Genomic DNA, 288,358 nt, shown 5'->3' with positions numbered 1-288,358 from the left:
TCATAACTGTCTCATATCAGCATTATACACATCGCTTTGTACAAACACTGCCCTCTTGAGGGAACCCAAACAAACAAACACTGTGAAAGGGTATTATTTCCCTTTGTGGACTATTGTAAATGTCTCTTCTCTTGTCTTGTCATGCATTATTTGATTCGGTATGAAAATACATAAAACAATACGCTTAGCATAAGACAACAAATAGGTTAGTATGCACAAGATTAGGATAGCCTACATCGTGTCTTCCAAACATTTAAGCTTAGAAACCACTATGTTGGAGAGACAAGCGAGGAGGAGAAATGGAATTCGTCTGAAATCTACTGTGACTCTTCTTTTCATCCTATCATTATCAAGAAAAAGAAAAATCATAATGTAGACACCACAGACCCAGTCTGATTGTAGCCTATGTTCATTCCCTGTCATTCACTGGCTGTTTTTATATCTCCTTGGGGTAGTGTGCGGAAAACAGTCTCCAGTCATGCTTTATCAAGATAGCAGCTTGAGAATAAATAAGACTCAGATGAGTTCCAGATTTACAAGGGCTGCCAGCAAAATATATTTTTATAAAATACTATGTCAAAGACAAATAAACAAAGCATTTTACTCATCTAGACTGACAGGGCTGGGCTCTTATGCATATGAATGGTAAACATACTTGCAGCTAATATAAGATGGAACTGGGTCAAAGTTAAGCAGAAATGTTACTCTTCCAAAAATAAAGTGCTCTCAGTCCTGTTGTTTATGTTTTATAACCATAACCTTTTATTTATAGATTTTGTTGTAAAGTGGGCATTCATTAGCATTACAATTCAATATCTTGCATGTGTCATTGTTCCCCAATGTGTCTTTTATAAAATGATATTCGGAACATTCATTCACACAGAACTAGAGTCAGCAAACCAAGAAAACAGCTATGGGAGAGATCTCGTCACGAGTCTGATTAAAACTTCAACATTTCACATAGTCTGTCAAGAAGGTGCATATTATTGTGTGCTGAATGCAGGATGTAGTAGATGGAGCAGTTTTACACTTAAACATTAATGAACTCTATATTAAAATGCAAATATACTGTATATAGTGCACAGGGTTTTGGCGTAACCGAATACATGTAACAGGATTACGTATTTAAAATACAAAATATAAGTAACTGTATTCCACTATAGTTACAATTTAAATAATTTGTATTTAGAATACAGGTACATTCAAAAGGTATTTGAGATTACTTTGCAGTTTATTGTCATTTGTTTAGTTTAATTTAGTCCTTTCAGAAGGAAAACATTTATACATATAAATAATGCGATCCAAAGTGCATTTGAACAGCAGTGAAACACTTTCTTATGATGTGTTACGTTCATATGAGCAGACAGAGAAGTAAGTTTGAAGTAAGTTTGGAGCAGAAGAAATATAAATAAACCTTGAGTAAATTGTCAGCTTTACGCTAAACTAAAATGTTATTTCCAGCCATTTTATATGCACGTTACCAGGCAAGATCATATTTTTTTATCAAGAAAATTCACGTTGGATCATAATTTATTTTTTCTAGTAACACCTTTGATATTAGAGCAAAAATCATATTTTTGATAATAATTTTTGTATTGTTTTTCTGTAAAAATATATAAAAAATTCTTAAAACAGGATCAATTTGTTTCATCTTGTTTTAGAAACAACACTGTATAAGATATTTAGGTTTTCAGAGAATGTATTTTTAGCATGTGTATTTTGTCTTACTGTTCTGGCAGTTTTTATAGTCAAAACAAGTGAAAAAATCTACCAGTGCTGAAAAATTAATCCAAATATTTAGAATACGATACTGACCTTGAGTAATCTAACGAAATATGTTACAAATGACATTTTACAGAATGTTAGCTGTAATCTGTAGTGGAATACATTTCAAAAGTAACCCTCACGACTCTTATAGTGCATATATTGTTCTACAATTCTCTTTTCAACTGTCCTGGTGATTTATGTCTCATTTAGAAATACCATCTTCACAAATATGAGGATGAAGCAGAATTCCATGTTGTTTTGCTTATAAAGTACAGCTCCCTCCCAGCTCAGTCATGTTTGGCCCAATACGTACATTCAAGCTTACAGTAATACCTCATATCATGATCTGCCAAGTCATTTACAATTTTTCATATTGAAAACAATAGGCTTAAAATGAACAGAAATAGAGACACTGATCATCACTAGCTCAAACATTTCTCAATTCCACGTCTAAATCATTTTTAAAATGAGTTCATTTTAGTGTAAGAGTGGTTGAAACCACAGCTGCGGTTTCACTGTGTGCTTCGGCAAACCAGTCAGACCGCTGTGTCCATGTGTTAACCACTGCGTTCCTCTCTACAGCACCAGCACACAGAACAGTACTGCCACAGGTGTTGTTCTAAGCACTTAGACTTAATCCTCTCAAATGAACAGCCCTTCAAACAGGTTTTATGGTTCTTTCAAAATGTGCTCACATGCTGGCAGTGTACAGTATCTTTGCTAGTGTGGCGCAAACGATAACCTGTTGCTAGATCATAAAACTCACTCTGACATGGTTATGAGCAAATGGGATTTGTGGGAGAGATATGGACATTGCATTCTGTTTTGAGAGAATCTTGAAAACATTGTCCCAAACATATTTCATATTAAGCCATGGTCCATGTCCAAATTCTCAAGATATTTGGCATCGTCAGTTACACACCATGATCTGTTTGTCAGTTGAAGGAAATGCGATTGGTTTACAAGATAAATGAATGCCATGAATTATGCATTCCATATTTGAATCCTGTCCAATATGATGACATTAGGCATATGAAGTGACTAGGTTGGGCAACTTAAGGGATGTTGACTGTGAAATGATGTCTGTTATTTTGGTAAATTAAGCTCAATGAGTGCTACTCAGAATTTAGTAGCAATATTCTAAAGCTGGTGACATTCAGAAGAGGGTTTATGTCATTTTAGTGGTTGTTTAGTACACTGATCTGGACCAAGTTTTAGGGCTAAGAGTAAGTAAATAAGTTTGCAATTCAGACAAAGTTCATCTTGATTTCACAAGATTAAGCTGTATAATCTTGAAATATTTTATATGTAACAATCTTTGATAGAACCCCCAAAATGTGTGAATCAGTGATTATTTAGATTTTTCAGATTGTAAGAACTGAATGCCATTTGCATCTTATATGAATCAACCTTTCATTGGGTGTTGATTTTCTCGGAAAATGGATATGGAAACTGAAAGTGACTTTTCAAGTCTTCAAATCTAAAGCAGATTTTTAATTGCAGAATCTAGAAATTCAAACCAGAACTCACCGAATAGATTTTGATGTGCTGTTTTTAACGAGACATTACTAGAACATACAGCACACTTGCATGCAATGTCTTATTTTCTCAGAATGTTAGAGAAAGGTGTGTTAATTAACCATGAATGTATAAAAAGGCTCAGCTGCTGAGCATGCAGGAATTTATTTGGTTTCTAAGAAAGGAGGAAGTTATTTCAAGAGCACATTTCAAAAAAGCTCCACAAGTTTGATTTTTATGGGATTAATAAAACCAGATAACAAACATGTGAAAATACTCTTGGTCTCTGGTATCTAATCCAATAAAGACTAATTATAAGCAGGACTAATAAACATGGCTATGCCACTGGCTGTCATGTAAAGGTAGCAGATGATGAAGTAGCAGGAGAGATGTTCCCACTGGCCACCCACTCTGAATTCGTCAGTATACCCACCTCTAACCTGTGCTGAGAAAATAAATCTGCCTTTGGCAGACACAGGTTAAAGACACCTCACAGTGTAGACTTTGCCTCCATCTGTTTTCAACCATCCTGTCGATTTGTCAAGGACTGCCAAAGGCAACAGATTTAGTCTACGTAAAGCCTACTATGGATTAATGGTGTCAATATATAGCACTATTTATTTATGCACATGTTGTATAGTCAATAGTGTTATTTAAGGGAAATGTATAGTGTTATATACCACAGTTAGTTCCGGTCCTCAAATCTGATTGGACGAGAGACGTTCCATGAGCACTGATGGTGTGACACCATCAGCACTCCAACTTTTTACTGTGTGTGTATCACTCCGCGTTCATGCTGTTCTAAACTAAAGTGTATCCATTAGGAGTTACTGTCTTTATTTTTGAAATTACATATGTTAGCCTGCAGGAGGTGGCAAATTATAATTTGTGTGTGTAATATGAGCCAGTTGGTGACATAAATTGAATCCTTTAGTCATTGTTTACATAGAACTGTGCTCTGTGATCGCTCGTATTACTAATACATTACAAAAACTAGAAAATAGCTTTAAACGGACAACTTCAGGATTAAGGCTCATGCTGAGAGACACAACAGACAGATTTATTCCACATTGGATACATACTGTTTAAAATGGTGGAGGACATCACTGTTTCTATAGTGAATGACTCTTGCGAACCAGCTACCACGAAATAGAGAGGAATACCCCCTCTTGATTGATGCCTTTGGCCATTAAACATTTGCATCCTTTATCTTCTCATGCGATGCAGCCGTTACGTCAGCAGTGTGGGAGACCCAGGTTCTCATTCTACGTTAAAGCCAGAAAGTAACCGCATTTGCTTAATCAGTGACGAGCGTGATTTGGAGGTTGCATTTTCCCTCTAAGAATACGTTTCACATCACAGACTGTTAGGTTTAGGGTTGTCTGGGTGTCAAGATAATAAAATATAGATTTTTTTTCACTGTATAACATCCTTTACAGCTAAAAACAACTCTCTTTTTGTGTCCCTCTGTAGGATTTTAACCAGGAAATTTACCCCACACGTGCTTTTGCATTCAAAAACACTTGACTGGGAGCTAGTGCTTTGAATTTTGGTAAGCACAGACCATGTTTAGCTCAAGAAATGTTGACCTGCTGTTTCACTGTTAACTTTGACTCCAGGGCCAAATGTGAGATCAGTCTGTGAGAAACTAGTTGCTAAGTTGGTTGGCTGGTCTTAGCCTATTTAAGCTGGAAACCCGGCCTGACCAAGCAGGTGCTCAACTGGTTTAGCTGGCTAGCTAATCTGTCCAACTAAATAGGTAACCAAAACCCATCTAAAACCAGCAACTGACCAGGCTGGGTGACCATCCATCCAGTTTAGGCTTGTTTTAGCTGATTGTCATTTTTTTAAAAGACATTGTCTTTTCAGTTTTTTTGCGATCCTTTTGTTCTGTGCAGCCCACACTGAGACCACCGTTTTCTCTCTTCCAAATCTAGAACAGTTAATGGATTAATACTTGACCTTGCAATTAAGGGTCAACTGCAGAACCTGTCATTCATTAACTCATGATTCTCTGACATTTTATAGTTCTGGCATTATTTGTGCATTAATTCCACAGCTGAAGATCTTTTTTTCATGCAGTTTTTGTGTCTGTGGATAATTAGAGATCATTACAGCAATCTACCACAATAATAAAGTTGTGCTTTAGAAGTATCTAATTTGGTGTTGTGCTTCACTAATATGAACAAGTGGAGTGTGCATATTTCACCGCTAAAGTCAAGCAAAACCTTTTGAAGAAATAATAAGGCACCCAGCTAGGTCTGAATTGGAACGGAGACCGTCGCTTCCTTCCTATCCGCTTCAAAATCAAACACTCCCACCAGTATCTCGCCAGTCATCTGACTTGGACCCTTAGGAGGCAGGCAGCCATATTCTGCTGTTCCTGACATGACAGTTGTTTAATAAATATCAGGCACACTTGGCAAGGTCTTGCAGGATTGACACAATAACAGAGTGTAGGGAGATGAAACGAGCAACACCACTGCGGGCACAAGTGCTTGGAAGAGGATCTGAAGCCTATCCTTTCCAAGCCTGTTCTCTCTTATATTTCCCAATAATTAGCGCTGCTCCACAGATGTTCCTTTTTTACTTAAGTTTTCATTATGGGAGCATGCAGTGGAATTGGACAAAAAAGCTGAAAAGGGGAAACGTCATGTGTTTTTCATTTAACACAGTCATTAAGGAGAAGACAAAGCATAAAGGGGATATCATTCACAAGAAGCACCACTAATGGGGAGATTTTTAAAAGCAACGGTCTTAATATGTTTCCTCCATTAGTTAAGAAACTTTTTAAACATTGACAATCCAATTAGGTAACATTCTCAAATGTTTTCATGATTAAAATCAAAGCACATCCACCAATCCATGACAGTAAAAATATGATATGCTGATATGAGTTACTGAATGTATTATTTTATGTATTAATTAAACAAATTTACAAGGGCAAATAATGCATGACGTTAAAGGGATTGTTCACCCAAAAATGAAAGTCTTGTCAACCTTAACTCACCCTCATGATGTTTCAAACTGCAATGGCTTTCTATATTCTATGAAACATAATGGTTGACTTGTGTGTGTGTGTATATATGTGTGTGTGTATATATATATATACACACACAAGTCAACTCATTATGTATATATATATATATATATATATATATATATATATATATATATATATGACAAAAAGAGTCAATAAAGTAGTCCATATAACTCTGGCTCTATAGTCCAAGATTTCTAAAGGTTTTTCTACAGCCTTGTGTGACGAACAGACAAATTTAAGCTCTTATGCACTGAAAATCTTGCCCTCCACTTTTGCTCTCAAATCAAATATTGCGCATAAATACGTGTGGCCTCAGGATTGACATCAATTATATCTGGTCACGATATACACCTTCATTATGTATGAGAAACAGAAAAATGGTAGAGAAAAAATAGTAAAGTTAGTTCTGAGAAGCTCTAGCTTCATTTGTTTACAGATGCCACTTGGTTTAAAATTGTATCTATTCTGCAATGCAATGAAATACATACAATTGTAATTGTGACTTTAAGTGTCCAAACACTTTTTGGGGCCAGTATTTATAACTAGGGTATATAATATTGTATTTATTTAATTGGAACAAAGTATATAAAAATGGCCAGTGCAAATGTCCTGCTGTATAAGCTGCTGTTTATGTTTCTCTCCCGGTGAAGTGCTTTATTTCTCCTGCAGGTCTGGTTCTGTGGTCCTGTATGTTTTGTGAGTGTGACAGGGAGGAGCCCCTGGACAGCACTCTCGGTGGATTCCACAGCTGGGCTCGGGTAATTGCAGTGAGCAAAGGGTCATGGAAAAAGTTCAGCCCTAGTGTCAGACCAATTGATTTTAGCGTTTTCAATAATCCTAGTGGATGCATGATGTCTGAGCTGGTCATCCCCAGCTCCAGGTGTGCCGAGCAAATGTTAAAAGACCTCAAAGGCCATTTGCATCAAATCATGGCTAAATTGTCCTTTGTGAATCTGTGACAGGTGGTTGGATATGAGTATGTGTTTGTGTCAAAAGACAGTATATTGTTAGTGTGTTGGTGGGTCATGGTACAAGGAGCATGGGACCTAGGAGAAACATGGATTTCTAGAAGCTTTTGTCTCCATCTGTTGGAGATAGACTATAAACCCTTGCCATAAAGCATCCTCGCCATGTACTGTATATCAGAATGTTTCTAATTTATAAATAAAGATAAGAAAATAATGTGCATACTGTACTTCCATGAATACATACATCCATATTGTAAACTATTCTCTAAACAATGCCAAATGCATTAAACACAGTTCAAGATGTAGTGAAGTATTTAATTTGCAATTGTATCAGATCATTCTAGATTTGCTGAATCAAGTCTAAAATTGAGCTGTCTCACAAAACATTTAAGTCCGTACATAACTGAACATTACCCTATTTACATCTGTTACCTAACAGACATAACTAGGAGCTATTGTGGACACTTTTTCATGTGCTCCATTCTGTTGTAATCAGAGACCACAGAGAACCACATAAATTGACTGCTTGCAACACACAAGGGGAACTAATGATGTATTGTCATGCAAACTTCCCTAGTACATGAGAAATGAGTCCCGCTCATGATTCTTTTGGTCTGGGATGAAATGCAAAATAATAATTCATTATTGCATTGAGCAATAGGAGACAATGAAATGCAACATGAATGTTGTTTTTTTCTGTCTTTGTAATTTAGAGATACAAGACTGTAGAAGGAAAAATGGATGGGGGAAAATAAGATCAAGTTTAAGAATACTATTTGATGCAGCTATAGTTGAATAAACCTTAAATAAATAATGCACAGTATTTTAATTTTAGCCATTTATTTTCTGACATCATAAAAGAAAAAAATTATATTGTTAGAAACATAACACTGTAATTTAATCAAATGCACTTCAAAAAAGTGTCTCAAAAAAGAATCTGTACACCTTGCTTTGTGAAGTGAAGACATGAATAAAAAATATAGAATCCATCTTCAGGATAAGGCTTTAAGGTGGGATGTTTGGACAGCCTTTGTCATGTGAACACATTCATTTAACCGTCTCCATTTAAAGCACTCTGTAAGTCCTTTCCTGATTAAGTCAGATTAAAGCCAAATCAGGCAATGTGTAAAGATAATTGGAGAGTGACTCTCCTGACAAATTTGTAACCGCTGATGTTTCCATGTCCTTTACAACAAACAAGTGGTCAGTCCTTTACAACATCACATTACAGTAACAACACAACAGGAGTAAGAGACGGCACATAGACAATATATAGTTAAGTGTAGTCAGCTGTGTTTAAGTAATTGAGTATTGGACTACAGTATGTGTGTGTGCAAAAATAAATGCAGCAATGTGCTTGTAAGTGTGGACAAAATCTTTTTTTCTTTAAAAAAATGAACAGAATAATTTGCACTGTTGCCCAAAATGAGTCACTTATAATATTTAAATGTGGTTTTGACTAATAAAACGTTTCAAGCATAACTTAGCATTACAGTTTATAAGTTTACATCTTCAATCTTAGGTAGTGATTTCTTGACATCCTTATTATAAAAAAAATAAATAAATAAATAAATTATATCTTGATAATGGGACATAAATACAAAATGACCAAGCAGCAGCATTGTGATTCATTGCTATATATGCTATTGACATCATTAAGCCATATAGTAGAACAACCAGAAATTTTAATTTAATCATCCCAGTATGATTACATTTTTGTTTACAATTTCTATACAGTGTATAACATAGAATCTGATAAATACATACAAATAAAAGGCAATACATAGCAGGACAGTTTGTGCAAACCACACAGGGTTATCAACAGCAGATGGCAGTGTTTCTCCCTCTACAAATCTATTATCACAAAAGGGTGTGTCTCCATCTGAAGCATAAAGCCAATGAGGCCAGCAAACACATCTTTATGTTGAGCCTTCTCACTGGCATTTGGAATTTTAAAATATGCTTATTTAGAATGTGGAATTGTTGCTTTTTGAGGATAAAAGTTGTTGCTAAACACTCGGAAAGCACAGGCAGATTTCAGTTCAGCCATCTAATAATGACTGATAGATTAATCCCATAGATAGATTGGCACAGTCCATCTTCATTGGTTCACGTTATTGTGATGGCACAAAGGTTTCCATAGCTACAGTTGGTTAGGGTGTATAAAACCTAAAGTTTATTTATAGCTTGAATGCTTTGTTACATTTAGGTGTTTACTTGTCAATTTTATATATAAATATATTAAAAACTCAATTGCTAATTTGCTTCTAGAATGCTGTGAGGTAGCCTGCAACAGTGTTAGCTGTAAAAACAGACTTTGATCCTCTAATACAATGCAAATGATTTCATGAAGCAAAAATATAGCAAACTACGCCACTCTCGATCACAGTGAAAAGAAAACAAGAATATAAAAGCTTTCAGCAAACAATTGTGTGTATACTGGTGTCTTTGGGTAAGTTTGCCATGGCCTGTACAGTCCTTATGGCATTATAAAATAAAGTGAATGTTGACTACAATAGATGATATTTCTATTATTAATATATACTGGTCATACACAAATATTATGGAGAGTTAGTATACATTCATATATGTCAACATCTAAATATGTATATACAAGTATATAGCTGGAATATAGAAATATAAAAAAGAGGCATAAGTAGTGCTTTGTGTTATAATCTAGCCTTGTATTTGTACTATAGTATTTTCAGTGGTATTGGAAAACCTTCCATCAGTCAGAACTAGGCAGAGACCAAAGGGCCCTTATTATAGGATCAATCAAATTTAATGAGTGAAATGAATTCAAAAAGCCAAATCTGTTACATGCATTTATTCTAAACGCAGTGATACTGGTTTTCCTTTTAAAGGGGTCATATCACAAGAAATCTAATTACTTGTAAGTTACTTGTACTATGAAAACAAACTGTACCTTTCAGAACTTAAAACTTCCTCAGACCAAAAAGACCATTTATTGAAACAAGGCTGCAAAAATGGCAAAAACCTAAAAACATTGCTTGTCAACAATGCCTATTCAGTGTTCAGAAACTTGGCCTGCCCAGTCATGGTGACGCAATAGGCAGAAAGATGAATATATATTATTATTCCAAAACACAAATAAAACTAATAACAAAAGGATAATGTGGGGAAAGTCCAGCAAACCATTCCTGGTGTAGCACCTGCCGCTCTGCATATTCTTCTGAAGGATTCCAATGTTAGAAACAAGTTTATTTTTAACAAGGTCCAAGATAATTTCAGTCTAATCTTAACAGATCGTATCATCTTAACTGGCATTTTAGCCCAAATATTTTTGTGATCCAGTCATGAGGGATGGGACAGCACAAAATCTATTAGACAGCAAACCCACAACATGACTAAGGCCTGTTAACGGTATTAAGATTAGAGCTGTCAGAATTCATGCGCTAATGTATTAATTAAAAAAGTTTAACTGCTTAATTTTTCTTAATCGTAATTAATGCTTGATTTCAAAATTTGCGATTAACTACAAAAACCTGTATGTGATTAATCGCGATAAAAAACTTTTTTGACTGACAGCATTAATTAATATGCATTTTGGACGATCAATTTGAAGCAGGACAATGCTAAATACATGGTCCAAAACTTATTGAGAATTGTCTACTTCAGCTACAATAGTAGGTGTTCAAAAGTAGTAAAAGAATGTGACCACATTGGGCTCGTAGTGTGAACGCTTACCCTTTAAATGCTTTCTAAAAGCAGCAAAGCACCAGCCACTAACCTGTCAATCAATAGCTGCACTAAAACAAGTGTTTTATCTTGGTTATATACGGCTTAAAAAGGAAATAACTGAGAACTCTACTCTAAACATCATCTTTGCTCTTAGATTAAATGCAAGTATAATTAAGAGAAACGTTTTTAGCCATTCATTTTCCTCTTAATTGCTTTATTATCATGCAGTAATACACTGACATAGCGACTGATGTATGTCATCATCATAGCCGGGTCTAAGGGAGGCATTGCCCCCCTATATTGTCCTTGAGCACCCCCAGAAACTTCTGATGCCCCCCGGACCACCGAAAGACGAATAATGGGGACCAAATCAAGAAAAAAAAATTATGGAGGAGCACCCTCGGTCTAACCTAAAGATATACAATTGCCCACCTTAAAGATCAAAATATCTCCAACCCCCAAGATCATATCCTAGTACCACCCCGTCATCATGAAATCAGATACCCTCCCCTAAAATGTCCAACACCAGTGGTCAAAAGAGACGCATATTACGGCTAGGTGACTCATGTGATTTATTTTATGTTTTCTAAACTCATACGAAGGTAACAGCCGAAACTGCACATTCTCAGCCACTGAATGTGTCTTGTGACATACCAACTTGTACAACGGAGGGGAGAATTACATTTTTTGTCTGATTATGACAGACTCACAGTCATGCAATTGCAAGGTATCTCATACTAAATTATTTTCAGCATTAATAAAAAATATATATATAAAGTACTGTGTAAAATTTTAGGCACTTGTGAAAAATTATGCATAGTGAGGATGTCTTAAAAAAAATTATGCCATAAATAGTTTTCATTTATTAATTAACATCATACAAAAGTCCAGTAAACAAAAAGCTAAATCAATATTTGGTGTGGCCACATTTGCATTTAAAACGGCCCCAATTCTCCCAGGTACACCTGGACACCTGGTTGTTGGCAGATAGGATGTACCAAGCTTCTTGGAGAATTCACCACATTTCTTCTATCTATTTCAGCTGTCTCAGTTGCTTCTGTCTCTTCATGTAATCTCAGACTGACTCGATGTTCAGTGGGGGGGCTCTGTGGGGGAAATGCCATCTCTTGCAGAGCACCCTGTTCTTCTATTCTAATCTTTTCTAATTTCAAAAGTAATGTTTGGGAGTCTAAAGTATATTTTTCCTATTGACACACTAAAGGTGAATATATAAATAACCATCTTTAGACAAATGTTTTTGTAAAACATCTTAAGTGCCTAAAACTTTTGCACAGTACTATGTATATATGTTTATATATATATATATTATATATATAAAAACGAGGACAGATGCATGATTGGGGGGACAAATCTTGAGCCCAAGGAACGAGGTAAACCTTATTTTATTCTCTAACATGCCAAATTTACACAAGCTACCCTTAAATATAACACACTTCCATGCCTTAATTAGATCTCTTGGACAACATACATCACAGATGCACTGTTTGAACTAGCAATTTGAGGGGGCACTAAACCATTGTGATTTCCTGTAGGTAATGCACAACCCTGGTTTAAGGGCACTATCATTAGGCAGTTGGAAGGCTCACCAACTATTGGACGTGTCTCTCCGATCAAGGCTGATATTCATAATGGTGAACAAAATGTGTGGCATTAGACTGGCAGTGAGAAACAGTGGCAAGACCATATGATTACAGAGAAAAGAGATCTAATGGGGCTGGTGCATTATGGCTGCTGCATAGAACCGGGTTGAACCTGTTTATAGAGTCTGTAGAATCAGAGCTACAACATGTGGATGGCTAGTTGTAAGTTTATCTGGTTGATTGTATCGGTAAAACATGGAATGTTAATTTATCTCTTCTTACTTGTTTAGTGAGTGAATGCGTTGTGTTTATTTACTGATGCACAACTTCTGTTTAGTCCTGATTTAAAATGCTGTACAGCCATACAAAATCTGGCTATAGGTTTCTATAAATGGGTTGCAAAAGGTAAACGGTCATGCTTTTTTTTTAACCTAAATATCATATTCTTCCACATACAAATTGGAATGGGATAAACATTTGTAATATTTCTGGCAATTCGAGCCCACTGAATGATTGTGCTCTACTTTACAATCTTAATATATATGACAGTTGGGCTGTTATGCTCCAAAAGTTGAATTTGTGAAATATACAAACAGTTGGCTATTGGAATGCTTTCAGCTCAAGTGAGAAATAGTCACTAATTATCATGGGAAATGATGCACACAAAAAACGTTGTGATGATATATAAAATGCTGACCTTGCTCTTTCTACAGCCTTAAGTTTTCAGATATGCCTTTTTTCCCCTTTGATTTCCCTTTACCAGCCAGCTGGAAGCAGGAGTAATTATTCAGGACAACACTTTGGGTGCATGTATGAGTGTTTAAATACACTGTATACCTCCATGCATATGCTCTGTTTGATCATACTGTGTATGCATACATATTTAATACACTAGGACAGCCTTTTTGGGAAATATTGCATGTGCACACTCGTTTTGACCGTATGCACCTGCTTTTGTGTTAATATCTAAAGTGATAATTCCCTCTGTGGAGGGGTAGAGCACATAGAGGCATTCTTTCATTTGGTCTTCAACTTGCCTTCCTTTGCCAGTTTTTCATTGAGCTGGCATAGCTGGGACAGGAATCCATCATTGGGGCCAATCTCTCTCTTGTGTCTTACTGTAGCTGTGGCAACTCGTACGTCCATCTTGTGACGCAGCATTAGATAAGCGATAACAATAGTGGGTGAACGGCTGTAGCCCTCACGGCAGTGAACATACACCTTTCCTAAAAGAGAAATATGAAAGAAAGGTTAAAAAAAGAGTTGAGTTTGTAACACTAACTGAGACAGTGAGCTTCATAAGAGGGCATTGAAATTGATGGTGAATGTGTTTGGACCTCTCTTGTCTAGAAACATCAAGACCAGCTTTAAGGATACAATAAATGAAAACTGGTCTATCTACCTCATCACAAATATGGATGTGCAAAACTAAATATTTTCAAAATGTATGTTTTGGGGTTTTTTGAACAACTATGTCAACTAATCGGACTTATAGAATGCCTGTATATTTAGGTTGGTTTCAGCTTCACCTGACCCTAATCGGATGCATTTCTTGGGGGTTGGTGGAGGGCGTTTTCATAATGCAATTTTTTTGTTCAAAACCAACTATATGTAGTGCAACAGAATGGAACAGAACATGGGTCTTGAGATGCGTTTCTAAAAGATTGAATACTTTTAATGTAGCACTCTTAAAAATGTAACGCTCATGATGGGAAATTATGAGCGTTACAAAAAATAGCAAGGAGATGCGAAGCAGCGGGCAGTTTGGAATGTGTTTGACACTAGCTGTGAAACTTTCTAGTGGATGCATCTTTTCCAAGAGGGTTTTACCTTCGGTACAAACTTTTCAACAGCTGAAGCACAACATGCTAACAGCATGCTAATAAATGAACCGTCATAAAATATATCAAGCCAACATAAAATAGATGAAAAAAATCTAGATTAAATAGTTGACCTCACTAATCAAATTAGTCGACCATTGTGATCCATCTCTATTACAAATCCGCTGCAATCTGTTTCAACTGTCCGATCCTCCCTCAAACATGCAGACATATACATACACATTCATTATTGACCTGCACAGTCTCCTGGAGAAGTTCACCTTGCCAGCCTCTGCTGTGCTTATTTGGCAGATGCTGCAAATCATCTGAAACCTGATCCCTCCTCCACCCACAGTCCAGCTAGCTTCTTCTCTCCCATGAGTGTGTGCTGTTTATGTGTCTAGGATGTAACCTTTAATGATTCCCAAAACACTGCAGCCAGTGGATCTTTAAGACAGATTCGGTGTGACTCAGAGGCAGCGGGTACACTAAGCCCATCATCAATCCCTCCGCTCATTGTGATTCTGCCTGCAAATGCGCCAGATGACATCAAGCCCACTGTAAGCATGACTGTCGCAAATGTCTCAGCTGAGCTCTACTGGGCTGCAGAGTGGTAGTATATATTGTAGACTAGAGGTTTTGTTTCAGCTTAAGCTCTCATTGAAAAGATTAGTGTTCTCCCTCAACCCAGGCTTGGTGTCTTATTTACTGCTTCCTGGGCTTCTGCTGCCAAGATGACTTGCAATTAAGATGCTTTATAATTGCTCCTGTGTTAGTGATGGCATAAAATCCATGCCATAAAAGATGGTTTAAATGCACCAATTAAAAGCAGGACTGGTGTGAGAAATCTACAAATAAAACTGTGTGTTAGGACTGCCAGATTCACTTTGGGATACATTACTATCCTGGGTATATAACTGACCCTGGTATGTAATGCATGAGATTGGATACAGAAAATATTCCAATAAACCCTCTTTTGTTTGTTGTTTTTGTAAGCTCAGCATTTAGCTGATAAATTTAAGAATGCTGGCATATCGTAAATGGGTTTGTGTGAAAATAAGTAGATTGGCTTGTTAAAGAAAGTTCAAGCAATGAACATGCAGATTGCAAAGTTGCAAAGTTTTTATCTTAACTCTGCGAAGTCACTTTGTTAGCTTAATACTTCATAAATTATCAAGAAGCTATGTTGTTTCACATGGAATGAAAAAGCTTTCTGTAATATTCTGGAAAAGGCTTCTTGTCTAATCTTTTCAGTGAACTGGAAATGCTGAATATTGAATGCTATATTTAGGTCTAAAGTGGGTGCCTGATAAGTTGAAATAAAGCCATTTTTAAAGAGAGAGTGAAGGAGAGCAGCCAACCTTTTCCATGTGCCAGAGCCTTATCGATAAAGTCTGAAGCTTCTTCAAAGAAGGCACTGATGTTGAACTGCTCAGTGTCATTGGCCTTTATGCCATGGTACATAATCCCAGTTCCTGCATAGAACTCTGCATTGGTGTTCACGTGCATGAAAGAGTTTCCCTCAGCGACATTTAGTATGTGTGTCACACCCAGCCGCTGTAGACGCATCACATTCTGGGCCACAAACCTGGGGAATAGAACCAAATCACATGTTAAACTCACCTGGACCAAATAAACCAATTTTGAAATGTTTTATACCTAAATCTCACAGATTGAACAAGCAGGTTTTTAAACTCTTGAAGTATAATACAATTTATATCAAGACCCATTTTGATGTTGGCTTGACAAAGCCTTGTCTGAAAGATCTAAATATCCTTGAATTTAGATTGGATGGGCAGCCGGATGCACTGGGCACTTTATTAGGAACACACGTACACCTACTTATTAATGCGATTATCTAATCAGCCAATCGCGTGGCAGAAATGCAGTGCATAAAATGGGTCAGGAGCTTCAGTTAATGTTCACATCAACTATCAGAATGGAGATAAAATGTGATTTCAGTGATTTAGACCATGGCATGATTGTTGGTGCCAGACGGCTGGTTTGAGTATTTCTGTAACTGCTGATCTCCTGGGATTTTCACACAGGGATTTTGTCTCTAGAGTTTACTCAGAATGGTGAAAAAACTAAAAACTTGATGAGAGGTCAATGTAGAATAGCCAGACTGGTTTGAGCAGACAGAAAGTCTACGGTAACTCAGATAACCCCTCTGTACAATTGTAGTGAGCAGAATAGCAACACGTCAAACCTTGAGGTGTATGGCTACAACAGCAGAAGACCACATCGGGCACTTTATTAGGACATAGTGTTCCAAATAAAGTGCTCAGTAGGTAGGTAGGTAGATAGTGTTTTCTACGTGTTTCTAAGTAGCAGTGTGTTGCGGGTGGTTGCTATTGAAATAGCAGAGAAAACTATCCTCTTGTTATTTTTCATCACTGCTGAAAACCTTGTACTCATAAATACCTAAATAATTATTACATAATACCCAATGTTGTGTACACGTTTTATGTGTTTGTGATAAACAGTGGCAATCTGTGCATTCACGGTTCAACAAACCCAAGACCCTTCCAACCCCACCCAGAACCCTCATCCCAGGGTTTCTCTGCTGTGTGTCTAATTTGAGCTTGATTGAAGTGAATTGTGGAGTTGCTTTTAGTTGGCAGAGATGTTGGCATATGTTAGAGGGCCCCTGGGGACAACAGTGTTCTAAACCAGAGCAGACACACAAAGAAGATCTTGGCTGCCGCCCAGAGGCATACAAAGAGCCATAGGCGTCCAACGCAGTGCCCAAAAATAGGTCTATGAGTCCACAGTGAAAGAACAAGAGAGGCAAGAGAGAAGAGAGCTGAGCAGTGCTCTGCATGTAGTTGCATTGTCTCTATTTTGCCAAAGCAAGTGGAACTTCTTTTTATGATAAAAATCCACATCTACATCTCTCATCCACCTGCTCAACTCCATCCCTTGTGATTATACCGTAGACAAATAATTGTATAAATGGGTAATGAGAATACATATACAAACATTACCTTTTACTTTTTAAGGCATAGTTCATCCAAAAATGAAAATTGTTTCATCAATAACCCTTATGTTGATCCAAACCCATATGACTTCTTCCTTGGAACACAAAGTGAGATATTAGGAAGAATATTAATGACTCACAGCCTCAGTAACCATTAATTTTCACTGTATGGAAAAAGATGCAATGAAAATGACTGCTGACTGAGTGCAAACATTTTTTAATATCTCTAGTTTGTGTTCCACAAAAGACAGAAAGTCATATGGATTTGGAACCACATGAGGGGAAGTAATAATAACAGAATACTTATTTTTGGGTGAACTATCTCTTTAACACACCTAAAAATAACATGATGAGTCTAATAGCCTAATTGCAATGAAAGAGTATTTCACCTGCTGTACAAAACAAAACGCAAAACACCCATGTACAACCAAAATAAAGATCAAGGCTGCAGCTCTTTTGGTTTATCTGTTTCTGCCTGCAGCCAGAGATCTTCTGTGGTGATGAAGTGATGGGCTCTGATGCGCCACCCAAGACCCATAATTCAAACTCTCCCCCAACCAGCAAGATTCTGTCTATAAGGAGCCATTGCAGATTGCAGTCATATTTCTCACTGTGTTTGTGCATGTGTGTATATGTGTGCACAAAAAAAAAAATGAAGAGAGAGAAAGAGAGAAAGTGTTTGCTTTGCATCTTGTTCACCTGTCCTGCACTCTGTTCACTGCAGTCCCTTCACATGCATTATTAATGTAAGTCTTTCAAAGAGAGGTGTGCTATGAAGAGAGTGCCCCATTGCCCCATAGTGTACTATTACAGTACATATATTAAATGGTCCTAATGTAACTCTGGAAGTCTCAACTTCACAAATTCAACAGAACGCAATTATGATGAACTGACAATTATTAATAGTTTTCAACAGAAACAGTGATTTACTAATGTTGAAAGCATTATCACTAACTCGCAGAAATTCAAAGACATTTTCTATTATATGAGATTACGTTTTATTCCTATAGACAGTATCATTTAGATTTATATACAACAATCATAACACTAACTGAATAATAATCTCATTATATATCTGCATTTAGTTTATTAATCTGCTCTATACAACCAGCAACAGATCAGTGCAAGTGGACCACAATTGCTTTTAACTATCTAGATGGGAAATGTATGTATTTATATGCATGCTTAATCTTTCTTAAAAATTATACTTATATAATATTATAATTTAAGTTAATAACCTGGATGCTAAATATAATTTAAACTGTCTCTACCTTAACAGCTCAATGAGAATGTTTTTTCAATATCTACAAATGACCATACAGTATGTAATTTCCCGCTGCTTGTGAAAGCACAGACCTAACCAAGCACATCAGACTCTGGTTTTATGCTCAAACTGATTTATTGTTAGAAAGAGATAATGTGCTTGTCGTGTAGTTATCCAACACACTAATGCTTATTTGAGCTTATTTATTAAAGAGAGAAGTGACAGAGAGGAATGATCATTCATAAATTAATCGTTTATGTCCATAAGCTGTTTGTGTGAAGAGAGATGGAGGGTTGTTGCTAAAATTCTGCTCAATGAAAATCAAAGCATAAAATAATTTGCCTACTCCACTTAAAATATATCAATATTTATTTTAGGGTTAGTTCACCCAAAAATGACAATTCTCTCATTATTTACTCACGCCATCCCTGATGTATGCCTTTCTTTTGCTGAACACAAATTAAGATATTTAGAAGAATATCTCAGCTCTTTAGGTCCATACAATGAAAATTAATGATGGCCAGAAATTAGAAGGTCCAAAATGCAGATAAAGGAAGCATAAATGTAATCCAAATGACTCCAGTGTTTAAATCCATGTCTTCAGAAATTATGATAGTGTGGGTGAGAAAAACAGATCGACTTATAAAAATGTATGTCCTTTTTTTACTATAAATTCTCCTCCCTGCCCAGTACATATGCACAAAGAATGTGAATCCCTGAAAACAGAAGAATGTGAAAGTGAAAGTAGAGATTTTTAGTGGAAAAAAGGTCTTAAATATTTATTTGTTTTTTCTATTGCTTCTGAAGATATGGATTTAACCGTTGGAATTTTATGGGTTATTTTTATGCTGCCTTTTTGTGCTTTTTGTACCATCAATTTTCTGGCCACCATTCACTTGCATTGTATGGACCTACAGAGCTGATATATTCCTCTAAATTTCTCTGTTTGTGTTCAGCAGAAGAAAGAAAGTCATACAGATCTGGGATGGCATGAGGGTGAATAAATGATGAGAGAATTTTCATTTTTGGGTGAACTATCCCTTTAATTATTGATGGAAGCCACAAACAACCTACTGGTATAAATTAATATTTTAGAGAACTAATCAGACAGATTTAATCTCTAAACTTCCTCAATCTTTTGCAAACCACTCCTTTAGTAACACCTTAAATTGATTTGTATGGCTGGGCTCATATGGTCTTAATATGCATTGGTAGTGATTTATTACAAAGGAGCACGTGATTGGGGTTGAAATGAAGGGATTTTGTAACCAGTGGTCTCAGAGAGATAACGAGATGGTACCGATCGATTGAGGACAGTCTTTGAGAAAAACAGCTTTCCATGCAGACTGACTCAACCCGGCTTGCCCTGCTTTTTCTCGAACAATAAAGCGTTATATGTCAGAATCTCAGTTTTCTGTGGGTTCGTGATTGTTCTCGTAGGTGGAGGAGGAGAGGTGACGTGACGCTCTCCGATCAAAGGTTTTTGTTTTGCCCCTGGACAACGTAAAAGATTCATTTGCTATTGTATTTACAGAGAGGTTTTATTTACTGATGGAGATGTTCTGGTACAGATTTTCTGAATGGGTCTTTTGCATGTGCCACATCACGATTCAAAACATTTGTCCACCAGCTGGCGATGTGTTGCTGAAACCTACCTGTCAGTCAGTGTTTTCCTGTCATCATATGCATTTTGCCATAGTTGTAAGGCTCGCTGTAAGATCATTTAACTTACGCATTGCCGATGTAAATCTTGGGAAACACCTCGTTGAAATGTTGTGCTGGCAGGCTGTAGAAACCGCTGCCGTTGGACAGCAGCTTGTTGAGTTGTTGTACAGTCGCCTCGTTGTCTAGTACGGTGACTTCCAGTGCTACCTTCGCGGGGCTGTGATGTTTCTTCATATTTCAGTCCTTTTCCAAGAGCAACAAACGTGTCTAGTAATAAAAATATAAAGGTGTTCGATTTTCCTGCATTTTATTTCCTTTCCTCGCGGTATTTTATGCGTGCTTTCCTAAGACGCACGCGCGCACGGTCAGACAGACACACCCGGACTCGCCCACCGGCGGTCTGATGTGATGCTCCGCTGAGATCGGTAACGTAACTACGGAACTGGCGGAGGGTGGGGACACGAAGCGCACCGATACACAAGTCAATGAAAGCGACGTTAAAGGGGACCCCACTCGCTCGCTGAATCCTGATACATTGCAGAAAACATTGCACGCGTTTTTGTCTCCTGCCGTGCGTAAAACTATGCCCATAACGCTTATTATTTACATGAACCCCGTTTTGTAACGCCCAGTGGTCGAGTCTACTTCATGTAGAGCGTCGACCCCTCCCTTTCTGTACTGTTCGATTTGTGTGTTAATTGATGTTATGACAGGCAGGCTTAGCTACTGGAAGTAAGTAAGCTCTTTTTCTTTCATTTTTTAATCCAACAAGTGGTTTTTAAAGAAGACACTAAAAGGGATAGTTCACCCCAAAATGACAATTCTCTCATCATTTATTCACCCTCATGCCATCCCAGATCTGTATGACTTTCTTTCTTCTGCTGAACACAAGCAAAGAATTTTAGAGGAATATATCAGCTCTGTAGGTCCATACAATGCAAGTGAATGGTGACCAGACCTTTCAAGCTCCAAAAATCACATATAGGCAGCATAAAATTAATCCATACGACTGGTGAGTGGTTTAATATGTCTGCTGAAGCAATGCTTTGGAAAGTGAATGTGTAGATTTATGGTAAAAAAGGGATTAAATGTTGATCTGTTTTTCACCCACAACTATCATATCACTTCTGTGGATTAACCACTGGAGATATATATATCATTTACTCACCCTCATGTTGTTCTAAACCCCTTTGACTTTCTTCAGCTGAACACCAAAGTAAATTTTCGGTAGAATCCTCAGTCATCATTCACTGCATTTATTCCCCTACAGTGAATGGTGACTGAGACTGTCATTCTGCCTCTCCTTTTTGTGTTCTGAAAATGATAGAAATTCAGTTGGGTGTGGAACATCCTGACGATGAGTAAATGATGGACGCATTTTATTTGTGTGTAACCTATCTATCCCTTTAATAAAGTAGGCTTTTCTGCTTCTTAAATCTGACATCAGTTCCCCGCTATTGTATCAGCCAGAATGAAGAAGTGGGTCCTATGACTATAAAGGTTTACATTTATCAATGAATGGGTCTTTTGTATTGTATCAGCATTAAAATAGATAGTTTGAGTATTGCTAAATGTATTCTCCATTGCCTTATTGTGTGTGTGCGTGCGTGCGTGCGTGCGTGCGTGCGTGCGTGTGTCATAGACCTCCATACATAAAATGCATGGAAGCCTATGGAGAGTCCCCACATTGATATAAAAACAAGTTTGTGTGTGTGTGTGTGTGTGTGTGTGTGTGTGTGTGTGTGTGTGTGTGTGTGTGTGTGTGTGTGCCTGTGTGCGTGCGTGCGTGCGTGCGTGCATGTCTGAAAATGTTAAACCCAATTTTAATAGATCAATTTTAAGAAAAAAAAATCATAAACTTTTAAATCAAACTTTCCTAAAAAAAAACTATTGATAAACAATGATTCCTAGTGCAGTCAATATGCGGACAATTCAGTCCAGACCGAGATCTAAACCTTTGTAGCCTACTAGTTATATGACACCTGGCTAAGTGATTGTGTAAGCATAGGATTATACGGCGCATGTTTTTTGTTTGTTTTTTTTTTTTTAACAGTAGCGGAGACACCGCCACAGATATTGGAATCTAAAACTATCTTCATCTGTTTGAAATGTGATTTAGCCGGTTCAGCTGATATAACATACACCTTGCAGGTGCGACCTAGACTCATCATCAGTGATGTAACCTGGAGTCATCGGCTGATTGACTGAAATCTGGCTTAAACCGGATTAATATATTAGTTTAAATGAATCTACCCCCAGGACAGGTTATTGTTATAAACATGAGCCTCGTCTGAAGGGTCGAGGAGGAGGTGTTGCTACAATTTACAGTGAAGTTTTTGGTGTTACTCAGAGGACAGGATATAAATGTAAGTCTTTTGAACTAATAATGCTTAATGTGACACCGTCAAATTTAAATAAAAAAATCTCTGTCATCTTTTACCCTTGCTACAGTGTATAGATCACCCGGACCTTATTCTGATTTCCTTAGTGAATTTGCTAATTTTTTATCAGTAGTTACTGTAGATAGAGCCTTAATTGTTGGTGACTTCAACATTCATATAGATAATGAAAATGATACATTGGGATTAGCATTTATTGATATTCTCAACTCTCTTGGAGTCAGACAAAATGTAACAGGACCAACTCATCGCCATAATCATAGGCTAGATTTAATTTTTTAATATGGAGTTGATGTTGATAATATAGAAATTCTGCAGCAGAGCGATGACATCTCTGATCATTACATCGTCTCTTGTATGCTGCAATCAACTAATGTTACTCAATTTACACCATGCTATCATTCAGGTAGAACTATTCTTTCGACCACTAAAGATAGCTTCACTAATAATCTTCCAGATCTATCTCATACACTCAATAAACCCCAAAGCCCAGAAGAACTTGATGAAATAACAAAAAATATAAATGCAGTCTTCTCTAGCACCCTTGATATTGTCGCCCCACTTCGATTAAAAAAAATTAAAGAAATAAGCCCTGCACCATGGTACAATGATCACACTCATGCTCTCAAGAGAGCAGCTCGGAAAATGGAGCGCATGTGAAAAAATACAAAATTAGAAGTATTTCGTTGTGCATGGAAGGATAGTGTCTGTAGCTACAGACAGGCACTAAAAGCTGCCAGGTCAGCATATTTTAGTAAACTCATAGAAAATAACCACAACAATCCTAGATGTTTATTCAGTACTGTGGCTAAATTGGTTAGGAATAAAGCCTCAACAGAACCAGATATTATGCCACAGCTCAAGAGTAATGACTTCATGAATTTCTTTACAGATAAAATTGAAATAATCAGAAATAAAATTGGAATTATGCAATCATCTGTCATCTCACCTCAGAAAACAGTGCCTAATAATTTTCCTCACGTGCAATTTCAGTCTTTCTCTGTCATAGGTCATGAAGAGCTAACAAAACTTATTGAAACATCAAAAGCCACAACTTGTTTGTTAGAGCCTATACCAACTAAGCTCTTAAAAGAGGTATATCCTGTAATCTCAGAACCTCTTCTTAATATCATTAACTCCTCGCTATGCTTAGGACATGTCCCAAGAAACTTTAAAATGGCAATTATTAAACCGCTTATTAAGAAGCCACAACTTGATCTTGGAGAACTTGCTAATTATAGACCGATTTCAAATCTCCTGTTTATGTCAAAAATACTAGAAAAGGTAGTATCCTTCCAAATATGTTCATTTCTACAGAGAAATAGTATATATGAAGAATTTCAATCAGGATTTAGGCCTCATCACAGTACAGAGTCTGCACTTATCAGAGTTACAAATGACTTGCTCTTATCAGCAGATCGGGGCTGTATTTCTCTTCTAGTGCTTTTAGATCTTAGTGCCGCATTCAACACGATAGATCACGACATTCTCTTGAATAGGCTGGAGAATTATGTTGGAATTTGTGGAGTTGCATTAGCATAGTTTAGGTCATATTTAGCAGACCGCTACCATTTTGTTTATTTGGAGGATTACTGGGAGGATGTCCAGCAAGATCAATAAATAAAATTCAATTGGTTCAAAATGCAGCAGCCAGAGTGCTAACAAGAACCAAGAAATATGATCATATTAGCCCCATTTTATCATCGTTACATTGGCTACCTGTTAAATTCAGTATGAATTTTAAAATTCTGTTAACTAAATACAAAGCTTTGAATGGTCTAGCTCCACAGTACTTAAGTGATCTTCTACCACGCTATATTCCAACACGTCATTAAGATTGCAAAATTCTGGCCTGTTAGTTCCTAGAATATCAAAATCCACAAAAGGAGGTAGATCCTTTTCATATTTGGCTCCTAAACTATGGAATAGTCTCCCTAACACTGTTGCAGCTGAGATGCAGACACACTCCCTCAGTTTAAGTCTAGACTAAAGACTCATCTATTTAGCCGGGCATACACCTAATTAATCCTCCAACCCACAATTAGGCTGCTTTAGTTGGGTCTGCCGGAACCAGAAACCAGAAACATTGAGCATGATCTCTAACTCTACAATAAATTTAATGGCATCTATGCTAATATTATTTTATTTGTTTCCATGTCTCAACCTCGGGATTCCTATCCTGAGGTCACCAGATCCGGCTGGATCCAGCTCCATTCCTGCTTCGTGTTGGACTCCACTTCTATGTGTCGCTGAATGATGACTAAATGCAGCCGGTGCAGGCCTAACATCACTTCAGTCTATTATGATGGACTTCAGAGGATGAACTGGTGCCAACTCCAATCTGAATCACCTCGGTCTATTGATGGACTACGATCTTGAAATGGAATGCATAGACTAACTATTGCCAACAAGCCTTCGTCAGCTAATTAACAAGGACAATTGCATCTATGTGAACTTCTGCAATTAATCAAGGATGGACTTCAAAGACATTGGTCATTTATCTTACAGTTCAAACACAATCGATGTTTAAACACTGACCCTTAACACTTACTTAGTTTAATAATTTTAAACCATGACTTTAACTATACATAAGTAATATTTACATTATATTCATGATGTTAGCCAGAGGGGAACTGGCCCCCACAGTGAGTCTGGTTTCTCCCAAGGTTATTTTTTCCATTAGATGTAGATCAATGGAGGTTTTGTGTTCCTTGCCACAGTCGCCTACAGCTTGCTCACTGGAGTTATTAATACAATTATTATTTAATTATTTTTAAACACGATTAAGAATCGTATTTTATCTAATTACACAATGATGATTCATCGACTTTATAGACATTACAGTTTTATCGTCTGTTAATGCTGATCTTCTGTAAAGCTGCTTTGAAACGATGTGTGTTGTGAAAGCGCTATACAAATAAAATTGACTTGACTTGACTTGTTTCAGGTCTTTCAACATCATACACCCTCGCCCAGGCGACCCAGCCAGGGGTGATCAGTCCCCGACTTGTGACTAGGTATCATGTGTAACATGTCCACGGATCACCCCTTTTGATCCACAGCCATCTAGATGCCTTCTCAGCGGCATCCGTGATGTTCCTGATGGCTTTCTTGTTGTGCAATCCCCTTATTCCCAGGAGCTTGGGGGCCCTGTCGAGCGACTGGCCAGTAAACCCTCGGCAGTCAACCTCAATGGGGAGGCAGCGGATCTTCCATCCTCTGCTATGGCATTTACCAGCCAATTCCTCGTACTTGGCCCTCTTCCGTTCAAACGCCTCTTCCATTCAGTCTTCCTAGGGCACAGTCAATTCCAGTAGGACCACCTGCCTTGATGATTCTGAAAGGAGGACCATGTCAGGCCTAAGTGTAGTCGTGGCAATGGTTTCTGGGAATTTGAGCTGCCTTCCCAGGTCAACCTTTAACTGCCAGTCCCGGGCTGTTGCCAGAAGTCCCCCTGCTGGGTTCCCGCTCTGTGGAGGTTTCTCTCCAGCCTTGACAAATGCAACTGAGTGCTGTGCTGGCTGCTGGTGCCTGATGATGGAGATCCCTGTGCTGATGGCTTCTGCAATGACCCTTAGCACCTGAACGTGGCACCACCGCCTTAAGACTATAATGTTTATTTCCCATCTAAATTTAGTTTCATTAATCAGCATGTTTGGAGCCTTTCATCCATCCATCCATCCATCCATCCATCGTCAACCGCTTATCCTGTGTACAGGGTCGCGGGGGGCTGGAGCCTATCCCAGCTAACATTGGGCGAAAGGCGGGGGACACCCTGGACAGGTCGCCAGTCCATCGCAGTGGAGCCTTTCATAATAAACAAAAAGATTTTCTTTCTAATTTTGTGAAAATGAATCGGAGATGTCATCATGGCATGGGTGGCAAGGAAAACCTATTTATATTTAAATAAACAAGTAGTATTTTAATGCTTCACTGACATGCCAGTCTATTGCATACTGTGGCAACTCAAAAACAAACACAAAGACAAAGTTAAGCATCATTTAACGAACCAAATAGCTTTCAACTGTGATTGATATAATGGCAAGCGATTTTCTAGTACCAAATTAGCAATTTAGCACGATTACTCAAGGATGAGGTGTTGGAGTGATGGCGGCTGGAAATAGGGCCTGTCTAGATTTTATCAAAAATGACTTATTTCAAATAGTGATGGTGCTGTTTTTTACATTAGTAATGTCCTGACTATACTTTGTGATCAGTTGAAATACACATTGGTGAATTAAAGTACCAATTTCCTTATGAAACAGCAAAATCTGTACATTATTCCAAACTTTCACCACCAGTACATATATTATGAATGTAAAAATATTTAAACACAAAAACTGGACTGCTATCATTTAGCTTCCAAACGAACTTTTGATCTTATCTTTTAATATTCATATCAATGTGCCCTGGACTAATAAAGTGTTGATGAAATATTTTAATCTTTTGGTAGGATGTCCCTCAGACCCCACTCTGCCCCCCAATGTCCTCATCCCTGCCCAGTTTTAAAGAGACTATTTTGACTGTTTTTAGAATGTTTTTTTGTTGTTGTTGTTTTGTTTGTTTGTTTTACAAATTATTATTACTGCCAAAGTGGCAAGTTGTAAAAACTATTTTAAAATATATATTATATAATTTCATACTCATATGACACAGCGTAAGCAAATACTATTGTTCGGACATTTGCTGGGAAGGAAATGTAGAGACCAGGCCTCTTGGTACTTTAATTGAGTACCCCTGACCTAGTGTATCATCAGAACTCAAATAAATAATTGTTTCAATGAGAGCACTTCAAATAATGAAAGATCCCCCAAGTGTGTTCATATCTGTTCAGCCACTAGAGGGAGACACAACAGTACATTTATTACATAGTAAACAAACCTTGACAGGCATCATGGTTTAAAGTTGGGTTTAAGGGTCAAAGAAACACATGACAATGAAGGAAATTGTCTTAGTCAGGTGTCTTAGTCTCAAAATTCTCTGAGTGCATTCAGTGATGTTTAACTACTTAAAATGTTCTGCTCTGCTGAAATACAGAGTTTTTTCCAAAAATGTCACCTCAGTTTACATAAATACCAGGTTTCCTATAAGATATTTTAATTTAAGCCCACGTGTGAAAGATGTACGTGAAAAAAGCAGCCGTGTCCTTGTCATGTTCAGTAAGAGACTCATGCCACAAAATCCAATTGATCAATTTGAAAGAAAAGGGAGCTAGTCTGATGTCCAACAACAGCTGACCTATCATCACAATGATGTTCATCCAATTATGCAGTTGCATAATTAAAATCAATTTGGTTGGTTTAAAGTATAGCTCAACCTAAAAGAAAATTAATTCTGTCATCATTTACACAACCTCATGTTATTCCAAACCTATGACTTTCTATCTTCCGTTGAACAAAAGAGGAAAAGTTTGAAATGTAGACACTGCTCTTATTCCCAAACAAGTGAATGTTGACTGAGGGTGTAATTTCCTAACATTTTTGAATTCCAAAGAACATTATTCGCATTAGCTTTACTCAAATCAACTCTTTACCTGTGTACTTTAACACTGAACTTGTTTGTTCCCATCATGCATAGTAATGTCACATCTTAAACGCACAGAGTATCATTCTAGTACATGACAGAAAGTAAGGAATATATGACTATTATTATTATTGCAATAATTATTGTAATATTATTGCAATAATTAACACAGAAAGGCAGAAGTCGGTGGACATTTCTGTTGCCATAGCAATGCAAGTAGATGCCCTCCAAATCCATAGCAGCAAGCCTATCATTAAGATCCTTGTTACAATTTCTTCCCTTTTTTTACACTTACAGTAGAGGCTCTTGTATAATTCTCTCTTACTCTCTGTCTAAAAGTACAAAACTTGCTATTTGCTGTTTTTACATTGGACACTTTGGAACATTTGGGAAGCCAGCTGGGGTTTTATGGACTTGGAGGAGGAACTGCATCAGAAAAATTGTCCTTTTTATTGATAATTTGGGACTTTGTCTCTTCATCCAATTAATCCAGGCACAAGCCAAACCACCTGAGACCGCAGGGGTGGTGTCAGGATTTTTTCACAGGGGGTGGGGGGACATTGACCCTGACATATATCACAATCAGGGTTGGGGAGTAACAGAATACATTTAACAGGATTACGTATTTAAAATACAAAATATAAGTAACTGTATACCACTACAGTTACAGTTTAAATAATTGGTAATTAGAATAGAGTTACATTCAAAAAGTATTTTGATTACTGAAGAGATTACTTTGGATTTTTGTGTAATTTGTTTAATTTAATATTTAGTCCTTTCAGATGGAAAAATGATTACATATAAATAATGCGATCCAAAGTGCATTTGAACAGCAGTGAAACACTTTCTTATGATGTGTTACATGTGTTACACAGAGAAGTAAGTTTGAAGTAAGTTTGGAGCAAAAGAAATAGAAATAAACCTTGTGTAAATTGTCAGCTTTACGCTAAACTAAAATGTAATTTCTAGCCATTTTACATGCACGTTACCAGGCAAGATCATATTTTTTTATCAAGAAAATTCACGTTGGATCATAATTTCTTTTTTCTAGTAAGACCTTTGATATTAGAGCAAAACTCATATTTTTGATTATAATTGTTTTATTGTTTTCCTGTAAAAATATCTAAAATTCCATAAAACAAGATCAGTTTGATTCATCTTGTTTTAGAAACAACACTACATAACATAGATATTTATGTTTTTCAGAGAATGTATTTTTAACATGTGTATTTTGTCTTAATGTACTGGCAGAGTTTTTATAGTCAAAACCAATTAAAATTCTACCAGTGCTGAAAAGTAATCCAAAGTATTTAAAATATGTTACGGACCTTGAGTAATCTGATGGAATACATTACAAATTATATTTTACAGCATTTTCTAACATAGGATACACTATAATTAACCCTATTGTCCTGATCAGTCTGCTTTTGCAATGTGTTAGTTATGTTGTTGAAGAATTTATAGTCCTTCCCAGGCAGTTCATCTGTTTGTTTGAGCAGTAAGGGTTGGCCTATAAGTTTGTCAGGAAGACATAATGCATGTTACCCCAGGGAGCAACGTGCCCTTGTACTACATCAGAATATTTTCTCTCAAAGAGGCTCCTGTGAGAATTCATATGGGGATTGCCTATAAAATTTGCATTCTTATTAGTTCTGCGATAGTGATATATTGCATGCACATGCATAAAATAGTATATTTTGAATCAGTGGGGTGATTAAGAAAGTTATATGTCTCCTCCATAACTGGATTTTGCCTGTTCATTGACTGAAATAAAAAAATCAAAGAATGGAAAAAGCAGAAAATCTGTCTTACTGCAGCAATAAATACCATTTCTGATCCAGTAGGTGGCACTCATCTCTGCATTTTTAATGCACAATTCTTAAAAGCTCTTATTCTCCAAAGATGGCACTGCAGCTGTGGGGAGTGGGGACAATGACTAAGAGTGTTATTATCATTGCAAACCATGGTTTGGTAAATATTACTTGCAAAACACACAGCAATCTCTCTGACTGTCACCCTGACAGTTTTAAGTTTTTTTTTATTAATGCAGTCAAATCCTCTTGGAAGAATGTTTACCACCCACCTGAGAAAGCAAGGCACTATTTTAACTCATGCATAATTTAACCATATGTTTGCCCTAGCACCTGGAGCAGACGCAGGACATGACACCAAGAAAAAGAGCCTGACTTTGCAAAGGTGTGCAGAGGGACCAAGAGAGTTGCAGTGACACAGAGGGAGTGGAAGACTGACCTCCTTGACCATTGTTGGCTGGTTGTGGGTGGGTGTATAGCAGCTGGATGAATCTAACGCATGAGAAATGAGGTCATGACACTCATGTTTGTCATTGAGATGAGGTCATCTGGTCTGCAGCTCTGTTTAGCCTTTTTGTTTAATTCTCTGCTACAGACTTGAGGATGCTACAGACTTGAGGATTATTTGTAGCATTCAAATATGTTTTCTGGGAGACATTCCCAGATTGTTTTCCCTCTGTTGTCCCACAGTTTAAGTTTGTGATATCACACTTTTTAAAAAATGGAAACATTTAGTTTTTTGTTTTCAGATTTGTGTGTCCCAATACATGTCACATGTGGTCATATGATGTATTCCGTTGTTATATTAATTTGTGCTAATTTGCACTTTGAATCATACCCACTCAAATTACCCCCTCCTTCTCCACTGGTGCATAATTTAACAGTAGTCTTCTAACCAATGTCACCAAGTTAGTGACATGGGAGACACAGAATCTCTCCTAATAATGAATGCTCCACACAAAACATTATTTATATGAATAATTTATGTGTATTATGTTTCTACTGTATTATTCCTATATGTTTTTTAGGTATTTTGCTTAAAGGAATATTCCGGGTTCAATAAAATATAAAGGGATAATTCACCCAAAAATGAAAATTCTCTCATCATTTACTCGCCCTCATGCCATTCCAGATGTGTATGAATTTCTTTCCTCTGCTGAACACAGCTAAGGATTTTTAGAAGAATATCTCAGCTCTGTAGGTCCATACAATGCAAGTGAATGGTGGCCAGAACATAGAAGGTCCAAAAGACACATAAAGGCAGCATAAAAGTAATCTGTATGACTCCAGTGGTTAAATCTATATCTTCATACAATAAGATAGGTGTGGGGGAGAAACAGATCAATATTTAAGTCCTTTTTTTAACTATAAATCTCCACTTTCACTTCCACATTCTTCTTCTTTTGTTTTTGGCATTTTGCATTCTTCAAGTATACCGCCACCTACTGGGCAGGGAGGAGAATTTATAGTAAAATTACTAACATTGCTGAATACCACCCCTGGAGTTACAAGTTCGAATTCAGGGCGTGCTGAGTGACACCAGCCAGGTCTCCTAAACAACCAAACCCGGTTGCTAGGGAGAGTAGAGTCACATGGGGTAACCTTCTCGTGGTTGCTATAATGTGTGGTTCTCGCTCTCAGTGGGGCATGTGGTGAGTTGTGTGTGGATGACATGGAGAATAGCATGGTGCTCCACATGCACTACGTCGCCGCAGTAATGCACTCAACAAGCCACGTGATAAGATGCACAGATTGACGTCTCAGACACGGTGTCATGTCTTGTCCTGTCTTGTCATGTTATGTCTCACTTCTGTTCTTTCCCTCTACTCTGTCGCCCTCTGTTGGTCGTTTTATGTTATTATCCCCTCTCCTTTCCTCCCCTTCCAGCTGTTTCTCATCTTCCCTGAGTTCCTTGTTAATCCTCTGCCCACCTGTTCCCTCTTTCCTCTGATTAGCTCTCTATTTCTCTCCTCGCTCTCACTACATTCTCTGTCGGATTCTCACTCAGTGATACTATCTCTAGAAGCTACTACAGCCCTGTTTATCTCTGTCCAGAGTCTTGTCCTGTTGGCATCCGCCGTCACTAAACTGTTCACCGCTAAAGACCATCTCCTATCTCTGTGCCCAGTTACCTGACGCCATGAGAGAGTGGTATTCTACAGCTACCCTCTGCCTTGGGAGAGACCCGCAGCCTGTTGTCGCTTCTCCACTTGCCCTGTCTACTACCCGTGGACTTACTCCAGCTCGTAGGAAGCACTTGCTTATGCTGTTTGTTATCGCCCTCTCTGCGGGCTGTTTTTGTTTGTATTCCTCTCAAGGAGAAGACTTTGTGTTGACATTATCTACTAAGCTTCATTAAAGACTCTGTTTTTTCATACACCGCTTTTGGGTCCTCACTTACCTTCATAACAGAAGAATCCGACCAAGATGGACCCAGCGACCCCGGCCACACTCCACTCAGCCGTCGAGCTCCAGGGAGCGATGTTGGGCAGACACGAGGCAGAGCTGTCTGCTGCATGACACGCCATTGAGGGCTTGGTTGCCCAAGTCACCGAACTCTCGAGGCAGGTTCTTCTCCTTCGTTCAGAGCCACCGGTCTCCTCCAGGGGCCCCGAGCCTCCAGAGCCCAGGATTAATAACCCGCCGTGCTATACTGGTGAGCCCTCTGAATGCCGTGCTTTTCTCACCCAGTGTGACGTGGTTTTTTCTCTCCAGCCCACTACTTACTCCCAGAGCAGAGCCCGTATCACCTACGTTGTTTCTCTCCTTTCTGGACGGGCTCGAGAGTGGGGAACAACCATCTGGGAGGCGGAGGCTGAATGTACTAACTGTTATCAGGATTTCAAGGAGGAGATGATTCGGGTATTTGACCGCTCTGTTTTTGGAGAGGAGGCATCCCGGGTCCTTTCGTCCCTGCGTCAGGGTAAGCGCTCTGTTACTGACTTCTCCATTGAGTTCCGTACTCTCGCAGCCTCCTGTGACTGGAACGAGCCAGCGTTGCTCGCTCGTTTTTTGGATGGTCTCTGCACGGAGGTGAGGGAGGAGATTCTTTCCCGAGAGGTACCCTCCTGTCTGGATGCCGTGATCGAGCTCGCTATTCGCCTAGAGAGGCTTTTCGATCGGCGTCGCCGAGCTCGCGACCAGGAGTCCACATTTTCCTGTGCACCCCTCTCCGCTGCACTACCACCCTCCTCCACCGCCTCGGTTCCCGAGCCCATGCAACTGGGGAGCATTCGCATTTCTGCTAAGGAGAAGGAGCGGAGAATCACCCACCGTCTCTGCCTTTACTGCGGTTCTGCTGCACACTTCGTGACCTCCTGCCCGGTAAAAGCCAGTGCTCGCCAGTAAGAGTAGAGCTACTGGTGAGCACTACTACTCTGGTCTCTCCTTCGAGGTCTTGCACCACTCTTCCTGTCCATCTCCGCTGGACTGGCTCTGCTGCCACCTGCAGGGCGTTGGTGGACTCTGGCGCAGAGGGCTGCTTCATGGACGACACCTGGGCTCGAGAACATGGTATCCCTCGCATGGACTTATGCCAGCCCACAGCCCCGTTTGCCCTGGACGGCAGTTCCCTTCCCAAGATTCAGCGTGAGACGTTACCTTTGACTCTCACTGTCTCCGGTAATCACAGCGAGACCATTTCTTTTTTTATTTTTCAGTCCCCTTTCGCCCCCATTGTTTTAGGCCATCCCTGGTTAGTTTAACATAATCCCTCTATTAATTGGGCTAAAGATACTGTCCTTTCGTGGAATGTCTCGTCATGTTAAATGTTTAATGTCTGCTGTTCCCCTGTATCCTCTGTCTCTGTTTTTCAGGAGGAGCCTGGTGATTTGTCGGGGGTACCGGAGGAGTATCACGATCTGCGGACGGTGTTCTGTCGTTCCCGGGCCACTTCCCTCCCCCCCATCGTTCTTATGATTGTAGTATCGAACTTCATCCGGGTACCACCCCCCCCCCCCCGGGTAGACTTTACTCGCTGTTGACTCCCGAACGTCGGGCTCTCGAGGATTATTTATCCGTAGCTCTCGAGGCTGGTACTATTGTCCCCTCCTCTTCTCCTGCCGGGGCAGGGGTTTATTTTGTGCAGAAGAAGGACGGTTCCTTGCGCCCCTGCATTGATTATCGAGGCTTGAATGACATAACAGTTAAGAATCGTTACCCGCTCCCTCTTATGTCATCAGCTTTCGAGATCTTGCACGGAGCCAAGTTTTTCACCAAATTGGATCTGCGTAACGCTTACCATCTCGTTCGCATTAGGGAGGGTGTCGAGTGGAAGACTGCGTTTAACACTCCGTTAGGGCATTTTGAATATCGGGTCCTTCCGTTCGGCCTCGTTAACGCCCCTGCCATTTTTCAGGCACTAATTAATGACGTCCTGAGAGACATGCTAAACATCTTTGTTTTCGTTTATCTTGATGACATCCTGATTTTCTCTCCGTCTCTCCAAGTTCATGTCCAGCATGTGCGTTGCGTCCTCCAGCGCCTTTTAGAGAACTGTCTTTACGTTAAAGCTGAGAAATGCACCTTTCATGCCGCCTCCGTTAGTTTTCTCGGCTCTGTCATTTCTGCAGAGGGTATTAAGATGGATTCTGCTAAGGTCCAAGCCGTTTTAGACTGGCCTGTTCCTAAGTCGCGCGTGGAGCTGCAGCGCTTTCTCGGTTTCGCAAATTTTTATCGACGTTTCATCCGTAATTTCAGTCAGGTGGCCGCCCCCCTGACTGCCCTTACATCTGTCAAATCGTGCTTTAGATGGTCCGGTTCCGCCCAGGGGGCTTTTGATCTCCTCAAGACCCGCTTTACGTCCGCGCCCATCCTTGTTATGCCTGATTTGTCTAAACAGTTCGTGGTTGAGGTTGACGCGTCAGAGGTGGGCGTGGGAGCCATCCTTTCCCAACGCTCTCTCTCGGACAACAAGGTCCATCCGTGGGCGTACTTTTCTCATCGCCTGTCGCCGCCTGAACATAACTACGACGTGGGTAACCGCGAGCTGCTCGCCATCCGCCTAGCTCTAGGTGAGTGGCGACAGTGGTTGGAGGGGGCGACCGTTCCTTTTGTCGTCTGGACTGACCATCGGAACCTGGAATACATTCGCTCCGCCAAACGACTCAACGTGCGCCAGGCTCGTTGGGCTCTGTTTTTCGCCCGGTTCGATTTCGTTATTTCCTACCGCCCTGGTTCCAAGAACACTAAGCCCGATGCCTTGTCACGTCTCTATTCCCCCGAAGTCTCCACGGACCCCGTGGGGATTCTCCCTACGGCCCGTATCGTTGGGTCAACTGTCTGGGGAATAGAGAGGCAGGTTAACCGAGTGCTCGCTCTCACCCCCTCGCCACGCGCCTGTCCTAGACACCTCCTCTTCGTTCCCGCCCCCACCCGCCTGGCCATTCTTCAGTGGGCTCACTCGGCCAAATTGGCTGGTCACCCCGGCATTCGGGGCACGCTCGCTTCCATTCGCCAGCGTTTTTGGTGGCCCACTCGGGAACGTGACACGCGCCGTTTCGTGGCTGCTTGTTCCATCTGTCGCGCAGACTAAATCCGGGAACTCTCCTCCGGCCGGACTTCTCAGACCACTTCCCATCCCCTCTCGGCCGTGGTCACACATATCGCCTTAGATTTCATCACCGGCCTCCCTGCGTCGGCGGGCAATACTGTCATTCTCACTGTCGTCGATCGATTTTCTAAGGCGGCCCACTTTATTCCCCTCACTAAGCTCCCTTCCGCCAGAGAGACGGCGCAAATAGTCATCGAGAATATTTTCAAGATTCATGGCCTCCCCTCTGATATTGTTTCGGATAGAGGTCCGCAATTTACGTCCCAGTTTTGGAAGGAGTTTTGTCGCCTAATTGGGTCTTCCGTCAGTCTCTCGTCCGGCTTCCACCCTCAATCTAACGGTCAAGCCGAACGGGCCAATCAGACTGTCGGCCGCATCTTGCACAGCCTATCTTTCCGTAACCCTGCGTCCTGGTCCGAACACCTTCCCTGGGCAGAATACGCCCATAACTCGCTTCTGTCGTCTGCTACCGGCCTGTCTCCTTTTCAGAGCAGCCTCGGGTACCAACCTCTGCTGTTCTCGTCGCAAATCGCCGACTCCAGCGTCCCTTCCGCTCAAGCTTTTGTCCAACGTTGCGAGCGCACCTGGAGGGGTGTTAGATCGGCTCTCTGCCGTTATAGGGAACAGACCGTAAGGGCGGCCAACAAGCGTAGAACTAAGAGCCCCAGATATTGTCGCGGCCAGAGGGTATGGCTTTCCACCCTCAACCTTCCCCTTAAATCTGTCTCGCGTAAGTTGACTCCGCGCTTCATCGGTCCGTTCCGCATCTCGCAGGTTATTAGCCCCGTCGCGGTGCGACTTCTTCTCCCCCGATTGGGAGGGTTACAGATCCGAGGAGAGAAGTTGGGTTCCCTTTTGGGACGTGTTGGACCGTTCGCTTATCGATGATTTCCTCCGTCGCCGCCAGGTCTCCTCCTCAGAAGCGGCAGGAGGCGCTCGTTGAGGGAGGTGTACTGTCATGTCTTGTCCTGACTTGTCATGTTATGTCTCACTTCTGTTCTTTCCCTCTACTCTGTCGCCCTCTGTTGGTCATTTTATGTTATTATCCCCTCTCCTTTCCTCCCCTTCCAGCTGTTTCTCATCTTCCCTGAGTTCCTCGTTAATCCTCTGCCCACCTGTTCCCTCTTTCCTCTGATTAGCTCTCTATTTCTCTCCTCGCTCTCACTACATTTTCTGTCGGATTCTCACTCAGTGATACTATCTCTAGAAGCTACTACAGCCCTGTTTATCTCTGTCCAGAGTCCTGTCCTGTTGGCATCCGCCGTCACTATACTGTTCACCGCTAAAGACCATCTCCTATCTCTGTGCCCAGTTACCTGACGCCACGAGAGAGTGGTATTCTACAGCTACCCTCTGCCTTGGGAGAGACCCACAGCCTGTTGTCGCTTCTCCACTTGCCCTGTCTACTACCCGTGGACTTACTCCAGCTCGTAGGAAGCACTTGCTTATGCTGTTTGTTATCGCCCTCTCTGCGGGCTGTTTTTGTTTGTATTTCTCTCAAGGAGAAGACTTTGTGTTGACATTATCTCCTAAGCTTCATTAAAGACTCTGTTTTTTCATACACCGCTTTTGGGTCCTCACTTACCTTCATAACACACGGAGGCAACTGAGATTCATCCTCTGGCACCTGGATTGAGGCGAGTCACTTCGCAACCACGAGGACTTAGAGCATATTGGGAATTGGGCATTCCAAATTGTGGAGAATAGGGGAGAAAATAAACAAAAAAATAAAAGTACTAACATATTGATCTGTTTCTCACCCAGACCTATCATATCACTTCTGAAGATATAAGTTTAAACACTGGAGTCATTTGGATTACTTTTATGCTGCCTTTATGTGCTTTTTGGACCTTAACATTTCTGGCCAAAATTCACTAGAATTGTATGGACCTACAGCACAGATCTGAGATATTCTCCTAAAAATCTTCATTTGTGAATTTTGAGTGAACTATTCCTTTAAGCTTAATCAACAGCATTTTTGGTATACTGTTTGGTATACTGTACATTGCCATAAAAATTAGTTTCAACTCAACCCTCCTCTAAAAAAAATTAAATAAAGGAATGGAAAGTAAATAAAATGGAAGTGAATGGGGCCAGTTTTTGGTGGGTTTAAAGGCAGAAATGGGAGGCTTATAATTGTATAAAAATGTAAAAAATTATTTGTTCTGTGACGTTGTTTAATGTGGTTTAAAATTGTATTTTTAGGGTTTTATTGGTTACAGCGTTATGTTATCATGGCAACAAAGTTATTAATTGCATATAAACAGCAACAGAAAAGGTTAGTAAGCGCTTTTATCTCACTCACTTATCATCATGCATATTGTCTTCCGGCTATAACTTTGAAACAGTGAGAATTTTAAAGTTTATGGATTGGCACCATTCACTTGCCTCACTATTAGCCAGCTTTTTGCTTTTTTTAAAGAAAGCAAATCAAAATACATTTTGTGGTAATTAATATTATGCCACAAATGCTGTCGATTGAGCTTAACTTGTATTGAACCCAGAATACTCCTTTAGCATAAGATCATCTACATATTTTGTGTTGGTTTATAGAACATATGACAATTGTTTTAAAGAAATCATTTATGTTTTAAAAAGTGAGTTCTGTTCTACTCTGTTGCATATATTGAGTTAAATTGTATTATTAATATAACAACTATAGCGAAGGGAGCCATTATTGCATTATTCAGTACTCCAGACTGGCTTGTGCATTTTGAGTTTGGAAATTTTGTGGCTAATCTCACAGGACATTTGAACAAGTTTGCTTTTATACAGTTTAACAACAGATACCAGACATGACATCTATTGCTCAGACGAACAAGTGTCTCCACAATTGCCATTACAATGTGGAGATAACACAAATATGAGTTGTAATGTTGTGTTATAAAGACTGAGATATGTTGTCAAGAGTGATTCCCCTAATGCTATAGGGAGTGTAAATCTCTTCAGCTCTTGGTTTGTTTACAGAAGAAATCACTTCTAGCTTACCAAACTGGAAAAAATCATCTCAATGTCTATGTAACTTTTCAAGAGCAATTTGTAGACACACTTGACCAAATTTATGTTTAGCATGACCCTAAACACCTTTTATTAGTTTTGTAGACCAATTGTGCCTATGCGTGTGTATATTTACAAAGCTAAAATTTTAAGTGTGCAGCATACATGGGAATTGCTTTTAAAGGCTATTTCAATACTGCACAGAGCTGTAATCAAGGGGGCAAAAAAGCTCTAATATAAGATAGTTATGATGTGTTTAACTTTGTTTGGTCACTACCTATTTTCCATACTTCCTATTGTGTTTCACAGTTTTGATAACTTTATTATTATTCTAATATGGGGGCAAAAGTAATAATAAAAAAGGCATAGATGTGTCCAAACTTTTGACTTGTAGTGTAAATGTTTACCTAAAGTTTCTTGCTCCTATGATGATGACATTCATCCTATTCTGTCAATGTGTGTCTGTTGTTGCGTGTCTTAGTAATTAGAGTGGTAACAAACTTGCCAGACCAAATTAGAGTGAATACAATGGCGTGCTTGTTGAGCCAATAGCTTTGTTTATTTTTTTACTATATTAGTCGAAATAAAGAATGATTCTGTATGAGTCGTGGTTGCTCTCTTCCTCTCATCCTCTTTGCCATGAAATAGTCCCCATCAATGCTCAGTAGAGTACTGTTTTCCACATCATGAGTTCAGTATGTAACTGGCCCTGAATACAGGGTTTCTCAGGGCCCTGTTATGTAATTTGAAGGCTGTGCTTGTTTTTGTTCTCTGAGGGGACTTTGTTTTTTGAGCAAGTGAATTCAAAATTGTATCTTTGAATCCAAATTGATGACCATTCATTCACATGAGGGCTCTGAGCTTAAGTACTCCTTGTAAACACAGCAGTTCAAATAAGGCTACAATTATCTTATGCAAGTTATATACTTACATACTTGTTAAACTGTAATTATACATCGTTTGTCACCAAATTGTATGTTTCAGAATAAAAAGACTCACTGCAGTTTTAAAGGAAATATCTAGAGTCTAGTTTATGTTTCTTTAAATAAAAAGGTACAAAAGAGCTTTAGTCTTTAGATGGCAACACCCTTTTAAAAGAGCAGGATGTCACACATAAGAACAAGGATAGACTGGTGTAATATAGGCCTCTCAGTAATAGTTTAGACTTTATTAGGTTAGCCAAAGGGGCAAAACTATATTACCTTAGGCTAGCCAGACGTCTCCGAACGGCTTAATGTGTCTCAGTGGAAAGATTACCAGGCTCTATTTGCTGGCCACAATACTAAACAACCACGTCCCTTAAACTTATTACTCTGGATTTAATAGCCCTCATTCATAGGAGTTCAGCACAAGTTCACTTCTATCTATAGCCTTTGCAAATGTCGTGTTATGTTGGCAAAGCCAAATCCAATGAAAGTACTACCAAAAATGGAACTAGAGTAATGTGGTGTTTCTCATAATTTCATGCCTCTTTTAAACAGTGGTCAGTGTCTTGGGCCTGTCCAAATCCAATGCTTGGCATACATACTGTACACGTAACAGTAATCTAAGCACACATTCATGAGACTCTGAGCTGGTGATCGCCCCACACAAAAAGCATTAGAGCCTTATGTAAATTTGTGACAAATTCAGCTTGATCTCTTTATTCAAAGTGTGCCAAATATGTTTTATGAACAATAAGGTATTACACAACTGTTATGTACACGAAAAAAAATAATTCAGGTAACCTACATGATTGAAAAGGGTAGCCTGCAATTGTTAACTTAAGGTGCTATTTCTACCTCAGCTAACCCTTACTCTTTTTTTTTTTTGTTTTTTGGTGTAACAATGAAGCACATTTTTTTAAGTTAACATTGTTTTCGGTTTATTACTGGTTTAAAGTCAAAATAATGTTAACACTTCACAATACGGTTCCATTTCTTAACATTAGTTAACAACATTATTTAACATTAACTAACAATGAACAAAACCACATTTATTATTATTGGTTAATGTTAAATTCAACATCAAGTAATACATTTGTATATTATATTATGTTATATTATATTTTTATAACATTTGTTAATGCACTGTGAACTAACAATGAACAATTGTAGTTTTATTAACTAACATTAACAAATATTAATAAATGCCGTAAAAAATATTATTAATTGTTAGTTCATGATTGCCTACTTAAAATAAAAGGGATAGTTCACCCAAAAATACAAATTCTCTCATTATTTACTCACCCCATCCCATCCCATGTGTATGACTTTCTTCTGCTGAACACAAACGAAGAGTTTTAGAAAAATATTTCAGCTCTGTAGGTCCTCACAATGCAGGTTAATGGTAAACATTTTGAAGCTCCAAAAGCACAAAAAAGGCACCATAAACGTAATCTATATGTCTACAGTGGTTAAATCCATGTCTTCAGATGTGATATGATAGGTCTGGGTGAGAAACAGATCAATATTAAGACCAATATCATATGCACTGTAAGTCGCTTTGGATAAAAGCATCTGCCAAATGCATAAATGTAAATGTAAATTATTTTATAATACTGAATCAAACTGACAGATTATGTTTCACCAATGAAAGTACTTCTTATGGGTAAGATCAAGTAAAAATGTATCCATGAGGTAACAAATCACTCTTTCAGTGTAAGATCCACACTGTGTCAGATGGTTTCCTCAGTTTTTGATTGTACATGAATTACATTTAGTTCATGAAAATGTATGGAAAATATTTTGAACAAAAAATATTTCATGTGAATGAGATTATTTGAGTGATTTCCTCCCTATATTCTGAGCATCCCACAAAGGCCTGTAATTTTTTCTTTAAATTGTGTCAGCTGAGGATGAAACTCACAGTACATAGAGGATACATCACCATGCATTATGCATTACTCTGAATGTTAAATGCCACATGAATACCCAAGTAAGTTATGCTTTTCTAACAGACCTCTATCGGTCTGCTCAATAGGCCTCTGCTCTCTGATCCTTTACTTGTGCACATGTATGTCTGCATGGCCCGGTTTGTTCTCTAACCTTGATTGTGCCAGGCCTTAGCGTGCCTGGGAGCTCAGATCTATCTTTAGCTTTTGCTAGATTGTTTTCCTACTCGCCTTCTGCTCCTCCTCTTCTACTATCGCTTCTTCTCTCTTCTCGCTCATCCACTGCACACTGAAACTGTTACTGGGCAGATTATTTGAGGTCTACATTTGAGAAGCACATGCCACATGTTTTTGTACAAGAGTGAATGACTGTGCACTCAGCTGCTCTTGATCCCAGGCAGAAAGGAGCTGTCAGCTGGAGGCAGTGCACGGACGCCTCTCCACAGCCTCAACGGCTCAACCCCCGCACATGCACGCTGATGTGGTAACACGAGCTTCACTTGAGTGAGATGTCATTGAGTGCTGTTAATGTATGGAGATGTGAGAGAGGTAACCTGCTTGGATTTAAGCCTATACTTTAGAGAATGTTAGTATGTGTAGATGACAGACAGACAGACAGATAGACAGATAGATAGATAGATAGATAGATAGATAGATAGATAGATAGATAGATAGATAGATAGATAGATAGATAGATAGATAGATAGATAGATAGATAGATAGATAGATAGATAGATAGATAGATAGATAGAAAAAGATTATAAACAAGATACATAATTTACACAATATAAGCCATTACAAAAAGGGATGAAATTACATCAAAAGAAGTAGTATTGCATGAAGAACATTTGTAAAGGCCAACACCAGTAGTCATCGAATTAATTTTGTCATGTCAATGGGAATGGGGCATAATATGATGCATGCTGTGTGAGATTGTTATTGTCAACCCCCGCACATGCACGCTGATGTGGTAACATGAGCTTCACTTGAGTGAGATGTCATTGAGTGCTGTTAATGTATGGAGATGTGAGAGAGGTAACCTGCTTGGATTTAAGCCTATACTTTAGAGAATGTTAGTATGTGTAGATGACAGACAGACAGACAGACAGACAGACAGACAGACAGACAGACAGACAGACAGACAGACAGACAGACAGACAGACAGACAGACAGACAGACAGACAGACAGATAGATAGATAGATAGATAGATAGATAGATAGATAGATAGATAGAAAAAGATTATAAAAAAGATACGTAATTTACACAATATAAGCCATTACAAAAAGGGATGAAATGACATCAAAAGAAGTAGTATTGCATGAAGAACATTTGTAAAGGCCAACACCAGTAGTCATCGAATTAATTTTGTCATGTCAATGGGAATGGGGCATAATATGATGCATGCTGTGTGAGATTGTTATTGTCAAATTGACCTTTATGTTAGTAGTATGAATATTTCTGATTATTCCCCCACACATTGCAACACCTCCTCCTCCACATGCAGGCTCAGCTGGCCACACTCACATTACTTTTGGATGCAACCCCAGTCAGAAAGTAGAAACAACATAATATACTAATATACATGAGTAGTTTTCTCATTCCAAGTAATGCATTATATGTACAGGGGTGTATCATTGCATCTCAGTCTGTCTTTTTAATTGAAGTTGGAATGAGGGATGTGGTCTTTTGGGAGATTAGTATTGCTATTTAGGGTGTATCTCCTCCCTTGGCATGTCATCACTTAATCTTGTACTGGAGGATCAAGTGAGGACATAAAAACTTTGCTGCCAAAATCGGCGCTGGCAATATTTCTTGCACAGATCAGGGTCAGACTTCAGCTATAGAGACATGTGGACAGTAGAGGTTACCCATCTACAGTAATGTGATTTTGTTAACTAAGGCTTTACATTGAGGTGTGTGTGTGTGTGTGTGTGTGTGTGTGTGTGTGTGTGTGTGTGTGTGTGTGTGTGTGTGTGTGTGTGTGTGTGTGAGCGTGTATTTATCACTTTGTGGGGACCAAATATCCCCATAAGGATAGTAAAACCCGAAATTTTTGACCTTGTGGGGACATTTTGTCGGTCCCCATGAGGAAATCAGCTTATAAATCATACTAAATTATGTTTTTTGAAAATGTAAAAATGCAGAAAGTTTTCTGTGAGGGTTAGGTTTAGGGGTAGGGTTAGGTTTAGGGGATAGAATATAAAGTTTGTACAGTATAAAAACCATTATGTCTATGGAAAGTCCCCATGAAACATGGAAACACAACGCGTGTGTGTGTGTGTGTGTGTGTGTGTGTGTGTGTGTGTGTGTGTGTGTGTGTGTGTGTGTGTGTGTGTGTGTGTGTGTGTGTGGGCGCACGCGTGCGGGTTTGGATGGTTTACAAGGACATTTTTTTAGGTAACAAACTGGTAATTACAATGGTATTATGCTATAAATGTGGTTTATCAGGATTTTTCTAGTGTCCCCCATAATCCAAATCACTTAAAAATATACTAAACTATGTTTCTTTTGAAAATTATAGTTAGTTAATTGTGAGGGTTAGATTTAGGGGTAAGTTTAGGGTTAGGGGAGAGAATCTATAGTTCTTACAGTATAAAAATCATTATGTCTATGGAAAGTCCTCATAAGGATAGCCTCACCAATATGAGTATGTGTGTGTGTGTGTGTGTGTGTGTGTGAGAGAGAGAGAGAGAGAGAGAGAGAGAGAGAGAGAGAGATAGTGAATGTGCTCAGGTTTAAATGCATGCACTCATTTCTATTTGCATGTAAATTAGATCATGATAATGTATGGATCAGTTGCAACCTCTTTAATGAACTTTTATTCAATCAATATATGCATAAAAAGCTCTTATTGAATTATTTAAATCTCTTTGTTTAGGGCTACTGTATTAAATAAATTAGAAACCGTCAATTACTCACCCTAATGTTAGTCCAAACCTGTATGCTGAAAAGGAGAAATGTACACAATGAACACAATTAAGGAGATGTTCGACAGAATTATAACCTCAGTCACCATTCACTTATATTTGTTTATCATTTTTGAAAGTGAATGGTGAATGAGGATGTCAGTCCCTAACATTCTGGCTAACACCTTGTTTTTTGTTCCAAAGAAGACCAAGACACAAACTGTTTTGAACAACGAGAGTGAGTCTAAATGATGACCGAATATTCATTTATTGGTGAACTATTATCACTTTAAGGATGCTTGACAGATTGGATTTGAAAATTTGAAGAAAAGTTTGGAAACATTCCCAATGTTAAATGGCTAAATGGCTCACAGGCTCAATTATATTATTATGTGGGGCAGTGGTGGCTCAGTGGTTGAGGCTCAGGGTTACTGACCAGAAGGTCAGGGTTCAAGCCCCAGCACCACCAAGATGCCACTGTTGGCCCTTGAGCAAGACACTTAAATCCAGGTTGCTCCGGGGGGATTGTCTCTGTAATAAGTGCACTGTAAGTCGCTTTGGATAAAAGCGTCTGCCAAATGCATAAATGTATAAATGTAAATGTATACTATATTATTCTTAGTTATGAATCAAAGCAAGATCATGCATTATTAACTCCTAATGTCGCTATTTCACAACTTTTTAAAGTCCTAAATGGATTCTTTCCTCAGTATATTTTGTAGCTTACATGTTTAGGCTAATTTTATTTCAGAGCTTGTTCTCTGTTGTCCTTAAGAAAAACACATTGCACTCATGCTTTATAATGCATATGGCTGTATGCTCGTGCTACATTATCAAGCATGCAATCAGCAATGCAAAAAGTTCCGTCTACATCACAATGCGACAAAAACAATTTGCTCCCATTATAATCAACGATGCTGTACAATGGATGCGTCCACATGTCGTTGCGATGCGACATTGATCGCGTCAGTTGTTGACAGTTTTTAACATGGATTTATTGCAGCTCTGATATAAGAAAATGTATACTTAAAGGTGCTGTAAGTGATTTTAGCATTCTGAAGCTTTCAGGTGACTGAGCCGTTGAATTAGCCACTCCCCCTCATTCCAAAACCCCACCCTCCAAAGATCAGTTTGAGACAAAAACTGAGCAAAACAGCAGCATAGTTTGTTCCTGTGGCATAGGCAGTTGATAGCCAATTTGTGTATAAATTTAGGCTTTTTTTTTTACCTTTTCCAACTTTTGATTTCATTTCTAGCTAGACAGAAGTATTGTAGTTATTAAATATACACTTGGTTATCGACAAAACTCTCTTGATTTTGTTCTAAATGATTAGACCATTGGGGTTCGCTTGGATGAATGAAGCAGACGTGTTAGATTTAGTGGACACCAAAAGGCGTTAATCAATTGCTGGTCTCATAGCAAGGATGTGATGTTATGTTGCCTCAGTAGCCTGTCCAAAACCAATTTTTGGAGGTACCTTCATATGCAAACATTGTTGGGTCATTGACTGATAGGGTAGAGAGGTAAGAAGGGAGCTACCTTTGGTTTCGGACGCAGCTCGTTCTCATTCTCAAATGAGAATGAGCAAAATTATTGACATGTGAAAAGCATCACATTTTTGTTTGCTGTTTACAAAGTCCTACAGCTGTCACCGTGACAGGACACTTATTTAATTGATATCTATAAGATAAAAAAAAAATGTTTGGATACTTTTCCATGAAAATTATCTCTTACAGCACTTTTAAAAACTCTGAGATTGTCAGAGCCTGTAAGTACAGAATCATGCTGAAACTGACCATTACCATAACATACAAGCCAGCATTATCATTATCACCACAACTTGACGCAACATGTTTGAATCCGTATATATGTACGCTGAAATTCATGCTTGTTTTGGTGTTGAATGAAGGCATTGCATAAACGTAACTCTACATTTTCACTGTGTGAAATAAAGAAAGTGTTTGTTTTTTTGAACGCTTACTGCTGTTGGTTGCATTGATGAACTTGAATCGAGTGACAGAGTGCCGTAAATTTCCGGTGCCGTAAAAATCCCATTTTAAAATATCTCAGTAAATTACGCATTTAATAATACTTACTGAATTAAAGCTAGTAATGTAACGGCAGCAACGTCCCCCATTGTAACGAAGTAAGTAAGAGTAAAAAGTTTTATTCAAATTTCACTTGAGTGAGAGTAAAAGTATCTACCATTAAATCCACTCTTAAAAGTACATTTTCTCCAATGAGTTACTCAAGTAAATGTAACAGAGTAAATGTAATGCATTACTATCCAACCCTGCATTCTTCATAATTTGTCCTTTTAAAAAAACTGAAAGTCAAAGGGGTTTGGAACAACATGATGAACAGTAAATTATGACAGAATTTTCATTTTTGAGTGAGCCGGTTAAACCTCTAAGGAAAAAGAGATTTTTCTAATTCAAACCTGACTCTTTAAATTATTCAGAATAAGAATAATCTTTGCTGATCAAGTGAGAGTAGAGAAGTGAGCAAAGTGTGCTGATTCAGAGCCAAAGTGCTTTTGAGAGTTAGTGTGTGTGTACTTATGTGTATGTGTGTGTTTAACCCACCCACACCACCATCCTTTTTATCCTCTGCAATGCAGTAAAGTGTGTTAACCTGCCTGGGGAGCAGAGATGCAAACTCCAGCAATGTGTCCATTTCCTCTCTATTCTCCTTTGCTTTGCTGTACAGCTATGCTGTTTACATTCATAATTCCTCATCGTCCTTTATATTCACCTCTCTGACAGCTTTCTTCCCCTCCACTGCAGCAACTAAATTGCTAGCTCTCATCTCACCCTGTCAGCATCACAGTGACTTTGTGTTTGACTGTCCATCTGTGCAAACCATTGCAAAGAGATTTACACTTTTGATCCTAGTGTCTTGATATGGAAGGCATAAATTCTTCATGACTGTCCTTTGATAGTAATTGCAGGGTCTCTTCTGATTCTGTGCTGGACCATTTAGCTCAGGTGCAGCATATATTAATGCTGACCCACTTATTGCGTAGAGAGCTGTATTATCAGTGGGAATTGTGAGACACAGAAGGCAGAGAGTGTCTCAACACTGGCTGTACTTTTTTAAACTGTGTGTCATAATGTTGGATATTACTATTATGTAATCAAGATGTAAATGGTAAATACCTAAAGTTGATGTGTGTTTTTTATTTAAAGATTTTCTAAAATACTTTTTAAAACAAACAAACTAAAAAAACAATGATAATTGTTGTCATGGTCTCATGACAATTCATAATATTTTAGGAAAATCATACAAAAATGAGGAAAATAAATGAACCACCAAACTTTGTAATTATGATTTTGGTATTACTTTACAATAAGGTTATATTTGTTAGCATTAGTTAAACACATTAGTTAACATCCATCCATCCATCCATCCATCGTCAACCGCTTATCCTGTGTACAGGGTCGCGGGGGGCTGGAGCCTATCCCAGCTAACATTGGGCGAAAGGCGGGGGACACCCTGGACAGGTCGCCAGTCCATCGCAGGGCATTAGTTAACATGAACGAACAAAATTTACAGCATTTATTAATCTTGGTTAATGTTAATTTTAACATGTAGTAATTCATAAAAGGTAGCTCAGCAAGTATTGATGCTGATTATCACACCTGGAGTTGCGAGTTCGAATCCAGGGCATGCTGAGTGACTCTATTAAGCAACAAAATTGGCCCGGTTGGTAGAGAGGGTAGAGTCACATGGGGTAACCTTCTCATGGTCGCTATAATGTGGTTCTTGCTCTCGGTGGGGTGCGTGGTGAGTTGTGCGTGGAGGCCACGGAGAATAGCGTGAAGCCTCCACACGCTCTACGTGGTAACGCGCTCAACAAGCCATGTGATAAGATGCACGGATTGATTGTCTCAGATGTCGAGATTCGTCCTCCGTCACCCGGATTGAGGCGAGTCACTATGCTACCACGAGGTGTTAGAGCGCATTGGGAATTGGGCATTCCAAATTGGGGAGAAAAAGGGAGAAAATCTAAACAAAACAAAAAGCTATAAACTAGCATGATTTTACGATGAACAATTGTATTTTTATTAATTAACATTAACAAACATTAATAAATGCTGTAAAAAATATATTGTTCATTGTACCTAACGCATTAACTAATGTTAACAAATCTAACCTTATTGTAAAGTGGTTCCGTGACGTTAAAACCCCTAAACCAAACATAAAGCTAGCCATAAATTCTAACAATTTACCCAAACTGTAAATCTAACCATGAGTTTAATAGGAAAATATCTTTTGTGTACCATAGAATAAAGAAAACATTGGGCTTGAAACAAGACGAGGGAAGCAAGCATATTACAAGCTATTTACATCAGTTATTACTATTGCACAAATAATATGGAATAAGTAACCAAATTTGTTCACTGACGTTTCCTTTCTTAAAATAAAGTGCTGGATTAGAGGCTACCTAAAATTTTATGAGGTATCAATTTAAAATTCTGTTTGATGAGAAGTTGGTCTCTATGGGACCTTATTGTACGAGTCAAGTCATACGATATCTTGCGATTTTGCCATGTCGTTCTAATTATTATGAGTTTTCATGAGGCTGTTTTGAATTCTTTCAACCCAGCATGCAACTAAGTTAGCAATTTGTAGGTTGATTCCTGTGCATCTGTGGCACAAAAACATAGTTCTCTTTGTTAGAGCATCCTGATCAGTTTGACATAACAATAGGTTCAACCAATGTCTGTTTGTTTGCTAACCATTACCATTATTTTTGCAATTCTGTTTGGTGACAAGTAGTGGTGCAGAAATTACACAGTTCACTTTTAAGGGAAATATTCTGGACACAGAATGGAATGCAATATAGTTAGTATTACCACCTAATGATAAAGAAATCAATTTATATTTTAGTTTGAATACAATTATTCTTGAATATATTATGTTATGTCTTGTTTTTGCTTACATGCACAACTAATAATCAGATTCACAACATAAATCTATTGATGTCCAATTAATAATTCACAAATAAACTATAAATAATTATAACAGTAAAAACACACCAAAGAAGAAATGCTAAAATGCTTCTACTTGTTCACTACAAAATATTTATTTTGAGGAGCTGGCCAGGGTATAAATTATACTACTCATTTATAACTGTGAGAACAAAACGCCTGTGCTGTTTGTACATGCAATTAGCCATTCTAGAATACTGCACACACGAACACATGCTTTCACACACACACACACACACACACACACACACACACACACACACACACACACACACACACACACACAGTGTTGTGTTTCCATGTTTTATGGGGACTTTCCATAGACATAATGGTTTTTATACTGTACAAACTTTATATTCTATCCCCTAAACCTAACCCTACCCCTAAACCTAACCCTCACAGAAAACTTTCTGCATTTTTACATTTTCAAAAAACATAATTTAGTATGATTTATAAGCTGTTTTCCTCATGGGGACCGACAAAATGTCCCCACAAGGTCAAAAATTTCGGGTTTTACTATCTTTATGGGGACATTTGGTCCCCACAAAGTGATAAATACACGCTACACACACACACACACACACACACACACACATACACACACACATGTGTTATGTTGCTCAGAACTGCACACAAGACTTTCACCTACTGTTGCACTTGTGTACATGGTAGTGTGACAATAAAGTGATTTGATTTGATTTGATTTGACACACACACACACACACACACACACACACAGCTTTACCTCATTAGTTATATTCATAATTCACTTGATGTACTACTATCTCTCTTCTCGTCCTATAGTACAATGGTAGATTAATCATAACTCTCGCTCTCACTTTAAAAGGAATAGAGAAAAACAGAATAGTCAAATACCAGCATATTTCCTTATTTTTATTTGTAGAGAGAAAAAAGATATCAGTGATGGTAAAATTGAGTAAAAGGCCAACTTATCTATATTGCTCAGTTGGAGAGAACAAGAACTTTCCTTGCCCCTCTTTGTGTTGAGGATTTTTAAAGTGTGGCAATATCATTATGTGTTGACACATGTCTGTGTTCATCGGCTTTATTTCAACATTAAACATTTTATCCTCTTCAAACAATCCCTAGAGATGTTTATGCAAATGCCACCATTACTTTAGTTAAGCTGCTTGAGGCTTGTTTGAAGCTCTAGTTCTGAGTTGCAATTTGTCCCCAAACATGGTAACAATGAGTCTGCTGGACTATTTCTACTGTAAAGCATCAGAGCATGAGGCAAAGGAAAATGAATGCTGTCATTCTGCCTGCTCATTAAGTAAATTAACTTGAATAATTCATCATATTTAAAGTAAATTGAGTAAATTTGTTGGATGCTTGAACTATTATGGAGAAACATTTTTTGCACTGAACGGAATAGAACAATGACTTTTCACCTTTCTGTCCAGAAAAAAATTGTCCGATAAGCTGATAAAGGGATGGATAGCAACAGAGATAAACAAAAGCGGCTTTATCGAGGTGTCCATTTAGGGGCAGTGGAGTGAATAGCCAATCTGCTTTGCATGAGTTACTCTTAACAATCATGCTTGGCTCCCAGCCCTGGGCTCAAAGCTGTCCCACACAGTGCATGGTTAACAGTCACCTGAACTCTTACCTGTAGATCCTGCCAGCTGCCTGCATGAGAGAATTATCCCTGCCAGACATCAGGGGAGTATGGCTTCATATGTTATTTTTATTTTATAGAATAGTGGAGTGGACCTCATATGTATAATTGCACAAAAGCCTTTAGTCTTTTTTTATTCAGTGTGAGTGTTTTCCATGAAACTTGGAGATACTGATGGGATTTCTAATGTGTAGGTGCTTAAGTCAGAGTTGTAAAGTTATCTATCTTGCTAGTGAAGAGGATCTCTTTTGTTGCCAAGTGAATCCACATACCACATGAGTTCCTACACACACGTGGGCTAAACTCACACATGCGTTTTTTTCTCTCTCTCACATTATGACCCCACTCACTATTCTCTATGGCTGGTTGAACAATAATGGCATATCTACCATCCAGTACCATATGCCATGCTATTTGCTAAACAAGTTATAGGATGGGATGCTAGAGCATGAGGGGTGTCCTGCTGTAAAAATAAGGTGTCAGCATCAGCGTGCATTTTGCCAGAGGCAGTGCAAGGGAGTGAGAGATCACCCACCCACACTAAAAACTGCTTTACTATCAGAAAACAAACAGTGGGTGGTAAGAGAAGAGCCCTGAGTTTTGACTTTTGATATGCTCAGAAGTACAGTAATTGTATGGGACAAAAAATACAGTGCATTTTGATGCACTTATAAAGCACTTAAACCATAATGTAAAAAACAACTGCAGAGGTACATTATATATCATATGTACATGGGCCATCAGTCATGCATTATACAATTTAAAGATAGTTTAACAGATTATTCAGAAATGTTTGAAAACTTTGAGGCATAAGATCATTGATGGGTGTTGGTCTATATGTCATCTTATCCTTTAAGCTTATTTAAACTAAATGTGCATTTCCTAGAGAAAATAGCAGTGCTCGCAATACAGCAAAAGAATAGTGTGACTGTTTTTGGTAAGCTTATGTTTGAGGCTTTAGTTTTGCATAAATAAAAATGCTGCATCAGAGTTGCTTTGTAGTTGTAATGACACTGAACATATATGTTTTCTTTCAGTTGGCTACACACGTGGGACTCCGCTGTCTAAATGTGACAATGAATCTCTACATTTATCCAAGTCAGACAACATCAATCACAATTCAGAATGCAAATAGATGTAGGAAATAAGACTAACTGCATATCAGTGACACTTTGAACACATGCCCTGCTAATTTTCCCTGGCCCGACCACAAAAAAATGCATACATATATTTTATGTTTAGCAATATATTTTTATATGTTCCTGACAAAAATCTGACAAAAAGACTGACTCTGCCAGAAAGCTTATAATGGGCCCTGGTTGGATCTTCCAGCAGGACAATGATCAAAATCAACACAGAAATTGTTCACTGACAACAAAATCAAGGTTCTGCTGTGGCCATCCCAGTCCCCTGACCTGATCCCCATTGAAAACATGTGGCTTGAACTGAAGAGGAGATTCCACCAGCATGGACCTCGGAATTTGAAGGACCTGGAGTGATTTTTATGGAGGAATGGTCTCAGATCCCTTGCCATGTGTTCTTCAACCTCACTGGGCATTATAGTAGAAGACTCAGAGCTGTTATCTTGGCAAAGGGAGGTTGCACAAAGTATTAAAAAAAGGGTACCAATAATTGTGCCACAAATTTATAAAGGAAAGCTAAATGGTTTTTGAGGGAACTGTTTCAGAAAATTAATTCCCTCCCAGTCCTCTAATGGGCTTCGTATTTTTGCATTTACATGGTAGAGAGACAACTGAAAATTAACAGGAGCGCAAGAAACAGGACAGAAACATGACCCAATCAAAACTCAATCCCAGGTGTTCCACATGAGAACCACAGCTCAATATGTCAAAGCTCCTACACTGACCACACGACCACATCTTCACTCGCTCTATAGATTGTCTTGATCATTAGCCATTGAAATGACCTAATGGCTAATAGAATTAATGGAGAAACCATTTCTTGTTTGTTGACCAGATGCAAATCATACTGATGTTTGAATTACAACATTAATGTTGTATTATTTGAAACATTTGGCTGGTGTTTACTTAAGGTCATAACTGTAGAGGGGACCTCCTGACTAATGAATCACACTTACAAAGCCAAGCAACTAAGAACCCAGTATGGAAATGAGAACATGAGTCAAATTTACTAGCACAAAAAAGAAGATATTGAGAAACATAATTTTAAACACTGATCATGAAATGTTACACCAAAAAGGTGTTTTCTGAGTTTTAATCCATTTTAGTGGGCAATAAATAGACACAGCAAGCTCATTCAATCCCTCTAGAACTCCACCCCATCGTTAAAGTCTCTTATTCAATGTTGGGGCGTATCGGCTGTGTGTCCTAAACACAGTAGCCTACTGCTGAATCAGGGTGTTGTCTTCAGCCTCCAAAGAGTGAAACCACATTGCAGTGTGCTCCCCAGCAAACTTTTGAGTTGGGGTATAGATTTATGACCCACTCTATCTGGCTCTGGGACTTTCATGTGTTGCATTGTTGCGTTCTCAGTTGTGTTCTCTTGTGATCCCCTTTTGAGTTGGGGGATAGATTTATGACCCACGCTATCTGGCTCTGGGACTTCATTGGATGCTCTGTTGTGTTCTCAGTGATCCCACTCCCCTTTCTCTCATTTCAGTCCTAGTGGCAGCTTTATGAGCCTGTGGAAAATAGTGCTGGCTAGAGAGATTCCCACCTCCTGACAACAACGGTTAAACAATAAATACATTCACATCCCCCAGTGTGAAGGGTAGTCTCGCAAACATACTGTGCAGAATCTCATCTAGGCTCCTCAGGTTTTACAGCTGTATTTTCAAGACAATGGTCTATTAGCTATATCAATATAGCTTTAAGCTTTTGAGAGTTTAAAGGTGTAGTTCACTCTTTCTCACGTGAAACACAGAAGGAGATGTTAGGCAGAAAGACAGCCTCAGTCACTATTAACTTTCATTGTATGGATTAAAGATGACTGAGGCTTAATTGTGTCTTTCATTGAAGAAAGAAAGCCATAAAGGTTTGAAACAACATGGGGGTTTGTAAAAGAGTTTTAATTTTTGGGTGAACTTACCCTACTCAAAACTGACACTACTTATATCAATCTCTGCCTGCTATCATCACCACATGAAATATATAGCCAGCCAAAAAGGCAATTAAAAAGTCCTGTGCAGCTCTCAGAGGTCACCCATAGTTACAGACTCACAGTTGCTGAGGTGACAAATAAGAACGTGTGGGCCATTCTGCTAGATGGGCTCCCCCAGCACCTACGCTCTCTTTGTGATGTGTGAAATTACAGCCTGAATGAGGCCAGCAATGCATCCCAGGATGGCACCTTTTGGTGTTTTTGTCCTGTAATCTAGAACAGATTTTGAAAGAAAGTGCTTTCACACCTGTGCATTATGATGTTAACTGTAAGTGTTACAGTTGTTTTGTAAGTAAACGTAATTTGCAGAGCTTTTTAAAAAAAAAAAAATTTGTAAATGAGTGTTAATGACATTACAGTGACTGGAAATACTGTGGGGAACCCTATCATGATGCATGTGACATGATTTGAAGTATGCACCTGCCATATTGTGATTCCCCTCCCTAATCCCTTCATAATCCCAAAGGCTCTCCCTGTCCTATTTGGGTCCCTGGCAACAACACACTGCCAGATAATTTCACCAAACACCCAGACACAGGGTATGACAAACACACTATGACTCTTATGAGTGCGTTTACTTGCACTTTTACATAAAAAATTCGATTTCAGTCAGATTAATGCAATGATTTGTAGTTTTAAAATGTAATTTAAACATATTAGTCCAACTAAAATTGTTTTTTGCAAAATCGAACTAACAGACCTAGTTAATGCAATTGTAGATCAGTTTTGTCCTGCATGTCATCAATCGGACTGCAAAAGGCCTTTGCGTTATGTACATGCTCCAAGAAACAGAGGTGCCACGCAATTTGTATTTAACCTGAAAGTCGAGAGCAACACAAAGCAGAGTAGAAGAAGAGCAACAACAACAACACATGTGTGCAATATTCCCTTAAAAGAATTTACCATCCATTTTGAGAGCTTTGGAGGGCTAAAAGTTGTGGGGCTCAAAAATATTGTTTACTCAGAACTCACGTTTTAAGTAATTTTTATTGGAAGTTCTGTTTGAAGCGAACTCACAGCAGGATTATCATTGTTGTTCTCCCTTCTCCTTCCCTTCCCCTTTGCAGTAGCACCAAATGTCTTTCATAATAAAGAAAAAAAAAAAAATATATATATATATATATATATATATATATATATATATATATATATATATATATATGTATATATATATGTGTGTGTGTGTGTGTGTGTGTGTAAACTTTTTCATGATCTTACATGGACTATTTTCAAAAATGTCTTCAAAAATACAATAAAAGAGGGTAACTGATGCATACTATAGCCAAGGTTAGCACGCTGGCAATAGCATTAGCTCAATGAATGCAGTATGTAAACATTACAAATTACACATTATCTACTGCATAACATTCCATTATTATAGAGAGGTTATAAACTTCTTTTATTTGACTTATTGTGGATTACATTTATTGGATGAGGCAGAAAGCCTGATTTTTATTGAATATACAACCTGAAGAAAATCACAGGTAAAGTGACAAGTAACATACAGACAACACCTCTAAAAATACCAGCAATCGCAAGTGAATAAAAACAAACCATATATTTTCCTAATTGTCTATTTATTCACAACATCTCTTCTCAGTCTAAACATTATTTTGCTTTACACTGATTTTATAAGGATGAAAGTGAAGCAAAACAAATCTATAGTTCTGGCACACTAGCTACAAACTTGCCACAAATTTGGCACTCATTAATTTTACATGCAAATGAGTTTGGGATTCGACGCAAATTTTTGCCACAAGATTGCAGCTCTTCACCAGTAGTGCTGAACCTGCAGCAAACCTTTGTGAATTTGAAGCAAGTTTGTGGACTCTAGATTTTTGTGGGGAGCTCATAATGTTAGAACAATACAGAAGCAAATAGTGTCGTCTCCTGCTTTTAGACATCACAATAAGCTCAACAGATAGCATACATCTGATCTGCACCAAAATCAACGCGTAAAGAATGTAAGAAATGCACGTGGCTGTTAAGTTTTCCATAATGTTGTGCATGTTGTGCGTGTGTGTTGCTGTTGGCAAGCTAGTTTGCTGACTTCTTCGACATGCGTCTATGATGCGAAAGGTCAACCAGAAAACGTCAACATCACTTCTTCGGCTGACAATGAGTAAGTTTACTGGGGCAGTTATAATCGAACTACCATAGGCGGAAGGGTGAACGAACTGCAGGGTAAGACTACATAGTCGCAAAATACTTTATGAATCAACTGTTCACGCGTTTCTGAGATCAATACTTAGTAGCAATTTAGTTTAGTTTATTTCAAAGCTTTATATCCCTTAATAATGTGCATTTACTTTTAAATTGTAAAATAATTAGATAGTTTAGCATGTTCAAAGGCAAGATGACGCCTTACCTCGGGCAAGAAGATACACTTGTCCCAGCTGTCATCTGACTTTTATAAAATGCATAAAATACAATCATTATTTAAAAATTTGGTAATTTAATCTACAATACTATATCAAATAACTATTTACTCAAGTTAAATAATGACCGACAAACTATAGGTCTATATCAGAATCCCAGTCAAATAGATTCATCTCAGAGAAAATAAATTATATTCTGTGAAATAGGCGTATGCCTTTGAATATACTGTATACATATTAAGACTATATATACAGACAATTCAGACCATATTTTTAATTGAATTATAAATCACATGATTTTACGGTTTACCACCTCCAATATCTGAATTTAACCCCTGCATCAAGACAAAATATTTTATTAAATCGCATCTACTACCAACTGTAAATGTTCACACTCCATACAAAACCTTCCAGATACCTAAATAATGCAGTTTTATTCAAGTTTTGGAAGTTAAGATAAAATCCAGTGGATATAGTCTTCTTCACATGCTCAAGTAACGATGATGAACTTATTTTCAGTCATCTCCATTCTGGATCGTTTCAAGTTTGAATGGATGCTTATTGATTTAAATGTGAATGGATGCAATTAAAAAGGAATGTTAAAAATGTGGACACAATCCTTTCAGTGATACCGTACTCTAATAAATATGTATTCATGTAGAAATACATGAATACATATTCATCAGAAATAAATACATTCTCCATGCAAGCAGTGACTCAAGCGATTTACATTTTAAGATAAATTTGTCAACAACCACTGATCTAGAGTCAGCTAGTAATTAAAGTTTGTATATGAGGTGGGTAAACTAATCCTAGACAGTTTACTGGTGCAGCTATGAGCAGTGTATCCCGGAATGGCAAAGGGGATTTCCAATCAATACCTAATAAGCATTAATACAAACATTATCCCCGTGGCCAGGGGAAGGTTAAGCCTTGTCCAGCCTTACACATGCTCCACCTATAAGGGAACTACAGTGTATTTTTGTCGAGCTGCAGTCTTACATTTTTCTGTCCTACACTAAATACATGACACTATGCACAATAAAATAGGCGTGGTCAAGGTCTGTCCAAAAAACGGATTGGTCAGATTACCACGTTTACATTATATTTTAAAAAGACGAATTATTGCTTTAATCTGACTGAAATTAAACTTTTAAAATACATGTAAAAACACTTTATGTCTGGTTTTGTCGAACTGAAACTTTTCTGGAGTGAAAGGCTTGAAAGTTGAACGTTTTCAAAAGCCAATCCACTTCTATTAAAAAAGGACATGACTGAACATTTTTATAATAAAGAGCCTTTATTACATGGCACTCTGGAATACTTGATTCTTATTGGTCAGTCACAGCATTCTGTGGTCAAATATTTTTTATAATGAACACTAAACTGTATTATTAATTGTTGTCCCATCCAACCCATTTCTAAGACAGCTGTGCTAGTCCATGTCTCGTATCACTACAGTCTCTTTCTCCTCACACAATAAAATAATTTAACTCAAATCAATATTTCATATCCTTTATATATTTAGTAAATGGCCATATAATAAGCAGGATCATGTCCAGTCAGCCAGTCACTGTTACAAAATTTTTTAATATATATATAATGATTTTGGGGTTTATTTCGCAATAATGACTGGCTTTCTGTGAATAATCCCTTATGTATGAAGTCCCACAGAGAAGCCTTTCAGCAATCTGCAGCATTACTGAAATTCCATAATGAAAGTGTGAAGGTTTAAATGGCAACCCTTGACTGTAATTTTGGAAGCATAATAGTTTGGGTGAGGCTGGGTGTGTGAGCATGGAAATACTCCACAGGGCTTGTTTAGTGCAAGATAATTTCTGTGATTGTGTACTAGTAATGCATTATCAATGATCATTCTTCTCAACTCGCTGTGATTTCATGCATGACTGACCAGAGGGAACATGAACAATTTAGAATGTTTTGGAACAGCACTTTGTTACATAACCCTTAAACCCTTTTTCTTTCTTTTTTTTCATGAGGCTAAATGCTTTTTAGGCTTTGTAAGGACATGATCTTACTCTAAAAATCATTATTTACTAAGTGTAAGGCACTATTCCACTTCAGTGTAGTGAAATATTTCCGTAACAAATTCTGGCTACTCCCCACTTGTGAGGGAGGATTTCTGTTTGTTTTAAGCTGTAGAGGACAATGCGACTTCTTAATTAACCAGCTCAGCAGGGTGATTTGCACCTCATCCTGCATTCTTAAGATAGCATTGAGAGAATGTAAGTGAATCTTTCACGACATTTGGCGCTGTCTTCAGAGCTCCACCCTCGTAATGTTCATGGTACACTGACATCCAGAGGTCATGGATCAGAAACCTTGACAAGCATGATCTAGGGTGTAGATCAGTGATCAATAAAATCTTTAACATTTAACTTGGTGGTGTCACTTTCAGCACAGCTAATGCATATTAGTTATTGACTGATGAAATTTAGTTCATCCTTAATCTTATGTCCAGTATATCCAATTTTGAGTAAAAGTTGGTACTGTGTCTAACATTAAGGTTAAATAACCATAATGTGTAGTCCAAAAAGTCTTAGACCACCAGTAAAAAAATGTCCTAATTTATTACAAATAATATTTTCAGCATAACAGGAAGTTTAATTGACAAATTAACAAAAATTTCAGAATTTCTTTGTATTTGCTTTGTCCAGCTTTTGTGACATGACTGCATGGACTCCACAAGTTTGTGCCAAACCTGATGATACCAGTTATACCAGTATGATTTGAGAATATTCCAAAGACCATTTTGTGTGATTTAGAGGTAGCACGGAAATCTGGCCTTTTGTATTAAAGTGTTAACATGGTCAACTCGCACAAATTTGCTCATTTGATTGACCTAGAAATTGTGCAGAATCTTAAATATAAATTTTTCATTACACTTCATTACTTTTTTTTGCTTTAAAAGATTTACAATGTGATCTCAAACTTTTGGATCGTACTACATATTTGATTGCAAAATGCACAAACTACAGTATGATGACTACCCCTCAATAAATTGTTCTAATCCTAAGTAAATTATCAATATGACAAAAATATAGTGATGTCCCAATATCAATGATTTTTATTTATTTTTTAGAAAGAGAACGAGTACCGATACTTCCTTTTCGGTACTCAACAACACGTCGTGTTGAAATATATATATATATATATTTCATATCAACAGTTACTTTTCAACATCAAAATTGTGTTGAAATACATGAACTCATTAAAACTTCATCAAATAAAAATAGAACAATCAATTTTCAACATACTATTGTATTATTTTATTATAATTATTTTTTTTTTTAAAGTGCTGCATAACAGAGCATAAAGTTGTGCGATAATGCTTAAATATAATAAAATTACAATTGATTTATTATTTTTATTAGCAGTAGTAGAGTAGTAGTACAGTGAATATTACATAACTATACAGTAGTGATATATTTCAGTCCTACCCTTTTTATTTAAAATTAGTTTTAATTTGGAGTGAAAGCCTTTCCGTTTTCTGTGTGTTTTTGACCATAGCTTCTCACCTCCGGAAAAGCTGGTCACTACGTGACCCAGTGGGATCATTAAACTGCAAAAAGCTCAAATTAAATAAATATGTAGTCTGTATGTGCTGCACGATACAAAGTTAATTAGCGCTGTGCTTGCTTTCATCTACTACAAACAGAGTACACAATGATTAGTAGTGTTTTCCATGTATGAGACAAGGAGCTCTAAAATGTATGAATGCCACACATTCACTTTGAAGCGCGCAGCACATGCAAACTATATTTGTCAAATTAATGACCAGCCTTTACGGTTTAATAATAACTCTATAGGACCGCATGCTGAATGTGTACGTAATGACCTTTGTACATCAGATGGTATCGGTTTTTGGTATCAGACCATTTTTACGAGCACAAGTACATGAATGCGATATCGGTACAAATATTGGCACATCCCTGCATACATGTATTTTCTTGTTACAGTACCAGAGTTCTTATGACTTTATCACATTCAATTATTCCTCTGACCATATCATAAATCAGCCCTGTTTTATTCTCCCTGTGCAATTTAACGCACCCTACACCCAGAGAACCAATCAGAGCAATTAATACTATCAGAGCAAAGCAGCATTTGTCAGTCTGGGCACTGTTGGGGGTCGGGACATCTTGAGCCATTTGCTCTCTTGAAAAAGAAATGCAAATCCCAACTGAAGAATAGATTTCAATGTAAGACATTTAAGATATCACTGCAGTACAATTTTACCAGCATGAAAACCATCAGCCACTGTCCATTTGGTATGTCTGTGTATCTATATGATAACTTTAGTTAATAACTTGGTATCTTGTAAATTATGTCAGCAAATGTGATACAATGTTGCTTGTTTTTGCTTCAGTTTGCTTAGTTTCACCACTAAGATTACATCAAACAATGTTCTTTCAGCATCATGATATTTCCTGTGGGATGCTCTCCCTGAACACCAATGACATCATCATGAGTGCCTGTTCTATTAATAGTTTAACGAGGGCTGTTTTTGGTTTCATCAGAGGGAATTGAAACCCTATTATCAATTATGTGTGGAAATACAATAAAATATATCTGAAAATGTAAGGCACAGCTCAGATTCTTTTAATAAAATGGATTACCTAAGGCTTTTTCGGTTTTATAACAAAGCATGTAAAAAGCAGGATCAGGTAACATCTAGCAGATCCAAGCAAAGACATTATAGATATTCTGAAGAACTGATTGTGTCAAGGCAATTTATAATTTATTTATTCTGCAACATTACAAAAACTATTTACAGCATGTAAAAACAAACAAGTGTTCCGACAAAAACTTAGATCTCACAAGTGTGAGTAGCGTAGTTAGATATTCGCTTAAGACTTCAGTTCCACAGCTACCGTATTGTGAATATTTATGGTCCTTTATAATATCGGCACTGGCAATCAACCTAGCATACTTTATGTAAGAAAAGTATGCCTTTGTGAGGTTCCTTTGAAAGAAAATCAATATGTTGCCAAGCTATATGATTCAGTCTCTTTCTTGCTTGAAAAAACAAAGAAAAATGGCAAGGACATAGGCTTAAACTCTGGTGAAACTAAATCCTATCAATCTTATCACATATTCCTTGATTACAAAGGGGAGCTGCACAGCAAATACTAGGCATGGTAGGAAGCAGTTCAATACTGTCACATAAAGGTCAAATCTGTTTTCTCCTGACCACTGGGCCATCTGGAGCATTTCCTTCATTCAGGGATTCGCTGCAAAATCCTACGTTAATACAGGGTCCCCTGAGGAGCTTCATAATAACCGTGTCTTAATGCTGTCCCGTTCTGCTCATCTTTTTTTCTTGCTGTGCCTCACCATTTTCTTTCTTTTGAGGATCATCTCATAGAGTTTTTCCAAACCAAGATGTAACCCCTGCCCATCCACTGCACTGCAACCTTCCACATGGTGTAGGGTGGAGGCACTCAGTTCATGCACAGCCAAAACCTTCTCCACGTCAGAAACAGCCAGCGCGACTGGAAGGTCCTGTTTGTTAGCCAACACCAGCACCGGCACTCCTTGGTTCTCTGACGTGCGTGTGATCTTGTGCAATTCTACCTTAGCCTCCTCCATGCGCTCTACCTCTGAGGAGTCCACTACAAAGACCAAGCCATCTGTGCGCCGCGTGTAGGACTTCCACAGTGGCCGAAGTTTCTCCTGACCACCAACGTCCCACACCTGGAAAGTCATGGCACGGCCATTGCCGACCGGAACCTTTATCTTCTCTGTGTTAAATCCCTTGGTTGGGATAGTTTCCACAAATTCCTTAAGCTTCAGTCTATAGAGCAGCGATGTTTTGCCAGCAGAGTCCAGACCGATGACCACAACATGCACAGACTGGTAGTTAGGCAGGAACGGTGTGTTGGGGGCAATCTCTGTTAACTGGTTTCCCATGGCAACTTGGTTTTCTCACCTTCTTGTAAGGAGCAGTAGATTTGTTTACGTCTTTTTAAGGGTTTGGCACTTGCACCTACTTCAAAGTTGCTGCAGGCAGACAGATGTGTTGTAAGGTTGGAGACACTACTAAACCTATTGAGATAAAAACAAAAACAAAAGCTGATTATCATCACAGATATGAGAGCTATTTACAGCTGTCTCTGTGATAACTGCAGAGAGCAAAGACAGACAGATAAAAACTGTAAACAGTGCAAGCTTTTAGCAACAACTATAAAACGTAAAAGTAAAATACAGGACTGAAACATGTATTTTAAACAGGGAGACAAGCTCTGGTTTCATGTTTACTAGAGTTGAAAAAGGCAAATTGCTAACTGAATGAGGAATTGGAAAGTCATACCCTCTAAGTATGAAGGATCAAATTATAAATAAAAAGAAGAACATAATTTAATTTGTAGGAAACAATTTAGCTGTCTGCCTGTAATTGGGAGTATAGAGGTTGCCCTCTATGCCTGTTTGCCTCACTTAATCCTCTTATGGTGTCTAAACCGAAAAAGCTTTCTGTAAAAAAAAAAAACGCTTTGCTTTTCTCTATGTTAAAATATTTGATCTCTTTTAATAAGGAAGAAATTATCAATATATTTTCTTATTATTGTTATTATTATTATTATTATTATTAAGAGACTTATATCATTATCTGTCGTACCAAATTTTAGCAAACCACATTTTAACATCCTATGATGTCCTGTAAACAACAGCGATTTGCTATAAAAACGTATACAAATGTTGTTTAGATGAAAATTCTAGACATCGTCTAGGATAGGAAATATTACTATGGCAATCATCTTTTGAGCTTTGCAAACTGATCCCTAAGACCATTTCAAGTTTTAAAAACATATTAAGGACAATAGTAGTTGTTTAAATCTATCAGCATGAAAAGAGCGCAGACTCATATACTATGAGATCAAAATAGCTTTGACGAGCAAATTCAGCAGATAGGCACGAGCGAAACCCCGCAGTGCTCGGTTGTAAAACAGTGCTATTTCGCCTTTTTGAACATTTACACTACTTACCAAAAAGGTGTTTATCTCTCTAACGGGCAACTTCTCCATTTCTCACTGAAAAAGATAGGCGGTCAGTTATCCGAGCGACTCAAAACAGTGATCATTTTCCGGAGTCTATCTCCCGTCCGATGTCAGAGACCTCAAAGAGATGAAAGTGTAGCTGTGCGCGCAAGAACTGGAACAATAATCCCGCATGTGACGTCACTCGCACGCTATGAATCTCCCGGTCATCTCTCGCTACTCCATCTAGCGTTTGATTGTTATTTGTTTTGTGAGACAACGAACGTCAAGGCGTGCTTGTTCGTACCCAAACAGCACCTCTCAGTGGAGAGCCTGAGGCATCGAAACTGTGGCAAGTAGGAGGAGATCCTGTATCTGGTTTCGGATGTACAGTGCATTATCGGGGCGTGTACAGAAATTTCGAGATGCAGTGGCTCAAACTGAGAAAAAGGGACACCCCTTCCAATCTCTAAATAAAGTTACTGTGAATGATTTACAAACATATGGTTAATAATTAGGCTTAATGCTAATACTACTACTGTTGTTGTTGCTGTTATAACTAGTGTTCAATTAAAAGATTCCCATGTCTATCATACTCCTTACCAAAATTTTAGTATTATGTACCTTTACAGTCACTATACCCTCTCAACACTGGCTCCTGATGCTCAGAAGACTCTTCCTAACTCTCCGACCAGGAGTCTAGTGGTTTATGCCTCATCTTGAATGAATTAGACTTTTCACTTATTGTTAAATAAAATAGAATATTGTCTATACATATAAATTAAGCTAAATATATAACTCATAATATATATTTCATAATAATAATGTATATGATTCCTTTTTTTATATGGAATACTAATTTATAAGCTTTACTTAAAATGTGCTTTCACACACAAAGTCATACATTTTTTCCACCTGTGAAATGTGATTTTGCAGGGAAAACACTTTACTGGAGACTGTGTGAATGATCTTTTGCTATATATATTCATCACGATTCACCTGCTTGCTTGCTGGTGCTTTGAATCCAGCTTTGCAAAGAAACTACCTTTTTTGTGTGAAGGCGTGGTAATGTAAACAGTGTGCAATCATTTTAACATACAATATGCACAGCATAATGTGATGCCTTATATGCAGACCTGATGTTATACACTGATCAGCCACAACCAACTGTGGTTTTAATGTTGTGGCTGATCAGTGTATAACTGAAACTGTGATTGCTAGATGACTGGGTAAGAGCATCTCCAAAATGGCAGGTCGTGTGGAGTGTTCCCAGCATGCAGTAGTTAGTACCTACCAAAAGTGGTCCAAGGAAGGACAACCGGTGAACTGGCAACAGGGTTATGGGCACACAAGTCTCATTGATGCGCGTGGGGAGCGAAGGCTATATCCTGTCTGGTCCGATCCCACAGAAGGGTTGCTGTACCCCATATTGCTGAAAAACTTAATGCTGGCCATGATAGAAAGGTGTCAGAACACACAGTGCATCCCAGCTTGCTACGTATGGGGCTGCGTAGCTGCAGACAGAGTGCCCATGCTGAGTGCCCATGCTGACCTCTGTCCAGCGCCAAAAAGCGCATACAATGGGCATGTGAGTGTCCGAACTGGATAATGGAGCAATGGAAGAGGGTGGCCTGGTCTGATGAATCACGTTTTCTTTTAGATCATGTTGACGCTGGGTGCATGAGCATCGTTTACCTGGGGAAGAGATGGCAGCAAGATGCACTATGGGAAGAAGGCAGGCCGGCGGAGGCAGTGTGATGCTCTGGGCAATGTTCTGCCGGGAAACCTTGGGTCCTGGCATTCACTGGCATGTTACTTTGACACGTTACCACCTTCCTAAAGATTGTTAAAGATCACATACACCCTTTCATGGCAATGGTATTTCCTGATGGCAGTGGCCACTTTCAGCTGAATCATGCGCCTGCCACACTGCAAAAATTGTTCAGGAATGGTTTGAGGAACATTACACACAGTTTAAGGTGTTGACTTGGCCTCCAAATTTCCCAGATCTCAATCCAATTGAGCTTCTATGGGATGTGCTGCTACCAGTTCCTTGAACAAAGTAAAACATGCCAGTAAAGGCAGCCAGTGGAGTTTCTGGGGAGTTGGTGCCTTACGCAGACTGCGTAATATGTGTATAGGGAGTGGCGGTACTGATTACCGGTGAACGGAAACCCTGCTGCTGTAAGGTTCTGTCACAGTCTCTGTTTGATAGTGCACTAGCCAAAGCAGAAGTTTGAGACATTTCTGGAACCCTGCAGATGATCTACACCAGAGGTGCCCAATACGTCGATCGCAATCTACCAGTCGATCGCAAAGGTAATGCTGGTAGATCGCACAAAATTTAAATGTACTTTCGTTAAATTTTAATAAAAATCAATATAATGTCTTTCCTTCTTTTAGTTTCTGTCTGACTTGCACTTGACGAGTAAATGGGTCATTATATGAAAACGTGCCATTTTGTGTCCCTCAGAAAAAAAAAGCTTAATAATCTTAATAAACCATAAAACAAATAAAATATTTTATAATTTAGTTTCCATAATATGTCTCATAATATAAGAATAAATTAATTTCTGTATCTTTTGTTTTTAAAGGATTTTAATCACATTTTTGTGCAAAGCATCTTGCAGAAATGTTGAAAATGGCCTGTCCCTCAGTATGATTTTTCTACTTCTACTTGCTATCGAGGCCAAAAAAGTCAAGCTATCATAAAAAAAACACATATACTTGTATAAAGCCTTAAGTGTCAGTTCATTAGTCATGAATGGATTTTATTCTTAACATGTCAAATTGTGAAAAAAAAAAAAACACAATTTAGTCGGGTCCCTAGGTTCTCGTCAACCCTGTTTCTCTTTATGAAAACACCTCTTTAAAGATAATGGACTGTTACAAAAGTTGCATCAGTTCCAGGAAGTGACATCATCTGCCTTTCATGAAGTTGATGGTAGAAGACAAGTAAGTGTTCTCTTCTTTTTATGAATTTTATTTGAGTTTATGTAATGTCTGAAAGACGGGGACACGCTCATTGTGTCAGCCCTGTTACCAGAAAAGCATACGTTAAAAAGTTATTTGTACATATTTAAAAATGTACATATATAACAACATGTAAGCCTCTCATTAAGGCACATAATGTGGTGTCATTACCTATACCTCATGGCTAGTAATGGCCGCCAATAACATTTTTCGTCAACCCTGTTACCGTCAACCCTGTTACCATTCCAGGGTAACAGGGTTGACGAAAGTATGATTTTGTGTGTCTTACCCATGTTGTATACCCAAGAAGGGTTAAATCAAGGGCAACTGGACTTGGTACTTCCATATTTGAAGATGTTTTGCCTCTCATCCAAGAGGTTTCTTCAGTTCTAAATGACTGATGGGGAGTGCCAAGTGTACCTATTAAGCCCACCAAAATCTAAGTCTAGGTTTTTTTCATAGATATTGACATAGTTTATAAGAAAAATAATTTGTTAAAATGCAAGATTTATCTCTCATTTGAAAATGTATTAATTAGTTAATGTACAATTTAGAATATAAAATTAAGATAATTTAGGAATAAAGTCTGGCATGGGCTTAATTGGTACTTTGGCACCATTTAAGCCAGCATGTGTTCCAAATAAGCCCACATCCTCATTGATTCACAAAATGTAAAAATTAATTGATTTAGTACTTTTTATTGTGCCCACATTGAGAAATGTTTAGTTTTTTCATTCAAGCTTAGCTTGTTGCTATAGTTTGCATGCGTTTTGTGGCACTGTAACATTTAAGCCCATCTTTAAAAAAAAGTTAATTTATGAAAATAATCTTCTCTACAAAACAAGTTATGATGTATTTATTTGTAAATGAATGTAAAATGAATCACAAAACATTTAGTGTTTGCAGTTCACATGCTTAATTCTTTGGCAGTCCAGCTTTCTGTAAGGCTAATGGTTTGACCTAGAGATTAGCTTTGAAGCAAGCTAATAAAACTCATCTTTCCATTTAAAGGAAAATGATATAAAATGATAAAGTATTATTTGTTCATACACAAAAAACAATACATTTAACTCTTATTTGACATAATATCAATGTAGTTACCAATGAAATGTGTTGATTTCTGAAAGGTCCTGAAACACCAAAGTTTTGAGGTGACTTTGTGTGAGGTCCCCTGATACAGCATGCACATGGGTGGGGCTAACTCAACATTGCCAACTGTGATTGGTATGCAATAAAAAATGCCAGGTAAGTAACAAATCACTGGATTGGTTAAAACAATGAGCAGCATAAAATATTATTTTCTCTTTTTTTAATTTGACTTCAGAGTTGAAAATGGGCTTAAAGGGTACATGGGCTTAATGGGTACACTTGCCCTAACTTCTGTGGGGTTGTCACCCCTGAGCCAACCCTTCTTGGATAACTATGACCTGGATGACTGAGAATTTTCACAGACGTACTTTTCTTACTAATATTATTCACATAATATACATGTTTTTACAGTTTTCATCCCTAAAAATCATGTTTTTTATTTATTCTACTGATAGGTAGGCTAAAATGTGTTAAGGTTATTGATCTATACTGATACACACAAGTGCATTGGGTTTTATAAATGTGCTTTATAAACCAAAAGTCATTATTATTTTTATTATGAGAAGTCAATAAATGAACAAGGTTGCTGTTAAAGACATAAGGTTTTTCACCAGTTTACTTCCTCCATGTTACAACACACTCACCAAATGCCTACATAATCATTATATGATCTGCATTTTGTTTTTTATACTTTTTTTATAGTGGCCTTTAGTAAGTGATCGTTAGTGGTTTTTGCTTATTCTGTTAAGGCCAAACATGTTCAATTGATCATTTAATTGCAATGTAATTGTTTTAATAAAACAATTGGTTTACATTTACATCTGCAGAATCATCATCATTTTTCATAATTTTTATGCTAAAATATCTCAAAAGAGCTGTCTCCAAAATATGCTGATTAGTCATGTTGAATTAAAGGTTTATGAATGTCCAATTAAGACTCCATTACACCCATAACTGTTACTCAAACAAGCAGTATAACCAATACGGTAACTGTTGTCAACCCTGTTACTGATGTGTCAACCCTGTTACTTGTATAATATTCTAATATCATTTAAAAAATGAAAATAAAAAAGTAATCAACTAATTATATGTTTAGTAAGAGAGGCTAATAATCCACTAAAAGTTGAATTTAGGTGTTTTATTTTTGTTTCCATACATTTTTCTTAAAACAGAAGATGCTGGGAGAGTGTCATTTGCAAATGAACGTATTCATCCACTAAAAAAAAAATCAAACTTTCAATATTCTCAATTCACAAACACTCTTAATGTAACAAGGGGGTATTGTAACAATATCATATTTGAACTATACATGTATTTAAAACCTTTTCAAAAAGTAAATAATATGTCGGTAACAGGGTTGACCAAACACACACATTTACGTTGGTTAGTCTTTATGAAAAAAGTTAAAAAAAATAAGATATCCTGAGATGGCACAGCACATTTTCCTGAGAGGTAAGGATCTACTTCATCCAAAAAGGGGCTTAAAGATTTTCAAAACAGTACTTTGAAAATCAAACATTAAAAGTGGGAAGGCGAGGTTTTGTTTATTCAGTTGCCATGACAACTAGGTTTGCGCATATGCGCCTTCCAATGACTTCTGAGAACAGAGCGCGAAATTGCGATACTACAGCCCGGATTAGGCAAAACTGTCTGATTCATTCAGTGCAAGTCATCAGAATAAGGTAAATTAAGGTACAACAACAACTCAAATTTGCGCTCTGTTCTCAGAAGTCCTTGGAAGGTGCATATGCGCAAACCTAGTTGTCATGGCAACTGAATAAACAAAACCTCGCCTGGTCAATATTTACTCGTCATCATCAGAATAAGGTAATTGCCCTGGCTATTGTAATCTATTGTGCTGTAGGTGTTTTGGGTTTAGTTTTAAAACTGAATGATATCAACATTGAACATTATTATATATTTTTTTATTAATTAGAAGATGAATTCCATGTAGGGATACATGCAGTAGTCCCAACCAACTGTGTTTTTTTAGCTGGTAGATCTTATGGAGTTGGTCATTTAAAAGTAGATCATCACACAAAAAAGTGTGGACACCCATGATCTACACTGTCATTAGCCCATTTAATCCCACTGGTTACAATTGTGACTGGGGTCTAAAAGGAGTTTTTGATTAAAAAAAAAATGTATTTAATTTTTTTGTCAATTCAGTTGTCAATTGTAAATGACAGTGCAGACATTTCTGCATGAGTGGTGCAAATAGTCACATGACCAGAGCTATTTAATTCCACTGTGCTCCTGGAAAGATTATGTCTGTCAAAACTCCATAAAAAGAAACCCTAAAACAAATCCTGTCATAATACGCATCCAACTACCATATTTTGTACATCATTTGAAATGCGTTGTGTTGTGTTCATTTTCTGTTGTTCAACTTAGTTGGTGGGGTAGGTTTTGTATTGTAACCCGCACAAGAAGAGACAGTCACAATGTCGAGTAAAACTGCTTTTATTGCAGAGAAGGCAAAAGTACAAAAAGGGCAAATCCAGAGAAGAGTAGTCAAGGGGAGCGTAAGGTCGAAGCCGGGGAATCAGAGTATGGAAAAGGGGCAAATCCACAGAAGAGTAGTCAAGGGGAGCGTAAGGTCGAAGCCGGGGAATCAGAATAGAGTTAGACGTAACAAGTGGGTTGAAAAGACAGGGGAAGCTAGGGGAACACTAGAGCTGGCAAGGCGAAGGGGTAAACTAAACAATAACCAACAAGTGTGGAGAGAAAGGGCAGCGTATATATATATATATATATAGGGGAAAACGAACAGTGCAGGTGAAACTAATAATCTATTGATGGGAGCGAGTGCGGGTGAAACTAATACTCTGGTGATTGGGAGCGAGCGTGAGAGCTAGAGGGGGCGGGGTGAACTTGAGGATCAGAGTTCGTTAGCAGCTAATATATAATATATAGGCCTATGTATTTATATAGTCTAGCACTATTATATATTACAAAAAAAGATCGTATAATGTAGGACTATCTGCGTTCGCTTGGCGCTCCATTTGATCCATATTATTCTATTTTATTCAATACATTTTTAGGGTGATGACGATATAAAATATGACGACAGACATTAGAAGCTTCATTCTAAAACCTCAATAGAATTTTCAAATGTAAATATGACATGACATTTGGTACAGTCTAGTATGAACGGTCAGAATGACCACTATGGCCATTCTAGTAGTTCTAGAATTCCGGTAGTTCTCGTGTAATTAGTGTCCTTTGGAAGATCAAAGCGTGTCTCAGCCATGACAGTATTACAAATGTCATAGACAGTAATGTCTTTGTATTGGGCCAAGTTTAAAATATATCTCTATAAATTCATGCGCATCCAGCTAAAATAGAGCTCCTGGCAGGATTTTGAGGGATCTCATTAATTCAGAAAAACAGAGCAAAAAAATTTTTTTCCATGAAAAATTATCTCGTAATTCTGAGATAATTAAGTCGTTAATTCAGAAAAACAGAGTACATTTTTTTTTCTCAAGTGAATGCAATACGCTTCCGTAGATAATAGCAGGGTTTCATCAAAGGCATAGAAAACCATAACATCATAAAACTAGAAATTACTAACTCACCTGACATTGTGGCATATTGGTGCAGTTTTCACCATTTGACTCTGTCATGTTTGATGGTGGCTAGAGAAGACATCTATCCATAAAATAAATTTTTCGTCATCTTTGTGCTGCGTGGTGATTGGAGACCAACAGCCAATCACAATTGACCTTTACTTTTCCGATTGGTTGATTTTGTAGCACACTTGTAACGCTGTTGCAAGTTGTGCGAGCGTGTGTGTAAAGAGTTGAGCAGGCGTGTGTGTCAAGAGTTGAGCGCGCGTGTGTTTGAAGAGTTGAGCGCGTGTGTGTGTCAAGAGTTGAGTGCGCGTGTGTTTGAAGAGTTGAGCGCGTGTGTGTCAAGAGTTGAGCGCGCGTGTGTTTGAAGAGTTGAGCGCGCGTGTGTCAAGAGTTGAGCGCGCGTGTGTTTGAAGAGTTGAGCGCGCGTGTCAAGAGTTGAGCGCGCGTGTGTGTCAAGAGTTGAGCGCGCGTGTGTGTCAAGAGTTGAGCGCGCACAGAATTAAGAGGTTGAGCGAGAGAGAGAGAGAGAGAGAGAGAGAGAGAGAGAGAGAGAGAGAGAGAGAGAGAGAGGGACTTGACAGAGCGCAGAGAATACATTTGTGAGAGCACCTGAGTAAACTGCGTGAGAGGTTTATTATTGCACGTTAATATGGATAATAATACATTTATTGAGCACGGAATCGTTTTTTCTTTGCTCAAACGATTTTTTTATTTGCTATTGTTAATTTCTGTTCAAAATATAATGCAATGTGCTTGCAAAATATAGTTCTCTGTGCTCAAAACTTACAATTACTCGCCCAGGAATGAGGCACATATATAACGCCATAGTTCCATAGACATTCAGGCGGTACACGCGATGAGAATAGAGGTCGTTCTTTTGGAATGGATGTCTATGGAGGAGATGCTTCCGGACGCTGAATAAACTACTTTTGTGAGGAAATGGCTCATCACTTAATTAATTGACCACCTTTACGTCAATCTTCAATATGTTTTACACTAAAAAATAATCTTGGAGTAAACTATGTGTAGAGTTTAATACGATAAAACTGCTGTTTTATCAGCGAAGTCACGGACTGTTTTGCGACATGTAGGTGTCAGTTACGGCTGTCTCCATTCATTTGTATGGTATCCGCAAACGCTGACTTACTGTCGTGCCACGCTAATTAACCGTTACGCTTTCTCCTATGGTAAAAGCGCAGAGTTTGGTATATTACTAAAGAAGATTTCTGATGTCAAGCGTTAGTCCCAGTTAGGACCCATCTCCTCCTACCATTGTCACTCCTGAACCGCTGACTGCAAAACAGAGACGCGACACAACAGCCGAAGAAGGTCGTCTAGTATGGGGTTAGAACTGTTTCTAATTAACATACAAAGAGATTCACAAAAACAAAACAAAAAAAGGTCCACAAATAAATGTAAGGAGTTTTTAAAAAATTATATGAATTCACAATATTCATTTGTGAATCGCTTGCTGTGCATTTGTGCTAAAAATATAAAACAATTGAAATATTAATACAATGAATATATATAATTATTGGCATAGCAGATCTTGTACACTGTAATATAGGGTATTCATTTATTGTTTGTGTTCCTAAGATTATCTAATATGATTAATGGTTTATAAAGTCACTATCTTTACTACTGATCTTTTGTAGTGTCTAGTAGTGTGTCTGTTTTGATCTGCCATGTAACATTAAGAGTAAAAGTTTTGATGACACATACATACATACATTTCTATTAAGTAGCTAGGAGTTTCAGTCAAGAAACTTAGAATTAAAATAGCAGACTAATACAGTCAGCCAGGTTAGCTATAAAGCTAATGATCAGGACACTCTACACATTGGCAATTTTCTGCTGTCGACATTTAACGAGACACTATACATGTATATAACTGAGAGAAAATTATTTAAACCTTAAGTCACAGTATTCCTCTGATGGCATCCGTTTCTTAGAGTTTGTGGCCTTGGAGCTTATGTGCTTGATTCCATGCTCATGAGAGCGCTGTGAATGCACAGCAAACAATCCACAATTGAATGCTGAGCAGAGTTTGTGAGTTAAAACATATATTTGTATATTATTTTTTTGTTTGTGAATTAATTTCATTTTTGCAAAACTCCTTACATTTATTTGTGGATCTCATTCAATTTATTTGTGAATTTTTTTTTTATGAATCTCTTTCCATTTGTATGTTAAGTAGAAACAATTATAACCCCATAGTCTAGCACATGTTCACATAAACCAACAAAAATTAAATCATGCAGTGTTGTACTGTTCATCATATATAAATCGCTTTGATGCTGGGCTAAACAGTGTCTTCAAAATGAATATATGCAAATAAAATTACTTTCTCCAGAGGGGCACTTCAGCCCAAGTGGGCAAAGAGGCAGTGGCTTGGGGCACTGTAACCACACCCCGGTGCATTATGTGAATTTTGGGGGGAGCCTGCTTAAAACATTTTGAAGAAGGATCTTTTCCTTCTTCAATGATGTGACGCTCACATTTTGTCCTGATCTATGAAGTTATTCAAAAATACATTAAAATGCAACTCAAAACGTACTTGAAAATACCTCTAATGTAAGGAACACGTTTTCAGTTTATGAGTTCAAAGTCATTTTCATATATTTTCTGGTGTTTAAAGTACAAAAATGTTTAAGTGGTGTAGCCAGTTTAAAAAAAATAGTCTAATTAAAGGAATATTCTGGGTTCAATACAAGTTAAGCTCAATTGGCAGCATTTGTGGCATTATGTTGATTTCCCCGAAAAATTGTTTTGACTCGTTCCTGCTTTTCTTTAAAAAAAAAGAAAAAAGAAGAAGCAGCAAAAATTGAAGTTACAGTGATGCACTTGCAATGGAAGTGAATGGGGTTGAAGAGTTTAAGCGCAGAAATGTGAAGCTTATAATTTTATAAAAGCACTTGTAAAAGTTGTTTAAATCGTAATTTTATACAGTCGTTTTAGGGTTTGTTGACATTACATCATGTTGGCTGTAAAGTGCTATAACTTTACACAGAAAATGTTAGTAAGTGATTTTATAACACTAAATTCATGTTAACACACATATTGTTAATGTCTTGTGGCTATACTTTTAAAACAGTTTAACATTTACACATTGGCAACCATTCACTTCCATTGTAAGTGTCTCACTGTAACCCAGATTTTGGCTTCTTTTTTCAAGATAAGGATGGGCAGGTCAAAATACAGTTTTGTGGTAATCTATGTTATGCCACAAATGCTGTTGGTTGAGTTTAAATGGAATTGAACCTGGGATATTCCTTATAAAATAAATATTGGCAAAAGCAGTTTGGAATCTTAATCTTTTATAGATATTTCTTAAAAATAATCTTGCATTTTGTTTTTTATTTTACAAATATCTTTGAAAAAATTTCGTCCACAAAACTAAAGTCAGGTGACCAATATCCCGGTTGCCATTCTGTTGCTCAAAAAACAACAAAAACAACAAAAGAAAAACAGAGAGGGAAAAAAAACAGGATCCCTTAAGACCATCATGGCTATGTGTGAAGTTTTAAAATATTTATATTAGATATTTGTATGGAAAGGCACATTTTGTTCACATCAAATGGAGTAACCCTATGAAAATGTGATACTTGTGATATTTGTGACTCAAAAATGAATGATAGACTATTAAAAAAATAATACCTTGAAAAATATGTTTGAAAATGTTGATGAAATAAACGATTAAATTCTCTACACTCACAATCAAGGTGCAAGGAAAGTAAATACCTTTTACTTGATTGTTTCCCCACTTGACATTTTTCATAATACATGTAAAAAAATTATATAACTGTTTTGTTTATGTTTTTTAAACTATGAAATCAACATGGCCACATAGACAAGTTTCTACCAACTTGACATGTGTTGTAAATTAGATTTTTAAAAGAGTTATAAGATTTATCACCTCAGACAACCTTATTTGTTGACGAGCCCTAAACATAACTTCACTATCAATTTTACTTTATTATTATTATTATTATTATTATTATTATTATTATTACTAATTGTAGTGACCTCCTTGTGGGCCGGAAGTGCTGAACGTTGCTTGGAAACCAACAAGCCACTCAACAATGCGTCTGAACAGAAGGGCGCAGTGTTGTGCGGGGTGCACAAGACATTTCTGCAGGACAGCTGAACTTGGTAAATCGTCTCTCTCTCTCTCTCTCTCTCTCTCTCTCTCTCTCTCTCTCTCTCTCTCTCTCTCTCTCTCTCTCTCTCTCTCTCTGCAAATGCATTTTGTTCTTGCAAATCCGATTGCATGTTTATTATTAGGCAAATTAATATTCGTATTATAGATTGTGTTTTCAGGTTTCGATCTGAATAGTTGATACATGTGATGTAACAGCAGCAAGATTGCACATGACGAATAGCATAAATCTAAATGTTTGACACTTCTAATTAAATCGCTTTCACAATATGAATGGTTTATTTTCTGGATTACTGCGAAATCTGCCTTGTCTGGTAAACTGTCAACATGTCTAAGCATTTAAATCAGTTCAGTGTTTATTTCTTTATGAGTGCCATGACAAAGGAAACATCTCAACACGTGGTTTTGAATTTCATTAATCAGGATAAGGTTTTACGTTTCTTCGCATTGACTTGGTCACATAATCCTCTCTTTTACAGGCCAACGGGTGGTGTAATATGTCAGCAATGCACTGGGAGGCCCGTCGCCGCCAGCAAGTACTGGATCGCAGATTAAAACTGGTGCGATTGTTAAAACTGCACACACATGGCTAACATAATCTTTCGTTTGCTTTAGGAAGTCTAGTGAAAAAAACGCACTTTATAATTGTATTTTTCAGTATTTATGTGGGAAATGCATGGATTATTCCCTAAGCAAACTATTTGCTTAGAAGTTTTTTGCACAGTTTTTCAAAGTAAATTTGTATAGTAGAAAATTAGATAAAATATTTATTTTATGACATACCTAATGTTGAGCAATTGTAACTTTTACTTACAAATATGATATACATGGTACTTAAAGGTGCACTCAGTAATGTTTTCCTCATTGAAAAAGTTTAACTCCTAAAAACAGAAACTGCAATTTTGCAATATATGTAGGAAATCATGACCACTCACATCAAAATAAAGACTCCAGTCATTATAAATACCTTATAACAGATGTTTTATTCTACATGTAGAGGGTCTGCACATGTCAGAATCACCTGACCAGCTGAATACTTCTCGCTTAATCTCAGTAACAGTCCTGTTATTTGACACTTTCACTCTTTGATTAATCATGGCTGACTGTGAATACTAAATTTCTATAATGGCATCTTAAACTGAAAACTTTTGATTTTGAATGATGTTGCATCGAAACCACTAGGTGTCAGTGTAAGTCCAAAAAGTTACAGTGCACTTTAAAATAAACTTAGTAAAACGTAAATGAATATTTCATTAGAACACATCAGATTTTGAACACATTTAATTATGTCCCATGAAGTCAATAGAGCTGTTCAGCCATGATGCTGTTTGTAGGCGAACCCGGAAGTCTATTCACCATGGGTTGCCTTGAGATTTTCCAGTGGGATTTTATAATGGGATCTATTATGAGGAGAATCATGGTAAACATTACTTGACATTTTGTGAACGTTTTGGTCTACAACATAATTTACACACAGCCATACCTCAAGTGTGAATTTTTAAGACATCTCAAAACAAGAAGTTAACAAACATAACATCAAAATCAACAAGAAAAACTGTGTAAATAACCATGCAAGCTCAAGTATACATCAAGTATACTTATTTTAGTTACCTGTGAAATGTACTCAAATTAGCAAATACATATGACAAGGTTTTCTACTTAGAATGGGTGCATGATGACGCATTGTAAAAATAACAAACAATCATAAGTAATATTTACTTGGAAGTTAGAGCATTACTTTATACAGCTTTAAAATGAGTACAAATATCAAATTTACTTAATATTTTCAAGTTCACGCTTTAACATATTCAGTGTAGAAAGTGCTAAATTTACTTCACCTCAAAATATTTTTTTAGTGCATACATGATTTAGTAATTTCTGCTTTTTTTCTGTAGGAAGACAAGCAAGGCACAAAGGAAGAGCAATCTGAAGTGCCTGTGGTGTCCAGTGAGTCTCTGAATGAAATCAAATATTTCTAGCAAGTTTACACAAATTGGAAAGTCAAATATACTGTTCAAATTGTTCATTGTTGCATGATATTAAACACATGGAATTGCATGGGGGAAAAATGGTGGAAACATAAATCAACATCCAGGCACTTATGTGGAATTTCATTATTAAAAAGCCTTTATTATAGGGGATACATTCTAAACAAATTACCAACGTGCCCAAACAGCCCTGCATTCACCCTGATGATTGGGCCCCCGCTCTTGGATATATATTTTTTTAATTACATGGAATTGCATCTTTAAAAAACAGAATTAACAAGGAATGTGATGTAATCTTCAGTAAAAAAGAGCTGTCAATGTATACAGATTATTTGCTTTTCCTTAGAGATTGACAAGCAATGCATTTGCAAGTGTCACATTGCCAGCGAGGAAACAGGCAGTGCTATGCTTAACAAAAGATACACAGTGAGTATATCACAATATATAAATATATTTATAAAAGATATATTCAATTGTCAAATTTAAACTTGTTTAACTTGTTTCTAGAATGTAGTAGTAGTTCCAACAAAATTCAGCAGATACAGTGGTTTGACAAAGTAATCTAATTACACTGTGTATTTACATGTTCACTTGTAATCCCAACAGTAACATGGAATACTTTTCATTTGAATATATGCATCATAATCTGTCCTGAAACTTTACAAGACATTATGTTTTGGAAAATGGGGACATACAGTACCATGTGTTTATTGTTCTTACACAGTGTCTAGCAGTTAGAAAATTATGCTGGGCAAACTTCAGACCCAGTAATTCTAATATGATGAGTGTCTAAGAACCCCTAATTTAACAGTTGGCAAAATAAATTATGTAAAAGTCAATGCTCTGGATTTCTCCAATCATTTTGCAAAACAAGAGTGCAAATTATTATTATTATTAAATTATGCATTTAATAATAATAAAAAGCAATACCTGAAATGCCAAAAATTAATAAGGATTCATCCACCAACTTAAGGATAATACGTTGAATGTTAATGCAGTAGTAATTAATCTACTTGCAATATGGGCAGCTACTATTTGGCGTCATCACTTCAAAATGTTTTATTTTGTCCAACCCCTGTATATACGAATGTATAATATCAGTGATTTAAAGAGATTATAAAGAGAAGATGATAGAGGAAAAAGCAGCATCTACATAAGATGTGTGGTTTTATTTGCCGCAGTCTTTACAGTACTCCCAGCAATGGTGAGGATGACCATGGTGAAGAACCAACGCTACAGATGAAGCTGTACAGATCAAGATCTGTATTTTTATTGTAAACCTCAATCAATCGTTCTGTTTTACGAATTAAATAATCATTAAAATAGAATTGGATAATTGAGTTCTAATTGGATTTTTGCTCAAGAATAAATTCAATAAAATGCAAAGACATCTTAATGTGCAATTTAATGTGATATACACATTTTAAAACAAGTTTATACAATGTAAACACTTATTAACAAATTATAAACAAGTGATCTAAATTAACTGTAAACATTCATTATTCCTGTGACATTTATATTGTATCTAATATGTTACTGTCAATATAGTCAACACCTTATTTAAATGAATGACTACTGTAAACTAGAGCATAAAATTACAAGAATTTTTTGATTATTTTTTAAACATCAGCATACAGGGACATACATTGGCTGTCAAAGTCTCAGAGCAGAGGAAAGTTATGTGGGACAGTAGAATTCACTCCACAGTCAATATACTCATATGTATCTGTTGACATTTGCTCTGAATGGGACAAGTAGGAGACTCTGATAGTCAGTCTGTAGAGAACAAAATATATTTTACATTAGCTTTTCTAAATATGAAATGCTGTGTATAATTTCTGTTTAACTAACAAATGAAATATGTCATTCATAGTTTAAAAATGAGTTTTACAATCTAGTAAATTTTAAGGAATATTCCAGGTTCAATACAAGTTCAATCGACAGCATTTGTGGCATAATGTTACATACCACAAACATTAATTAATTCACTTCCATTTTAAGTGCCTCACTGTTACCTCGAATTTTGCTTTTTTTTTTTTTTTTAAGAAAAGGAGGAACGAATAAAAATATATTATATGGTAATCAACATTATGCCACAAATGCTTTCGATTGAGCTTAACTTGTATTGAAACTGAATAAGAATAAAGATTCCTTTAAATAAGAAATATACATATGACAGAAATGTATTTACAAATTTACAGAACAGAATTTAGAAATGTATTACATTTAAAAGGATAAATCCTTTTATTATTTCAGTTTGGGCATGTTTGTTTTTGGCAGAACACCCTGTAACTTAAATTTGTTTTTTTGGTAGACAGGTCCAAATCCATAATGTAAAAAATACTGACAGTATTGTTAAAAATTTGACTTTAAATTAAATAAATAAAGGATGTCTTTCATAAAACAAATTGACTGGCCACTGAGAAAAAAACTTTAATTGTAATATGATTTACCATTCATATTAGTTTCATTATATGGTGAGAAATAAAAGTAATCCATTCAATTAATGATTCAAATGAATTGATCTCATTGAATGTTGTACATTTACAAAGGTATACCAGGCATGAAGAAGAACACCTTTCAAAACACAGCCAATATTAACAACCAATATTAAATGAGTCAGCTAAATTATGTTTGTACAGATAGGGATAATGCAGGATACTTGGTTGACATAAAGGTCAATACTTACTGCAAATGCAAGAATAAGGTGTGAATCTGAATGGAAAGTGATTTGCAGTAGTTACTGTAAAATAAATAAAAAATTGTATGACATTAGAGAAGGATTTCTGTGTACATTTTGTGTAATAAAGAGTTTCAATTGATGTCTACTTATAGCCCTGACCTAAATCCAATAGAAAACCTGTGGATGGACTTGATAAGAACAGTCCATCACCGCTTACCCCACCACGACTTGACTGAACTGGAACAATTCTGCTAGAAATAATGGGAAATGATTCCCCAATCTAGGAGCGCAACGCTAGTAAATACATATCCAAACAGACTGATGGGCTGTCATTAAAGCAAAAGGTAGCTCAACAAAGTATTAAATCCAGGGGTATGATCACTTTTCAAAATTGTTGGTTTATTAAATTTGTCAATAAAGATGGTTTATTTTTTTATATATTTTAATGGGTTTTGATTTCAGGCTGTAAGACAATAGGGGTATGATGATTTTTTACAGGCACTATATTGAGAATGTACTGGAACACAATAAGTAATCATTTTAATATACAGTGGCATGCAAAAGTTTGGGCACCCCTGGCCAAAATGTATGTTGCTGTGAATAGTTAAGTAGAAGATTAATTGATCTCCAAAAGGCATAAAGTTAAATATGAAACATTATTTTCACCATTTTAAGCAATATTAGTGTATTATTTATGTTTTGCACAATTTTAGAGTGAAAAAAGGAAAGGAGCACCATGCAAAAGTGAGAGATTTTAGCTCTCAGATAACTTTTACCAAGGTCTCAGACCTTAATTAGTTTGTTAGAGCTAAGACTTGTACACAATCATCATTTCGAAAGGCCAGGTGATGCAAATTTCAAAGCTTTACAAATACTCTGACTCCTCCAACCTTGTCCCAACAATCAGTAGCCATGGGCTCTTCTAAGCAGCTGCCTAGCACTCTGAAAGTTAATGTGGATCAATCATGCTTTGTGCTTGTGTTGCAGCAAGCAGTATGGAGAACATTTCACTGGTAGAAGAATGGATTAAATTAAATACCAGCAAATTCTGGAAGCAAACATCACACCATCTGTAAAAAAGCTGAAGATGAAAAGAGGATGGCTTCTACTATAGTATAACGATCCCACATCTCAAAATCCACAATGGATGACCTCAAGAGGCGCAAGCTGAAGGTTTTACCATGATCCTCACGGTCCCCCGACCTAAACATCATCGAAAATCTGTGGATAGACCTTAAAAGAGCAGTGCATGCAAGACGGCCCAAGAATCACAGAACTAGAAGCCTTTTGCAAGGAAGAATGTGCGAAAATCCCCCAAACAAGTATCGAAAGAATCCTAGCTGGCCACGAAAAGCGTTTACAAGCTGTGATACTTGCCAAAGGGGTGTTACTAAATACTGACCACGCAGGGTGCCCAAACCTTTGCCTCTGGCCCATTTCCTTTTTTTTTAAACTGTAAAAGACGGAAATAAAAAAGTAAAATTGCCTAAAATATTTATAATAAATAAATAATAAAGAAATGTGTCATCTTTAACTTTATGCCTTTTGGAAATCAGACCATCTTTTGCTCGCTTAGCTATTCACAGCAACAGAAATTTTTATCTGGTTTGCCAAAACTTTTGCATGCCACTGTATTTATGATAAGTATTGATTACTTACTTAAGGCCTGGGTCATCAATAACAATGTCAGATACAACTGTGATCTGTGACAAAAAAGAAAAATTATGAATTTAAGTAATGGTCAAGATTGACATAGGTTTTTAAATTAAGTTTTACCTTTTTCTCAGATCGAGGTGGCAGTATGGTGACATTTGAGATTTTGGTCTTGCCAACCACAGTCTCTAAAATCAGTGCTTGCACATCAATATCTTCAGTTTGGATACTCACAAAGTTTTGATTGGTGATGTTCAGTTCATTCTAAAGAATGGATAATATTGACAGAGGAATACAAGTTAAGAAATGTATGCAATACAAAAGGCACTTCTTAGTGGCGTGATTAATACTTAGGATCACTTACTGTGACTACCATTTTAACTGTATTTGGAGTGAAATAGACCATAGATGACTTTAGGTCCACAGCTGACATATCCATACTCCGAGGGAAGAGGAAAAACAGGATCAGTGAGCATGTCAGTAGGCATAGTCCCACTGATATGCACACATACAGTTTCCTGTGGGACATTAACCATGTTATTCACACATTTGAGAGTACAATGGACAACAGACCCATACTGTATAGTGGAGTAAAATAAATGTTATTGAATCTCGTGACAGAAGGAATTGCAGAAGTATACAGTACTTTTCATAGTGATACTTACGTGTGTTGAGGTTTCAGTCTTTGGTCACTGCAAGGAATGACTGCCAAAAGTTGATTCTCCTGACCTAGAGAAGCCAAGAGTCACAGCAAGAGAGAATAAGAGGAATAGTGTGTCTATGAGCCCAAACTGCCCATGGTACTTCCATTTTACGTGATAACATATAAAGATAGTGTCATGTTAACAGAGCCACTGACCTCTTGGTATACGTCCTGTGCCCTGGCAGGTAGGGCATGGATCCCACTGTCCTTCCCCACTGATACTGCCGTACTCCATCCATTTGGAAAGCCTCCGTGTCTCTCCTTGTTTGTTTTGGGTCATAATGGTGTATTTCCACAATGCAAGATCTAATGTGACCAAAACCAAAGACCTCAACAATGAAAAGAGAAATACTTATGTATTGTAGATACATAATTGAGGAGAAAATCAACCAACATACTCTGAATACTCTGTATAATTAACAAAGGGATAGTTCACCCAAAAATTACAATTCTCTCATCATTTACACACACTCATACAATCTAAGATGTGTATGATTTTCTTTCTTCTGCAGAACACAAAAAAGATTTTCAGAAGAATATCTCAGCTCTGTATGTCCATACAATGCAAGTGAATGGTGACCAGAACTCCAAAAAGTAGACAAAGTCAGCATAAAAATAATCCATAAATCTCCAGCTGTTTAATCTATGTCTACTGAAGCGATCCAGTTGGTTTTGGGTGATAAAAACCAAAATGAATCTCCTTTTTCACTGTACATCTTGCCATTGCAGTTTCTAGGCATGATCATATTTTCAAGCTCTTCTTAGTACTTGACACATGCGCAGAGCACTAGATGGTGCTGTAGGAAGTGTACTCAAGCTTGAAATGATCGCCAAGGAGACAGCTGTCAAGATGTACAGTGAGAATTATTTTTTATTTTAGTCTGTTCTCACCCAAAACCAACTAGATTGCTTCAGAAGACATAGATCAATCCACTGGAGTTGAATTGATTATTTTATGCTGAATTGATCTCTTTTGGAGCATCAAAGGCCTGATCACCATTTACTTGCATTGTATGGACCTACAGAGCTGAGATATTCTTCTAAAAATCTTTATTTGTGTTTTGCAGAAGAAAGAAATTAATTCACACCTCAGATGGCAAAAGGGTGAGTAAATGATAAGAGAATGTTCATTTTTGGGTGATCTAAACCTTTAAGGTGACAAATAATGCATCATTCTCGTTATACATTACATAAAGAAACCAGACATCTAGCTCGTACAATAAAACTATAGTAAAATGGTAAGATGGCCCCAAATAACTGTAAAACAATAAAACTCCAAAGATATTTGAAGAATCATTATGAAGTTCTATAGTTTTATCTTTTTGAACTATGTCTAAATGTAGAATTCATGCCAAAGTTTTCACTTAAAAGAATATACCAAGTTTAACAAAAGTTAAGCTCATTCGACAGCATTTGTGGCATAATGTTGATTACTACAAAAAAATATTTTGACTCGTCCCTCCTAAAAAATCAAAGTTACAGTGATGCAGTTACAATTGAAGTGAATGAGGCCAATTTTTGGAGGGTTTAAAAGGCAGAAATTTGAAGCTTATAATTTTATAAAAGCACTTACATTAATTCTTCTGTTAAAACTCATGTATTATTTGAGCTGTAAAGTTGTTTAACTAGTCATTTTTACAGTCATTTTAAGGTTTGATGACATCACATTGTCATGGAAAATAAGTTGTAAATTTGGTCCTAACTTTACACAGAAAAGGTTTCTAAGCGATTTTATCGCATTAAAATCATGTTAACACACATATTGTTTATCTTGTGTGTCTATACTTTTGAAACAACTCGTATTTTAATGTTGATGGATGATTCAATCACTTCCATTGTTAGTGCCTCACTGTAACCCAGATTCTTCTTTTTTCTATTTAAGAAAAGGAGGGACGAGTCTTAATAATTTTGTGTGGTAATCAACATTTGCCACCAATGCTGAAAATTGGGCGTAAATTGTAATGAACCCGGAATATTCCTTTAAAATCTGGTTCAAAGTGAGACGCTGTTATTGGTGTCCGAGCAGTTTTACTCTCATCACAATTTATTTTAATTTCTATTGACTTAAAGTGTCATGTAAGTGTCTCTAGTAAAAATGTTAATTCAAACTACATTAGAAACCGTTTTATACACGGCCATGACACCGCTATGTTAATGTCACAAGTTTCGAGTTGAGAAAAATGAAAGCAAATTCATGCAAAAGCTGGTAGTTTTATGAGGTAAATATGGTGAAAGTCGATGTTATTTTAGCATTAACCATGCTAGTATGACTAGTAGCATATGCACAACAGATAGGACTCCTATCTGTTAACCTAGACAGCATAATTTGCAGACGTCACAAGCTGATTCTAGCTGACTCAAAGGATGCCCAAAATACTGTGTAGGAAGGGAGCTCACTAGGTTTCGAGACACGCATAATGTTTAAAAGCACTAACACCTTTTTAAGAACGATATACAATCTCACAATGCCATGCAGCAGACGACTGGCCGTTTCAAACTCACAAAAGATCATCTAGAATTAATTCCAGGTTCCTTCATCAACAGTCAATCTTCATTAACTCGTGTCATAACGCAAATGCATTTGTGTCAAATGTCCACACAACATTTTTCCACCTACTGTGAATTCATCGAAACATTCTGGCTTGATATCTTCACTTTCCCAGCAGATTATTGTCATTCGTTGCATGTGTTACTGAAAACACACCGCGTAACATGCAATCTTGAAGACTCACTCACTCGCGTGTGAACTGTCGACTACGCAACTACTTCCCGCTTTGATCATCAGCTGTTTGAGATTCTGTGGGCACCTTGTGGTCATAAGCGATATTGCAGCCTTTTTGACTGGTTGAATCTGAATACACAATTTTAACAGGCCAGTTGTGGAAAACAAATCTCGAGAACATCTCGTTCTTGTCAAAAACTACAAATTGTGGGCAATACATTTAGTTGAACCCCATATGGTTATTTTTATCCAGTTTATGCTTAGCCGGAATGGTCAACTTTGAATTTATTGTATTTAAATTTGTTTTGTTAGGAAAGTTTCAGCTATATATATTTTCTTCCCCAAAATACATTATTTCAATAATGTGACATCTACTAAAACTATTTTATTTTCATAAATTGCAAGAAACAAGGAAAACATGGGGGTTGGGAATCTGTGCACAGTTCCTGTGCACTTAAGAGGAAGCTGGCTAAAGGAATAACTTTTTTAACCTTTAGAACATTCCACCGTTTCAGCAATTCCTATGTGTGTACATTAACCAAAAGCAGTTCTGCTGATTGGGGCAATCTAGACGAAAGCTGATGATTTGGTAAAAATAGCTCTTGTAAACTTGCATATCTAGTCACATGATGAAAGTAATTCCACACGCAATCCCTTCCAACAACTGTTAATATGGAATGTTTTTATTCACTGTGTTTGACACCAAAAGCCATAGGCAGTACAAGAAAATGATCAAGATGACCAAAATTGGTACCTAGCAAAAACTTTGACCTCTGGCCGTGTTAAGCATGACTGAAAAACTCATTGCACATTCCTATTACTTTGGTAGCCCAACACCTTAATGTAGCATTATATGAATTAGTGTGATTGATAATAAGATGTACAAATATAGAGGTTACTGTGACAATTAACAAAATCAACACAGGCATTCCTTGCTTATCTTTCCTCCAAGAGGCAAATGTGTTCAAACAAACTGCAACCCTCAGGACATTGTCGACAAATGAGTGCTTGTGTCTTATCAAGCAAAACAAAATATACCTGAATGGCAGTCTATATGTGTTAGTTGGGCACATACACAGATAGCATGAAGACTGCTAAATAAACCATATATTGTTTTCCCATTCATAATGTCCTATAAACATAAAACTAAAATTATACAATCAAGTAATTGCGTCATTGCAGCTATTGTCAGTTGTGTGACAGTTCTCTTTTTCAAGAGTCTCTAACAAAGCACATAAAGGTCATTTAACACTCCCCACTCCTCTTTTGCAGAGAATCCTGTAGCATGAAGTGATTTCCATATTGTGGTCATTAAGGGTACCACAGTGCTTCCTAGTGTCTTGAGATGTGCCATTCACTGTCAGTCAACTGCACCAGCTCGCTGACCACATCAAGCAAATTGTAATGATGCTTCCTTAGCAACCTCTGATTAAGTGGCTGGTTACTGAAACCCATCTCCTGCAATACAGCCATCATGGAGGCTTCCCCACAGGCTGGGTCAACAGCAGGTGGCTGAGAGAGAACCAAACCAATATTAGTATTAGTATGATAACAAAGAATGCAGGAAATCCAGACTACACACAATGCATTGTGCAACAATCATGATGCATTATTTATTATATAAAACAACCACTTTGCATGCAATTGCTTTCTGCAAAACTGTGATGCAGTCTGTTTACTTTCTTGTTAAAGATGCACTCGTTAATTTTTCCCTCATTAACATTTTTTGCATTGTTAGTAAATATAGTTCTGTGAAGATTATGTCTAAAATCTAATTCTACAAGGAGTGTCGTGCACTAGTGAGAAAAAATATAACACCTGCGCAGGTGTGCTCTGGCCTGTGAAAAGTGCTTTATAAGCAGAGGCAGCCACAGAGAGTGCTCCCTTCACCAGGCCCTCTGTCAAACCACCATGATTCACCCTGCAAAAGTTTAAAATCATGTCAAAGGAGTTCTCTGGTAGCAAAACAGGATGACGGGAGAGATCTTTAACAGTTATGAAACAAGACTGAGTTAGATAGCTAAAAGTGAATGTGATTGGCTCTATTGTTAAAGACTGGTGTGTGCTAAATAGTGTGCAATTTATGTTGGCTGTATTATGACAGAGAAAATGTGTGGTCGACCACAGGAAAGCATTGTCAGCACAGCCATTTCCTCTGCAATTGCACTTGAATTTATACTACATTTATGACATTTCAAAACATGATCATTTTCACTTTACTGAAACATTATGATGCGACAAATCTTTAACACATGTGTGACTAGTAAAGGACTTCAGAGATATGACCTCACTGTATGGCTTTACCTGAGATCCTGGGAGCTGCAGGCAAAGGCACTAACAGGGGCCTCTAAATGAGCTGATCTGCACTCTGGGACAAAGCAAAGACAAAACTTTTAGGATAGCTCAAACTACAAATATGCTTGTGCTTCTGTTGCCTCAGGGGAACATACCCATTGTGTTTACTTTGCAAGCACATGATGCATTTTAGATGGCAAGATAATAATTATTGGTCACACTACATCCTGGTGGTTATTTGTTTCTTCTTCTGGCATATACATTGTGTAGCAGATGCATATTTGGAGAACTGCCCTCAAACAAGCATTTCATTTGAAAGGGGTCATGTCAAGAGGAATCTAATTTCCTTGATATTTTGACATATAAGAAGTCATTCTTTTATAAAACATACTATAAATTTCAAAACTTCCCAATGCAATAAAAGCATTTATTCATACCAAGCTGAAAGACGCCTCGTTATCTACTTCCAAAACTTCCCTATTTCACTAATGGATTAATTAATTCATGAACACCTCTACAGCAACAGCATCAACGCCTATTTTAAATCATCGCAACCTTGGCCCCACCCACTGGTGCTTCAGTTCGTAAACAGAGAGAGACTATTTTGTATTATTTTTGTATATAAATATGCACTAGACAGATGTCTTTGACCATTATCATGTATCTTTTTAAAAGACGTGGTGTCAAATTTCAACTCTGAAAAGAAGAAACCATTTTATTTCATCAGCTACTCTGGGTCTTGCTGTTTTGAGCACAAACGCATCCTGGATGCCTTCTCGCACCCATCTGTGCTATTTTTAATTGTTGGTGTAAGTATTCATGCACTAGATGGACATCTTTGACCATTTCTGGTGTGATACTGTATGTGTGTGCATCTATTCACCGTGCTTTGGACTATGTATGTGCATTTTTTCCCGGCTCATTTCAAGGTGGATTGCTTGTGATAATATGATTCAAGCTTTGCAAAGGAACTGTTATTGAATAATGGGGCGGTTAAAAATACTATGGGACCCAATTGCAAAACCTTAAGTAAACAATTTCATTCAAATATCATGACTGTTTGATAAATTATGGTGCTACTGTGCGTTGTGTGTAAACCATAAAATTTAGTTTTATAATGTTGTGGCACTTTTTCATTCTCTTCCAATTAAGTTTCAAAAATGGCTATACTTGAGGGGCTGCACGATGTTAGTAAATCATAACAGTGAGCATTTACGTTGAAGTTTTAAGGAGGGGCTTAGACCAACACCAAGCGTTTTAGACAGAGCGTCATAGACAGGGTCGAAAAGTTTTGGTAAAAAAAAACAAAACAAAAAAACAACTTTACTAACATTATCAGTGGACCTCAGAGAAGAAAATACAATTATTTAAAAAGAGTATGTTCTGACCCCTTAAAACAGTCATGTACATTATTTGTACGTTATGAGGAATTGTGAAACTGTGTTTTTGCCTAGAAGCAAAACTGTGTGACAGTCAAATGGATATGGATATAGTGAAAAAAGCATGAATTTGGCCATTATAGTGAATTTTGGACTATTGGTAATCATATGTAATTTTCATTATATCAGTTACTAAATACTTTCTACCCATTAAGTGTTTATGTGCTTACATAATGCATGTAATAGGCAGTTAAAATATCAAATACAGTCTTACTGATCACCCAATTTAATCCATCTATTATAACAGCACCTTTTATGAGCTATTTTAAAATATTCTTCTATACATTTTTCCACAAATGATACAAAGCCTTGCAGAAGTCTCACCACTTGAGTCATCCTCATGTTGGCATGATGTGTTCTCCTCAGAGGCCTCTGGTCCTAACTCAAGATAATGAGGTCTCACTGATCTGAAAAAGAATCATGATTACAATGAAATGACAGTGAATGCATAATATTTTATTTATCAATTAGAGAGTTCTCTTTTTTTTTTTTACCTGTGGGTTCGAAGAGATGGTGCTGGAGACAGAGTTATGGGTGGAGGTACCATCTCTTGAATTAGAGCGGGGGTATCTAGTATCTGTGAGGTGCAGAGCATTCTGTTCAGGCTGTTTTGAAGAGCTGGAACTGGGCTAGGTTCCTTGGGCTCTCCTTCAGCAGTGCTCAGGATCTGCATTGCATCTGGCTCGTTGGTGAGGGGGACTGCAGCCTGGGACATTGCTGAGCTATACATCGATTCTCCTAGGGGCCTGGAAGTATCGAAGCAGTCAGGCAGGATGACAATGTAGTCCTCTGATGAGGCAGAGGACACCTGGCTGCTCACCTCATCCCACTCTCCTGCTTCTTCTTGATCATTTTCGCGACCCCTATTCTGCACTTCCTCTTCATTCTCCTCCTGCACAGCTGGGTCGGTGTAGAGGTTTTCATTTGAGTCAATCAGTGCCTCTGAAAAGACTATAGGAATAATCACATATGTGAACTGAAAGATACAGCTTAACAGAAGAGAATGCAGATTTAAGTTGGCAAGCTCAAGGGCATGCCTAATTTGCAGTTATTTCAGCAGATTCGGCATGTCTGTTCACCTAATAGTGATATAAAAAATAACAAGGTAGAGAATGCACAAAAAATTATTTCAAATGATGGTAACCTTTTACAATAAGGTTATATTTGTTAAAATGAGTTAACAACATTAGTTAAAATGAACTAACAATGAACAATACTTTTACATTGGTTAATGTTAATTCCAACATACAGTAATACATTTTTACTAACATTAACAAATATTATGAAATGCTGTAAAACAAATATATAGTTCACTGTTAGTTCATGACACCTAATACATTAACTAATGTTAACAAATGGAACCTTATTGTAAAGTGTTACCAAATTGCTGTTGAACAGTGCATCACCTGGCATGATCGGCTCTTCTTTAATGAATGGTTTTGGCAAAGGGGCTGGAGCCAAATGTCTGTCATTCTTCGCCAGCAAAGATCTCTCCTGAAAGCGAGCAAGGTCATGAACTGCAAAATAATTGAGAGCCACTGGTCACTCTTTCAAAACATAAATAGATAACAGATCATGTAAAAAAAAAAGTGTGGTAGTGTGTAATTTCTGTTTTCAAACATTTCCTCAACATCTGCCTTTGGTTGGGAAAACAGATAGTCCCATCCAGAATACTGACTTAAACTCGAGTCTCACCATCAGGCCTGCTCAGTTTAGGCCGAACCTTGCCTTTAGGCTTGCGTTCTGGTTCCTCCTCCAGAGTGAGAGAACGGATCACAGTCTCGCACACAAACTGTGTCCCGCTGATGTCTTCATCTCCTTCCTCATTGGTTAGAATTTCCAGAGGCTCATTCGGTCTGTGAGGCTGTAACACTAACAGAGAACAAGCCACAAATTCACTAAAACAGTATCCTTGCTCTACTCTTTCGCATATCATCCACAACATCTAAAAATCTGGTTGTAAAACAAAACTGAAGTCCTTTATACTCCAAGTACATTGTCTCTGCTTTTCTATGTTTTAGAAGAGAATTATAATACAGAAAGCACAAAAAAAAAAAGAATCAATGTACTCAAAAAGCATCCCGCGGGTGGCGTCCAGCCCATCAGCCTCTTAGTTGTGCCCTGTGACATGCCTAGTTATGAATGTGTTTTTATTCCAGATCGTTGGTGCACACACCCTTGCGCCTGTGCAGATGCAGCAAGAATAATTCCGGCCATAGTCACAGTTTCATTTTCAACCACCCATTACTATTCACTGATGTGAAGTTCTAAAGAAACTTGTGCTGATATTAATTTACATTTATGCATTTGGCAGACGCTTTTATCCAAAGCGACTTACAGAGCCCTTATTACAGGGATAATCCCCCCCCGGAGCAACCTGGAGTTAAGTGCCTTGCTCAAGGACACAATGGTGGTGGCTGTGGGGATCGAACCAGCAACCTTCTGATTACCAGTTATGTGGTTTAGACCACTACACCACCACCACCACTTCTATGATATTCACATAAAATATCTACAGTGGCCTCAAAGTTTTGGGGACTTATAGGGATAGATCAGTGGTTAACTCTATATCTTCAGAATGATAGGTGTGGGTGAGGATCAATATTTAAGCCCTTTTTCCTATAAATTCTCCTCCATGCCTAGTAGGTGCAATATGCAAGAATAATGCGAATTACCAAAAACAAAAGAAGAATGTGAAAGTGAACTGAGAATTGATAGTAAAAAAGGACTTAAATGCTGATCTGTTTTTCACCCACATCTTGGTATGAGTTTCTGGTGCCCCCCCTAGGGTAAGATGGTGACCCCGTAGGGAGTAGATGCACTACGCAGACTGAGTAATTTGCATATAGGGAGCCGAAGTATTGTCAGTAATTCCACACTGAAGATGAATAATACCAAGAAATTTAATCAGATGGTCCCTTACCACATCATTGACCATTTTAGCAATAAATGCTTTTTTAAATGATGATCGAACTATGAATTATGTTGTGACTATAAATATTCAAAAATAAATCAAAACTATGTTATATTTTAGGATCTTCAAAGTAGTCTAGAATTTGCAGACATTTTCTCAACCAACTTCATGAGGTATCACCCTGGGATGCTTTTAAAATAGTATTGAAGGAGATGGGCACTGGGCACTTATTAGCTTCTTTTTCTTTATTATTCGGTCCAAATCATCCATTTTTAAAAAAAAAAAAAAATTGTTTTGTAATTAAATAAATTAATATGGTGGCACAATTATATTTTTGTCTTCAAAACTAATTTCAAACATTTAAGCATACACCTTCAGATCCAAAGGTTTTTAGGATTTTTAAGAACTTTTCAGTCAAGTGATCCCAAACTTTAGAACAGCAGTGTATAATATATATATATATATATATATATATATATATATATATATATATATATATAAAATTGTGTCCATTTGCATCTGTTGCAGTTTTTGAATGTGTCCCTCCTGGCTTCTCTCTGCAGAAGCATGCAGATGTACAGCAATAACTATAATACGTACAAATCAGTAGATCCCATATATTGGTGATATTCAGTGACAATTCCAGATTAAGATGCTTAGATGCTCTAACCTTGAGTTTTTTTCCCACCTGAATGTCCAGCCTCAACTTTGCCTAGTCCCTTTCCATGCTTTCCAAACAAGGATCCATGATGAGGAGGTGGAGATACACAGTGGGTCATATCTTAAGAGATTACAAAATGATTTAAAAATTAGGCCCAACTAATTATTCATATAACAGAACAGACTCTGAGGATTTATTACATAATTGTTCCTAGAATGAGGCCTTACCAACTGGAGGGTTTGCTTGGACTTTCTCCAGTTCTTGCACAATGTTTATATCCAGCAACTCAAAAGACAACAGATCCTGAAAAACAAGACTTTGGACATTAGTTGGGCACACGTCACATGAACTAACATAACGAAGAGATGTTGTGCCTGGCAGTACATACATGCGCTGTTAGTAAGTCCACAGAGGGGATGTAGCATTCTCTCCAGGAGCTGGTAGACACTTGAGCATTACAGTCTCTGGTGCCTTTCCCCATTAGACAGAGATCAGTCCTCTACAAAAAACAATGATGTATTTGATTACTACCTCAGGAACTCTATACTGTTTTAACATTCTGTTCTTTTACCCATAAAAAGGAAACAGAATTGGAACATTTGCGTTGTTTAAAAGTTACTCTTCACTCACCAGTGTTTTGCTGCAGTGGGATTTGAGTTTCTGCCCTGAGCTTGGCACGACTAAAATGCTACACCACACTCTGGGCCCAAAGTGCATCCCACAGTGTGCCAGGCGCCAGTGAGATGTGTAGGTACCATCCAGCAGGGGTGCCACAAATGCCACGCTCACCACACCAACCTGACCCGGCTGCAGAAAGGGCACTGCAACCTCTTTTTGCTCCCATGAACCCAGGGTCAGATCGCCCCACATAAACATCAACTACAAACACAACAACATTATGCCCACAACAGGTGTGGAAACTTTTCCAAGAGTACAACCAATCCAAAAAGGAACAAATTCCAATGTATAACCTCTAGCAAATTACAAAGTGTATCTGTTTGTCTTAAGTACCTTGGTATCAGAAGTCCAGCTGATGTTGCCAGTGTTCCTCATCTTCCAGTACTTGATGAACTTGGTGCCTGGCTCCAGACAAGTGCCATCAGGTAGATTCTCATCCAGAAACAAGGCAGTCATTGTGGGCACCAAGGTGGAGCAGAAGACCTTGGAACCCCTGGTTTGAGTGCACAGAGGATCATCAGAACAGCTTTGTTTCAGCGTCTGTCTTTTCCTTGAAGCTCATATCAAAAAAAGTACAAAAGGACGTAATACATAAAGGCAGCGGGTGTATTTTGAGGTAGTTCCATCCACTTGCCCGCGATAACTCAACTATAACAGACAATGTGATAATCTTGAAAATGATTGTTCTGGGCTGGGTAGAAAGGTCACCCAGCCCTGACCCCTCTCAGTGTGGCCCTTACTCTGGACTGGACGTTTGAGGGTCTGGGCACAGGGACGGAGCTGGGGCTGGTCCTGGGCCTAGAGACGGGACAGGAGCGGGGGCGATGCATGAGCTGCTGGTCCCATTGGAAGTTCCACTCCACAGCAGACCTCGCTTCTCCAACCTCAGCTTCTTCTTTATCTCCTTCACCTCTGCCTTCAACTGCCTCCTTTCGGCCTTCAGCCGCTGTCTCTCAGCCTTTCGCACTGTCCTGTCACCCCGCCTCAGAAACCTAAGTGAGAAAAAAACGAAGTTAATAAAACAATTATTTGGCTAGTGTAATTAAGCCAAATACACATTCCAGATTATAAACCAGAGATAACAACCATTTAATTTATGTACAACAGTGGCCCTAAACTAGTGTCAACCCAAATAAAGGTTTTAGTATATTGTTATGCCTATACAGCTCATGGTAATACTAATACATATCAATGTTTTATTTTAGGGTTAATTTTATACTTTTGTACGATAAACAATATTGGTACTGTGTTGGGTCGCCACTTGATGTCCAATGTAAACAATCTGATTCCTGAAGCTACGCCAGTTGAGAACTAATATAGAAGACAAAATTCTGGCTATTGAAGAAGTGCCATCAGTAATGCTATCAATGCAGTTCAGAGTACATTTTGAGCACAAAGTGTTTATTTTTGCTTGCCTGGGTTCTGGAGTAACTCCACGTTCGGGGACAGACAAAGGAGTCCTTGTTCTCTTCAGGTTGTGGCTGGGATCATGTTTATGACTACACGGCTCACATAAGATGCAAGATGGACAAACACTGCACATAAAAGAGACTTATAAACAAAATTATCTCATTGATATCAAAAGATATATAGAATGTGCTATACCAATAAAACAGCATGTCAGCATCCTAGTCTAACTCAACATGACAGAAGCAACATCTCAACATTAAAATTCAAAAAATGTCCAAAGACCCTGACACCATGGCAACTGTTGCAAAACCTCATTAAATGTTGCTTTACAGACCAGAGCATCTTTGCAAGTGCTTTTGCCAAGTTTCTTTGTAATGGCTCTTAAACATGCATGGAATTTCTGCAACTTCATAACCACACACTGCAAAATTGCTAAACCCCTTAAAGTGATAGTTTACCAAAGAATGAACATTCTCTCATCGGTTACTCGCCCTCATGCCATCCCAGATGTGTATGACTTTCTATCTTTTACAGCTCTATTGGTCCATACAATGCAAGTGAAAGGTGACCAGACCTTTCAAGATCCAAAAATTACATGACGGCAGTATAAAAGTAATCCATATGACTCAGATCAATACATTTTTTTCCTATAAATCTCCAACTTTACTTAATGTGAAAATAGATTTAACCACTGGAGTCATTTCGATTACTTCTATGCTGCCTTTATGTGATTTCTAGAGCTTGAAATGTCTGGTCACCTTTCACTAGATTTGCATGGATAAACAGAGCTGAGATATTCTTCCAAAAATCTGTGTTTATGTTCTGCAGAAGAAAGAAAGTCATATGCATCTTGGATGGGATGATGGTGAGTAAATTTACATTTATGCATTTGGCAGACGCTTTTATCCAAAGCAACTTACAGTGCAATTATTACAGGGACAATCCCCCCAGAGCAACCTGGAGTTAAGTGCCTTGCTCAAGGGCACAATGGTGTTGGCCGTGGGGTTCGAACCAAGGACCTTCTGATTAACAGCCCTGTGCTTTAGCCACTACGCCACCACCACTCAAGATAAATTATGTGAGAATGTTATTTTTATGGTGAACTATTCCTTTATAACTGCAGAGAGAGGAGACCTAAGGCCCACTTCCCTTAGTTACTGTTGCTGACTACATCAAGCTTTCCTTTCTGCATATGTTGTGCCACAAAGCACATAGAGAGAAGAAATTGCACCAAGTAAATTACATCAGCAATAACTAAATAACACATTTGTAAGACATTATCTATTTATCGGTATATATATATATATACACACACACACACACACACACACAGTATCTCACAAAAGAGTACACCCCTCACATTTTTGCTACAATGTAAAGTAGTGAGTGTACAGCTTGTATAACAGTGTAAATTTGCTGTCCCCTCAAAATAACTCAACACAGCCATTTTCTTTTTTTTTTTTTCTTCTTCTTTATTTTTACAGGCAAGTCATTAAGAACAAGTTCTTATTTACAATGGCGGCCTGTCAAGTGGAATAACCACTTAGGGAAAGGTAATGGGGCTAAAATAAATACAGTACATTAGAAATACATACAGGTTAACAATAAAAATAAATACAATTTAAAATAACACAGTAGACAACACAAAATGATTATGTAGAGAAGAAACTGCATGTGTCCGTGAACAAGGATGAGATAATAGTTTTAAAAGATGAAATTGAAATTAGTGCATCTAGTTTGAGAATATTTTGCAGGGCATTCCAGTCACGAGCGGCAGCAGATTCAAAAGAAGCAAGACCAAAGGCAGAGTTAGTTTTGGGAATATGTAATTGAAGACGAAGTGAGGACCGGGTGTTGTATGTGACAGGCTTCGGCTGCAGCAGGTGACCCAAGTAAGGGTGTGAGCGGCCGAGAAGGGTCTTGTAAATGAAAGTGAACCAGTGAATTTTGTACCGATTGTGAAGGGAGGGCCAGTTGACAGATGAATATAAAGCGCAGTGGTGTGTATTGAAAGGAGCATTTATGGCAAACCTGATAGCGGAATGGTAAAAAGTGTCAAGAGTTGATAGAGTGGACTTGCAAGCAACCCTGTATATAGTGTCTCCATAGTCTAACATGGGTAGAATGGTCATTTGAATTAGAGTAAGTTTGTAAGAAGTGGTGAAGGAAGAGCGGTTTCTGTAAAGGAAACCAAGCTTGGCCTTGACCTTAGATTGCAGCTTTGATATGTGGATGGAGAAAGAAAGTGAAGTTTCCAACCAGATGCCCAAGTATTTATATGCAGTGACTTGTTCTAGAATAGCCACCTTGCAAGTGGTGATTTTAAGGGCTGGATGCGGCGTTGTACCCTTACGGTAAAACCACATGGTTTTTAGACATCATTAATGTCTAAACCGTTGGCAACAAAAGTGAGTACACCCCTAAGTGAAATTTCCAAATTGGGCCCAATAAGCCAGTGAAACTGACACTGAGCAGCAGCACAGTGGCCAAGACCATACATCGGTTTAACAGGACAGGTACCACTCAGAACAGGCCTCGCCATGGTCGACCAAAGAAATTAAGTGCACGTGCTCAGCGTCATATCCAGAGGTTCTCTTTGGGAAATAAACGTACGAGTGCTGCCAGCATTGCTGCAGAGGTTGAAGGGGGGGGGGTCAGTCCTCAGACCATATGCCGCACACTGCATCAAATTGGTCTGCATGGCTATCATCCCAGAAGAAAGCCTCTTCTAAAGATGATGCACAAGAAAGCCTGCAAACAGTTTGTGGAAGACAAGCAGACTAAGGACATGGATTACTGGAACCATGTCCTGTGGTCTGATGAGACCAAGATAAACTTATTTGGTTCAGATGGTGTCAAGCGTGTGTGGCGGAAACCAGGTGAGGAGTACAAAGACAAGTGTGTCTTGCCTACAGTCAAGCATGGTGGTGGGAGTGTCATGGTCTGGGGCTGCATGAGTGCTGCCGGCACTGGGGAGCTACAGTTCATTGAGGGAACCATGAATGCCAACATGTACTGTGACATACTGAAGCAGAGCATGATCTCTTCCCTTCAGAGACTGGGCCGCAGGGCAGTATTCCAGCATTATAACGACCCCAAACACACCTCCAAGACAATCAATGCCTTGCTAAAGAAGCTGAGGGTGAAGGTGATGGACTGGCCAAGCATGTCTCCAGACCTAAACCCTACTGAGCATCTGTGGGGCATCCTCAAACGGAAGGTGGAGGAGCACAAAGTCTCTAACATTCACCAGCTCTGTGATGTCGTCATGGAGGAGCGGAAGAGGACTCCAGTGTCAACGTGATGCCCAAGAGGGTTAAAGCAGTGCTGGAAAATAATGGTGGCCACACAAAATATTGACACTTTGGCCCAATTTGGACATTTTCACTTAAGGGTGTACTCACTTTTGTTGCCAGCAGTTTAGACATGAATGGCTGTGTGCTGAGTTATTTTGAGGCGACAGCAAATTTACACTGTTATACAAGCTGTACACTCACTACTTTACATTGTAGCAAAGTGTCATTTCTTCAGTGTTGTCACATGAAAAGATATAATCAAATATTTACAAAAATGTGAGGGGTGTACTCACTTTTGTGAGATACTGATATATATATACACACACAAATATAGAGTTCTTATTTTTCAGAAAGGGGCTTCAAGAAAAAAGTTTGGGAACCACTGTTAAAAACAGTGTGTGTTGTTTAAATATCCTTGAGATAAGCTGACACATTAAACAGTCAACAGGTGTCTCAGCAAGATTTCTAAAACAGGACATTCTCACCTGCACTGGTATCCTCCCCCAGTGGCTGGTCCTTTGCAGCTACTGCAATTTGGAGTTGAGCTAGAGGCTTTTAGTGTTGTGGAGCTAGAGGCCTTTTGTGTTGTGGAGTTAGAGGTCCTTTGTGTTGTGGAGCTAGAGGTCCTTTGTGTTGTGGAGCTAGAGGTCCTTTGTGTTGTGGAGCTAGTAGGTTTCTGAGTGCCAGAGGTGCTTGGCTCCTCAGCTGGAAGATCTGTGGCTCTGTGTGTGCAACACTGGCCAGAAAACTCACTACACATTCTGTCGACCACCTCCCGAACCACTTGGTCTTTGAACTGAAAAGTGGATAGAGAACAATTTTGAAACAACAACAATTTGTACCAAATTCAAGAAAACAAACATATTAAATAAGACATGCTTGTTTCTCAGGTTTGTAATATGTGATATCAGAGAAATTGCAATTCTTTTCCCAAAACAATCTAAAACAAACTCTAAATAAAAAGAGCTTCATATCCTAATTTTTAAAGTACAGTACCCTGTCCATGTAGGATTTGAACCATGCGGGCACTGCTTCCTCCTCGGTTTTCATCCCTTTGTTTTCCTTGGCCACAACCTGCTTATATAGGAGAAACAGGTTCTCATTCTTAAACTGTCTCAGTATGCAAAAGACCCAGCCCAGAATTACTCCCAAAATTGTATATAACAAAATATGCTTTAAATAATAAACAACTTGAGGATGACTGGGGTTTCAGTTATATTGTCAAAACAGTTAAAATAATTAATCATAAAATATTTGCAATAACAGACAACTTGATTTTTCTGTTACATTTTCAAGATTGCAAACTGCTTACCGAGTCCCGCTCGGGAGTCACCTGGGTCTCCTTATCTGCCATCTTGACTCTTGCTCGATACGGCGGAGCAGGTCTGGGATCTATTTTTAGTTCCTTCACCTCTGCCTTTACTGCACCACCTTCTGCCTGGCCTTTCATCTTATAGACATTCACGTGTAGCTGATTGGCCTGCTTAAATGCACTCTAAATGAGTAGATTAAAGAATGACAACATCTTGTTTAATGCCTGGATAATTTACTCGTGATGATGACAACAATCAAAAGCACCAACTGAAAGCACTGGGCTTTATCGGAGTAAACTATCTTATCTAAAAATAAACATTGTATGTTCTTACCTTCAGAGCTTCTGTGTATTCATCTGTGATGTTTACATAGAAAAAAAACCAATAATGTTACATATTAATTATGATAATTAATGGTCATAATTGTGACATATTTGGTGAAACTGTCCATTTACTTTTATTACAAACCTTGAATATTTATGCAAACCTGTAAAAGACAACAATGTCAATAGAAGTACCTTGAAACATAATAGTTATACTGATAGTGTCCATGCTCTTACATTATTTGTGATAATGATAAATTCAAATGATATCAACCTATTATTAAATTCGTATTGTTTACCTCCTCGTTGTCCTCGTCAAAATATTTCACTTGAAAATGACTCAACCCGAATGTAGTTTTAATCTAGAGGTTATAAAAAAGACACTAATGTCAGCTAACCATGTAAACAAACACTAACAAGAACTGCAGATTACGTTGAAAACTTATAATAGACTCCAAAACGTTACAGACTATACAGCAGATACAGTAAGGTTAAAAACAATATTTTCCAACGCTACGCTTTATTTACAAGCTGTCATCTGAGTTATGGCCGAACAGAAAGGTCAAGATCAAATGATGACATTTTGTTGAAATGTATATACATCACTGGAATTTAGATAAATTATCTAATTGACATATATGTTAAACATATCTGCAATTATAGGATCGCGTGTTTTGACTGAAGTTTAAGGTTCAGGTTTGTTTATGTAGGCCTCGGCTACGGCCTTCAGGACCAAGAAATGTAAACGTCCCCACATCAACGTCACCGAGCAAGGCTTAATGACTCCTTACCCAGGCCTCCGCAGTCTCCCACTGTGCTTTGTTCGTGTCCAAGACGGGAAATTTCTTGACGTTGCCCCTGAAGTTCACTTTGACAGTGACGGGGAGGTTCATGACTGTACGGCAGCAGTTTGATGCGAGGATGTGCTGCTCTGAATAACCGTGCTGGTGTCAACACTGTGAGACTTGTCTTTCGCGTTCTTGTTTACATCGCTGGATTCGTACACGCCCCCAACCCATGTGACAGGAAGTGTCTCACATTTCCATCGGAACTTAAATATTAACTTTTTATATTAAGGGTTGAACACGGATGTTGAAAGTATTTTATGATGTCTTGCAAGTGCTTATATCGTGATTCCACGAAATATTTTTTTCACAGAGAAAATAATAAACACGCTGAGCTGCAGGGGCGTAGCACCAAATTTTGGGCCCTGGGTACAAACCATCTTGCTGGGCCCCCGTACCAAATATGTATGTATAGAAAACTGACTTCTAAGGGGCCCCCCCTGCCTCGGGCCCTGGGTACTCGGTACCCTTTACCCCCCCAGTCCGACGCCCCTGCTGAGCTGTATGCTCATGTATGTATATGCGTATACATACATAAAATACTGTATATTTGGGGGAAATGGTTAATAAGTGTAATAATATTAAATATGATGACAGCACATTATTAAAAAAAAATATTTTAAAAGGAAGCACAGGTACACAGGTTTTGTTTTTAAATAAATTAATATTTTTTTCATATGGCTTGGTTTCATTTTCAATAAATAAATAGGGTGATGTCAGCTAAAGTGGGCCATCAGTGAAAATGGGGCAGATAAGGCTGGAGTGCCATGGTACTTTCAAGTGTTATTCTGGGTCCCAATGCGAGTTATGCTCAGTCAACATCATTGTGGCATAATGTTCCTTACCATAAACATTTATTTTGAGTCGTTCCTGGTGTGATAAATTCACTTACTAACATTTTCTGTGTAAAGTTATATCCAATTAATTTTTATTTAAATTTTTTTATTATTATTATTTTTTTGCAATGAGGACATAACGCAGTTAACACTAAAACCATAAATGTATATGGTCCTTATAATGGAACTACATGGGTGCTAGCCTTTTAAGGTCCATAAGTCATATTTAAGCAGCATACAGGTAATCCACACAACTCCAGACAATCAATGAATGTCTTATGAAGCAAATCGATAGATGTAAATAAGCGCCACTTCCAAATTCTCATGTGAACTCACATCAGCTGTTGGCGGGATTCGCTTTTTAAAGTTAATACAATTTTTATTATTTATTACATTTTTACACAAACTTAGTGATTTGCTTCAGAAGTTATTGATTGATCGACTGGAGTCCGTGGATTACTTTTATGCTGCCTAAATGTGACTTTTGGGCCGTCAAATTGCTGGCACCTGTTTGCTTTCATTATAAGGAACTGACAGAGCTCTATCTTCTTCTAAAAACCTTCTTTTGTGTTCTGCTTAAGAAAGACAGTCATACACATCTGGGATGGTGCCAGGGTAAGTGAATAATTTTCATTTTTGGGTGAATTATTCCTTTAGCTTGTATTGAACCTGGAACATTCCTTTACATTTCAATGTCCAATCACAACAGTTTTAAACAGCTGCAACAATAGTATTTGACATGTAGTTGATTTCATTTGTCTGAGTTATTTAAGGTTGTCTAAGGTAGACAAATCATTTAGCAGAAGCTGGATTGGAAAAACATAGGATTAGTGTACTGGCATGCTAACTGCACCTTTAAAAATATAAGGTTTACTGTGTATATTCATAAGCAACTATTGAATAGCTAAATTTAATGTATCATTAATAATGTAATGATGATCTTTATTTTAAAAAAAAAAAATCTATGATTTGCAAAAAAACCTAATTATTTGATGAAAAGGACTATTTAGTTGCCCATTTTAGCAAACCCCAATCAGCTTAAATGGGCCACTATGTTTTAGCTGAAATGGGCCACTATATAAGAGATATTTTGTTGGTTTCTCTCATTTAAACTTCTAAAAAATGTGGATGTGTTATATTAGTAATGTATGAATGCGCACACACACACTGACAAACATCTATCCCCATTTAATTAAAACTGGTATGACTAAAAAACCTTTACACATAAAATTAAAAAGAAATTAGAAATACATTATTAGAAGTGTCAAGACAGATTATCAGCCTTAACACAGAATATAAATAATTAATTTAGGGACTTTTATAAGGGAATCCTTTTAAAGTTATGTCCTTGTTAATGTTATATATTGTACCTACAAATCCACCTCAATCTCTCTCAGTTTAACCTCCCCCACAACACACATTTACCACATTTATTTTCATGCCACAATAAATGTATTACAATGCATTGTTATTAATTAAATGAATAATTGTAAAAAATTAAAAGAGCACATTTCTTTATTCAGAATGATGGTTTTGCTTTACAGATTCAGTGGCCCATTTTTTGACGAAGGCATGGCCAATTTTACATGTAAACAGCAATGATGACATATAGGGGGACTTTTGACATATAATTAGCACTTAGGCTTAAACAGTTGTTTTTTCTCATCATTTTCAACATAAAGTGATACAAGGGGCCTGTATTAACAAACAAACAGCAGTGTAGAAAATGAGCTTTGACATTTTAATGCTGTTCTAGATGATTTACCAAAAAGTGACCCACTTTAGCTTACATCACCCTAAATAAATAAATAAAAGGATTCTAATTACCAAATTAAAGAATAAAAGACAATTAAATTTTATTTATGCAACACATTTAATAAACAATGGACATTTAAAATGCTTTAGAAATAATAAAGAGAATGAAAAATAAAAGACAAACAACAAAATTTTAAATAACTTAAGAACAGTGAAAAAATCATAATAAAGAGAAAGAAATTAAAGTATTATTTATAATTGATTCAAATTAATTAAAAAAAGAATAAGAAGAATAAAATTATAGCGCAAGTTCAATCACAGTAAAATTTTAGTGAAAGCATAATTTTCTGTAAAGCTGCTTTGAAATGATGTGTGTTGTGAAAAGCACAAAAAAAAACTATACAAATAAAAATTACTTGACAATCAGTAATCACGTACTAATGCTTTAAAAAAACAGTACATCCTTAAACAATGTTTTTTATGTTATTTAATTGTATTTTTTTTAAAATGACAAAAGTCGATCCAAAACATTTTGGAAAATGGTCAGTCTCAATTTATTAACCCCTTAGGATCAATTGTCACGTCTTTGTTAATTTTTTTAATAATTTTTTTTTAGCACAATCAGTACAACTAAAAAAGCTTTCACTTTACAATCAGCATAGACAATTTACAATGGATGGCTCTGCACAAAACAGTATATAAAATTAAATGAAACAGGAAAAAAACAAACATGAAAAGAAATGACAGGGCCATCGCCAAGTCTTGCGCAACACGTCTTTTTGAAGTCGTCTCGAGGTGTCTACGTCATCTAGACGCGCGCCAGTGCCTTGTGGCTGACATCAGTTAGTGAGCCACACGGTTAGTGAATGCTTTTAGGACAATCCCTAACTTTTCTAATTTATTGAATTAATACGATGTCTTCGCTTCTTAAGGTGGACAATGAAATCAAAACAAAGGTAAATACCACCCGTTTTTCTTAAATAATGAATACTCGCATGTAGTTTGTAAATGTTAGCTGCCAGCTGAGCTAGCCTGTTATAACGGGCAATCCGGCTTGCGCGTGAGTTACATCGCGAGCGCGTTAGCCAACTTTCAAGCGCTCAGTTGCTTTTTAAAATCGGCCCTGTCTTATAAACCATGATGCATATTGTAAATAAAAAATACTTGCTGATTATACGCACCAAGTCTTCAGTGAGAGGCGTAAGCTTTCACACAGCGTGGCGTGAGCGTGGATGAAGCGTGTTTGTAGCACAGCAACATGTCGCTGCGTCAGTTAGCAGCGGGAGAAGCTCGTGCCTTTTTTATCCTTGATTTTGACAATAGCTGAATAAAACTGCATTAAGATCTTCTATTATGTTCGCAAGGGTTTGCACTGAGGATTGTGAGACTAACCGGCCATGGTTTGTTGTTGATAACATTCAACATCCTAAAATAGACGGGCCGCCGATTGTTATGGGTTTTGTTTCTCCCGAAATGACATTTAACAGTACATGACCGTAAAACAGAGGTAATTGATAGTTGTCTGTTTCATATTCAGGTTTAAAAGTGAATGAATATTTGAATTTGATCTTGTCTTGCCAGGTTGATGCTTTCAGGGAACGAATTACTGCAGAGGTGAGTTTATACATTTTATATTTATGAACTTATTTAAATATTGCTGTGGTGACATCTGACTTTCTTTTATTGAATTTAGGCTGAAGACCTGGTTGCAAACTTTTTCCCAAAGAAGTTGTTAGAGCTGGATCAGTTTTTGAAGGTAAGTGCTTAGTTTAGATCATGAGGCATTCTAGGAATTGAAGCAATAATTTCTTCTATTCTCACTGTACAAAACACAATTAGTCAAATATTTATTGCCTCCTTCAGGATCCCATAATTAATATCCGTGAGCTAAAAGAAATTCATTCAGAGATCAACTTAACGGTGCCAGACCCGATTCTTCTTACAGACATCCACGATGGACTTGAGGGGGTAAGAAGTCACTTTTAGGGATTGGTTTCTTAATTGCTGTACCATTCATAAGTAGGGATGCACTGATGTATCAACCACTGATATTTATCGGCCAATTATTGACCAAATTAAAACCGTTGGCAAATCATTTTTTAAGCATGAAAATGCTGGTATATAAATGCAATGATTAATTTATAATGAATTATCCCAGTTTGTAAAAACTCAAGAATACAGAAATCATGATGGCAACAGAATGTAGAGATGTTGGTACTCCTAAGAAAATGTAATATTTAATTTCTCGTTCTCAAAAACCACTGATGTTGCAGGTGTAAAAGTGATACTTACCTATATACACTGATGGCCAAAAGTTTGGAATAATACATGCAATAGACTGACATGTCTGAAGGTCAATATTTGGTAAAAATGGCAAAAAAGAAACTGCTTTCTCTAGAAACACAGTCAATCATTGTTTTGAGGAATGAAGGCTATTCAATGCTTTAAATTGCCAAAATTAAGATTTCATACAAAGTGAACACTAGTCTTCAAAGACAAAGGACAACTGGCTCTAACAAGGACAGAAAGAGATGTGGAAGACCAGATGTACAACTAAACAAGAGGACAAGTACATCAGAGTCTATAGTTTGAGAAATAAATGCCTCACATGTCCTCAGCTGACAGCTTCATTGAATTCTACCCGCTCAATACCAGTTTCATGTACAACAGTAAAGAGAAACTCAGTGGTGCAGGCCTTATGGGAAGAATTGCAAAGAAAAAGCCACTTTTGAAACAGAAAAACGCAAAGAGAAACAGACATTGGACAACAGATAATTGGAAAATAGTGTTATGGATATTAACCCCATTGAACATATGTGGGATCAGCTAGACTGTAAGGTGCGTGAGAATTGCCCGACATGACAGCCACATCTATGGCAAGTGCTACAGGAAGTGTGGGGTGAAATGTCACCGGAGTATCTGGACAAATTGCCAGCTAAAATGCCTAGGATCTGCAAAGCTGTCATTGCTGCATGTGGAGGTTTTTTTGATGAGAACACTTTGAAGTAGTTTAATAAGTTACTGTAATAGTAATTTTTCACATTATTAATGTACTAACTATACATTTGATCAGTTGAATGGTACTTGTATTCACCAAAGTGGCGATTTCTTTCCATAAAAGCAAAATATGTACATTTATTCAAAACTTTTGGCTGCCAGTGTACATGAGTTAACTATCCAAAATGCTTTGAAACCTGCCAACTTTGACATTGGTATGGTATCCATTAAGGCTATGCAATTGATTAAGACTGTAATCGCAATTTGGTCTTGCATGATTACAAAACTTTGATGGATCAAATATAGGCTGCATTTAGCAATTCAGTCAGCATTGTGTAAGAAAGTGACTAGTGGTTTGGACATCATTATCCATTACACCACAGAATAACTAAAAGGTACACTCGGTAAGTTATGTCTGTGTCATCTTGGACTGACACCTAGTGGCTTGGATGCAGCATCATTTCAAATCAATAGCTTTCAGTTTCGGATGCCTTTAAAGAAATGTATAATAGTATTCACAGTCAGCCATGAAATATCAGTATGGTTACTGAGATCAAGCGAGTAGTATTCATATGATTCTAACATGGCAGCCCTCAGGGGTGGAAAGAGTACTGAAAAATAATACTCAAGTAAAAGTGCCGTTACTACTTAAAAAACATATTTTGAGTAGAGTAAAAGTACCTTTCCTAAAAACTACTGAAGAGAGTAGCTAATTTAAAAGTACTCGTGAGTACGGAGTTGTGGAAGCTATGCCCTTTTATAATAAAAACTCTTATGCTGCAATTTGAAAATGTAGCACACATACCATAATTTTCATTCTCTTTTATGGCTGTTTGCCAGAAAGAATAAAAATATAGGTATTTGTGACTGACAACTTTTAAAAATACAGTGGGTACGGAAAGTATTCAGACCCCCTTAAATTTTTCACTCTTTGTTATATTGCAGCCATTTGCTAAAATAATTTAAGTTCATTTTTTTCCTCATTATTGTACACACAGCACCCCATATTGACAGAAAAACACAGAATTGTTGACATTTTTGCACATTTATTAAAAAAGAAAAACTGAAGTATCACATGGTCCTAAGTATTCAGACCCTTTGCTGTGACACTCATATATTTAACTCAGGTGCTGTCCATTTCTTCTGATCATCCTTGAGATGGTTCTACACCTTCAATTGAGTCCAGCTGTGTTTGATTATACTGATTGGACTTGATTAGGAAAGCCACACACCTGTCTATATAAGACCTTAGACCTCACAGTGCATGTCAGAGCAAATGAGAATCATGAGGTCAAAGGAACTGCCTGAAGAGCTCAGAGACAGAATTGTGGCAAGGCACAGATCTGGCCAAGGTTACAAAAAATTTCTGCTGCCCTTAAGGTTCATAAGAGCACAGTGGCCTCCATAATCCTTAAATGGAAGACGCTTGGGACGACCAGAACCCTTCCTAGAGCTGGCCATCCGCCAAACTGAGCTATCGGGGAGAAGAGCCTTGGTGAGAGAGGTAAAGAAGAACCCAAAGATCACTGTGGCTGAGCTCCAGAGATGCAGTCGGGAGATGGGAGAAAGTTGTAGTAAGTCAACCATCACTGCAGCCATCCACCAGTCGGGGCTTTATGGCAGAGTGGCCCGACGGAAGCCTCTCCTCAGTGCAAGACACATGAAAGCCCGCATGGAGTTTGCTAAAAAACACCTGAAGGACTCCAAGATGGTGATAAATAAGATTATCTGGTCTGATGAGACCAAGATAGAACTTTTGGCCTTAATTCTAAGCTGTATGTGTGGAGAAAACCAGGCACTGCTCATCACCTGTCCAATACAGTCTCAACAGTGAAGCATGGTGGTGGCAGCATCATGCTGTGGGGGTGTTTTTCAGCTGCAGGGACAGGACGACTGGTTGCAATCGAGGGAAAGATGAATGCGCCAAGTACAGGGATATCCTGGATCTAAAACCTTCTCCAGAGTGCTCTGGACCTCAGACTGGGCCGAAGGTTCACCTTCCAACAAGACAATGACCCTAAGCACACCGCTAAAATAACAAAGGAGTGGCTTCACAACAACTCCGTGACTGTTCTTGAATGGCCCAGCCAGAGCCCTGACTTAAACCCCATTGAGACCTGAAAATGGCTGTCCACCAACGCTTACTCATCCAACCTGACAGAACTGGAGAGGATCTGCAAGGAGGAATGGCAGAGGATACCCAAATCCAGATGTGAAAAACTTGTTGCATCTTTCCCAAAAAGACTCATGGCTGTATTAGATCAAAAGGGTGCTTCTACTAAATACTGAACAAAGGGTCTGAATACTTAGGACCATGCGATATTTCAGTTTTTCTTTTTTAATAAATGTGCAAAAATGTCAACAATTCTGTGTTTTTCTGTCAATATGGGGTGCTGTGTGTACAATAATGAGGAAAGAAAATGAACTTAAATGATTTTAGGAAATGGCTGCAATATAACAAAGAGTAAAAAATGTAAGGGGGTCTGAATACTTTCCGTACCCACTGTACATCACTTATCTGTGATGCTGTAAACACTACATGAATCTGATGGAAAAAATAAAAGGGTGACATGATTACAGAAATTAAAAGATGATTTTCATTACAATGATCCCCAATTTATATCGTAATTTATGAAACCATTACAGTAAAATCAGTTTGTGTAATGTCTAAATTTCCTTTAATGTTGACAGAGTTACTGTTGTGCATAAAACATGTTCAAAACAATGCAAGGAATGAAAAAGTAAAAAAAAAAAAAAAAACAGGGTCACTTGGCACATCATGTCCCACACAATAAATGCGTTGGACCATTTGTTTGGTTCTGGGGCCACATCGGACTTCAAAGGAATAATTCACACAAAAATGAAAATTCTCCTTTAGTCACCCTTATGCCATCCCGGATATGTATAACTTTCTTTCTTCAGCAGAATACAAATTAAGATTTTAAGAAGAAAATCTCAGCTCTTTTGGTCCATACAATGCAATTGAATGGGTGCCAAAATGTTGAAGCTCCAAAGACGTCAGCCTAAAAGTAGCCTACTCCAGTGGTTAAATCAGACTTCAGAAGAGATATGATAGGTGTGGGTGAGAAACAGATCAATATTTAAGTCAATTTTTTTATTTTAATTCTCCCTGTTCAGTCAATCTCCACTTTCACCAAAAACAAAAAGTGAAGGTTATTCACAATCGTCATGCATATCGCCATCTACTGGACAGGGAGAAGAACTTCTTGAAATTCTTATAATATTGATCTGTTTCTCACCCACACCTATCATTTCACTTCTGAAGACATGGATTTAACCACAGTCATATGGATTACTTTTTTGCTGCCTTTATGTGCTTTTTGTAATGTCAGTTTGGTATCCATTCACTTGTATTGTATGGACCTACGGAGCTTAAATATTCTTCTAAAATCTTAATTTGTGTTCTGTTCAAGAAAGTCATAGACATCTGGAATGGCATGAGAGTGAGGTAAATGATAAGAGAATTTTCATTTTTGAGGGAACCATTTCTTTAAGTAGCACGGGGGGGGCACATTTTCCTCTTTTCGAGATACAATGTTCCACATTGATCTATTATAGACAAGAAATATATATTTTAAGACAAGAAATAGTTGTTCTCATTCTAATGCATGATGCACAAATTTCTGAAGTTTGTGACTGGTGGGACATTCTGCTGAAGTATTGCTCTGCAAATGTTGATTATTTAAAAAAAAAAAATATATATATATATATATATATTTTTTTTTAATATTATTATTAAAAATGTCACTTATTCTATTACATTAATATTTTTAAAGCTACTCGAGTTATTCAGTGAGAATTCATATTAGTGAGTGGTTTTCTTGTTTCCTTGTTATTGTTGCTTGATTAATAGCCTTTATATGTCATTGCCTACTAGACAGTGTTCAATTCGGTTACATGTACACTTTAAGTTCAACATTTTGATGCAAATGCGCTTTTTGTCCCACTGTTTACATTAACTTCAGACCAAACTGACTGCGTTTACATTAAATCCTCACCAAGACGGGCATTGGTGGAATTATAAAGTGTGTTTGACCATTTAGGCGTGTAACTGCATTAGTGTACAAACATTAGCCACCTGTCAATCAAACAGTGCGCAGCTACAGACATCAGGAATTAGTCAATCTTTTATATTTCATCTATCAACCAACCAGTGGTTGTCTTGCTATCGTGATCAAATTATATTGAATAATCTCAGTGATGGATCATTTGCATCTTACATTTTAGACACCGAATCTAGTAAGCAGAAATATGAAATTTGCCTTGATATGTTCCTTCAAGGCAGGATTAATGCTGAAATCTGGCTTGAGCAAGTTAAACTCACATGACACAGTCAAACAATTGGCCTTTTTCACTGCGAAAATCCCTTTCATTTGCGGCCGTGATGTTCAGGTGTTGAAAATGTGTTTGAGGCGCGTCCTCCACATCCAAAACAGTTGGCACCAAATCTGCAGTTGCCGTTCAAGTTTTTTTTATGTTTGATTTGATGATATTCAGGAGACTCTCCCTACCCAATCACGTTGATAGATAAAAAAAATCAGGACATGGAATAGCAAACACAGGCGGTGAGAAAATAGCGCATTAAAAGTTCAGTTACAGCACTTAAAATATACTCAAATAAAAGTATTCAATTTTTAAACAAGTACAATTCTTGGGGGAAACGAATTAATTACAGTAACGTGAGTATTTGTAATTCGCTACTTTACATCCCCTTTGCGGACCCTCTCCATGTAGAAGAAAACTGCTTTTATAACATTACTTATACATCTGGAGTTCATTTTAATGTGAATGTTCATGATTTCCTACATGTATTGCAAAATTACAATTCATGTCTCTGGGAGTTTAACTTTTTTTTTTTTTTTGAAAAAAAAAATATTACTGAGTGCACCTTTTAAAAGGGTGTTTTGTTCCAATGGTAAAATGTATTTATCCATAATGTATATGACATTTCCTTGGAATTGCCCAACATATGCATAATATGAATTTGTGATGTTCTATTATATACAGTATAAACATGTGAATTTATCATGTGCTCTGTTATTTTGAACTGCAAAACTGATTTAGAAGTACAAAATAATATTTTTCACATCAATCATCATGATTTAATGTATATAAAAAAAAAATTCTCATTCTGGCTCTTTAAATTTTTGGCCTGCCATGTATTCAACAGATCCAATTCATAATTGTTTATTTTTAGAACAATAATTAATTTTTTTACAATTCCAAAGCAAAACGGTAATCTAATGACAAAATAACGTAAGTGGCAAATCGGCCAATCATTATTGTTTATATTGGTGCGTCCCTAGTCAGAAGCATTTCAGGTTTAAAGAGGGATATACAATTCCTAAATGGGATGTTTGAAAAGATTTGGTTTAAGCTGTGTGGCGCAAAATAAATTCAAAATATCATGTTTTTTGAGACAGTAAGACCAGCTAGTAACATTGACATATTTCTTCATTAGCAAAATGCTAAAAAGAGAAAACTTGAAGATGGTGCAGGAGAAGACAAAGGTTAGTTTTCCTGCCCAGATAACAATATCTTCAATTAGGCAAATGTCTAAAGTTATATTACATATTGCACTTGATTTCTGTTTGTAGTTGGTGGGACCAAGGTCTTTGTCATGCCTGGTGGAATGATGAAAAGCAATGGCAAGCTGGTGGACCTGATTGAAAAAGTCAAGCCTGAAATCAGAACTCTCATAGAAAAGTGCAACACAGTATGTGCATGTAACCATAGTCTCTACATCCTATCGCTTATTTAAAAGTGTGTTGGATAATAATTTTTTTTTCTTTGCTTTCTAGGTCAAGATGTGGGTTCAGTTGTTAATCCCAAGAATAGAAGATGGAAACAATTTTGGTGTCTCAATTCAAGTACAATGCTACCTTTTTTTTTTTTTACCTGTTCATTTGCATGTTTCATATGCTGTTCCATGTCCTGCAGAGCTGCATTTGTTGTAGGCAGTGATAGAAAGACAAGCAGTGATCCATCACATTTTGCCATAGTTATTTTGTGATTAAAGACAAAACCTTTTGTGAAATGTACTGCCAGGCAATGTCACATGCAGAACTTCTTAAATGCTTTCATGCATTATTAGAGTTGTGATTTACAGTGTATTATCTTTATCTACAGGAGGAGACAGTTGCTGAACTGAGAACAGTGGAAGGGGAAGCAGCATCTTACTTGGACCAGATATCAAGGTAACTCCTAAGTAAATGATGATATTAGATAATAAATATTGTGAAGAAATATTCATATTTAGTGAGTTTTACCCCCTAGGTTTTATCAAATAAAATATACATTTATTTATTTTGCAGATACTACATCACAAGGGCAAAGCTGGTTTCCAAAATAGCAAAATACCCTCATGTTGTGAGTTGTCTATATTCACATGACATTAAGAATACTTAAATATTCTGTGTTTTCACAAGCTCTGTTTTATTTGATGACTCTGATTGGCCCCATTTTTTTTTATTTTTTATTTTATTTTTTTTGTAGGAGGATTATCGTCGCACAGTCACCGAGATTGACGAGAAAGAATACATCAGTCTCAAGATTATAGTGTCAGAACTGAGAAATCAATATGTAAGTATTTGCACACCAAATAATTTTACATTGGCAAATGCTGCATATACAGAGTGTCTGTGAGTTGATGAAACTGATATAATGAAGAGTAATTTGTCCTGCAGGTAACATTACATGATATGATCCTGAAGAACATTGAGAAGATAAAGAGGCCGAGGAGCAGCAATAACGATGCTCTATACTGAAACAACCTTCCTTTTCTTTCTTGGCCCCTTATTCCACCCTTTGCAGCCATCAGCTGGTTCTAAAGCAGTCCTGTCATTCATTATAAACAGGCCAAGAGAGACCTGCTTGAACAGGCCTGATAGAACATGCCACATAGAATTGTAAAATATGGTCCCTATTTTAAACCCTTTAAAAATAAGCCCCCTTTTTGTTCTTTTTTTTTTGTTGTTGTTAGCGGACAGTCTAAATGTATTTAGGCAGAGCCTGAATATATCTCCGAAGAAAACTGTCAAATTTGATTTTCTTAATTTAATTAAAGAAACATCTCAACAGTGGGTTTCTTTTTTTCTTTTTTCTTTTTATCTTTTGCAAAGCCAAGTTCCGGGTAGTTATGTTTTTGAAGGAATCAAAGACATTTAAAGTATTTCTGAGTCTCTTGGGTAACGTGAGCCAGTTTCTCCAGTCAAGAAGCTCTTATTGATGCTGTATTTCACTTAAGCAGTTTATATTGTTCATCTGAAATGTACATTTAGGCTAAAGTGGAAGCAAGGCAGTTCATGTGCAAGATTTTATTTGGAGTACGAGTTGACAGTTATTATAACATGATGGGAATACATATGGAAATTTCTTCTGAACTGACAGATTCATCAAATTCTGGAAGCTTTTATGGTTCTTTTTGTCCAGTTTTTAGTGATTCGTTGTGCTGAATAAACTATTGTTTTACAATATATTTAAGGCAATTATTTAATTGATGTTCTTGCTTTTTAGTTTTTTTTTTTTTTTCCCAATATTTTGATGCAGTCCAAGTAGGTTAATTTGACTCGACCTTAAAATACTTTAAAGGGATAGTTCACAAAAAAATTACAATTCTGAAAGTGGAGATTTATAGTATGGATTTTATAGCTGTTTCTCACCCAAAGCGATTGCATCATTTCAGAAGACAAATATTAAACTTGAGTCTTATGGATTACTTTTATGGTGCCTTAATGTGATTTTTGTAGCTTGGAAGGTCTGTTCACCATTCACTTACATTGAAAGGACCAACAGAGCTGAAATATTATTCTGAAAATCTTTGTGTTCTGCTGATAAAAGGTCATACATACACCTATAGGATGGCAGTAGGGTAAATGTTGAGATAATTAGCATTTCTGGTGAACTATCACTTTTAAAGTAGAACTGTGGTTTGACCGGTTACTTCTGTGGAGTGCTGAATTGACAAGTAGTACACTCACAAAACAATTGCAAATATAAAAGTTAATAGGAAAATATAACCAGTAGATGCTGTTTAAGACGTTTTCATATACAAACTGCGAGAACTTAATACAAGGCAATAATTTGAGTTGTTGAAATGAGGCACATACTTTAGAGAAAATTACCAGACAACGGAATATTAAGAATATAACAAATGTCAAAGGAATTCTCTTATTTATTTTATTTTTTTCTTATGCACCCTGTTTTCTTATGCACCCTGTTTTCTTATACACCCTGTTGGTTAATGATTTTTTTTTTCCCCTCAAAGCATGAGTATCAGACCACTGATAAATTGGTTCTCCAATCTTCTCATTGGCATTTATCCATTGAAGTCTTGAATGACAAACTTTAGATCAGCTGGGGGGAAAATTGATTCCAAAACCTTGGAAGATGACTTGAACGCTGGAAATGTTATAAATCTTCAGAAAAAGCAGATCTAGATGGGGAAATCATACAACAGCTGTTAAAACAATATACCTTATACAGTATGTGCGCGTCTAAAATAATGTTTCATTAATATCTTTGTAATTGCAATTATTTCCAGCAGATGTCAGCACAGAGTTACTGAAACAATTAGAAAACTTTTTAAATAGTGTTAAAAGTCGATACATTTGAAAGTAAACCAATACTAGTACAACAAAGTCTTAACTGTTACAATACCTTAATAAACTTTACTTTATCCCTCACAGTTTGTGAGTTCCAGTCCTAATATAAGTAAAATTATTTAGTGAATGTAAGTAGGCTACCTTATAGAATATAGGCAGGATGTAAAAATTCCTTTGGGACTATGCCAACAGCACCATCCAGCTCCCCGACCCACCATCCATGGATGTTATATTCCTAGTTTAGAAAGATTGAAATACAGTTACTGAGGATTTAGTCAATAACAGTGTTGGGTCAAATTACTTTTTAACTTTTTTTAACTACAAATTGCTTACTACGAATCTAAAATGATAATCAGATTATAGAAAGTAATCACATTACTAAATACTTTGTTACTTTCTAAAACATTTTAGATGTTACTTTATAAAGCATTTGTCACAAACATTTTTTGTTTTCTGCTCAGAAAATTCAAAATACTGTGTCTTTCTTTGTTTTTGTCATACACACTTCAGCTGTCACAGAGATCCAAACAGATGTACATATGAATTCACATTTTATTTATATTACACGTAAATAATATTTTTGGAGAGATATTGTAAAACAATTAATGCACTAAAAAGTAATTACTTTCACTGAAAGTCAGTTACTGTAATCTGATTACAATAATTTGAAAATGTAATGTGCACTTTTGGTGCCTAAATGTTATTAGATTACAGTAACTAATTACTTTGTAATCCAATTACACCCAACACTGGTCAATAATCATTACTAGCACTCAAGCGTATTACCTTACCTCTAAAAACAAATATTCTGCTAATTTTGTGCAGTGTGTTGGAAGCCAATATAGTGGCCCAAGAGTATTTGGATACTAAAGCAGCGGAAACACTTTACAATAAGGTTCCATTTATTAATATTAGTAAACAACGTTAGTTAACATGAACTAACAATGAACAATACTATTACAGCATTTATTAATCTTAATGTTAATTTCAATTTATAGTAATGCAAAAGTAAATCAAAAGTTGCATATATTAACATTAGTAAATTAACTACGATCTTGCATGAACTAACAATTAACAATTGTATTTTTAATAACTAACATTAACAAAGATTAATAAATGCTGTACAAAAATATATATATATATATATATATTGTTCATTGTTCATGATACCTAATTCATTAACTAATGTTAATGAATGGAACCTTATTGTAAACCATTATTGTTACCAAAGCCACAATCAACAATGTATGAATGTATTGCATTAGATTAAAAAAATATAAAATTCATCTGCAACAGTAAAATAAATAACTTATAAAACTTTTGCAATTACTTTTAACAAACCAATCACAAGGTAATTTTTAGTGAATGAATGGTGGCATCTCCCTCGAGTTCACACAAGTGCAATGTGAACTTTTATCCACCAATTTTGCTTTCGTCTCAGAATCAGACAGTTCTGCCACATGATACTGATGTAGGTGTGTTGAAGAATCTTTACTTTTCTGAAATGTGCGCAATTATAAAAAAGAAAAAGAAAAATATATATATACATATATCAGAGAATACATGGTGATTAAATGAAGAATACATGGTGATTCTGTTGTTAGAATAGACAATCTGCCACCAGAGATATCGACACCAGTTTGGAGACCAGTTCAAATAGTGATAGGATGAATAAGGATGTAACATTGGTATTTGTGACAGTTAAATACACATGTTCAGCGGACACCCTATTAAGTCTTTGATGAATTTGTCCTTTTGTGCGATGGTGGAAACATCTCATTGCTTGATCAAAGCAAAACATAACCCTGATTATTCTTGTCATTAAGCTCCTTGCTTTCCCAGTCGAACATTTTCCCCACTCACTCCTCTTCAAAATGAAATACCTTCAGGAGCTTTTCCAGGCTGAAGTTCTGACACTTCAGAGTAACTTTAGGAGAGAGTTCCAGATCTGGCCTTTAATGGATGAGGACAGATTCCCCTGGACAGTCAGGGGGTTATAAATGAGGTGATTAAAGAATACAGAGATGGAGTGATAGTGAAAGACTGAAGGGTTTTAAGTGTTTTAGTATTCTAGAAGCACACACTGTACATTTAGACATGATGAGCATGTCATTCATCCACTGCCTGCTGTGGAGAGTAGGAACTAATTACCTCCTCTCTTTAAGCACACCCACAGTGCTGTGAGCCTAATGTATTCTTCAGCCCATGCAGATGAGATGTTGTACTGATGGTATACCGAATAAATCCATCTGGACAGTAGCACTCCATAGCAAGCATCGAGAAGTTGAGTTCTTTGTTTCAGACCCATTTTGCTATGCTGCCCTAATGCCAAACACAGTAACTACGCCAACGCTGAATGGGAGAAAAATGGCTTCACAGATACTTTGTTTAGAGTGGACTTTGTAGTTACTGCAATTTTCACATTCCTTTTTGTCTCAGTCTGAGCACAGATGAGCCAAACCCATCTGTCACAGGACAGACCATAATCTAAGAGGCCTGATTCCAGTGTTTGGAGTGAATAATTGAGGGGAAACATCTGTGCGTTTCTTAATTTTCCCAAAGAAGGCCTTTCCTGATTATCATTAATGCACTTTTAATACTCCTTTAAATCACATGTGTGTCCATGGCTGATCAACCCTTTGGAAGATCTCTCCCCCTCCAACACGCCTCCTCTGCCCCGCCTTCCTCACCCCTCCCCAAAATGCTGTAACTATGGGTTCAAACAAAGTACACACGCACACAGCACAAGAAAGAGAGCCAATACATTCCAGTGCAGTCCGTCCCATTTCGATGACTCGTGTCCTTTCCATTCCTGCCTCATTTTTCCTGCCTCTCAGTATTAACAATCTGTTTTTCGGCAATGCATCTGTCAGCTAGAGGCATTTGGGAGACATCCAATCTGTGCCTGACTGCAGAGATGGTTGTTAAAGAGATTTACCCAAAATAACAGCATCGGACTGAGATAACGGGTGCCTTTTTTGGGAAGCTACACTTTGAGTAACAGGGCTGGGTCAGGTGTGTCTGAGTTTGGTCTGGTCAGAGGTGATGTGCAGCTTCTGTTTCCAAGCTGTGAAAGTGAGGTGCATTGCTGCGATTGCGGTGACCCATGTATGACCTTCTCCAAAGGAAGGCGGAGTTGGCACATGGAGCTATCGAGAGTATGTGTTGCCATGACAACACCTGCAGTGTGCCACTGATATCATTTATTTTTCACTCAGGGGGGTGGCTAGAAATGGTTCAGATGGGCCCATTGCTCTCTGGCGACCAGGGGACAGATTGACAGCTAATGATGCCTTCAGTAGGAGTGGCTTAACTTGAACAATGTCATATGGTGTATGACGGGCTGAGAAGTGACTCCTGCTGACATTTAAGGGATAATTCACCCAAAAAGGGAAATTCTGTAATTATTTGCTCAACCTCACTTCTTTGACTTTCTTTATTCAGGGAAGCACAGAAGATGTTAGAATGTATGCTAGCCTCAGTCACCATTCACCTTCATTGTCTGGACAAAAACAAATGCGATGGAAGTTAATAGTGACCAAGTGCATTAGAACATTGCCTTTTGTAATTTGCAGAACAAAGTTATAAGGATCCCTTTAAAAAAACAGCAGCATCTATGCAAGAATATTGAGCACCGACTACTTTTCTTCCCTTTTCTTTTTTCTCTCTCCCATGTATTAAATACCCTGTAAGCCTACACTTTCTGTATGTTTTGCATCCTCAATCGTGTTTTAATCATTTCCCTTATTTGCAAACCCTCCCTCAGCCCCTGCATACATTAATTTTTTCTGTTGTGAGCTGAAACACTTCTACATCCATACACACACACACACACACACACACACACTATGGAGGCAGGAGACATGGTAATAAGAATGAGACATGAGGCCTCTGCCCCTGGCCACCAGCTGACTGAGGTAGGCCTTGGGAGTGATGGAGCGCAGGAAGTCTCTCATTGCCCTGCCACTGAACCCGGCACTCCGGTACTACAATGGCCCCCCTCCTTCTCTCCCTTGCTCCATCTTGCTTTTGCCTTTCCTGCTTCTCTTTCTTTAACTCGTATCATACAGCATCAGCTCCACACATGCAGTGCTGCACAGGGTTATTACTGTTTTCAATTTTTAATGTAGTTTTGTTTCAATTTTATTTTTAATTTGTACTTTCAATTTTGTTTCATTTTTCACTCTGTGACTGTTAGTTTTAGTGGTAAGACTTTACAAAAAGGTTATATTTGTAAATACTATCATGAACTAACAATGAGCCATATATATTTTACAACATTTATGATTTTGTATTTATTTTTAAATCATTTTAATTTATGAAAATACATTTGTTAATTTTTAGTTCGTGTAAGTTCATAATGCAATAACTAATGTAAACATACACAAGTTTTTTTAATATATATATTTATAAAGTTTCCCAGTTTTAACAAAATACAAAACACAACAAACAACATAACATAACTTCATACACAAGTTTTAATGTTAAAAATGCATTAAACAAGATTAATAATTGCTGTAAAGGAGTTGTTCATTGTTAGTTTTGTTTGTTCTAGTTTCAATTTAGTTTTAGGGTTTCCGGTATATTTTGTTTTTATTTTAGTTTTAGAATGATATAATTTGTAGGGGTGCCAAAGTGAATGTATTAACTGATAACACTGAAATACACTGCAAGCAACATTTTCCAGTAAAAAATATCTAATAATCAAAATAAAAGTGACTTTAGAAGCAAAATGACATAAAATATTCTTAAAAGTAAAAAGTCTTGTTATCTAACACATTTAATGAGGCTTATGCCTAAAGCAAACTTTTTTTAAGCATAAACCTTACAAATTTTTCGTAGATTTCTCAGAAAACAAAATAAATTTGCTTGAGAAGCAAAATGACTTAAAATATGAAGTCTTGTTTCCTGAGAAATCAAACACAATTTACTGATGTTTATATTTAAAACAAGAAATAAACTGTTTGGCAATGGGGGTAAGAACAGTTTTGTAAGAACAATGAACTTGTTTTCCCTATAATTTTTTTTTCTTGTTTCATTTGTACATAGTTTTGTCTTGTTTTAAGCATAAATCTCACAAGAATTTGTTAGTAAAGGTATTATTTCCTTTAGTTATGTCATTTTGCTTCTCAAAAAAATATATATCTTGCTTTAAGGATGTTTAGATAATTTTACTGAAAAAAAGAAAAGATACTTATTTTTTATCATAATGTTATGTGTTTATTTTTGTATTTACATTGTCTTATTCCTCTGCTGTTATGTCTGTCTGTAAAGCGCTTTGAGAGAGCTACTTTTAAAGGAGCTATACAAAATAAATATATTATTATTATTATTATTAAAAATACTAAGAAAGAAAGTGATTTTTTGCAGAGCCAACTATTGTAATCTCTACCGTCATTTTCATGTTTAATAAAGGCCGGTTGTAAAGGTTTAAAATTTACAAAAACTCAGTAACAATAATTTATTTTCATTTTTATTTTATTTAGTTCGTTTTGAAGAAACGCAGTTAATGATAGTTTTCATTAACAATAAAAACATTGGTGCTGCATAGGGTCTTTCTCATCCAGCCATCTTAGAAGACAAACAGCAATGTCACATTGATTATTATTCCTAAACAGCAGACACGACAGGTGGCAAACAGGTATTGATCTTCTGCTTGAGTAAAGATGGTCATCATTCAATTTATGTCCATCAGTGCATTTGATTTGCATGTCATTTTCATCTTTGCTAGCAATTAACAACTCTTAATGTTAATATTTGTTTGGTTTAGACTGAGTAAACTGGAGGGGAAGAGCTACAAAATCCACCTCGTCCAAAGTCCAAAATCCAAAACAGACATTCAAAGGTGTGACTCTATAGGCAAAAATGTGGAAGACCATATAATCTGGCATTGTAAAAGTACACTTGGGGATTACTGATGGCACTTTAACTTAATAGGCATTTAAAGTGGATTGTGTATGCTGCTGAGAGCCTGTAATGATGGCTGTTTATGTGGCCTCCCATTTATAATAATTATGCAGAGTGTGAGGGGGCGGCCGCAATGCAGTTCTGGACTATTGGCTTAGGCTGAATAATGACCTACTGTAGTTGACCGGGAGATGACCGTTGCCTTCTTCACGACCCCAGAACACCAGACTCACCCCCAATGCCTCTGCTGGTAAATAGAATGCTCAATATGTCTATACAGCCACAAAGAAGGCAGGTCCTTAGATGAGTGTGTGGGAATGAGAAAAAAGGAGGGTCTATTTCCACTGGATTTTCCTTTTCTTTTATGGCACCTTTTCCTTTTCTTTAGGCATTTTGTAGGAGACTGACCCCCTAGGCAGGAGGCCAACTGGAGCAGTCATTTGTCTGAAATGTATGAGGATGTATCCCACAAGAAGTCGATAACAGTCGCACAGTTTCGTCTTTGAGAACTGACCACTTATTTGCAAAAATTACAGAAGCTTACATGCTTCTCCGATTAAATGGAGGTGTAATAGCTGTTTGAATGTTTTCATTACACAATGGCCCCAAAAATATTCAGACATTTAAACCACACTTTGAAAATGTATGAATTTAATTGCATTACATACCAAAATATTTGCAAGACATTTGCAAATAAATTATGCTAGACCTCCTCTCAGAACTAATTTCACGTTTCTTTGCAATTTTTGCAATTACTTTTACTAAGTTGGTGAAAAGGTAATTTTTAATGGAAGTATGTTAGTCAGCTACACTCAAGTTTACACAGGTGTAGTATATCATATTACCTCTGGATGTGTTCCACCTGTGACAACCAGACAATTTACATATATTGTTTTATAATAATAATAATAATAATAATAAAAAGATTTGTTTTTCTTTATTTAAAAGAGATGTGACTTGTTTTCATATTTTGTTATCTAGTGCAATGACATTCATGCATTTTCCTGTGTGGCTAAAATTTTTCCCATTCTACATCCTGATAAATCATTAAAAAAAAACTCCCCCTCATTTTGCAAAGTGAGCTGAGTATCATAATAATATTTCTGTTTGGCACAAAGCATCTAGTATTTGTTTAAAAACCACTAAAATGGCCCCTTGGTATAAAGAACCTTCAGCCAGAAGGTGGCAGTAGTGTCCAGAGACACGCTGATGGAGCATCTGGACGTTAATAGTGGGTTGGCCCTCATGAAGACTGGCATCCAAGATTCCTGGTCCAGCCCCTAATGTATTGGTGAGTCTAAAGCGCATGCTCTATAGAGGCTGAGATGAACTGAAAGAAAGAGATGTCAGTGGGCCAGCATGTTAAAAGGGTATTGGAGAAGTTTGCCTCACATCTTCAGAGTAATAAATCTCTTTGTTTCTCATTCCAGGATTTTAAGGGAATTCCATAGGGAATACTGGCATGTTTTATGTCTGACCTTTGGGAGACATGTACTTTGAATCTAGGGGCATAAATTAAGATTCAGGAATGTAAGACAATTGCATGGTTGAAGAGAAAAAGGACAGTTTAAGAAGAATCTTTGTGGGCCCCTTCAGCTACAAAAGTAGGGGAAAGCCGAACATGGCCTGCTCTGCAAACAAAGTACAGTGCAAAAAGCGAGAATTTCTCATTATGCTCCAACAACAGTAAGACTAATTATATTATTTTAATCAATTATTATGTCATTCAATGAAACATTTTATCAATTACATAATTTTTGCAGTTAATCACAATTAATCACAGATTTTTAAATGCTGAAATTTGACACCAGATACACTTCTTGTCCTGTCAAAATGCATATATCTCATTTTTAGAAAGAAAGGAAAACAATAAGTAACAATATCATGCTTTATTAACATTTTCCGAACAAATGCTTACACATTATAAAGATAGAAATGCACGAAAACATTAAACATTTCCCAAAGTCTAAGTGGGAGTTTGACTAATTGAAAGAACTAGTCTCCCCATAGGTTGCATATTTGATCATTAAATCTCTTAAACACAAATCCTCCACAATATTAATCTGCCAGTAGACTGTGGCTACCCGCTTTCCTGCAGCAATTGTGAAGCTGTGTTCATGATTCACGTCAACACCAGAATCAAACAGCGGATTGAACCCCACGCTTCAGACAAAAATGTCTCATTCTGCATTTTGGTGATAGTTCAGATTTGGTGTGCTTTTTTTTTATATCACAAGTGCCATTTGGGCTTGTTTAGTACATCAAATAGTGTTAAGAGGTCCTTTCTCCATCCTTTTATCAGTGACACGGAAGCACTGTTGTGTGTGTGTGTTTAGTGAAGTGTCCATCAGTGTAATGAATGGTGGACACATTATAAAGGTTCTGCCCTCCCAACAAGTGTTTATGCTGGTTTATGCTGTATTAAGGTTAAATGCGTTAATCAGAAAAAATACCATGTTAAACTTTTTTTAATTAATCACATTCATTAACACGTTCATTCTGAAAGCTCTTATATGTTATAAAAATTATAACATATATGTTATTATATTATGTTATATTATATTATGTTATATTTTACAATGAAAGTGACACAGTCAGTCCTCAATAATTTGCCTAACATCTCCTTTTGTGTTCCATGGAAGAAAGTAAGTCATATGGGTATGGAACAACTAGCGGGCGAGTAAATGATGACAGAATTTTGGGTGACAACCACTTTTTTTTAAAGTTCTGTGCATAAGTGTTAGTCTAATGTTGAAGTATTTGCTTAGTGCGTAAGACTAACCTATCTTTTAAACCAAGCAATATTGCAACTGAACTTGAAAGCTACTGATAAAAATGTATTTTCATTGTATGAAAAACAGGATTTTGGACATTTTGATAATTTAGCTGCTTTTGTGTTCCAAGTTATACGAGTTGTAAGCGACATGGCGGTGTTGTGATGTTAACAGGAAATTATCTGCAGGAAATAAGTGTGACTTATGTGTGAATCAGACATGTATTATGGGCTTTGAAACTGGGCAAGCACAAAAGATTATTAATACACATTATTAAACGCTGTGCCCAAAATGCGTTATATGGGTGATTGGCTTACTCATTTTGGTAAGCATGCTTACCTTTGCCATTTATAGTAGCGGGTATGATTCAATTTGAATGAACATACAGTGTTGAATGAAAGGACGGTGAACAATGCTTTGAATCAGAGAAAGCACAATATAAAGTGCTTAAACCTGAGGGTGGCGCCAAAGCGAATTAATGAATAACTGTGCTGCGGTCGTGTCTAGAAGGGATCCCTCTTTAGTAAATCTCGCGAGAGTCATCCACAGCAACCAGGAGTACTCGTAAAATAAATTGCCCGTTTTAATGAACAGCCAGTTTGATGCTCAATTCAAGCTCTAAAATAAATATTTCACTTAAGAAATGTGATAACTTCAGTTCTTCGCCTGCTATTGTTGGTCATTAGATATTGTTGGTCACTAGGGAAGTACATAAATCAGCTGTATTGTGAAGAGTTTGACTGGGTGGTCTGGTGGTAGGCTAATTAATTCGCCCCTTGTATAAGAGGCTCTGGGTTCTAATTCGTTTGGAAGAAACTTTATATTGTAATAAACAAATATTGCACTTCAGTGGACGTATATCTTGAGGACACATTTGTTCTCATTTTTCTTTGCAATTTGACTGGAAAGATTCGCGAGCTGCGGAACACAAACAAAATCTCCACAAGTTTTGTTTTACATTTTCCAGTTCTAAAAGAGATAAACTTCTTTAAACAGCAGCTATTTTTTTTCTTCAACAAAACACTTTTTAGTTCATAAATTACTATTAATATCAATTAATTCAGTCATAATAATGGAAACTAAGATTTAAAATAATATATGCTTTAATATGAATACAAGGCAAAAGGATTTTTTGACAGAGTCTATTTGCACTCCCAATTAAATACTAACACAGGGCATCACTGCAGTCTGTTTATTTATAGTCCCACAGACACCCTACACCAACCTCTACCCCTGAACCTAATCCTAACCTTCTCTTACAAAAATGAACAATGGTTTTAATACATTAAGCATAGAATCACCATCTTATTTTATAGTAACCAATAAAACACGGTTACTATTGTTAACACCATATTACTGTAGTAACACCATGGCAATTGCATAAAAATTATGGCTTCTGCCAAAAACATGGTTACTACAATATTACTTTGGTGATATTGGAAACCATGGTTAATTTTACCCAGATCAAACCTTTCTCTCAACTCTCTGACCTTCATTTTGATCAAATCACTGTGAGGAAATCAACCTTTATATTCATTAAATGTATTATTAGAAGTAGTATTCAAGAAAAATGTTAAGAGTGGAGATAGGAAACAGGATGGAGAAAACTGGGTTAAAAGCTGAATTAGATCCCAGGTCATCTTCATGGAAAAAGCCCATTCATACCATTTTATCATATTGCAGAGACACTCAATGAGCAGATTGTCTTTAATTTCTTTGTTTCCACTAGACTAATTCAGTGCAAATAGCCACACTGTGTGGCAGGTATTTACACATAGAGCAAAAGTCACTCTGTGATCATGATAATAATAATAATAATAATAATAATAATAATAATAATATTAGATTATTGATATTATTGAAGTTTTCATTGCTCTCCATCATTAATATGTTGAGATGCGAGCAGAAAAAGCAGAGGTGAAAGCATCATAACAGAATGAGCATCCGTGAAAACGTGACAAGAGTGGAATCGCTTAGACATGACCCTGTGCTGCTTAACTGAGATGAGAGATGACAAATCTGAATGAAAACATTAGTTAATATTAGCAATTATATTTCAATATTTCATAGTGTCATTTTTATCTTCACCCTTCTGTTAGGTAAGCACTGCTTAGCCTACCTTTTTATATGGATGGCACGGTCATGTTGTGAATGCATGACTTTTGCTCCATAAACACTTTTGTTTTGTTTTTTTGCTTACAATAATTCTGCAACTAAATGATCAAAGATAGTAATGCATTTTTGAAGTAGCATTCAAATTCCACAGTTTGAAATAGGATGATGCTTCTGATCTTAATAATAATCCAATCAAACAATAATAATAATAATAAGTTGATTCATTAACATTAACCCAATATCACACTTTAACTATGCATACAAATATTATAGATATGTGTTGTTATTTGAGTAGATGAGCCGAATAGCAGTTTATTCACTGTAAGTGGTGGATCAATAAAGACTGATGAGAGAGCTTTTTTTAATCTGTATGCTCTACTTACACCAATGCTGTGACAACGCTGTCAACCTCTTTGATTTGCAACTTCACAGCGTTCAATCATAGCACTGCCTCAAAACCTTTTGGTTAGCCAAATTGATTTAGCACTTTCAACGTCTTTATCACCTTGTAATTATGCTCTGTGTTGACACAAATATACTCAGCCTCCCCTCCACACCTCTGTGCAGCAGAATTTATATACTCAAGTTTTATGACCACTGCTTTATGAGTGGGACCGCTAGAGTTCAGCTTGCGTTCTAGCCAATGGCCTATATTTCACTCTGTAAGGTCAAAATTCCTGGGAAGCACCCGTAAAACAAAAGAACAGAAGCCCCACACTGTGTGAGATTATTCGGAGGACACACATCTGAAGAGATCTACAAGATCATAACGATACAACTGCAGCAATTTCGAAAATATTGCCATCAATAAAAGCTATTTCAATTACACGTCAGTCACAGAGGCATTAAAAGAAGGGGATGATAAATTTACTTGCCTGAATATACAGCATGATGACAAAATCAGAGACATACTCCAGCTATCTGGGATGTTACACTCACTATATACACAAATTAGAAATAAGGTCTATGCTAAAAATTTCTGTGTACCTTTGTGTACCTTAACTGATAATATATCAGATATAAATATTCGTACTCCTTTTCTGAATAACAGAATAAAACCTGCTTTATAAAACTGTTACTTCTGACACTAAATTCTAATTAGAGGAGCTATGTTCGAAGCCATTATGAAATGCAGATAAATACACGTGTGACTGGACAATCTAAATGAATCTGCCTAATTGCTATGTTGCTTTGCAAACCATTACAATGAGGATACTGAACTATATTACTTGGCAGAAGAACAGTTTACTCCAATAATTATTAAAGGAATGTTCTGGGTTCAATACAAGTTAAGCTTAATCAACAGCATTTGTGGCATAATGTTGATTACCACAAAAATTTTCCCCTCCTTTTCTTTAAAAAAAAGCAAAAATCTGGGTTACAGTGAGGCACTTACAATGGAAGTCAAAGCCAATTTGTAAATGTTAAAATACTCACTGTTTCAAAAATATAGCCCAAGATATAAGCAATATGTGTTAACATGATTTTAGTATGATAAAGTTGCTTACTAACCTTTTCTGAGCAAAGTTATAAAAGCCTTAAATGGTTCACCCAAAAATGGAAAATTATCCCATAATTTTGAAGGGTGAGGGTCAAAATCCCTTGTTTCTTCAGATATATCAATACATATATATATATATATATATATATATATATATATATATATATATATATATATATATATATATATATATATATATATATATATATATCCTTTTATATCAATATCTATCTGTATTCTGTTGCTTAACTTCTTTAATAAAGTGATGAATTAACTATATGCATGATCACATAATCAATTCTATTTTCTTATGCATAACTGAAATATACTTTGAATCATATGTGTGTTGAATGCTAACTAGTCTCTTTTAGGAACATTCCAGAGACTTTCTCTCTGTCCTGCACGTAGGCTGAAGGTCTTTTGGGGATAAGCTTATCTGTGATGCTGGTGTTTCCGCGGGGCTGGAGAATGCGTTAAACATAGGTTCTAGATGTATTCTGTGTTTGATTGTTACCTTTCCATGACTAATTATATGGTTTAAAGTCCTATGTAATAATACCTGAATAGTAGAAGTGTGATTTTCTCTAATTATTTCTTTAGGGAAGAAATGTATGTTATTTCTACCCCTCTCCTCTGCCCGAGGAGTGAATATTTTATCTCTCTGTTTTGGTTTAAATGGCCTGATAACGTTGTGCTCTGGCTCTCTTGTGCCCAGAAAGAACTGTCGTTCGTCAGTGTTTTGTGTGTGCGTTTGACCTTCTACCCAGGTTTTGAACCCAGGGATGCACACCAGGCCGACTCGAAGACGCCCCGCGACCATCTGCGAGGTCACTTCAGATGTAAATCTCGGGCTCGGACGACAAGTGCGCTGATTAATGTTGATAGGCCGTATAGCTGTCTATATGTTGTGACTTTCTGGTCTTTTAGCCAATCAGGAGTAAAATAATGGAATGTACGTCCTTGCAAATGGTATAATTGATGTAAGATTTTGTGTAAGGTAGGAGTTGGCTTTCGATCTCCTCGTGAGACTTTGCCGCTGGCTCTACCAATTTCACTGCAGACTATACTTCAGTAAATGTTTGATTCTTTAATTGAACTTCTCGACTCCTGGTCTTCTTTCTCCATATCTGGTCCGGATCATAACTGTTATACCCCTAACAGTTTACTCACCCTCAAGCCATCCTAGGTGTATATGACTTTCTTCTTTCAGCCAAACACAATCGGAGTTATATTAAAAAATATCCTGGCTTTATAATGGGAGTGTATGGTACCTTAGATTTTGAAGCCCAAAAAAGCGCATCCATCAATCATAGAAGTAACCCATACGGCTCCAGAGTGTTAATAAAGGCCTTCTGAAGCAAAGCGATGCGTTTTTGTAAGATAAATATTCATATTTATAACTTCATATACTATAATCACTGGCTTCCGGTAACGGCTGTCCGCACGTTCACGAGAGAGTCGATTTCCGACGTATGATGTAGCGTAAGCTCCGGTGAGAAGTGACGAACGTGGAAGCGCACGTTGTTTACAGCAAAGGAAAATGGCAAAAAGAAGTGAGTTGTTTTAGCTATACTGTAGATTTGTATTAATCTTAAAATAGTGCGTTTGTGCGTCTATCCAGTCATTCCAATCGTCCATGCATGGCAGCAAACACTCTTAGCCTCTGTTGGCATTACCTCGCATTTCCTGCATGAGCACCACCACGTCTCCCGAACTCTCCGTCTACCAGATTCTTTTGTTTGTGCCGCTGCTGCAGCCTCCTCCATCTCCCGGAGTTCCTGGTCGGTGTATTCCGGTTCAAACAAATAGGGCTTGGCAAAAAACTAATTCTCCTCTTCTCTTATATCGAAATCCTCTGACATTTTTCTTTAAAAATCCTCATTGTTGACTTCTAATTCGTGACCGGCGTTTTGTTTTGCTCTATCTTCTGTGCTTCCACATTCGTCACTTCTCACCGGATCTTATGCTACCCCCACATCATATGCCGGAACTCGACACTGCCGGAAGCCAGTGATTACAGTTTATAAATGATAAATATGGATATTTTTCTTACAAAAACACATCACTTCATTTCAGAAGGCCTTATTTAATCCCCTGGAGCTGTATGGATTACTTTTTTGATGGATGGTACACTTTTTTGGGCTTCAAAATATAAGGTACCATTCACTCCCTGTTATGAATCAGACGAGGCAGACGAGGAGTGGAGGATCTAAATGCAGTTCTTTAATGAAGGAACAAAAGGGAGAACAGGGTAACTCAAAATAACTGAACAACACAGGGAACAAACAAAACATCCACGAGGGGAAAACAAAGTATAAACATGAAAAACATCCACGGAGGGCACGGGCAGGAACACAATCAAGGACAACCATAACATACAACGACCGACAACGAATGAACAAACAACAGGGCTTAAATAATCAGAAGGATAATGATTAAATTAAACACAGGTGAGAACAATGACACTGGCAGTGATGAGGGCAGGGGATTATGGGAAGTGTAGTTTGGGACAGGTGACAGGGGAGAAACACTGAGCAGACAACGGCGAATCGTGACACTCCCATTGTAAAGCTTGGAAGAGCCAGGATATTTTTTTATATAACTCTGATTGTGTTCGGCTGAAAGAAGAAAGTCATATACACCTAGGATGGCTTGAGGGTGAGTAAATTATGGGATCATTTTCATTTTTGGGTGAACTAACCCTTTAATGACTGTAAAAAAAAATTATGATTGAAACTTTACAGCTCAAATAATACATAGGTTTTAACAGAAGAATTAATGTAAGCGCTTTTATAAAATTATAAGCTTCACATTTCTGCCTTTAAACCCTCCAAAATTCAGCCACATTCCCTTCCATTGTAAGGGCCTCACTGAAACCCAGATTTACAAGTCGAAAATATTGTTTATGGTAATCAACATTATGCAACAAATGCTGCCAATTGAGCTTAGCTTGTACTGAACCAGAATATTCCTTTAATAATAAATGTAACAATTTATTGAACGCTGGCACCTTTTATTATAGTGCTTAGCTTCACATTGTGCCTATAAAAACTCTTTATGTGTGATAAAATCACTGTAACGTAAAGGCTTACTGCTTTATTTGCTCTGTTGTCATTTATATATTAATTCTAAGGCTCACTATCGGTCACATTTGTACATTATCTTATAAGTTACAACATCTTATAAGATGGTAGTCTTCTTTCCTAAACTTTTTCAAGATAACATTGAGCTCAGTAGGGAGTAGGCAAAATTAAAACACATTGATTCTTTCAGTGGGGCTTCTTTAAGAAACAGCTACACTATGTGTTCCTGCTAACATCCCATTTGTAAAACATAAATATCTATAGATTAATGTGGATGTATCAAATACAGTGGCTTGCATGGCCAAACCCTCAATATTTCGTGACACATCTACAGTGATGAATCAACGGCCTATTATTGAGAATGTGCCTGTGTGATCACTGTACTGCAAGGATTTTTCTGTTACATCAATATGCCGTACTACCAAACAAGCTCAATTTGTCTGCAAATCTCTCGGCTATCTATAAGGATAATCTTTACCAATGCAACTGCTATGTTTGAAATGTGTTGCTGATCTATTATATTTTGTCTAAGGCTATATGTTGCAATAAGAATGTCCTGACTGAGTATAGACCATTCAACCTTTGTCATTCAGAATACAGTAAATAAATAGTTGCTAAGAGAATGTCAGTGAGTATTGACCGATATGACTCATCTCATAGCCAGCTGCATATTATTCATCATTACCGAGGGGGTGGAAAGGGAGTGAAGCTCTCCAAACTAACAAATCAGTCAAAGACACAGCAGCAATGGCTAACCTTGCGTGTGCATTTATTTATAGATTTATGTTAAAGGGATATCTCACTCAAATATGAAAATTCTTCTGTAACCATCTTGTTCCAAATTCGTATGACTTTCTTTTGTGGAACACAATATGTGATGTTAGGCAGAATATTAACCTCAGTCACCATTCACTGTCACTGCATCTTTTTTCCTTGCAATGAAAGTGAATATTGACGAGGCTAATATTCTGCCTTACATTTTCTTTTGTTTTCTATGGAACAACATGAGGGTAAATGATAACTAACTGTTCATTTTTGGGTGAACTGTTCCTTTAATGTGAGAGATGCAATGAAGGAGCAAACACTGACCTTGCTGAGGATGTAAATAATGTCTCCTCTTTGGAAGGCCAACTCATCTGGTCCATCTGCTTCACAGTCCCACAAGCCTTGGTAATAATTAGCATAATCTGAAGAACCTTTATTTAAAACACAGACATTTATAAAAAACAATACATATTTTCAAAAAAAAAAAAAAATATATATATATATATATATTTATTTTTTATTTTTTTAATTAAATTTAAATACTTTAAAATGTTTATAAATTAAATGTTATTTTATCAGCATTAGTCCACAGTTACACACACACACACTACTCACCAGATTTTTCACTTCCCTCTTCAGTATGGTCAGAATTTTCATCATCTACAAAAATACAGAGTTAATTGTTATAGAAGTGTAGAACAAATGTCAACTGATCTTTTAGCACTAGTCTAATGCAGCAACTCCCCATCTCTTCTGTAAATTAATGCTACATTTTCCAATTAGGCCTACTCTAATTTTGAATCAACTTTGAGTACCTTATTCTATATTATATGAATATTAGACAATATCAGCAGGGCTGCAGAATAGCTAGCTCTCATTTGATGTATAGGCGTGGTGCCAGGCTGTATCAGATGGATAGTGTGTTTCAGACAGACAGGCATTGATTCTGGGCGTGGCACCTCTGGGTCTATGAGGTGACAGTGATAGCCCAGCTTTCTTTCTCCCACATCCATCCTCACGCTGTCAGGCTGCCGATAAAACCACCGCCCAGCAACCCTATACTTCCCACAGCATGAGCTTGCCCTGAGCTTCCAGGAACAGCATGTGGAAAAAAACCTGTAAACCTAAAGCCCCCCCCCCTTACCATTTACACATGTGCAAAATATATTTTATCCCAAAAGCGTGTTGTAAACTGTTGCATTACACTGTAAAATTTTTCATTTTTCATAAACTAAATTTGAAAATGTGTTTTTCCTGTGAACATCAAATTACTTTTGTGTCGAGAGTTAAAATAGTAATTCACTACAAATTACTAATATTTCCTCTAAAATTGCAATCAGATTACTTTACTAATTACTTTACTTTGAAGTTACTTTGAAGTTGCTACTAAATTCAAAATAATATCTATATTTCTGTCTTGTCCACTATTACACACAGAATCTCACATTTCTCCTTCACAATGACTCATTATGGAGCCATAATTCATGTATTCTACATAAATAATATATTATATAATAATATATATCATAACCCTATAATGTACTTAATAGTAATTAAATTAATTGAAAGTCAGTAACTATAATTATAAAAATTAAAAATGTAAAGTATTACACTACTTTTTTAACTAAAAGTAATTAAATTACAGTAACCAATTACAACACTGGATGGTAGCAAGTTTTATTATCAGCAAGGTAAATTATCCTCTTAGTAAATAAATAAACTGAGCTAAACAAGGTCAGTTAACCAAGGCTCAGGCAAAAATGCCATGAAAAGGGACAAAAATGCCCCAGATTTTGAAAATGTGGGACCAAAAAAAATTCCCCCAGAGAATTCCTATATTTTGTATCTGTTTTCTAACATTTTATATATTTAATTATATAATTATGGGTTCAATCCCTAAAGCTAGCCTAAAGGTAGATCTGCCTCATTATAATTGCTGTACCATTTGGCTGTTTTAAATTTTTAATACTGTATATGGAGGGTTACCATGCACTGAGAATCAAATCAATGCATTTTCTTAGATGCAGTGATGCTAAATGCATGACATAAATTCTGAGGATTTTATATTAAACCAGTTAAAAATGATTAAGTAACTATTTGAGTACACTTAATTCTTCAATTTTAGACAATGTCATAGAAGACCCGCTCAGCACTTTTCTAAACTTATTATCTGAGAGGCACAAAAAGATGAGAGAGAGATTAATGAAGGGTGGAAAAGTGAGAGAGGTGGTCACTCGATCCGCCATCTGTGGCCAACTCAGCTGCCCAGCACACATGGCAAAGTAAGGTGAAAATGACAGCACTTTCAGAGTGATGTATCTCTCCTCAGAGGCCTTAGAGGCCATCACTTTGGGCGACCAGATCTTGATTTATATACTCTTATTGATGCCATTCAACATTGTAGTGTTGATGGTTGCAACCGCAATTGCCTGATTAGCCTTGCTAATGTAGAGTTTTTATTTTAGTTCATATAGTTAACCATTGGGATATACCAATATTATAACCATATTTTGTTTAGAGAGCCTACTCTAGAGTTATAAAATATATTTGGTTTTTTTTCTGTACCTGGAAGCACCTCATAAATGTCCTCTTCATCCTCTTCTTCTTCTTCTTGAGTCCCTGCTTGCTCCTTACATTCCTCACAAGTGCTATGGGGGGGTTGTCCTAGACACAGTGTTGGAACAGGTGTAGGCGCTGTCCCAGGACGTGGTGGTGGTGTTGTGGTAGCTTGTTCGATGTCATCATATGTTTCTTCCTCTTCTTCCACTGCCTCATCATCATCAAAGGGGATGAAGTCAGAGCTCAGATCTTGGGAAAATGCCATTAAAGCAAGCATTAACACTTTTAATAGCTTGAAAATGAATGTACATACATATGGAGGGTGCCTACCAATTTGCATGTCTTTTGAGAATGTTTTAAGAACACTGATGTCAGATATGTAACATATTGCACAGAGAGCTGGAAAACAAATTAGATAAGTGTTTAAGTTGACATTTATTACAGTGCTAATACTGAATGATGCTTGTGCCATTTGGCTGTGTCTACATGTGCGAAGGGGGTTGGGGAGGGAGAAAACTATCTCAGGAGTGTCCATTACTTCCCGCAAATCAGAGGGCCGCGTAGAGCCGATTTTAGAGTGGCGAGGTTGCCTCAGATCTGTCTCAGATGAAGTGAGTGCCTGATTGCAGGTGACTGAGCTCTGTAACACAGGCTACCATATCCTCACTGCCTGGATGCCAAGCAGGACCAGATCGATGCACCTAAAGGATGACTGGGCAAATCCCAATCAATTTCCTGTAAAGAGCGCTGCACTATGGGGAAGAGGAGGCAGCCTGAGATGCGTTGGACTCAGAAGCTTCATGACGTGCTGCATGAGGAGGTCTAGAGACTGTCTTATTGGCTAAGCCTGAAATAAAATTATTTGTGTCCCCCTTTATATAAAACTGCATTTTTCACCTCAAGATGATCATTATAGTGCTCAGCTCGAGTAAGATGCATTCAGCATAATATGTAAAAATGCACTCCATATCTCACATACCCTTAAGAACAAAATTGATCTGGTCCACCCATTCCCTAGCCTCACGGGGACTGCTGGCCGTAAACTGTAGAGAGAAGCCATCATTGTTGAGTTGGGGGCTATTCCCACAGAGAATGAGCATTCTTCAATGAAATGACAGATAGATGACTGAACAAAGCTACAGCCATGAGCAATGTTAGTGTGTTTGTGTGTGTTGAACCTGGTAAGAACGTCTTCCAGGAGCACTCATCTCGAAGGATGAATTCTTCTTGGAGTCTTTGCGTAAGCTGGGGACCAGCTCTGCACTGTAGCCATTGATATAAAATGAGCCCTTCTGCTGCTTGTCTGAAATAAGAAGACAAAATTCAGTTTCTCATTACATCTGTTTTTAATACTGAAAATACTTTTATAGGAATTGTCTGTGTTCAATTCAGGTTAAGCTCAATGGACAGTATTTGTGGCATAATACTGATTACTACTAAATTTATATTTGACTCGTACATCCTTTTCTTTAAAAAAGCAAAAATCAAGGTTACAGTAAGGCATTACACTGGAAGTGAATGGGGCCAATTTTTGGAGGGTTGAAATGTTGAACTTATATTGACAGAAAAGCACTTACATTGATTTTACTGTTAAAACTTGTGTTATTTGAGTTGTGAAGTTGCTTAAAATATTGTTGTTGCGTGATTACAGGGTTTATGGCGCTAGGTCGTCATGGCAACAAAGTTGTAAAACTGGATATAACTTTACACAGAAAAGGTGATTTTAATCACACTAAAATCATGTTAACAGGCATACTGTTTACACCTTGTTGGTCCCATTCACTTCCATTGTAAGTGCCTCACTGTCACCTGATTTCTTTGGTTATTCTTAAAAAGAAGGGGACAAGTCGAAATACATTTTTGTGGTAACCAATATTATGCTATAAATGCTGTCGATTAAGCTGAATTTATAATGAACCCGGTATATCTGGAAGACAGCACACACCTTTCTCAGTCCCGAAATAATAAAATATGGTGTTATTCAGAACACACCATCTCTTTTGCCATTCCATGCTGAAGAAACTATGATCTAAAAGAAAAAAAAAGATTAGAACTACTGCATCATTTTTCAATGTTAAAAAATATGATGCAAGTTATTCCTACCCCGTCTTTTCTTCTCCAGGTAACCTTGCTTTAGAATGTTACTGAGGTCCTGTGCAGCCACCATAGGGATCTCTTCAAAAACTGTCAATTGAAAATTAAGGCAATGTTACTTATACAAAATCAATATGCAATGATGTTATGTAAGAAAAAGTTAATTATATTTATTGTATATACAATTAAAACTATTATGTCACATTTAACACAATATAATGCAATACAATACATTGATGCCATTGTTAATATATCAGAACCAGTGTGCATTGAAAACACATTATTTGATTTTCCTAGTTAGAAATCCACAGTAAGTAAAATCAAATAATGTAAACACATCTCCCAGCAGGGTCAGCATTTTGCTTTACTGCAGCTCTGCGAGAACCTGGAACATAGCAGTGTTGGGTTTAATCTGATTACAAAGTATTTAGCTACTGTAATCTAAAATCTTTTTAGTGAAAAGTAGTGTAACACATTACATTTAAAAAAAAATGTTATTACTTTTAAGTACATTTTTGGGTTACACATTTCTAAAATAGTTTATGTCATATTTAAAATATGAATTGTTCATTTGCGTTTCTGTGACAGCTGAAGGGCATATGCCCCCTAATAAGTCATTCAATACGTGTGGTGCTGAGTGTATGACTTGAGTGCGACAGTGCACAAGGAGGATATAGACGTTATATTTCATTTTTTTATTTTTTATTTGTGAAAAGTGTTTTATAAAGTAGCTTAAAAGTAATAAGCAATGTGATTACTTTTCGAAGATATGTGATTACAATAAGTAATTTGTCATTTTAGTGCATTCATTTTTTGAGTAACTTACCCAACACTGGAACCTAAATCAATAATTTTGATTGACTGTAAATAGTACAAAATAGAATTGTATAGATCTGTTCATGTTTTCAACTTTTCAATTTTAATATACATCAAAAAGAAAAAGAAAAAAAAAGGAAGACATCTGACAAAGGAATCAGCATTTTTTTCCATGGAGCATGTTTGATTAACAATACCAATAAAATGTCCATATCTGGGGGATTTCTCTTCAGCCAACATTTAGTGACATCTTTTTTACAAGCAACCAAAAAGATCTTCTGGAGGTAATTATCAACTTTGCATAAACCTTCTGAAGTAACCCCAAGAAACATAGCCTAAGATCCTGGACATTAATTGTTCCACCTTTACCCACAAAGGTTGAATATGTGGACATAACCAGAAAATGTGGTCTGAGTCAATTTGCAATGAACCACAATCCCTCCAGCAAGGGTGCTGTATCCCAGTGAACTTAGATTTCTGCTTTGGCGTTATAAAAAATCTAATCAAACTCATCCAAAATCTCACAAATCAGTGAGTGAGTAGTGGAGCAGAGAGTTTCCCAAGCATGTAACCATACTTCCTCAGGTATATCCACCTTCATGTCGTTTTCCCATCGCTGTTTAACATAGTCTTTTGAATTTGTATTCATTGAGGAGATGGCACTGTATAATTTACCTATTACCCCTTTGATCTTTTCACCCATATACAGTGTGCATAAAAACCTGGGTCAGTTTTGGAAAAAGTTCCATGATTGGGACTTCTGATCTCTGTCTAGAAAAAATGGTGTATATAGATACAAATAAAAATCCTGTATATTGAGATCAAAATTCTGACAAAGGTTCTGAAAGCTATCCAGATCCCCATTTAATATAATTTTACAAAGGGCGGTTATACCATGTGAGGTCCAGACCCTGTATCTGTGATCATGCAGAGCCAGAGCAAAGTGTGGATTATAAACTGGCCAACCCAGTAATTTTACCTCTCTGCAAATCTGGAAACGTTTAAGTACCTCTATCCACAGATGAACAGAATGAACCACACATTAATTCTGTAATTGATATATGTCCTTGCCCAGTCTAAACAACCTAAAACTGATTGTATTGGTGTGCCCATCAAGGAGGATTCTATATTTTCCACTTTGCTTCATAGACTGGACAGCACCACAGTACTAGTGGTCTTAACTGTGCAGCTAAATAATAATCCCTCAAGCACAGGGATGGATTACCGACCGGGCCAATGGGGCCAGTGCCCTTGAATACCAGGGGCCCTTGACTGGCCGAGGGGGCCCTGGGCTTTAAGATTGCGCAATCGAGTTTGGCGATCCCCCCACTTGAAAACCCGACAGCAATGAAAACGAAATTTTGGCCATGAAAATGGGCCCTTGGAGATAATTGGCTCCAGGGCCTTTGCAAGTCATAATCCATCCCTGCTCAAGCATGGTAATGCCATGCCTCCCCTCTCTCGGTAGTTGCAGGGTTGAGTATCTCAAGGTCTCCTGTAATTCCATATAAATCTGGAAGTATGTTTGTCCCAATCTCTAAACCATTTACAAAGGACCTCGACTGGCAGCGCTGTAAATAAGTATAGTAGTTTGGGTAGAATATTCATCATAATAGATCTTACCCTGCTGCCCATAGACCTGTTCATGTTGCAGTCAGAAAACCCAAAGCGAATTAGCCTTTTCGAGCCATGGGTTCCCTCTTTTCCTATGGGTTTTTATAATGGCAGTTTTGGATTTATGAGTTAAATAAGGTCTATTGTTAAACATTACATGAAGATACTTTATGTTTTTAAGTTTTGTTCTACAACATAAACTACACACAGTCATACCCCAAATGTGAATTTTGAAGCCGCTGTGTTTTTAAAAAAAAAAAGTATTTACTAACAAGTTGCTAATAAGAACTACAACGGTTTTCTGTTTCATCAGGCATGTTCACTCACATGCTTTCGGTAGTTGTAGACAGTCCTTATTTAGCAACTTGTTAGCAACATACTTAAAAAAAAAAAAATCTGCTTCAAAATTCCCGTTTGAGGTATGACTGTGTGTAATTTATGTTGTAGAACAAAACATCCAATATCTTCACTCAGACCTTATTTTACTCATAAATTGAAAAACCCCCATTATAAAAACCCATATAGTATCCAAAGGGAACCCATTGTGAATTAGAATTTTGGGTTCGCCTATAAATTGAAGTCATGGCTAAACAGCTCTATTGCAGACTAAATCAGTGGATCAGTAGGGTGAATCAGTAAAAGTGAGTTTATGTACATTAATTAGGAATACATTTTCTGTTTCAGAAAAAAAATCTGCAGATGGCTTATTGAGATGATTCATTTCAAATCAGCAAAGATTATGGTAAGGTTCTCGTATTCCATTCCAGTTTTCCATAATAACTGTGTACCGATAAGATGACAGCTATAACAGGATTCAATGAAATCTGGTGCAGAGCTTGCTGTTCTTGCACCCACACACCAATTTTGAGGGTGTTTTCTAGGTCATATTACAGACATATTGAGACGTGAGCAGACCTCCCCCTCAACTAAGGCTGCTATCCAATGCATAAAAGAGACAGAATTATGCACTCAACTTAAAAGTTGAGAGGTGTCTTTAACTTGTCATTGAAAAAGATCACAGTAACTGTGACTTAAACTCAAAATAATATTTCAATTGATTTAGATTTGTTTCTTTCGCATTAAGCAAGGTGATATTGTTTAATAGACTACATAACGCACATTTATAGCACACATTCATCCTTTATTAAAATGCTAGTAGACATTTAAAAGTATGACTTAATTCAGTGCTTCATTGCTTGAGTAAAATGTACAAAGACTGAGTAAAATGTACTTGAAATAAAGTATTGCAAAGTAAACTTGCCTTGAGAATTTCTAATTAAAGCCACCAAGAATTGTGTAGCCTTTACTTGAAAATACGGTCAGTTAAATTTACTAGAAATTTCGGTTGAAATTGTTTTCTACGTTTTTTTTTTTTTTTTAAGTAAACCTCAACATCATCAACTCGATGAGCACAACTGTGAGGTGAGCAGTGGATATAATAGCTTGGAGAATCAATAAATAAGACTCAGCTCTTCAAAACACACACTGAGCCCACCACTCCATCCTCTGTGACATCACCACAGAACACTGCAACCTGCCATGTAATATACCCAGTTTATTAGACAGATGACCATCTCAAAGAGGAGCCCTTTGACCCACACTAACATTCACACACACCCCTAGACCAGCCACACACTAACACGCAAGCCTTCTACACACGGTCACATCTACGTTGTCATAAATACAACTGAACAACACACTGTTTGTCAAGGGTAAGTTGATGTATCGTCTAAAAAAGGAGGCCTCAGTCTAGCCACTTCTCTGTTCATTTTTCTCTCTCCATGCTTTCGTCCCGACACCTTTTACTCCCCTCATCCATCCACATCCCCCTCTCTTCATTTATCTAAAAGGTCAAGCCCTGGTAATAGTTCAGAAGAAACTGAATAAACAGAAGAAATGCGAGAATGGCGTACAATTAACAGTCTCTCTAATCTTCACACACCTACTGACAACTTTCTTCCTCAGGCCTTGCTGTCTGACCCCATGGTGTGCGGTCAGAGACTTAAGCTTCAGCTAAATGAATGGTGAAAGAGGAATATATTTTCAGTCATTCTTCACAACCTTGGACTGCTTTTCTTAGGAAACAGAACAGTAGGCGTGCTCTGGACAGTTACTTTATTCGTGATTCTTCCACAGGGTAGCAGTGTAACCAAACATTTCACCTTTAGAAAAAAATGGCATGCATTCTGAATCCCAACCCTCTCCATGAAACCAGGACTCTGATTGGACAAATGGACACAACATCCAGCTCCAGTAATTTCTTTCAAACCAATCAGAGTAAATATTTTCAAAGCCACAGAGGACAAAAAGCTGCCAAATAGGCAGGAAAGAGTGTTAACACTAACCATATTATGTTTCTCACTTTCGAACCAGGCAGAAATGCCTGTTTCTTCTATTTTGTCAGTTACCATAATTTCTGAAGATCATAAACACACATACACACTCATTTACTTCTGTAAAACTATTAAGTCATTATAAAAAATGCACGTTGCACCGATCTTGAGGATTTTCATTTCGTCTATAAATTGCTTTTTTAATTATTCAGAGCAGTGAGGTTTCTTAAGTCTCAATCCTTGCATTACACCTGCTTAATTAGCATCAGGCCAATCATTTCCATTTAAATGTGCCATGGATGTTTATGAATATTTCAGAGTGTTACATCACCATTATTCTCAGAGGCTTCGTGTTATTAAGCTTTTTACAACTTCATTTATTTTCTCCATGTTGTTTGTATATTCATTGGTTTGAAAATACATCCATGAGAAATGTTTAGAGCATAGTTTGAATTTAAATATAAAAGGAGCATGGGTAAATACTTTTATCAAAACTTTCAAAACTACCTAAGTACTTATAAATTTGCTTTTCGATTTGCAGACTTAAAGGAAAATTCCCGGTTCAAAACAAGTTAAGCTTGATCGACAGCATTTGTGGCATAGGCTAATGTCATCCCAGCTTTTCTTAAAAAAAAAAAAACAAAGAATCTGGGTTCTAGTGAGGCACTTTCAATGGAAGTGAATGGGGCCAAACCGTAAACATTCAAATAAAAAGTATAGACACAAGATGTAAATAAAATATATGTTTATGTAATTTTAGTGTGTTAAAATCACTTACTAACCTTTTCTGTATAGTTATATACACATTTTCAACTTCTTTGCCATGACAATGTAACGCTGTAAACCCTAAAGATTACGACTTTTCGTAATTTTTCTTTTTACAATTTTCTTTTGACATGTGTTTTAACAGAAGAATGAATGTAAGTGGTTTTATAAAATTATAAGTTTCACATTTCTGCCTTTAAAATCTCAAAAAATTGGCCCTATTCACTTCCATTGTAAGTGTCTCACTTTAACCTAGATTTATTTATTTATTTATGTTAAGGAGGGACAAGTAAAACAAATTTATGGTAATCATTATATGCCACAAATGCTGTTGAGTGAGCTTAACTTGTTATCACCGCCAAATAATCCTTTAATTTTGTTCACTCTGTAAAAAGGAGTTGATTTCGGAAGAGGAGAAAAGCAACGACACAAAGCTAATGACTTTCCTCCAGGCGCTCTCTGCGGCTGCTAGAAGCTTTGTGGTGATGCATGGCACAGCCACTGCGATGTGGCAGGCTGAGATTGGTGGAGTGAGGCATTGAGCGTGCCACGCAGGAGGACGTTCATCAGTGCCATGGCAGCATGAGAGCAGGGACTGATGCCACGAGAAGAGCGCGGCAGGATACCAGAGAACCCCCCACCCCCCTTTCCACAGCATGGAGGTAGGCACAGTTCCAGGTCAGACTACTCCCATCACTCCACAGCACACAGCCTGCCACTACCAATGGGCTTCCGTGTTTACTCCTTACGGGCTCATTCTGCAGAGAACCCTTCAGTAACAATGACATAAAAAACTAATTTGATGGCAAAAGCAGGGGGTCTCAAATGAGCGGTAAACAAACAACCTCATATACTATTTAATTACTTTTCCTCATGGGCTCATATCAGTTATTCATATCTGATTATGAAAGTAAGGGCTCTGTGCATCTGTGTGCATTTAACATACCAACATATCTAATATTGCGATTACAGGTGACGTTATGAGTTGATCCAGCTATAAAAATTTGATTAAGAACCCATGGAAGTTAATTTACCCCACCATTTTATAGCATCACAGTTTGGCTATGAGACAAAGACAGGCACAGTCAGTCAGTAGTGATAGGTGCAATGGTCTGGTAAAGACTTAAATGGGGTAAAATGTTGTTCATTTTGCAAAATGTTGTTAAGCTGACACATTTCAGTTTCAGTTCTAGTCCAAATGCCAAATTGACACAGAAAAATCTGTGTAGGGATTTGTTCATAAAGAGAGAATGAGTAATGAAAAAAAGCATAATTGATTGATCAAATGCCGAATACTGTGTGCACTCTTGGAAGGGTTCTTGAGAAGTTATGGCTACATAGTATTGTGTAGTATATATATAGTATACATAGTCACAGACCATATGATACATACATACATACAGTAATATATATATATATGTATGTATACAGGCAAAAGTTTGGAATAATGAACAGATTTTGCATGAACTTGTTCACAATAAAAATATAATCATTCACATTTTAGACACATGTTTATGTTCTGATTTGTAATTAATTAGTAGTTATTTTAAATTAGCCATAGTTAGTCGATAGTTCTCTAATCAAATTAAGTAATTATTGATTACCTAACAGTGAACTACCTCAGTCAACAATTTGCTATTACTTACTGATTGGATAATCATGTTTCCATATTAGTTAATAGTAGTAACTAAATTATGTAAAAAAGATATATTATTTATTATTATCTAAAGATAACTATTTATAATTAAGTAAACATTATATATTGAACTATTGTGTGTGTGTGTGTGTGTGTGTATGTGTATGTGTATGTGTATGTGTGTGTGTGTGTGTGTGTGTGTGTGTGTGTGTGTGTATATATGTATATATATATATATATATATATATATATATATATATATAATCCATATTCAAAACAGTGCAAGAAATCAGTGGTATCACATCAGTGGCTCTTCTCATATCTTTCAGCAACAAAACTGCTGTGTACATGGGACGCTTGGGACGCATGGGCCTTTGGCTGACCTCGGTGTGAACCTCAGAAATGAGGTGAAACAGAGAGCATGAGGATCCCTGGGGGGTCTATGGGAGAGGCAGGGAAGGAATGCTGATCAGGGAGAGATGGAGAGAGTGGGAATACTGTGCTATTTTGTACAGCACTCGATCAGAAAAAGGAGCACTCAGAGCTTCACCCCACACACACACACACACACACACACACACACACACACACACACACACCACTACGCAAACTGCACACAGAGAACAGTAAATTGATACATTTTTCCTCATTAAAGGCAAAAGTAGTCGCATCTGTGCAATGCCTGCACATAGCAAATATCGGAAGGGTGTGAAAAAAGAGGAACCGGCAATAGTGGGGAGGGGATTGAGAGAGAACGATCTCTAGGTGGATGGCTCAATTGAGCATCACCTCTCTAAATTGGCCTTAACAAGAACTGATTTGATCTGAATGAAAAGGATCTTTTATTCACAACAAGAGACCTGAAATCATGTAGCCCCTGAACAATTTTGCAGTATTACTTAATATTTACAAGATTTCAGAATGGACCTTTCAATCTCTGTTTAAAGGTGCAATTGTGAGCTTCACACATTATGTGGGAAACCATTTAGCATGCTTAAGTGCCACAACATTGTTCCTCTTCTGACGAACCGTACCATACAAGAAGAGAATTTATAGTCCGGCAATGAGTAGGGAAAGCAAAGAGGGCCCACCGTAGAGAGCCCAGAGCCCTATAAATTTTACCCCCATACATTATGACATCCATTCAAAAGCTTAACTGCAAATACCATAATCATGAGACAGCTGAGAGGTGGATTGGGGTGCAACAGCCAGAGGAGATATGACTCGAAAGCAGTGTCATCATCACACACTTCTGCAAAGAAAAATTTGTTCAGTGAGATATGGAAATGTACTTAAACTAGTGGAGCTGAGGCATGAGAAAGCTTGGAATTCAGGTAAATGTTGCCACTGGTTAAAGCCATTGCAAGAAAAATTGACCAAATAACAAGAATATACTATTTAAAATAAGTGAGAGTTATTTTAGCGAGAATTATGACCAACATCCTATTTGAAATAAATTCTAAAAACTCCATTTGAAAAAAAAATATTTTTATAAATAAATCAGTGGCATCCATATACTATGTCTATATAATATACAATGGTCTGTCATACAATTTTTACTTCAATAATTTTTTGTATTTAACAAAATGAAGATTAAAAATGAAATTTTAAATGAAGTTGTTTTCATATATATATACACTGATCAGCCGTAACATTAAAACCACTGGCCTAATATTGTGTAGGTCCCCCTTGTGCCGCCAAAATTGTGTCTACATCTCACAATAGCATTCTGATGATATTCTTCTCACCGCAATTGCACAGAGCGGTTCTCTGAGTTACTGTAGACTTTGTCAGTTTGAAACAGTCTGGCCATTCTCTATTGACCTCTCTTATCAACAAGGTGTTTCCATCCACAGAACTGCCGCTCACTGGATGTTTTTGGTTTTTGGCACCATTATGGATAAAGTCTAGAAAATGCTGATTGTGAAAATCCCAGAAATACTCAAACCAGCCCGTCTGGCACCAAAAATCATCCATGCGATTATCAAATGATCCAATCATGTGGCAGCAGTGCAGTGCATAAAATCATGTAGATACAGATCAGGAGCTTCAGTTAATCTTCACATCAACCATCAGAATTGGGAAAAAAAAATGTCTCAGTTATTAATACCATGACATGTTTGTTGGTGCTAGGTGGGCTGGTTTGGGTATTTCTGTTACTGCTGATCTCCTGGGATTTTTCACACTCAACAGTCTCTAGAATATACTAATGGTGCCAAAAACAAACAAAAAAAAACATCCAGTGAGCGGCAGTTCTGCAGACAAAAACACCTTGTTGATGAGAGAGGTCAACAGAGAATGGCCAGACTGGTTCAAACTGACAAAGTCGACGGTAACCACTCTGAACAATTGTGTTGAGACAGATATATATAGTACTGTGCAAATGTTTTAGGCACATAAGATGTTACGCAAAAGCATTTGTCTTAAGATGGTTATTTATATCTTCGGATTTAGTGTGTCAATAGGAAATATAAATGTTAGACTCCCAATCATTAATTTTTGCAAATAGAAAGATATTGAAGAAGAGGGTGCTCTGCAACAGATTGCATGGCCCCACAGAGACCCCACTGAACATCGAGTAAGTCTGAGATTACATGAAGAGACAAAAGCAACTGAGACAGCCGAAATAGATAGAAGAAATGTGGTGAATTCTCCAAGAAGCTTGAAACATCCTATCTGCCAACAACAACAAAAAACTGTGTCCAGGTGTATCTAGTAGAATTGCTGCTGTTTTGAAGGCAAAGCTGGTCACACCAAATATTAATTTAGCTTTTTGTTTACTGGATTTTGTATGATATTAATTGATAAATTAAAACTATTTATGTCATTATTTTTGAAGACATCCTCACTATGCAACATTTTTTGCACAGTACTGTATATATATATATATATATATATATATATATATATATATATATATATATATATATATATATATATATATATATATTTAGACATCGTGTCATTAAATGCAGTGTTAAAGACTGTGTGCCACATATTCTAATTCCTTTTTATTCCTATTCCTAATTCCTATTTATTTATCTATTTTAAATACAACATTGCATTACTGTTGTTGTTACTTCTAAAAACCATTCAATATAATTTTGGATCCATTCACAATATTCGATTAATGAACTATTATTTTGAATGAGGAGAGGATTTAAATGCAAGTGCATTTGATCGAGCTTCAAGGAAAAAGAAAGATAAAATAACACTTTACAAAAATTAGCCTCCACAAAAATATCACTGAACAATTCAGTACAATTCACTGCCCGTTTAATATATATAGAGAGAGACACACTGTAAAATCTAATTAGTTGACCTTACTTAGAATTTAGCTCAAGTAAACTAAACATATTTTTTAAGTAACGTTGACTAATTACAAGTAAACTTAACTCTTAACTCATTTGTGATTAAAGTACGTTTTGATTTTTTATAACATGTATTAAATAGTATAAGAAAAATTATGACTCTATTAGCCATATGTACATTAGACTATGCAGTACTTCTTAGTGCATATAAATCTGCACTTTTGTAAAATACAATTGAGTAAAGAAAATTGAGTTTAACTTAACAGACTCCAAGTTCACCAGAGGTAACCACCCTCATGGTGACTTCACAAAAATCTAAATGATCAAGCAGCTACAAAAATACATCAATAGTCTATATTTATATAGACTATTTATATATATATATTTAAAATAAAAAAATCATACATTTTCTACATAAGTTCCCTTGTTTTGACCAAATCTAAATAATTTATTCAAGAGCCATGTATTATGGGTCATATTTTGAACTTGATCATTTTTAGTTTGTAGTACACATTTTTATATATTAAATTAAGTACTTTTACTTTTTAGTAAAGCCACATTTTAAAGAATGTAAATATTTGAGTTATGAATTCAAAATGTGACATTTCAAGTACTGTTTTATAGGACCACTTAAATGTTTTTAATAATGACAACTTTTTTAGAGGATTTAGAGTGTAACGGTAACTTAATTAAAACTAGTAAGAATATTACAAACTTAAGTTTAAGTTGAGTAAACTATATATTTTTACAATTTGAGATTACTATTTACAGTGTGAATATACATATACATTATATGTATCATATATATATATAAGATGTTTATATGATGTTTAGAACCGTTTATGAGACCTATGAAATATGCCAGCACGTGTCGAGTACCTATCGGAAGAGGATAAATCAAGATTCATGATATCGCGCATCGATGAAATCAGCAATGCAGCACGGGTCGTAAAGTTTGATGTGTTTGTTTACGTTTCACATACATGTGTGCCAAACTGGTATTTATGACTGCCTGATAAACTCCAGCAAATCTATTGTGCGTCTGCTTTATTTAACAGAGAATGAGTGCGTGAAAATGACCCGATGTTGGATTAAAAAAATTTAAAAATCGATAGTAGGCCTATAACGTGATTCCCTATAATCATTTAGCTTATCTGAAAATAAAAAGAATAATAATTGAAAAAAAAAATATCTGGTAAAAGCTAAAAGCCCACCAGGGGGCGTCGTGTAAAGGGAAGGTGAATATTGGCCTGTTTCTTTTGAAGAGGACTGAACTTCGAGTATTGTCATTTAGTACATTGTTGTAAAGTAATGCAATGTAATAAATATAGAATTATAATACAATTATAATAGAATATAAAAAAACGAATAATAATAATATCCAAATGACATAATAAAATAATAACATATCTCTGTTCTAAATTGAGCGTGTTGACTGTAGGCCTAAAGGACAAAAACAGGGAATTTAAAGTTTGACTATTAGGTTCAAGCCAAATAGTCTTTTTATTCGATTTGGAAAATGTAATCGTTTGTAGATAAAGTCATATTATTTTGTAAGATAGGCACGAGACATCCCTCTTGATTACTAGAAAGAAATCACAATATAATGGCAAAATTGTGCACTTGAGTTAATAAAGCTGACTGATTATGTTGAAATATTTTAAGCTAGCTTATTCTAACTTAGACTAAATAATAACAACAAATAGTTCTAAATAAAGAAATAACAAAAAGCCTTAAATATGGACAGTAACTAATAAAATCAACACAAGGACGGGCTTTGTTAAAACTTTCCCAAAGATATTCGATAGGTCTAGATGAATCATAATAATATTTTTTAATGCTATAAAATACCATTATTGACATGTTAAAATGCATTCATTATTCTAACCTTTGCTCTGTGCGTTGTCATATTTCGTTTGCATGTAAAAATGCATTTACATAATTTTATTTATTTATATTTTGGGGGGTTAATGCGTGTTTTTGGTCATTTTTCTGCTCTTTATGCGCAATGAACCAGCTGTTTCGTTGGTCTCGGCCTGTTTACATTTATTATTCACAATTATTATGAAATAGTCAAAACGTTTAATCATCACCTTCTAAATACTTAAATACTTTTAAAGTAGCCCTAATGCGCCTGGATGTAAAGTGGCCCACACATTATGCAATGCAGGATTTAAAGCAAATTCGTGTAAATAGAAAGTTCAAAGCTTCAAATGTTAAACGGTAGGACTGCCGCCGCCAACAGTTACACATCTGTAAGTTATTTAAAATAATGTAACGTTTTTCATATACAAAAAGCTGAAGTCATTTTTTCCAACTATAAAAACTTAAAAAAGCAGTATAAGTGTTTGTGTTGGCTAAATATGCTTTTAGACTGCAGCCATGCATTGTTGTATCAAAAATAATCACTCCAAAGTAAATGCTCATCTTGTGACAACAACAGGAGGGTTTTTGCTGTTGTACTTTGGAATCATTCATATTATGTCAGTCATCATGATAATGATTTGGTTCAGTGGTTACTGATAGAATATGCATTACCAGTCCAGCCTAAATCTTCCAAATTTAAATATAGCCTTTCACTCATCAAGATCCTTACTCAAATCCAGGACCAAGCCAAAACCTTTTTATGATTATTATTACATGTCTCCGCACTCAGTGGAAAATATATGGCAAATTGCACAATTTAGATAATATTTTCCATTTTTGGACAGATAAATGATACCTTCATAAGCTGACAAATCATCTAGTAGAAAGACATTTAACTGAAAAACAGCTCCTCTGGTCATTTTAAATATGTGAAAGCATTCAAACACTGCTGTAAGACTATAAAACCTCAAAGAGACAGAAATGTCAAATGCTTGTATTGGTAAATACAGAGATAAAAAAAAAAAAGTTCTTTAGTAGTGATGTTTCATTTCTTGTATAAAATACTCATGTGCCCAAAAACACCTTTTTAGAACTATTAATATTAAGAATGCAAGCAACAATGTTTGCCAAGAGCAAATCTCCATTCAACTAAAACTAAAAACAGACACACCAAAGACATCTGAACAGTGGGTGTACAGACTAGCACACACACACTTTCATTTGTTTCCCAATGAAAGCGTCAGACCACCTGGGCCTTGTATCGAAACTTCATCAATCTCCAGAAATGGAATCCAGTGGAGAGAAAAATCAAATTCTCATTTGCAAGATGGGTAAGCGGGAGAGAAGCGAGAGAGAGAGAGAGAGAGAGAGAGAGAGAGAGAGAGAGAGAGAGAGAGAGAGTGTTGCAGGTACCTGGGAAAGCTAACCTCTAGCTGAACCCACAGCATTGAATCATTTTGCCATTTGTCTGAGATACTGACAGGCTGCAAAGAAGATTAGACACTCAATGTTGACTTCCTACTCTGCTTGTTTCTTACATTGTAAATCATGAAATACCTCCTATTCTCACCCACAGTAACTTTTACAAAGCCTTTAAATATAATATTCAACATAGATGCCATTTTTCTTTGATGTATATTAAGAGAAAATGCATGATGAATACAGTGATTTATGCTCTGTTGACTCATCATTGCACAATTAATAGGGTGACTGACACTGATATGACTTTAACTGTTGAAAATCTCTTCACAATTGTCAGTTCACTGGGCAGGAGGAAAAGTGAGAGTGTGTTTGGGGAAAACAGTGAAATTACAAATGGAGAGTGAGGGAGAAGCGAGATAGAGAGAGAGCAAATATCAGCATCTGCAGCATCATTATAGCGTTCTGAGAGAGTGGAGTGAACTTATGAACCCCTATTGCAGAAGCAGTGATGCACTAAGGATGCTTGGGTCTAATATTGTGTCTATTTCAAGTAATTAATGCGGAGGGAGTCAGGGGGTGGGAAAACGACAGGGCAGAGGAAGAAAGGGAAAAGATGGTGTCATCTTCACCAGAGACATTTAACATGCCATGTGAAGCCTGCCGATGCCTTACTTTACTTTTATTAACTGCAAAAAAGAACATAGGAATATTAATTGTGGTTGGGGGAAATTCATGGATGATAACCAGAATGAATGGATGCATTTTTTATGGTTGAATTAAAAAAAAACTGTAATTAATTAATGAAGCAGATCTAGAAATTTGGTTTTCAAAAACGATAATAAAGTCCCAGCCATGGAAACTTTATTTGAGCTGTGCTGTTGCTACGGCAACAGAGGTCAATAATGTAGACACAGTTGCCCTAGACAGAGTTCAGACAGGTCATGAAATGGCCAGAACAAGACCTGGGGGTCAAAAGTTTACTGTAGGGTCCTCAAAACTTGGGCACTCACAGCAAAAGGCCTTATGCTTAAGAGATGGAGTTAAGAGGCTACCAGCAGACAACCATTCCTATCTTAACTGTAAAAAAAATAAAAGTAAAAATGCTACAGTAAAAACTGATAATTGTTTAAGAGGTAGTTACTTTACCATATACTGCATATATATGTGTGTGTGTGTGTGTGTGTGTGTGTGTGTGTGTGTGTGTGTGTGTGTGTGTGTGTGTGTGTGTGTGTGTGTGTGTGTGTGTGTGTGTGTGTAATAACTATGTTATATTTTAGCATCTTCAAAGTAGTCACTCTTTGCCTAGAATTTGCAGACATGTACTCTTGACATTTTCTCAACCAACTTCATGAGGCACCCTGGGATGCTTTTTAAACAGTATTGAAGGAGTTCCCATCTATGTTGGGCACTTATTGGCTGCTTTTCTTTATTATTTGGTCCAAGTCATCAATTTCCAAAATGTTTTTTTTTTTTTAATTATTATTATTAAATTGTAGTTTTATAATGAAATAAATTAAAATGGTGGCACTAATTTCAAACATTTAAGCACACCTTCAGATCAAAAGATTTTTAAGATGAGCAACATTTCAAGTTTCAAATCTTTTGACCGCTAGTATACATATTGCAGTATATGGTAAAGTAAAAACTTGAGAAAGCAGCAATGTGAAAGACCGGTAGATTGCATGCCATGACGCATGTAAGCTGTGATTGGAAATCAGGGTTATTCCACCATATATTGATTTCTGAACTCTTCCTAAGTTAAAACATTGGTGTTGTGTTGTTTAAACGTGAAGATGAACTTGTTTTATTTGCATTATTTGAAGTCTTAAAACACTTTTTTATATATATATATATATTGAACAGTTGTCATTTTCTAAATGACAATATTGTTATTTGAAATTTGGGAAAAAATGTTGTCAGTACTTTATAGAATAAAACAAAAAAAATTCACCACATACCTATAAATAGTAAATCCAGAGAAATTGATAATTTTGCAGTGATCCCTTAATTATTTCCAGAGCTGTATATATACACAGGCAGCCAAATGTTTGGAATAATATACAGCTTTTTTTGTTTCAGAAGGCAGTTGAAAGCTTAACATTGTATTTGTGTTTGTTTTTGAGTTGCCACAGTATACAATAGACTGGCATGTCTTTAGGTCAACATTAGTTCAAAAAGGCAAAAAAACAAAACATCTTTCTCTAGAAACTCGTCAGTCAATCATTGTTTTGAGGAATGAAGCTATACAATGCTTGAAATTGCCAAAAAACTGAAGATTTCATACAGAGTTGTACACTACAGTCTTCAAAGACAAAGGACAACTGGCTCTAACAAGGACAGAAAGAGATGTGGAAGGCCAGATGTACAACTAAACAAGAGGATAAGTACATCAGAGTCTCTAGTTTGAGAAATAGACACCTCACATATCCTCAGCTGACAGCTTCATTTAATTCAACCCGCTCAACACCAGTTTCATGTACAACAGTAAAGAAAAGACTTAATGGTGCAGGCCTTATGGGAAGAATTGCAAAGAAAACCACTTTTGAAACAGGAAAACAAACAGAAAAGGTTTGAGTGGGCAAAGAAACACAGACATTGGACAACAGATAATTGGAGAAGCATGTTATGGATCTTAACCACATTGAGCTTTTGAAAATAAAACTCAGATAAAAAGCAGATAAAGGCAGCATAAAAGTAATCCATAAGACTCCAGTGGTTAAATTCATGTCTTCAAAAATGATATGATAAGTGTGGTTGAGAAACCGATCAATATTTACTATATATAGTTTCCTCCCTGCCCAGTAGGTGGCAATATGTATGAAGAATGTAAATCACCAAAAACAAAAGAAGAAGAAGAAGAATGTGAAAGTGTGTTTATAGTATAAAATAAAATGACCTAAATACTGATCGGTTTCTCACCCACACTTATATCACTTCTGAAGATTTGGATTTAACCACTGGAGCCTTATGGATTACTTTTATACTGCATTTATGTGATTAGGAGCTTCAAAATTTTGGTCATCATTCACAATTCTGTGTTTGTGTTCCGCAGAATAAAGAAAGTCATAAACATCTGGGATGCCATGAGGGCATGAAAGTAAATGTGAACTGTTCCTTTAATTTATATTATGATTAACAAGACATTACATGTACACTACTACTGTTAAAATGATAACTATAATCGAGTGTTCCCAGAACTGCATGTGTGACCCATCACATGTAATTGTTTTCTTTAAAAAGTATGTTTTTTTATATTTTTGTTATCAATTATGTACATATATATGTGTTTTACCCAGATTGAGTAAAAATTGGGAAATTTTAATGATCATGTGACTTTCTATTTCTCCACCTGTGTTATTACGGTGATTGTCGGTATCTATTGCAGTCACATGATCTCCCTCTGTTTGTCCACATGCCACTGCATGTTTTATATTGCATTCTCAAGCATGAGTTCTAGAAGAACAGAAGAAGACAAAGACAAAGAGATGAAAGAATAGAGTGAGGCTGCAGGACAGAGCACTGTTGAAAATATTGACAAAAACCATGATGATGATGATGAAGATGACACAATAGATTTGCATGTTAGGCTGGTCACATTAGTTTTTTGAGTGGCCGCTTAATTGCCAGGCTAAAATGTCTTTTTCATCGATGCAAGCTCTTTTTAGACTCTCCAGAGATTAATTACAGTACACCAATCCATTTTCTAACCAACACAACCATTAATTTAGAGCCTGTAAGATCTTGGAAAAAATCAAATTTACATCTTGATGATCTAATTTGTGATAAAGAAACAACTTAACTCTGAATCCTTGGCTTCACTCTGATTGGCTTCTCAAGCCTTGTCTGTAGAGCTGTGGTGGAGTAAGATAACAGGAGCGAGAGGGACTTTTGTTTCTGAACATAAATCAAGTCAGGGAACACAAAGAGCCCAGAGCATGTGCAGCCTTTGATAGCCCATACATTGATATAGCCTCTTAAACATACAAACTCCTGTCAGACTGACAAACCATATACCTTTTCTGCTATATTTTTTATTATTGAAATGATCGGTGGATCTGACGTCTTGCATTTGTAAATCACTGCAACATAAAATTCTCTTTTTATAATTTCAATAATTACCCCAGGCATAAACATCTACCTCTTAGGCAATTCATAGCAATTCAATCTTTAGCATTTCCTAAACTTGACCTGGCAAAATATCCATCCCACTCTGAGGCTCCTCCTGCCCTGGGCTTCCCATCCTCGGCTGCAAGGCTGCTGTCATCCAGACAAGGCTGCAGGCACGGTGGGGTCAACCATGCGGTCTGCGGGTGAAACTCAGTTCACATTACCATACAGACATGGGCCCTGACAATAGAGCGCCCATCTGTTCCTGTCAGCTATAACAAATCTGGTGTCAAACCTCCCTCTGGAGATGGGGAGGCAGCCCTGGCTAAATGAAATAACACTGACTCCTCCCACCAACGAGTCAGCAGCTCCCACGTCCTCCACTCAGGTTAGAGCACAAGCAGACACAGTCAATTTCCCTTCCTCACACAAGCAAGCATGTGACATCACAGAGCGAGTAAAGGAGGAAGAATTGAATGCCTGAACTATATTTACCCTCCATTACGATGGGGTAAATTTGAAAATATCAGCATGCAAGAACACCAGCTCATTCACATCACATATGCATTTGCTTTTTGTCATTCACTTGAGTTGAAAAGAGAAAAAAATCTAAAAGGCTCCCAGCGTGGAGTGTCCTTATTGAATAAAAAGCAAGTGAGAAAATAAAGTAAATCTGAATTTTAAATTGCAGAAAAGGGAGCACATATGGACCTTAATCTTCATAAATATATTAATCTCTCTTGTTCTAATTTAATGTGCTCTAAAATGCTTTTCCGTTCAGATATCAAATGTCCTCTCATAGGGTTTGATGTGAGATTTCCAATCGGTGAACTAAACATGAACCCTGAACTGCACTTGCCCTGGTTGGTCATTATCTTTATTAAAAGAGGGACATGATGCATATCTTCTTTGAGTTACTCCTCTCTGACTTAAATGCCTTTTGCGGTAGCACCGAATCAAAGGAACACATACAGGTTTGACCCCCTATTTTCTTAAATTACAAAAATGGGATGATAGAGAATACATTTTTACCCAGGTGGTGAGCAGTTTTGTGTCAGTGGACAAAAAAAAAGATTCAAAATAAGAACAACAGAATTTGTGGTAACACTTTTCAAAAAGGTTTCATTTGTTAACATTAGTTAAAAACATCAGTTTTAAATCAAATCAAAAGTTGTATTATTTAACATTTGTTAATGAACTATGAACTAACAATGAACTAACAATGAACATTATATTTTTATTAACTAACAAATACAAAGATTTAAAAAGGATGAAACAAATATATTGTAAAATGTTTGTTCATGATACCTAATGCATTAACTAATGTTAACAAATGAAACCTTATTGTAAAGTGCAACTGAATTTTTCAGTCACTGTCTTTCTTTAATAAATGTGTAGCTCTTAATCTCACTTTCTTTATCTCATCATTTTTTTTTCCCCGATCAATTTTCAAATCTGTTAGAACTGAAACTGAAGAAAAGACATGGATGTGTACAAATGGGTCCTAAATAGTCTTTGCTTTTTATTGGATTACAGTAGCATCTCAGAGTGGTCACTAGAGATCAATGCTATTGAATCGAATGCCCCATTATTTCTTTTCTTTTCTTTTTACTCCTTTCTGCAAAGCTGCATTCTTTTGATCCTTCTCATAAAATGGTTAGTTGCATGATGACTGATAAAAAACAGATAAGATGCGCCTCAGGTACAGTGTTGAGTTTCAAGACCAGCTGGTTATGGTGGAGCTGTGGATGATCAGTCACAGATCCGGCCTGAAGCAACAGCAAACTGCCCACATTAGTAAAAAATCAATCAGCACAGCTCACCAGAAAGCAAACACAATGCACGGATTTTGACTGGCCATTTTCAAACTGCAACCTGTCTAAATTTCTCTCTCTCTCTCTCTCTCTCTCTCTCTCTCTCTCTCTCTCTCTCTCTCTCTCTCTCTCTCTCTCTCTCTCTCTCCCTCTCTCTCTCTAAATTTTTTATTTCAGTCCAGTTCATGTTTTTCAATTTCTAGAATACATCAGTGGAAATGTACTTTGTGTCAGAAGGACAAGAAAGATTAAATTTGAACATCATAGTTACACATTGGCAAATAGTGCAAACATACCATAACTTAACCCCAAGGACCCACCATGCCTTAAAATAAGCACACATAACCAAAAAAGACTTGATATCCGGATGTCCTGCCACTAGAGGGAGCCTTTCATTCCCTTTCAAAGGAAGTGAAAGACCACTTTCCCATTCCCCCTTCACACACCTCCCATTGCCAGCAGAAGGGTAGTGGGAATCCACTAGAGGGTGATCTGTTACCAAACACCTCCACTGGGGTATTTCATCAACACCAATGAAATCCCCACATCCCTGGTAAGGCAGCTCTAAGGAATGTGCTAAAGATGCTTTAGAGGAGTTTCCTGTCTCAACTCATCAAGGCTTACATGCCTTAGACATATGAGTAAACACAATCCACATGTCCACACACATGCACATAGAATGGTTTGTACTCACGCTCTGGGGCGCCTTCCTCCTGGTAGTCAGAGGCCATTGACATATCATCTGAGGGGGCCGAGCGTCCCAGACTGGAGCTTTGGTTGTCATCTGAACTATCCTCATGACTGGATTCAACTGGGATTTAAATATAAGAGTTAAAACATGAATGAATGAAACAGTACATTAAAAAATACATTAAACAATGCTGTTTTCTGAAGAACTCTTGTTCTGTTCTGAATGGATGCGATCCACACAGCATCAATGATTCAATGAATTAGAATTATGCAACAACTTTTCACTTACATCTGTGGGGAAATTCTTGTGGATGTCTGTAAAACAAGAGAGGATGTGTTTTGAAAGTGTTTTGTTCTGAAAAGGGATTTCAAAGAAGAGCTTTTTATAAAGGATCAAATTAATAACCATGTATTGTTTTATTCAGCAACAATCGAAGTCTTGTTATAGTTAGATCTTTTTAGTCTATAACTTTTCAGCTTTGCAATGAATGTGGCACTACAAATTCTAAAAGATTTAAAGAGATGTTAGATCAAGTGACAGGTTGAATATCTGTGTATCTGTAACACATGCAACTGTAGAGTAATGCATTGCAGAGTTTGCAAATATCACCTTTAGCAGCTAAATTGTCATGTGACCCAGTGCTTAAAAAAATGCTTGTTCTCCTTGCAAACACCTTGTTTCAGCACAACAAACCACAAAACCACTTTAGCAGGCAAAGAACTGTAATTGTTACTCCTTGCCTCTAAAAAGAGAACAAAAGAAGAACTGTGCAATTCACTTCCTGTCTATTTAACTCTTGTATTTCATTTGTAGTTCTAATTGGAGCTCAGAGCCTCATGTTGGAAATAATTTGCTTCCATACTAAATTACCTTTTTGTTATCTTTATTGTGTAGAACATGAATTTGTGGGAAACTCCCAGCAATTATAGAAATACTCAAACCAGCCCACTTGGCACCAACAATCATGCTATTGTTGAAATCACTGAGATCACATTTTCCCCAATCTGATGGTTGATGTGAACATTAATGGAAGCTCCTGACCCATATCTGCATGATGTTATGCACTTTTCTGCTGCCACACGATTAATGATTATTAGATTATCGCATGAAGAAGGTGTACAGGTGTTCCCAATAAAGTGCTAAGTGAGTGTGTATATATAGTTCTGAAACTTGCCATGGATAAAACTTACTATGACATCTCTCACCTCTTTTGGATGACATAAAAATTTTGTAAGAGTATTTCTCTTGATTCATGAGCTGCGTCACCAAGGTTCTCATCCTGAAGTATCTCAAAGACAAACAACTCACAGTCTGAAAAAGATAGATGTAAAGTATGTTAAAATAATGATATAAGCAAATAATAATCACAAACAAAATGTCAAAAATTCTGAAATTATATTTAAGAAATACAATTGTAAAAAATTGCCACAACTTTCTTTTTGTATTCAAAATGTGGGACAAGAAACATTTGTCAGTTACCACATACAGTTTTTTTTTTCTGCAAAAGGGATGCATGTTTTTAAACATATAATGTTTAATCGTACAAATGACAAATAATCATAAAAGGAGTGTTCTCCTTTTGCAAATTACATAGATGCCAGAATGCGCAGATAACAATAGTCATCCGGTCTGTGTGTAAGAACAAAGATACCAGTCTGATGGCAGCATTCATAAAGTACCATTCTGTACAAATTAATTTCCTCTAGGGTAATCACAGCATAGATTATAATGAAAGACAACGAAGCCATGAAATCATAAAATGGTCTGTAGTCAGGGATTAAGGACATAAGCTATAAACTCTTATAAATATGACATGTTTGCAATGGATTGGAAGAACAACTGTAACTCTGTTTAAACTGTGAAAATGTATAAATTACAGGAGATACATGCTAATATATATATATATATATATATATATATATATATATATATACATGTACAAAAAAAGAAACTCCTCTCAATTACAACTGCTTTTATTTTCCGCAAAATTAACATGTGTAAATATTTGTATGAACATAAAAAGATTCAACAACTAAGACCTAAACTGAACTAGTTTCACAGGTATGTGACTAACAGAAATGTTATAATTTGCCGTTGAACAAAGAGAGGGTCAAAATTAAAAGTAACAGTCAGTATCTGGTGTGGCCACCAGCTGCATTAAGTCCTCCAGTGCATCTCCTCCTCATGGACTGCAACAGATTTGCCAGTTCTTGCTGTGAGATGTTACCCCACTCTTCCACCAAGGCACTTGCAAGTTCCCGGACATTTTTGGGGGGAATGGCCCTAGCCCTCACCCTCCGATCCAACAGGTCCCAGACGTGCTCAAAGGGATTGAGATCTGGGCTCTTCGCTGGCCATGGCTGAACACGGACATTCCTGTCTTGCAGGAAATCATGCACAGAATGAGCAGTATAGCTGGTGATATTGTCATGCTGGAGGGTCATATCAGAATGTGCCTGCAGGAAGGGTACCACATGAGGGAGGAGGATGTCTTCCCTCTAACTCATAGCGTTGAGATTGTCTGCAATGACAACAAGCTCCGTCCGATGATGCTTTGACACACCGCCCCAGACCATGACGGACCCTCCACCTCCAAATCGATCCCGCTCCAGAGTTCAGGGCTCAGTGTAATGCTCATTCCTTGGACCATCATAGTCTGAAAATCAACACTGGTGAGACAGAGCAATTTTTGACAGTCCTGTCTGGTCCAACAAAGGTTGGTTTGTGCCCATAGACAACATTTTTCTCAGTGATGTCTGGTAAGGACCTGCCTTACAACAGGCCTACAAGCCCTCAGTCCAGCCTCTCTCAGACTATTGTGGACAGCCTGAGCACTGCTGAAGGGATTGTGTGTTCCTGGTTTAACTCTGGCAGTTGTTGTTGCCATCCTGTACCTGTCCCACAGGTGTGATATTTGGATGTACTGATCCTGTGTAGGTCTTGTTACACGTGTTCTGCCACTGCATGGATGATCAGATGTCCTTCCTGTCTCCCTGTAGCGTAGTCTTAGGCATCTCACAGTACGAACATTGCAATTTATTGCCCTGGCCACATCTGCAGTCTTCATGCATCCATACAGAAAGCCAAAGGCATGATCACGAAGATGAACAGGGACCCTGGCCATCTTTCTTTTGTTGTATTTTAGAGTCAGTAGAAAGGTCTCTTTAGTGTCCTAAGTTTTTATAACTGTGACCATAGTGACCGTCTGTAAGCTGTTAGTTTCTTAATGACTGTTCCACAGGTGCATGTTCATTAATTGTTTATGGTTCATTGAACAAGCACGGAAAACATTGTTTAAACACTTTACAATAAAATCTGTAAAGTCGTTTGTATTTTTACAAAATTATCTTTAAAATACAGTTTTCTGAAAGTTTTCTCTATTTTTGCTGAGTTTCTATATATATAGTAGAATTATCATTAAAAATATACTTGATGTACTGTAGTATAAGCTATCATAAAAAAAAATTATATTCTGTATAAATCATAATTTGACACTTTTTTAAATGTCAAAATCCCTCTTATTAACGACAAACAATACAACAAATAGCCTACAGAGACCCATTGAAATATTTTATCCATAACAAAAGAGCACATAAATTAGAATCCATTTCAGTTAATAATGAATCAATGGAAAATACCTTTTAATAGTTGTCTGATGTCATCAGCTACCGTCCCCATACTTTCTGAGTAGCTAAACCTTCAACAAAATAAAAACAAAAACTAAATAAACCTAATGAAATGTGATGCCAACGATTAAAGGTCCGAGATTTATGTGATGGTCACTTGTCATCCCACAAATGCGGTCACTGTATGAAATAAAAGAGAATCGAAAGAAGCAGAAAAAGAAAGTAAGAGCTAGATATATCCACACACACATACACACCTTCAACAAGGTTACGGAGGGTAGAAGAGGAAGTGCAAAGTTTGCCACATTGTCTCTTATTGAGAAAATGAAACAAGCATGTAACTGATTCAAATAGTAATCACTGATGATACTGTAAAAGTCTGAAAATAATACTAAATACCACAAAATACTACTGAAATGTACTTTTCCTTGCATATATATATATATATATATATATATATATATATATATATATATATATATATATATATATATATATATATATTATTATTATTATTATTATTATTATTATTATTATATATTTTTTTACAATCCACATATTTATAAAAATTCCGCGTTGAAATAAAAAATATATATATGTATATATATTTTTTTCAACAATTGTAGTAACTGGCTGAGCTCTAGTTCACTGCACTTCTGTCTATATCCACACTGCAGCAAATAGCAGGTTTGCCCAACCATTGAACCACTGCAAAGTAGGCTATATCTTGACCATCGATAACATCATAATACCATCATCGGTCTAAATATAAGTAGTGTCCACAGTGCTTCCTCCTCTTTGAAAGATGTTTTATATTCTGTTGAACTGACAACTACCGCGCTGTAATCTTAGTAGAAGGCCTAGCGTCAATGTGTTCAACTGTGTCTCAAAAAGGTTTCCATATCTTTGTAAACGCAAATTTAGTTAGGGTCTGGTGAGATATTCGCATTTTAAGGTTTTACATTTCACGAGTTCACATTTTCATGTCATTCCTGATTAAAAAAAGGTAAACCTATTTGGTTTACTGTTCATGATGGAGGCACGAGGTTCTACTGCTCAAAATACCCCCTTTGGACTTCTTAATGAACTTTATATAATATAATAAAAGGATAGAAATGGAGATGGATGCAAAGAATTGTTTCAGCAGTAAGGTAAGCTCTCTTGCCTTTACTAGTGCACTTACTTACCAGGATAAGACATTGCACAGTTTACATGCATATGAAGTGCTTAAATCACATTGGAATGGCACAAACTCAGTCTGCTGTTTTTAAAGTTATTACATCAATAAGATTATTCAGACCAATTGCAATTTGTTTAGTTTATGTAGGTTTTGGATATTTCGTAATCAATCTCTTCATATAGGTGTATATTACAATAGTAGATTATAAACATTGTAGCTACAGAACCAATGTAAGTCATGCCTTAAAGACCAAATGCCATTCTAGATGTTTATATTTTCTGTGCAAAGGTTGCTGCCACAATCAAAAAGGGTGTTGTGGGTGGTTGCCAGGGCATAGATCGGTGGTTGCTAGGGTAGTCTGTGTGGTTGCTTACTGTCCCAAATTAAAAGGACCATCCCAAAGTAAATAATCTGATTTCTTGATTTAATAATTAGTGCAATCACCTCAGATGTTTCATTTTGTTGAAGGCGTGTCATATGTCCATAGTGTTAAAAGAATATTCTAAAGTTTTGTATGTAGTGTATCACACTACAATCATGTTTACACGCATATTGTTTATGTCTTTTGACTATACTTTTAAAACAGTGAGTATTTTAATGTTAAAACTTTGGCCCCCATTCACTTCCATTGTACTCTGTAACCCAGATTTTTGCATTTTTTAATGAAAAGGATGGATGAGTAAAAATACATTTTCATGGTAATCAACATTATGCCACAAATGCTTTAGATTAAGCTTAACTTGTATTGAATGCAGAACATTCCTTTAAGCTTAATCGACAGCATTTGTGGAATAATTACCACAAAAAGTCATTTAAACTTTAAAAAAAGCAAAAGTCGTGTTTATGGTGAGGCACTTACAATGGAAGAGAATGAGGCCAATTTTGGAGGGTTAAGGGAAAGGGTGTGAAGCTTATAATTTTTTAAAATAATGTGCATTAATTTGTTTGTTAAAGCTAATGTATTATATGAGCTGTGCAGTTGTTTAAATCATCATATTTACAGTCGTTTTTGGTGTTATGTTGCCTTTTTTTCTTTTTAAGAAAATGAGGGGACGATTTGAAATTATTGTTTGTGATAATGCCACAAATGCTGTTAATTAAGCTTAAATTATTCTGAACTCGGAATATTCCTTTAACATCGCAGGACTAGATACTACCCTAATAGTTGGTGTTTAATATTTTAGGGTTTTGTTCAAATCCCTAGTATAAGAAATGGTAAAAGTGATGCTTGCCTAAGCAGACACTACTAATTACATATTTACAGGAAAAAAATATGTGTACTCCAGACTAAATGAACAAATACTGAACTGTAAACAAAAAGTCAAAAATGTGGGCCTTTTATTCTTTAATTTTAATACAAATATACATTTTGGTGCTATGTTTATGATTGGAATACAGGAACAACAATAGACTGAAAACAATTCTAGAGGCAAGCTTGAAAGGACTGTCTATTGTACTACAGCTCTGCAGTCCTTCAGTTGAAATTAGTGGTCAACCAATATGGGTTTTTTAATTACCGATGCCGATATCCAGAGAGTAGGGTGACCGATAGGCCGATGCAATGCCAATATATCACACAATTTAATATAGTATGCAACAAACATTATATTTACTAATTTTCACACAATACTTTAACTTTTTAAAAAGGAATCTAAAAAATATATATATTGTATTTTAAATGGTAGATTTGATTTCTGTTTAGTCATAAAAGTTGAGTCATTTATTTGCACATGAAGAAATTGTTAATATGTTAGGAAGAAGGAATTAACCGCAAACACAGCAGTCCAGCAACCATTGATGGCATGTCCATGTTCACATTCGATCACATTCTCTCAAAAAAATACAGAATCAAACCAGTTGTACATACAGTACATATTGATTAAGACATTTACTTATAGAACACATTAAGCATTTTTACTTTGAAGCTGCACCAGAGACTATTTAGCAGAGATGGCCACTTCTATTAAAATTAATGGGAGAAATTAGATTGCCCAGCTGCAGCCAACGGTCAATGGATGTAGATAGGAAGTCCCAACTTACAGGTAAAAGAACCAATCACATTTTAGATACAGACATCTCCTGTCAATCAACTCGATAACAGGCATGTGCATTAGCCATAAAATCTGGGAAAATAGCTTTTTTTAGCATAATCTGAGCACCATTTATGATACTAGATTTTACTGGTGATTTGAAATATGTTCTTTGACCAACCATAATAGATGAGAGCTCAACGGGAAGAAAACGCTGGATTTTCGTGAGGTTCGTGAATCTACATCTGTTTAAAATAGATATCTGCATATTTGCAGATAGGCTGTATGAGATTTTGATTTATTAATATTTGCATTTATAATTATAAAAGAAAGTTTCAAGTCACAGGGAACTGTTGAGGACTGTTAGAATACATGCTTTAGAGGTAAATAAATGAGAGCTCCACAGGATGCTGGATCTGCTGACGTTGTGTGAGGTTGGTTTATTATATCTGTTTAAACTAGATATGTGCATATTAGCAGATGGTATATTATATTAGTTTTATTGATGGTTGCCTTTTTATCATTAGACAAGACAGTTAAAAGTTATAGGAAACTGTTGAAGAGAGTGAGGGAGAATGAAACAGGTGAGCACTTTAACATTATGAGCTCAAACGCGTCTGCCATGGCTCTGATATGCGGACTGTTTATATGAGCCTGTGTTACACACCGGTCTATTATTGTAGTAATACAATGTCACGTAACTACAAAACAAACCGTGACTGGTCGTTTACATGTCTCTGTCAATTCACATGCAAGCAGGTGATTTTCGGCACTTCAAGAAAAAAATCGGCAAACAGGAAAATTGATATTCTGATATTCTGACTTTTTTATTTATCGTCATCAGCCGATACATTTTCCTATTTATAGGTCGACCACTAGTTGAAATGTAAAACATTTAATTCAGACTAATTTATAGAGGTCTTGTGTTTTCTGTAATATTTCTTAGTTAGGTGTTAGCTATTCTGCACAGGTACAGAGTGGAAGAAGATCATAAAAAATAAAAAAACTGAATGGAGAAGGGGGAGTAGAATTCCAAGGAGAGGACATGACCGAATGACCCTTGCGTCACTGTCCCTGCAGCTATGGCCCCTTGTGAAGGTAGATGAGCATGGCCCCTCCACTTCAGCATGAGCACTGCCTTCTGCCTGCTGGGCACAGCCATATGAAAGGATCTTGCCTTTGTAATCTGCCTGGGATTACACCTCCCAACAATGCAGAGCTGAAAGAGCGACAAAGACCTAGTATCAAACACAGGCCTGTGCTGATGAGAGGAACCTGCTATGATCTCCTACCACCAACACTGCCATCAGCAACTCTCATCTCCCCAAGAGAGCTCTTTTAGCATGCGCCTGCTCCTTTCTTCAGTCCACTTATCAGGGAACACTGTCTTTTTTATCTCTGCATTCCTTTTCATTTGTGTTTCACTTGGGGAGGGGCAGAATTGTGTCATCTGAGAGCACCCCGCCTGCCCCAACCTAACAGAAATCATACTCACAACATAATCACACACCTCTCAAGAGACCAGGGGTCAACATAAAGACATTGGAACAATTTAGAGTTGAGTATTTTTCCATTATATCATTCAATTACTATCAACCATCTTTAAAAAAAAAATTTTAAGGAATGCACCCCAAAAAATTCAATTCTGTCCATTACCCTCATGTTGCAAACCCGTATGACTTTCTACACAAATGGAGGAATTTTAAAGGACGTCCCATTCACTGAGTTAGGGACAGTGGGCAGATATGATGACTTGTCAGGCATATTTCAAGCAGGTTTGAAATCAGTCATAGCGCCTGCAACTACAGTCGTAGCAAGTCACAGGAGTGCGCGCACACTACACGACCATCAGTCGTGCCTTCTAAGTCTTGTCGCAGACCAATCGCCAACTCCAAACATCAAAGGAGAGTATGCATGTAGTCTGCGCTTGGCTTGATACATCATATTCCTAGTCTTCTGAAGGCATATATATATAATATGTTCTTGGTGAGGAACAATCTGCAATTTATGGTATTGACTGTGAAAATCTTGACAGGGCTCTCCTTTGCTCTCTCATTAGTGAAAAGCGAAAGCAAAAACGGCACAATTTCTTGTGTAAACGTGTGAATGAGATTCATGCAAGGAAAGCCATGGAGGTATTTAAGATTTAAGTCAAATAATTTAAATTCCATCTCTTTTCTCTCCAAAAAGTATTGTATGACTTTAAAAGACTTGGAAAGTGATGCATGAGTTAAATGGACTACCTTTGTGACACTTTTGGGTTCATTTTTAAGCTTTAAAATAAGTCACCATTAACTGCCATTGTATTGAAATCAGGCAAAAGGACATCTTTTAAAATTCCTCCTATTATGTTCTGCAGAAAAAAGTCATACAGGTTTGGAACACCATGAGAATTAGTAAATGATTACTTTTTAGGTGGATATTGCTTTAAACAGTATGAAAGCACTCTGGCCTGTGCAAAAGCCACAGGCTAATTTCTGTTGCTGGTTTGACCCCTTGAACTCCGATCAGATCTTTGCTGTTAATTATGTTGCTACATGAGACAGTTCAGGTACTTACAGGTCGCACTTAAAAGATGTTTGTGTGCGTCCTTAAGAGGCTTTGTAGTAAATATTGCCAAAGGGGGAAACTGATAGTTTGCCAAAGGGATTTCCAAGGTATCTGTCTGTATCGCCACCCAAATATCCAACAAGATGAACAGAGACGATCTGTTTTCACTAAAGATCTTCAGTAGAATGCTGATGTTCTTTATTTTCTAAAACACAAATTGGATCATTGGAAATGTTACTATGGAATTTGATTGGTCTGGCACCTCTGAGTGTGAAAAAGTTATATTATAAAATGTGTAGATAAAGTCTCCGAAACATAGCCCCTCATCAAGATTGATACCTACCATGTTTTTATGACAGGCAATCTATGCATGTGCATATGCTTAAATGGCATTTTAGTCAATATTTTCCCCATGGTGCCATTAACAGAAAGAATTGCAGTTGTTTCACTGTTTTAGCTTGTATTTATTTGTTAGATATAGCATCATTTATCAAGGTTTTATGAAATTGAAATCTGGAACGCGAAACTATAAATCATAAAATAATATAATGTTAAATTTGTTACTGAAATCTGATACTGCTTTGGTTTAGTATACTTCATTGTGTAATGCTGTACCTCATATTGTGCTTGTTGGAATATAAAGCCTTTGGGATTCAGAGAGGGGCGGTTGGTTGTATCAGTATCCACTAATATTCAGCCTTCACCGCCTCCTAAAAGAGACCATGGAGGCAGTATGTGAGATCAAAGATTTGTCACTGATAAAATGAACTGTCAGCTTTCATTTGTCTCCCTCTGGCGCACACAACTTGCCTCTAAATCATGTGACTGACGGATCACTGGTTACACTTTGCCAAGCTTTAAAATCTCTACAAACAAAACCACATGTAGGAAATTTCTCAATTCAATTATGCCAAAACACTGTAGTGATGTTTTTCAAGAGCAACCGGAGATGTTCCAAATCACCCTTTCTAAACAGGTGCAATAACTCTACTTCACTCAATCTCATAACCTAATCAGTGACAGAATCAGCAAAAAAAAAAAAAAACTTGCATCCTGACCATGTGTGTTTTTACACTGCCTAAGCCAATTTCAGTTAGTTACTTTCTGGCAGCAGCCCAGCCCTTGTGCTGCAAGGTCCTGGAGGCAAGGATCTTTGTCCCTCTCATTTATTCAGCTAATAAGGCCATGCACTGATCATGTCTCGTGAGGACATGGATACGATTGAGTGAGAAAGGGGGGGTGGCTGTATGGGTCTGTGAAGAGAGTGCAAGAGGAAGGCTTCCTGTTGTTCCTGTAGAGAGGAGGGAGCTATCTGCATGTGGCCACTGTCTTTGGTGTTGACTGTATGTCTGTAAAAGACAAGAAGACATGTAAAATGACCCTCTGACCCCTGTTTTCAGAATCAGAATCTCATGAATAGTGTATACAGTATTCTTTTTATTTCATGCACCCCAGCAGAGTGACATGCTTCAGGGGGATTTGAACAAGACTCAGGAAGTCAAGCCAGGCATTTGATTTGTAAAAGATCCTCTGACAAGCACACCCAGCAGGGAGAGTATACACTGTAAGCATCAAATCTGCTGCAGACATCACCTGGCAGCAAAGGCGGTGTACCTGTCAGTATGGTTTTAAGACATGGAAATATTGCATCAAATATTCACTTTCTTGCCCGTTGCATGAGTAGAGGGCTTAGGGATTAAATACTCTCCTTGTGTAGTCAGACAGTATGAAGGGAATAGCAGAGCCAAAATGTCCACGCATGTATCCAGGAAGTTGCTAATCTAATATTTTTTTTTTGTGAATTATAGGGTTCACAGTTGTGGTAAGAAATCTCTTTTGCCAACAAGGTGTTAGTACTGTTGCAGTACTGTTCCATCATTTATAACTGTGTACAGCATGTCTTTCTTTTAAAGAATATGCCAAGCTTACCTGATGTAAGTATAAAAAAGACATATCCACTATTCATTAAATAACTGACTGTTGCTGACTTGCTAACCTACACTCACAGAGCACTTTATTAGGAACACCTGCACACCTACTTATTCATGTGATTATGGGGGAAATATGTGATCTCAGGGATTTTGACCATGGCATGATTGTTTGTGCCAGACAGGCTGGTTTGAGGATTTCTGTGACTGCTGATCTCTGGGGATTTTCACACACAAAAGTCTCTAGAGTTTACTCAGAATGGTGCCAAAAGCAAACCAAAAAATGTTCTGTGGACGAAAATGCCTTGTTGAGAAGAGAGGTCAGCTGAGAATGGCCAGGGCTTCATTTCCCAAAAGCATTGCAAACCTAAGTTGATCATAGACGGCAATGGTTTCTACAATCTGCTTAGGCTTACGATGCTTTTGGGAAACGCAGCCCAGACTGGTTCGAGCTGACATTATGGCTAAGGTAACTCAGATAACCACTCTGTGCAATTGTATTGAGCAGAATAGCATCTCAAAATACACAACACGTCGAACCTTGAGGCGTATGGGCTAAAACAACAGCAGGAGATCACGCCGGGCACTTTATTATGACCAATGTTCCTAATAAAGTGCTCAGTAAGTCTAGATACACATTTATTTCTCCCTCTGACATACTACTTTCCTACTTATCATTGTGTTAGGATGCTATTTTTGTCTTCTAATTCTGTGGACTGCTCTGCTTGCCCCACATTCTGGCGTTTGAGGCTTTTCTGCATGCTGACAACCTAGTGAAAAACAGCCTCCTGCTCTAGGCTGACTGAACATCTGTCTCTGTAGCACTGACGCCCACAGATGGGAGACCTAGTAGGAGCCCAGATGTACACAACCCAAAAGGGCAAGCAACAAACACTACATACTTAATAACTTAAAATAAAATCATTACATTCTTGCTTTTTTCTCTTATCTCTTTCTAAATGAAAATTGTTCTTTCACATGGTAGTTTTAACAATGATGTTTGTTCCAATATGGCATTTGATGTACTATTATAAATGAAACAAAACAAATGTTTTAATGGCCATTATGTGCTTAACAGCAGATTATGTAATTTGCATTAATCAGATTGTTTTAGGACAAGCAAAATAGTGAAATTGGTCAACTTTTGTAGCTTTCTTCATTTTACAATGATTACCTTATACATTTTTAATTTTCTAAATTTCACCAATATACAAATCTCAGTGGCAGTTTTCATTTATTTATTTGTATACTTCAATTTTGAGTGGATAATTCATTTCAGAATGAGATCACACTCCGATTGACCTTTGGGAAGACACCCTTCTCATCTCCTCCTGGACAGGCCTGTGGCTTTTGTGAATTAATTTAGGCCTGAACTCTAAGTGAACCTGGTCAGCGGAGAGGGTGCTGACAGTGCATTGCTGCTGGTGGGGCAAGAACTGTGCAAACCTAACACCCTGAGTAAATATTGGAGCAGTCCATCAGATGATCAGGGAATGAAACAGGGTTGTCAAGTCCTTGCAGAATTGAGGCTGAAGAAGATAGTATTTAGTGTTTAACAGTTTTTTGTTCTCTGTAATAGCTGATCTCTTCACTAGAGTCATCTGGTGTGCAAAAAAACATGTTAAATAAAAAGACACTGATTTACAATTACATGTTTATGCAAATGTAGACCATTTAAAAAACATTTAATTTGAAAAAGGAGCACAGATTTGTTGCCCATTTGGAGAGAAAGTTTGTTTTAAATTATTTTATTTATGTATTATTTACATTATTTTTTTGATCTTTATTATACCTCTTTTTGGCCTCTTCCTCTTCTAAAAATGTAAAAACGAGATGAAAATTGCAACAAAAGGACCACAATAACATTTGGGGATGGAAAGGTCTTGGCTTAATATCCAATACTTTCATAGTAAGTGTTTTGTCAAGTTAGAATGAAACCTCAAATCTAGCCAGTGAGTATACTGAGTACCAAGGAGTGTTTACATGTTTAGAGAGCCTGGAGGCCGCACAAAAAGGTGAAAAGGTCATTGGAAGCCACCCGGTGTGTAATGCAACATTCCTCTTGTCAAACTATACAGACTAGAGCAACACTGATTTAAATTAGTTCTATTGTAGTGTGACATCCTATGACAAAGGACAGAATCCTACAAACATCATGAAGAGCCTTTTTATTAAAAGAGAATCAATAAATTGACATGTTCCTTAATCTAAAATGTTTTATCAGATTAAATCCACAAACATATTTCAGAAAAATAAAATATTTATTTATTAGAACTTCATATAGGCCAGATTTCAAAATACAGAATCATGTCAGCCTCTTTTACATTCTTTTTTCACTCTTTCAACAGAGGTAGGAAGCTGTAGTGCAAAATAAGACATCAACCTGATGACCTGGGAAATCATTGGACTTCTAAGTCTATACCCTGTTATGCGTGTTTATTCATTTGAACCATGATATGTGTGGCTCTGATGCAAAACTGATTAGGCTTGCATTAATGTATATATAAAACATGCACACTAGCATATGTTTAATGCTTTGTCTACGACAGCAAAATAAGTTAAATAGTTATCCACAGTACCATAATGGAACATCTTATAACAGTAAACAGTTAATTTGCCACATATAGGCCCACAAATGTCAAATAGCAGCGGAAGAGTCTGAGGTAGGAGAAGCTCCTGGGGATGAGGAGTTTGAGTTGTCTGCGCTTTGACCAGCAGATATAAGAGTCGCCCGTTTCATGACCGGGACTGTTCCCTCCTTCTCCCGCTTCTTCTGCTTCATTCTGCGGTTTTGAAACCAAATTTTAACCTGCGTTTCGTTCAGTTCGAGGGTGGCGGCCACCTCCACTCTGCGCGCCCTGGTGAGGTACTTGTTGAAGTGGAACTCCTTCTCAAGTTCGGTGAGCTGCTTGGTGGTAAAATTTGTGCGAATGATATTCTGCTGACCGTGGATCCCATATTCTGCGAACTTAACTGAAGGAGACAAAAATATGGATGGAAAGGAGAGATTACAATACAGAGGCCTACCCTGTCATAACATTAATTCATAAACCGTAACTCACCTGTTTTAGGGGGGTTCCTCTTGACTTTCATCCAGTCAAACGTTGGCGCTTGTTTAATGTTCGTCTTGGAGACGCTGTCACTGTCACCGGAGAGCTGGTACTTGTTGAATGAACCATAATCCTGAGGTTCGTGCTCTCCATAGGTATAGGACTGATAATGGCTTGCAGAGACTGATCCTGGCCTGCAGTTAGATTCACTGAATGTTCCCATGTTTACGACAGAAAAAGCAGGGGACTGAAGACGCATGTGGTCATCTGCTTGAGTGAGAACGTGTTGATGTCCATAATCCGAGTGAGGTCGGGCTTGCTTGCAAAAATTGCTGTGTCCATTTTTACCCATGGCCATGTTGATGTTGTGGTATGGCTGCGACTGAAGCTGCGCATAAGCTGCGCCATGAGTTTCGTGCGGTGCCGGTGTGAAAGTGTTCCCTGCGGCTGGCTGTCCCTCGGGAACGTAACTATTTGTACAAACACTTGGCAAGTATTCTGGTTCCATAGGAAAACATCTAACCTTCGTACTGTACGTGTTAGCGCCACGGTTATAAATCGTATAATCTAAGTAGGAACTCATTGTTGGCTGACCAAGCAATATGTATTAAGCTGGGTCAATATACGCGGATGTGTGGTCTCAGTGCCCCTACAACCTTTAAGCAGTATGTCAAACCACACAAAGTTCTATCCAAGCTCATATCAGTGAAGTGACAGATCATGTGACTGATTTTGCACCAATAGTGTGCGACCCGCGTTTGCACTCTGGGCGTTGCAGGTGTCCATCAAACGATTCACATTTACATGACAAACACATCAATCGAATCCACCCATCAGTTTGATAAACTCGCAATATGTAAATCACATGGTGAACCTAATGTGAATTAGACGACTACAGCAATTCTTAAAAATAAAAAAACTATTTTACAAAGTGTTTCATTGGCGGTATGTAGGGCCTACTAACGTTGATTGTTAATCTGAGTGAAAGCATTGAATCATGCTGCAGTGCACATCAGAGATTGATTTGGCTTAATTTCTCTTTTCTCTCGACGTGTAAGCTAGTTGACTCATAGTTGACTGCCCTTCTGTTATTTTATTTAAATAGCCTAGTTGGCCAATTTAGAAATAATCCCCATAATATGACAGCAAGATTTTTTTTGACGCTAGTAGTATATTTTTGCTCCTAAACCAAAGAAGACAGGAAACGTGTCTTTTGATTCTCTAAAATCTGGAATGCAGTTGTGTTTCCTAGCCAGAGGTAATTTATAGGAGTAGGCCTATAAATCGACAGTATAGCCTAGTTCGAATTTAAAAACGCAAAAGTGAGAATTTCTTCCATTAGGCTATTATTATTATCATCACTGTATGTATGTTACAGAAGAAAGTACTTTTAGCAAATAACTATAAATTGGCTATCAAATTTGCCGAACGTCGCGATAAATACCTTGAATTTGAAGCCATACAAGAAGCCAAATCTCAAGCACTTAAACAGCAAATTAATTGCGTATTTTTGCGCATGGTCAGTTAAAATGTATTTAACAATCCCAATAATTTACATTTAATTGCTATACATTTTGGGAATTGCCTGTTAGGCTATTGAACGTGCTGAAAGGTTGCTGTTAGTCCTGCTGAACTCGAATGCCGATAGGATGTTTCTGGAGAGGCGAGCTTGTCTAGAAGACAAAGAATGCTTAAACATTAAGACTGAATAGCTGTATTCAGTCTTACTTCAAGGAATAGCATCAGAGGGTGGACTTTGCACCTGATACACAGTGGATGACATACATATATCTTTATAGTTCTACTCCCAGTCAAGAGAAGCTATATCTTCAACAAATCGAGGAAATGTAGTGCAAGATTCTGTACAAAAAAGAGAGTGTAATGCACGATTGTAAACCTTATAACAGCAGTTCCTCTGAAGTCTACAGGACTGTGAAAAGGGTTCAGTCACTGGTTTTAAAGAATAGCCTATGTCATGTTTATTTGCAGCAATGATGGTGGACTCCTGATTGGAGATGGTCCATCAAAGAGAGGCATCCTTTTGACCTGCAGTCATTTTTATGCTTCATCCTGTGGTTCTGAAACCAGATTTGTATCTGCCTCTCATTAAGTTTCAGCAAACTGGTCATTTCCACACGTTTCGCCTGTACAAACGGTTGAAGTGGAGATTGTCAAGCTCTACTTGCTGGGCACATGTACGTGCTCTTTTGGAGGCAATGGATCTCAGCGGGGTTTTCTTTTCGCTTCTGCACTCTGTTAAAGAGGACAGGAATTTGAACGCATTTACTCTACATTTTGTATTAAATGTAGACTTTTTAAATTAAACAATCTCCAAATTTACAACAGACAACATGAAAATACTGTTGTTTGTTGAGTAGGCTACATGTACAAATTATAACATTTAAAAAATAAATAAATATTTAAATAATTTCGTTTTGTTTGCCCTATGACGGTTGTAGGCCTACCTTCAAAAGACTGGGAATCTTCTTTGGGGTTTTGCTTGAGTTCTGCCATCCAAGGAAAGATGCAATTTATTCATACAGTTAGACTCAGAGTGGTTTCTTCGAGTTACATCTCCAGCAGTTTTAAGGAATGAAAGCTGACGAGTTGGTAGCTTGAATGAGGATGTTGTAAAACGTAGAAATCGCTAATTTGTCCTGTGCACGATCCTGTTTTTAACGTCCTCTGTACCTCATCCTGTATCCCATTTCTTTGAGGCAGCACAGTGTAAGTTGTTCCTTGTCAGTTACTGATCCAATGTACCTGGGATTATAAGGTTTTTGCTGTGTTATTATGTTCGAATGCATTACGACTTTGTTGCGAGTAATTCCGCGACGGCGTAGGACTGCCGTGTTGTTGTTCGTTATCTGCATTTTCAGGACAAATTTCATCAGTTATGTGGGTCCTTCCTGGGGTTTTAGCAAAACTCTGGCATCTCGTGTCATGTGACAGTGGTTCCGGAGGCCCGCTGGAAGATGACCTAAAGGGTCAGAGCAACACGGCGTGAGTCGGACATAAATCAATCTTCGCAAATGAAAGAGAGAACAAATATGAATACTGTCTCTGTTGTGGAGTAGACCCACGTTGGAATATCTCAACCATCCTGCTTAGAAAATATATAGCATAACAATGGTTTGTTTTTTCTTTATGATCATTTATGAGATGCATATGATAAGATGATAAAAAAAAAAATAACATGCGTAACGCCATATATGCTTTGTAACAATTCAAGCAAATTAACAGTAGCCAAATCATAACTCTGAAGAAAATGAATGAAATTCCTTTGATTGTACACAATGCAGTTAACATGTCAATGTGCACAATGTAAAACAGGAAATAAAGAGACATCGTGCAATATATGTTAGACTGATTGTACAAATTGTAACATCGACAAAAATCCGACTTAAGATATTAAACTCTTTGGGCAACTGTAAAAATGGGTTAAGCCTAGCTATTTTCCAAAAAATAGGCTCTCTTTCAAATAAAATATGTTATTTGAAACCATTATTTCTTATGAAAATGCCTATTTGTGCCGATAGGCTAAACAAATATAACGTATGTGTTCAGGATTCAGAAATTATTATTAACATTTATTATCAAACATTCAGTTAACATTTAATAGTCTGAACTGTAAATAACTTTACGTGCTGTAATAACAAGACAGCCGAACATGTAATCTTTGGATTGCTGAAGTAAAATATTCTGTCCATTGCTTCGAGCAGAAGGGAGATTTAATTCATACAAAACAACAATATTAGGAATATTTTTAACCCTGAATAAGGTGCAAAATAATAATGCTCTTGTTGAATTATTTTGAACAATAATAACGATTTGAACACGGTTATTAAGTATTGAAAATCAGAGGCTTGTGGTTTATTGAACTGACAAATCTGTTTAATGTATTTAGTGCCTGGATCATAGGAACACTATAATAATTGAACAAGAGAGAGAATACTTGGAAAAAGCAATGGGAAAGGGAGTGTGCAATGGTACAGAAGAAAGCACAAAGCCCTGAACTCCTCTTGAACTTTAGTCAAAGTACTGAGGTGATTGATCACTCAAACAGATCCTCCATTCACAAAGCTTGACTTCTTGGAGAGTTGTAGTTAGCCCACACGTTTAAATATGTCAAAACAAGTCACAAATGAGAGAGGCATTTGGTAATTAATATATTTTAGACAATTGTACTGAATATATTTCACTCAGATCAACAATATTCCAATACATTTTTTTGCCGAAAACGTTGCCTCTGACGAGCCTAACTTAAACTGATCGTTGTATGTTTTCAGCACAACTCCACTGCTGTAACTGTCATTAAATAGTTTTGACAAAGAGGAGTTTGCTCACCATGAATTGACGATAAAATACAATAAACGCTTACCCAACGTGATAAAAGCCAAAGGATCCGGTGTATCAAAATGTATGGATAAACTCAGCTAAAGCTAATTTTTATCTGTCTAAAGCTTACAGTATCAGACTACGGAAAGGAAAACTTGTTCTGCTGAGAGTATTGCATATGTCTTAAGTGTAAAAGCTGATGGAAGCAAGAAGGATGTCTCACAGTTAGAAATCGATATAAATTGAACTGCGAAACAAACAAAAATTAAAGCAAGATCAGGATGTTGTTCTAAAGCAGTATTGACATGGTCCACAAGCCAACCGATCAAGAGCGTTTACCACAGTAAACACAATCCAGAAATGTGTTGTTTTCAATTAAATAAGCAAGCCAGATGACAATATGTCACACTGGTCAGTGGCATGAGCAAACGTTTTTTGAGAAGCCAACTACAGTTAATTATAAGGCAATTATAATTCCAACATTATTCAGTTGTCTGGGACTTTATATCACGTGCAATTGCACTTTACAGTATAGTTTAATTGTAAAACCGCAGCCTGCACACATGTTGATTCAGATACATAAATATACAACCCGATATCATATTATGATAATGACCGCTGAAACTAGGGCCTACATTTTTTTCTGCAAAGGTCTCGAGTAGGATTCTGAAAACTGGGTGGATTTTGTACACAGATAATTGTTTCTAAAGGAACCTCTCGGGTTTAAAACGAGTTAATATCAATCAACAGAATGTGTGGCATAATGTTGATTACAACCAAATTAATTTCGACTGGTCCCTTCGACTGGATTGAGGTTACTGTGAGGCACTTACAGTGGAAGTGAATTGGGCCAATATTTGGTGGGTTTACAGGCAGCAATGTGAAGCTTATAATTTAATAAAATAACTTGCTTAATTCTTCTGTTTAAACGTGTCTAGGCCTATTATTTGAGCTGTAACTTGTTCAACTTGTTGTTTTACGGGATTTCAGGGTTTACTGTTAGGTCATGTCAACGAAGTTGTAAAATTTGCTATAACTTTACACAGGAAAGTTTAGTAAGTTATTTTATTACAATAAAAACACGTTACCACGCATATTGTATACTTTTCCAAGTCGCTTTGGATAAAAGCGTCTGCCAAATTAATAAATGTAAATGTATACATATTGTAGCCTATTTGAAACGGTGATTTCAATGTTCACGGATTGGCCCCATTCGTTTCAATTGTAATTTCCTGAAATCTAGATTTTTTGCTTTTTTATATAAGAAAAGGTGGGACAAGTCGAAATTAAAAGTTTGTGGTAGGCTTAATCAACATCATGCCACAATGGTCGATTGATCTTAACGTGTTTAAAACCCGGAATATACCATTATTATCAATAAATCTGTTGTGCTTCAGTACAATAGACGTGTATATTTTTGGTGCTCCATGTCATCTTTACAATAAAATGGTAGTAAACGCTTGTAAATTGGACATCTGTTTCGAATTATTCGTGCATGATATTGTAATTACTGATGTTGAAGATGAGAGAGTGCCGCTGTCTCGGGATTGTCCCGCGATCAATTCCCCAAAGGTCTGGGGGCCTTTGATCTCTCAAGTTGATCTCTAGTGGTCCATTACTTTGCGCACGTGCTCATAGAGAAGTTGATACGTCATAGACAGGTTTTCGGACTGAGTAGGCAGGGCGACAGTCACCACTCCCAGATGAACCGGTGTAGGCCTTTACCTTATATTGATATTGCCAGCCCCATAACCTGGGATGTATAGCCTACAATGTTAACGTAACGACCACTCAATTGAAATGGATCATCGAGATGTGCCAACTGGTATAGGCAAAATATTTACGTTGTCGTAGTTTTTAATAGTAGCCTCTAGACAGCTTTATAAAACATGTGAGAGCAAAAGACTGCAACAAAATCTACACACTATATTCGCATACATGGCCCTCAGGATAAGAGTCCACGATAACCCAATAGACCACATAACAGGTAAATAAGAAAATGCAGGATTATTCACTAACATGTCTTACACCTGTGACTGTAGTCTAGTTTATTTGTCATGACAACAGAAATATGCAGTGTAATTATACAGTAGGCTATTAAGGAAATTAGCCGATGAATGAGATCGAGAGCACGAACAGCTTAACATCGGCCTCAACAACATTTTAGTCAGGCGATAAATCCGTTTCCAACAACTTCAGTATAGCATGTCTAAATGGTTTAATATAGAGTTACTCACAATGTGCGATGTCTTTTTACATGATGTGCGACTGCTCCTAACTTCTCCCTTTTGTTCACAGCAATGTGGATATCTTCTTGCGAGGGAAAAGCTCCGGAGAATTTTCTCCCAAACTCATAGATACAAGTTAGCTCGACGGAAGCCTGTCTTGACGAATTGGCTGCTTTGCCTTTCTGCTCTGCTGCCTCTTCATCAATTATTTAACGAATCACGTGACTGCAAATAAGAGATGTGTAACCCTTTGCCTCTTTTCCATTCGCAGTGAATTAACTACTTTATGTATTAATGGCAGAATTACACACAGACGTACATGCGCTAACGATTATGAATACATTTACTCATGTATCTGGGAAAAAATGGAAGGCCTGACAATAAAATGCATGGCTTTGCATGCAACAGGCCACTTAATAAATGTACTATTGCATGTGATCTAAAAGCAAAGACAAATTCAGTAAATTGTCAAAAAGTGCTTTTCTCAAATGACATCTCACAGTGTATCTACTTCCCAAACTTCTTAAAGAAATACCTGTCTCTTGTCATGTTTGTGTGGTGTCCGTCCAAAGCATTGATGATTAACACGTGGAATCCCTTGGTGTCCGCCTGGGGTTACAGTCAAGTCAAGTCATTTTTATTCATATAGCGCCTTTCACAACACACATCATTTCAAAGCAGCTTTACAGAAAATCATGCAATAACAGAAAAGTAATCTGTAATGACTTAGAGTCATCGTTGTGTAGTTTGATAAAATACGATTGTGAATTGTGCTTTAAAATAAGTAATTAAATAATACTTGTATTTACAACACCAGTGAGCAAGCCGAAGCCGATTGTGGCAAGGAACACACAACCTCATAAAATGTTGGTTAATGGAGAAAAAACCTTGGGAGAAACCAGACTCACTGTGGGGGCCAGTTCCCCTCTAGCTAACATCATGAATACAATGCCAATATTAGGCTACTTATGTATAGTGCAAGTTATGGTTTAAAATAAAGTAATTAATTATTAAATTAAGTAAGTGTTAAGGGTCAGTGTTTAAATAAATATGTATGAACTGTAAGATTCATGTCTAATGTCTTTGAAGTCCATTGATTAACTGCAGAAATTCGCATAGATGCATTGTCCTTATTATTTGGTTGATGAAAGGATTTGTTGGCAATTAATTGGCAGTCTATTTATTCCAATTTAAGACTGTAGTCCATCATTAGACAAGGTGATGCAGGCAGAGATCAGTCAGGTGCATCGCAGTTAAACTGGCTGGTCATTTCGGTGACCATCATATCCTATAAGGTTCGGGCAATGGCATATGATGTATCATGTTTGGAGTTAGCATAAGTTCATCCTCTGAAGTCCATCGTAATAGACTGAAGTGATGTTTGGCTGGCACCGGCTGCTATTAGTCGTCATCACTCAGAGACACTGACACTTTTATTATTATTAACTGTCAATCCAAAACAGTTTGACAAGTCATCGGGTTTCTTTGAAATGCAATAACATCACATTCTCAAGTTGTATTATTTTGTCGATTACTTTATTATCATATAGCCTAATACACTCTAAAATATTTGTAAGATTTACGCATTTCAATTTCCTAACAAAAAATGGTATTGTCTTGTGTTTTTTATATTTCAAGTTTTATTAATATTCACTTGCAACGCGAAATGTGTGTGTGTGAGTTTGAGGAGATTTATTGCCAAGTATGCTTACACATACAATAATTTGTCTTTGTGACCAGAGCTTCTAGTGCACAAACACTACAACAACAAGACAGATATATTAATAAGTAAAAAATCGAATATAATAAAAAGTGAACCTTAACTTACTCCTATTAAGGTAACCCGTTTACATTTACATGACCCTACAGGCTGTCGGCTTGGTCGGTGTTTCAGATCGTTCATGTAAACGGGCTTATGTCACTGAGCCTCTGCATGCTGGGCGTTTTTGCGTTGCATCTGAGAAAGTCGTCTGTCTTGCCCCAAGGACATGAATTTTTAAAACATGTGGTAGCCGAAACATTTCTGGGCTTTCACGTTTAGTGAAGGCCAATCTATCAAAAAATGGGAGTCATTCCCTACTTGAATTTTTGACCCACTGAATTGTTGTCTTAGGCCTGCATTTCTCACCATGCGTTGACTATTTGTTATGATTTTTCACATAATGTTTACGCCAAACGAAGTCTGAAGAAGCACTTGGTTTCCATAAATAAAAGGCAAAAAGGCAAATAAACTGACTGCGAGGGACAGAAATGGTGTCATCACAATTCCGATATGACGTTGTGTTTATGTCAACTACATATTCCCCAAGACACGAATTTGCGACTATATTTTCCACACAAATTCGGATCTACAGGGTATATATAGATGACAGACATCACCGCTAGAAGTCCAATTTATTTTCTGCAAGGCCAAGAAAACTGTTTATCGTGAGCCATTGATTCGCTGATCATCACACACAGTTAACTTTTAAATTTCACCCAGTAAAGGCATATGACCAAAATCCGTTGAGTGTACATCTCATTATTTGCTATTTACTTTCATTACCTCAACACTTCAGCTTCTTTACATTACCTCTTCAACATTACACCATACCCTAACAAGATCTCAATTCAGGATGAACACGCATTTCTCTTAAAACGTAATATCTCAAATCAATGCAACTGTCAAAACACGAAAGTAATGATCACAAATCTGATTCGTTACTTGTATTTTGAAATAATTAAAATTCAAATCAATTCTCTGCATTTTCTTTGCAATCAATTTGTACAATTTCCTGTTTTAAGCAGCATATGTTTTCTTTTTCTGTCAGACTTCCATTTCCCTGTGTCTCTGCAGGACTTGCCTTACAACAACATCGTTTGAGACATCCCAGAACCTTTTGGGCGTATAAAGTTCGATTAAAGATGAACAATTCAGGATAACCTTGATCAGCGTCATTGGGCGTCCGGCTGCTGCACACTTCGATTAGTTCGTTTCAGAATGTTTTTGATTCACTATTATCAAGTAAAACAGTAATTAAATTGCCAATTAAATATGCCTTAAGAATTTTAATTGACACTGGCTTTTTCGTTGTGGTGATTTTTCATAAAGATGACAAACAAGGCAGTTTATTTATTTCTTTTATAGGCTTAGGAGATGCAAATAGAGGCTAAAACAGGCCTATTTATATAAAATATAGGCCTAATTCAAATGAGCAATATGGTAAATTGTAATTTTCGAATAATAAAATAGAAACAAATACGATAAAATATAAAATAGCATAAAGCAATGCTTCATAACGTGCCTAAATGGCTATCCTTTTGTCGGGTGTATCTTATGTGCTTTCAGTTAGAATATGCATGGGCCTAACTGATCTCAAATATCTTTATGTTTTTCAGAACTGTCTTTGTCACCACAGATGACAATGATGCCAACAATTACAGATGAGTGACCTCAACGTGAACTCTGATCCTTACCATGCCTCGCGCTGTCACATTACTAATGATTCCTTTCTTCCATTTCTATATTTTTAAATAGCGTTGATATTTGGGAATTTAGAATTTCTCGCTGTAGGCATGTCGGTTTTTATGACTATACCCTTCGTCGGATAGTTTTTGAGCATTCTGCCAATCTGGATGAGACAAACACCAAAACAAGCAAATAGGCTACACTATGAACCTCCCCATGGAAAACGCTTCCCATTTTCATGCATTACGTCTGTTTGATTTGTTTTGTACCCTAAACCTCATTTAGCCTTCATAACAAACCTGAAGCTTCAGAATTTCAGGGTGTGAACAAGGAGTAAGAGCCGATCAGGAGTTCGGTGTGAGGCGGGCCCTGCTGGCGATGAAGCAGCGTTGCATCAGTAAGAATCACAGCAAAACTGACCGTTCACGGCGCTTTGCCTTTTTTGCGATTCAGAATGTAAAAAAAAATTATAATTTTAAACAATATATATATATATATATATATATATACATATATATATATATATATATATATATATATATATATATAGCATATACACTATTTAATTCACTTACTTTACGAACCTTCATGTCTCCTACAACAAGGTTGCTTCATTTTTAATCCATTGTAATTAATAAAGTTTTTTTTTTTTTTTTTTTTAAAGTACACAATTGCCTTTAAGACAACAAGCCTGTGTTGAGTAAAAGCGCTTACATTTTTTTCCCACAAAACTGCATAGAACTATCAATCCAGCCAGACTGGCACGGACCTAGTGCTTCCCTGGGAAGGCATGTGTGCCACTCTCGTCTCCTGACCTCGGAGTGATCCCATCCCAATGAATAATTGATGAGAACGGCGCCCAGATTACCCCTATCAATATGCAAAACACATTATAGGGGTACAACGGGACTTTAATAATTATGAATCGAGGAACCGTTTCGATCAGGGGCAAATCGTACAGTTAGCTACATTCTGTTCTCAGACCACTACTTGTATGTCTTGTTTTTCTCTCAACCAAAACAAACAATAGGCCACATTCTATATTGTCCGAATTTTTGCACCTATTTTGCAAAGCCCAGATACAGTATATGGTGAAAAAACATATCGTGGGCAGAATACAAATATTACGTATTTTCCCTCAAATGTTTCAGTTTGCTTGATTGGTACATGTCTAACCAGAGACGTTTCACACATCCAAATATTTTTGGACATTTATTGCCAAGTATATTTTTTATTTATAAAAGTGGAATAGGTTTTAGATTTATCTCAGCAATTATTCATGAAAATATATATTTTCTAGAATCAACCCAAAAATAAAAAGCTTTGCTATTGAAAAATTCAGACGGTTCAACCTTCCACTTACACGGTACAAAATCAATATGCAGCAAACATCATTATTTGAATTTCATGAACGAGTATTTTAAACATTAACGTAAACCTAATTTTATGGGTATTTTTGATCAATAATGTAAACAATCTTTGCATTCTCTTTAACGTGTAAACCTTTCAGCTAAAATAACAATTTGCTAAAAAGCCTGATCCTTTTGAAAACAATTCAATTAAATAACCATCTAAAGACAAAATTAAGAAGACTTACTTGAGAACAGAGAAGACAGTCTGCTTATCGTTTCACATCCATCAACAACAACAAAAATAAAATACAAAATATTTAAAAAACAATTATAAAAATGATTGTTGACAGCCAAGTCAGCATGGGATATTACGACTGCCCAGTTTACTGAGAAGACTCCGCATGCCCACAACCTTTAGAATCCCGCTGAAGCAGTTAAACAGTCAGTTACATTCAAGAATGTGAATTATGTAGCACATTGTCAACCCCCCTAAAACCATAAAACTAACTTTATGGACCTCACGTGACTTTTTAGAGCTACCAAGAGCTACATATTGGTGTTATGGACTGACTTCAGAAGAAAATATTCGGCGTAGAATATACTTTTTTGATGTAAGTGACACAAATGATGCAGATTCTAACATAACCTGTAAAATAGTATTCGGTTCATCTGGTTTGAGCATTGCGAGGTAAGTTAAGTAGCTGAGTTATTGTTACACACAAGTGCTAAATTATAAGATTAGTTATAAGTTATTATATGTAATTTTCTGCACTGAAATCCAAAATGTCCTCGCATATCAATGCCTAAACTAAATGGTAGATCAGATTTTATTAGTCAAGGTTGTTTGTAATAGTTACTTCTGTAGCTAATTTCCTTTCAGAGGAAATAATAATTTACAGTGCAAAATATCAGGCAATGAACTGGTGAGTAAAAACGAGCACAAGACAGACCTACAGAGATGCAGAGACTATCATATAAGACAGAAATTTTTATTTTAAACTCAGTTTCAGTTTAGACACAATTACAAAAATGGCAGAGATAGCATCAATATTTCAATGGCAAAACAATTATGTCTCCAAGTTTTAACACAGGACGTTCATAACTCACGTTGTGCACTACAAATAACATATTGGTCACTACTGTATAAAGACATTCTTCATAGGGGATCACATGAGCCCAAATTAATCTTGTGCTGCAACCTAAATACACAAATGTAAGTGCGAAAATATTTTTGTATTTTTATTCAGGTATCATCTACGAGAAATGAATAAGCCCGGCACATAACAAGAATATAGCATGTTGCTTGAATAATACATGACGTTTCAATACAAGGATACAACAATATATATATTTTTTCACTTACTATCTCTTACGATAGTTAGGTAGTGCGAGTTGTACTGTACATAATTCTGGTAACAGGTCTAGAATACGTTGCACAAATAGCTCACATGGAACATGCTTTCTTCCACGAATTTAAAAACTTTACACACTTGACATTCACACTCATTTTATGGTAACTGTAACTAGTTTAGCATAAGTGATGATAACAATATTCAACAGCTGACAATTTGAGTTGCATGGGGAAATTACACGTTGCCAGGTGATATCAGCAAGCTGAAAGGTGCAGCGCTTTAACAGTAGTCGAGTTTACAACTGTGGACGCTATATGATCAATTTTGAAATGCGCTTCCCGCTGTAGCAAGACTCATACTTTTCAGTTTATTGTCCTTCTTCCATTTCATCCTGCGATTTTGGAACCAGATTTTGATTTGCCTCTCTGAGAGGCAGAGCGCGTGAGCTATCTCTATTCTCCTCCTGCGCGTGAGATATCTATTGAAATGGAACTCTTTCTCCAGCTCGAGCGTCTGGTAGCGTGTGTAGGCTGTTCGAGCCCGTTTCCCATCAGGTCCAGTCATATCTGGCATAAGCAAGGGCAAAGAGATAATAAGCAAACACCAAGCTATCAAACGGAAATTGACTTGGATATCTGTTACATTTGGGATCATGTTGGACTCAAAGCGACGTTTATTTTAGAGCCAACTGCTCCATTTTATAGCTTCTTTAATCTATACTTTGACTAAGTCAATGGTCTCTCTAATCATTAGCATACTATTTTCAGACAAACAGTAAACAAAATTAATAAGACCGTTTGAGAATCTAATGTTACATGCATTTCCTCTTTATTAACATATAACCAATAACAAATAGGCTACTATAGTTCACGGTGAAGCAGATATTGTCATTTTGACAATTCTAAAAAATAAGAGTTTACTAATGTCACGTCATGACATCTAAATCAAAGTAAGAGAGGAGTGTATACCATGGTTAATGTGCAGTTTCCTCATCCATGGAAATATCTGTGGAGTTTGACCGTCGTTAGGTGTTGTAGTCGAGGTCGCGACAGATTCTTGCTTTTGCATTCGTGTGGTGGTGTTTGTTTGTGCTCCTTCCTCGGTCTCGGATGAGACATTGGTGTCGTCTGTGTCTGCGAAATGTGTGCTATTGCTGCTGGTGAGATTGTTGCTGTTGGCGAGTCTGTTGTTGCCCGCTGGTGTGCTCTGATCAGATGGAGGAGAGGAACCTTTCAATTCCAGTGTCTCGTTGGTGGCACAAGACAGGGGATCTGGAGACGAGAGCGAGCAGCTCGACTGTCTGTACCGGGTATCCTCACCCGGGTTTTGGAAAGCGCGAGAATTATCTCCAACTGCCCCGAAATGGCCATTGTTGGGTCGATTTACACTTAGGTCTATTCCATTGTAGTTGTAACCGAAAGAACCGGAATGCATACTGTTGGAGTCCCTGTAAGAAGCGTTCATAGCGCCGTTAGAACCATAATTTAGTAACTGATAATCAGACCCATTTGCATAGCGCCCTGAGAACGAGTTTAGAAAATAAGAGCTCATTTGGATGTTTTAAAATGTCTTGATTTGTAGATCTTGGTCGTTAAAATCCAGCGCCGTACAATTTATGATGTAATAATGAATTATAGCAATGCACTGTACTTCGTTTTTGCCATGTATGCGGCCAAATATGGGAGAGCGTTAGGGCATCACGTGCCTTTGTTGACCAGTCGTAAATTCTCTCTGGTGACTTCAAGAGGTAATTCATGCTCTATGGTTACAAATGATGACGAAATGATGATGATCGTTAGGTTCAACTCAATGGTGCCTCCCCATCGCGCGCCACGTCCCACGTTAGCAGAGGGCGTCACCTACTGGGGGAAACTGTAAAATGCCCAAACACCTGCACATTTCGTGGAGCCTTCTTACTGCATCGTTTTCTAACATTGTTTTCACTGCATAATATAGACTGTCGTATTTACAGAAATAAGGCAAATGGTATATATTTCATTACATAATTTTGTGTTTTAGGGGATTAGAATTTCAAAGCAATCCTGTGTGCTTCAGTGTTTCCCTTCTCGTGTAAAGCATTGCGGCTTCTTAAAATAAGTTAGTCTACTTTTTAATCGTCAAGCTGAGGCTTGAATCTATGAAAAATATACGACTGAATGGATTTTTAGAGTGTCGACCTGCCTCGTTTGACCAGCACAGCTTTACAGTGCTGTGAAAAGATTAGGCTATTTATATTCTTATAAATATAATATAATAAAAAATAAAGCAGATGTCTGTCAAATAATGTCCATGTGTCATCTAGAGTGCTTTACACAAACGCATAAAAATAACTGAATGTAGCCTATGTCTTTGGCTATAATGCGGCACATCACTAATAAAACCACAACAGACGGCCATATAGACATATAGAAAAATACACCACAATAATTGTAAAACAATCATTTTATTGATCAAATGACATTGCTAATGAAGAAAGCTCACGTAATATTCTTAGTGCCCTCACATTTACAAGTATACAAATGTGACGACACAATAACTTAAGCATAAAATGTCCAATTTTCTTTTTTTTTTTGCACAACACGTGGACCAAAATACATATTCAGTGTGAGCCTTTAATCCAATGTTAAACATGAACTGGTGATTCTTAAAATTATATACAATGTTCAAACAGCGAGACAACATTTCTCTTATTAGTTTATTATAGAAAATCCAAATGCCCAAAAATATACAGTAGTGGTGAGATGGGATCTCTTTACCGTCATTTCTGAAGACGCCTGGTTTAATACCACAAAACCGTGATTTTATAAAAAGAATGTCTCTTTTGAGGCTTTTTATGTCAACATAAGATATAATAGGTCGTTTTTTTAATGTTGGGCAGACCAGTACATGTTAATTATAACTGCAGGCTACATGTTATGTACAGTGCTTTTATGAGACTGTTTTTAACATTTATCCCGCCTTTCCACCATCCTCCTCTTCGCTGACCTTTGTAGAGTTTATAACTTTATTCTCCTTTTTCCATTTCATTCTACGGTTTTGGAACCATATCTTGATCTGTCGCTCCGTCAAACACAGTGCGTGTGATATCTCAATTCTTCGCCTTCTGGTCAAATATCTGTTAAAATGAAATTCCTTTTCCAGTTCGAGAGTCTGAAACCGAGTGTAGGTTTGACGACCCCTGCGGCCAGTGCTGCCAGGCATTCCTGTCGGGAAAAAAGTGAAAAAGACATGTTACGTCAACATCCAGCAAAAACCACACTGACAGGAAAACGAAGAGGATAAAACATTGTTTCATGTGTCGCCGTTATCATTATCGTGATGATTAGCCTATTACTTCTGTGACCTCAGGTTTGACAACTGCATTATATCTGCATGTGAGTGGTTTAAAGTAACGAGTAATTTTATGAAATTATATTACTATTGAATGGACGCATTGAGTGCGTCTTGCTCCAATATTTGGAAGATTATGGATTAAAATGGTTAAGTCTATTATTGTGTTGTTGAAATGCGCAATGTATGTACTGCATCCGTTTTTTTTTTCGTCTTGGTACAACTTTACCTAAAGATTATACACTTTTCATCTGGAATGTAATGTGAATGGCTCCTCTATTTCTATTAAATGGAATTGGACAATATCTCAAACGTGTCTTACCGTTACACGAGTTCATCCTCTGCATCCACGGGTAAACTGGAGTGCCCGGTTTGTCTTCACTGTTAAAATATCTCTCTGTGCCCTGTTCAGTGCAGTCCGTCTTGCACTGGTCCTGGGTTAGCACCAGCGAGTCTTCCAGACTTCCGAGTGCACACGAGCGGTCAGCGGTTCGGTAAATATTGGATGTTGTGTAGTCACAAGCACTGGTGGACCCGCTTCTCCCAAACACGCCTCCAGCTTGCTGGTAGTACGATGAGGTATAAACCTTATCCTGGACATTGGTAGCTCCGAACGTAGCGCTTGGATAGTGTCTTAAAGGGTCTGAATATCCAGAGGAATACAGCGGTATCTGACCCAAGAAAGACTCCTGTCCCCCGGGTAGAGAGACAGGAAAAGTTGAGTTGACGAAATAGGAACTCATGGGGTGGCCAGTGTTATTGTCCGGGTGTTATGATTTGTTGTGTTTTATAGTCCAAGTGTTTTTTGCCATTACCTTATCTGAGATTTGGTTTTAGCCGAAGGGGGGTGGCGAGGTGCCAATCTGAGACCGCGGGGAAAGGGACCAGCTGATCAGTGCTTGACCAATCCTGAGCACCTCTGGCGATAGGATAACGCTTAAGGTGGGGGCCCTCTTGTTGCACAGAATGGAATTCCCAGGGCACATAAAAACACTAAGACGCAAGTGTTTTTATCCTTGTCACGCAAAAAGATATGAAGTATAACATGTATTGATATATATATATATATATATATATATATATATATATATATATATATATATATATATATATATATATATATATATATATATATACATGTTATACTTCATATCTTCCCTATTCTCCGACGAAAAATATGTGTAAAATTTAACACGTTGCTCTAATTGCGACTATCTGGTCAGTTCGAAATGTGCATTGCTCAAAATGTTCGTAATTTAAGGCATCAAATGGGCATAAGAGAATAACAGAAAAGCACAGATGTACTCTCAAACACGAACTTGTGACCTATATAACATGTTGATCTGTTTAAGCTCTTACAACATCCCTGTTTACTCAGAAAACGAGTTTTATCTTACTATAAAACAATTTTATCCAAAGCACAGACATAAGCCGACTGCAGGCTAGTTGCCGAAAAGTAATTATTCTTGTTTAAAAAAAAAAAAAAAGGCAAACGTTGCATAAACTCTTTTTATTATATATGAACAATTTATGTATTTAATGTTGGCTTTCGGTTCCTATATCATAGTATTATCTTTATCCAGATGCGCAAAACGCACGTATTTAAACACCGCAAATGTCTAAATGTTGGGCCAATTTTGGACAATGCATCATGAAAGCATTCTTCAACAAGCTTAGTGTATCCACGTAGCGCAAACAAGCATTTTTCCTAAATGAATTAAAAACAACAAATAGGCTACCTTTAATGGTAATATGTAAAAGATCGACCAAACATTATTAACCCCAAATCCACAATTAAAACTTAGGCCTACGTCATCATTTCCATTTTTAATTAAGTCTTGCTCGGTTTGTTTTGTTTCGTTTTATTTTGTTTTATCGACAACATCATGACACGATTAGCTACAGTGAGCTGTTTATATATATATTGCGGTTGTATCGTAACGTTGTAGGGTATCGTATATCTGTACCGTAGAAATATCAAAAATAGAAATAGTACATTTAACATACTTTGAATTTTAATATATAAATATTTCAGTAGGATATCATAATAAGGCTTTGGTTAAGAAATGGCGAATGTAAACCTCTTCGAAAAAGACTGACCATTAATCACTGTTCATTTCTGTAAATTAATAGTAATTGATTTTTAGAGGAATTATTGAATATCGATAGGCTACAGCTATGTAGTCCTACATGACGCTATTGTTGTGAGTTAAGCGCTTGAAGTGCTTGTATATTCTCACATGGTTGAGACTGCAGATGTTCTTTCTTTTCAAGAATAATATTAAATATGAAAATCTAATAGGGTGAAATGTAAAAATATGATAAAAAATTTTTCTCACCCCTTGATGATTGCATTAAAAAGAGCTAACTCTTCCTTTCATAATACAGTATGGAATATGGGGAAAGAAAGAAAGAAAGAAAGAAAGAAAGAAAGAAAGAAAGAAAGAAAGAAAGAAAGAAAGAAAGAAAGCTTGTAAACAAGAACAACCAACGCAAGCGCAAGGTCAGTTTCTATGAGCAGACTAATACCACATACAACTAAATAAATAATACAACATAAAGATCAGAAAAGACTAGTTACATTCTAATAAACAACTCACAAAATACAAATGGTTATAACTTCCTCATTGTTGTCAAATTCTCGCTGAGTCCTGTTTCAAGGGATGCTAGAGGACCTTTCCAAACACAGACTTTGAGTATTTCACCACAGTTCCCAAATCTCGTCACTAGATGACATCACAGAGCAAGAATTGAGATAAGGTGTGCGAGTTTATGGTTACATTAGAACAATTTCCCATGTGAGTGTAATTCAAAATCACAGATGAATTTGCTTATTCATATTTGAATGTATAATCATCAAACTCTAAAACAACAAACAAGGTAGCAACTAGCCTATTTTATTCCATTGACTACCATCTTTATTTTCCCTAAATATAGATCCTCAAGATAAATAAGAAAGCTCTTGAAGACTGACTGTTAGTGTAATATTTTAGTAGTTCTCAAATCCTCAAACTATGAACCCATCACTGATTAAATGTTTAATCGATTAAAGCAATTTCTGAGAAACACTATCCCACAAACACTAAGCACAAAACAAAAAAAAAACAATGGCTGAAGCAACATCAAACTCTTTTCCGCACTTATAGCAGAATATCGCAAAATGTGTTTGCGGACAAATAGGGTTTCGCAATTTCTGTTCAGAAACTCAATAATGAAATTTGGTCATCTGTAAACTCCAACTCATTGTTATTCACAAACAATCATTTAAATTCAGCGGCCATCTTGTAACACTCTGTAAAATAATAATCATTATAAACATGTCCTTATTTAGCAAATAAATCAGACTGCAAAACAGAGACACAGATATTTGCGATATGCATCATTTTCGATAATTACATATCAAACCATCATGGGACGCCTGAGATCTTACTGTATATAACGTCGGTAAACAGTTATTTTAAACTTGAATGTGTTTCTTCTGTCTGTTTGTGTTGTTATTCTAAAGGCGTGCTCCAGAGGATAGCCTACTATTTAAGGACATTTGTGTACACCGGTTTGCATCATGACATCGCTGGAAAAGTGGAGTGCAGACGACTATTGGTCTAGTCCTACCTTTCCTTTCCCGTTCATCATCGCTTCACTGGAATGATCCAAAATAATCATGTAGATTCGTGTTAAAAGATGCACAAGTCAGGCAGACGGAGGCGCAACTTGACAAATTAGGGAAGAATGAACTGAGGTCCTCGGTGAATGTTGACCCATGCGCTTTCAGCTGATGTGAAAATCTAAAGACGGTTCGTACCAGCATGACGTCGAGATTTCCATTCATATTAACGCACAAAATCCGTCAGATCACGAGAAATGTCCTTTTCCTCTACTTTAACAAAACGTAAGAAAACATAAAGGACAGAGGTGCTACTGACTGCGCCCTGAGCAAAAGAATGCTGCATTATATCCACTTGGGAAATCATAAAAAGTTCATGTTCACAGAGAGCTGTTCACGTGACCCCTGTGAGCCAATCCACTGGCCGAACGACACATAAAGTTCTATCACAAAGTTGTAAATTTTCATAAACAGCTGAGAGTTTATTGCTTTGCTTCAGCAGCAAGTCGGTCGCCGCCATCTTTATTCGTTAAAAGAGAGAAAGCACGACCTCACTTCATTTAGAACCACTGATATATAGTATATTGCATTCTTTTCCCCTCAATAATTCGTAACGTTATTCGTAATTTAGGAGACACACCATGCATAGTCTGTTTCGCCAAGGCATCACGATATTTCAAAATAGGCCCTGTGAAAATGCGTGTGATGATATTCCAAACGATATACGAATTGAAGATACTTCCTTAGAATAAAGAATAGACGCTTTCTAACTAAATGTACAAGAGACTAAAACTGAAATTGACCAGTTGCCCTAAAATAATAGGACACTGTTCCCCTCTTTTGTCTGGTGACTTTAAGAGAAGAATAGACAAATGGAACTTGGAAGCTTTTTACAGCACTAAACATGCGTGGAGGAAAGAATTGCTTCCTGTATCAAGGAACAAACACTTATTTCCGACATTTATTGGGGCAATAAAGCAGTATAACCCAAAAGTGACCGAGCACAGGCTCTAGGTTAACCTCGAGAAGGCAATGCTCTTGAAGCTCAGTGCATACTGTCCAAAAAGGGCCAAAATCAGCATATGCGAGGTATGCATTAAGAATTATTTATATTTCTAGCAGTAACAACTTTGTGCTTGAGCTAGCCATTTGCTTGGATATGTTTCGTATAGGTTTTGTGCTATTGTTGCATGTCAGTAAGTATTTAAGCGAGTAATAAATACAACAGCGTTTAAAATTTAGAAATTTGTTTCCAGACTATATTCGTTGACATGGATCGAAGTACTTCTTACAAAAGCATGCATTTGAATTTTAGTAGGCCTATAAAAAGCTTCAGGTTTGTTTAAAAGAATGTTACACAACATATCAAATCAAGATGTAATATTTGTTGTATTCCTAATTATGCAGTGTTCATGTCTTGTAATAAAGGACACGAAATACTTTTTTTCTTTGTTGTATTTTGAGAACTTCGTCTAATCGTCTCTATTAATGTTTTGAAAATTAGCAATTTCCATTTCGACTAGTCTCTATTTTATCTGAAACGGTGCCTTAGAAACGCGGGAAAATGATAAATGTAACAAATTGGTAATCGTATGTAAAGGTTTAATATTTAAGCTTAAAGGGGCGTATACTTTTCAAAATGTATTTGTATTCTTTGTCTGTATTAGAAGATTTTTAAATAGCTTATTTTAACTTCAGATCAAGCATTATTCTGTTGGTCGCACATTATCGGGAATTGTTTCGAGGGTTTTCATCGATCCCACAGAAAATTGTTATAATCGATGTGTATTCAATATAATTTTTAATAAATCTGAAAAGCTATATAATGATAAGCAAAAAACACATTATCATCATTTACATTATTTAATTAATGTAATATACTTAAATGAGACACTGCTATTTACCCTATTGCTATTTGAGACCTTATAGGCTCAACGAAGAAAGTTTTAAGTTTGCTTTTTAGATTTTAACTCATTAAAGAATACAGCTCAATAAAGTTTGAGATTGTGAGATCATCTGATATTGTGATGTTATCTTTTTAATGGGTGTAAACGTCTGAAATATATTATATGATAAAGTATCATGTTTAAGACGTTTTTCTATTTTTACAGATAAACGTTTTCTTGAATTCTCAAAATCCATTTTATCCTTGTTCTTAAAAAAGGGGGGCTTTAAAAGTGTCCGTGATCTATTCATATCTAGATCTTCATTTCAAAGCTTATTAAATAATAATAATAATAATAAATTAACACACACAATTGAATGTGTCACACATTTTTTTAAATAATTAGCTTGACAAGAATCAGAGAAACAAGAGCTCTTATTGAACTGGTAGCCCTACTTCAAGACGAAGTGTCATAATTTGAGTTAGCCACTGAGCACACATTCTTAAATATAAAGGTTCTTTAATGGGTCCCTCTTCTTTTTAAGAACCGATGTTTGCTGTATGGGATTCATCAGGTGACTATATGGTACTTTGGAGATTAAAAACGTTCTCGATCTTACATGTTATAGGTTCTTCAGATTGTATTTATTTCTTGGTTCTTTAAAGCAGAAAAAGTTAAATGTGGAACTTCGAAAGTTTCTCCGATAGCATCAGTCTATAAAACACCTTTTGGCCGAAAAAAATAAAATAATAATAATAATGTTTCAGAATAGTGCTTTTACGGTTTTGACCACAGACAACAACCATGTAGCTCTAAATATAGGCTAAATATTTATTCTCTCATATGCTTACACAACTTAAAATAGCTACAACTAAAAACCACTACACAGCGACCTCCCACACTTTTTCCCTTTTCCAAAAATTCGGAATATTCTTTTGTCTACAGTTGATTTTCAGAGACACTTAATGCCCAATATTAATATTAATGCATTAATACATTAATACAAATACAGCTGAAGTATCGGATGGTGCAAAATAGCCTAATGGAATTGGGGGCATACTAAAAAAAAGGACAAAGTCAAGCTTCGACGCAATTTCATGTTCGTCAATAAATATTCAAGTTTATTTTTTAACTTTTATATTAAAAACGTATACATAAGGCCTACTCTCCATCGAAACGACTATACTGATTCATTATTATAAGCCTTTTTTAAACGTTTTGTCGCAGTTTTTGTACAAGAATGTATTTCACTTTTATTGAATTGAACTTTAGATGTCGACAGTTTTGTCTTGGCTATTATATTTTACTAACAAAAACTAAACCACTTAAAACATTCTTCTGTTATTTTGTATTCTATGAACAAAATGTTTTTTTTTTTTTTTTGGGTGCACGTATTATCGGCTTTAATTGTCGAGCAGAGCCGTAGCTAATGGGATAAACGGTCGTAACGATTTTGAAACGGTACTATTTTAATAGGTCCTATTTTAAAAGAGCCCGAGTGCAATAGAGGCAGGGCAGGCCCAAAATTCCTTGCGGCCCTGCCTACGAGGACTTTCGCGACACTTAGTGTTGTTTTGCGTTGGCTGTAAGCTGGTAAGCAGATCTACATGCAGGCTACGAGGTAAGCTTGAATATTAACATCCACACCAAACTCTAAATCCCCAAATCATCTCACCATCGCCATCTCTGAATGTGGTTTCTTTCGCATCATATAATTTGAAATTATGTTTCAAAAACTATTATTTGGGGTAATAGAATCTTATTGCCTGATTGCACCTTTTAATTTCAACAATTTCATATTTATACACAGTTTGTTTTTAAAATAAATTCACAAATCACAATAAACACCACAGTAGGCTACATTATACACCAGAGTTTACACAGCTGTGAATTCTGAGGAGTTCAGTATCCTCAAATATTTGATCTCAGACAATAAATTTTCCACAGACTGAACTGGGTAGCCAAAGCTCTATAAGAAAGGTACCATAATTTAGAGGCATCTGAGACAGAGATTGAGACCTGACTGCATGATAATTCAACCATGCAGAGTCAAAGAAGCCTAAACTGCCAGCATGAAACAGAGTGCTGATTTTGACCCTTTGTCTCGGGGTCAAAAAAGGGTTGTCAATAGGACTACACCTGAATCTGAAAAAGTTTTAGGTCTATAAAATTCAAATGAAATATGATATTGTGTGTTTTTTGGTTATTATAGATATAAGCACAATTCTGCATTACCATTGCCATAGTAACCCATTATGGTTGTGTGTTGATACAATCAAAGATCGATATATCGCTAAACCTTTTCTCAGTCTTGTATCGATACTTTAGATCCATGTATCGATATTTTATTCAATTATTTGTGTATTCATATAATGTAAACGCAAAACAAAGTTGGCACACTGTTACTTCCAAATCAATTTATTGAGCTCGCAAAAGACACTCAAAGAAACGTGATGTTTCGAGCTACATGCTCTGCAGTGCCGGTTTATAACTGAAATATACCCAAATGAATTGCCATTTATTCTTAATCGAATCAAATTATCATATCGTGATGTAACGCAACATTCGAATCGTGACGTGTGCATTGCCTGAGGTGCCAGGTTATCCCAAGCAATATTACCTATAGTTAAGATCCTATGATCCAGATGTTTAAAACACATTTGAAATTTCTTCTAGGCCTATACTCAAGATAAATGTAACTGATATGTCTCCTGGTTGTAAAGCATTCCTTTATGTCTGTGAACTAATAATATATTGCATTCTGAAGAAACCCCTTTCATTGAGACAATCCAATGGAAAGAGGACAAACTGGATTCAGTTCATACATTTTATTGTGGCTTCCTTCAGGAACCACTTCCAGTTAAACATAGCATGCAATACAACAGAACTGGGATATCAAATAATTACTCACACACACATACACACACATTTTGCGTTTTATTTATCCCCTCTTATGAAAGCATAACGCATGGATGCACACTGACAAAATGATTGGCCCAATAACACAGATTACGTAGTTCGGTTGAAGAACCTGTACAGTTTTCAAAAAGTGCTAATGATACAACAGTGCACTCACTAATGCTGATTCCTCAAAAGCAGATGTCGCCCTATTTTACAGGGTATTACAGTTACTGAAGAAAACGAATATCGTGGATAATGACTCCCACTGATATTGAAGATTGGAAAGGGATGCGGTGTCATGCATGAGGTAGACATACAGCATTGCCTCATATGCCCTCACTGCAACCGTAACCTCAAGAGTAATCTGCTCGAGAAAGAAATGAGATGGCTTCATTCAAACACGTTGCAGAAATAATCCCTCTTTTTTTTTTTTTTTTTAAATCGTACCTCAACAAACGCTGAAAACAAAAGTGCCTCATAAACTGTGGAAATCGACAAAACATTCAATGAAAAGGCCCATATGATTGACTTTGAGTTCGATTGCAGTAATCTTGTAAATTGCCTTAGTGTATTTACATCTTAGTCTTTATTTCAATTACAGTTGATTGATCCAATACTCTTTTATAGTCAGTTGACTATTTAGAATTACTGAAATTAGACTTTGTCGGATGAGTCCTCTTCTTCTGATGTTTGTTTCTTTGATACCTCTTGGTTTTGTCTCTCTATTTCCTCTTGTTCCGTTTTGCTGCTTGGAAACTTGTCTATTTTGTGTTCTTTTTTCCACTTCATACGCCTGTTTTGGAACCAGATTTTCACCTGTCTCTCAGTGAGGGCCAACGCATGAGCAACTTCGATGCGACGCTTGCGGGTCAGGTAGGGATTGAACAGAAACTCTTTCTCCAGCTCCAGCGTCTGGTAGCGGCTGTAGGTTTGCCGTCCCCTTTTCCGGCCGGTAGCTGTGGGAAAACAAGACGTGCTTTTTCAGTTCACATTAAATAGATTGATTTCTCCGCTCTTTAATAAGTTTGTCTTTCTCTATCTCTAAATATTTGCTAAAAAATAATTAAAAACTCACACAGGGTTTTATTTGTTGCCATTAAACAATGTAAGTAGGCTATAAGGAGCAATCTGGAGCAAGCAAGGGGTGTTCCTCAGTTATCTATAGGTGCCATAAAGCGTTTAATTGGGGGTAATAAGTAGGCCTATAATAGTCTATACTGTTTTATGCGGGGACAGAGTTGCTGGAAGTGTTTCTCTTCTCTCATCTCACCTTGTGATCTCATCCATGGGAAGAGCTGCGCTGCACAATGTTCCGCACATTCCAAGTCATCTCTGATACTGTTTACCTTTACATTGCAATCTCCAAATTGCCCAAAATCCGCATTTGGTGCGCTAGAGAAAGACGGTCTCTGTAAAGTATCCTGAACTAAAATATTTCCCGTGGCTTCTCCAGAGTACGGTACTGTGCCAGAGTTCTGAGGCTGGTAAGATGCGTGGGATAAGGATGATGTACCGTGGTGGTAAAATTCCGGGAACTGAGCCGGATGTTGAAAAGCAGATCCTGTATTGTGACCGTACAGCACAGATGGTCTGCCTCCAAGATCCTGCGCAGACCCCGAGCAGTCATAGTAGTTGGAGCGCAGAGAATCACCCCCTTTATATTTAGATAAGAGGGAATTGACGAAGTAAGAACTCATTGCTTCCAGATAAAACTTGGACAAATGTTTTGAGATCAAGGTTGAATAATATTGTTTAAGCAATGAGCAATCAAAATAAACCCATCCAGTTGGAAGCTATATTCAAAAATGTCGTAAATATTCACGCCAAACCGATTTTCAACAAAAGTATCCGTAGTTGCGCCCACATGACTCTTTAGTGAGGGTCCCCGAGCAATAAATAGTTTCCCTTTTCACTCTCTTTCATAATGAGTTGCATTTCATATGGTCGTCAGCTATTGATTCCTTCTATCATTGGATGGCCTCGCCATCTCCAAACAGACAAAGCGCGTTCTTGTGATAGGAAGAGCATCTGAGAGTGAAAAGGGGAGATGGAAAAAAGGAGGGAGGGGTTGTAGGAGTGTTATTGGTAAACCATTTCAGTGCCAGCAGAGATCAAACATGACTATCGAAAGATTCAGAATGTCGCTTTTTCTGTAACGGTCAATTTTTTTTCAGGCTGATCAAATTATTAAAATGTGATATACCATCACATTTATTTATGGTGTGATGAACGTGTGTCCTTAAAGACTTAAGACATAATTTATGATGTTTCGACTTTAGGACGTTAAGTATGCTACTAGTAAATTCAAGGTGGAAAAGTCACCCTGTTTTTTTTTTTTTTAAAATCAGATTACCCATTTATAGGCCACCTACAATCTTTATTCTTTACATCTTACATGAGAGATTGTGGCAAAGATGTTTCCTTTTTAGGCTATTTGGTATGTAACTGTTTCACAATCAGTTTATTTACTACATTTGAAAATTAAAGGTGACACGTTATTTTCAATAAAATATATATATGAGTACAGAGCATTATATCTCTGCAGACTAGCCTGTAGGTTGGCGCGTTCTCCTGTCTGCTTCCAGAGTAACACTGCCATCATGTGGTCGAGGTGGTCGACAAGGACATTGCTTTCCGATTATAATATATTGATCTTAATGGATACACACAAATATTAACTGACAACATTTATTTTATTTTATTTTATTTGCATGAATACTATTTTGTATCATCGAATATAATATAAACGTTTTGAACATTAGTTTAATTTATTTAATTACATTTATTTTTCCCCCCTTTCACTTTGCAGCTTGATGAAGAAAATGTAATTTTCTGTAGATAATGAGAAACCATTGCCGAGCAGCTGCAAGATATTTTCATACCACAGTTAATTTCCCACAGTTATTTTACAACCAGATAAGCATCTAATTAAATTTTACTGCATCCATTTTATGCGCTATTGCATCAAGCTAAATTGAGAGTAATTAAGCGAACAACTTCTGTTTCTAAACCTTTATTTCTCTAGGACCTGTCAAAGGTGACCTTTTAAAATGATAATTGTGACCTGGTTATAATAATAATTATTATTATAGAAATAATCATTATAAACCTGGTCGCTATTATTATAGATAAATAATAATTACTTAATATAGTATAATATTATATTGTTGTTATAATAGGCTATTCATCAATATTGGCGAGCATGTTAGTCAAAATGAGCATTTCATGTGCAACTATTAGTATGTGGAAAGTTCAGAGATAATTGAGTTCAACTTTTTTTTCTCACTTTTGGGATATAAACGAGAGAAAATAATTTTAATACATGCCAAAAGTAAATAAAACTAACTCACAATGCGTTTTCCAAACTAAATCAGATCAGATCAGATGAAATGAATAGCATACTGCAACGATTCTGTGTTTTGGGCGCGAATAGGGAAATCACATTTACGTAACAAAAAATGTATAATATATATATATATATATATAACAAATTATTATTATAGTTATTTGCGTTTTTGTTCGATTAAAACAAACGTGGAACTTTTTTTTAAATATATTTATACATTATTTTTTAAGAATATTCAGTTGAAAAAGTAGCCTAATTTTGCTAATCGCGCTCTAAAGATCGATTTCATTTACGTCGTTATTCCCAAAACGAGAATGACGTTATGAGAGTAGTAAACGAATAAGTAGGCCCAGGATTTTTAGATACATTTGAATACTCAGTTACACAAAAGAGGCAAAGATAAATGCATTCGATTTATAATAATAAAATAAAAAAACTACATAGAGAGACATTTGGTGAATCTGTTTTAGGTGAAAGCAATGTGCAATTATTGGAGACGTCCGTTCTGCAACCTGCCATTAGAGGAAGAACAGGAGGGTGAGTAAGTGTGTGAGGATTATTGCAGCAGGTATTTAAAGTTAAATTAACATCATTCTTTAATAATTGGCCTATATCATATCTCGACTGCAATTATGCTTATCAAAGGCCTACATCGAAATTTAACTTTTTGTGAAATGCACAGACCAGTTAATCATAACACGTTTTTATAGTGCAGCCTGGCATTGCCAATCTAAATGTATTATATTATTTATTATATTAACCTCGTGAATTCTGTGCCACTTACTCTCCATTAAAGGTGCACTCAATAAGTTTTATCTTAGTGTCATTTTGGACTTACACTGACACCTAGTGGCTTGGATGCAGCATAATTTAAAATAAATATTTTTCAGTTTCAGATACCATTCTAGAAATGTAGTATTCACAGACAGCCATGATTACTTTAATCAGTGAGTGAAAGTGTCAAATAACAGGACTATTACTGAGATTAAGCAAGTAGTATTCAGCTGGTCAGGTGATTCTGACATGGCAGCCCCATGTGAGCCTACATAATAAAACATCTGTTATAAGGTCTTTATAATGTCTTTATAAGAGTCTTTGTTTTGATGTGAATGGTCATGATTTCCTATATTGCAGACTTACAATTCATGTCTTTAGGAGTTGAACTTCTTAAATGAGGAAAACATTACTGAGTGCACCTGTTACTCAGAGAAAAAGGGATGGACTTACAAGTGGTCCGAAGCTCTCATTACTATACGAATGTTTTTACACCACATAACGGTGTTTTAGGGAAACGTGCTGTAGAAGAACTTTACATGCTAGTTCTAATTCTTGAGGAAACACGAGCCAACTTAAAGCCAACCAAAAACATTTAAAAGTAAGCATATATGGCTGGGAACCCTGTAGGCCAAATAGGCTAATATTGTTCCCCATCTGGCGGTATTTTATTTACTTTTTTTTTAACTGGAAATTTTTATTTTTTATGACGGGTCAACTTTATCAATTTATTTGGCAAATCTGATGTAAATAATATCAGGAAAATTTATCAAATCTAATGAGCACATAACTATATAGTAACAATAAAGAAAAATACAATTTTCAAGAGGGAAGCTTTATTGAAATGTTTGTTCATATTGGCTCAGTGTAACACTTCGTGTCAATACAGAAAAATTCAGTTTATAAATGCTGTATAAAGTAAAAAAGATTATTACTTATTACATTAATATGTATTAAAGTTATTCATTATCTTGTATCAAATTAAAGGACGCATACAAAATCATGTGGTATACTTACAGGAGGCACCTGTCCATTGCATTGTCCAAGATCACATTTCAAGACCTTGTAACTGTATCCAAATGAAAAGAAACACAAAATTCCCAAAAACGGACAAATGGCTTTTATTTAAACTGATCATAGAAAAGAGGCTTTATGGAAGAAATGTAGTGAATGCACAAGTTCAGATTTAACATCTGTGTTCACTGTTGAGCATCGACAAGTCCTGTGCGAGTGGCCGTGCTCATGTGGGGCGACTCTGCGAGGGGCCCTGCGAAGGGTGTGGGAGAGGTGCGGACTTGGGACAAGTGGAGCAGGGGTGGACATTTTTTACAATGCTTTGAGGTCACAGAACATCGTGGCACCCTGCAGTCGCCCTGGAACATGTGAAGGCACTCCTAACATTGAAGGTCTCGACTCAGCCAAAGAGGAGCTACTGCCCTGACGCCAACTGAAAGAGACATGTACTGTAATGCAGAGACGAATGCAGAAAGAGAAGTGTTCTTTCCCATTAACTAACTTCTTTAGTTTTAGGATATGAAATAAATAACCAAAAGACAGAGGAAGCAAAAAAGCTATTAATTTATCCGCGGAGCACCTGCAGAATTCGTAAGATTAGAAGATGACTGGTGCTCTGCATGCGATGCTGCCATTTCCTTAACAGTGTTTCAAACCACCTGGCTCAGTCGGGACTGGCTGGAACAGAACCCTGATCCAGGGAGGGCCATGGCTTTCGATTTTGCAGCAGATAGGAATGCACATAATGCAGACAGGGTTTGACTTTTGTAGACTCCTACTGGTGCATCATAGTGTAGAGCTATTTCTGCCTCCATGAAATCTCAGCAAGGGAGTCCAACAGGGAAAAGAAAGCACTGTATCAGGAGAATTACAGTACATACACCACATACAGTAACATTCAACGGAAAATCAAAGTACAGTTTGATATAGGGAATCATAGAAAACTGCCCATTCAATAGAAGTCCCACAACTTTACCTGCCATTAATTTCCACTTCAAAATAAACCAGAGATGATCACTAGACGTTTTTTAACACAAATGTACCATTATATTTCAAACATATGACAATATCACTCACTACCTTAAAATTACCTGTCCCAAGACAACAACTCAACACTTAAAATGGATTAAAATGTATACTAAATAAAAAAAAGAAAACATTTAAAGAAAATAGCTGAAAATACAGAAAACAGTATAGATGCAAGTATAGATGTGTCTTTTAAATAAACCACTATGTCCTGACAGAAGGAAGAGGTTCATAAAAAAATATTACCATAGTACCTCTTTCATCAGGTCAACAAAGTCTTTCAGTCACTCAGTTTTATAATTCATATATATATATATATATATATATATATATATATATATATTCTACATACATACACACTCGCACTGGTGGCCAAATGTTTGGAATAATGTACATACAGTATTTAGTGGTTTCTGAAGAACATTGGTATTTTAATTCACCAAAGTGGCATTCAGCTGATCACAAAGTATAGTCAGGACATTACTGATGTAAAAAGAAAAAACAGCACCATCCCTTATTTGAATTATTTTTATTTATAACAAAATTATCAAATCTAGATTTGCAGCCATCACTCCAACATCTTATCCTTGAGTAATCATGCTAAATTGCTAAATTGGTACTAGAAAATCAGCCATTATATCAAACACAGTTGAAAGATATTTGATTTGTTAAATGAATCTTAACTTTGTCCTTGTGTTGCCACAGTATGCAATAGACTGGCATGTCTTATGGTCAATATTAGGTCAAAAATTGTAAAAAAAAAAAAAAGAAACAGCTTTCTCTGGAAACTCATCAGCCAATCATTGTTTGAGGAATGTTGACTATTTATATATTGAAATTGCCCCCCCACAAAAAAAAAATTCATACAAAAGTGTACACTACAGTATTCAAAGACAAAGGACAACTGGCTCTAACAAGGACAGAAAGAGATGTGGAAGACCAGATGTACAACTAAACAAGAGGATAAGTACATCAGAGTCTCTAGTTTGAAAAATAGGCGCATCACATGTCCTCAGCTGACAGCTTCATTGAATTCTACCTGCTCAACACCAGTTTCATGTACAACATATACAATATATATACATATATATATAGAGAGAGAGAGAGAGAGAGCTCTGGAAAAAATTAAGAGACCACTGCAAAATTATCAGTTTCTCTGGACTTACTATTTATAGGTATGTGTTTGAGCAAAATTAAAAATTGTGTTTTATTCTATAAAGTACTGACAACATTTCTCCCAAGTTCCAAATAAAAAATATTGTAATTTAGAGAATTTGTTTGCAGAAAATGACAACTGGTCAAAATAACACAAAAGATGCAGTGTTTTCAGACCTCAAATAATGCAAAGCAAACAAGTTCATCTTCATGTTTAAAAAACACAACAGCAATGTTTTAACTTGGAAGAGTTCAGAAATCAATATATGGTGGAATAACCCTGATTTCCAATCAAAGCTTACATGCGTCTTGGCATGCTCTCTACCAGTCTTTCACGTTGATGTTGGGTGAATTTATGTCACTCCTGGCACAAAACAGCTTGGCTTTGTTTGATGGCTTGTGGCCAGCCATCTTTCTCTTGATTACATTTCAGTGGTTTTCAATGGGGTTCAGGTCTGGAGATTTGGATCTGGTTCTCTTCCATCCACTTGATTGACCTGCTTTGTGATATGGAGCATTGTCCTGCTGGAAAAATAGTTGGGGAACATTGTCAGAGCAGAAGGAAGCACGTTTTCTTCCAGGATAACCTTGTACGTGGCTTGACTCAGGCGTCCACCACAAAGAAGAATCTGCCCGATTCCAGCCTTGCTAAAGTACCCCCAGATCATCACCGATCCTACAATAAATTTCACAGTGGGTGCGAGACACTGTGACTTGAAGGCCTCTACAGGTCTCCGTCTAACTATTAGATGACCAAGTGGAGGATTGGTGATGATATACCCCAATATCATCACCGATCCTCCACTTGGTCATCTAACTTTAGCAAGGCTGGAATCGGACAGATTATTCTATGCAATGTAAATTTTAATCAAACACATACCTATAAATAGTAAATCCAGAGAAACTGGTAAATTTGCAGTGGTCTCTTATTTTTTTCCAGAGCTATATATGCATTAACTTGTCGACATAAATGTTCACTAACGTTAACAAGCGCTAACCTGTAAAATCGCTAACGTAAGCTAGAGCTACTTCAAATATAAAGCCAAATCATTCTTAAAAGCGAGTTAAACAATGTCACTGCCGACTTCATTAGCATGGAGAGGGGGTTCAGAGAAAAACTTGCTTGCTGATATCTTTCAGAGAGTAGGGAGAACTTGCTGCTGGCAGCAGCCAATCATTAGCTTCTAAACATACATCAGCTAATCGATAAACAAGTAACGAATGGCAACAGTTAACAGAGGCATTTCTCAATGTTAGCGGTTTAGTTCCTGTTATCAAATAATTATAACGTATGCCTTTAATCATATATATAAAGGTATGACTAAATATTGTTAGCACTGTCATCATTATTACAAGTCTTGAATTCTGAATCAGATCATTTGACATTACAAATGGTTCAATGTGAAACTGAACTTGAAATATTCGTTATTCAGCAATAATAAATATATAATAAAATAAATATCTATGGACAACAAAATGCTGTCATACTTAATTTAGATAACAAGTATAGAAGGATATTCCTATTATATATGATAAAAACAACATAAGAATTACACAGCATTTCTGCCCAGTATTAATATACTGGATGTTATGGTTTGAGAAGACATGCAACAGTGAGAGGAAAATGTCAAGAAAATGTTTTTGATATTGGTTTATTTCACTGTATAATTTAGCTTAATTTTACTGTCCCCAAAAAGGCAAAAAACAGTAGAATTTTTTAAAATGTTAAGTTATTATCAAAATAACGGGTCTCTATCTGTATTACTAAAAGGCAGTGTTGGCTCAACTATGCTCAGATTCAGGAAAAACGAGGACTGTTGTGTAATCAAGTGTATTTAAGAATCATTGCAGGCAATTTGCTTAACTATTTACCACCTCTTTTTATGTATTTATTTTTACATACCTTGTGGTCATGTCTACAGTGTGGGAGAAAGCACACTTGTTCATGTGAGTGGTTGATTGGTTCATTAGGGTTATTGGCACTTTGAAGTGGCTGGTGCACCAGGTTAACCAACTACACCCATGTTCAGCAGCAGAGTCCCCCTCTCTCTGCCTCCTCTTCCTCTAATAAATCAAGAGCAACAGTTGTCCCTCCCCTCAAAGGAGGATGCTTCAGCATAGTTGGCAGCTAGAGAAATGAATCCCACCCACCACATGAAATTAATACTTTACAAGTTCTTTAAGTGTTGGTGCTAATCAAACATAGACAACAGGCTCTCTCTGGTGGTAGGCCAAAGGAACTGTATGTCAAGGAAAAAAAGATTCCAATATACAATGCACGCATGTATGCACATATTAAAATAATAGTCCATTGTCTGAATAAAATTATCTAAATAATTTTATATATATATATATATATATATATAACCCATTTCCACCAGTATCAATTGTGACACACATTTTGTTTGAAATTTTAAGGGTCTAAAAATAGTTATTTATGTATTTTAAAAAGAGTTGTCAATTATAAATCACAGTGCAGACACTCTTGATTTCATGTGAATGTTTTTACAGGAGTGGTGTAAAGTCACATGACCACAACCATTTCATTCCACTGTGCTCCTTTAAAAATGATGTCTGTGTCATGATACATTTACAACTACCATATTTTGTACATATTTTGTTTAAAGGGTCTATTTTTGACTTATTAATACGATTGCTCAGCCTCATATAACTCATGCTCACAGGACAAGTAAACATGTAAAACACAGAAACCCATTTATGAATAAACTACACCCATTATAAAATTGCAGATTTCAAAGTATTATTATAATTAATAAAACAAATGTAAAAAATAAATATGCAGTTATTCTTGGTGTGCCATTCCCTTTTTCTACCAGAATTCCTTGAGTTAAAAAAAAATAAATAAAAATGTTTGCAATTTTCTATTGGGTACTGTCACGGATGAGGACGAGGGCAGACAAAGGAGACAAGGCTGATGATCCAAACGCAGTAACTTTATTAAATAAACAAACACAAAGGAAAACCCACAATGGGGAAATAAACAGAAATAGAGAACTCGGGAAGGGAACACAGAGCAGGCTTAACGACATACAAACATTCACTAACAAAACAACGATCGACAGTGACTGAACAAATAGGCAGGGTATAAATACAAGAAAGGACCAATGAACAAACAGAACTCAAAATAACATAATAAGGTGATGAACAGAAACCAATGGGAAACTAACGAGGACAGGTGAAAACAATGAACAATGAACACGAGGGCTGACAAGACTGTGGAGTTACAGACGGGTCAAAAGTGAAGACTATGGAGTAACAAAAGTGACACAAATGGAAAACAAAGGGGAAACAGTAAAACAAGACAAGGTCATACGTTACATTGCCCCCCCCTCTAAGGATCGGATCTCAGACGATCCAAAAAAGAAAAAAACAAAACCCAAGACAAAAACCATAGAAAACAAAATGATGGCACCGGGGCAGACAGACAGACCAGGGGGGGCACATGAGCAGGGAGGCAGTCCAAGGGGCACAGAGGGCAGGCAGGAAGTCCAAGGGGGGCAACGAGGGGAAGTTAAACAGTCCACGGGGGCACAAAGGGAAAAGAGACAGTACACGGGGCCAATTAGGCAGTCCCTGGGGGCACAGAGGGACAAGTTCAGGGGGCCTGGGAGGTGGCCATCGGACAGGGACGGGTCCAGGAGGCCTGGGAGGCAGCCTCAGGATAGGGACAGGTCCAGGCCCAGGAGGCCTGGGAGGCGGCCTCAAGACAGGGACAGGTCTAGGAGGCCTGGGAGGCGGCCTCAAGACGGGGACAGGTCTAGGAGGGCTGGGAGGCGGCCTCAAGACAGGGACAGGTCTAGGAGGCCTGGGAGGCTCTGGAGTCCCTGGGGGCAGAGCTGTAGGAGGCTCGGGAGGCAGAGCCATAGGAGGCTCAGGAGGCAGAGCCCTAGAAGGCTCTGGAGTCTCTGGGAGTAGAGCCGTAGGAGGCGGAGCCGAGAAAGGCCTAGGAGGCGGAGCCGAGGGAGGCTCGGGAGGCTCTGGAGTCTCGGGGTGCAGAGCTGTAGGAGGCTCGGGAGGTGGAGCCGTAGGAGGCTCGGGAGGCGGAGCTCTAGAAGGTTCTGGAATCTCTGGGAGCAGAGCCATAGGAGGCTCTGGAGTCTCTGGAGGCAGAGCTGTAGGAGGCTCGGGAGGCGGAGCCGTAGGAGGCTCGGGAGGTGGAGCTCTAGAAGGTTCTGGAGTCTCTGGGAGCAGCGCCATAGGAGGCTCTGGAGGCAGAGCCGTAGGAGGCTCAGGAGGCAGAGCTGTGGGAGGCTCAGGAGGCTCTGGAGGCAGAGCCGTAGGAGGCTCGAGGGGCGGAGCCCTGGAAGACTTGAGAGACTTGAGGGGTGGAGCCCTGGGAGGTTCGGGAGGAGGAGCCCTGGAAGACTCGAGAGACTTGGGAGACGGAGCCCTGGGAGGCTCGAGAGACTTGGGAGGTGGAATCCTGGGAGGCTCGGGGGAAGGGGCTCTGGAAAGCTCGGGAGGCTCGGAAGGCGGAGCTCTGGAAAGCTCGGAAGGCGGAGCTCTGGAAAGCTCGGGAGGCGGAGCTCTGGGAAGCTCGGGAGGCGGAGCTCTGGGAAGCTCGGGAGGCGGAGCTCTGGGAATCTCGGGAAGCTCGGGAGGCTCGAAAGGCGGAGCTGAGGGAGGCTCTGACTCTTGGACGGGCACGACCACTGGCGCTGGCCTTTGGACGGTCACGGCTACTGGCACTGGCTCTTGGACGGTCACGGCTACTGGCACTGGCTCTTGGACGGTCACGGCTACTGGCACTGGCTCTTGGACAGTCACGGCTACTGGCACTGGCTCTTGGACGGTCGAGGCTTCAGGCACTGGCTCTTGGACGGTCACGGCTACTGGCACTGGCTCAGGGACGGTCGAGGCTACAGGCGCTGGCTCAGGGACGGTCGAGGCTACAGGCGCTGGCTCAGGGACGGTCACGGCTACTGGCACTGGCTCTTGGACGGTCGAGGCTTCAGGCACTGGCTCTTGGACGGTCACGGCTACTGGCGCTGGCTCAGGGATGGTCGAGGCTACAGGCGCTGGCTCAGGGACGGTCGAGGCTACAGGCGCTGGCTCGGGGACGGTCGAGGCTACAGGTGCTGACTCAGGGACGGTCGAGGCTACAGGCACTGGTTCATTGACGACTGAGGCTGTAGGCACTGGTTCTGGTTCACAGACCTGGGCAGGCGTGGGCTGGGAGGCGGAAGCTCGTCTTCTCCTCCTCCTCCGGGCAGACGAGGTTGACCGTGTGGGTTCTGTGGAAGTGGCTGGCGTGGGGGTTTGCTCGCTGACATGTGGAGCTGGTGTGACTGGGAGCACCAGGGATGGCTGAAGGGTCTCCCTGTGGGTGGTGAGGTAAAGTCCTCCTCAGCAACGCCCACAGTTAGTGGCGAGCCGCACACCAGTAACGTCTCCTCAAGGAAGTCGCCGAGAGTCCAGCCTTGCGTGTCCTGTGGCAACCGCTCCTTCAAGGAAGTGTTCAAATTGCCCCTGAAGAAGGCCACCAGGGCTGAGTCCGGGAAGTTCGAGACACTCGCCAGCTCGAGGAAGACGCCAACGTGTTCCTCAATCGGACGATCCTCTTATCTGAGGTTGAGCAGAAGGAAGTTAGCCCGTAGAACTGCTGGATCCATTTATGCGGTCGATCGTTCTGTCACGGATGAGGACGAGGGCAGACGAGAGGCGCAGTAACTTTATTAAATAAACAAACACAAAGGAAAACGCACAATGGGGGAAATAAACAGAAATAGAGAACTCGGGAAGGGAACACAGAGCAGGCTTAACGACATACAAACATTCATTAACAAAACAACGATCGACAGTGACTGAACAAATAGGCAGGGTATAAATACAAGAAAGGACCAATGAACAAACAGAACTCAAAATAACATAATAAGGTGATGAACAGAAACCAATGGGAAACTAACGAGGACAGGTGAAAACAATGAACATTGAACACGAGGGCTGACAAGACTGTGGAGTTACAGACGGGTCAAAAGTGAAGACTATGGAGTAACAAAAGTGACACAAATGGAAAACAAAGGGGAAACAGTAAAACAAGACAAGGTCATACGTTACAGGTACTATTGAGCAACTGAGAACATTTTTGGCATTTTGTGTAATTAACATATTTAATTATTGGGTGGTTGAGGGGGGCCTTCAGGCAGGAATTCGCTTAGGGCCCCTATATGCTCAGAAACAGCCCTACATAAACATTTCTTCACCTAAATTGCTGCTGTCTAAAATTAAGTGTAGCTGTGTTACTGTATGTGTATTAAGTGTAACTGTATTAGTCATCAATAAATGTAGGTTATTTGTGTATACCTGGCACACTCATCCCTGGCTTTGGAGGCTGCAGTCTCCTGGAAGAGAGAGCTGCTGTGTTGAAATTTTTCTCCTCCCTTTTGAGGGAAGATCTGTCTAAATCCACCCATGTGTTTTCCCTCATACCTCTGCATCTGCTCCAAGCTAGCAGCCTGTGACTGGCAAAGCTCCTCACTCATTATAACACACAACACAAATATAGCAGTAACTCTTCCAAGCCTCTGGAGAAATATGTGTGCTGACATTTTATAGAGTAAAGTAGACAATTAAATAGAGTGTTTAATCAAAAATTTTAATTCTGTTTTCATTTTTTCACCTTTTTGTTCTTAACTAAATATTTAATTTCTGTGGAACACAAAAGGAGATTCTAGGCAGACTGTTATCCTGTCACCATTCATACCATACAATTACAGTGAATGGTGAGGGAGGCTCACATTCTGCCTTCCCAACCCGACCTCACGAGAAGTTGGCGAAATCGTACAAATTTTAGATGTGCAAAAGCCTCCATTTGTGTTCCATGTAATATATAAGAGGGAGTAAATGATGACAGAAATGTATTTTTTGTTTGTCAAAATCCCAAATGTTTAAGTACGGGTCTGTCTCTGTTCTGTGTGGTACCTGGCCTCTCTAGAACAGTTCTGCCTGGAGTCTCTCTTTTACCCGAAGCCTCTCCTTCTCTGGTATCTTCCTGTGGTCACAGGCCCCCAGGTTAATCAGTGCCAAAGTGTCATTCAGTAAGCCGTCCTTCACATCCTAGTCCAAATGGGAGTATGTGGTGAAGCTGGGGGAATGGTTGACCTAAACACACAGTTTCAAAGATGCAATATGATATGAAATGTGCATATCAGGAATATTGCTAGTATGTGATTGTCAATCACTTAGCTTTAGTTTTATCAAGAAGTCAGAGGTAATTAAAAATTATCTAATTTGGGTGGTCTGTTAAAAATGTGGTTGTATTAGATAGAAAACATTATATATTTACATTAGTTAATATGAACTTACAATTAACAATTCTGCACTTATTAGACCGCATCCTGTGTGAACTGCTCCTTACCTTTCCAAACTTCACATTTAATGACAACAGCAGTTAATCCTGTTGCACCTGTACCTCAAATGTAGTTTCTTATAATGTAGGCTACATAAATAAATAAATACCATAAGATAGGAATGTCTTACTTTTTCCTTTTCTTTTTCTTCTTGTTCACTGCAGATAAAGGGATTGGCATGTTACAGGGCTCTGCATGAGTCTCACTTCCCCAGCCCACTCCCTCTGGCCGTGCCTCAGGCTCACACCTGGATGCTTCACTCGCCCAGTGCCTGGATATGATGTTCGCTGCTGGTGTCCATATTCTGAGAACAGGCATAAATATTTGATAAAGACAGAGCGCGGCTGAGAGACATCTAGATTTAGCAATATGTGTGAACGGCGAGCTCTGTGCACTTTGCTAGTTTTAACACTATTAATGACATAAACTGGTGTGATTCAATACACTGATCCATAACAGTTAGAGGGGAACAATATGTCAAATAATTCAAAATTCTCAGGCTCTGGAGACATTAAAAGACACTTAGGTGTTCAAGCTGACACACCCAAGAAGGCCCCGAGCCAGGAAGCCGATTTGGTCGGAGAAATTAGGGAAATTTGGTAAGAGATGTTGAACATGTCGGCAATGCTGATGAAGGTCATTGCTGACTTGGAGGATCTTGCTGTAATAAGTCGACCGATCACTGCCATGGCGATTAAATTCTCTGAGGTGGTTACAAGAGAAATGGATCAATTATCTGGAGTCATCTGAGAGGGAATTATCTGCTAATCCACTAGCAACTAAGGTGGATTTGGAGCGTGTCTGAGAGAAGTTGGATGACATGGAGGACATCCGAATCATCGGAATTCCTGAGGCAGAAGAGGGTCAGGATATGGTGAAATTCCTGTACAGGCTTTTTCTGAATCTGCTAGACATAACTGGCCATCTGCTGGAAATCGAGCGAGCTCACAGGGTTCTGGCTCGGCAATCCGCTGAGGGATTTCTGGCCAAATTTCTGAGATCATCCGATAAAGATCTTGTGTTACATGAGGTGAGGAGTAAAGGAAGGCTTTCTTGGAAGAACCACAGCATTTTTTTGTTTGACAAGAAAGAAACATTTTCAATTCAAGGAATGCAAGAAACTCTTACATCAATGGAAGGTCACTTTTGCACTTTTTTCCCAGCCAAATTGAGAATATTTGCTAAGGATGGCCGTAAAACATTCACATGCCAACAGCAAGCGATGTCCTTCATAAAGTCAATGGAGTAAGTTATTTTGTTAATTCTGACATTTATTTAAATTTAGCCTCAAGCATATGGCTGAACCCAAAATTATGTATTAATAAGTCCCCTTTCTGCTGGACAGAGTGGATTGAGAGGGAGGTTAATACGCTTGGTGACGCTTGGTGACCTATATGAGAGTGGAATGTTGAGATCCTCAACATTTTGGATCAACATTCCCAGATCTCAGTTCTTTAGGTATTTACAGCTGCACCACCTGCTCTGTACTGTTTTTGGGAGTAGCATACACCCCCCTAAAGCAGCAGATACTGCTTTTGTAAAAGGTCAAGACTGAGGCATCAGTGTATTACTCCCTGCTAGTTCAGAGTCTGGGGATGGAGCTTCGGATTCTCTCAAGAGATTATGGAAGATCTTACCTTGGTATTGGAGGAGGGAGTGTGGGTTTGGATTCTAAAAAATATCAAGTCTACATCTAGAGATGCAAGGGTGCGAGGTATGCAATTTAAGATTTTACATTGATTCTATTGGACCCCCTCTAGACTGTATAGGCTTGGTCTGAAAGACACACCCACCAGCTGGTGATGCCAATCAGAAGATGGCACACTACCCATGTTTTTTGGTGGTTGTTAAGATCCAAGAATTTTTGTTGAGGGATCAGAGTTCTATGTGTGAGACGTATTGGGCACTCAAATTAAATTTTGCACCAGACTCTGTATTTTAGGCGATGGGACATCATTAATATAGGGGAAAAATACATAAAAAATTGGGTCCTAGCCAGGGTTATGATCGGTAGACAGATTGTTCTTAGGTGATGGAAGTTGGCTGGAGTGCCCTCATTTCAAGAGTGGTTCACAGAGATGGGGAGGGTGGTGGCATTCGAAGAAATGTCATGTAGAAGGCTAGGCAATTTTGATTCATATATAAAAAAATGGGGCAGCTATTTGGCCTTCTTGTAGGGCTCTCAGGGAGGGGCAGTGGAGAGAGAAGTGTAGTTTTAAATGTGTGTGAGAATATTGTTTTTGCTATATATTATATATATATATATATATATATATATATATATATATATATATATATATATATATATATATATATATACACACACACACACACATACATACTGCAGTATATACACACACACACAAAAAAAAGTATGTAGAATAGGGAATAATGGGGGTTGAATGTTGATTCAATTGTGTGAATCAATAAAAAGTGTTAATCAGAAAAAAAAATCAAGAAAGAGAGGCTATCGAAACCAAGCGTCTTTAACAACAAAGTTACGGAGATGGTCATTCGTAAGGAGAGATGCAAGTATTTATTAGTGGGTTAGACTGAGGCTATGAAGTGGTGATCTGACAATCATGTCCTTCTTGTTATTTGCTGTCTGTTTTATAGTTCTAATGTTAGGGTGCAGTGTCAGGATGTAGCCTGCTGTGTCTAAATACATTTCAGTTTCAGGTTTCAAGTTCAAGATTGCGGTCTTTGGTGGCGAGATTCATTTATTGCTGCTGTCCAATCCAGTGGGTCTGAACTGTGGGAAGTGTAACGTGTTAGGCCTATGACATTGAAGCTAGTAACTTTTATCTCTGTCAAAACAAGCTATTCTGGGACGATGGTTCATTGCATGATTTAAGGAACATAAACATGCTCGGTTCAATATATGACCATCTTTAATTTGTGTGTTACGAGCATGATTACTGTCCTGAATTTAAAACATTTTGGTGAAGTTCACCACGGTGACATAATTGTTTCCATTGGCTCTTAAGGCAACAATTTACATCAATAACATTTCCGCAACATTACACTCACCCGTGTAATGCATTTTGGGCTGAATTAGACTTGGCTAGGTGTTTTATGGTAATGAAATGAGGCTGTTAGGGATAAGTACAGTCTGTTCAATGCACTGTTGTTTAATTTGGTGTTAATTGTTCAGCTGCAGAAACACTGAAAATACATAAACTTAAAAAGGAATATTCCAGGTCCAATACAAATTAAATTCAAGCGTCAGCATTCTGTGGCATAATGTTGATTACCAAAATAATGTTTTTTGACTTGTAAGCAAAAATCTGGGTTTCAGAGTGCCATTTACAATGGAAGTGAATGGGGCAATTTGTTTAAAAAATATAGCCACATGATAGTGTGTTAACAAGATTTTAGTGTGATAAAATCACTTACTCCAAAACGTATTCCAAAGTGTAAAGTTATTTACAGATTTACCACCATGTCGCCATGACGACGTAATGCTGTAAATACTAAAATGACCATTTACACAACTTTACAGCTCACATAATACATTAAATTGTATGGTAAGTACAATATACCAAGAAAGTTCCTTATGAATACATTGTACTGGTTTAACAAAACCAGAGTAAACAAATTTTCACTGTTGCTACACAATTACACTTAGGTCACGGGATAATGCCCAAGTTCAAATGAAGCATGTCTAGGAACTTATTCTACCTGCATACCCAAAGTTTGCTGTTTTTAACAGCAGAGAAGTTCTTCATCAAAAGCAGTACATACATGCAAATTTGGCTGCATGAAGTCTTTCACTTACAGCATTGCTTTTATTTGCAGAAACTTAAATATGTTGTCTACCCTGTTTATTTCCCAAATAATCATGATGTTTTCAATGAAAACTTATATTTTGATTTAATGACAATGCTTTAAAATGAAGCTAATAAAAACAATAGCAAATTGTATATTTTTGGTCTTTTTATTCAACTTACATTTTTGTTTCAATCTTTCAAGTAAAACAATGTGGAATTACAAGGGAACATAAGGAATGTAACAAATTAGAGTAGACAAATCAAAATGAAAATAAGACCGTCACCATATTCTTCTAATACCCTCCAAACATCTCTCTGTCCAAAAAGGGCAAAGGAAGCTATCTTACAAACTCACTTGACTGCTAATGTTCAGCCAAAAAAAACAAACAAACAAAAAAAAAACAATCTAAGAGGTTCTTTCAGGTGTCTCATTCCCACCCAGAATCAGTCCCTTCATAAAATGACCAATACTCCAGAAATAAAAATGGCTAACAGTAGCAATTTTCACTGAATATCTGATTTCAGTTTTGGTTGCACATAAACAAGAAATGAGTTTTTATGATGAAGGATGGGAAAGCTTATTACACATAAAAGCACTACAGATGCCCAATCCTCTATACGTTAACATGGATCCTTGTATGGATCAACAGGCACTCTCATTTTATCAAACTAATTTTAGATTCTGTTCTTTGACAATACAATTTAATGTGTAAAGATGATCATAATGACTAACACTTTGGAAAAGTGACGAAAAATAGTAAGAGGCTGTCTCCCATTTCTGTACTGCTAATAAAGCAAATGACAAGCAAATTTCAATATTAATCACAAGCTCAAGAGAAACACAGAGCTTACAGAATGCAGCGTGAGGTACCAGTAAAGATGTACTGACAAGTTGATGTTCTGAAAGAAAAGAAAAATCACCAAAAAATAAAAATAAAAAAAAAAAATCACCAAAAATCACAATACACTCCACCGTCTGAGATATTTCAGATGTGCAAATGGGGAAAAAGCAGGCAGCAGCAGAATTTAAAAGTAATGGACTGAGACATTACAATACAGGTGACCCAAGCAAATAGAAACTCCAGCATAGTGCAGAACAAAAACACCTTTATAGACCTACCCTCTTCTTCATACCCTGGAAGATATAGAATTTTCTTAATTTATCAACTGACTTGAAACAAGCAATAGTCAAAAACAGCTGACAAACATTTTCCAGAACTCAACAGTCTAAAAACTTTAAAATTTTACAATCCCCACTAAATTGTTAAATGTAGCATTAATCAATTTCTTCCCCATCAATACTGTTTGCAGCACTTGTAAACTCTGTAAAAAGTGTACAATCTATGCGACTAATCTAATACATACTTTACATAGTATTCCAGTCTTTCGGTTTTTATGATTACAGTACATAGTGTGAACAAATAATAAATCTTGCCTCTGGCCAAGCTACTTTGAAATTCCAAAGTCTTTGTAGTAGGGTGAAATATCTTGTTTAACTCAAATTGTTAGAACACATTTTTAAATAAGTGGCAAAATCTCCATCATCATTGTTCTGCTTCTATAGACCCTTTTCTACATTGTAAATGGCTTAAGATAGCTGAGAGGGCATAAAAGGCAAGGTCAGATCAAACCACAATGTGCAATAGATCTTTTTTTTTTCTCTTCGGTCTTCTCTCATACAGCTAAACCATGGACTTTCCTTGATCCCCTTTACATGAATCCATAAAATCTGCTTTCTCTCCTCTCAGGAGATCTCATCTAATTCCTTGTTTACAACTAGAGATAATTTCTCCTCTGCCTATCATGTCTTAGAGTGCCGGTGTTGAGAGGATGAAGAGCGTGTGTTACTAGCAGGAGTACGTGCCTGAGCTGCTGCCAATGCAGCTACACTCCTGAGAACCCTGTCAGGAGTCCCATCACTTGACCCAGCACTCAGTTCAGTTTTGTCATGTTTCTGGGACCTCTTCTCTCTCCTGCTCTCCCTGCCTCTGCCATTCTTCCCCCGAATACTTTTGGCTCTCTCTGTATCACTACCAGAGGAAGGTGCTCTGGAACGGGAGCGGGAGGGCTCTGTACTCTGTGAGCTCAGACTGTAGGTGCGCTGGCTGCTGTTGCTGCTGCTCCGACTTCTGCTGCTGCCTGCTCCTCTTTCAGTGCTTACACTACTACAGGCACTATGACCTCTTGAAGACCTGGTCTCTCTATTTTCATCATCACCTTCCTCCTTCAGATCAGATCTCTTTTTCTTCTCCTCTTTTTTAACTCTTTCAGTTTCCAAAGGAGGTACAAGGCTGCCCGGTCGCTGCCGAGTGGATCGGGCAGCAGAAGAGGACTGAGGTATTTCAGATGACTGATTGGGAGTTTGTCTGCCACTCTCTGTTTTACTGTTACATGTCTTGGGAGAGTCCTGCCCTGTATTGCTCTTGGGTTTACTGCTCTTTTCAGAGAGAAGTGGCCTGCTTTGCTGTCCAGTAGCCTTAATTTTGGGGCTGGGATTGGGTGTATCTGGTCCTCTTCCCCTCATGGCCACAAGTTTGGCTGCAGCATTAAGGGCTGAACAGCGTTTTCCCAGTACCTCAGTTTCAGGGGAGGTTAAAGTGCTGGACTGAGAGACAGACTGTGGAACTGTGGATTTCCGGGTTACCCTTGAATTGGTTTCACCACTGGAATCCAGTTCGGTTGTATTGGTGGTTTGACCCTTCATGTCTGACCTCACCTTTTGTCTCTTGCTCTCATTATTTTTTGTAATTCTCACATCTTTCTCCAGTTTCTTTTGGGCTGATCTTGTTAGACATCTATTTCTGCTAGAGTCCTCAGAGTCTGAAGAAGAGGAGGAAGAGTTGGACTGGTGTTTTTGGGCAGAACCTTTCACAGTTTTCTCATTTCCAGAATTGATATCCTCCTGTTTCCTTTTTGCAGGCGTCATGACCTCTCCAGCCTTTTTGGATCGAGATGATCTTGTGCCACAGGAAGATACAGAAGATGGGGAAGAGGAACAGACTGACTCCTGACTGCTTTGCCTACTGATGCTTTGTTTTTTGGCCAAAGTTCTAGTCTCTTTGTCTTCTCTAGGACTGTCCTCCTCTGATGGCTTATCAGGTTCATCAGTCTTAGGCGCAACATGGATCTCAATAGCGGAGACTGAGGAGACATCCATTTTCCTTCTTTTTGGCTGACACAAGATGTCTTTTTTTCCTGCATCATCCTCACAAATACAGTTCATTTCCTCTGTTACTACCTCCTCCTTTTGGCCTTCATGACTATCAGTCACATTCTTCATTGGCATGTTTTGGGGTTGAGAAGAATCTGCATTTCTATAGTGAGATTTGGGCAGAGAATCTGTTGTTGTCTGATTGGGGGCAGATGGGGATTTCACAAAATTGGAAGGCTTTTTGTGTGATGTGAGTGAAGAATGTGTAGAGTATTTTGCTGTTTGGATTAGTGTAGTTTGAGGTTGTGAGGGAGGTACAGATGTTTGATCAGGTTTAGGTGTGGACTGCTGGACAACCATTGACACAGTAGGTTTAACGGAGGGTTCTGGAACAACTGTCTTAAATGAAGAAGATTCAGGATCAGTCTCAGAAGTCAAAGCATGTACAGGAATTGGCTGGGTGGATGTTTGATGTGAGGCAGCAGAAGATACAGCTGTATTACAGATGGATTCTATAGAGGCCTGTGTAGAGTCTGCAGTCATATTAGTAACTTCTAAAGATTTTGAAGACACTTGAGTTGATGTATTTGAGTGCTGCAAATGACCCATTCTCTGATTAGCGGCAAATGAATTTTGTTCAACTTCTACATCTGCGCCTGAGATAGTTAAAATTTCAGAAGGTGCAGGAATTTTATTGGTCAGAGAGTGTACAGATACGGTAGTAAGGGTATGTTGTTGGGCATGGTTGGGGACTATATTAGCTGAAGGCTCTTGGTGAGGACTTGGAAGCTGTAGTGTATGGGAGGAAGCTGTACTGGCCTGAGAGACACTTGCTGTAGAAGTGCTGTGTGGAGTTTTAACTGTACTTGTTTGAGAGTCAGTGCATGCAGTTATGGGTCTCAGACTGGTGTAAGTATCACTATGAGACAGTTCTGATGTACATTGGGCATTATTTTGAGAGTCCCTGTGCACACATGATAGTAAAACACATGTAGTGGATTGGTTAGTTTGGGAATCTAGTTGAGGTGATGACAATTCAGCAGCTTTTGAGGGTGAAGTGGGGTTGACAGTTGGAGAGCTTATTGGTAGAGCTTTGATGTCAGTGGGCAAAATAGCAGGTATAACATTGGATGTTGACAAGTTAGGCTCTTGGGATGGAGCGCTAGTAAAACTTGAAGTTGGAGACGAGCTTGTAACTGTGTCTAGTGGTTCTTCAGCACTACAAGTTGCTGCTATACTTGAGGTGGAATCTTTACGGGGACGACCCCTTTTCCGTTTTGGTGAGTGAGGTGGACTCTGTTCAGGACTTGTTTTCTGGGTTATGGTTATATTCTGATCTGGCAGTTCTGGTGCCATTGGGGGTGTTTTAGGAGGTCTTCCCCTCTTGCGCTTCACAGGTATAGGATTGATCACATTTGAGTCACTTTGAACAGTGGTACTTGCAACACTGTCCTTGTCTAAATTATTTTCTTGTTTCTTTGGTGATAAGGCAGATCTTTTATCCACCCCTCTACCTCTTCCTACAAACTGCTCTCCTAACTGTGCAGCCATTCGAGACTCTGTCTCTAGCCTCCGACGCACTGGTAAGTTTCGCAGAACAGGCATGTCTGGCGAATGGTGTGTTGGGAAACAGGGGTGGTGCCCTCTCCCTGTACTAGACGGTGATGGAGAGGAAACCTGTTCTTGGTCTTGTGGTGTTGGGGAGGAAGCCAAGGATGTGGGTATTGTTTTGGGAGGAGAGTCTTTAACATTTTGACTTGCCCCATCATAAGAGTGAGAGCCTGGGTCTGTAACTGCCTCAGGTTGTTCAATCTCCTCTGATGAACCCTCAGTATGTGCTCCTCCACTTCCACTCACTCCCCTCTTTCTCCGCTTTGGCTCTTTCTCTTCAACCACTGTGACTAAGCGACCTGGAAGTTTCCGAAGGACCTTGGCTGATGGAGAATCTTCTGGAAGGCTCCTGAGGATCTCGCTTTCAGCAGACTGTCGCTTTCGTCCCAAGCGAGAGCTAGGTGATGCCAGAGTAGGAGAAAGGGAAAGCTGACCATCCTGTTCAGATTGATGCTCAGGGGAACAGATGGAATCTGATGATGCAGATATTCTTCTATCTCCTCTACTATATTGAGCAGTGTCAGACAGTGCCTCTCCCCCATGCTCTTCACTGTCATCTCTGCATGCTGCAGATAATGAAGACTGGTGCCCACTTGAGTTTCTGTCCATTGCAGTAGATAAAGAAGCTGAAGGCACAGAGCTTGATGGGGAGACTGGCAGCAGGGGGGAGGGTGGCACACAGATTTTTGGGTCTGAAACTTGCATTGCAGGGGACAATGTTGCTGAATCTGAGAGCTGCTGGTTGGTTTGAACTTTCTGGTTTACTGATGTTGTAGGGGACACAGATTCTTTGGTTGCCCCTCGCCCTCGCAGACCACAGCGAAGCTTCTCAGGCACTTCTCTTTCTAGGAGTGACATGTGTGCAGAGCTGAGCCCTGGGGTTTCATTCATACTATCCTCGGAGTTAACCCATGGACCTTTTTTGCCTCTCTCCCTATCTGGGGATGGCTGTGCAAGGGACATTTCATCCGCAGGTGCCCCTCTAAGCCTTCCGCTGACCCTTGTAGAAGGAGCACCTTTCTCTTTGTGTTTGCGAGGGCGGCGGGAAGGAGTTGGTTCCTCATTACTTGGAGTTATTGAATCCTCTTCTTCACTGTCAGAAGACTGATGCAGTTTCAAACCTTCTTCCTTTGCCTGATCCAAACCTTTCCTTGCAGCCTCAACCTGCTCCTGTAAAATCAAGAGAAAAAAAAAATTTCTATTAAAAAAGTGCTATAGATTTATTCTACAAAACATAGCATTAAAGCTGGCCTACTAGTTTATGTTACCTCTGCCTGCTTCAGCTCCTCTTTGCAAATGTCTTCAAGGGAAGCCTCAAGGAAATTCATGGCATATCGCTCTATGGGAGTGAGCTGTACAAAACAAGGGTCAGTTAAAATTTTGTGCAACAAAGGTACAATTTGATAATGATCCACAAACTACAAATCCCATTCTAATTAAGCATCTTATAGGGAGACATAAACATCCTAACTACCTGTTCAACTAGGGCAGCGATTTCCTGCTCAGCCTTGGAGAGCTCCTCCTCTTCCTGGTCTCTGCTGTCACCATCATCCAGGGGAATATTCTCATTAAACTCTGCAAGCTCAGCTACCTGCTCAGCCTTGGCTTGTGATGCAGCCACTATATCCTCTTCATCCTCAGCTCGACACAGGGCCTGATGTTAAAAATAAATTATTATATATATATATATATATATATATATATATATATATATATATATATATATATATAGAAAAAAATCTAAAAACATTCCATGCAACACATTTACATTTTACATTTATGCATTTGGCAGACGCTTTTATCCAAAGCGACTTACAGTGCACATATTACAGGGACAAACCCCCCGGAGCAACCTGGAGTTAAGTGCCTTGCTCAAGGACACAATGGTGGTGGCTGTGGGGATCGAACCAGCGACCTTCTGATTAACAGTTATGTGCTTTAGCCCACTACACCACCACCACTCCAAACATTTATCACAAATGTAGGCACATTTTTACAAATAAAAATATTAAAAACAGTACAAAAAAAAACTAATCATTAAAAAACAAACAAACAAAAAAATTATATATATATATATATATATATATATATATATATATATATAGACACACACACACACACACACACATACCTGTTCCAAAATGGTGGTTTGTTGTTTATTAATGGACTCATCATCATCTGACTGAGGCACACTTAACTCAGCCTCTTTCCTTTCTCCGTCTGATAAATCAAACAACTCTCTAATAGTTTGCTGTGGGAACAAGAGAGTGGGTTAATCAATCATTTCACAATGTAATCCCAGACAATGTAAAACAGAATTTTTATATATTTTGACCAGAACATTTTCATGATTTTTCCATGCCTTTTCCAAGATCTTCCAACACTCAACTTCTATTGCAGCATTTTAAAAAGTTTCTACTCATTTAAAAATGAAATTCAGCACTGTTTGAATAACACTCAAAACAAACACCTTATATAATAACACTAAATCAATGACACATAGCATCTGCTTTATAATATACAGTATCTCACAAAAGTGAGTACACCACTCACATTTTTGTAAATATTTGATTATATCTTTTCATGTGAAAACACTGAAGAAATGACACTTTGCTACAATGTAAAGTAGTGAGTGTACAGCTTGTATAACAGTGTAAATTTGCAGTCCCCTCAAAATAACTCAACACACAGCCATTAATGTCTAAACCGCTGGCAACTAAAATGAGAACACCCCTAAGTGAAAATGTCCAAATTGGGCCCAATTAGCCATTTTTCCTCCCCGGTGTCATGTGACTCGTTAGTGTTACAAGGTCTCAGGCGTGAATGGGGAGCAGGTGTGTTAAATTTTGTGTCATTGCTCTCACACTCCCTCATGCTGGTCACTGGAAGTTCAACATGGCACCTCATGGCAAACAACTCTGAGGATCTGAAAAAAATAATTGTTGTTCTACATAAAGATGGCCTAGGCTATAAGAAGATTGCCAAGACCCTGACACTGAGCTGCAGCACGGTGGCCAAGACCATACAGCGGTTTAACAGGACAGGTTCCACTCAGAACAGGCCTCGCCATGGTCGACCAAAGAAGTTGAGTGCACGTGCTCAGCATCATATCCAGAGGTTATCTTTGGGAAATAGACGTATGAGTGCTGCCAGTATTGCTGCAGAGGTTGAAGTGGTGGGGGGTCAGCCTGTCAGTCCTCAGACCATACGCCGCACACTGCATCAAATTGGTCTGCATGGCTGTCGTCCCAGAAGGAAGCCTCTTCTAAAGATGATGCACAAGAAAGCCCGCAAACAGATTGATGAAGACAAGCAGACTAAGGACATGGATTACTGGAACTAGGTCCTGTGGTCTGATGAGACCAAGATAAACGTATTTGGTTCAGATGGTGTCAAGCGTGTGTGGCGGAAACCAGGTGAGGAGTACAAAAGGCAAGTGTGTCTTGCCTACAGTCAAGCATGGTGGTGGGAGTGTCATGGTCTGGGGCTGCATGAGTGCTGCCGGCACTGGGGAGCTACAGTTCATTGAGGGAACCATGAATGCCAACATGTACTGTGACATCCTAAAGCAGACCATGATCTCCTCCCTTCAGAGACTGGGCCGCAGGGCAGTATTCCAGCATGATAACGACCCCAAACACACCTCCAAGACAATCAATGCCTTGCTAAAGAAGCTGAGGGTGAAGGAGATGGACTGGCCAAGCATGTCTCCAGCATCTGTGGGGCATCCTCAAACGGAAGGTGGAGGAGCACAAGGTCTCTAACATCCACCAGCTCCGTGATGTCATCATGGAGGAGCGGAAGAGGACTCCAGTGTCAACATGTGAAGCTCTGGTGAACTCCATGCCCAAGAGGGTTAAAGCAGTGCTGGAAAATAATGGTGGCCACACAAAATATTGACACTTTGGGCCCAATTTGGACATTTTCACTTAGGAGTGTTCTCACTTTTGTTGCCAGAGGTTTAGACATTAATGGCTGTGTGTTGAGTTATTTTGAGGGGACAGCAAATTTACACTGTTATACAAGCTGTACACTCACTTCTTTACATTGTAGCAAAGTTTCATATCTTCAGTGTTGTCACATGAAAAGATATAATCAAATATTTACAAAAATGTGAGGGGTGTACTCACTTTTGTGAGATACTGTATTTTTTTTAAAAATTATATGCAAACGCATTGTTTTTGCCTGGTCTTCTGCTCTCTGCTTCTATTTTAGATGTTTCACTGTAAAATTTGGAAGCCCTTTGTTTTGTGCTCACTATTAACACTTTAATGCCCATCACGGTTTTAAATTGTACACAAAAGGTACATGTTCAGCAGGGTAAGAAACTAGCTTTTCTGGCCACTGCCTACTCATTGCCCAACTTTACCAGCAACTCTTTCCCATATTACCAATCACAACACTTTTTTGATTAGTATCTTTCAGGGGAGTAGGAACATTTTTTCATACCTTTCCATGGAGAGAAAAATAATATTAATAATAAATCTGCTTTCAGCAACTTTAAGCTGGGATGGGAACAAGTATTTTAACACTGCAAAAGTGACATACTTCAGATTTAAGGGAACAGAATTGGGGCCACAGTTTTCCCCATATTTTAGCACTACACACCTCACGTTCACAGCTGAGAAAGTTTCAGTATATACAACATCATCGTCCATCGTGATGGCTGACCAACACCACGATGTAGAGCCACCATCGTGATGCCACGCCCCCTTTTGCGAGTCTTGCTAGTGTGACTCACTAATCCTAGTCTCTTCTATAGTTAACCTAAAAACTTTGCAGGGATTGCTCTGTAAATTAAATTGAGAATATAACTAATGCATATGCTATTTTAAATACTGTAGTATATGCCAGAGACGTGACGTGTTAGTCTGTGAAAATACCGTGTCAGGCAGGCTACACAAATATTGATCTTGACATTGTTAGCTTCTTGTCTTTTTTTTACATGTCTTACACTGTACATTTAGATTAAAATATTTTATGTTGTAGGCTACAAGAAAATAGCCTTTATTAATTAATTATTAGTAGTTGTAGTGTCTCAGAAAATCTTGCTCATTGTCACATAGCTCTTGTATACGCTGAAGCGGCAGTTTAAGATAAACCCAGACCAGCGAACGTCAAATAACTTTTGTCTGGTTAATAGCCTACTTTTAAAGAAAAATGTCCTTGGCCATAAATCCATAATGTCAAATCAAATGAAAGAAACAAGGTGAATATGAATAACACACATTTATTAAAACATAGAAGAACAAGAAAACGGGAACAACACTCAGACCGAAACTCGGCATTAACATTTCACTTATAATTAGCAGCACAATTAACTTCAGCACAGGCTACAAAATAAATTATGTTATTGAAATATTGTAAAGTGGTGAACTACACAAATGAACGTTTAAAAAATAATATGCAAAATCGAATAGCTCCATAGAACGGATGGCTGAAAAATGCGTAAAGAATTTTAATATCTTTCACCATAGACCATGTTTAAATTTCGATGTTTCTGGCCAGAAATACCAACATATTCACTTTATCTGGTTTTAATAAGCTGCGGATTGGAGTAACTACACTACCCGCTGTGCTGAAGACCGCTCTGATGGAGTACTGGTAGCACATATGCACAGATATTTCCGTGCTAATCTTGCCATGAACGGAAACCTTTTGTCGTTCGTTTTCCACCAAGTCAGCGGGTCCTCTTCCCCATCAATGGCCATTTCCTGCAGGTACATGGTCATTTCTGCCTCGACCTTTTGCTCATCAGTGAGCAAAATAACGAAATTATAGTTTTTAAGTGGAAAATAGTATTTATGTAAAGAGATATATTAAAATAAAAAGTGCACAACGCTTCTTAAGTGAAAGCTAAAAAAAAATGCTTTACGTGTCGTGCCACCTACTGATAAAGCGCTGACGAGTCATTAGTTGGGTTAGTAAAATAACGAAATAATAATTTTTCATATAATTTTCGAAAATTATATGAAATTATATTAAAGCCCCCCACCGCCACCGACGATATCATCGTCCATCGCGATGTTTTACTGTCAACATCGTCAACTGCCAATTTAGGGGACATCGCCCAACCCTACAACATATAGGGCATATACAGTATATTTTTACATTTGAATCAGTTTCATATACAATTGTCAATGCTAATAATTACAGATGTGAATGGGAAACAAATAGAGAGAAAAGGATCTAAACAGACATTTTGTGTGAGTTGTGGGAGCTGATAATGTTATACAGACATGATCATTGACAGAATCATCTGTGTTCTTATACACTGGCCAAATGAACTTGAGTAATCATGTGCAAACTCTCTAGAGATAATAATTTTTTTTTAAAGAATGTCTCAGCTCTGCTGGTCCATTCAACTCAAGTGAATGTAGGCCGGATATCTGAAGGTCCAAAAAGCAGCATAAAAGTAATCCATAAAACAGTGATTAAATCCATATCTTCAAAAGCGATATGATAGATGTTGGTGAGAAATAGATCAATATTATATATTTTTTTACAACCAATCTCCACTTTCACTTTCAGATGTGAAATTGAAGATCTATAGTAAAAAAAGACTTACATATTGGTCTGTTTCTCACCCACACTTATATTGCTTTTGAAGATATGGATTTAACTACTAGTCTTATGGATTATATTTATGCTGCTTTTTGGACGTTCAGATTTCTGGCCACAATTCACTTGCATTAAAAGGACAAACAGAGATGAGATATTCTTCTAAAAGTCTTGTGTTCAGCAGAAGAAAGAAAGTAAATCACATCTGAAATGGCATGAGGTTAAGTAGCATTCATTTGCATTGCTCCGCGATAGTGCCAAACTTGAAGACTTCTGAACACACTTGTATTGCAAAATACAAGTGTGTTCATGACCGTACAAACCCTGGGAAAACTGAATGAAGCCATACCTCCTTAAAAAAGGCTGTGGTGAAGTTTCCACCTTCAATAGCCATGTCTCCAAGCATCCTCTTTTGATTGGCTTTTTTCAAAATATTTTCTTCAACTGTACGTTCACTGATTAGCCTAAACAAATCAGAACATTTGAAATATTAAGTCAAGTCAAATACATTTTAAATGGCATGACTTTGTTTTTACAATATTGCCGAGGCATTTCAATATTAAATGTGCTCCCATAATCTGTGATCACTAACCTACACTTTTAATAATGTATTCAGAAATTAATTAAAACTTTACAGCAAGAGAGAAAAATATAGCTGCAAGCAGCAATGCGGATTCCTCCTCAAAATGGCAAATCATTTAAAATTGATCAGTAGATGGTTGGGGATAAACCCTCCCAATTAAGGAATTCAAAAAAACATGTCTTCGTCTGATTCCTAAACAAAACATTTTCAATGTACAGGAAAATCCATACCGGACCTTATGGATCCTTGAGGCTTTTTGTTCCCAATGAGAAATGCGGCATGTACACCAAGTTTCAGAAGAATTGGACAAATGGGGTGGATATTATATCATTTTGAAAAAAAAAATTTGGGGCGTGGCCTGTAGCGCCACCTATGGGCAAATGTTGGTCATTCTTGGTTTGTGGGTTCCTGTTGGCCTGTAGTATAAATGTACAAAATTAGAAAATATTTGACCAGAAAATGGGAATTTTGGAGTGGCCTGTAGCGCCCCCTAGGGGCGAATGTGGGCCTTTCTTGGTTTGTGGGTTCCTGTCGGCCTGTAGAATCAATACACCAAATTAGAAAATGTTTGACCAGAAAATGGGATTTTTTGGAATTACCTGTAGCGCCCCCTAATGGCGAATGTTGGCCATTCGTGGTTTGTGGGTTCCTGTTGGCATGTAGTATCAGTGTACCAAATTAGAAAATTTTTGACCAGAAAATGGGAATTTTGGCATGGCCTGTAGTGCCCCCTAGGGGTGAATGTTGTCCATTCTTGGTTTGTGGGTTCCTGTCTGCCTGTAGTATCAATGTACCAAATAAAAAAAAAATTTGACCAGAAAACGGGAATTTTGGCGTGGCCTTTAGCGCCCCCTAGTGGCGAATGTCGGCCATTCTTGGTTTGTGGGTTCCTGTTGGCCTGTAGTACCATTGTACCAAATTAGAACATTTTAGACCAGAAAATGGGAATTTCGACATGGCCTGTAGCGCCCCCTAGGGGCGAATGTCGGCCATTCTTTGCGCAGTACTTCAGAGTGATGTCATCTTGAAGCATGTTAGGTTTGAAAAACCATCAGTCAAAATTACATTTGATTTATTGACAGGTATATATTGTTAAAATTTGGACATTTACATAAACACGCCCCTTTCAGACATTTTGTATCACATTCATTTTTCCTAAGTAATGTTTTCAAGGATGTCCATTCTACAAATGTGTACCAAATTTCAAGTCAATTGGAGCTACGGTTCAGGAGAAGAAGAGTATTTTTAGGTTTTCGCAAATTTTCAACGTACGGGAAAATCCATCATGGTGAAAGTTATGGGTCCTTAAGGCTTTTTTGTTCCCCATGAGGAATGAGGCATGTACACCAAGTTTCAGAAGATTTAGACAAATGGCGTGGAAATTGTATCACTTTGAATGAAAAATCACTTTGAAAATCTCTACTTTCACTTTCACTTCTCTCTTAAGATTTTTTTCTGTTTTTTTTGTGTGATTTACATAAGCATATCACAAGCAATTTTATTTGAAAGACTATCTAGGCACATAATAACACTGTATAGCTGTGACTGTTTATAACTATTTCAAAATGTAGCCTACAAGCTCACACTTTAAATGGTCAGTGCTTTGATTTTTAAATCATTAAAATAGCAACAGATCCAGTGAAAAAAATGGAGTGATTGTGTTTACATGCCATTCAAAAACGTGGCATTTTACAAGGTAAGAGAGAAATAAAAAAACTTAAAATAATACCATTTGTACTTCTCAATTACTTGGGAATGTCTATGTTCAGGACGAAGGCTAAATTGTTACTGTCTCTTTAAGAGGCTTTTATCGCATGATACGATACTTAAGGCACAGTTCAGTTTAATCTTTTGAGAACTGAGAAGTATCATTATTTTCGTTTTGTGCCATGCTTGTTGCATTTGTATTCATTGTGAGATGATAAAATACAGACTGCGTGAATGGTTGATTTTGTTCACTTGAATTCTGTGACGTGTTTCAGAAAAATAATCGCGAAGACAGAGACTGAGCACCCTGTTTATTTATTTTACAAAAGCACAAGGTTTTGTTGTTATTGTAAGTGTACACAAATAAAAGTAAACATTTCATAGTTCGTAATGATGTCTTGCATGTTTCTGTATGGGCAAAAATGACGCAGTATTTTGTTTAAGTTGTTTCCGCTGTTTCGAGAGAAAAATATAGCAGGACGTCATCTGGAATAATGCCAGAATAAAATATAATTATTCCAGATTTCTTTCTCAACTGTTTGTTCACTTGAGACATAACAGACTCCTCAATATATCATGTATTTTGACACTCTGTTGTATGAAATTGTCCGTTCAGACGCAAGCAGCAGCGAAAGACATCGGAGTGCGTGAGTTAGACGCGACGCGGCTCGCTGTGTCACACAAACAGCTCGCAAACATGTATTTGAGTTGTTTTGACATTTGTTGAGTTGAATAGTGTAAAATCGCTTGAATGTTCAAACAGGCAAACATTGTATACAACCGACAAACCTTCATGATGATGCGAGCAAAAATGATCTCGCCTCGCGGTTTGCGTGTTGTCAGAGACAATTAAACAACATCATTCTCGGAAGTTTTGATACGTTAGGATTGATCAGCCCATCCCTACTTTCTTTAGACATATGTTTCATGTTTGTGTAAGTTTTTGTGACGTGTTTCAGAAAGATATTCGCTTAGACAAAGAGCACACGGTTTATTTTCTTTATTTTACAACAAATAAAAGTACAACTTTCATAGTTTGTGACGATGTATTAAATGTATCTGTATGTGCAAAAATAACGCAGTATTTTGTTTAAGCTGTTAACGCTGTTTCGAGAGAAAAATCTTAACAGGACACCACAGCGGCATCCGTGTTGTTCACAATAATTCATAATTAAATATATTGATACCCAATTTCTTTATCAACTGTTTGTTCACTTGATACATAACAGACACCCCAATATATCATGTATTTTGGTGTATGAAATTGTCCGTTCAAACGCATGAAGCTGTGAAAGCGAACTCTCATCGGCGTGCGAGCGTTAGTCGCGACGCGGCTCGCTCGCTGTGTCACACAAACTGCTCGAAAACATTTATTTGAGTTGTTTTGCCTTTGTTGAGTTGAATAGTGTAAAATCGCTTGAATGTTCAAGCAGGCAACCATTGTACACAACCAACAAACCTTCGTGAAGATGCGAGCAAAAATGATCTCGCCTCGAGGATTGCGTGTTGTCAGAGACAATTAAACAACATCATACTCGGAAGTTTTGATACGTTAACGCTGTCTCGATAGAGAAAAATCTAACAGGACATCACAGCGGCATCACTAGACCCCTTCAATAATTCATAATTCAATATATTGATACCCGATTTCTTTATCAACTGTTTGTTCACTTGAGATATAGCAGACACCCCAATATATCATGTATTTTGGTGTATGAAATTGTCCGTTGAAACGCAAGAAGGGAAAGCGAACTCTCATCGGCGTGCGAACGTTAGACGCGACGCGGCTCGCTCGCTGTGTCACACAAACTGCTCGAAAACATTTATTTGAGTTGTTTTGCCTTTGTTGAGTTGAATAGTGTAAAATCGCTTGAATGTTCAAACTGGAAAGCATTAAGACACACAATTGATTTGACATACCTCCATGCAGACGCAAAATGTCTTCTGTAGTCTAAGTCTGGAGCTCCACCCACTAGGAGACCGAAATGCTTCATTAGAGAGATTGCTACAGAAGAGCTGCATGTGGTAGACAGAGTTACTCCAGTAGAGGGAGCCTCTTTGCTCAGCCAATGTAAGTGAATGGGATTTTACATGTGGACCATATTTGTCCAGTAGAGGGAGCACTTTTGCTCAGCCATTGTAAATCAATGGGATTTTAAAAATTTTTGATCATCTTTTGTGTGTACATTTACATAAACACGTCCATTTCAGCCATTTTGTATTGTATTCATTTTTGCTAAGTAACGTTTGGAAAGACATACATACTACACACGTGTGCCAAATTCCAAGTCAATTGGAGCTGAGGTTCAGGAGAAGAAGAGTTTTGTAGGTTTTCCAAAATTTTCACTGTACAGGAAAATCCATAATGGCAGAAGTATGGGTCCTTGAGGCTTTTTTGTTCCCCATGAGAAATGAGGCATGTTTACAAAGTTTCAGAAGATTTGGACAAATGGGGTGGAAATTATATCACTTTGAATTTTTGTTTTTTGGGCGTGGCCTGTAGCGCCACCTATGGGCGAATGTTGACCATTCTTGGTTTGGGGGTACCCGTTGGCATGGAGTATCAATGTGCCAATTTAGAAAATTTTTGACCAGTGACTTTTTGAGCTATTGGGGCTCAAGGAGAAGAATAATAATAATAATAATAATAATAATAATAAATATAGCTGCAAGCAGCAATGCGGATTCCTCCTCAAAATGGCAAATCATTTCAAATTGATCAGTAGAGGGTTGGGGTTAAACCCTCTCAATGGATGAATCCAAAAAACATGTATTTCTGTCTGAATCCTAAACGAAACATTTTCAGTCTACAGGAAAATCCATCATACCTTATGGATCCTTGAGGCGTTTTTGTTCCCAATGAGAAATGAGGCATGTACACCAAGATTCAAAAGAATTGGTTAAATGGCGTGGAAATGGTATCACTTTGAAAATATTTTTTGGGGGCGTGGCCTGTAGCGCCTCCTATGGGCAAATGTGGGTCATTCTTGGTTTGTGGGTTCCTGTTGGCCTGTAGTATCAATGTACATAATTAGAAAATATTTGACCAGAAAATGGGACTTTTGGGAATTACCTGTAGCGCCCCCTAGGGGTGAATGTTGGCCATTCTTGGTTTGAGGGTTCCTGTTGACCTGTAGTATCAATGTACCAAATTAGAACATTTTTGACCATAAAATGGGAATTTCGGCGTGGCCTCTAGTGCCCCCTAGGGGCGAATGTTGGCCATTCTTTGTTTGTGGGTTCCTGTTGGCCAGTAGTATCAATGTACCATATTAGAAAATTTTTGACCAGAAAACGAAATTTTGGGAGTGGCCTGTAGCGCCCCCTAATGGCGAATGTGGGCCATACTTGGTTTGTGGGTTCCTGTTGGCCTGTAGTATCAATGTACCAAATTATAACTTTTTTGACCAGAAAATGGGAATTTCGGCTTGGCCTCTAGCGCCACCTAGTGGTGAATGTCGGTCATTCTTGGTTTGTGGATTCCTTTTGGCCTGTACTATTAATGTACCAAATTAGAACATTTTTGACCAGAAAATGGGAATTTCGGCATGGCCTGTAGTGCCCCCTAGGGGCGAATGTTGGCCATTCTTGGTTTGAGGGTTCCTGTTGACCTGCAGTATCAATGTACCAAATTAGAACGTTTTTGACCAGAAAACGAAATTTTGGAGTAGCCTGTAGCGCCCCCTAAGGGCGAATGTGGGCCACACTTGGTATGTGGGTTCCTGTTGGCCTGTAGTATCAAAGTACCAAATTAGAAAATTTTTGACCAGAAAATGGGAATTTTGGCTTGTCCTGTAGTGCCCCCTAGTGGCGAATGTCGGTCATTCTTGGTTTGTGGATTCCTGTTGGCCTGTACTATTCTTGTACCGAATTAGAACATTTTTGACCAGAAAATGGGAATTTTGGCTTGTCCTGTAGTGCCCCCTAGTGGCGTATGTCGGTCATTCTTGGTTTGTGGATTCCTGTTGGCCTGTACTATTAATTTACCAAATTAGAACATTTTTGACCAGAAAATGGGAATTTTGGCATGGCCATTCTTTGCACAGTACTTCAGAGTGATGTCATCTTTAAGCATGTTAGGTTTGAAAAACCATCAGTCAAAATTACATTTGATTTATTGACACGTATATATTGTTAAAATTTGGACATTTACATAAACACGCCCCTTTCAGCCATTTTGTATCGTATTCATTTTTCCTAAGTAACGTTTTCAAGGATGTCCATTCTACACATGTGTACCAAATTTCAAGTCAATTGGAGCTACGGTTCAGGAGAAGAAGAGTTTTGTAGGTTTTCGCAAATTTTCAACGTACGGGAAAATCCATCATGGCGGAAGTTATGGGTTCTTGAGGCTTTTTTGTTCCCCATGAGGAATGAGGCATGTACACCAAATTTCAGAAGATTTGGACAAATGGCGTGGAAATTGTATCACTTTGAATTTTGTTTTTTTGGGCGTGGCCTGTAGCGCCACCTATGGGCGAATGTGGGCCATTCTTGGTTTGGGGGTACCCGTTGGCATGGAGTATCAATGTGCCAATTTAGAAAATTTTTGACCAGTGACTTTTTGAGCTATTGGGGCTCAAGGAGAAGAAGTAATAATAATAATAATAATAATAAATATAGCTGCAAGCAGCAATGCGGATTCCTCCTCAAAATGGCAAATCATTTCAAATTGATCAGTAGAGGGTTGGGGTTAAACCCTCTCAATGGATGAATCCAAAAAACATGTATTTCTGTCTGAATCCTAAACGAAACATTTTCAGTCTACAGGAAAATCCATCATACCTTATGGATCCTTGAGGCGTTTTTGTTCCCAATGAGAAATGAGGCATGTACACCAAGATTCAAAAGAATTGGTTAAATGGCGTGGAAATGGTATCACTTTGAAAATATTTTTTGGGGGCGTGGCCTGTAGCGCCTCCTATGGGCAAATGTGGGTCATTCTTGGTTTGTGGGTTCCTGTTGGCCTGTAGTATCAATGTACATAATTAGAAAATATTTGACCAGAAAATGGGACTTTTGGGAATTACCTGTAGCGCCCCCTAGGGGTGAATGTTGGCCATTCTTGGTTTGAGGGTTCCTGTTGACCTGTAGTATCAATGTACCAAATTAGAACATTTTTGACCATAAAATGGGAATTTCGGCGTGGCCTCTAGTGCCCCCTAGGGGCGAATGTTGGCCATTCTTTGTTTGTGGGTTCCTGTTGGCCAGTAGTATCAATGTACCATATTAGAAAATTTTTGACCAGAAAACGAAATTTTGGGAGTGGCCTGTAGCGCCCCCTAATGGCGAATGTGGGCCATACTTGGTTTGTGGGTTCCTGTTGGCCTGTAGTATCAATGTACCAAATTATAACTTTTTTGACCAGAAAATGGGAATTTCGGCTTGGCCTCTAGCGCCACCTAGTGGTGAATGTCGGTCATTCTTGGTTTGTGGATTCCTTTTGGCCTGTACTATTAATGTACCAAATTAGAACATTTTTGACCAGAAAATGGGAATTTCGGCATGGCCTGTAGTGCCCCCTAGGGGCGAATGTTGGCCATTCTTGGTTTGAGGGTTCCTGTTGACCTGCAGTATCAATGTACCAAATTAGAACGTTTTTGACCAGAAAACGAAATTTTGGAGTAGCCTGTAGCGCCCCCTAAGGGCGAATGTGGGCCACACTTGGTATGTGGGTTCCTGTTGGCCTGTAGTATCAAAGTACCAAATTAGAAAATTTTTGACCAGAAAATGGGAATTTTGGCTTGTCCTGTAGTGCCCCCTAGTGGCGAATGTCGGTCATTCTTGGTTTGTGGATTCCTGTTGGCCTGTACTATTCTTGTACCGAATTAGAACATTTTTGACCAGAAAATGGGAATTTTGGCTTGTCCTGTAGTGCCCCCTAGTGGCGTATGTCGGTCATTCTTGGTTTGTGGATTCCTGTTGGCCTGTACTATTAATTTACCAAATTAGAACATTTTTGACCAGAAAATGGGAATTTTGGCATGGCCATTCTTTGCACAGTACTTCAGAGTGATGTCATCTTTAAGCATGTTAGGTTTGAAAAACCATCAGTCAAAATTACATTTGATTTATTGACACGTATATATTGTTAAAATTTGGACATTTACATAAACACGCCCCTTTCAGCCATTTTGTATCGTATTCATTTTTCCTAAGTAACGTTTTCAAGGATGTCCATTCTACACATGTGTACCAAATTTCAAGTCAATTGGAGCTACGGTTCAGGAGAAGAAGAGTTTTGTAGGTTTTCGCAAATTTTCAACGTACGGGAAAATCCATCATGGCGGAAGTTATGGGTTCTTGAGGCTTTTTTGTTCCCCATGAGGAATGAGGCATGTACACCAAATTTCAGAAGATTTGGACAAATGGCGTGGAAATTGTATCACTTTGAATTTTGTTTTTTTGGGCGTGGCCTGTAGCGCCACCTATGGGCGAATGTGGGCCATTCTTGGTTTGGGGGTACCCGTTGGCATGGAGTATCAATGTGCCAATTTAGAAAATTTTTGACCAGTGACTTTTTGAGCTATTGGGGCTCAAGGAGAAGAAGTAATAATAATAATAATAATAATAATAATAATAATAATAATAATAATAATAATAAAACCATCAATTACAATAGATTCCCTCCTACGGAGGAATCTAATAATAATAATAATAATAATAATAATAAAACCGACAAATACAATAGATTCCCTCCTTACGGAGGAATCTAAATATGTACACAGGTCTCTTGGTTTTGCCATTACCTGTAGATGTGGACATCTCTAGTCTGTCCAATTCTGTGGCACCGGTCCTGAGCCTGGGCATCCATGGTTGGGTTCCAATCACTGTCATAAAACACCACTGTATCCGCTCCAGTCAGGTTAACACCCACACCTCCACTGCGGGTGGACAGGATGAAGCAGAATATGCGACGGTCTGCATTGAAGCGCTCCATAAGGGCCTGAGAGGTGAATAAATGTATGAAACACCGGAGACAAATTCTAAAAGCAAATCATATACTTTGTTCTACTAGCAAAATTGATGTGGTATGACAGTCAAAAATACACACACAAAACTATTCTTCTGGACTAGTATTGTAACTCACCTGTCTCTGCTCTACACGTGTACTCCCATCCAACCGTAGGTAGATGTGTCCATGGTAGTTGAGGAACTGCTCAAGTATATCGAGCATGCGCGTCATTTGAGTGAAGATGAGGACTCTGTGCCCTCCTGCTTTCAACTTTCTAAGCAGGAGGTGGAGTGTCTGCAGCTTACCTACACACACATAACAAAAAAAATAAATAAATGTGTACTAAACAATACCATATATTTCTTATATGTTAAATCTGTAAAACCAATGACTGTACCTATTGGGGTCTTCATACTTACCACAGTCATACTGAATAAGCCTTAAATCAGGGAAATGTGTCCTCATGTTACACTGGATGCGGTGGAGCGTATGTGTGAGTGGGGACAGATGGGAAGATAGAAAGGAGGAGAATACAGTCTGCTGATGTCTGAGGGATGGAGGTGGGTGGCAGCTGTGCATGGTGATAGGTTTTGCCTCCACTGGAGGAATGATAAAAGTGAACCTGTGGGGTGGAACAAGTGCACTCATTAAAAAAAACATTACTGCAAAAATACACTGTTAGGGCTGTATATATTAGCTTTCGTCATTTTGATATTTGTTATACATCTTGATATCTACGTATTTGCACTGAAGTGACATTCAAGGGTGATTTTGTTTTTCCAACCATCAACCCATTAATTCAAACAAACAGCTCCAGTTGCAAAGTAGATTTAAACATTTTAAATGCAAGAAACACAACAGTAAAAATTATCGAGGCACATGTTCCACACATTTTTAACCTAAAACAACACATGGAAGAATGCGATCTTTTTTTCGTTTTCATTCGTATGCACCAAAATAACAATACCTACCAATAAACAGCCAAAATGTACCTATATAAAAGGCCTTTATGTAGACTCGGAGTACAGACTCTTTTTTTTTTCCCTGTTTCATTCGTCTGAAAATGGTTTGCAATAATAATGTTATCAATGAGAATGCTGCAAAATATCTCCGATCATCTCAGGATGTGCTGTGAGTTTAGTTCGCTTTATTTCCATAGAGTTAGCATGCATTGTGAATGCAAGTCTGCTGGTTCAGCTATATATACACACTACTGGTACTTTATTTTAATATTTCTTTTTTTCCTCACACATTTTAGAATAGTAGTAAAGTCATCAAAACTATGGAATAACAAATGAAACTATGGGAATTATGTTGCGACTAAACAAATTCCAAAATAAATAAAAACTGTGTTATATTTAAGCATCTTCAAAGTAGTCACCCTTTGCCTAGAATTCCATCTATGATGGGCACACTTATTGGCTGCTTTTCTTTATTATTTAGTCCAAGTCATCAATTAAAAAATTTTTTTTTTTTAATTTTTATTCAATTTTAGTTTTATAATGAAATTAATATGGTGGCACTATTATATTTTTGACTAATTTCAAACATTTAAGTATACACCTTCAGATCAAAAGACTTTTAAGATCATGAGAAACATTTCAGTCAAGTGTTTCAAAACTTTTGGCCGGTAGTGTATATTTGTATTAAAGAAACAAAAAGGAAAGTGATTAAATCATAAAGTAATACAAGACACGTTCACCCTGAACCTAAAATTTTGTTTTATTTTCTTTTCTTTAAGCAGCATTAACTGTATTACCAAAATGCAATACAAACACAAATTCGACAAGAACACACATTTGGCGGCATTATTTTGGGAACACAAGGGAATTTATTAGGCTTATTTATTATGATTATTATTGTCTTTACATTTATGACTTCTTAATCTGTAGTCTATTAGTAATTGACCACCTGGTGTCATTGACGAATGCTTGCGTGATTGCAAATGGGACCGTTGGAGATGGTAAATGTTTGGATTTGGGGAGGCGGTAAAATAAGATTTATCACTTCATTATTATTTTATTTAGTTTAAAGTGCTATTTGAATTTAGAAATATCTTATGTTTTTTGTGTTTCCAATTTTTATTTTTTATTTTGAATGCCTGATTCACAGACCCTCAGCAGGTTATACTCGTATATCGATATATTTTTAAGCAGATTACATATCGTTCAGCCCTAATGCCGTCAGCATTGGTTTCAATGCGGCTGATGAGTGCAAATGTTTATTACTTTTTTTATACAATTTATTTTTTATTAATGCATATAGTTCATTTAACTTTTTTGCCAAAAGAAAAGCATAGTTTGTTGAAGCGACCTTATTTTGAAACCATTCTTGGTAAGGTTTGTAAATAAAACAAAATATAAATGATTATTTTCAAAATTGTACTTAAAAAAATATATATATTTATAAGTAATTGATTATTCACATTTTTGTACTTGACATATTTTGGAATCATTAAAAAAAAAAAAAAAAAAAAAAAAAGACCCACCCCCCTCTCCCTCTCTCGGTTAGATAAGAGACTAACCTTTATATTTGTTTACAAGTTTACATACACTTATGTTGCAGTCAATAAACATATCCACTCCACAGACTTAATATTAGCAAACTATTGTTTTGGCAAGTCGTTTAGGACATCTACTTTATGTATGACACAAGTAATTTTTCCAACAATTGTTTACAGACAGATTGTTTCACTTTTAACTGATTATATAAAAATTCCAGTGGGTCAGAAGTTTACATACACTAAGTTAACTCTGCCTTTAAGCAGCTTGGAAAAATTCCAGAAAATGATGTCACGCCTTTAGGCAATAAGCCAATTAGCTTCTGATAGACTAATTAGCGTCAATTGGAGGTGTACCTGTGGAAGTATTTAAGGCTAACCTTCAAACTCAGTGCCTCCTTGCTTGACATCATGGGGAAATCAAAATAAATCAGCCAAAACCTCCACACGCCTGAAGGTACAAAGTTCATCTGTAAAAAATAATAGTACGCAAGTATAAAGACCATGGACCACGCAGCAATCATACCGCTCAGGAAGGAGACAAATTCTGTCTCCTAGAGATGAACGTAGTTTGATGCGAAAAGGGCAAATCAATCCCAGAACAACAGTAAAGGACCTTGTGAAGATGCTGGAGGAAGTAGGTAGACAAGTATCTGTGTCCCCAGTAAAATGAGTCTTATATCAACAAAACCTGAAAGGTTGATCAGCAAGGAAGAAGCCACTGGGGCTTCTTGCACTTGTTTGCAAGTGCACATGGGGACAAATAACTTTTTAGAGAAATGTCCTCTGGTCTAATGAAACAAATTGAATTGGTTGGCCATAATGGCCATCATTGTTTGGAGGAAAAAGGGTGAGGATTGCAAGCCAAAGAACACCATTCCCAACCATGAAGCATAGGGGTGGCAGCATCATGTTGTAGGGGTGCTTTGCTGCAGGATGGACTGGTGCCCTTCACAAAATAGATGGCATCATGAGGATGGAAAATGATGTTGATATATTGAAGCAACATCTCAAGACATCAGCCAGGAAGTTAAAGCTCTGTCGCAATGGGTCTTCCGATGGACAATGACCCCAAGCATACCTCCAAAGTTGTGGCAAAATGGCTGAAGGACAACAAAGTCAAGGTATTGGAGTGGCCATCACAAAGCCTTGACCTCAATCCGAACTGAAAAAGTCTGTGCAAGCAAGGACGCATATAATCCTGACTCAAGTTACACTCAAGTTCTGTCTGGAGGAATGGGCCAAAATTCTTTGAACTTGTTGACAAAATGCCAAAACTTGTTGTGAGAAGCTTGTGGAAGGCTACCCAAAATATTTGACCCAAGTTAAACAATGCTACAAATTAGTATTTGGTATCATTGTTAAGCAATGATACCAAATACTAATAAAGTGTACGTAAACTTCTGACCCACTGGGAATGTGATGAAAGAAATAAAAGGTGAAATAAATAATTCTCTATTATTCTGACATAAAACATTCTTAAAATAAAGTAGTGATCCTAACTGACCTAAGGCAGGTAATGTTTTCTACGATTAAATTTCAGGAACGGAGTTTAAACTTATTTGGCTAAGGTGTTTGTAACTTCTGACTCCAACTGACTGACAGACAGACAGACACACAAAATTCATGCAATTATCTAATCAGCCAATCGTGTGGCAGCAGTGCAATGCATAAAATATGCAGATACAAGTCAGGTGCTTCAGTTAATGTTCACATCAACCATCAGAATGAGGAAAAATATGATCTCAGTGATTTAGACTGGCATGACAGTTGGTGCCAGACGTGCTGGTTTGAGTATTTCTGTAACTGCTGATCTCCTGGGATTTTCACACACAACAGTCTCTAGAGTTTACTCAAAATGTTGCAAAAAACATCCAGTGAGTGCATTCATCAAAACTGTCAAGAAACAAAGGAGGATCGCAAAACTAGTCTAATGACAAATAAACAAAATGCAACATTTTAAATTTCGCCAGCTAAGTAATCTTTTATATTTATAGCCCAGCCCTAACTTTGATGCATTAAAATTAGATTTTGATGCTACATTTATTGAATGTACCCATTTCAGTGACGTCATTTTTCCCCTGCAGCTGCCATATTTGTGACCATCAGCGGGACAAAACAATAGCAGTGAATGGAAAAACACCCATAAAACAATCTCAAGAAAAACATAAAAATGCTTTTGATCCATGCAAAGTCCCAGGAAAAGTGTATACAGGTCTGTGGTCAGCTCAAATGATACCAAATTTGACGGACAATTAAATATATTTTATTTATTTATTTATTTATAAACATCTCTCATTCAGAAGTTACACATGTTTGTGTAGTTTTATGCTCTGATTTGGTCAAAATATTTCAAAACATCTGTGATGATCCTGTCTGTATGAATATAAAAGCTGCTATTAACTCAGGAAGAATACACAGAAAGCTGCTGAGGCATATTAGTGTTTTAGTCTGGCAGTGTGAATAATGTCTGTGCATCATAATGTCTGTGCATCATAATCCATTCTTATGGCGTGTTTATTGACTGACATTATACTCTGTATTATACACATTATTACAATACTATATGTATTATATATACACATTGCAATAAAATGCACTACAATGCGTTACAATTATGACAGACATTTTATACAGTCTGAGTGTTATGAATAGCATTGTCCTATGTGCATTTCCAGTTTAATTGTATCTGACTCGATTATGTTGTAAATATAGTAGACATGTGTATAGATAACTGACATGTCTGAAATGAGCAAAGACCGTGTTCTCCCATCGTTGTAGGACTTTGGTGAAATAAAGCGGTCACTTAAAAGATAAAAGAAAACAATAATTTGGCTCTGGTAATTAAACAGCAGTATCACATCTCAATATTTATAAACAAACAAAATTTTTGCCGGCTTTTGCCGTATCCCACAGAGCAGCACATTGAAGGTATACAGAATTTTGGTCACAAACATGGTGGCGCGGTCATACAGTGATGTCACATGAAACAGGTCAATACATTTAAATGCTTTACGTATGTGGGGGTTAAGAGATGTTTGTAAAAAAATACCTGTCCATGACCTCAGAGAGATGTTTAAGTCTCTCATCCGAGTTATGGATGGCTTCTTTCAGGACTTCACTCTTTTCCAGGTAATCTTTGTGATGGTGTGATTGAGCAGTGAGGCAGGAGCTGTAACCACAGTAAGTCCAGTTGTCCAGAACAGGACGTGCTGGGGATTGACAAGGGCCTGGGATGAAAGTTAGGAAGTCCAGCACCTCACGGCCATACACAGGCTTAGCACTGCAATGCAGCTCATTGATGCGGATGATTTGAGAGATTCTGCTATCTCGTTGAGCCTTTCGGCTGTCTGCAAGCCATGACTGACAAAGATCAAAATGAAAATTAAGTGAAAACTACTGGTACAGCTGAATAACAAATAGATCACCAAATTTATGTACAAAGAAAAAGGGTATAAAAAAAAAAGTATATAAAGTTGCAATACTTTGGCAAGGAGGTATTTTCTTCTGAAGTAAATGCATTACAAGATGTGTGCTGTCTGAATATTAAACTTATTTGAAATGGAAATAGTGTTCTGCTTCATTTGATCTTGTATTTAAGAAGCATAAACATGAACACATAATGAAAGTGGGAAGACAATTTCAAAGAGATTAATCAACAATGTATTTTAAGATTAATGTTGCATTTATTACCATGTAGAAGGGGGATAGTGGTGGAGGTGGCGGCTGAATGCGGGGACGCTGAGATGGTGACCCACTGCTCTGAGGTGTGGATGCAGGCTTAGGAGTGCTCATGCACAAAGTAATAACATCACTACCACGGTCCTCGTGTCCTGATGATGAATTCACCTTCGATACTGCAAACAGAGGGGGTTATTACCATATACAGTGAGGAAAATAAGTATTTGAACACCCTGCTATTTTGCAAGTTCTCCCACTTAGAAATCATGGAGGGGTCTGAAATTGTCATCGTAGGTGCATGTCCACTGTGAGAGACATAATCTAAAAAAAAAAATCCAGAAATCACAATGTATGATTTTTTAACTATTTATTTGTATGATACAGCTGCAAATAAGTATTTGAACACCTGAGAAAATCAATGTTAATATTTGGTACAGTAGCCTTTGTTTGCAATTACAGAGGTCAAACGTTTCCTGTAGTTTTTCACCAGGTTTGCACACACTGCAGGAGGGATTTTGGCCCACTCCTCCACACAGATCTTCTCTAGATCAGTCAGGTTTCTGGGCTGTCGCTGAGAAACACGGAGTTTGAGCTCCCTCCAAAGATTTTCTATTGGGTTTAGGTCTGGAGACTGGCTAGGCCATGCCAGAACCTTGATATGCTTCTTACAGAGCCACTCCTTGGTTATCCTGGCTGTGTGCTTCGGGTCATTGTCATGTTGGAAGACCAAGCCTCGACCCATCTTCAATGCTGTAACTGAGGGAAGGAGGTTGTTCCCCAAAATCTCGCAATACATGTCCCCGGTCATCCTCTCCTTAATACAGTGCAGTCGCCCTGTCCCATGTGCAGAAAAACACCCCTAAAGCATGACGCTACCACCCCCATGCTTCACAGTAGGGATGGTGTTCTTGGGATGGTACTCATCATTCTTCTTCCTCCAAACACGGTTAGTGGAATTATGACCAAAAAGTTCTATTTTGGTCTCATCTGACCACATGACTTTCTCCCATGACTCCTCTGGATCATCCAAATGGTCATTGGCAAACTTAAGACGGGCCTTGACATGTGCTGGTTTAAGCAGGGGAACCTTCCGTGCCATGCATGATTTCAAACCATGACGTCTTAGTGTATTACCAACAGTAACCTTGGAAACGGTGGTCACAGCTCTTTTCAGGTCATTGACCAGCTCCTCCCGTGTAGTTCTGGGCTGATTTCTCACCTTTCTTAGGATCATTGAGACCCCACGAGGTGAGATCTTGAATGGAGCCCCAGTCCGAGGGAGATTGACAGTCATGTTTAGCTTCTTCCATTTTCTAATGATTGCTCCAACAGTGGATCTTTTTTCACCAAGCTGCTTTCACCAACCCTTTCCAGCCTTGTGGAGGTGTACAATTTTGTCTCTAGTGTCTTTGGACAGCTCTTTGGTCTTGGCCATGTTAGTAGTTGGATTCTTACTGATTGTATGGGGTGGACAGGTGTCTTTATGCAGCTAACGACCTCAAACAAGTGCATCTAATTTAGGATAATAAATGGAGTGGAGGTGGACATTTTAAAGGCAGACTAACAGGTCTTTGAGGGTCAGAATTCTAGCTGATAGACAGGTGTTCAAATACTTATTTGCAGCTGTATCATACAAATAAATAGTTAAAAAATCATACATTGTGATTTCTGGATTTTCTTTTTTAGATTATGTCTCTCACAGTGGACATGAACCTACGATGACAATTTCAGACCCCTCCATGATTTCCAAGTGGGAGAACTTGCAAAATAGCAGGGTGTTCAAATACTTATTTTCCTCACTGTAGCACAGGGCTATACACAGTGCATCTGGAAAGTATTGACAGTGCTTCACTTTTTCCACATTTTGTTATGTTACAGCCTTATTACAAAATTGATTAAATTAATTATTTTCCTCAAAATTCTACAAACAATACCCCATAATGACAACGTGAAAGAAGTTTGTTTGAAATCTTTATTAAATTTATTTATTTTATTTTTTTTAAATCACATGTACATAAGTATTCACAGCCTTTGACATTACACTCAAAATTGAGCTCAGGTGCATCCTGTTTCCACTGATCATCCTTGGGATGTTTCTACAACTTGATTGAAGTCCACCTGTGGTAAATTCAGTTGATTGGACAGGATTTGGAAAGGCACACACCTATCTACATAATGTCCCACAGTTAACAGTGCAGGTCAGAGCACAAAACAAGCCATGAAGTCCAAGGAATTGTCTGTAGACCGCAGAGACAGGATTGTATCGAGGCACAGATCTGGGGAAGGGTACAGAAAACTTTCTGCAGCATTGAAGGTCCCAATGAGCACAGTGGCCTCCATCATCCATAAATGGAAGTTGGAACCACCAGGACGCTTCCTAGAGCTGGCCTCCCGGCCAAACTGAGCGATCGGGGGAGAAGGACCTTAGTCAGGGAGGTGACAAAGAACCCGATGGTCACTCTAACACAGCTCCAGCATTTCTCTGTGGAGAGAGGAGAACCTTCCAGAAGAACAACCATCCCTGCAGCAGTCCACCAATTAGGCCTATATGGTAGAGTGGCCAGATGGAAGCCACTCCTCAGTAAAAGGCACATGACAGCCCACCTGGAGTTTGCCAAAAGGCACCTGAAGGACTCACAGACCATGAGAAACAAAATTCTTTGGTCTGATGAAACAAATATTGAACTTTTTGGCCTGAATGGCAAGCGTCATGTCTGGAGGAAACCAGGCACCGCTCATCGCATGGCCAATACAATCCCTACAGTGAAGCATGGTGGTGGCAGCATCATGCTTTGGGGATGTTTTTCAGCAGCAGGAACTGGGAGACTAGTCAGGATTAAGGTAAAGATGAATGCAGCAATGTACAGAGACATCCTTGATGAAAACCTGCTCCAGAGCTCTGGACCTCAGACTGGGGCGAAGGTTCATCTTCCAACAGGACAACGACCATAAGCACACAGCCAAGATAACAAAGGAATGGCTACAGCACAACTCTGTGAATGTCCTTGCGTAGCCCAGCCAGAGCCCAAACTTAAACCTAATTGAACATCTCTGGAGAGATCTAAAAATGGCTGTGCAATGACGCTTCCATCCAAACTGATGGAGCTTGAGAGGTCCTGCAAAGAAGAATGGGAGAAACTGCCCAAAAATAGGTGTGCCGAGCTTGTGGCATCATACTCAAAAAGACTTGAGGCTGTAATTGGTGCCAAAGGTGCTTCAACAAAGTATTGTGAATGCTTATATACATGTGATTTGTTTTCTCAACAAATATAAACTAAAAAAAAAAAAAAAGTCCCTTTCTCAGGAAACTGTATTTTAAAAGATTATTTTGTACAAATCCAAATAAATTTACAGATCTTTATTGTATAGGGTTTAAACAATGTTTTGTACATACACATGTCATATTATGGGTAATTGCATGGGTGCTACCAAAGCAGGTTATGTTACCAGAAATATTCTGGTGCCACATTTTTAATGGGCCCTTTGAGGGTACAAACAACCCTGATGTGGCCAAGGCTGAGTTTGACACCCTGTTTTAAGCTATTACTCCACCGACAAGCATTCATTTGGGTCCAGCGTTGCGGGCTCATGGACGCGCGCACATCAGTACCGCTGCTGAAAAAATCCTAGGGGAAACACTGGAGCATATTTCTCCACTGAGCTATTCAAATGGGTTTGACAGATTCACACGCTTTATATATAGCTAAAATTTCTGCACAACTGAAAAACAAAATGCCTCTATTAAACACGGAGCAAACTCTGAAAACAACATCTGTGTTCAACTAACCTGGTTCTGTTTTTGTAGCTGGTCCCTGTACCACTCTCAACACAGGGCGAGTGGGTGGTGTCTGAGAGGAAGCAACAGTTCGGGGTGGAGCAGCATAAACTGGAGGCCGTTGTGGGGGCTGTGAAGTAGGTGATCTAAGAACAGGGCTTGGGGTGCCATGTGGACGAAGGGTGACTGACTGAGGAGGAGCAGGACGAGGAGAAGGAGGCACAGCCAGAGTGGGGACCGACCCTCCTTCTTTACTTGCTGCCTGACGAACAACAATCTTTACAATTCCGGGTCCACTTACCATGGATGATGGGACTGCAAATAAACAAGAGTATGGTTAGTTACAACACAAGAATTTAATCTGGAAATGAGGAAATAAAGTTTGGTCAGACTGGGCACCAGATTATGGACTACACCAGCAGAGATATCAAAATACCAGGTCTGACATTTTTGAATAATTATTTTGTCTTGTATCTCTAAGCCAGGCACAAATCAAAAAGGGTTTGGATAAGCAAATCCAAGATTATGTTCAACCTACACACATTAGAGGAACAGAAAAATGTAAATATGATAAATGAGAACTAGCTCATGAAAAATATATAAAAAGGCAGCCCACTGCTAAACCCACTCACTTTGTAAAATAAATCAACAAAATTAACAAACTCAACCAAAACCACTGCAAATCTCAGATACCCTCTACAATTTATGGCCTACCAAAATGACAACATTGAATTTTTTTATTTTCATTGTAGATTTCAAACACCTTATCCAACAGAACTTTAGTTAGTAGCCAACAAACATTTGAATATGATGCAACATGCAGTTAGAAACAAAAGAACCATTTCCAGAATAGCCATGCACATGCTATGCAGAGTAACAGGTAGTTTGGTAGCCAGGATACAGGTTGTACCCAAACAAGGATAAACTCATGGACAGCACCAGTACCTTGAGTAGCGGTGAAAGGTACTGCTATTCCAGAGCAGGATGGGGTTGTGCTGGCTGGGTGGGGAATTGCTGAGCTGCTACCTGACTGACTAACAGTGTGAAGAACTGCCACCTGAGCTGACTGACTAATAAGGTGGTGCTGCCCACTACTGGAAACCAGATGCATTACATTTCCTAAAGGGCACAACCACAGAAGAAAGTGTTAGGCCATAGACTACACCAAACACTCACAGACAGTCTGAAGGCGTGCAGGAGAAAAGCGAAAACCTATCCTTAGTAGGCAGTGGATAACTTCCACAAGCAGACTTTTATGAATTTTTGCGTATAAGGGTGTGGTTACCTTGGATGGGACGTGGTTGGGGCACAGGGACTTGGTGCAGCTGAGTCCCAGAAAGTGTGAGCTTGTTGCCCTGAAGCTGGAAGGTGACTGGTTTACTGCCCTGACAGGACGACACTGGCCGACCGGCCAAAGATGCCAGCTGAGCAATACTCACCACCTCTCCAGCTGTACAAGTGAAATATAAATGAAAGTACATTATTTAGGTTGCAAAAAAATTATATTGTGATTATTTGAACAAATATTGCATTTTGCACTCCAATAAATATGTTGCATCTAGGGCCGTCATGATTATGAAATTTGGCTGGCGATTATTTGTAAAACAAATAAATGTGATTATGACAATTAAATGCCTGTTTTAGTGCTATGGTGATTAATTGTCTCTTTTAGGGCTTTCATGATTCATTTTCGTATAAGTTGTCATATATCTTAAGGTGCATGTGTGCTTCATACACCTTATGAAGTAATTTTTACATATATAACTTCAAATATATAAAACAGATAATAAAATAGGGATATATGATTTCCTTTTAGATAGATGGTCTTTACTGTCCCAGAGGGAAATGTCTGCTCCACAAACACAAAACATACAGTTACCCACGTTACATAATGACATAACATAAATTCCCTATGTACATGCATAAAACTATCAGTGCTAACATGTTAATTTGTTCAGAGCAGCAATGGCTGATGAGACAAAATTTCTGCTCAAGCGAGCTTGTTTACATCTTAAAGTCCTGTATCTGCAACAGGAGGGAAGCACTGTAAAAAAAATATTCAGGGGTAATCAGTGTCATTTGCTATTACTTTCGCAAGATGTGCGGTGGCTCTGTCATTCATATCTGAAAGGCTGGGAGTAGTTTATTTTTGTTGGAAATGGTTAACATTGTGAAGATACAAGGGGAGCAGTGCAACAAGATGGATTGAATTATGCTTTTACAAAGCAGCAGAAGGTGGGGGGCAACAGACAGAGCCCCAAGTTTGCGTATTACGTAAACTCTTTGCTGTGAACACTTTTGGATGGCAGTGATATGTTCATCGAAACTTTGTTTATTATCTATGATGAGTCCAAGATATTTGAAACTGCTGATCCTTTCAACTGGCTGTCTGTGGATAATGGTGTAGTTCAGTCCAGGGTGGATGTGTTTGATGCGTGAATGACCCATTCTTTTGTTTTATCCACTTTCAATTAGTTGTCAATTTTATCCACTTTCAATAGTTGTCAGAGCACCACTTTGTAAAGTGACAGATTGAGTGTTGGTAGGCTGTAACAGAGTTTTTGTCGTTGAGTAGTCCCAGTATGGCAGTGTCAGAGTATTTGTAGTATGTGCTGACAGGTGACTGACTAATGCAGTGACTGACAATTGGTGATGATGGTTGATGATGTTACAGTGCCCACTTTTACAGCCTGTGGTCTGTTGCTGAGGAAAATGTGAATCCAGTGGATGAGAAGTGGAGGAACGTTGAGGTGGTGGAGTTTCAAGTGGCACTGTATTTTATTAAATGCAGAACTGAAATCAACAAAGAGGACTGATGCAAAGTTGACTGGTGATTCCAGATGTTGAAGGAGAGAGTGGAGGCAGCATGCCACAGCATCCTCTGTTCCTTGTTTGGCGCTGTAGGCAAACTGATCTGGGTCCAGCTGTGGGCTGACATGATGTATGATCAGTTTCTCCATGTATTTCATGATTATTGGTGTTAGTGCAACCGGTCGGAAGTGGTTGGGTCCAGAGTAACGAGGGTTCTTAGGTACTGGTATAAGGATAGATGTTTTCCAGAGTGTAGGTATTGAGGCAGTCCTGTATGATTCCAAGAAGATGGAGTAAAAAAATGGGAGAGAGCTCCATAGCACAGAGCTTGAGAATGCTATCTGGTCCTGGTGCCTTTCCAGATTTAGATCTGCCCAGCTGCTGTTGGACATCCCCCTGTGTGTGTGGGGATCAGATCAGATCAGGCAGCAGAGTAGTTGTGTTGTGGGTGTCAAACAGTGTAAAATAACTGTTCAGGGAGTTCGCAAATGTGGTTAAGTCTGCTATTGAGGAGTGATCGTCTCGATTCATGGCCAGTGAGTATTTTTATTTTATTGAAGGCTTGTTTCGCGTTCATGTTGCTGAACTCCCATTCCAGTTTGTCCTTGTATTTTAGTTTAGCTGAAATAATGTCATTCTTAATCTGTTTATTGAGTGTTTTAAGGGAAGCCCAGTCCTTACGCCAGAATACCTTGTGCTTCTCTTTCAGGCTGTACTAAATGTGGGAGGTGATACAAGGTTTGGAGTTTGGGTATTTTATACAGTAAAAGTCCTTGTGGAAATGGTGGTGTTAATGCAGAACTTGACATAGTCAGTGATTAGTGAAACTCTCTCATCCAGATTGCCTTGGAAGATGTCCCAATCAGTGCATGCCAGTGAGCCCTGCAGCCATGTGATGACATTCTCTGACCATTGGGTGGTGCAGCTGGTTTGCAGCTTGATGCGTTTCAATTCCGGCTTATAGTATGGGAGCAGGAAAACAACATTGTGATCAGAAAAGCTGAGTGGAGGATGAGCCTGAGCACTGAATGCCTCCAGGGTGTTCTCTTTCCGTGTGGGGAAGTCCACATACTGTTAGAAAGAGGGCAGAACATCATCGAGTCTGCAGTTGTTGAAATCACCAAGAATAAACACAGGGGCTTGGTGTTGGCACTGGGTGGGATGTAAAAACATCTGATTTTAACAGTGGGGAATTCCCTCGGGAGGTAGAATGGACACAGAGACAGGGTCAGTATCTCCAACTCTGGTGTACAGACTCTGCTGTGAATTTGATGTTATATATATTAATGTAGATGCAGACACCACATGACTGGCTTGTCATATAGGCCCTTATGATAGAAAAATGTTTAAGACTGACCTCAGTGTCTGGGACGTCCTTGTCGAGCCAGGTTTCAGTCAGGGCAATAACACCGCTGTCTTTGCAGGCCCTCTCCACTAGGCACTTGGCATGCAATAAAAACATTTGTGTCCGGAGGGAGTGGACAATCACCATTATAATGGTGGGAAGAGGGGGTCTGAAGGTACGCTTTCTCAATCTGGTGCGTACACCTCCTCATCTACCTCTTTTCCTCAGTTGGATCTCTAATTTAAGTAAAAATGCTGACTTATGACTGCAAAGGATAGAAGACTGTAGCTGTAGAAGATCCTACGGGCTATGGGTAAGAGGTCTGTAGCTGCTAGCCTCTGGTTTAAGCGCCAAGCTGTTTTCGATAATCCATAAGATTATGAATGCGATCCCAAGCACTTTGTATAGGTCCAGCATTGTAGACATGACAGTGGACTCAATAACAGAGTCACATTATCTAACAAGTATACCAAAAAAAACAAACAGATGGGACACCGACATTGACAGACTGTGCCATCGCAGTAGAGATTTAAAAGGCTTAAGGCTTTAAAAATTTACAAATGACATGAAAAATTCTGTTTAATATCAAAATATTTCTAAATACTTAAAATATGTCTCCCTATTTGGTCCACTAAAATGGCATGCGCATTAGAGTGCTTCACACTTCCGGACAAAAGCTGCTCTGTTTGACATCCGTGGTGCGGCTCGGTGACACTCTGAGTTCAAATAAATGACTCATTTAGTTCATTGCATTTATAAATTTGCTTAAAATTCCCTTACTTGAGCATTAAAATGTGATTGGAATTTGAAGTGCACAATAATCGCGGTTACCTCAAATAACCGCAATCAGTGATTATTTAACTCACACAACTTTATTTTGATGAATTGTGCAGGCTCATCACCATGAGACAACAGCAAAACAATTGGTTTAATTATAAAAGAATGATAAATGAACTTACATGGCAACCGAGCTTGCATGTCTGGGCTGAGCAGAACCCTTTGAGTCATGAGGTTGCTTGCTGGCTGAGGGGTAGTGGCCACAGCTGTGATGCTGGAGGGTGCTGAGGGGCGTATAGTCACTGGGTGGGGGGCTGGAGGCCTGATTGCAGCACTGGCGGGGACAGTGCTAGGACCTACTGGAGCTCTCAGAGCAGTGACAGGAGTAACAGGGCACACTGAAACAGGAGTAAAAATACTTCCAGTATCACAAACAAGTAATCATCCATGAGAGTCACTTGCTGATCATGATGTAAGGCTTGACACTTTGAGCTGACCTTGAGGGGATGGCTGGGAGGGAGCCTGGGAAGTGGTGACCTCTGTGATTAGAGGTGGCTTTGGAGTCTGAACCGCAGTGGTGGTGGGACATGAGGGCCATGGACTGTTCACTGTGGAGCGCCCATCAGATTTAGGAAGAGGTTGAAGCATCCTGAAGAGAAACAAACACATGTTGAATATTTTAGGAAGATAATACCAAACTTCACTCTAAGCCTTATCATACAACATGTACCATTTATTTACCCAAAGCATAAAAATCATACTGAAGGATAATGTGCTCAACTTTAAAAAAAAAATAGGCCTACCTGTTGACTTTCATGCGAACAGGCTTTGGTCTGGGTGGAGGATCAGGAGAATCCATAATTTCCTGAATAAGCTGATGTGTCACTTTCCTCTGAGGCAAGAAAACATCTGCCTGGTATCTAGATACACGTCGCTCCAGACCAACCAAGTCAAACAAGGACAAATCACAGCGCTTTTGAAAAGATGAAAATAAGTATATATATTTTTTTATTAATCTTCACTGGGGTCCAGAACAGAAAGGAACAGGGAGACAAACTGCACCAACTGAACACAGTTCTAAAATATATCCACAGATAAATGTATATTTAGGTACTAAATCTCAGGAATGTTTAGGTTTAGATCATACTTCAAAAGGTGAGGTTTCAAGGGCCTCTTGAACCAGTGAGGCAGTAGAATAGATGATGGGCTTTGTGATGAAGGGAGATTGTATGGGCCTTGGATCAAACAGGTTGGGGTGATTGCACACTTTCCGCAGCTGCATTAGGATGTTGATCACAGACATGAAATGGCCACTAGCCAGAGTCTCTCGTGTCCTGGGAGTATGTGATATAGAGAAATAAATAGACACAAATAAGGAAAACCATAAGATCATCTGTAGTATAAACAATATGAGTCACTTAATTATCATAAGACATTAGCTTTTATCATCAACAAAGTAGAAAAAGCCTGTTTTATTTTCCTCAATCACACCACTATCTGTTTTCCCTGGAAACTTACGAGGCCTGGGCCATGAAGTCATCGTAGAGAAAACGCTGTCTTTTGGAGAGTCGACAGCGCACAACATGCTCATATTTTTTGGGCATTTGTTTCTCCACATCTACTTTGATTCTGCGCAGCAGAAAGGGTCTTAACACCTACAGAGAGAGGGGAGGAGAGATACAGGATGTATATAACCAAATGTACATATGCCACCATATAATATTAAAAATAACCTAAGGCAAAAATCGTAATACAATCATGGGAACTATTTCTCTGCTTTTAGGATGCACTTTGTCATAGATGCCATTAATCAAATAATGTTTGTTTCTTAACACCATGCCAGCTTCTATGGCTATTTTCATGGCGAAAACCAGGTTAAAATCGCAGGGGAAAAAAAACATTTTAAGATCCATTTTTACTAAAAACTCTAAAATTTAATTTGGATTGACTTTCATTAATCAAATAAAACAAGGCTTCTGTGAACTAAGCCGATACTACCTTATGAAGCCGTTTGACCAAGCCCTCATTGTACTCCTGGCTTCCTTCAATCATACCAGTCAGTGGGTTGGAGAACCACTCCTTGAACTCACGATGGGACTGAAAGACGTGCGGCATTAGGAAGTGCATAAGAGACCACAGTTCCATTAGACTGTTCTGAAGAGGTGTTCCTGTGAGTAACAAGCGCCTCTGACTGAGAAAGCCAAAGAATCAGGAGGTACAAAAGTAAATAAACCCATTCTTAAACACATATTAAACACAATATCTGTACTAATTGAGTTTTGAAAATAAAACTTATTTTAGAAGGGGCCATAGCACGTTCATGAAATTACCTGTTAAAGTTGAGCAGGCTTTGCCAGCGCTGGGACTTAAAGTTCTTGATGTTCTGTGCTTCATCCAGAATTAGGTACCTCCAAGCCTTGCGTCTAAAAGCCTGATGATCTTGCAACACCAGCTTATACGATGTAATGCATACATGGAAAGCATTGGGTTTGGTCCAACCCTGAAAAATTATGAAAAAGAAAAATGTAAAAAAAAAAAAAAAAAAAAATCAATCAATACACTATTATTATTACATATAATTCTATTTATTACTTGTCTCTTGAGTTTGCGCTCCTTCTGGCTGCCATAGTATGTGAGGATTTTGAATCCTGGACACCAACGTTTCAACTCCATCTCCCAGTTGAGCATTACACTGGTGGGCACAATGATCAGATGTGGACCCCAATTTCCTGTAACAGGAAAAGACAAAAAAAAAATGTTTGAAGTACTGTATAAATCCATTACATTTTTAATACACATCACAAGGAAATTATGTGGAATATGTTACCTTTTACACATGCTAGATGAGCCAACAGAGCAATGGTCTGAATGGTTTTGCCAAGACCCATTTCATCTGCAAGAATGCCATTGAGTTTTTTCTCATTCATGGTGACCAACCAGTCCAGTCCAATGTGCTGGTACTCACGCAGGGTGCCATAAAGTAGGAATGGAATAGGTGTTTTGACCTACATTAAAAACAACAACTCCAATTAGTGATGAACAGATATGAGAAAGTTGTTCTGAGGGTTTGTGCACGTTTCTACCTTTGTTGTTGCCAGTGTATATCCCTTAGGTTGAAGGCTCTCAGCAGTAGCAGCAATGTGGCTGATCTCCTTCTTGGGTCGTGGAGATGTAGTTACAGTGGGACTATGGTCTCCCTCTCTCAGCAGAACTTCCATCCCCTCTCCCCCATTATCATCATCCTCGTCACTCTCCTGCACCTCATTCTCTTCTTCTTCATCACTAACTACAGCAGCTTGGGAATCTGAAAATTGAGTGAAGGGGAAAGTTGATAATCATTATGATCTGTGATATTCTGTCACTTTACACATTAATCAAACAAATCAAATGTTTCAGTGGATTTATCATCTGAAATTGCTCTATAACACACACACACACACACGCCTTTAATTAAATGAGTCAGTAATCTAATTTGTAACAACTATTAGCTGAATTAAATTTTCATACATAATCAGAAATATCAGCTCACCTGAGGAGCAGCTTTCATCAATGCTGTCCTCTCCGTCAGTCTCTTCATCCACCTCCTCCTCAGTGCCCTCTGATTCATCTGAGGATTCTGGTGATGCTGAGGGTTCCTCAACATCAGAGGCATATGCTCCTCTGTACTTCTCCAGCAGCTCTTCCATGCTCATTTCCCCTGTGAAACAAAGAAATAACAAGTTCACCAGAAATGAACAGTCACCAGCTTCCAGCCGGACTGCGATGCCCCTCAATGATCTCTGCCTGCATCATGTTGGTCATAGGATGGACTACACTCTTTTAAATTGGAATACATAGACAAATGAATTGCCAACTAAAGCCTTCATCAACCAAATTACATTGTTGTGCAGTTTATTCATGGTGGACATCAAAGACTTTTAGTCATTTATCTAATCAATTCACTAATTTAACCCACGAATTGTATTACACATAGATAACTAACATTACCATGTATTCATGCTGTTTAGCCAGAGGGGAACTGCTTGACCTCATGAACTTGCCCAATCAAACCCATACAGCAGAGGTGCCACATTTTAAAAACAAGACAAGCATTTCAGTTACCCTCTCTAGCAAGGTCATCAAGTTCCTCTGCATGATCTCCATCTCCTTCAATATTTTCCTGGGCTGCAATGGTGTCCTCTTCATCTTCCGCTGAAGAAGAGCAAAGAGTGAACATTCCTTTAAATTTAATAGGATTCACAAGTTCAGGGTTCTTGTACATTTTCACCCATACATTTCCATGACCTATGGTATGGTTACTGATTACTGGATTTTCATATATAATGAATAACTTAAATTTTTAAAGGTATAATTCACCCAAAAATGTAAATAGTCTCATCATTCATTCACCTCATTCCATCCCAGATATATATGACTATGACATACATTCTTCTGCTGAACACAAACAAAGATTTTCAGAAGAATATCTCAGTTATGCAGGTTCATACAATGCAAGTGAATGGTGACCAGGACTCCAAAGTATTTCTGTATTTTACTCCCAGAAAATGTGTGTGATTTAGTTAGATTTAATTTTGACCCTTTAAAAAAAGGTTTGAGCGATGTGGGCAGGTGGGCTTCATTACATTTATCTATGACTGGGAAGGTTAATGTTATAAAATGAACTGTATTTCAAACGTCAACTACCTGCTATAGTCTCTCCCTATAGATATCCCCCTCTCTAATTTCAAGCAATTTGATTGCGAAGTCCTTCATTTGGAATGGTAAACGTCCCAGATTACATTTCAGAAAGTTGCATAGGCTGATTGACAAAGGTGGGCTAGGCCTACAAAGATTTTATTATTATGCATTCGGTCTCAGACATTTGTCTCATTGGTCGCTTCCATCTGAGAGACAGCCCCTCCCTGGTTTTGTTTTGAATGGGAATTTCCTGCCCCTATTTTACCATTGCAAAGCCTTTCTAATAGGTCGGCCAATATTATCGTCGTATATTTTTACCAATATGCGCAGATATGAAAACTTTTTTTCAGAACATGTAATGCAGAAAAAATTATTTTGAATTGGTGTCATAACATAGTCTGTCCAGCAGAGCGTGCTCCGACTTCATTGTTTACGAAGATGAGGTGGCTCTGCAGACAGGGCGGAGTTAAGCGGTGTCGTCTCTGTAAGTTGTTAACTAGTTTGTTCAATACATACTGGAAAGTTAATAAACAATGACCCCATCATTTTCCCTTTTCAATATAACTAATATAATGGTAACCCTGTCCCTGACAACCATGTCACTCGTTTATCACATCTGTTTGCTATGTTAGCCAGCTACAGTTTGTTGTACATCTTTTTGCAGCTCAGCAGACAACGGAGCGGTGGTGGATTGTTTCTGTTGTGTGTTGATTTCAGGCTACGTTGTAACCTAGTTTATAAGATGCAATGCTGTATAGTAAATAAACAACGTCCATCTTTTACTCTCCGTGACGAGCATATAGCTAACTAGCTAGCCACGTAGCTACTTTCATTGCTTGTTAGCTGAGTGGAAGCTAATGTGTAAACAGTCGCAGTTTGTTACCCCCTTCATGCAAACAACTCCAGTCTTTGTATTAACAAAATGTCATATTTAAAATATTTGTTTTTATGGTTGAATGTTTCCCCTAAACTTGTAAAGCAGAATATGGTGTAACACCGCTTCCGCTGTTTATCTCTTGACTCGCCAGGTGTAAATGCCTCCTGTTTTACAACCTGCCCCTAATTGACTGGCAGTATTAAAATAGTCAGCAACTGACTGATCCTGAACATACAGTACTGATGTTTAAGCCATTTATTGTATTTTTATTGATTCTTTATTTTCTCAGTATTCATTTCTAGAATTTGCGGACAATGTATAATAATAATGATATTATGATATTGACTTTATTGTCAGACAAAGTCTGAAATTTTTATTGCATGACAGTATGTTCATTCACAATTATTACTTTACAAATCATTATACAATTACAGACACATTATTAAAAACACATTACACAAAACTAGAAACGGTTCTTATTTTATTTTTCTATGCCTTATTCAGTTCAAGGATGCTTGATGCACAAAAGACTTACTCGATTAAATCTGCGTATCTTGTACTGACGGTTAGATGGTAAAAGTACAAATTCATTGTACAGCACATGATTCGGTTTAGAAACAATATTCTTGGACAACCTAAATAGGTTCTTATGATATGATAGTTCATATACTTTTTCCAGAGGCTGACCTACAATCTTTGAACAAATTTTTATTTGGTTCAAAAGCTTTGTTTTTAAACTAACAGACAAGCTCATGTACCATATGGAATTACAATACTGTAAAACACTCATGATCACAGACATAAAGAATAATAACAGAATCTGTTTTCTTGCTCCAAAGGACCGAAGACGAAGGAAATAAATTCTCTGCCTTGTCTTTTTACAGATACTGTCCGTATGATCTTACCACATTACTTATCTATTAGGGCTGCACGATTTGTGGAAAATGTCATATTACGATTATTGAGGCTAATATTGCGATATGCGATTGCGATATAATAAACAAATGGTAACGTGAGTCAACTTGCTTAGTTATCAAGCAAAATGCAGAAATAGATTACTGATAATGCTGAAATGTGTATTTCTCAACTCAAACATACAAACTAGCAACAACAACAACTATAAATGCAGTGTTTTCAAATTAAAATAATATTTTTACAAAATTAAATAATAACATCTTTGCATTACTGCAAACTTGTTATTTTCTCAATATTACACCTAAATAAAATGGAACAATAAATAAGAACATACAAATTTTCATGAAAATAAGATTGTCCAAACAAACAGGGACATTTAATCAGGATGTAACATGTACTTTCTATAAACTCTTTTGAAAAGAAAACTGGATATAAAAGTGTGGTTCCCTCAAACTGTTGTTGTTGCTGATCCTCTTTCTAAAAAGTTGTACTTATCCCTGGTACCTCTTGTCCAGTGTGTGGATCATTTTCTGAAATCCCACTTTGCTAACGGTGCATCATGTCTCTTTATATCTCTGTGAAGACTTGTCATATGGCGTGACACTCGCAAACACATCTGTAATTGTGCTTTGTTTACTGGGCTTTTTAATGTAGTTTTAGTCAATTAAAACTGTAAACATTTTAGCCATAAGAGTATTATTATAAGTATTTGCCAGTCTTGTCTATCCAAAACATATATATATATACACACACACACACACACACACACACACACACACACACACACACACACACACACACACAGCATTGTTGTTGTCATTTCAGTGTTGTTTTTCACATAAGATTGATCTTATCATGATGATCTCATCAATGATGCTACACGTTGCAAGCTGCAGATAGCGGGGGTGAGAGACGAGTGTATCGGTGTTAGAGTGCGCATCACCCGGCAGAACCTTAATTCTCTCCCGGTCTCGACTCCCGCTCAGATTGTGTACGATTGGGCTGTCGCGTCCACACATGCACTTATTTATTTAATATAAATCGCAGCATTTTGCCGTCATATAATCGCACAGGCTGACATCGCGATTGCGATATGATTTATTGGGCAGCACTATTATCTATCATTACTCCAAGGTATTTATATGTCCCTACCTGTCTGATAGTTCCATTATGTATAACAACAGGCAATGTATGAGCATCGGATGTTGACCCAAATACAATCTCTTCAGTTTTTTTATATTAATAAAAAGGGCATTGTTGTCACACCACTCTACCAATTTAGTCACCACCTGTTGGTGCAATCTAGAGTCACTTAATACAGATATTAACACAGTATCATCAGAGTACTTTAAGATGTATTGACTAGACCCGTCTATACGACAGTCACCTGTGTACAAGGTAAAAAGCATGGCAGAACTAATGCAGCCCTGGAGTGCTCCAACATTTGTTTTAACTGCCAATGACAAGGTTTTGTTTACCTTAACAATTTGTACTCCATTTGTCAGAAAAGAAGTACCACTGAATAAAATAGGGATTTACACCCAACCGTACAAGTTTTGCCTCTAAGATGTCAGCTTGAATTGTGTTAAATGCGGAGGAAAAGTCTATAAAGAGGGTTCTTGCATAGGTATTAGGTTTGTCTAAATGTTTAGAAACAATATGCACCAGAGCAGCAATCTTCTGTACTGCTGCCTTGCTTGAAAACAAATTGACATGGATCAAGTTTGACTTTGATTGTGCTCACCAGATCTTTAAAGGGCACCTATTATGGAATTTTGAAAATTACCTTTCATGTAGTGTGTAACATAGATTTAAGTGAACAAAAACATCCTGCAAAGTTTTATGAAAGTGTTTGTTTTTTTTTAAAAAACAAAAATTGCAAGTAGAGTCATTTTCCTTTTCGTTGTGACGTCAAGACCAAAAATTATCAAATTAGCCGCGCCCACTCATTGCGCGCGCAGACACCAGGGTAAACTTGAAAACATCATGTCGACAACAAGACGCTGTGTTCTGAAGTGCATATCAAAAGCGACCTTTTTTTCACTGCCCAGGGACGAGCATGTGAAGAATCAGTGGCTAGAGTTTATATTTACAACTATACCACACAAGTATAGCCCGAACCTTGTGCTGTGTTCGCGTCATTTTAATGACGATTGCTTTATGAACATGAATGCTTTCAAGTGTGGATTCAGCGAGCGGTTGATACTGAAGGAAGGTTCAGTACCAAGTTTATTTGGATCAGCTTCCTCCTCTGAATCACAACCTGTAAGTATTATTAATAATTGTTGCTTTTATGTGTTTTTTAGCATGCTTAATAAGTATTTGTGTGTGTTGTGTAAGTTACGCTCAGCGCAGCTTCTAGGTCTCCAATGTGAAATATGTGAAATGTTTGTCGATGTTATTGGAGTTGTCATAAAGAATAGAGCAATAACTTGTAGTAATGCAGTGCTTTACCAATATGTTTATGCGTTGGGCTAACGCAAACAATAACTGATTGGGTGTTTACCACCGAACTTTGGGCTATGATCGCTAACATAAATCAACTCAAATTCCTTCTCTGATTTTGATTTTTTTTACTACAAAGCGGTGATGGGCGTTCCGTTTCCGACAATCTCTGCACAGAGTATACCAATCACCGCAGATTAGCGTCACGCAAAGGAGGGGTTTGGAAAAATGAGTCGTTGAACGAATCATTTGGGAGTCGGTGAGCAAATCAGGTAAACATAAATGCATATTATAAGACAACAAAAGTGTTTTTTGTCATTGCATGCATGTGAAACTGTTGTTGGGGACTCCCAAAACAATATTAGGAACATTTTAAATGCCAAAATAGGTGCACTTTAAGCAATATTCTTTCTAAACATTTCATAATTACTGAAGTAAGGACTATAGGTCTGTAATCCTTGCATTCTTTTGGACATGGAATTTTAGGTAATGGTTTTATGTATGTGTGTCTATAGAAGCCTGAAACATTGGTTGCCACGCTGGGGCCAGCTCATATGCAGAATTATTTTTCCATCCATCCGGTCCTACAGCTTTCCTCTTATTTGTAGATTGAAATGACATCCTGAAATCTGCAACATCAATAACAATCCTCTCTGAAGGAGAAAATGCAACTGTATTTACTGGTTCATTACGATTGACATAATTACCTGTAGGTTCAAATCTAGTAAAAAAGGTGTTTAATTAATTGGCAAAGCAAAATTCATTATCTGTCACAATTGATTTGTTTGAAGATGACAATACTGTCATTGTTTTCATAGTATCCCAGACCTTCTTTTTATTTTTAACCCTGAAGGCTTATTCTAAACACTGCCTATGAGATTCTTTTGCTTCCTTTAATTTGATTTTTAACTCTTTTTCTGTCTGTTTGAGTAATCTAAAGTCCTTATTTCTAAATGCTACTTTTCTTTATTCATAACTTCCTTAATATCTTTGGTCTATATGATAGATGACTGTCGTATAGACAGGTCTAGTCAATATATCTTAAAGTACTCTGATGATACCGTGTTAATATCTGTATTAAGTGACTCTAGATTGCACCAACAGGTGGTGACTAAATTGGTAGAGTGGTGTGACAACAATGCCCTTTTTATTAATATAAAAAAACTGAAGAGATTGTATTTGGGTCAACATCCGATGCTCATACATTGCCTGTTGTTATACATAATAAAACTATCAGACAGGTAGGAACATATAAATACCTTGGAGTAATGATAGATAATAAGCATCCAAATTCTCTTGGCAGATAAAAAGGTCTTAAAGTCATGCCTAGAATTTCCACATTTGGATCACAGATCTTGCATTTTACCGAATACACACGGCACCACTTATTGTTTATGTACACACGTCTCGCCACCCTTACTTTTACCTGAATCTATGTCCATCTGCTCGTACTAAGGTGAATCTAGGTACCTCAAAGAGAGTCAGGCATTGTAGATTGCAACCAACTCGCCGTAAACCATGACAAAGATGCCTCACGGAATTCGTTACAGTACCTTGTGTATGATCTTATTGTATCCACTTTGTGGTTCAATGAGCGCAGGTTACTGAAGATAATGGATGGCAAGGGTGGCCGATTAAATCTGTCGCAGGCGGTTCCGAATGCCACCTCTCCTTCCTTGTTTTTTCCGTTTCGATCTAATCATCTCCTGTGGTATGTTTTCCATCATCAAGCTATTAAAGTGACTTGTTATCATCTCCTATGACATCTTTGAATTTATCTCAAGCAAAGTCTTTCGGCTTTACAAGTGTGCGAGCGGTGATCTTGCACCACCCACATCCAAACTCCAGCTTCCACGTGCGATAGGAGATTGCATCTCCAAACAGGACCAAAACAGGCCAATAATCCATGGCATCAAAACCATGAGTAATCTTCCAGGCAGTCATCCTTCCACTTTTACACGAGCCATAAACCAACATTTAACAGTAAACATTAAACAAAAAACTAAAACAACGAACGCAGCATACCGAGACGCAGTGCGCAGCTGAGTCAAATGTTAAAATATCTAATGTCAAATATTCTTTGCAGCCTTCTGAGTACCTTTGCAAAGTCATATCGTTGCACAATCCACATAGAAAAGTTTTCATTCCAGCTCAAAAATTAACAATATCGGCCACCATATCGGTAAAATCCCCGATATGTGAACCCCCCTTATAAAATCGGTATAAAAAAGAAAATCCCACATCAGTCGGTCTATACGTTCTATTAAATTAACCGGAGAAGTTAAGAGCTTGCACCCAGTTATCTTGCATTTACAAGTGTTATGGACAAAAGTGTCCAGTGTTTAATTCGGACATTTATTTAAATGTTGCTTCGAGCATATGGCTAAACTAGGGATGTCACGATGTAAATTTTTTATATAATTTTTTTAATAATAAAGAATTTTTATGATTATCTGCAAATGTACCTATTATGCAACAATAAAAACCTCCACAAACAAAACTTTTTATTGCAGCATTTGTTAGGACACATAAATATTCCTACTTTTAACTGAAAACAAGTAGGTAAAGTACTTGTATTTAAGCTTTTGCAATTTTCTCTATCTGCCCTCTGATACCAGCACGTACTGTAACTTTTCAACAAAAAAGTATGTATTCCTTTTCAATAAATATAAATAAAAAATATCCAACCCCCCCTGAACCATGTGTTTGACTTTACCAAAAGTTAAGTAGTACACCAATATAATATTTACTGTTTGTAAAATTATTACCTTCATCTGGGAATTCATCTCTGGATGGTGATCCCTCAGGTGCTGGAACATATTAGATGTTTTCACTGCTTTTGCTGGCACTTTTCGTCTGAACATTTTGCATACTGGACAACAGTCTTCAACTAATGTGCCATTTTTTAGATAGACAAATGCTCCTAAATAGCTAATTTATTTGGCAGATACAACTCCAGGAGATCGCGTAGTTCCGCAGTTTTCATTTTGAGAGTTTCACGAGCACTGAATTTTCACGTTCTGCACATTTATTCTATTTAGACAATCACCTTGTGAACTCTGTTACCATAGTAACAGCCTCACAGACAAGCCAGGCAGAGTGCAGGACACACGCATGGTGCAAGTAGTTAGACTCACATCGAAAGACTCATTTTCAGTCAAATTTCTTTTTAAATAGACATGTTTTATTCCAGTTTTTAACTGTAGTTTAAAAATTCTTAAGGTTTAATAACAGTGGCCATTTTAATCGCTGTTTATGTGAAATCAGGTAATCGCGACATCCCTAGGCTGAACCCAAATGTATGTATTAATAATTCCCCTTTCTGCTGGTAAGAGTGGATTGTGAGGGAGGTCAATATGCTCAGTTACGTATATGAGAGTGGAGGGTTGAGATCCTTTGAAAATATGGTTCAACATTTTGGGATTCCCAGGTCTCAATTTTTTAGGTATTTACAGCTACGCCAACTGCTTTGTACTATTTTTGGGCGGCAGATACTCTGGGACTGGAATACTGCTTTTGTAAAAGGTCAAGAGCCATCAGTGCATTACTCCCTGCTAATTCAGAGTCTGGGGGACGGAGGGTGATTCCACGTTTTCTGTTATGTCTGTTTGGCTTATATTGAATCAATAAAAAGTTAATAACAAAATCAATGTCTTCTGAAGTGATTCAGTTGGTTTTGGGTGAGAGACCACAATATAATTTATTTACTGCATATCTTGTCATTGCAGTCTCTATGCACAATCATGATTTCAAGCTTGATTACACTTTAATTGTAATGGAGCTTGAAATCATGATTGCGAAGCAGACTGCCGTCAAGATGTACAGGGAAAAAAAAGAGCTACATTTTGATCTGATCTCTCCAAAAAACAACAGGATCACTCAAGACGACATTGATTAAACCACTGGAAATGATGAGCAAATTTTTGGTGAACTATCCCTTTAACATTTATTAATTTAGGTTTTTTAGATATTGTTTAGATTAACTTTTCCAGGCCTGGAAATCACAATTGTGAAATTACATAAAACAGAGTTTCCCTGCAAGTTACATTTCTATCAATATAAAACTCTACTAACCATCTTCTTCATTTGCACAGAATTCCTTGTCTTCATCTTCAACCGTAGAGAAGGAAGTATCTGAGGCCTCTTCCTTTAAATCAACATCCTGGGCAATAAAAAAAAGTATATTTTAAGATTTGGGAACAGACATATAATTATGATACAATACTTAAACTTCTGTGAACAATGATATAATTGCATTAATTCAAGGGTACCTGGGGGAGAGTTAAAGTACTGAGTAGCTGGTCCAGAGGCAGAGTGCCCTCTTGCCTCAGTAACTCTATCTCTCTTCTCTGTGTCTCTGCATCATTTCCCTCTTGCTGCTCCTCAACCTCTATGGTCTCTTCATCATCCTCCTCCTCACACGGTGGCTCAAAATCTCTGTCTGCAGCAGATAAACAAACATTTAGAATTCTAGGACTAAACTAAGTTAACACTGAAATTACAAACAATTTCAATTTTATCGTTGTTGACTACACATAAAAACTTACTGCTACTAAAACATTTGAATGACAAAACAAAAGCAGATTAAAAAAAGGATTTCCATTTCTTAATTTATTACAGTTCTACAATGACTCTAAAAAGTGTTCAATCACTTAAGCCATTCTTAAAAATCTATTACCATGCAATGTAATTGCATTAGATAACATGACACTTCAAAAATATATAATATCAAAGCAAGTGGCACTTATTTTAAAGAAAGATAGCACAAGCACAGTCAGGGGGACTGCTTGAATGAGACTTTACTACTGTCTGTTATTGTAGTAACACAAAGGCACGTGACCGCAAAAGGAACACGCATCTCAACGGATCCTTCACGTGCAAGCAGGCGGTTCTCAGTGGCGTTGCGATTTGTGAAACAGGAAAATGTATCGGCCAATGCCTATAATTTAAAAATGTCAAATATCGGCCAATTTATTTATTGGCCTCTGCAATATATCGTCAATCACTAGTAAGTTCTGAGAAAAAGTCTAGAACCATTTGCTTTCAGAAGTCACTTTGTTTGACATCATCTTTTCTAATAAAATTACATATATTTTAGGTGTGTTTTAAGTGTCCAAATACTTCTTGGGCCATGGTTTGCTCATTCACTTTCAATATACTTCATGTGAACATCTAAATAACAACAGCAAAACAAAAGTCAGTCCTCACCATCTTCTTCAACAGCACTCAACTGTGATTGTTCGGTGACAGCTGCATTCTCCGAACTGTGAACAGGAGCAGCCTGCAGGGACTGACTTAATAAATCAGAGTAACGCTCTGTCTGACCCACAATGAAATCCAGCTGAAGATCTAGGGCCTTCTTCCGCTTCTCCTCCAGTCTGGACTGTTGTTTATACTGGACCACCTATGTACAGCAATGGGTGGGAATCATTTTCAAGTGTGAACCGATACAATTTAGTACAATAAAGATTTAATTTTAACCGTGCTAAACAGCTTGACTCACACCTTGCATTACCATGGGTTTCATATCTGGATAGTATCTAGATATTCTTTAGCTGGATTGCATTTACACTTTGCAGACAAAACCTTGTCTCCACTGTGATCGGATAGATATCCAATAAAAATTACCCACGCAAAATGGAAAATGCTACTTGCATATTACATCAGTGGCTGTGGTAACTTTTAGCAAATTTTAAAAAACACTGATAGATAATTAAAATGCTTTCTATCACTTTAACAGTACGGGTTTTTTCCTTCATTAAATATTTTTTGACAACAACCAAAGCAACATTTTGGGTCACTGAAGCAAATGTAATGGTATTTGTCTCATGTTCGGCACTTTGTATATGCTTTTAATATGAAATGCACAAGTAAAGCCTGGTTTCACTTGTGATGTGCAAGATTAGAAAACAGGAGTGAGACGAGGGCGAGTGGGATTTAAGGAGAGAGATGAGATTTTCCAAGTGTATTCCAATGGAATAATTCATGGGATTTTGTCTGTTGTATTCTATACATTGCATTAAGAAAAAAAGAACACACAACCCAGCACTTTAACAACGAATGATATTAGCGTAATCTCATCACGATCCAATCACAATGCATCTTGGGTGCATTTAAAACTCATTTAATGAGGTGAAGTGCTACCTGATAGCAATCCGATCACTGAAAATGGATGTTAATGTAAGGTGTAAATAGGGCCAAAGACTTTTTCAGGTCAAATTCATGCGATAATGTAAAGGGTAGGTGCATTAAAATAGAAAAAAAAAACAGAAAATCACCTTCTCGACACTGCTCCAGAAGGCGCGGACCTCCTTGGCAATTGAGGAAGCCACTCGCCTCAGTTTGGACTGCTCCTCACGTTTTGCTCTCTCTTCCTTCTGCCTCAGCTCCTCATGATGGCGCATTACCATCCGTACTACCTGAAAATTAGTTCCAATGCTGAATCAACCCCCATTCCATAAAAATATTACATATCAAAAAGGACAGACTGATATAACTGTCGTACTTTTCGGGCTACTCCTCTTTTCCATCGTCTCTCTTGTGCAAAGTCTGCAGAAAGCCACTGCATTTCCTCACACAGGTAATCCCACTGAACTTTGGGGCGTACTGGTTCTGTTAAGCGAGACAGACGTTTAAGGGACCAGAAACCATCACGTTTTAGGGCAAGGGTCCGATGTTCTATTTCTGCTTCCTGTTGAAAGTGGGGGGAAAAAGCAAAAGAATGGCTAATTAAATAATGTGTCTGAATGACACATTTTCAAATGCATATTAAATACTACTCACATGTTTTGCCAGTTCTGCCATGTCTGTGTGCTTCTCTGAGCGAGATTTGGGGGTGGTTGTTTGCTCTGACTGAGAACAGCCACCAGAACCCTGGGAGGAAGTGGAGGGTGTGTTTTTAGAACTTGGTACAGGTGAGACACCGTCTGAGTGGGAACGTATCCAGTCACTGGATGAGGGTGATGGAGATGGACATGGAACGGGAGAAGTGGAAGGAGTAGAGCCTGCGGTGACCTTGCCTGCAATCCACTGGCAAACCTTGGGAAAGAAAAATAAAGTAGAGGATCTGAATGTATGAGTGCACAATATAATTCAGTGTAGACTGCAAAAGCGTGATGGAGTGCTCAAGAAAAGACAAAAGGGAGAAAGAGAGCTTAATAAAAACAGCCTGGTCTACAAGGACATCTTGATGAACAAGCATCTTAAAACCTCCCTCCACGCTTCTCCATAAAACCCTGGGTAAAAAAAAAAAATTACAATTGTTTTACACTCACCTACTCTCCTGTCAGGTTATACTTGAAAAAACAATCATTTTTAAGGCAGTGAGTTGGAAGTAGTGATAGACCGATATAGTGTCCAGGCCCATTAATCGGACGATATTTGGCCATTTTGAGATTATTGGCATCGGCCAATAACCCTGACCACTTGCCTGCTTAACCTGAACACTTCTTTTTGTGTGACATAAATAACTATATTAGTGATGAAGTAAATGTTGTGTTTTTGTGCAACCTGCCATATAGTTCGCTATCTGCCTTTGAAAAATCCATATCGGTCAACCACTATTTGGAAGGAGTAGGATCTTCACATCAACTTGAATCAGATGAGATCAGAACAGAGCAGATCAGAGTTGAAGAATGCCTAATACCTCTTACCTTCAATAATAAGCCTGGTTTGTCTGTCCTGCTCTGCACATGCTGGAAAACACACATGGCTCAAAATACAGCCAATAAGTGCGCTAGCATCAAATCATGGCTTTCACACTGTTATGGATAATGTACATAGGCTTAAAAACATCTGCATTCGAAATACACTTTTGCTGACTGCCTCCATTATTAGCTTTCATCATGATGACTATGTATGTGCATGTAAAAACAGGGTATGTAATCAAATACGATTAATTGAACATGAAACCTTTGCAACATATTTTGCAACATCACTCCAAAAAGCAATAGCAGGTGACTTGGATAACCGAACCAATAATAGCAGTGTTGATTTTACCTTGTTTGGTGCTGGACTGGACATAGCATTGCTATCATCATTCTGGATCTCCATGGAACTGTCAACCTCACCATCACTGCTTTCTTCAAGTGGCTCCAGGACAGCGTGCTGAGCATCTTGTGTTGTTGACAAATGCTCATCTGGTGACTGCTGCTGCTCCAACTCCAGTTCACCCCCCAAAGATGTTGAGTCTTGGCATGGTGTATTGGCTGGAGATTGTTCAGTCATATTCCCCTCCGGGTCAACACTGGATACAGTACCACACTCATCTCCAGAGGATGAAAGACGGCTTTGTGAGTTATGAAGTTGTACTATTAATAAAGAAGTATTAGCAGAGGATTCATTCTGAAGCATCTTGTCTGACCATTGAGAACAATTTGATTTACTTAAGTTTTCTTTAACAGAGCTGTTCTTTGAAAGTACATTAGATGTGGGAACAGTCCGAGAAGACTGTGAGAGAATGTTTGAGACAGGGTGTTTAGCAGGTAACGTGGCATCTGCCTTAATGGTGGAGGTGAAATCATGCAGAGAGTCTGCAGTTGAATTAGTTTTAGCAAGGCACTCTGAAGCTTTATGTGATCCATTACTGGGGGTAGCAGCCTGGACAGGGGAGTTCTGTGTAGTTGAGATCCTAGCAGACAGGGAAGGAGGGGGCTTAAGGAAAGGGTTGTCACCCTTTCTTAAAATCAGTAGTTTTGGATCAATTGTGTCACAAGACAATGAAATTAATGACACACCTGGTGTATTTTCCACCACCACAACAGATTCTTGCGGCACAGAATCAAGTGTGTTGTCTATCAGAGAGGGCGTAAACTCTGTGACTGTGTTTACAAGATTATTGGGACTTGAATCTTCATTTTCCTTGATAATTATTGTGGGCATGGTGGGTAACTCTTGTGTGGGTTTTAGAGAATTAGGGTTAGATGAGGTCTGAGAGTCTAGATTACTCTGGGCTTGAGAGAACTGTGGTGTGAACTCTTGCGTCAATGTTTCCATTGGATCAGGAACTTGTTTAACTGCAAGTTCTTCCTCTACTTTTTCAGGTAACAGTAGCTTAAAATCACCGTGTACGGCAGTTGTGGTAAAGCAGGGCATATTGCACTCATATACAGCAACAGTTGACTGGGATTCAGGGCACTGCACCAGAGACTCTGCCCTGGGCTCTGTGCCCTCGCATTGCCTATCGATCTCGCTTACAACCAACCAGGTATCCTCCATTTCTGGCTGCATTAAAATTCCAACATCAGTCAAATCTTTCATCTCAACAGCATTGATTTCAGACAGAGCCGCTGCACTCTCCTGCCTCTCTTCCACATTCACAATACCTGGTGTGTCATTCAGGCATCTCTGTATCTGTGAGAGTTTATTATCTGCTGGAATGGACTCTTGCACTTGTTGGACAACACAGTCAATGGTGGCCTGAGAAGGGCTTGACTGATCTGATTCTAGCGACTCTAAAGTTACAAAGTTCTCTGCGTGGGCGAGTGGAATGCCCCCATCCTGTTGGTGATTTGAGGACATGGATATTTCTATCCACTTGGCACTGTCATTCGGTTTCAAAATCATATCTGACAAGCCACAAACCATGATATGTGACCCTTCATTCACTATGGGGATTTGCACATTGTTCGTGCAAGTCCCATCCACAGACTGCTTTGGTACATCAACAGAAATGTCATGAAATACATCTTTAGCAACCAAATTAGAACACAGATCTCCATGTACAGGGAGGTTATCATTGCCTTCTCCCTCCCTTGCACCAGTCTCTTTACCTAAATGAAAAGTTTTGGGGATTCCACTTAAGTTTATTTGCTGAGAGCTTAGCTCTTGTGCAGACTTCATATTCTCATGCAGGGTGGGCAGATTAGGTGATTTAAACTGTGGACTTGCATTAAGGAGGGTGGTTCTTTTTGTAGTAGACACCAATTCAGACCCCTGCTTTATTTTACTGCAGTCCTCAGGAGGATAACCCTCATTGGAGTCGATTGGCAAGTTGTTTCCATTGTCTGGGGTAATGTGCTGTGCAGAGTAAGGTCCTCCTTGCTTTGAGGAGGAATACCCTGAGCAGAGAGAATTTCCACTAAAACCCTGTTGTGTTCCCTCAGATGTTTTTTTAGCTGGACAAATGCCACCTTCTTTTGTTTTAGGTAGACCTTTTGGAACATCTTCCATAGTCTCCTTAGAGTCATCAAGTTTACAAGCCATAGCTGAATTTGTCGTACTTTGTTCCTGTGGGACACTAAACTCAAATGATGTCTGATGCATATCTCTGTCTGTTGTCTTAACTGTACTTGAGACTGCTGGGATGACTTGAGTTGTTGGAATACAAGGGCTCTCTCCAGGTGTGTGCTTTCCAGGCATCTTCTCCAGACTAATATCAGGCTTGTATTCCAATTTGATTGTCTCTGGAGGCAAGGGTCCCTTTTCAGTCTCATTAGCAACAGAGACATCCCCTGCATCTCCAAGTTGTTTGCTCCAATCTTGGCAGAGGCCTGTGCTGGATCCCTCCGCCATATCAGTCTCCCTGTGTGCAAGGCTTATTTTCTCTGTGTTACACCCGTAAAGTGAATCCTGTTTTTTTGCAATTATTGTCGTCCTGCTTTCAAACAGTCTGTCTGAGAAAGTCTGACCTCCCAATGTTTTTGAAAGCTTTTGCAATTCTTTAGCAGAAGCTGACACCAGTCCTCTTGAGACAGTTTCTTTATGACACAAAGTTGATAGCTCCTCTGGTTTCTTAGTGCCGCTGTTTTGTTGAGCGTCAGTGATGGTTTGTTCTGTATGTGCAGCCTTTGAGTCTCCTTTGTGCTGCTTAGATCCAGTGGCAATGTAATCTGATGACAGTGGTAGAGGGGCAGCTGCGACTGGCTGCAGGGCATGCTGGGGTGGCCCGGCCACATTCTGCGCAGCCACGGAGGTGCCACCCAGCACAGCCACTGCCGGACAGGTGCACTGTGGCACCGCCTTTTCCCCAGAATGTCCTGCTTCAGAAATGGCACTGCTAGACACTGAGCCTAGAAGATCAGAAATTAAACGTGTCAAGACTAACCATTGTCTACATTATACACATGCAAATATACATAACACATAGCTTTAGATCTATTTTTAGGGCCAGACTAATCAGCTTGCAAATAAACAATACCATATAAATTGGAAGAACTAAACACCTGTAAGTGATGAAGGACCAGCCTCTTCCGTGATTTCTATTTCCAGGATGATGAGATCAAAGACACTACCGGATCTGAGGGAAGAGACAAACATTTAGAGATAAATTAATATTATATTAGAAACCCTAACGCAAAAACAGCAAGTACATGATTCAATTCTACTTGCTGAATCAACTGAACACATGAGTTGCGACAGTACTCGCTTTTAATACTTCTGAAAATTCACATGCACATACATTTGTACACATGCAACTTCTTCAAAAAGCCAGCGGCGTCTTCCTTCAGCATTTACCAGACCAAATAAGGCATGGTCGTTTAAAAATGAGTTGTTCACAACTTTAAAAACATAACTTAAATCATAAATGGAAAACAACTGATGTAATTGTGGAGCCGGTTGGCTAAGACACGGTCATTTCAGTACAACAGTCCGGGTGCTTTATTTACAGCTAGCATTTAGCGACGAGTTACCGCTCAATCGGATGTTATTCTCAGTGAATGATTATAAACTACAGCCAACACTTGACGGTTAACGTTTATTCTGGAGATAATGAATGCTGCCGGCAAATATATATACATGAGGCGGGCTGTAGACACACATGGGCCTTGAGCAGGCTAGCGATGCTAAAAGCCCATATATGTTAAAATGCAGCAGCTAGGACAACGCTTCATTTACGATGTTGAAGTTAAAATTACACAGAGCTAATGTCCTTGGCCGTTTTGTGAAATATTGCGAGAGAGGATGTCTGTTATTAGATATCTCTCTCACTCACTCTCTTTCTTTCTTTCACACACACACACACACACACACACACAGAGACTTTGATACATGTATAAATACACACACCGTCTCGAGCTCTCTAGCGCACGGGGCAAACCGAGCGCGTGCATTCGTCGCCTTCCATAAGAAGTTATGCAACGAGAAAAGTGAACTACATTTTCTTGTAATCCCTTGACACGGACTTAAAAGACTTGTCACTTAACGTAATTTTTTTTTTTTTTTTACCCATACAAGGGACCAAGTGACGTCACTGTTTGTGGTCACGCGTGACAAAAAATGCCAGTCAATTCATTTTCTGCAACATACTGTATTAACAGCATATATATATGGCCTTTAGCAACTCATTGGTTTCAGTTTTACTGAAAAATATGGGTAAATTCAATTATTTCTAAGGGGTGGCAATGTGTTTGATAAAGTAAACTACACTCGAAGTAACACTGGAGGCCAATAACAATAACGCACAATAACAAGTTGGTTGTTGGACTCGCATTGACGGACGAGTTTCATTTTCAACGTGATGTCTCCAAAGAGTGCAGCACAAAGGAAACCGAAACCACTTGGACTTGCACAAGTTTTCATATACATTGCATTACATAGAGATAGGAGTGATGCTCAAATGTGCTGATGCGATTCAGCTTAATCAATGTCTTGCTGAGGGGTAACCTTTCAAAAGTGATAAATACTTTAACCACCAGACTTCTAGAAAGTAAACTTGAACCGCCATGTCACAATCCCCCTATAACCCCTTTCCCCCCTCCCCCTCCCATCACTTCCTCCCCAGCGCTCCCCCCTCATCTCACCGCCGCCATCTTAAGTTCCCACCTACCTGACATTTCCGAGCACCTTTCTTTTACTAAATTCTCGCAGAAGGAGTCGCCATCCGCTTCAAATCGTACTCAATCCAAGATGAGACCGTTCCGAACTGTCTCTCGGTACCCAGTGAGGTACTGGCAGGTTCGTAGGATCAAGTTAAAGAACGGTCCGAGAGAGACTGGTTTCGGGATCGCTGAATCTAGCGGTTGCGGGGAGGAGACTTTCGACGCAGCGAAATGGAGGAACGAACGACTGCTGACCAAGTTGCGGAGCTCAACGACATCTCGCGAGACGTGAGAGCGTCTGACACAGATGCAGCTGAACAGACATTGCAGGCGTTTTCTTTTAAAATCTAAAAGTCTTATGAGAAACTTATGACACTCTAAACTGTGCGTTCTTGGAGCTTTTGAACATTAATCGTTTCTTCAAACTAGTGTGTAAAGAAAAGGTATTCTTTGAATCAACTTTGAGCAGTCTTATAGTTTAAATTATATTAATAATAGATGTTAGTTTTATGAACGTGGAAGTAAAATGAAATATGAAAAGCATAGACTATACCATCAAAACTTGACTCAACTTTGTGATGTGGCAGTAATAAACTTTTATATTATAGATACTCATGTGTGAGCAGCTATACACAATGAATCAATACAATAACACACATGTAAATAACCAACCATTTGTTTAATTCATCTTTGTGGTTATCTTTGCAGGGGGAGGGGGCATATTTAAAATGTATAAAATTGGTTTTGCTCAAACAATTAATCCAGAATGTCCTGTATCTCTATTTAAGAGTCCTTTAATCCTGTAGTTTAGCTGCAGTTACAAGATGAGCACTTCTTTTGTCCAGTAGATAGAGGACCCATGTCATTCTGAGTTTGTCTGTATGATGTTTGTTTTTCTGGAGACATCCACCAGCTTCAACCTTGATCAAACAAAAATAACACACACACCTCTCCCAAAGTATAAATATATTCAGTTCTATGCACTGTTGAGGCTGGCTTTGTTACATCCTTAGTACATTGATATCAACACAACCAATATATCGGATCAGAGCAATATCACTGTAGTTCTTTGCTGGACTGTAATCATCACTGACTCATTTAAACATGGGAGTGCATTTGGTGAGACCTGAAACATGACATTATAACATAAACAGTGAATATATTTATTATGGAAGGTATTTCATGTTAACAATAATTATTACAAAAGAAATATCACTATTCTACTATATTCTGGCCCAGCTCTTATGCCAAGCCTGACTAATGAATGGGAGACAGTTCTTTCCCTTTGAATTTTAAAATATTATCCAACAAGATGTACAGTTCATAATAACTTTTCTAAAGAAAAAAATAAATCTTAAGTTCAATTGATGTTCATGGAAGTTGTCTGATGTTTGACTTTAATATTTAAAGCAGAATGTGGACAGCATGTATCTTTAAATTCAAATATTTCCCAACAGTGCTGATTCAGACAATCAGAGAAGTACTTGACTATTTCAGTCAGGGTCCGATTTCTCTTTCTTCAAATGCTAAGCTCAAGACCGTAACTCTAAAGTAGGCTTTCCTTGATTTCAGTTGGAGAAACATATTCTGCACGGCAAGTGTAAAACAGATAACGGTGTCACTGTACACAATTCTGGATCCATCTCACTGTCTTCAAATTAGTAGTAGTAATGAATAGTCTTTGAACATCACAGGCCTTTTTGTAAAGAAAACCCTAATACAAACCAGGGCACAGCAAGGGAGTACCTTAACTGTACCAACATAACCACAGTGGATAAATATATCAAACAGCCCTGGAAAGTCAGGTGGATTCAACACTTGTTTATGGTCACTGTAACAGTGCTGTCTGAGTGTCCTGTAGAACTCTGCCATGTAAGGTGTGGTTTCAGCACAATAATTCAGTACTATCTGGACTCCCCATCTTTATGTGTGGTGAAAAGGGCCATGTCTCCTGGCCCACCAAGTCTGGAGCCACGGTTTGGAGTAGAGGATCTGTTCACAGATGGAATGAGAGGAGGTGGAGCCCCAACTGACAATGCCCCAACTAGACCTGGGGTCTTGGTTAAAATGCCATTAGGTACATGTGAATGTGAATTCAGAGGTCCCAGTCTAGCATAGAGGCCAGAATGATGTGATGGTGTGGAGGCTCCGCCTTGATGAAGATGAGAGTGACCAAGTAGCCCTGCATGAAGCTGTTCTAGGTGAGCAGCATGAGATGGGCTAGGAAGGTGGTGTGTGGATAGGTGTGGATGTGGGTGCATCCCAAAGTACCGTGCTCTCTCAAAGTCTTCCCGCAGTATATGAGCACGTTGTTCCTCATCGAATGGATGGGACATCAAACCAAACTCTGGTCTGGTTGCTGAGGAATTAGCAGAGGACATAGAGGTAGGTACTTGTGTATGGTGTGGGCTGTTTGCCACAGCTGCTGCAACTGCCGCTCTTTCTGCCTCCAAATAGCGCTGAACCTGCTGTTGCTGGAACAGTCGAGACAAGTGTGGATCAGAGCGAAGTGCAAAGTGGGGATCTGACCTTAAGGCCAATACATCCCTGCGTTGATGCTGTTGTTGGGCAGCCAGGTCCCTCCAAGGGTCCCATGGAAAGTTGTGAGTGGCTTGGGAATGACCTTGAGGAGGAGCATGTGGATGTGGTGGGAACCGGTCAGCTGCAGAACCTATTACCAGTCCAGCTGAACTTCCAGAACCCCCTAGATAGGCATCAATAGCTCGTGAACGATCTAAGAGGGATAGAGTATGATGATGGGGAGGATGTGGAGTTGGTGGAGGAAGAGGCACGCCAGGTGTAGGAGTCAATGAGTGAGTTGAGGATGGGGTGGATGGATGGTGGTGATGTCGACTACTGGGCTGCTCAAAGCTGTGTGGAGGTACAGCATGATGTGATAAGGAGATGGGCACTGGCTCGGGCTCCTCTTTACGTTCTTCTTTGACCTTGACTTGGGGTAGGAGCATCCCAGAGGTTAGGCAAAGTGCAGATTTGGATACCGGAGTTGTGGTCCGATCAGGTTTCTTGACTGGAAGTGAACTAGCAGAGGAGGAAGAAGAGGCTGGACCATTGTTCTCTCTTTGTGAAGATTCTGTGCTAAGAGTGTGTGGTGGCTGCCGGTGAAAAATATCCAGAGGAGAATGTGCTAAGGGTGCACCAGGAGAAGTTGTGAGAACAGACGATGTTGAAGATCGAGGTCTGTCCGGTGCTGCAGAGGAAGCTGACGCTGGTGCCCTAGATGCAGAATGTTGTCTCTTGTCTGCCTCTCTTTCTCGCTCACGCTCTCTACTTTGGTTATCAGACTGCACCCCACCTCCGCTTAGTGAGCCCAAGCCATTCATATGTGAACTAGGGGTGCTGCTGCGGTGCTTGAGGGTTGGGACACCAGGTGACATTCGCACAGGCTGGCGTCCATACAAGAGACTGTCTCTGTGTGAAACAATTTCAAAGTATGGGACAATTTGTGAAATGCAAAACACTATTCACTCTTGATAAGCACCATATAATTGTATCTACAGCCAATACAAGAAAAGTAATCTCTATATAAACAGAAAAAATATCTAATACTCTTAAGTACTTTGGAGATGGCAAGGTTTCCCATTATGTCATACCTGTCCTTTTCATCTTTTATATGAGTCAGCTCTCTTCTCTCCATGTCCTTTCCTCTATCATCTCTTTTCTCAGGTCCTTTAACCCAAGAGGATCCAGAGGGGAAAAAAGGAGGGGTAACATGCAGACGATTCCATGGATCATGGGGGTTACCTAAACCTCCAACCGCACTTGCAGCTAAATGTGAATAAAAAAATAAAAAAATTAAATTTGTCTTTGGCTGAGAGAAAATGTGACTGATAAAACACTGTCCTTCACTGAATCTTTTTATATACAGTATACTAACATATGTCTAATATATACATACATATTTATTTTTATTTTCACAAATATGTATAAAAAAAATATAATAAATTACGACATTCCAGTTAGAATCACCCAATTAATGAATGAAAAAGCGTGACAAACCTATTGTGGGGCTGCCTAAGCCCCCAAAGGCACCAGAACCCAAGGCTCCCAGAGAAGAGAAGGGGGGTGAACGACCATATGGGTCTGCAACAAGAGAAAGAGGTCATTAGTAATGATGAAAACTGTCTTCATAGTTCTAATAAATATAATGTAAATTTTGCTCTAAAAAGCTAGGTAACGAAGCAAGCCTGGAAAACAGACCTACTCAGGTCCAAGAGCAGCATCCAGAGTGAATGGAATATATGGGTTATATTGACATTTGATTCAACTACTTGCAAGATTTGACAACATGGTGCTTGTCAATTACCGACTTTCTCAAAATCAGTCTCTTACCCAGATGTGCAGCTGGGGTGAGGAAAGAGGAGTGGGGCGTTGATGGAGGCATGAATGGTGTGGAGGACGGATTGACTCCACCTGAGAAGACATGGGTCAACTCAGACAAAAGCTTAAACACCCATAAATGGACTACCATTGAGTGTTGAATTTTAGACAAGCTGGTGGTTTATGTCCTCTATAAGTCTTTCTAATTTAGACGGTAAAGTAGATAGCAAAGTTGTACTTTAAAAACCCCTCACATCCTTTTTTTATTTTTTCTTGCATGTCAACTGTGATTTAGCAGATGAAAACACCTCACTTTCATGGCTTAACAGTGATTTGACTGTAAATACATTGCCCAGCCTTGCTGTTTTTAATAAACATTACAGGCTTATGTTACCTGCAAAATACCTGATTAACTGATTAAAAGGAATAAGTGTAAGGAGTACCACCCACCAGTGGCTACGAACAGGCTTCCTGGTCTTGTAAGATCATGAGTTGGTGGAAGGGGACCAAGTGGCCCTAGACCTCCTAGTCCTCCAATACCAGGGCCAGGGAGTCGTGGCAGCAGGTCATTACGGAAGTCCAGCTTTTGAGGATCAGCCTGCATAAGCTGAGGAAGATAACAAGAGAGGTCAATATATGTCTGAAAATACCATTTAAAAATTGTGGTGTAAACTGAATAACATTGTTTTTATTTTTAAAATATTTTGGAAAGTACTTCAACTAGTTTTATGGGCCATTACAAATGAAAGCAAAAATAAAACCTTGACTTTCTCTTGATGCCTTAGAATCATCCAGGCCACACGGACATGCATAGCACACCATTTTCCAGGTTTCTGCTAAGAAAAATTCCAATTACAAGGGATTTCCAATCTAGTCATTAGGTCAACAACTGGGTATTAAATGCAAAACAAAGTAGAGTCTAACTTACATTACTGACTTTCGGTGGTGGTGCAAATGGGTCTGTAAGCTGTGGACACAGAAAAGACAGGAAACATCAGACATTTTTAAAACAATTTCCATAAAGATCTTGCTTATGAAAAAAATTATTCTCATTAATTAATTTGAGAAATCCAAAATGTAAGCATTTCAACAGACAAAATACAAATATGCATCATAATGTTTACCCTTGTAGCTTTAGGTTGCAGATGGGGAGGTACAACTCCCAAACCAGGATTCATCTCAGAAGCAGCCCCCTGAAGGGCAACAAGCTGTCAATAACATTACACTATTGTAACCAACATAATGAACTAGACTTAAAGGGGTCATATAATGGTACATGCACTTTTTCAAGTTGATTGTACTGAAATGTGTGTTGGTTGTGCCTGTACACAACCATCCTATTATGATAAAAATCCATCCAGTGTTTTTGTTTTAATCTCCTTATATATTTTCCCCTGCCTCAAATCGAGCCGTTCGACCGTGTGACGTCACACGGTCGGACGCCCCTCCCAGGATTGTTGATTGACAGCAGTGTTTCAACACAGACCCGCCCTCGCTCGTGAGCGAGCTGTCAATCATAGTCCGTCATCATTGTTGAAACACTGGAGCAGAATGGCGCCTAAGCGATTGTGGTGTTCTGTTCTTCGGTGTAATAACGAACACAGCAGTCATTTTGATGTTCCTAAATCTGAACCGCTGAAGACGCAGTGGCTGAGTTTTGTTTACGATGGGAATATTCCCCACGAGCAACATCAATGCGTTCATGTTTGCGCGAATCATTTTTCACCAGACTGCTTTATAAACGAGGGTCAGTATAAAGCTGGTTTTGCTAAGAAGGGGCGGGGTGACCAAAGCTCATTGTCATTTAAAGTCATATGCACTGAAACGGCGTGCTGAAAACAGAGCTGTTTTTGAGCAGGTAAAATTAGTGTTTTCTTAAAATACTAATGAGAATTTTTAATAAAAGTATATTACAAAGTTTTCATTTAGACCCTAAAGAGTCATATTAACTTGTACAATAATGGCATTATATGACCCCTTTAAGAAAAAGAAAAGCAGAAAAAATATGGCAGGGTTTGATGGCAAACACTTGCATCACATGGCTACAAATGGGTCGTCATGAAGATGTGAATTGTTCATGATCTTTTGAAATAAGAGTTTGATGTACCATTCAAACATAATATAACTTTCAGTTCTCAAAATACTTAGTTTGATGAAGTCTCTCTTTCTTCAAGATCACTGTGTATTGTGGTTATAGCAAGCATTCTAATTTGATTTTAATCAAAAATCATCCTTTATACACAGGACACAGAGCTTTCAGATTTCAATATTCAAAACTATGCCTAAATGACAAGCAACACATACCTTAGGCTGAAAAGCTCCCTGCAATGAACTGAAAGGTCCAGTGGGTGGAAGAACAGGCTGTATTCCAGGCACAGATGGTGGGTACTGAGGAAAAAACTTCAAAGGAGAGAGAAAATAAATAAACATTTAAGAAATAGATGCTATTCTGAACTTAACTTCAAAAGTTGCCCTGCAGACTTTAGATTTAATAGAGTCCCAATAAATTAACAATTTTTATGAATTAATCTATTACATTTCATTTTAACAATGTCAAATCTAAAAGCTTAACTATAGACAACAAAATCAAGATAACACTTACGGGGTGTCGAAACAGACCCTCTATCTTGCCTGGATACTTATCAAACTGTGAAAAAAACAACCACAAAAGAAAATATAAATTGCGTGAAACGTCATAACCAGATACTTTTTTAAATGAGCCATCCATTGGCTATTGTTATTTTTCCTCCTCCCCTTTTCTCCCCAATCTGGCACGCCCAATTCCTAATGCGATCTAGGTCCTCGTGGTGGCGTAGTGACTCACTTCAATCCGGGTGGCAGAGGACAAATCTCAGTTGCCTCCTCATCGGAAACAGTCAATCCGCACATCTTATCACGTGGCTTGTTGAGCGCATTACCGCGGAGACCTAGCATGTGTGGAGGCTTCACTATATTCTCTGCGGCATCCACGCACAACTCACCACGTGCCCAAGCGAGAGCGAGAACCACATTATAGCGACCACGAGGAGTTTAACCCAACGTGACTCTACCCAACCTAGCAACCGGGCCAATTGGTTGCTTAGGAAGCCTTACTGGAATCACTCAGCACACCCTGGATTCAAACTTGTGACTCCAGGTGTGGTAGTCGGTGTCTTTACTTGCTGAGCTACCCAGGCCCCCTCCATTGGCTTTTGTTAAATTCTCACCAGTGGTGCTGCTGCTGCGGTGTGATGCAAGAAGTGTTGGTGAGTATGAGTGTGCTGGTGCTGGTGATTGTGCTGATGGAACTGGTAGGCCATTGTGGGGATTGAGTTCTGGGCCTGCGAGGATCTACTGGAGGTCCCAGAACTTGAACCTGACACGGACGGTCCTCCAGGTGCACTGGATTCTGGCAAATCTTGACAGATCACATCCTGATCTGTTAATGGATGAAAAAAGAAAGAACTTTAACTTTCTGAAGGAGTGCAGGATAGGAACAGAATAACTTCCATCATAACAACATAAACACTCACTTTCTAAGAATATTTAAAAGGAATATTCATGGTTCTCAAGTTAAGCTCAATCGCATTTTTGGCATAATGTTAATAATAAAATAATTAGAATTCCACCCTTCTTTAAAAAAAATGCTAAAATCTAAGCACAATGGAAGTGAATGGGGCAATTTTTGGGAGGGTTTAAAGGCAGAAATGTGAAACTTATTTTATAAAAGCGCTTACATTAATTCTTCTGATAAAATCAAACAAATCAAAGCAATTTTATCACACTACAATTATTTTGAGATGCATGTTGTTTATGTGTTGTGGATATACTTTTAAAACAGAATATTTTAAATGGTTGTGACTCACTGTGATCCAAATTTCAGTTTTTTCTTTTTTTTTTAAGAAAAGGAAGGACAAGTCTAAATAAATGTTTTGGTAATCAACATTATTCCACAAAAGCTGTCGATTGAGTTTCACTTGTATTGAACCCAGAATATTCCTTAAACAGTTACAGTCAAGTTTGTAAATTAATCACATATATAAATAGTCATGTGCAATCAGTGGTATTTAATATTTCACAGTAGTGTAGTGGGTTGGTAAATTGTACCTGTCGAAGTGTGTGGTGAAACCTGCAGAAGAGGAGGTGGTGGAGGGAGGCTAGGAGACGGTGTAAAGACTGCACCGGGACTTGGTCGAGACGACGGTCTTACAGTCCCAATGCCCCCTGGGCCTCGACCAAGGGATACACTTTTAGCAGGAGTAGGTGGTCTGATTGATAATGAAGAGGCAGATAAAGATGGAGGCTTGCCTGAAGTACTGCTCCTGTAGGAAAACCAATGCCAACTTGAAATGTTAGACAGTATGATCAGAGTTCTAGTAAAGGAAGATGAAAATAATGTCATCATTCACTCCCATGTTGTTCTAAATCCATAACATAAAGGGAGATGTTAGGCAGAATGACAGCCTCAGCCACCATTTATTTCATTGTATGGGGAAAAAGATGCAATGAAATTAAATGGTGACTTATACTTCAGGCTGTGAAAACCGCCCCAGAGTGCCATCATCGGTTACGCATGTGACGTAAATATATCAACATACATAAAAGACCATGCGAATACTTGAAATACATTTCTGAAGTAACGTAATTTAAGTAACCGTGTTGTGGATTCTTTATCGTAGGGACATATTCGTTTTTTTCTTTTCCATTTTTTTTTTAGAGACATCTTTGATTTTGCGCTACATAGCGCATTGTCATGGCAACGGTGTATTCACAACGCGAGATATGCATCGTTTAATTAACCTTATTATACTGTCTTTGTTCACAGAATCAAACACCACCTCAAAAAGTTGTGAAAGCAATTGAATTGATGACATTAACACTGTATTCTGTACACGCAGTCAGTGCGGCAGGTATTTTGTGATATTTTACAAAGGCTTTCATTTTTATTTTGTGTTCAATGACAAATTTTTTAAAGTTTGATCTACAAGAAATGCATAATTTGCACGCACCACCTCCCGTTTAAAAACCGCAGTGGTAAAACAATTTTCATCGCGATGGCCCTACTGATACAAACATACCGCGTAACATCTCCCTTTGTGTACCCTTGAAGAATTAAGACATATGGGTTGGAAACAACATGAGTTGTGAGTAAATGACAACAGACATTTAATTTTTGTTAGTTCAAACTCTTGAAATCTCAACAGCAAGTGGGCTGAGTGCATTACATATGTCATCAAAATGCAGTTTTACTACACTGACCTGTTGTTGCTGCCCACTGCAAAGATCGATTGTGACTTTCCAGGGAATGGGAGAAAAGGCTTGTGTTTGTGCTGTGGTGGGCTAGGACCATGGTGATGATGGGGACCGCCATTTCCATTACGCTGACCAGGAAGTGAGGTGGAGATGGATGCAGTGGAATGTGCCGTCAGGCTAGGGAGTGAGGATGAGGTAGAAATGGGCTCAGGGTAAGGCTGCTCCATACTCTTCTCCTGACTCCTCTCCAGGCCAGAGACCCAAGGTGTGACTGAGAGAAGGGGTAAAGAGCTATTTGAGGGCAAGAGAGGGCAACCATTGCCTACAGTAGAGCTTGCCATGTTTGAGTTAACTGCTATGAAGAAAGAGAGAGCTACAATGTAATCCATGTAATACTGTATTTTATTCCATGCTTAACCATCAATTAAAAAAATGTGTATCAGTAAAAGCATGTATAAATGTAAATAAAATTGTTAGACAAAATTTATCTTTTATCAAGCATGTCCATGTGAACTATGTGGTATTTAAGTTTGTCAGCACTGTAATACAATAAACTGCCTCTTTTTTTTTAAATCCCAAAATTTACAAAATTAATATTGCTGTTAAAAGTCTCTCAGTGATGTACATCTGCCACTGATAACATGCAACAGGTATTTACCTTCCCTTGTGCACACGATAAATGCAGGCTCCATATTGTCAGTAGCCTAAATAGTGTGAGAAAAGTCATATTACTGAAAAACTAATGAAAAAAAAACAACAAAAAAAAAAACACAATTTTACAACACACACATAAATGCAAATTCAAAGTTGACAAAGAATTGTTTTTACCTTGCCCCCTGACTCACTCTCTGTATCACACTGTGGGTTAAAAATAGTTACATTGAGGCATATTGTAATTGAATTTCCATGCAATATATATATAATAATAGTCTTTCCCAACAACAAATGTACTGTGTATATATATATACTTATTACATAGGTCACAATTATTGGAAGCAAGAAAAAGACATTACAAAATTGGAAAATAACTTACAATGTATCCTGTCTCCATGTGATTCCCTGACACCTGAAACAGACATTTGGAAATGTAAAACCACACACACACACAAAAAAAAAGGAATACTGTTAGTAGCTGTGGCAGGGCGGAGGGCGGGGCCGGGTCGTGATGCTACACACCCGGCCCCTAATCAGGCTAATCAAGCCTCCGAGAGCGATTAAGGCCGACCGGAGATGGCAGTGCGACACAGAGAGAGAGATTTATGGGCAGCTGCCCGACTCCTGTGTGTGTTTGTGTCTTTTTAGTTCAGTTTATTATTATTAAACCATTATTTATATTATCAAGACGGTTCTCACCTCCTACTTTACACTGGTACCGACACAGTAGCATGTATATTTACGTGCACATTATTTTTATTCATATACAGTATGTGACTTATTTTTTTACCTAGAAAAATAATTAAGGTTAAGGTCTTCTAATGATATATTATATTTCTCATCCAAATCATTGCCGAGATATAATCATGCAAATGTTGGCTGAGACTTTCCTTTTACTCTTTAGTACATAAAACTCAATGTGATTCTGGGTCCAAGTGACTCAGATGTGTGGGTAAAAATCGTAGCATTTCTTTAAAATAAGTTTGAAATTTGTTTAAAAAGTGTAAATGGTCAAATCGGATTGGGTTGTCAAGCTGTTTTTTTTCCATCTTTTGGGATGTGACGGAAAATACATTCACAAAACGCTGTAGTGTCAAAATTCACATTTAAACTTTCATGCAGCGCTATCACGATTTATTATTTTTATAATAGAGTAATAAACGATTTTTCTGATAATTAATTGAGTAATCGGAATAAATAACTCAGATTGCATAAAGGGTCAAGGTGAAGTAACATATAACTAAAATGCATTTATTAGCCTAATTTTATATGTGCTCTACGATTGAATAACAACAAATTGATTGTGCCATCAATTTCTAAAGCTTAATGACTAATCCATGCTACATCAGGTGCATCACTTGGAAGCAAGATCTACTTTCTTATTCTTCTACTTCTATAAATAATTGATTATTTTATTTCAATGTGAACTACACATTTTAGTTTAGAACTCAAATATGGTAAAACAGGCCATGGAAATAAAATATTTGATCTTTTCAGAAACAATGTTTTGTTTCATATTGCATCTGTGGGGTGCAAGACGTGCATCTGTGTGACAGCATACTGAGAGCTGCGGCTTGATTCATTTAATAAGTTCTCTGGATTCCCACATTTTTACCTGTGATAATGAATATTAAGTGTGATAAAAAACGTTATTCAGAAGTGTGGCATTGTGAACTATTTCAACCTTAATCATTACAAAATCGATTGTATATGAGGAAGATTGCATCTACATTTAAAAGGTAATTAATTTACACAGCACGGAATCCAAATCACATTCTGCAGAAAATAACCTTCTTGGATCATATGGAATCTGTCTGATTTACTGAGCAGAATGGTTGTGCATTAATTTTAAAATAGTGTAAAGCATTATTTTATGTTGCTTCATAAAAGCCTATATTGAATACGTTTGTGTAGCCAAGTAGGTTTAGAGTGGATTCCAATGTGGATTTTTTTTCCTGAGTTCAGTGTGTCTGGTATGTAACTGAAGGGCTCATCTTCTCACGCATCTGAGCGCAGCACCACAAATTGCATGCAGTCTCCCTAGTAAACTTGCAGTGCTGTCTCTGGCAGGTCTGTGAAAACTGGTTGTCATCTTCCAAGTCTAGTTGCATTGCTGAAGTGATGCTACAGTTTTTCAGGTTGAGAGCCAACTACATTGTTTTTCAAAGCTAAAGTAAAGTGCTCTTACACAGCTGAATCTTCTTGTCATTATGTGTACGTACCCTCAGAATGTATGGAGTCACTTCTGCCTCATTTTTTACTTGTCGATTCGGCAATTTTGGTAGAAGAATGTTTTGAATCAAGTAATTTATTTAAATTGAGTAAACGTGACTTACTTACATGTGACATATACTATGCACTGAAAAGTGTATGAGCGAACAAACGGTTTGACACATAATTTGCAAGAATGTGTACATACAGTAATGCCTCAGACGCTTATATTGTCGGATGCATCTTCAGAGGCAATGCCTCTTTATGGTTTGACGCCAAAAGCAAAGAATAACTTGATTTCAAACTGATTTTCTTGCTTTGTCAGATTTTTTAAATAAGCTGATTTTTGGTAGTTATTATCAGCATATTGGTGTGCATGTAAGAAGCAGAGTATCGAATCTTCCAGACAGTATGGCACCTGTCACTCCATAACAGTCCTATATTGAACACTTTTCTTACAATTACCAATAAAACAATGAATTTATGTCAAACACATCCCCACAGACCTCCTCTATTTATCTATTAATTGATTGCAGTACAAACAAAACACTGCAGTAAAAAAAACATTTATAGGCATTTACCAATATAACAATTGATCCTATCAAATCTTTAAACCAGAAAAAAGTACTGAAAGAAAGGCATTATAAATAACACTGAAGTCCAAAAATGCAAAACTGCTGAACCAACCTTTGTGTCTCCTTTTCTCTTCAGTTTAGATTTGATTTTCCTGCGCTGCTCCCAACTGTTGGTGTACGTTGCAGGAGGTCCTTCCTCCGGCTCTGACAGAGGCCTTCCGTTTTCATCTAGGCCTCTCTTCCTTTTGATTCCTCTACCCATTAACAAACCAGATTGTTCTGCTGGCTTTAAAGAACTGTCCATCTGTCAAACCAACACATTGAAACATGTAAAAGTAGCAAATATACTAGCTACGTACTGGGTTTCGATCATGTTTATTCACATATTACAGATCAATAATACCACTCTGCTGTAATTCAACTTAATGTGTGTTTTTATCAATTTCATAATACAACTGTGTTTCTTAGAGGTGTAACGGTTTATCGTGGCATGATACATCACGGGTCAAAAATGTGATGATGCTCCATCGTGGAGATGGGACTTTTTTTATTATTATTATTTTACTGTGTGTTCTATCCAATAGCGCAACGTCTTAAGGCATACAGATGGAAATCGATTTGTTGCAAAAAAGGAGCTCTTAAATACCACTGCACATTAGCAGCCAAAAGTGTTGTACGATAATTTCAGATGAAAGTGTGAAAACTGAAACCATGTAAGCGAATGTAACACTGGAGCGGGAGAGAGACTTTTCACCGCAAGGGATCGAATGTCTGTTTGAAGCGTGAGAGTGATCTGTTCTGATGGAGCGTGAGAAAATTAAAGTTTACAGAGGTTTAATAATAGTGACATATTACTCTACTATTTAAACTCACCAAGCACTTTATTAGGAACAACCTGCACATCTACGTAACCATGTGATGATCTAATCAGCCAATGGTGTGGCAGCAGTGCAATGCATACAATCATGCAGATACGGATCAGGAGCTTCAGTTAATGTTCACATCAACCATCAGAATGGGAAAAAAAATGTGATCTCAGTGATTTCAACCATGGCATGATAGTTGATTCCAGATGGGCTAGTATGAGTATTTCTGTAACTGCTGATCTCCTGGGATTTTCAAACACAACAGTCTCTAGAGTTTACTCAGAATGGTGCCAAAAACAAAAACATCCAGCGACGGACAATTCTGCCGACAGAACAACCTTGTTGATGAGAGGTCAACGCTCAATGGCCAGACAGGTTCAAACTGACAGAAAGGCTAAGGTAACTCAGTTTAACACTCTGTACAATTGTAGTGAGCAGAATAGCATCTCAGAATGCACAACACATTAAATCTTGAGGCGGATGTGCTACAACAGCAGAAATACACATCAGGCACTTTAATATGACCATATTGTTCTTAATAAAGTGCTCAGTGTGTGTTTAATGATTAATATTATGTATCGCAACAGGGAACAAAATCCTCTTGTCAAATGTCATGTCTGATTTAAATTCATCAGTAAATTATGAATATTGAAATGGATAAACATGCACTTAAAATAGGTACTTTTGAAAAGAATATTTAGATGTAATCAGAGACTATATTATTTTAGAAAAATACCATTTTAATTTAAAATATTTAAAATGTATGTAATCAGTGACAGTGTGCAAGTAGCATATGTACCTAACATAATTCTGTATATTCAAAAACCAGTATCATTAGCTAATATTTCCATTTGGTGTCCCCATCGCACTGTTCTGGGCTAATTTTTGTCCCAGTACATATATGATGGATCATTTAGTACTTTTAGCAAAATTTAAGGAAATGTATTGTTTTGCTTATTAATAAAAAGAATTCATAGAAACATTCAATCCAAACATTTCTTGATTCGGGCTTATTTTATAAAATCGTAAACTGAACCAAACCGAGATTTCAGTATCGTAAACCGAATCGTGAGACAAGTGAATCGTTACACCTCTAATTCAATACCTAATGGTAATATGTCTGGCAAAAAGTTTACGAAGATGTAATACTCACAACTTTTCGAACCCAACGCAATCTAAATTTCATACTAAATTAGTATATTTAAACTGAAAGGAATAATGTAAGACGGATAAGCACACAAACCTCCAACGCCTCCAGGCTTATGAAGCTGGCTATGGCGAATCCATCGATGATGTCCTCCTCGCAGGACACCGATTCTCGCTTCCTCCGACGTGGAGGCCGGTGTCGGACCCCGGGGAAGCCTGGTCTGCATACTGCTCCGTTAGCACCGAGCAGGGAGTCTCTTCTGCAGAGTTCTTGATCCGAGGCCGAGGATGGCGACGAGGCCCTGTGTTCAGCGAGATCCGCTCTCCTCCGCCGCCGCTCTCTGTCGCGCTGGGAGCGGGAGCGACGGCTCTGCCTGAACCCTCCGCTTCGACTGGGACCGTCCATGTCAATGCACCGTTCAAAAGGCACTTAATAAGATAACACACCCTGGTCCGGCCTGGGATAGTTTATAACTAGCACAAAGTAAAAAAAAAAACCCAAAAAAAACAATGCCCCCTGGACCAGATCTCAGATGAAAATGTTGTTTTCTATTCCTGTCTTATAATATAATAGAGTTAATTGGAGGCTTTACGGTGTGAGCACACTGCAGTCTGAGCACAGTCATGTCTGGGCATCGCCGGACCTGTTTAATCCAAAAACACACCGATTATGAATGCTACAAGATATTCCAGTTACTTCCTTTCAGTCAAGACATTGTCACGTTCATCTGGGGAAGAAAAAAGGAGAAACTACCCATCAGTGGCGCAGTTACGCTTTTAAATACCAACTCAACATGGCTGGTTAGCTAGGAAAATATGCGTTGAATATATTGGAAATAAGGTGCTTTTCAGAATATAAACAAGACCAAAATATATATAAAATAAAATATAGTGACTGTAATCAAATAATTTAGGCATACATGTTAATTAACATTAAACATTTTAATGCCATGCCAGACCATCTTTTCGGACGTCCAAGTCAGGGCCCAGTTTTCGTTAACTTTAGTAAAAATATAGATCAGTACAAAGTCCAAATGCAAACCTAATAGATTACTGAATTTAATCGCTTGTTTTCATCGGTCTGATGCACTTTAAATGGGATAATGATGTGAATTGTTAAATCATTCTCTCGGCAGACTTTAAGCTGACGATGTTAGTTTGCTAGTTAGCTAACCTTGATAGGATCACGGATTAAAATACTCGTTTCTAAACTAACTAGAATCACACATTTGTAATATTTTTGCTTAATGTACTTTAAATGACAGTATGGAGTTGACCCTACTGCAATATTCCCAATTATAATTATTTCCGGTGTAAACAACTGGGCGAGCATACATTAACCAACATCGTATTTTGTTTTACATTTACCATAACTACATATCTAATATCAACAAATATCAATAGTCATACAGTTGAGTTGTCGTGCAGTTGTCTAGCTCATCGTTTCTCTTTTAAATATCTGTTCAGGAACCCAAAGCTAACAAGCTAACCATGTAGCCAGTGTTTCGTTGACACCCCATCTTTCACTTCACATCTAGAAATTAAACTAATTACTCCAGAACATTAATCACACCGATGAACCTCTCACAGCCCTCTAATCGCTTGTCTTTTTGCACATTTAGAAACAAAACATGTCAGATGAAACAAACATTTGTTCATAAGCTCTCTTTTTACGAGCAGAGGAGAAAAGGGGAACACAAGTCCCCGTGAGGTGGATTTAAATAACTCACGTATAAAACATTTTTATTATTTTGCACAAGTTTAACCTAACACGTATTGCCTAGCTAACAATTCTGAAAGGCACGGGCATGACAAAAACAAAACAAAAAAGCAGTTATATTCCCAATTACACCCACCAATTGAACTGTACAGAGGTCAATTTTCCTCTGGCTTCTGCTTTCGCCCGAGCCTCCATTTAAAACGATAATAATATACAACGGGCCCCGAAGCCTCGGGCTGGAGTTGTACCGTCACGGATGTTGAGCGCAGACCCGTCAGCGCAGGCCGGGCACCTCCTTCCGCGGCCCGCTGTGTGATTCACTCTGAGCGGTGAAGACTGGAGATTTCGCCGGTCTCGGCAGCAGGAGCTGGATTTCTCTCAAGCGTAACGTGGAAATGGACTTACGAAAGCTTACTTTTCGGCCCGATCGTCAAAATACGATAAATGGTTTTCTTCATGTTCTTTGGGAAGCTCAGACATACGTGAAGTCTGGGTGGATAACCCGTAGCAGTCAAACTGCATTGTGTGCTTCTGTCCGGTGTTCTTCCTCTGCTGATTGGCCTGTACTGAATGCGACGAAAGTACTGCCATCTACGGTTTTAAATGTGATATCCTCTTCTGAAAATCACAAAATTTCTATGTGAGAGCCAGTATTTGTTATCCGGGATGCAGAATACCCACCTTTCAGCTGAAGTCTCATTTTCTGAAGCTAACTTGCCCAATTTGATGGGTGAAAATGTCCTTATTCAAATCACTTGAAATTGACTTTAAGCTTACAAAAAAAGCCTTACATACAATAAACAAATAAACAGAAACGAAACACCTTTGACTTTCTCACTTTTTTCACCGTTCATGAATTTGTATCCCTATATTATACAAATAATAGCATATATTCATCCGTTCTTGCTGTACACATTGGGTTTTTCAGAATCCAAAGCTAAACGACTGTTTTTTTTGTTTCCTGCTTTTATCTTGGTGGCCATGTAACTGGGTACGATTAAATTAAAATAAAATATTTTAATCAAGTTAAATGACAACAGTTGATATTATAGTCAAGTAGAAGGAGCTTTAAACTTAAAATCACACAATTTCAAAGGTTAGTTTATGGGAATGTGCATCTAGAAAAGGTTGTGGTAAAAAGTATGCAAATAAAATATTGAGAGATTGGTCTAATTAATAATTAAATAATATTTTCATTTGATTGTAGATATTGTGATTATTAAATAATTGATAATTTGCGTGTAATTAACAGCAAGTAATTGCAGCAAGACTATAATACAAATTAATTGCACATTACATAAAGAGCAGTGAGCACCATAAATACAGGAAAAGAGAAACGACCAAAGTAGATATCATTTTTTTAAATAAGACATGCACAATCAGAAAGAAAAAAGGGTTATAATACGGTTAGAAATGTGCTATTCTGCCATTATTTGGGAGTGCATTATTCAAGTTATCAAACACCTGTAACACCCATGTGAAAAACTAACTGACCCCTTAAACTTAGCCGTTTGTGTTTAGCAGCAACAATTGCAACCAAACAATTCCGATAAGTGGAGATCATCTTTCACAACGCTGTTGTGGAA

At 37.8% G+C, this 288,358-nt stretch overlaps 12 protein-coding genes across 25 annotated transcripts; 1 reads left to right on the top strand and 11 right to left on the bottom strand.

Annotated features, from left to right (window-relative positions):
• Positions 1-8,136: 8,136 nt before the first annotated feature.
• Positions 8,137-20,707, bottom strand: LOC127627075 (dual specificity protein phosphatase 3-like). The gene is made up of 3 exons (XM_052103297.1): positions 20,396-20,707; positions 15,781-16,007; positions 8,137-13,825 (listed from the first exon to the last, which is right to left on the bottom strand). Exons 1-3 carry the CDS (start codon positions 20,560-20,562, stop codon positions 13,617-13,619), a joined length of 603 nt encoding a protein of 200 aa, XP_051959257.1. The 5' UTR covers positions 20,563-20,707; the 3' UTR covers positions 8,137-13,616.
• Positions 20,708-61,262: 40,555 nt separating this feature from the next.
• Positions 61,263-63,703, bottom strand: LOC127627074 (ADP-ribosylation factor-like protein 4D). The gene is made up of 2 exons (XM_052103296.1): positions 63,549-63,703; positions 61,263-62,610 (listed from the first exon to the last, which is right to left on the bottom strand). Exon 2 carries the CDS (start codon positions 62,473-62,475, stop codon positions 61,873-61,875), a length of 603 nt encoding a protein of 200 aa, XP_051959256.1. The 5' UTR covers positions 62,476-62,610; positions 63,549-63,703; the 3' UTR covers positions 61,263-61,872.
• A 15,060-nt stretch (positions 63,704-78,763) lies between these two features.
• On the bottom strand, positions 78,764-85,147 carry LOC127627069 (transmembrane protein 106B-like). Of its 2 annotated transcripts, none has more exons than XM_052103291.1 (8): positions 84,980-85,147; positions 82,519-82,691; positions 82,325-82,388; positions 82,024-82,177; positions 81,783-81,923; positions 81,666-81,709; positions 80,013-80,066; positions 78,764-79,099 (listed from the first exon to the last, which is right to left on the bottom strand). In XM_052103291.1, the coding sequence occupies exons 1-8, from the start codon at positions 84,988-84,990 to the stop codon at positions 78,985-78,987; spliced, it is 756 nt and encodes a 251-aa protein (XP_051959251.1). In that variant the 5' UTR covers positions 84,991-85,147; the 3' UTR covers positions 78,764-78,984. The 2 variants fall into 2 exon arrangements, with proteins under 2 accessions (XP_051959251.1, XP_051959252.1); XM_052103292.1 differs by having other exon boundaries at positions 78,785-79,099; positions 82,519-82,668.
• A 576-nt stretch (positions 85,148-85,723) lies between these two features.
• On the bottom strand, positions 85,724-100,417 carry LOC127627063 (next to BRCA1 gene 1 protein-like). Of its 2 annotated transcripts, none has more exons than XM_052103281.1 (21): positions 100,205-100,417; positions 99,713-99,775; positions 99,559-99,577; positions 99,424-99,446; positions 99,090-99,272; positions 98,774-98,854; positions 98,263-98,573; positions 94,487-94,606; positions 93,812-94,063; positions 93,405-93,564; positions 93,024-93,272; positions 92,782-92,892; positions 92,621-92,696; positions 92,421-92,513; positions 90,514-90,690; positions 90,225-90,335; positions 89,313-89,769; positions 89,143-89,225; positions 87,389-87,452; positions 86,903-87,005; positions 85,724-86,596 (listed from the first exon to the last, which is right to left on the bottom strand). In XM_052103281.1, the coding sequence occupies exons 1-21, from the start codon at positions 100,304-100,306 to the stop codon at positions 86,417-86,419; spliced, it is 3,018 nt and encodes a 1,005-aa protein (XP_051959241.1). In that variant the 5' UTR covers positions 100,307-100,417; the 3' UTR covers positions 85,724-86,416. The 2 variants fall into 2 exon arrangements, with proteins under 2 accessions (XP_051959241.1, XP_051959242.1); XM_052103282.1 differs by having other exon boundaries at positions 98,774-98,851.
• A 3,255-nt stretch (positions 100,418-103,672) lies between these two features.
• On the top strand, positions 103,673-113,321 carry LOC127627068 (proteasome activator complex subunit 3-like). The gene is made up of 11 exons (XM_052103290.1): positions 103,673-103,805; positions 104,431-104,463; positions 104,543-104,605; positions 104,713-104,817; positions 111,329-111,377; positions 111,465-111,583; positions 111,669-111,737; positions 111,997-112,064; positions 112,182-112,236; positions 112,363-112,449; positions 112,554-113,321. The coding sequence occupies exons 1-11, from the start codon at positions 103,764-103,766 to the stop codon at positions 112,632-112,634; spliced, it is 771 nt and encodes a 256-aa protein (XP_051959250.1). The 5' UTR covers positions 103,673-103,763; the 3' UTR covers positions 112,635-113,321.
• Positions 113,322-114,049: 728 nt separating this feature from the next.
• On the bottom strand, positions 114,050-189,972 carry LOC127627064 (src kinase-associated phosphoprotein 1-like). Of its 4 annotated transcripts, none has more exons than XM_052103283.1 (16): positions 189,668-189,972; positions 172,473-172,987; positions 165,645-165,739; positions 159,282-159,340; positions 156,849-156,954; positions 155,932-155,957; positions 155,647-155,763; positions 135,278-135,358; positions 135,120-135,203; positions 134,353-134,477; positions 134,154-134,217; positions 133,181-133,423; positions 131,231-131,275; positions 130,940-131,046; positions 114,612-114,705; positions 114,050-114,301 (listed from the first exon to the last, which is right to left on the bottom strand). In XM_052103283.1, exons 3-15 carry the CDS (start codon positions 165,647-165,649, stop codon positions 114,613-114,615), a joined length of 1,155 nt encoding a protein of 384 aa, XP_051959243.1. In that variant the 5' UTR covers positions 165,650-165,739; positions 172,473-172,987; positions 189,668-189,972; the 3' UTR covers positions 114,050-114,301; position 114,612. The 4 variants fall into 4 exon arrangements, with proteins under 4 accessions (XP_051959243.1, XP_051959244.1, XP_051959245.1 ...); XM_052103284.1 differs by lacking the exon at positions 189,668-189,972 and adding an exon at positions 188,656-188,686; XM_052103285.1 differs by lacking the exons at positions 165,645-165,739; positions 172,473-172,987.
• Positions 169,596-170,365, bottom strand: LOC127626682 (homeobox protein Hox-B1b-like). The gene is made up of 2 exons (XM_052102659.1): positions 170,020-170,365; positions 169,596-169,930 (listed from the first exon to the last, which is right to left on the bottom strand). The coding sequence occupies exons 1-2, from the start codon at positions 170,363-170,365 to the stop codon at positions 169,596-169,598; spliced, it is 681 nt and encodes a 226-aa protein (XP_051958619.1).
• Positions 182,398-184,454, bottom strand: LOC127627066 (homeobox protein Hox-B5b). Its single transcript, XM_052103287.1, has 2 exons — positions 183,694-184,454; positions 182,398-183,291 (listed from the first exon to the last, which is right to left on the bottom strand). The coding sequence occupies exons 1-2, from the start codon at positions 184,274-184,276 to the stop codon at positions 183,044-183,046; spliced, it is 831 nt and encodes a 276-aa protein (XP_051959247.1). The 5' UTR covers positions 184,277-184,454; the 3' UTR covers positions 182,398-183,043.
• On the bottom strand, positions 185,286-186,798 carry LOC127627071 (homeobox protein Hox-B6b). The gene is made up of 2 exons (XM_052103294.1): positions 186,378-186,798; positions 185,286-185,928 (listed from the first exon to the last, which is right to left on the bottom strand). The coding sequence occupies exons 1-2, from the start codon at positions 186,796-186,798 to the stop codon at positions 185,675-185,677; spliced, it is 675 nt and encodes a 224-aa protein (XP_051959254.1). The 3' UTR covers positions 185,286-185,674.
• Positions 189,973-194,424: 4,452 nt separating the features above from the next.
• Positions 194,425-196,143, bottom strand: LOC127627070 (homeobox protein Hox-B8b-like). Its single transcript, XM_052103293.1, has 2 exons — positions 195,717-196,143; positions 194,425-195,402 (listed from the first exon to the last, which is right to left on the bottom strand). Exons 1-2 carry the CDS (start codon positions 196,141-196,143, stop codon positions 195,101-195,103), a joined length of 729 nt encoding a protein of 242 aa, XP_051959253.1. The 3' UTR covers positions 194,425-195,100.
• Positions 196,144-213,049: 16,906 nt separating this feature from the next.
• On the bottom strand, positions 213,050-270,308 carry LOC127626681 (helicase SRCAP-like). The gene is made up of 35 exons (XM_052102658.1): positions 270,286-270,308; positions 270,039-270,095; positions 268,435-268,508; positions 265,271-268,281; positions 264,056-264,310; positions 263,778-263,963; positions 263,551-263,691; positions 262,481-262,676; positions 261,544-261,713; positions 261,347-261,434; positions 252,460-252,549; positions 251,888-252,055; positions 251,442-251,662; positions 251,186-251,363; positions 250,951-251,087; positions 250,689-250,858; positions 250,357-250,549; positions 249,877-250,013; positions 249,506-249,692; positions 249,162-249,331; positions 248,856-249,007; positions 248,541-248,756; positions 244,711-244,875; positions 244,371-244,544; positions 243,438-243,740; positions 239,663-239,826; positions 239,022-239,332; positions 233,889-234,091; positions 233,605-233,774; positions 233,264-233,460; positions 224,574-224,688; positions 219,795-219,914; positions 219,138-219,317; positions 218,932-219,015; positions 213,050-218,833 (listed from the first exon to the last, which is right to left on the bottom strand). Exons 1-35 carry the CDS (start codon positions 270,306-270,308, stop codon positions 214,703-214,705), a joined length of 12,537 nt encoding a protein of 4,178 aa, XP_051958618.1. The 3' UTR covers positions 213,050-214,702.
• Positions 270,309-270,489: 181 nt separating this feature from the next.
• LOC127626952 (autism susceptibility gene 2 protein homolog) lies at positions 270,490-287,326 on the bottom strand. Of its 9 annotated transcripts, none has more exons than XM_052103103.1 (19): positions 286,909-287,326; positions 285,150-285,780; positions 283,153-283,344; positions 280,634-280,666; positions 280,429-280,458; positions 280,259-280,304; positions 279,607-279,955; positions 278,455-278,669; positions 277,575-277,786; positions 276,971-277,015; positions 276,673-276,768; positions 275,493-275,576; positions 275,297-275,335; positions 275,130-275,204; positions 274,819-274,975; positions 274,381-274,461; positions 274,048-274,131; positions 273,642-273,816; positions 270,490-273,459 (listed from the first exon to the last, which is right to left on the bottom strand). In XM_052103103.1, the coding sequence occupies exons 2-19, from the start codon at positions 285,456-285,458 to the stop codon at positions 271,935-271,937; spliced, it is 3,747 nt and encodes a 1,248-aa protein (XP_051959063.1). In that variant the 5' UTR covers positions 285,459-285,780; positions 286,909-287,326; the 3' UTR covers positions 270,490-271,934. The 9 variants fall into 9 exon arrangements, with proteins under 9 accessions (XP_051959063.1, XP_051959066.1, XP_051959064.1 ...); XM_052103106.1 differs by having other exon boundaries at positions 279,607-279,952; XM_052103104.1 differs by having other exon boundaries at positions 285,150-285,696.
• Positions 287,327-288,358: the final 1,032 nt, after the last annotated feature.

This window comes from Xyrauchen texanus, chromosome 33 (assembly GCF_025860055.1).
Source record: "Xyrauchen texanus isolate HMW12.3.18 chromosome 33, RBS_HiC_50CHRs, whole genome shotgun sequence".
Classification (NCBI taxonomy): Eukaryota; Metazoa; Chordata; class Actinopteri; order Cypriniformes; family Catostomidae; genus Xyrauchen; species Xyrauchen texanus.
Note: the sequence above shows the minus strand (reverse complement) of the source record. Positions and strands in the feature narration are given on the sequence as shown.

Excerpts from the sequence above, each read along its gene's own strand:
- LOC127627075 (XM_052103297.1), bottom strand. The coding sequence starts at position 20,562 with ATGAAGAAACATCACAGCCCCGCGAAGGTAGCACTGGAAGTCACCGTA. Across the intron at positions 16,008-20,395 it reads AAGATTTACATCGGCAATGC|GTTTGTGGCCCAGAATGTGA; the intron begins GTAAGTTAAATG and ends TCTATTCCCCAG. Across the intron at positions 13,826-15,780 it reads GGCTCTGGCACATGGAAAAG|GAAAGGTGTATGTTCACTGC; the intron begins GTTGGCTGCTCT and ends TTTCTCTTTTAG.
- LOC127627074 (XM_052103296.1), bottom strand. The coding sequence starts at position 62,475 with ATGGGAAACCAGTTAACAGAGATTGCCCCCAACACACCGTTCCTGCCT.
- LOC127627069 (XM_052103291.1), bottom strand. Across the intron at positions 80,067-81,665 it reads ATTGATGACCCAGGCCTTAA|TAACTACTGCAAATCACTTT; the intron begins GTAAGTAATCAA and ends TTTATTTTACAG. Across the intron at positions 79,100-80,012 it reads ACCTTATTCTTGCATTTGCA|ACTGACTATCAGAGTCTCCT; the intron begins GTAAGTATTGAC and ends TGTTCTCTACAG.
- LOC127627063 (XM_052103281.1), bottom strand. The coding sequence starts at position 100,306 with ATGAACCTCCCCGTCACTGTCAAAGTGAACTTCAGGGGCAACGTCAAG. Across the intron at positions 94,064-94,486 it reads GGAGTTACTCCAGAACCCAG|GTTTCTGAGGCGGGGTGACA; the intron begins GCAAGCAAAAAT and ends TTTCTCACTTAG. Across the intron at positions 93,565-93,811 it reads CCTCAAACGTCCAGTCCAGA|GGGTTCCAAGGTCTTCTGCT; the intron begins GTAAGGGCCACA and ends CACTCAAACCAG.
- LOC127627068 (XM_052103290.1), top strand. The coding sequence starts at position 103,764 with ATGTCTTCGCTTCTTAAGGTGGACAATGAAATCAAAACAAAG. Across the intron at positions 111,378-111,464 it reads TGGTGCAGGAGAAGACAAAG|TTGGTGGGACCAAGGTCTTT; the intron begins GTTAGTTTTCCT and ends TTCTGTTTGTAG. Across the intron at positions 112,065-112,181 it reads TACTTGGACCAGATATCAAG|ATACTACATCACAAGGGCAA; the intron begins GTAACTCCTAAG and ends TTTATTTTGCAG.
- LOC127627064 (XM_052103283.1), bottom strand. Across the intron at positions 155,764-155,931 it reads ACAAGAATTTCCCCACAGAT|TTGAATCCAGTCATGAGGAT; the intron begins GTAAGTGAAAAG and ends TTTAAATCCCAG. Across the intron at positions 135,359-155,646 it reads GGAGGAAGGCGCCCCAGAGC|TTTTTGAAGAGATCCCTATG; the intron begins GTGAGTACAAAC and ends TTCAATTGACAG.
- LOC127626682 (XM_052102659.1), bottom strand. The coding sequence starts at position 170,365 with ATGGCCATGGGTAAAAATGGACACAGCAATTTTTGCAAGCAAGCCCGA. Across the intron at positions 169,931-170,019 it reads GAGGAACCCCCCTAAAACAG|TTAAGTTCGCAGAATATGGG; the intron begins GTGAGTTACGGT and ends TGTCTCCTTCAG.
- LOC127627066 (XM_052103287.1), bottom strand. The coding sequence starts at position 184,276 with ATGAGCTCTTATTTTCTAAACTCGTTCTCAGGGCGCTATGCAAATGGG. Across the intron at positions 183,292-183,693 it reads GAAACTGCACATTAACCATG|ATATGACTGGACCTGATGGG; the intron begins GTATACACTCCT and ends TGCTTATGCCAG.
- LOC127627071 (XM_052103294.1), bottom strand. The coding sequence starts at position 186,798 with ATGAGTTCCTATTTCGTCAACTCAACTTTTCCTGTCTCTCTACCCGGG. Across the intron at positions 185,929-186,377 it reads GAGGATGAACTCGTGTAACG|GAATGCCTGGCAGCACTGGC; the intron begins GTAAGACACGTT and ends TTTTCCCGACAG.
- LOC127627070 (XM_052103293.1), bottom strand. The coding sequence starts at position 196,143 with ATGAGTTCTTACTTCGTCAATTCCCTCTTATCTAAATATAAAGGGGGT. Across the intron at positions 195,403-195,716 it reads CCCATGGATGAGATCACAAG|CTACCGGCCGGAAAAGGGGA; the intron begins GTGAGATGAGAG and ends GTTTTCCCACAG.
- LOC127626681 (XM_052102658.1), bottom strand. The coding sequence starts at position 270,308 with ATGTCGTTGAGCTCCGCAACTTG. Across the intron at positions 262,677-263,550 it reads TCTGGAGCAGTGTCGAGAAG|GTGGTCCAGTATAAACAACA; the intron begins GTGATTTTCTGT and ends TGCTGTACATAG. Across the intron at positions 251,364-251,441 it reads ATACACTGGCAACAACAAAG|GTCAAAACACCTATTCCATT; the intron begins GTAGAAACGTGC and ends TTTTTAATGTAG.
- LOC127626952 (XM_052103103.1), bottom strand. The coding sequence starts at position 285,458 with ATGGACGGTCCCAGTCGAAGCGGAGGGTTCAGGCAGAGCCGTCGCTCC. Across the intron at positions 283,345-285,149 it reads TAAGCCTGGAGGCGTTGGAG|ATGGACAGTTCTTTAAAGCC; the intron begins GTTTGTGTGCTT and ends TTGGTTTGACAG. Across the intron at positions 278,670-279,606 it reads GCAGTGGGCAGCAACAACAG|GAGCAGTACTTCAGGCAAGC; the intron begins GTCAGTGTAGTA and ends GTTTTCCTACAG.